Raw genomic sequence first — 288358 nt, 5'->3', positions numbered from 1 at the left:
TTTAAAATACAGAGCATCATATCAATTACGCAAACTTAATTTCCCTTTAAACCTTGTGTTGTGTTCAAAAGCTGTTACCGTCCATGGTGTTCGCGGGGTCAATTTTGACCCATGATTTATCTCAGTCCAAAATACTCAAAAATAATGACTATCATCCAATATTGTTTTAACTACATCATAACTAACTTATAATGCATTCATAACCGTACAATCCTGTTGTAATTTTTTAACATATTTAAGTAAAACATGTGATTAAATTCACTCACTATATTTCCTATTGTGAAGACAGTGGAACATTACGTTATCTGACTATATTAGACTAATATTAGAATACAATCTCCCCAAAAAAAGTTTTAAATGATTGTTACAGTGGATGAAGGGGGTGGGGGTGGGGTGTCTAAAGTCAAAGATGAATCTTGATTGGGCCAAATGTGACCCAGAGTCACCCAAAACAATTCTGCTGGGTCTTCCCAGACCCGAACACCAAATTATACACTTTTGTTTTTAGAGACCTTCAGACTTGGCTAAAATTGTCAAAATCAGTTTTGTAGTGTTTATACAGCTGTTAATTAGAGCGTAGTTATTATATCATTTTAACTTGAAACGGGTCACGGGAGATCCGAACACAACATAAGGGTTAATAAAATAGATAATAACTTACCCTGTGGAGACTTGTTGCAGCGACAGACTGACTTGACGGTCGGTTTTGTGTCAGTTTTTATTATTTGAGGGATCACTGTCAGATAAAGAGCAAACAGGAAAAGCAGTTATAGCTTAACAGCAGTGAAACGAGAATTTAAAGAAATGTTTATGGTGCAGAGAACCCAGTAATATCTAACCTCTCCCAATTGTCCCATCAGAAAATAATCTACAGCAAACTCTCTGTACAGTACTTCATGTTTGTTGTATGACTGTGCGTGACTCTCTAGTACAGTCGGCTAGTGGACAGCTATTCTTCAGATTTTTCTTTCATAATGATAAACAAACTCTAAGCGCACATCTAAATACATTCGATTAATCTATTGACACTATGTATACTTGATATGTGATCTCAATTGCATTGACCATCAATACATCTGGTTCATGTTGACAGACGGCACCAGTCAGTCAAAAAGAAGTACCAATCCCAAAGTGAAAACTATATTGCACTAATGTTTCTCATGCAAGCCTGTTACATGTAGACGTCTCTCAACAAAAGTAAAAACAGCCGTCACTGAGGTTTCTGTTTTTAGCGTCCACTTAGTCTACGTGGTTGTATTGGACCGCCGCAGCCAGGGGAAACAAGACAACCTTTAAGAAGATCCAGGATTTTGGTCAGAACTGACTCTTGATAAAACATCACTTTTTTTTTTTTTAAAGAAAGATAGGCTAGTGGAATGTGGAGTTTGAATGAGTTGATATAAAACGACAGGAGGATGTGAGACTGTCTCCCCTGGATGAAGTCAACATTGCTTGTAGCAGCATACGATTACTTTTGAAGTCACATCTTCATTGTACAATACATTTTAATGTAATTAGTTGTCATAATGCAGCAGATTTAAATGTAGATATGTGGTACTGATCTGCATTTCGTCCTTTACATATTTCTTCCTCCACTTGAATTTGGACACTGAAACCCTCAGGGCCGCCTGATATTTCATTTGATTTCAGCACTGTGAATGAAGCGCTTGAGATTTTAGCCAACAAACCTCCCGGCAGGAGAAGAATCCCAGGCTTCCAGGTTTCATTGTTTCTCTTCTTCAGGACACAAGAATAAGTTCCTGTGTCCTCTTTTGTCAAGTTGATGATCTTTAGCGCAAAGAGCATCTTGCTCTTGCTGATTAATTTGAACCGTCTCTTGTCCACTCCATTCCCGAATATGATCCGGTCAGCATGGTTGCCCTGGCCGATGAACTCCATTTTGCTGTTGTTGGAAATGCTTCGGAACCAGTAGACGGAGTCACAGACCACGTCAGCGCAGTCACACTCAATAGACAGGGAACTGAGGATCTCGGGATAAAGAACACTGAGAGGTTCCTGCAGCAGGGTCTGGCTCAAACCTAGGAGTGGAAATAGAGATATGATTGAGATTTCAAAAACCACATTGAACAACTGCTAAAGTCCAGTATGGGAGTTCAGCCTCAACAGTAACAGTCAGGGCTCTAAAACACTTCAACGAAGTCAAGGCCGAACACCTAAACTCCTTAGAGTTGTATGTTATCCCGACAGGGTAACTTTTAAGATGTCTCAAAGCAAGTTTTCGATCACTTGCTGTGTACATTTTTAAGTCACAGCGAAAGGCACTCTTTCTGCCGAACACAATAAGGCTAATTGTGAAAAATGTAAAAGCTCGGACAAGTATTCATTCTTCGAGCTAGGCAGAGGGTACATTATAAAATGTTGTAGAAACACAACAACAATCACCAAAAGTGTTGCAAGAATGGAAATTAAGTTGAACTATGAAGACATTTGTTGTACGTATTTCAAACTGTGACATTTTGAAAATAATGCGTATATATGTGGAGATTGCGTTGTCATTTATGTTTAAGGGATTTTATTTTAGAATCAGTTCCATTGCCTGTTTTGTGTGTTTTCAAGTCAGAAATGTAGGCATATATACCTGTTGCAATCACTAGTCTTATGAAGTATGTAAAGATAAGTGGAAATTCAAAGGCTCCCAATGTACGAAAGGTTAACTCAAGTCGTATAGAGACTGATTTGTTTAAATGCACACATTACGTAACGTTTAGGATTGCACCAAATTGTTTTAATCTTAAATCCAACACAGTAGAAATACCTATATATCAATGCCTTAATAGAGCTATTATATATATTGTTAATAAATGAATTCTAAGGAAATATACAATCGATACCGACCTACTGAAAAACACAAACAGGTAGGGTATTATCCTCATCATTTATCACCACCGTACCTTCAATCCATATTTGAATACATTGATGTTAATTCATACAAAATATCAATAACTTATACCAGTGTATTTTGTACTCTTATGAGATATGAAACAAATGTAACATCCGTAGCCATTTAGCTATAGATTTTACAAAGGCACCAAAGGCATAAACTTATTGAAACCTTGCCGTCTTTTTGAGTATTAAAAAATCACCTCAAATGTCAGCACAAACTTTGGTTAGGGCAGTATTTGATGAATGTAGACATAATTTAAGATAAATCACTGGAGCTTAAGTTTGAGTAGTCAACAACACATCCCTCGCTACAGGCCCTAAGTGAGTTATGATGAGAATAACGCCTGAGGCTTAATAAACAACTGAGAAACTGAGAGTCTTACCCAACGACCACAGAGAAACCGTCCACAGTGTCCATGCCAGCGGCAGCAGGGTCATTTTGTCCAGTCTCCAGTACGTGTGTTCGTACGCGTCTGTAGCTGTGTAGCAGAGGGACGCTTCTGATACTTTCTTTTCCTGCTGTCTGTCTGTCACATATGATGGGAGGAACTGAGCTGAAAGGGCCCTGAGTCGTCAAGGTAACACCCAAGTGTGACACACACAGGGCCTATCAGAGTGGGCCGTACACACACACACACACACACACACACACACACACACACACACACACACACACACACACACACACACACACACACACACACACACACACACACACACACACACACACACACACACACACACACACACACACACACACACACACACACACACACACTGAGCAGTAAAAAATACTTAATGTGTGCATTAAACAGACAACTGGCCTATTGTGTTCTGAATATCCGAACAAAAACGTTTTGAACATTCTTGACTCCCCTCAAAAACATACCTGACATACATACAGTGATGCCAAACATCTGAAGACGTGGTAATGTCTCATCAGAGTTTATATCCACACCACATAAACTCTGAAAAAAGTTGATATTCAGGGAGCAGCAGCGTGCATGGCTGTGGTCTCTGCCCAGGTGCATGACCTAGAGCTCAGCAGAGTCCTACATACGCAGCTTCATGCCTTCCTGCAGAGCACGGAGAGGGAATACCAGCACGTGCCTGAAGCTTAACTACTCGAAACGGAGGATCAATGATAAACCCTAATTCAAGATTTTCCAGATTATTGTTAAATATACCTACTTCTTTAAATTGGCGTATACTTGGCTTCTTTTGGGTAAGTATGGGGTATAAGTTCATCAACACACACATTAAGAAAGCACTCATTTACATTCTGAATATTGTCACTTCTCCAAGGTACATTTGGATTAATTCAATCACAAGTAATACTTCAATAATTAAATCAATTGTTTTCAATTAAACTAGATAAATTGATAGTTAGTTTGAAGTTTTTCAGTTCAACTATTAAAACAAAAGTGCATTTCTCTAGTTGACTACTTTTTTTTATCCCAAATGCTTATACAGATAATAAGAAGACTTTTGTTTTATACATCTCCCTAACAAAATAGAAGAATACTTTCCGTAGAAATGAGTTTGACAGTTGAAGTTTTGGCAGTTTTGTGGCAAGCGGTCTTTATTCTGTCCTGAGTGACAATGCAGGGTTGACAGGCCGATGTACAGGGGTACGCTAGATACATCTCATCCCGTAGCTACAGACGTAGCACAGGAAGACAGCAAAGTTAACTTTTGACAACATCTGACTTTGGAATGAGTCTATCAGGACAATTATTTTCAGCGTTGTCTAATTTGCCTAATAATTGATGAATCAGAAATCAGTAATAATACAAAATTAGATAAAAATTACAACTTCCAAAAGCAGGGGGTCTTCAAATTATTGCTAAATACCTGTCTAATAAATTCAGGAACTTAATTCATAATTATAAAACAGCTTGGACTTATGAATGGTGTTTTCGTTCCATGAGGGAATCAACAGGAAACTGATTATCAAAATTGTTGTTGATGTATTTCATTTAAACCAATTCACTTTTACATAACTCACTTTAACTATAAAATGTTACAATTCAGTTGTGTTTGGATATTCTCTATACTGTTGCTGATCTCGACTCAAACCAAAAATACTCTCCCAGTGATTTTTTGAGCAGTACTGTATGACTTGCACAGGTACACTGCATTAGATTGCTGTTCATATCCGAATGAAACAAACCTTATATTGAGTTATTTACCCCACATGAAAGATATACGTCCCATTTAACAGCTAAAGAGAGGACTGAGGGTTCAACTGTCTGGTTATGCCTTGAACTCTCCATGATGAACCTAATGATCACTTAAATAATGAGTGTTGTCTGTGGATTGTCTTGTTTCTGTATTATTTAGTGTTGTGTGAAAAGTGAGGGCGGAGAACGGTCTGGTGAGGGTCTTAAAGTCGGAGGATGTGGGCACCTTATACCTCTACGGGGGTCTACGACACGAGCGAGATAGGGAACGAGACCACAGGATTCTTTGAAAACTCAGAGAGCTCAGGAGGCTTCAGAGCTGCTCTACACCTCGCCGAGCTGTGAAGCCTTTGTTGGTCTGCTGCTCCGACGCTTTAAGTCAAAGCCGCCTTCATTTAATTTCTCTACTGCTTTCAACACAGTTTTATGAAAAGTTCAGCATTTTCAGACTCACATTATGTCCATGTCTTAGTATGTGTCACAAACGGTTTAGTGGTTATCATTTGCAGAACCTTACCTAAAGTCCAAACTTCATGTAAGAGGCTTTTCATCCTAAAGGCCTATACAGAAGTCTTTGCAAAAGTTATTGAACGTTAACGCACACTAGCAAGCTGTTTCATGCATGTTTTTGATTTACTGCACTACTTTGGCTTGATTCCTGGTTTAATCCTCCTGTTCAAACACGCCACATAATGTGCACCAATCAGCTCTCAGGATCCTAGTGCGATCAAATATACAGCAATACATCACACAAATGCCAAATGTCAAAGTAAGTAGACAGACTGTCAAGAAAGTCTTCTACAAATAAGTACAAAATATGTGTTTTAAGGATATTTAATTTGTGGGCCTGTTTAGGCAGTTCTTTATTTAACGTATTGTAGATATCAGAATACTTAAGTCTGAGTGCATAATTGCCTGCCAACCTAAAACTTTCCACAAAATATCTTTGTTTTAAGCCAAAGTAGGTAAGTACACGGCCTTAGATAGGACATTGCATAGAAGGTTTGAAAAGTGGTCCACAAACCACCCAGCAGATAGTGTAAGAAAAAAGAGCTGTTCAAGGACAATACATTCTTTTAAAAATAAGTTTGCTGTGCCAAAAAGGCTCGCCTAGCCTCCGTGTTTTGACTCTTAGGGATATTTTTTTACTTTTCAGGATTTATTAAGAACAACTATGTAGTTTGGAGTGGATCCTTATGAGTTGAGAAGATGTTTCAGTCATCTTTAAACTGCCTCCGTACAAGTTATCACAGACTGCATGTGAACATATGAAGTTTGTGAAGAGCTGACCTCATTCGAACTGTTGCACCTGTCTGACCCCAAACACTGTATGGGCTGCAAAAACATCCCAACACATGCACACACAGCACTACAGACTGAAGCAATGTCTTTGTGCAATAGTTGTGATGAGAACCAGAACTGGCCATATTTGCATCTTTCTAATACATCCAACATGCGCTGAACCCGTCTATGCTGGCCTCCTTTCAGCAGATGTTACTCTGAGTAAAAGCACACGGAGCTTCAAAAGAAATGAAAGGACTACTCTTCTAACATCTGTGTGCTTTTATTTGCTTTACTGATGCTGAGTGAAGCTCGACAGTGCCAACCACAGGCTGCTGAAGGCATCACAGTCAGCAGCCCAGACAGAAACATATCGATGTGTTGAGAGGTGAAGAGAACTTCCTGATCATTTAAAATTAAGGCGACAAAAAAAATAAAAATAGATCACCAGTAAATAAAGATGTGCAAATGAACTAAATCAACAATATCATTTTGTGTCATAGAGAAAAATAAAGTATTGTAAAATACTGTAAGAATTTTCTTCAAACAATAACAGAAACATAAATGAGCTAAACATGGCTAGCCAGCTAGCACACCTATGGAGAACAACACTGTCGGAGTAGAAAGTAAACACTGCTTTGTAAACTGCTAATATTTATAACTTCTATGTTTTGCTTAAAATGTCAGCAGCTCAGCAGCCCAGGATGGAGTCGTCCCACAGCTTCTCCTCCTCTGTCCTTGTGTCTGCTGTCTCTTTTGTTTTCTTCTTCTCCTTCTTATTGTATTTAGCTTTGGACGTGTCTTGTCCTCCTTCCCCCTGCTCAACATTCATTTCAGCCTGAATATGTTCCTCTGTCTCTTTCCTGTTGTTCATCATGTCTCCTGGCGTCAATTTGTCCATCACCCTTTCCCCTCCTTCCGCTTCGAGGTCCTCCTCCTTTAATTTATTTTGCCGCCTTCTCCGCTTGCCAGGAGTTTTCCCCTTTTTCCTCTCTTCCCCCGACCCTCCTGAATCCTCTCTTCTCCCCTCCACTGAGTCATCATCTCTCCTCCGCTGCTGCTTCCTCCTCTTCTTGTCCTCATCTCTTGCTCTCCTGTCTCTCTCTCGTCTGGATCTTTTAATCCTCCTCTTTTCTCTGCGCCGGTGTTCGCTGTCACCACTGCCGCTGGTGCTGCTGCTATAAGAGGAGGAGGAAGATGATGATGAAGTATAGGAGGATGAGCTCGACTGATTTCTGTGCCTCCTCTTCCTAGTGGGCTGACTAGAGAAGAGAGGAGGACCTGGGAGGGCTGGAGGAGGGCGTTTGTAGTCCCAGCCATGGGACAGCCAGGAGGGGCCCTGATACGGAGGACGCCACCCTTCAACTGTGTAGTGACACCCAGGGCGGGAAGGGTGAGGAGGGTGAGAGATGGGAGGGGGGTTGGGCCTGAGTTTATTCAGTTCTAATATTTCCCCTTTGTTTAAGGCTTCCTCTTCTTCACCCTCCTCCTCCTCCTGTTGTGTGACTTGCCCGGCCTTGGGCTTGATTCCACGAGCTTTCTGAACCTGAATGAAATCTGCCAGTTCATCCGCAAACGTGCTGTAGTCTTTCTGTTGGGATTTGCAGAGGTGAACCACCTTCTTCTCCCTGGAAGACAACATGGAAACAAGGAATTAAGTAGATATGCAATTGTGTAATGAATGCTGATGTCCCACTTACACAGAAAACACAGTAAGAGCAATAATTGGTAAAAGCAAAATATGTGTAATATCTTTTCTAAAGGCTTTACCTTGTTTGGTAGAGATCATTTTAAATAAATCCCACCATGATCATTTGAATATAAATAAAGTAGTGGAAGGGTGTGTGAGTGCAGTGTTGCAGATATCATCTTACCTGATCTGGTGTTTGTTCCCCTGCATGTGGGCCTGGTACATCTCCACAGAGTTAAACTGGATGCTACACATCTGACACATCAGGGAGTCGGCTGTAGATAACAGAGAGTGGGTGAGGTGGCAAATGAGGAGGAAAATTCAACTTCAATAATCGAATAAAGCCCTCATAATCCTTTCTTTGAGATTCTAGTGAGTTTCTTACTTATGTTTACAATCATATTAACAATGAAGAATTCTCAACAAAAGACATGTTATACAGCCTACAAGTGAAAAAAAGGTTAAGAACCTGACACAAGAACCAAGGCTAACATTCTGCTACAACGTATTGTCTAACAAACTATGGTTTGACTACCGGCTTATACCAGTTTATTTGAGAAGGTTATCAAGCGAACACCTACCTGATGGGACAAGATGCTCACTGCTGATCAATGTTTCGCTTCCATTCAATTCCGATTTGATTATGGATATTTCGGTAACAACACAAATATAGCTAGTTATGAAAGAGATTCAAAGAGAACTCGTGCTGTCAAGTGTACAAGGAACCCTCTAGCCTCGTATGACTCTTCCTGCAGCGGTCAGGCTGCATAGCCACAACAGCCCCCGGTAGACCAGCACATTCACACAACAATAAAGACTACGACACGCCTGTTGTGAAATTACACCAACTTGCATTGATGTAAAAACACAAAAACCAACACAGACTACGACACACCTGATGTGCAATAAAACTTGTGTGCAATATGTACATTGGAAATGTATTATGAATGTTACTTATACATTGAAATAACTTTATTTTAAATATTATGTGCTGCCGTTTCTAATACTGTATTATTTTATGTGTCTATCTTTCCCTTTCCCCTCTGTGGGACACATAAAGTTATTCTGATTTTAAACATCTATAGATATATTAACGTCGACATTAAGAATGGACACATGTGCCACTAGGCTCGACCCCCTCTCTGTAATGTGAGACGCAGGACCCCGTGTTACCTTCTTGGACATTGTCTCCGAGGTCTTTGAGCAGGTCCTGTCTGGCCTGATTCCTCTGGTGTTTGCGTCCATTGTAGTGCTGCAACGCCATCTGGGGATTGTTGAAGGAGGCGGCACACAGGGCGCAGTACTTGTTGGGGTCCTTCAGATCAACATCCTTCTTCGGTGCAGTGTTGGGGGCCGTTGGGTCCAGAAGATGCTCCGTACCATCCTCTGGGAGCATCCTGTCTATAGCTGTGAAGAGAAATCATCCATTTAATACATATGTGTCGGACTTTCTGAAATGAAAGAATATCAGCCCCAAAATAACCATTTGTGAATCAATTACACACCTGTTGTGAATTCATGAAGAAACTTTTTTTTTGTATACCAGAGAACAAAACATTTTTTAAATGAAAAAGTCTCTAGAATTGATAATGCAATTTGCAGAATAATTAAAGTATCTTTTATCCTGTTTTCCTGTTGATACTGCCCTAATTTAATTAAATTAAATGTATTTGTTCTCTTTTTGGACACTCTTCAATAATTGTAGTTTAAGCAGGTAGAATAATTAATATATAAATGATTATTTTGTAATGATGCCTTTAAACAGAACGTAATCTACTGCTGGTGTGTAAATAATATAGATTACTTATTTACTTTTCCATCACACATCACACACTTGCCTGGGGGCTGTAGACCTTGTTTACGGAGATTTTTGGCATGGACTTTTCCATCATAGTGGGATTTTGCCACAACTTGAGAGCTAAACACCATGTTGCACAGCTCACAGAACTGGTCCTTATCCATCGTCATGGTACGCTGCAAAACAACAGGAACAAGACTGAATTATCAAGAGACAAATATGTGTTTCCTGAGGTAGTTTGTAAAAAAAGAATAAAGAAGAAAACAAGATGGCATATGACAATCCTTTAAACCTTTTGTGTACCTCCTATGAAATCATATCCTACAGAGAAGGATAAAGATATGACCCTCAGACTGTACATAATAACATCTCTCAAAGCGTGCTGACCTGCGGTCTTGTGGACTCTTGGATCTTCTCGGTTCTCTTGGCCTGCAGGTACACTCTGAGTTTCTGAGCATGTTTCTTTCCCTGCAGTTGGGGGATAAACGAGAGACATTATTACAAAGGCTCGGACCTTGTTAGCTCATTGAAACGGCACCACAGTTCCATGAGTAGCGCCTGGAAAGCAGCACACACCTCGTAGTGGGACACTCGCTGAGATTCGTAGAGCAGCGCAGCATCACACACATGGCAGTGGTCGTACGTGAGGAGACTCTTCAGCAGCTCCTCTTCACTCTTGTCTCCTGTGAGGCAGAATACTGTTACAGCTGAGCCACAGAGAATAACGTGAAGGATTATTTTAACATGATTAACAAGCAACAGGCTACTAAATGATCATATCTCATTACATTCATTAATTGTAATCGCTATTAGATTGTAAACCAAAACCAAAATAAAATCGGACTGTGTCTCTACGTGAGCTGGTTGTGGTAAATATGGTGATCAACTAGCTTTTGTAGAATTAGAAGCTGCAGAATAAAATGCTAATACGAACTTTTTTCATTATTTGAAAACGTGAAAGGTCACAGAACAAGACAGCAGCATAAACAGCTGTGCATGCAATATATACTGTAACAACATTACCAGGAAATGTATAAATTATATTTAATTCCACATTTAATTAAGATGTACCAACACCATAGGACTGTATTTAAAGTAAGTCGAGTTTATTGTTAAACATTATTTGTATATAAAATAAATCTGCCAAAATCATTCTTTTGGATAGGGATAGACGTTGTGCTTCCACTAATACAATTCCTAAATTGTCCAAAAAAATACTACTTGAATTATTCACACTCAACTGTAACCTCCTTCATAACAGTAAAACCTTTTAGCACTCGTAGCGTTTTACTACAATGTGAGAAATCGTGGTTTCATGCTTGACTGAAATATGTCTGCATTCTTTGTATGCAGAAATATCACCCAGTTTGTCCTGATAGCATCAATAATGTACATTGTGCTCTGCATATTTTTTTACTTCAAAAACATTTTTAACCAACAAGTAGCAAAACTGCGAAGAAACTATTTGAGAGTTTCAACTTTAAGGATTTAACTAAAATGTCATCAATGCATAGGAACTGAGATGTTACTGTGATTTGTTTGCCATCCTTGCTCTAAAAATAAAATCTTCATAAATAATAACGGTTTGTTCTGTGGTTTGACAAGGTGTGTTGCATTGAGCTAATCAAAGAACATGATGGTGAGGAGTGGAAATGTATGAATACAACGAAAATGACATATTAATTACCGAATTGCACAACAATTACCTTACCATATTAATTAGGCTAATACAAAAAATAGTAAGACAGTTAGTGTCTCAAATTGTTTTATATACACAAAAGAACTCCAAAATAAATATTTATATTTCTGAGGATCTATTGTCACTAATAAATGATTTACCAAATATGTTAAACTATTAAAACAACAATTAATTAGCACTTTGATTTATACAGCTGACATATTCATATCTGCTGATTTTTTTTTCAACTCACATGCTTGTCTTGAAAGCATCAACTATTCTGCTGGTCTTAGAGATCAGCAGCATGACAGCTGATCAGCTGATGGGGGCCAAATTCCTTAAAAAATCATTACCAAGAAAGATTAAAAGACTGAATTGTAGATTCCGCAACAAGCTAAAGCTTTTCAATCCATTCTTTTGATATGTACATATGCACTGACAGGATTTCTTTTTTAACAATACAATGACAATAAAGAAATGCAATTTAATTGACTGAATCAAGTCAGATAAACCATTACCAACTGTTGCCAGGGAAACCTAATTTAACGTCAACACTGAATGGAATTAACATTTGGTGGCCTATGCTAGCTTCCAAAAAAGCTAACCTTAACCCGTGGTTGACATATGACTAAGGTTTACAGGGAGCTTGGTTTTGGGCGTATGCTGATACTAGCTTGCAAGACAATTGACGTTAGCAACTGGCCAACCACTCCCGGACCTCTAGAAACAAATAACGTTAATCTTTTGACTTTCTATAGTTTCACTTTTAGAGTTGTCCAGCAACCCAAAGGGCTTTTATTTATTATTATTTGACATGTCATATACGACCGGACCGGTTTCAGAAGCTCTACTGCTAACGTTACACAGTTGACGTTAGCGCATTTAGCTAAGCAGCTAGCTCACTCTACTGTTGAGCCTGCTAGCCAGTTAGCTAAAGAAGCTAAATGACACCGTATGGCTTAATGTTCACGTTGTAGACAAAACTCACCTTCAACCTGGGCTCTATCTGTTTGAGTGTTTATTACTTTGTCAGCACCTGTGGCAGAAGCCGCGTTAGGGGTACTAGTTGTGTTATTTTGAGCCTCTGACTCCGCAAGCAGCGGAGTACAGACACTTCTGTCGTCCATGTTTTGGCTAAGCTGCTAGGTGCGGGCGCAGTGACGTCACAGTATTATGGAGCCCATCCCGTGTTTACAGAAATTCACTTTACAATATCTGTATGTTTATAACAAGACTGTACATTCTATATACTGTACATTATACTTTAACACATTACCACTGAATTAAAATACAATAATATGCAAAAAATAATATGTAAATCTTATACTTGCAGTTAACACATTTCCACATTTAACACATTTCATCAGGGAACGATTCCCAAGAACCGATTTACGTATGTTTTCTATTAGATTAAGCTCGTAGGCCAATTATCGGTAGATACATTATGATGAGACAAAACAAGCGATTTAATATTTGAAATAGTTTATTTTCAGCCCCTGATTTTTTTTCTTTCTATTTTTTTAATGGTATTGTTGTTGGTTAATTCCCTTATTTATACAGAATTTACATTGACTGATGATTGAACGGACAATTCTCAGAAAAAGGTCAATTTTAAATGTATTTATTAATAAGAAATACAAATTAACCACACTTGATTTAATGTATCGGATACACATGACTGAGATAAAACATGAATAATTGTCAAAATATATTTGATAAATGAGAAAAATAAATACATTATTTAAAAAAAAAATCTACAGTAAAAATGTAAATAAAACAACTAATATCATTGGATTGCGGTCAATATGCCTTCTGTGCATTCTTGCTCAGTGTACCAGCAAACCAAGACATTGAGCCAGCATGCAACCTTAAACCAAAACATCAAAATTGAACGCACTCATCATGGATTTTAATATTGTTTTTCTACTTCTTCACCAACCTAACTTCCATTTACTATTCACCAAAAAAGGTCATATCAAAATAAATACTTTATTTTAGGACATTACAATTTCAACGTTCGTCACAGGTGATATCCATGTAATGTTGGAAAATAACTTAAATACGAGATCAGAGGATCCACATAAAACATTTTTCACATCAAGACAAAGACGGCGAAGAAGGATAAGATCATTATAGGTAGAAAAGCAGTGTAGAGTGGAAGTCTGTCACTTTCTCTTCTGGAGCTCTCTTGCTAATGCATCCAACTGTGGAATGAAATACATCATGACATGAGAGTCAGACACACTTAATGATATAGCCATAGCATACTCTTTGTTGTTATATATACAGTGTGTACTGTGTAGCTATGTATACATTATTGTAACAGGGGTGGAATCTGTGTATATGTGAAGACCCATTCTTACAAGACGAATGAATCCAAATAAAAGTATGTTTTATACAACCTGAATAAGGAACTGTTTACTTACAATAATGTTTCTCAGTATGCTTCTCCTCTGGGGTCTCAAGTAGCTGCATTCTCCGGCCTCACACAGCTTAATCTCCTCTGAAATCTGCACATGAAAGAAGAGTATAGAGGTAAAGGTTATTTTTATTCTCAACAGGAAATGTTGGGTGAATGATAAAACTATCCTGACCTCTGACGTGCTGAAGGAGTCCAGCTCCCTCTTGCCTCCGGGGTACCAGCCATGAGACCAATGCTGGGCGCTGGACAGCTGAGCCCCGACGCAGAGAAGCACCCCGAGCAGCAACACCAGCCGAGACACACTCATGATGTTCCCCCTGAAGGAAAATACTCCATTAGCTCTGACCACAAGAGAGTATTATATTTGAGCCTTTGGTATCTGGTTTAGAAAATCAAATCAAATTGCAAAGTGTTTAAATACTTTATCAGGTTCATTTAAATGTGGAATAGCTATTCTGTAGCAAACACTTTAAGATGTAAATGCAATTTGATTTTGCTGCAATACAAATGTATCAAACGAGATTATGCTGTGTAGAAAGTAAAGCTGTCTGTCACCAGAAATGGTATATATTTAGCCGTAATATCAATACAAGTTGAGTATTTGTTGATTAACAATTTGAATCTTTCTTTGCAAGAATGTTACTGCAAGTTTCCTTTACATTTCATGTTTACATTTGAGCTTATTTAACTGTAATAATGTCAAATGTAAATGTCAATGACTTGCTTACCATCAATAAACCAAATACGGTTAAACATTTGTAACATTTTAAGAATCATTTTAGGGACTAATGTATTGCCCTTAAAAATAAATGTTGCCATTACATCCTTTTTTAGTAATGCTATGAAATATATACAGAGCTTTCAGGCCTATTGTTAAACTTCTGAAAATCACTAAGCTTAAAATCCAACTAAGAGGCACCGAGAGGAGTTAAAGCTCAGTCTCTAACAAGATTCATTGTTATATTCCAAAAATAATAATGTATAATTTAGAATAAACAGAAAGCAGTAAAAGTATATAAAGGTACAAAAGAAAGTGTCCTTACCTTAGTCTTTATCACTACAGGTGTCCCTTGACGTCCTGACAGAAGCTCCCTCAGCTTTCCTTCAGTTGTTCGGCTGTTGAAGATATCTCACAGTTTCACAAGTGCACGACTGTACAGACTCTCTTCACCCTCATACTCCTCCTGAATATATATGTACCCCTCCAAATGCACATTGCCATTATCAGCCCCGCCCCTCTCTGACCCCTGTGGCCCCTCTGTTCCCCGGCGGTGAAAGGAACGGCCCCCGGGGACAAGAGGTCCAGGAGACATGGCCAATTGTAATTATCCCCTGCAAACATGCTCTGACACCCCTGAGATGTACGTCTGCTCACTTGCATCACACGTATCTACGTCCAAATACTGACACCCTGGCTGAATAACAAAACAAATAATTCAATGAGCAGATTAAAGTCAAACTGTATCATCTAAGTAAACTATTTCAAGTATAACAAAGCACATTAAGAGAAATTCTAAAAACTGAAAAATGTCTCAATGGTTAATTCACTGCATACTTTCTACAAGTGGAAGAACATGGCCACTTCGACATAACTCATGAAATTGTGTACATGAAAATGAGTTTTAGGAAATACTGGGGCTCAAAAGTTTCTGAAATCTGGGGCCTGCCAAGAATGATCGTTATCTAATAGCTAGTAAAATTGTATTTATATTGCACATTTCAGTCTACGTAGTTGGAAGGAAGCAAACACTGTATAGTGTTAACAAAAAACACAAGACATGATAAAAGAAACATTTAAAACATTGAGATTAATGAATCCACATTTAAATGTTTAAAGTCAACAACCAAGCAAAATTAATTTATAAGATTAGTGAACGGAAACAAAAGATCATAGAATTAAAAAAAAAAGCGTATACATAATGAATAACCATCAACCAGACTATTTAAGGAAAAACTAAAAAGGATTTTTCCAATTGATTTTAAAAGGATGATTGAATAGCTATTGCTCAAAGTATTAAACCGTATTGCTCAGATCCCAATTACAGGAGTCTTTGTCAGAATGAAAAACTCTGGAGTTTCAATTTCCTCTCTCAAGGTCGATGTCGTTTTGACCGCATCAACCCACCACACATCCTCACTTTAACCTGAATGACCCTCTCAGTCGCTGGCATCTGATGACAGGGGAACAAACAGTGGATCCCTGATGAGATCCATCTCAATTAGAGGAGGAATTTCCTTTTCAGAGTTTTACATGCAGGAGCAGCTCTGACTCAGGAAGTGAGTGACAGCGTGACGAGCTGCTGCTGTTGACTCAGGTCAGCTGCCCGCCTGAGTGATGAGACACGAGGCTGGTGCTGTCAGGGATTGGTTGAAGAGAGAAAACTCCAACATGCGTCACTGATGAGACCACCTGTCAATGTGAGGCTAGAGGAGTAACCTTCAGAAGTCTGTGAATTAACATTTACAAATTAAACATACAGGGATAGATAGCTTTATTGTTTTCTGCAAATGTAATGTTGTCACGTTCTATTTATGTCTAAGGTCTGAACATCCTGTCAGCTTTTATTCCGTTCTGAGTTTTCACAGCTTTCATTCAACTCATATTTCATCAAGCTTGTATACTTTATAATAGTAAATATAAATAATAGTAAACTAAATATATTACTGAATTACCACTCTCTTGATTTGTTCCACACAAACCTAACTGGGCTTGACAGTAAGAGCTTTGTCAATTACCATTAAAAATAGTGAAATACTGCATAAAAGAAATCAGTTGCTGGCCTCATCAAGAATTCTGGGACCCCCACGGACACAGACCCTTATATCCTCCAATGGACATTTTACATATATATACATTGTTGTGGAATATTTTCCAAGGCCCATAACTTTGACCCAGTGTATCAGTTCAAACTGTCCTGACTGAGCACAGGCACCTGTAACCTTGGCTGCTGTGCTCTCAGTGTTTTGTCTCCCTGTTCCTGCCTGTTGGCGTCAGCTGATAGAGGTGTTATCATTCTATCTTGTTATGCAGCATGTTGATGATGCTCTCTGAACTAGCTAAATACATGGGTCTGGGGTAGAGTTCTTCAGAATTGACGTGGCAACTCTACCGTGGAGTCAGAACCTCTGACTCTTGGACTTGTGATGTGAATCTTCCGGCCGTTAACTCCAAATAAACCATCATGTGTTTGACATCAAAGCTACTGCTCCTACCGTGTCTCCTTCCTGAGTCGGTGACTCCCACTACATAGCTACACAGAAGTTTCCTCTACATACATCATATATATAAGTAACATCTTTGTGATCATCTTTAACAATCACAATTCTGCATTTTCTGGACAATACTACTTTAAAACTGCACAGCTTTTATATTACGATATATGTTTGCAAATAATTCTTATTGCATTACCCTTGTATCGTTTATTTCTCCTTTTTCAGATATTGTATTTGCTCTTATTCTTACATTTGTATTCTCTCTACTCTGTTTATGTATGCACCATTATACCCCAAAGCAAATTCCTTTGAGCTTCAAAAGGGATACTAAATAAGATTAAGGAACTCAGAAGAGACATAATAAAAAAAGGAATGCTTAATATCAAAGAAGCAAATGCAGAGATTTCCAGACTTTGAATAAAAAAAAAAGTTTTTTCACATAAATGATTAAATCCTACATTTCTATAAACTATAGGAAACTATAGAAAGGACCTCAGAAGACATTATTCAACTGGCTGATTAGTCTTTGTGAGGAGTAGACTTTAAAATCAGGGCAGTGCCCATTTTACACCATCATGTTGTTTAGGATTATACCTTTCCATTTCTATTTACAATTAAGCTATTCAGTGTTGCAGTGCTGGTGGATTAAAGCCTACAAACTAATATCACATCTATTTAATAGTGATACTACTTAATATAATAATGATCTTTTCCTAAATGTTTAACAGGTATTACTTTCCGCTCGATCATTTCACCAGTAACCCTACATGATTCCTTGATTCATCCGAGCAAAACACTCATTAATATTTGATGGGGGTGAAGGGTTAAACACTGATTGATACCTGTCAAGAGCAACACTCAGGAGGACCGCCTGATCTATAAAGTACATGAACGACCGGCAATTATTTTGCACATCTACAATTGGTCTTCATCGAGGAGTGAGCTGTAATGATCCTCAGGTTGTCATGATGGAGCATTAGTGTCTGACGTGTTACTAACATTTAGCATTTAAAGACATAAGAAATACACACTTGATAAAATCTCAAGCACTTTATTAGGTTTGAACAGTATCTTGCTTAGAAAGGCCATTTGGCATTATATAATTATATATAATTTTGTCATATATATAATTATATATACATATATTCAAATGTTGAATAACAAAACACTAGAAACAAACATTGGCAAATTAAAAAATAGGATTTTCTTAAGACAATTATACCAAATTAAAAATGGCCAAAACAAAACATCTCTAATACATTTTTAAAATGGTCCCGATACAGTTCAATATACATCTTTTTATTCTTCAAAAAGAAAAAAAGAAGGGGGGGAGAAGAAAATATAATAAGCAAGGCAGCAGGCTGGAATGAAATATAAATAACCTTACATTATGTACAAAAGGGAGTGGGGCTGTGACCACTGGGGGCACATGGTCCAAGGACAAAGTGAAGGAAGGAAAGGGAGCGATAAGTGGACAGCAGTGAGTGGACAAGGACAGGAGACATAAAGGACATAAGCAGGTGGAAAGAAGAAGAGAAAAAGTTGGACTCTAATCTTCCTCAAGTCAGACTATTTAGAAATGGAGACCTATTTAAATTTCTCGGGGGCATTCAAAACACTCCACTGGGGAAAAGCTCAGAGATAAAGGGACGTGGAACAGGGACAACCGTCTGATTTCCCTCGGAGAAGATGCATAAAAGATTCAATTTAACTGTGGTGGGGAAAAACTTAACGATTTGTGTTGAACATTTGGGTACCCACAATTGATTACTTATCATGGATACCACATGTCATTGATATGGAATGATATGAGGCCATACAAATACAATATTTATTTTAAAAAGAGGCCACAACATTTGTTTCAACTGCACAATTGAGGAGTCTACGTATTTGTGACTACAGGGAGTGTGAAGGATGACCAACCATGTCTTATTTCTGGCCCTATTGATTTGTCATCAGAGTAAGGAAAATGCTCAGGACAGCTTTTAGGATGACAGCGGTTGCATCACAAACTATATGTAACGGTTAGTTTTAAACTACAAGTGAGGCACTTTTTTTCATATTCACTAGATCTGCAAAATAGCGGGTCTCATGGGATGGCACAGTGTCATTTTTTGCTGTCAAATTCAAAGTCGCATTGATCCAAACACACACAACAGATAGATTAGCTAAACAAAAAGCATCCCCTTCTCTATTTAATGAAAGACCCAATATGTGACAAAGTAGATAAATGAGGAGCATAACGGCACCTAACTAGTAGTGCGGGCACTTGTGATGCTTTGGGGGAAAAAAGACCTGAAAGGAAAATGACGATGCACAAACAGCCAACATTTCAAAAATATCTACTTTTACGTCCCTGCAGGGGCCTTACAGAAGGCTTTGAGACCTGAAAAAAGGCTCTTATATTTCAATATCAAGGCCAAATCATCATCCTAACCTTTTCTTTCATTTGGTTCTGTAATTTTAAGGGCTTTGCTTTTGGTGCAAATAGTGCATGAGTGTTCAAACAATCACTATTGATGCAAATCACCCTTCCTAAAGAAGATTCAGCATGTACTTTTAATGACGTTGTCCACCATCAATAAATGAGTACTGATTGTGCTCCTTCCGTTGAGAAAAGTCATTCAATCCGGGTCTGTTAGTGTGATTTAGACCGTTAGTGTGGGTTGCAAATTGTGAACGATTTATTAACAAAATGTTTTTTAATATCATAGCAATCAAATCTGTTAAAATCCAGGCAAGGCATGATATTGGAGTACTCTCCGTTGCTGGGGTTTTAAATCTTTGAACGTGAGTCAGCGCTGCAGGTGAGCTTGAGCTGAATTTGCTCGATTTATAAGTTTAAACAATCCAGCCGTCGCTCATTTCCTGACGGGAGTTGACATTACGTGACCCGAAGCCCAGCGGTTAACTGACAATATCCATCACAACTGAGTGCATAGCCTCAATTGCGGCCTCATCTGAAAAGAAACCCACACCGTAATCCAAGTGTCCTCACAGGACAGCCATTGAAAATAAAATCTGAGCAAACATGGCATGGCACCACCACTATTTAAGTAACAAAGTATCCATTTTTAAGGAAAATGTTAGCAACAGCATTCAAATTATAAGAGACATTCTTCGGCATCAGTGTTCATGGTGGGAAAACAAAAACAAGGGAATTAAAAGTGTGACAGTACAGCGTAGTGATGTGAGGCTGATATAAAAGAAATAGTTCATTCAGGCAGACTCAAAATAAAACCTATATAGAAAAAAAAACTCAATACAATCTACAAGAAATACTGACGTGCGTCTGTAAACTAGAAAAGAAATATGTCGGGTATATGATCTGTTGATGATGCAATAATGGAGGGATTTGGCTTGTCAGCATGATCACCAACGCTGCAGATACTGAAACAGACCATACCTTTAAAACAAGAAGCCCGATTTCCTGTTAAAGCAGAGTGTTGGTAGCAGATCATTAAACAGTAAACTGGCTTTAGTCTAGTGAATGTCTAGATATTGTTCGAGCTACTGAACTCTGCGAGGGAGAGAAGGACTTTGGCACTCTGCAGATAGAAGACAGTGTCTTCAGCTGCAGCTCAAACAAACACACATTCAAAAGAAAGAATGGCTCCTGGTATTCTGTGTGTGTTTCGTGTGTCAACCTGAGTCAACGAGCTACCTCACTCCAATCGTGAGTGACCTTTGAACCCCTGAAACTTTAAAGGGGAGGAATTTAAGTGGCTCGATAGATGGAAACATATCTGTGTGAAGGATAATGTGTGTGTCTAGGAGTGAAACACAGACCAGGTTTAGTCTGTAAATATTCAGGGTTCTGCTACAACTCATGTTGCTCCAGCGCGGCTCTGGACAAGCCAACAATGTTTTAAGTCTCTGTCCCTATAAAGTAAAAGAAAATCCAAACCTCATTACCTTGACTCTGGATTGTTTTGACATAAGCCTCCAAAGCATTAGATTTATATTCATATATATTTATATATACCAATAAAATACATTACAGGTGCCACCCCAAAATGCAGCCAAACTCAAAACTGTGTCTGAAACCAAAGTAATAAGATGCAACACAGTAAGTATATGTACATATGAAGGGGGGGGGGGTGGGAAGCAAATAAGGGGTTAAGGGCTGTATTAACAAGACCAATATTACAAAATATTCAAGAAGGCATCTCAGTTATTTTCTCTGTCCCACTGCGCTGCCCTGTCCTCCGGGCCTCTGTCCCTTTTCCTGCAGGCAGTCCCTCCCATCCACAGATCAACTTGTGATGAGTCTTTTTCTTTTTTTAAAAATCCATCAGATGGGAGGTTGCAGCTTTCTGCGTGGCGGTGTGTGCGTGTGTTCTGGTGCGTGCATATGAAGCGTATCGGACATCCATCCACGGCAGGTCCCTACTTGAAGTTGGCGTAGTCAGAAAAGGCATCGATGTACTCCTGGACCACTTTGTAACAGAACTCGTACTGCTCCTGCAGAGGTGTGGGGGGGGCACAGGAGGAAGAGTTATTTCAGTTGGAACTACCATTGGTGATAATACATTTTCATTAAAAAAATGTTTAAAACTAACAATGCTGTATTTCCTAAACCCTCTCCTGAGCTTGCACTATTGTTATTGTTTGCTTTTAATTGCTTTAATGTCTTGTATATATTCATATTGCATTGTTGAGGGCCCTGTGATCCAACTATACTGTAGTTGTGTATAGGACATTACACCTTTGAAATCTTGGAAGTTTGTTTATCCCTTGTACAACGGCTAACAGTGCAAACAGTAGTACAATAACACAGCTGTAGTTTGAGTATTATTGCATTGGGAACATTTCTAAATTCTCAGTTTGCGTTTATATGTCAAATAAAGGTGGATATCAACTCTAACGTAACAAATAACCACCAATCCACCGATCTACTAAAGCTAACTAACCCCTTTATGCCCGCAACTGAAATTGAGAAAACTTGCTAAAAACCCTTTGGCAAAAAAGTTTTCTTATCACTCTTTATTTAGTCTTTAGGAACCTTCTACTGTTTTCCCTAGCTGTTTACTTACATTTAGGAAACTTAAAGATACTTAGATATTTTAAGCCGTAAAAAAGATTCCACATGTTTTCAAAGATCCCGACTTTGACCATTGATAAGAAGTATGATTCTTTATGTGATCTAAGCGTTTCAAGTCATACTGTTAGAAACCTACACATAGTTTGTCAATATTAGATTTCAAGACTTTAGACCAGGGGTGTCAAACTCAAGGCCCGGGGGCCAAATCCGGCCCGCGACTTCATTTTATGTGGCCCGCAAGAGCTTGCAAAGAATATTATACGTTTATTATACGGTTACATGCCGCTTTACAGTATATCTATATATGTTTATTTTAATTAATTTCTTATTTTATAGTTATTTCTTATTTTTATCTTTGATTTATCCTTAATTGTATTAATCTGTGTGAATCTGTCCTGTTTTTCAATCTCACCCTGTTGCTGTTAAACTATCTTATCCTATCTTACAGAAGCATGTTGCCCATAAACTACATGTCCCACAATGCATCTCATTTTGTGACATGCGCACTGAAGACTGCACTGGGACGGTGGTGGCGAAGTCCATAGGGATTGGCTTGGCAACTGGAAGGTCACCAGTTCAAGTCCCGGAAAGACCAAGTGCTACCGAGGTGTCCCTGAGCAAGGCACCGTTCCCTACACTGCTCCCCGGGCGCCGTACATACTGGCAGCCCACTGCTCCTAACACTAGGATGGGTCGAATGCAGAGAAACCGTTTAGTTACATAGTACCTGTACTACGTAATGACAATAAGTTGAATCTTCTTCTTCTTCTTCAAGAGAGAGACTTACAATTATTTACCCTAGACTTCTGCTTTCAGACGTAGTTAATTATGAAGTTATTACCCTATCCAATAAAAATCCAATGCAGAGACAATAATATAATATAAATACATTATGTATTTATATATGTATATAGTTTCAACCGGCCCTTTGAGTGCAACCATAATGCTAATGTGGCCCACGATGAAATTGAGTTTGACACCCCTGCTTTAGACCAATGAGTAGAAAGGATGTGCTAATATCATCATGTATGAATAGTCTTGGAGACAAATTGTCTAATTAACGCGGTTCATATTGAATTAGTCAATCTTTCTACCCTTCTCTCTGCAAAAAGGTTAGTGCGTTTCCTCTCATGTTGAACTATTCCTTTGACCCTCCAGACGTATTGTTAAGCTTTCTACTGTTTAAAGACATAAATCCTATTCATAAACTTCTCCCAAAATACTCGTCAGTGGCAATAAATGACGCTTTTGGTATCTTAATAAAACTGTTGCTTATTGTGGAAAAAGGGGGCTACCACACATTTGACCAAGGTTCATTTTTCAAAGGAAGTAAAGCTTACACTCTTTCAAAGTATGAATTGCTGTCAATCACTCCACTATGATGAAATAATCCAAAGTAGTTTCCCATGAAGGGCCCTCACCAGTGTCTGCACCATGTGTGGTCTCTGCAGTCTGAGGCTCTTCACCGTCTGGAAAACATCCAGGATGCCCTCCGCCTTCACTCGCTCCAGGACTGTACTCAACGCACAGAAAGTCCCCGTCCGGCCCGCACCAGCACTGTGCGCACACACACACACACACACACACACATCACAAGCAACAATGTACACCTCAATATACACCCTGCAGTAAGCATGTTCAGAAATAACACGCACACAAGAGGCATTGTTGTGAGAGCACATGAGGAGCGTAGCAACATTTCTGGGAGCAGTTCAAATGTCACAAGGAAGAAGAGAACAATTCTCTTGAGCTGTTTTTTCCTGTGATATAATAGCTGCAACAATTTCCCAGACATACACTCACACACTCACACACTCTATTACCAGCAGCATTTCCGTTTGCAACAGCTATACAGAAACAAATAAAACTATATCATCATCTTAAGGGCCGGGGTTTTTTTTCCCCATTTGTTCTTACACTGGTACGCTAGTGTGTGTGTGTGTGTGTGTGTGTGTGTGTGTGTGTGTGTGTGTGTGTGTGTGTGTGTGTGTGTGTGTGTGTGTTTACCTGCAGTGCACAGTTATGGGATGGTTGCCAGACTGCTGCTGCTGCTTCTGCACCGCAGCAATTATGTTGATCATGCCTTTCCCGTCCGCGGGGATGCCCACCTCCGGCCAGCCGTGGAAATGGAACTGACGCACCGCTCGAGCCTTGTTCTCCTGTAAGAACAGACGAGGAAATAAAAGAAGAGATAAGTAGCTTTATTTCCACAATGCTCTGCGTACATATGCGAGACAAACTGAAATGCATTCAGTCCTTTGGGAACCTCTGGGTTTTCCAATGTGTTTTCCAAACTCCTCATTTGGGGGGTTTTTCGGCCTGGAATTTGACCCGAAGTTCGCGAAAAGAATTAGGATTTTCTGACGGATTCTTCTTCTCTCTCTCACAGGAATTTAGCATTTACGCTTACACCCTGTTGAATCAGCCAACAGGCCATTTCATCCCTTCAATTGCTTGAATATTTTGATATTAACATCGTAATCGTGGTTAATTGAATACAAATGATCTCAGATAGTTTAAAGTAATTCAATTTGCCAAAAGATATGGTTATCATAGCCTGTACAATCCAAATCTTGATTAAATAAAAGCTCTGTATAGTTCATGCTTCCTTTTCCCACAACAGTTAAGGAAAAAAAAATCAAATGTATAATCCATCCACTTTGAACAATAACTTGAATAACAATCTCAATGTAAGGAATATACATAATTTGTGATGCAAAACAAAACTGTGCAGAAAACAAAGCGTTAGTGTTGCAAAGATTGTGGCATCATGGTATTCAGGGCTTCAGACTACAGCATTCAAACATGTCTGCCCTCTGTTAGAACCTGCATTGTGTTTGTATTTGGAGCGTTTGCTTGCTCCACGGAGTCCCTCCTTACCCTGCTGTTGGTGACCACGAGGTCCCTCACTGTGTAGCTCTCGCTCTCCTCCTCCCTTTTAATCTCAATGGAGATGTCCCCATAGACCACCGCTCCATCGTTGGGCCAGTACTGAGCACATTTCTCCTGCAGAAACCAAAACACAGAGGGTCAAATCACCACACCTAACGACATGCTAAGATGTCTAAAACCCTACATTTTCAATCCTCAAGATGTATCAATATAAACTATTACTCGAATGACATCAACCATTAACTACATGAGTAAATAGTCTACTTTGTTTTCTAGAAATAACTTCTTAATGCTCAATTTGAATTATCTAGACTCTTTGTTGTTGCATTAAACCATTGAGTCCCTCATATTTCAAATGTTCTTCAAACTAGGGACCCATTAACGCTCAAGACATATTTTTCAGCGTATTACTATGTTACACAAGTCCGGTGTCGTCAAGTCAGTGTTGAGTAAATGATCTAATATCAATATTCTATTTTCAGCCTGCTATTGACCCGATATCTAATACCAGTGTTTGTATCTGCACACACGCACACACACACACACACACACACACACAAACACACACCTGGCCTCTCTCCTCCAGCTCAGTGAGCATGACTATGGAGCAGCTCCTCCACTCCCAGATCATCCTCCAGAAGTCCTCCGTGGTGTGCTGCAGGGGGCCCTGGCTCGCTATGTAGGAGTCCTTCTGACGGTAGCCCTGTGACCATATGCAGGAACAGACAGGAAGTGATGTCCAGGGGGGAGGGAGGGAGGGAAGAAGGAAGGCAGACTTTAAACACCCGATCGATTGCTTGCATTAATGAAATGATCAGGAGCTTTTACACTCACGTCTACGAAAGAGGCGTTCACGTAGTCGGTGTTCTCCTCTCCGCGCTTCACTGGGATTATCACTCTGTTGAATTCATCTGTTGGAAGGAGGAACATTAACACAGGGGCTATACAACTGTCTTTTCATCATGGCTTTCATCACTGCGTGTAGCCACACTAATAAACACATAGACCACTCACATGGAATGATCTGCAGGACTCTGTTCTTCTTCATGTTGGCCGGCAGGTTGCCTGTTCTCATTTTATCATTCTGGATCTTGATTGATGTCAGCTTCTAGAAAGAAGAGATAACTTGAAGTCCCCCTCCAGATATGTTTTAAAGTACCATAATGTCTTTGCTGTGATTAATGTATATGTTGAAACATGGTTTTCCAACAAAAAAAGTAGAAAACAAACTCTGAAAAGGGTCTGGAAGCACATCTAATATGTTTTCAAAATCGCCAACTAGAAGACATATCAGCAAGGTAAGAGTAGTGAGCATCTGTAATTCGTTTTAAGCATTTTTCAGCTTATTGGCTTGTCACTGCCACTGACTGACATTGCTCCAGGGTCTGGTTTACATCCAAACAGTCAATTTCTCTAATGCTTACCCTCCCTCTCTTTACCAACAAGTCTGGGCTGCGCTCAAGTTCTCAGCCTTTGCAGTTATTTGCATATTTGACAGCAATAAGCTTTCAAGTTGAATATCAGATTTTAGGGCAGACATCTCCACCCACAGTAGAATAATGTGAAAACACCTTTCTTGTGACAAATTGTACACAGATACAAGCCATGTTAGTGGACATAAACATTAGAAAAATACAGTTTTGAGTCAAAAGGATCTCTAATGCCTGGGACAGTAGCAGTTAAGATATTTCGTTTTTGTTCGAGTGCTATGAAAACATCACACGCACCTTGAATTCAGCCTCCAGCCCGCTGCAGCCAGCTCCAGGAGCGGGGGCGTAGAGTTTGGCCAGATGGGACTCCAGAGAAGTCACCTCCAGCTCCGTGTCTCCGTACAGGTAGTGCTCTAACAACGCCTGGAAGATGAACACGTACTGCATCTGTGGGGCGGAGGAAGAAGACGTGAGGAACAAGTGGAAAACATGGCTCTGAAAACACTGGGAGAGACCATGTGACTCACATCAGTCTGCACCATCTGGCAGCGCTGGGCTCTGATCCTGGTGACGAAGCCGAACACATCCACCTTCCTCTCGGTGTTCATCATGTCCAACATTGCATCGATCACAATGAAGGTTCCTGTCCGCCCCACGCCCGCACTGACACACAGAAATATGAAGCAATTAAACAAAAACACACACAACCAAACCAGGAGAAGTGAGAGTGTAAGCTGAGCTGCACTCACCTACAGTGGACCACAATGGCCCCAGCATACGTAGGGTTATAATTCTTGACTTTCTTGAGGAACTTGAGCATGCCGATGGGGGTGAAGGGCACCCCGAAGTCTGGCCAGCTGGTGAAGTGGAACTGGGTGACGAGCCTCTGAGGCTTCTTACCAGACACGTCCCCCACCTGAGAGACAAGTAAAACCAGGTTATAGACGGAGCCACGGCACAGTGAGTGTCATCTAAACTTAAATGTATTTTTAGCCTGCAGTGTGTGATCAAAAGATGTTTGTAGACACAAGCAACACTAGTGTTTCCTGTGTGTGTGTGCAGGGTAAACACAGAATTAAACATAATATATCCTGGTACCAACAAAGTCAGGTTTCCCACACATAGACTTTACTTGGGCGGGCTGCCCAGGTATATTAACGGCCGCCCAAGTATATTTCACGACCCATTTAGGTTTTTTCTTTATTTAGTTTTTTCGTCTGCGACCATGTTCGATTAACTTGTGGACAATGATCCCTCACTCTACGCCTCCTGTACCCAGTCCCGGACTGGCCATCGGGAGGACCGGGGGGGTTTCCCGATGGCCTGTTAAAAGATGGACTTTTATGAATCCCTCGTGGGGAAATTGTTTCTCTGCATTTGACCCATCCTAGTAGGAGCAGTGTGCTGCCATTTTGAACGGCGCCCGGGGAGCAGTGTAGGGAACGGTGCCTTGCTCAGGGACACCTTGGTAGCATTTGGTCTTGCCGGGAATTGAACTGGTGACCTTCCAGTTGCCAAGCCAACTCCCTACCAACTTCGCGACCACCGCCCTTAAGTGGCCTGCCTCACACAGGGTGACTGGCTGTCTACATGATGTGGCCTGCCGACATGGCCACTGTCATACAGATCATAAATCAAAGCCCTTGATTGGTCTCTGTGTGTCATTCAAGCTCGGGATAACCTCAGCTCAGGTGAGGTAAAGGACTCTCTGAGTGTTTAGATAGTTAACTTAGTCTAAGTTCTCAGTGGGTCTCAAACGGTTTGGTCACCATTTATGTAAACACATATTTCCATTTGAGGGGGTAGTGATTAGTCAAATATGCACGAATAATTTAAAAAAAGTTAACTAGGTGAAAAAAGGTAAGATACACTTTTAAAACTTGTTGAGAGCTAAAACTAGTCTTTGCTACCGCCTCAAAGAGGAGCAGGGGGAGAGGAGGGAGACAGGAGAGGCTGATTCAGGAGCACAGACAAGCATATTTCAGATCTGTGGGAAACACTGAAAGTATTACCTGCTGGATGCAGAACTTGCGGATGGTGTAGTCCACCAGAACCATCTGGTCCTCGACAGACACGCGGATGTTCCCGTATGTCCAACAGCCCTGGTCCGGCCAGTACTGGGCACACTTACACTGAAACACAGAGAGAAAGATAGAAAATTGAGCAAATCAAGCCTCAACTTATTCAGTAATGGGAAACGTATACAATTGAGATTCAAATGAACTAGGCTGTGTCTATGACAGAATGTGTTTAGTACAATATCTAGAGAGGTTAAAAGGGAGAGTATTTATCTTGATTGTTTTGACGTGATGAAGAGATGTCTGCCTTCTTCAATATAATGGCACTAGTTGGCCCTCTACTTACAGTGATCAAAGCGCCAAAAAAAAACACTCAAGGCTAAAGTCTCTTTCCAAAAATCATAACCGGTTTACTCAAGATAATCCACATATCTTGTTGTGGGCAAATCATTTAAGTAACTATTTTGTGTCATGATGTCTGGAAAGAGACAATGCTCTTCAAACATGTTTGGTTTGCCATCTAGATCCATTGTACTTGAGAAAAGGCAGACATCACGACCCATATCTCCAGGACAAAAACAATCTAGATAAATAGCACTAAAGGTCATTTTGGGTTATCTGTCCCTTTAAGGCGACTCATGACTTGAAGACTAGTTATGCTTGCCCTCACATAAGAATTTCAGAATCAGTTTTATTACCAAGTAGGTTTACACATACAAGGAATTTGCATTAGTTTAAGTGTTGCATACAGAGACACAGAAAGAATACGTAACCAACAATTTAAATAAGAAAATAGTACGATTATAAAAAGCTAAAACTAATGAAACAGATGAAAAAAAAGACAATCTTTTCCCACAAAATATAGTTCTGTGAACATACATAGAGGTTTCAAAAAGGTGCGCAGATTAACATACTTTACAGATAAAAAAATGTACGTTGCAAATAAAGACACGTATACATATATGGTGTCTTTAGAAGCTGTTGTATGATCTTATAAAACACACATCATCCCTCCCGCTCTCCTACCTCTTTTCTCTCCTTTAGATTGGTCACCATGACGATGGTGGCTGTGTTCTGCTCCCAGATCATCCGCCAGTAGTCGTTCACCGTTTCCTCCTTTGGCCCTGAGAGACAGAAATGGATGCAGAAACTCAGAGGATACATCAGGTAGTTTGTTTGCGAAATAAACCACAGCAGCCATTGAAGGCACAATCCTGTCCTTACCTTGAGCTGCAATAAACTTATTCTTCTCTTGGTAACCCTGCAACAGAGAGAGTGAAACATGAGGGATTAGGATGCACCACAAAATAGTTAGAGCAGAATTGACTCCTGAATATGCTTGTACAAACATTTATAAAGGAGGCGTTGATGAAGTCAGAGTCCGGGACCCCCTCTAGAGACGAGAGATGCACCCTGGAGTGATCGTCTGGGGGAGGAAGAAGCAGACGTAGTGAGAACAAGAAAATACAGAAAAGATGGAGCAATGAGAGAGCTGGACTTTAAATAACAGTTACTGCACATAAACACAACGCAGTAAATCACATTGTAATGATTGCCATCTGTCAACTGGACTGATAAATGCTTCTGAAAGCTTGAAACAGCAGACATGATTTCAGAGTGCAGCTTTATTAATGCCAGTGAGTGTCACAGTGTTGTCGCTCACATGGCAGGATGTTGACGTATCTGTTCTTTTCTTTATTCTCTTCCTTGGAAGCAGCGTCGACTGATGCCTGGATCGGGCAGACTGGCAGCGACTGAACAGAAACAATTAAATACATTCAGATAAGGGAGGAGGAGCAGACAGAGGATATCCGTTTTTCATTTCTCTCTGTGTGACCCTGCACAGCCGGGACTGTTGTCTGTATCTGTCCGACATATACATACAGATCAATGTTTTTTGTGTGAATGTGCTGCAGCAATAGGCTTATTATCTGAAACATGCAATTCAGTGAGATCTAATCATTTGGTTTAATAACATCTTGGAATCACCTTTACTTGACTTTGCTTTAATATATTTTGAATGTTAACATCTTGATTAAGTGTATTCTGACAATAAGCAACTTTTGTGAAGTTAGCTATCTCTTACAACTGTTATTAATTACTTAACCTGTTTTAGCGATAATTTTGGCAAACTATTTTAAGCATTACTTTTGCTAATTATTCAAAACAAAGTTTAATGTAATGTCTAAACTGTTTATCCATATTTCTGGGCTGACATGTTCAGTTGTTTATATTATTATAATTATTTAAAAAGTGTATCAGTTACTTTTGGTTATTTTACTTGATTGTAAATCCTCCTCTAGCTAATAAATCAAATCAAGTTTTATTTATATAGCACATTTATAAACGATTTTTGGTCGAGCCAAAGTGCTGTACATATAATAAAAATAGCCTACAGTAGAGACACTTTACAGCAAATACAACAGCACAGATTGTTCAGAATATCAGTATGAGAAAAACAACACCCTCTATCCTTAGACCCTCACATCGTACAAGGAAACACTTCCAGAGAAAACCCACAGTTTAAAGGGAACATGGGAGAAACCTCAGGGAGAGCAACAGAGGAGGGATCCCTCTCCCAGGACGGACAGACGTGCAATAGATGCCGTGTGTAAATCGAAGAGATAATACATTTTACAGCATATAGACCGAATGTTAGGAAATGCATGTGTCTGTAATAAGAAGATGAATCCACGAGGATGTCAGCTACAATCCTGAGGAAGCCATCAGGGAAGCAGCATGGCGAGACCCAAGGCAGGACCGCAGGTTCAGCCACGAATAATAGTTTGAATCAATAATCAATTTCTTTAAACTAACTATTTCAACTGCTCTGCTGGCTCGCTAATCAAGTTGCTTTATGCTTAAAATATATATTAAAAATAAATGACATTCAATTTGTCTAGATTCGATCAATTACTTAAAATATTCAAACTTTAAATGTCAACTGTTTATCTGTTTAACTTGTCTGCTGGCTTGCCAACTAAGTTTTGATGCCCTAAAAATCTAATTAGCAAAGCTTCTCTGCAGTTTTTGCAGATACCCCCTACCCGACTACAGTAACCCCTGGCAGGGACTCTCTCTTAATTAGTACACGGATATGTGTAAAAGGTGATTATCAGGCTAGTGTTATCAGAGGGTGTGTGTGTGTGTGTGTGTGTGTGTGTGTGTGTGTGTGTGTGTGTGTGTGTGTGTGTGTGTGTGTGTGTGTGTGTGTGGCGTACATTAAACTCCTCCCTGAAGAGCTTGTTGTCATCGGCCATGCGACGATTCATGTCTTCCTCAAGTTTGTCAACATGAAGGGGCGGGTACTTCCTGTTTGTGCTGGGGGAGCGGGCCAATAGCGGGACGCTCTGGAGTTCTGTGCCGGCGGGCAGGAAGGGAGGAGGCAGGAGGTGAGGAGAGGAAGCATTTGAGGGGGGGATGAGAGACAGGTGGAGATAAAGAGAAAGGGGGTGAGATGCATTACATCAAGTTACTTCATCATGTGGGTGTCTGGTCTAAAGATGGCCACCAGAGGGTGGTGTGGTTCAACACTGAGAGGGAGCAGACAGCAGCCCTGATGGTTAGGTAATCACAGCGAACAAAAGACGCCGACATGTTATCTTTAGCAAGAAAATCAATCAAGTCTTATCAGAAACTAGTCAGGGGAGCAAGTTTGGTCAAGTCGGCGGTACATATTTGCACAAAACTAACCAATAAATGCTCAGTGACAAACATCTGCAGACACATACAAAGCACACGGTAATGCACGTGATTTACCTGTTTCATCTGATCTACCATTGGTCAGTCTGAAGGAGTTCGAATGGCTTCCCGCCTGCTTGTACTTCTTAAACCTGTCGATCATCACACATCATATTAATAGACACACACACACACACACTATATCTTACACACACATTGCTTTCAAGCCTCACAGCTGAATGCCAATCAGTCATTGCCATGGTAACAGGAGCACCTTAGGCCTTCGCCACAGGTCTGCAGCTTGTGTGCAGTCAGTGTGTAAGATCATCCACCAACCTGAGCATGTAGAGGATGATGATGATGAAGATGATAACCAGCAGGGAGGACAGGGCCACCATGACGGCTATGATGGGCATGTCATCAGACTGGTTGTTATCTACAGCAGACACGGAGAGAAGGCGAAGGGAGAATAAATGGCTTGTACAATGCTGCTTTTGATTACAAAAAAACTCAATTAAAAAGGGTGTTTCGATACTCGAGGCGAGTCAGTGTTTTGGTTCGACACAGATGCCAAATTATTTTGCCATTACCAAATGATTCTCTTATCACAATATTCCACACGAGTGGCTAAATGTTGATGTTGCATTAGTTAAACGATAGTTTTATAAAGAAATGATTAAATATAAACAGAACATAGACAAGTCATTTAACTACAATTTTACTGTTTTTATAAATATGCGCAAAAGTCACTGAAGCAGCCAGGAAAGAGTCCAGCATACTGTATGAAACCTCAGCAGAACAAGAGACAACTTGTTCATTAGTGAACTTAAAAAAGGTGCCGTTTTGTGAATTTTGCTAGAATTTGATCAGAGCAAAGCTAGCATGTTGCACATGTTCAGTTGCTATGCTAAGCTAGGCAAAAAGAGCTGCTGGTGTGGCTTTATGTTTAATGCAACATATAGCTAAAGGGATTTTATTATGGGTTACATTTTAAAAGTCGTACACAAGACAGATTTACAACTTGGTTACATGTTAGAAGCGAGTAAAGACAACTAGGCGAGGTTATAAAGTGATCTTTGCCTCTTATAACCCCAGCTGCAGCGCTCCTTTCCACAAAGGTTATCCATGTTAATATTTCATTGACTTTCCGAAGAAAAGGAAACACAAATGGACATGTGAAGTCCTTTTTGAGTGAACAGATAAATCACAGTTTAACCGGGGGGGGGTTGACCCTCGGCTTCTATAAATGGTTATACCAAAGATGACAGCAGACACAGGGCAGCCGTAAAAGCAATGCTAGAATATATGGGATGTTTGTGGTGGATCCTGTATGAATAATTCAGAGTGTAAATATTTCACACTTTCAGAAAAGCATGTGGTGCTGCTGTCTGGTGAAAAAGCACCGTGGTCACACAGGCTTAACACTACAAATTAAATATTACATGGGCCGAGTTATCTATTCTTTGTGAAGCCTGCTGTGGATTACAATAGCTGACCAATTTGTATATGTTTCCACCATACACGTGAGTTGAAGATAATCCTATATTCTTCCTGGTGACATTTCACTGCTGCAGTTAACACAAAAGACATGAGATTGGCCTGGACAACAACAGGAGTTTGGTGCACAAAAAGCTGGCCCCTGTGTGCGTGCTGATGCCTGGCCTGTAAGACACACAACAAAAGAAGAGATATTTCTAGAAAACTGCACCGTGGTGGTGACAATGCAATGACTAAATCAGCTGTTCCATGGGCGGACTCACAATTCAAGAAAGCTCTTAACGCTACACACAAAATGTGCTGCAAAGAATGCATCATTCCACTTCATGCTCCATGTGCACTTTCTGGGGGAAAGTAGTTTGGAACGCCGCCCAGTTTTGTTGCATTTTCAGGCAGAATTCCCAGGACTTTTCAGCGTTCACGCTCGGACAATGTGTACATTGAACAGAGCAGGAGCACAACAACAGGCGGTGGGTATCATGTGGAAGTGGAATCGACACAGCCTTGACGGATCTAGGGCCATCTAGAACAGCTCTCCATACAAGGCAGCCAATGGGGGGACAATAGACAATAACACCTAGGAAACATGAAGTGATTATGATAAATAATGGACAGACAATATTAACAGTGCTCATCTGTGAATGTTGACAAGTCAGACATGTTTTGCTCTGCCAACAATAAATGATGCGTCACTTATGTTTGGTTAGGTCGGAGCTATAGAATATTAAAAAAACACATCTTAGCCGTTCTTACCATTAGGTGTGCATAAACTACAGGTTAGTCTTATTTAACAAAAATGTTAACTATTTATCATATTATCAGTATTAGCCACAAGGTAATTATCATCTATTGAATAAATCATATACAACAGACAGCGGGATAACTCAGAACATACCTGCTGTTTTTGTACTGGATGATGAAAAACATTCTCCAAACCAACCTGTCACATCGGGTAGTGATTTGCGTATTTCTTTACAATCACGTAATGAATAATGAATGTAAAAGCAAAGTTGTGGGTCATGTTTCACTCACAGGGATGGTCAGTATCCCAACATAAAGCTGGAAGAATGTTTTTTTGCTTCACTGTTTGAATAACTAATTTCTTAATGCTCTTAATGTCTTTTATTTTTGTAAAGCACTTTGAGTCGCTTGTATTGAAAGGTGCAATATGCCTTGCCTTGTAATGTTAAAACCTAAACTCAAACGCAGCATTTCAGGACTACATAAACATCCTTCTTCAACACGGTTTTAACTTTAAAATAACAGCTTTTGGCTTTTTGTGTCTCGTTTGGTTTGGTGGATCTTTGATTTATGAGGACGGCTGCTCAAATGCAGGTATGTCACGTCAGGATATTTCCAGCGCTGCTACAAAAGGAGTCTAAAAGCAGGAACGTGTCCATCTATCTAAAATATTAACGGTGGACTCTTGACCAGAAAGCTCAAATGCTTGCTCTTCGTAGCTGCTGCTTCCAGGCTGCATGAATAACACACAGCTAGATGACACGCTTATGTGGTTCTACAGTCCACCATCAATCTGTGATGTTTATATATCCCACTAAGCCTTGTTTCCTTGTTGCTTCCCTTAACCTTTAGAGTTCTTCTGCTTTAGTTAAGCCCTGTTCAATGTAGACGTACAATGTGTCTCGAATGATGTGACGACAAGTGACGGTTCTAAATACATGCTTGAATGCATCCAAAATGTGTTGAGATTTCTAGCTACATTTAGAAGTGACACATAAGCACACATTAAATGACCTCCCAGCCATCTTTATAGTTTGCTCAAAGGAGGAAAAAAGCTCCTTGAGGCGGTTATACACAGCTGATCTGCCAGTGACAAAACACTTGGATAAAAACAACCACTACAAGAAGAGTCAACAAGCTAGTTTGTGTAGTTTTTCCAGCAAACCAAGACAAATCTTATCATGACACAATCCAGAAATACCTGGGTACAACACAACAGCCCTGGTGATTCCCCTCACTTCTCTGAATGACTCTGAACTTAATGTGAGAATGGTAACTGTGTGATTGCAGTACCCACGCCATGGTAAGTGGGAGTGTTTTTTCATTCAAGATAAAGATGAGTCACAGCCTCTCTGATCACAACTCGACATGTCTTTTCGCTTCACGATGTTCTGGTCTATTGAGGCTTAAATTGGTGGATTACTGTCTATCTCTGTGTATATGATTTGTCCCTTTATGATTAGGAAAAGGTGCTGCAGGATTCTAGTCCTCTTACATGTAGTGTTCGATTATAATGGTTTGTGTGCAAAGTGTTGGAGATATTGGTTGTCGACACAAATTCTAAAGCAATGTCTCTTTAAAGAAATCATGACGTGGTTAGTCGAGAAAATCCACAGACTTGTTGTGAATAGTTTCATGCAGGAACTATTTTCTCCTTGCCAAACTGCACATGCCAACTGTATTACAAGCATCTAGTCAAGGACAAGATGCTTGATGTAACATTGAAGATGTAGAAATTAACAAGCTCCTCGTCAACTGAGCTGTTACGTCGGCTAGCTCAGGTGAACTCAGGTGAGTCTCATCCAGATGCATGCTTCCTTCTTCGCAGCGATACATTTAGGAGTGTAGTTCGGTAGAAAGAAAATAGTTCCTAATGAAACTGCTCACAACAAGGTCTGTGGATTATGTCGAGTTAATGTGTCATGATTTATGAGTCATTCAAATGTGTTTTTGATGCACCACAAGCAAACGTCATCTAGAGAAGGCAGACATACTACAATTTTGGGGTAAGCTGTCCCATAAAACCGCTTCAGGGTGGACTTTCCCTCCAGATAAGTCAAGAGTATATTATGTTCTCTCACATTAAATAAACTGAGCACCCTGAATATACACTCACCATGTGGGCTGGTGTCTGAGGTGAACCCCATCCCGGGTTCTGTGGTGGTCTCCGGCTCCAAATTGAATATATCCTCATCGTCATAATCTGGAGTTGGGGTTTCTGGAGGGAAGGCCGTGGTCTCGTTGTCTCCCCCCGCCGGGATGGGAGGAGGGGGGGACTCGATGCTTGGTGGTGCCGCGGGGGCATCGGTTGGAGCCGGAGGTGAGGGGGCGGGGATCGGTAACAGCGCGGTGGCATTCGGACCCGGCAGTTGTACATCCTCCTCACCAGCTGGTGGGCCTGTGGTTGTTGTTATTATTGTTGTCACCGGGATGACTGTGGGGGCGAGCGTTGTGGGTGGGCCTGTGGGGGCTTGTGTGTGTGCCACTGTGAAGTTGAGGGAGGGAGCGGCAGGGGGGTCTGTGGGTTTGGCAGTGATACTTGGAGGACCTGGAAATTATAATGAAGAAAAAAGAAGAACATTTAAGTTTCTTAATTCAATCCTTGCAATTGTGAGTAAAGGGATTTCAGATAAGTGGTTCTTACTTGTGATGGGGACATGATCCTGGGCTGAGGCCCCGAGGGCGAGAGCGAGCAGCAGGAGCAGGGGACACACACCCATTCTGCCCTACATGGAGGGTGAACAACAAAAGGGACAAGAGGGTCAGACACAGGAACAAATCTCATTAAGTTCAATAACACTGGCTACCAAGGCCATGTCGTGTTGTTATGATGGAGTCAGGATTTATGTGCTTTATAATCCCCTATGTATTTATTCAATTCTTCAATCCTAATCCCACATGCTCATTTTAGGAAGGTAATACTCATTTGAAATGAAATACTTGCATAACATTAGCCTGTGTGTGACGAATGCTGGTTTACCTGAAGAAGCGAAGTTGGCATCAATCACTCATTCGCCCAGCGGGGTCCTAGAAGAAAAACAGAAGACGTCATTATTTTGTTTTGACAGTCTGAAAATATATGATTTATTTACTAAATCCTATCTGAATATTTTTGCAAGATCAGTATCAAGATGAATAATGTTGGACAGCTTTATTTTGAGACACAGACAGAAATATGAGGCCTGTTCAGAAACTAAAAATGTTAGTATGCCAAGTATTTTCCCTAAAAAAATTATTAATATCATCTGGCAACTTCTAGAAGAATCATGCCATGCTCATATGCCCATAAGATGTTTTTATTTTAAAAAATTGTTTAAATTAATTTAAAGTTTATTTAAAACTTAAAGGAGACCTATCATGCTATATTTGAATAATATATTGTAGGGCCATACCTATATAAAAAGGTATATGTATATGTTTTCTTTTTCAAAATACCAAACAGATCATGCATTTTAGCCATTCCTCATTTCGCTCTATTTTGCTCTCCTCCCCCCTGTCTTTGCTGCAGCTGATCTCGCCCCCCTGCAAAGGAGGGGGCCGAGTTAGAGAAGCATGTTACCATGCTGTTACCATGCCACGGCAACCTCTCATTCCCCTGATAGGTGGAGAGTTGCCCATATAGGCGGAGCTCCTCGTCACTGATGTCAGACTATTTTCAAATCTGGATCAGTCTGTATCAGATCCGTTAAAGCCCCGTTTTTAGAGATTTGGGTATGGAGGAAAAGAGAGAGGGTTGTGTTTTCTCGAGTCACATATTTTTGGACTTGAGACTTGCTTGACTAACATTGATAAAAGACTTGACTTGGTATTCATGACTTGAGACTTTACTTAAGCTTGAGACAGCTGACTTGAAAGGACTTGACTTTTTTTAATTAAATATTTTCGTTTTTGTATTGAGATATTACATTTAGTTTTTTCGAAACGTGATTGTGTGATTATAGCGCTGTGCGCGCAAACCTGGCAACCCACTAGACGGCAGGAGTGTCAGTTAACATGGCAGCTGCTAGCGTTACTCCAAAAATAGTCAAGTTTGGATTCAAGGATTATTTTGTCGATGACGGTAATCAGAAGAGAACAGCGGTATGCAGGGTCTGCAGCATAAAGATCAGGGACACGACCACCACAACATCCAACTTAATTCGTCACTAAAAAAAACCGACAGAGAAAGGTGCGTGCATGTGTTGTGTTAGCTAGAAAGCTAACGTTAAGTTTAAGCTACGTCAGACTTGGTTTCAAATCGATTAAGCAAAGAGAAGACAAAATGGTAAATGAACACTAGAATCGGCAAGGGATTCATTTTTGACTAACCCTGATACTGACGGGCTGCCAGGAGAGGGAGAGAGAGGAAAAGAGATGCCTCGTTTATTTCCCCTGTGTTATCAGAAGTTACTGTAAACTTTTGAATAATGTATCTACTTTTAGTAGTTTGTTTAAATGTTTTAATTATGTTGTTTTTGTTTGTAGAAGTGCATCATTCCTTGATTTATTGTAAAAATGAATCTGAACTTTTTGATCTGTTATGATGATAAACTGAAGCAATTTCAAAATGAACCCAATTAAGTGAGTTTGAAATCGTCCTACTTAAAGGAAATTATGAAGAGGAACAAGTTAAATGATTTGAAAATTATATCTATGTAGGTGCTGACGCTGTTGGCGGTTCTAGTATTAGCAGACATTTAAATTAAATATAGTGTAATGGCAAATGCCATATATGATTTTCTTACCTGGAATTCTGCCTTTTTGAACAGACTTTTTTAGTCCTAGCTATATTGTCTGCAGTTCTAGGGTTAATATGAATCTAATATGATTGTCATCGGTCTAAATTAGATTTCAAATGATTAACTGTGTATGTAATGAAGATCATAGTGTGGGTTGAATCCATTTTCATAACCACTGTCTTTTAACTGATTTAAATGCGGAAACTGGGCTTATTCATCAGAATTTTGTATGACCTGACTTGACTTGCTTGACCTGAGCAATGACTTGACTTGACCTGCTTAACTCTCACCACAGTGACTTGGGACTTGCTTGATACTTGTAGGTCAAGACTTGAGACTTGCTCATGACTTGCACATGTAGGACTTACTCCCACCTCTGGTGTTTTCTGACACTTGGTGAGTTCCCTGACACACATTCATGTATAAAAGGTACAGGCCCCCTTTAAGGAATCATCTATTGTTTGTAGCCTTTATTTATCCAGGAGAAATCCCATTGAGATCAACAATCTCTTTCTTAAGGGAGACCTGCAGCACATTGGTTATACATGTAAACATCAATACAACAGAAAACAAAATAGGACGTCATACAACATAATTTACAGGGGTACAATTTACAAACCTATTCATAATGACAGGTACCAAGAGTATCAAATATCATTTCATCCAGCCGAGCTTTAAAATGATGCAGGGGAACCAAAATGCTCAGTTTCCATTTTTTTTGCAGAGTGTTCCAAGCTAGAGGAGCTGCGCACATAAAAGCTTTAGTACCTAAATCAGTCCTTTGGCACATGTAATAAAAACACATCCTGGGATCTTAGGCAATAGCTACTTGTGACTCTCTGTGAGATCAGATACAGTGTTTCCCCTAGGTCAGGGGTCGGCAACAGGCGGGGTCCGGATCCGGACCCAGACGGACCCGGACCTATACGGACCTGGATCCGGACCCAGACCTATACGGACCCGGATCTATAATCAATACATTAATAGGGGATTTCAATTTTGACGGGGCGATTCTATTTTAACCGCTGCCGACAGGGGGCGAAAGAGAGGAGTGAACGATACAGGGAGAGAAACACAGAAGAAGAGACGAGACAGCGGCAGAGAGAAGCGGAGAGGAAAGTGAGTGAAGACAATAATTAGCGATACAGGGAGAGAAGCGGAGAGGAGAGTGAACAGGCGTGTTAGCGGCAGACAGGGAGAGACAAATCATTACACATGGTACACTCCAAGAAGAGGAAAATGGACAGTGAGAACAGAGCTTTTAACCCTGAGTGGACTCATTCATGTTCATCCTGCCCACTGGGAGCACAGAGCCAGTGTGTCTCATTAGTTCAGAGACCGTGGCGCTCATTAAAAGTGCCAAAACTCCACTATGAGACAAAACACAAAGTGTTTGACCAAACATTCCCTCTCAAGTCAGAACTGCGGCCACAAGAAATAAGCAGTCTCGGAGCCCGATATGATCAGTCCACCAGGATCAACATTCAAACTAAATATCGTTCCAGGGCAGGCTAACCGAGGCTAACCAATGAGCACCTGCATGTTTATGAGAATGGCCCTGACACCATTTCAGCCCAGATTTACAAACTCCTGGCAGGACAAGCTCAAGCCTCGCACTGAATTAAAAAAAAGTGAGTGAGGGACTGCAATATAAGAGGGAATGAAAGAGAAACTTTAAAACTGTTCAATTGTTATGATGATGTGTAAAGACTGATATTGTTCTATAATCGTCTGAAGCTGTTAAGTCATGATGTGAAACGGTTAACAAAGAAAAAGAAAAACTCAAGCTGCTGCTACACTTTATTGTATTCATCTAAAATTAAGCACTTTTAAGATGCACACATTTTCAAAAGCTATTTTATTTATTTTCTCTATGTTATTTTTAAATGCAGCCCGAGAGGAACATTACACATATCCACAGTATTTACTGTATAGTTCAATGTTAATAGACAATAAATAGTGTTGTTTTTGAATTGTACTTTCTTTATTTGATTGGCAGTCAGTTGTTGATTACATGCAGACGTTGATAAAGCTACAGGCTACTTCAATATATATCACACTAATTCATGAAGCAACTTAGACATTTTGATGTTCCGGACCTTTGCATGGGGACATTTTCTCTAACTGGACCTCGTTGAATTTTAGTAGAGAGAGGAGCTGTGGATTATTGTTATTGATTAATGCATCAGTGTTTCTTAGGGTCAAAAACACTAAACTCATAACTTAAAATGAAAGCGTTTAGTTTATTTAATAAAAGAGCACATGTTCAATGTGAAAAGTGACAGTAGATAGAGATTAGTTGCAATTTGGTGCAATTTAGGGCTGTCAAGTTAACGCGTTAATAACGCAATTTTTTTTTAACGCCACTAATTATTTTTAACGCGATTAACGCATGTGTATTTTTTGTCCTCGGCCGCCCCGTAGTTTCAGAGCGCATCGAGTTTAAAATACCATCTACAAGCTGATGCTGACAGCCCCGCTCCTGCCGCCCGCTTGTGGCAGACCACACTTCCACGCTCACCGGCAGGCACCGACTGGCCATCTGAAGGACCGGGAGGGTGTGTGTATGTGTGGCCCGAGCGAGCGAGAGAGAGACCTTACGTGCATTGTTGTTGTTAGCATCTGGTGCTAGCTAGCTGCGCTAACGGATATAAGGAGCTGTTTCAATGAAAACAGAGGAGCGACATTTCGCCACAACTGCGCCGAGCACTTGACTTTATGCAGGAAGCCAGACAGTGGGACATTGTACGAAAAGTCAGCACACTCAGTGCAACATGATTGCAGCGTACAGGCAGCTCCCGTTCGAGCATATGCCTTGAGACACACACACACACACCACACACACACACACACACACACACACACACACACACACACACACACACACACACACACACACACACACACACACACACACACACACACACACAACACACACACACACACACACACCACACACACACACACACACACACACACACACACACACACACACACACACACACACACACACACACACACACACACACACACCACACACACACACACACACACACACACACACCACACACACACACACACACACACACACACACACACACACACACACACACACACACACACACACACACACACACACACACACACACACACACACACACACACACACACACACACACACACACACACACACACACACACACACACACACACACACACAATTGTATGAGAGGTTCCAGGTTGAATTGAGGCGAATATTTGTAATGTTCAGAGGTTGTTGTGTTTAATATTCATGAGAATATTTGTCATTGTTCAAATGATAATAAACATTAGCATAAAGCATATTTGTCCACTCATATGTTGATCAGAGTATTAAAAACTTGAAAAATATTCCTCTAAGGTACATTTAGAACAGATCAAAAATGTGCGATTAATCGCGATTAAATATTTTAATCGACTGACATTCCTAATATATATATATATATATATATTATATATATATATATATATATTAGGGCCGGGACTCGATTAAAAAAATTAATCTAATTAATTAGAGGCTTTGTAATTAATTAATCGAAATTAATCGCATTTTTAATCACATGTAAATATTTGACCTAAGAACAGTGAGAAGCAATTTTTTTCCCATGGATTTTATTAGGCGCATTCACACCGCAGTACTTTTCCCACAAAGGTTCATGAGAACTTAGTTCATGAGAACTCTTTGAACCTGGGGGAGGATTAGGCAAATGAAGCCGCTGACGTCACTTGTTCTTCTTCTGCTTTGGGTTTACTGGCAGGCCGCAAACCACTTCACGGCGTATACTGCCGCCCAAAGTCCCCGGCCGGAAGTCCCCGGAGTTGGGAACTGGCTTCAGTAGAAGCTGCTGGGAGTCCCAGCAGCTTCTACTGAAGCCTTCCGAGTAAATCGCCAGAACGCCGACACCTCCTCATCTCCACCGCTCCCATGTTTTATTTTGTGTTGCCATAAGTTAGTCTCTCTGCGTTTCTGCGCTGGGCTAATGCTAATAATGCTAATGCGAGGATAATAAAATGGCGGCTTCACAAAACTTTTTGGGAGTTTTACGGGGCGTGGTTTGCAATCCGCCCAGCCAATCAGACATATAGCTCTTTTCCGCACGAAAGTCCCTGCTCTCTAGCAGCTCTCTGCTCTCTAGCAGGGACTTTGGTGGGGGTAAAAAGGTTCTCATGAACTAATTTTAGTACCGGCGCTTTTTGGTGTGAACGCGATAAAAGAGGCTAACGTCCACGCTAGCTTCCACGCTAGCTTCCACGCTAGCTGCTCTATGTTTTGCATTGAGGTGATACTTGAGGCTTGATGTGCTGCGGTGATATGCGAATTCCTTTTTGCATAATTTGCACACAACCGTGCTCTTATCGAAGCTTCCATCCGTCCGTTTTTTAAAACAACATTTCCCACTGTTGTTCACTGTGGTTTGTTGTTGTCTGAAGTCATGAACGTTAGTTGGTGCTCCAGTATAATCGGTACGCCTGAAACTCATCCAGTGAGAAACGTTCCGCGGTGCAAAAATAAGTGCGATTAAAATGCGTTAATTTTTTTAACGCGTTAATTTTTGTGTGATTAATTAATCTTAATTAACGCGTTAAAGTCCCGGCCCTAATATATATATAATATTTTTTTATTTTTTTATAAAAAAAAAAACACCTTCAATTTCTGGGGGGGCGCGGGGCTCCGTTGGCGGGGCTCCGTTGGCGGGGCGCAGCGCCCCTCCAAGACAATGGTAGGGGAAACACTGAGATATATGATGGTAGTCTACCCAACATGGCTTTATAGATGAACATGTACCAATGAGCCTCCGAACAGTAAGTGAAGGCAGACCTGCCCTGGCATACAGGGTACAGTGATGAGTAAGGGCTTTATCAATGGCTATATATTCGTTTCAAAAATGTAAAGAAATACAAATGTTATGTAGTTGATGATCATTTTAATTAAAATAGGATAAATACACACACAAAACTAACAAACAAGAAAACAACAATCACTTAAACAAGTTAAATAAGGACACCAGGTCCAATTTTAGGGATATATGATGGACAGTTGCCTTTAAAAGGTGCCCTACGATACTGTTTTTCATCACTATATTAGAGGTCTCAGATGTATACAAAGCATGTCTCTGAAGTGTTTGTCTGAAACATCAAACAGATCATTGTAGCATCCCATAAACCCCTCTGATCTGACCTCATTCACACCAACGCAACTCCGGTTCAAGCTCCGTGCTAGAGCTTTTCAGGTTTAGAACCGGTTCTTCGGTTTGGCTCCGGATATTTTCAAACCGCCCAGAGTCCATCTGGTGCTGCGTCATCGTTTGCGTCATGATGTAACCGTTTGCGTGCCTGCTTCATAAAGCCAAACCGCGTGGAAACCCCTCACAGCTCACACCGACAACAACAATGGCCGATTGTGCTCCAGCTTCCTCTGTACCTCTTCAGAAGACCAGATTCCCAGTAGGTAGCTGGTCTCTTCAGTGGACCACTGCTGCTTGTTAAGTTTCTCCATCGTTGTGTACAAACTGGATACAACGCTGGGTTTTTGTTCAGGAGTTGATCCCGCCCCTGCCCCCGCCTCGACGTAAGCGTGACGTATGCGGTACTTTTGCTCCAGCCGGACAATTTTTTGGTGCTTGAAACGAACCGGATTCCGGAGCTAAGAGGCTGCTCCGCTGCGGTGTGAACAGGAAAACCCGGTGCTTTTCAAGCTCCAGCTCCGAACCGGCCCTGAAACACCGTTGGTGTGAATTAGGAGTGTTGAAAATAATCGTTTCTACGATGCATTGCGATGCGGACGATTCGGTATCGATGTAGTGACGGAAGATAATCGGTTATAGCGTAGTAACGTTGCTTCCTGATTTTCCGGCCGCGGCTTTACTATAACGTTTTTTTTTTTTGTCACTTTAATATGAAATCGGTCGGTGACGCAGAGATCAGGGAACAGACGTGACAGCGGCACAGCAACACCAAACACGGAGCAGTCTGCTTTATCCACCAACACAAGAACACCAGTCCAGAACCAACAGCAGAAGGACCCGCTCTGAATCACTCCGTGTCGCTGCGGCACAGGGATTTATGTTTTTCAAAAATAATCGCGTTACAATCATGTCAGGTTTTTGGTGGATTTAATTAAGTCTTGGATTGCAAAGTATGAATGTCCTCTAGCAATTTTCAGATGATATATACGTGTGTAAAGTTTGTGAAGGCAGGAGGAAAAAAGCTTCCGCGATCACCGTCTCCTCTCCGTTCCTCCAAACCCCTCCCTGAAAATAATGAGTGACAGGCTGATAGTGACCCGATAGAAACTTTATTATTCACTTAATCACTGAGATATAATGAAGCTAATTTAATCTCATACATTCATGGGATTTATGTAACAGTAAGACGGAGAATGTAAGTGTGCACCCACATGCAGTATTTTTGTTTGTATACGCTATTGTAAATACTCCTGTTGTCTGCTGTGTTCAGACTCAAGTCCTGTGTGTGATGCCACATTCAGGACATTCAGTGTCCTTTTTTTAACAGAAGACCGTTGCTAGAAGCTGCAGCTAGACTGCAGAAGCATTATTTTTTTGTTTTTGAGGATGGAACAACTTCACACACAGATATAGGGAGGCTAGACCTATACAATTCATTTATTTTGGTTTATAAATGAATGTCAAGACATTTATGTTATTGATTTCTGAAGCACTTTCTAAATAATAAAAAGAGAGTTCATATGTATTTACTGCATGTATGCATTGATGAAAAATAAGCCATGTGCAGTAATATAGAAAATTGAGGATGCAACGCATTGGTATGAATCGTGATGCATCGGGATATCGAATTGAATCGAATCGTTGACAGGATAATCGTAATCGAATCGAATCGAATCGTGAGACCAGTGAAGATGCACAGCCCTAGTGTGAATGAGGTATGTTTCAGCCCTGTTTCAAAAGTACTGATTCTCTGTCTGTTACTTTAGATGAAAATAAGGAGCCACTCCCCACGCCCCCCAGCGAGATATTTGGTTAAAAAGAATACAATGGTGCTCTAGGAGGAGATTCAGGTGATAAGGTGGGGGTACCTTGGTTGGTGATTGGCTAATGGTTACACAAGCCAAAACATCGTTATGACATCATAAAGTGGCCAAAATCTGATCAGCTCATTTTCAGACAGGTTTTTATATGAATGGATCACGGTTAGGGTTAGTGAATCTTTTTTCCTGAAACTTTCAGAATCTCTTTACACAGAGGGGACACATGTTAATGTATAAAAGACATGGAAAAGTGGATTTTGCATAATAGGTGACCTTTAAGGCTTTTATGAATAAATAGACCGAGGCCTGTCATGAGTTAATGTTAGAATGAATGGAAATGCAAAGAAAGAAATCCTATTTCTCATACTGAATTCAACCCTATCTCCCACCTTTTCTCTCTCTGCAACATCGCCAACAGTGTTTCATCTTCAAAATGTGTTAAATGTTTAATGTGACTCATTCATCACCAGGAGCATGACCAAAACAGAATTAGTGTTGCATCTTAATTCCTGCAGAAACAGTGAATCAGCATTTAGGAAGCTCTTAACCCTCAGATATATGCGAGAGACAGACGTGGAGAAAGCCTGAAGGCGAATGGGTGGTCATTCTTTCTCATTTTCATTATTTTATGCAATAACCGAGGCAAAGAAGGTTGTTGTCTCCATCACTGAACTGTGATAATCCCTCGACCTAATCCCACGGTCCTGCCCCTGGAATAATCCAGCCGTCTGCTGCCGTTTACAGACACACTTCAGCACCGCAGCTCGACCGCACATAAACTGATGCTTCACATCAGGGATTATTGAATCAGTGGGCAGGGGATAAATTGGGTGCTAAAAGCTCTAATAGTGCCAGTTGCCAATCCTCTGGTGATTTGAACTAAACTCATTCATTGCAGTATTTACACTCTGGTTTCAGCGCTGTTTGGCAATGACTGCAGTCTGAAATGGGGCAACTTATTTTGTCAATGAGGATGCCATTAACCTACAAATCCAATTGTTGTTATCCCTCTCTCACTGACCATTTGGCCAGCGGAGGCTTGCCAGCAAATGCAGGCTAAATGTCTGCTTCCAAAAATCTATTCATGCCTACAGAAACAATAAATACAAAAATCCAGGCGATACAATTCTTAAAAGGTTACCAATGCCTTTGATAATTTGGTTAACTTTATTTTTGGCACAAGGCAGGATGTGCTTCTGTGCCATTTGAAGACATTTTTCTTAAATTTGACAAAAAGGGTCACAAGTGTCCCTAACCTTAACGGCCCGTCTACACTACAGGCGTCGAAAAAGCTTGAAGCTGGGCGTGTCTGAGGCTTGACGATTTTTTGCGAGCAACGCGACCAACAACCAATCACATGAATCTCCCGCCCCCGACATACAAAGCAATAGCAATGTTAAAACGAAGTAAACTGGATATAAAATCCCCAAACAGGCGAAAACCTACCAGTTTCATCCACTGTCTCTGCCACCTCCCTCCATGCCTCGCTCCTCCGGTTTGTATCCCGGTAGATGAACAGAGACTGATCATACAGCACCGGGTGATTCACTACCGCTATAATGAATTTCCCCTCCATTTTTTTGAATATGAGGAAATGACCTGCGTAGTCTCTCCCAGCATACACGCGGTTTGATTGGCTAGCGCTTGTACTGGCAGATTTGCATAAACGGGATTTGATTGGCTGACGCCAGCTTCGAGCAAGCATCGAGCCTCAAAAGTTGAACATTGTTCAACTTTTGACGCCGATAGACGCTCGCGACGCTCGCGATGCTTGCAACGCCTTGCCATGCTACCCACAATGCAGTTCGGCGAAGTTTGAAAATATCCTACGTCACCCCATTCAAATGAATGGGCGAAGCGTTGAAAGCATTTTTTGACGCCTGTAGTGTAGACGGGCCGTAAAGCTTGCTGAAGTTCATTTCTATAGCAGTGGTTCCCAACCTTTTTTCCCAAGAGCCCCCCCAAATGACTCCTGTTGGAAGTTTTACATTTTATTGTAATGTAGAGACAAGGCTTTTAGTGACAATCATGTATTGCCTTACAATTATATGTAAAAAAAAAAAAAAGTAAAAAAAAAAAAAGTCTAAATAATATGATATTTGGCCTCAAATCATCCGAGGCCTGGCGCCCCCCTGCGATCTTTGGGCCCCCCAGGTTGGGAACCACTGGTCTATTAGGCCTGCCCTGAAACCAATTATTATTTTTTCAATACTGATTAATTTGATCAATTAATATAAATAAATATAGATACATTATTGTGGCAGCTCTTATGTCATGCACATGCCAAATAAGTCAAACCTTCACACACACACTTGGATTTGTATTTGTTATTACATATGTTTAAAGGTAAACGTTTACAATTTGAAATTCATATAATATTCATTATTTTAAATTCTACCTGTGAGTGTCAGGAAACCCTTACCTCAACTACCTTTAACCTGCTCATTCAAATAAGTGACTCAGCTATAATGTCAAACTCAGGGGTTGTTTTTGTGTAAATTAGCATTATATGAATTATATATAATATGTATTCACCTTCAATTTGAAATGATGGTTTAAGGTAGGCATGATCACATCCTCAAGCTTTTTTTTTGTTGCTAACCTTTTCTTCATAAAGCATGACTCATTGTTTCTGCATGCCACCCTGGGAGGCTGGATGACGTGTCGGTGTAAGTGACATAAGCCGGTGCTGTTGCTAGCCTTCACTTCACAGATGCTGCAGGAGCCCGAGAGCTTTTTATCTAGAGACTGTAGACCCCGAAGAACAACTCCCCGGAGACACGTCTTAATGTGTTTTGGGCCTCCTGAGAAGCAGCAGCTATCCAGTGTGTGTGTGTTTGTTTGTGTGTGTATGTGCACGCAATTCTCTTTTCAACAGACTTGTGTTGGTGGAGGAAATCATTAATTTAATAGTTACTCGGCAAGTGCTTCTATTTGTGCCACTTTTAAGTTTTCTGCTGTCAGAGCTCTCTATTAAAAAGAGACAGTTGGTGTAACTCACACTAAAATAATGGAAGCTGCAGGAGATATCCCAAAGAAACCATTTCCAGTTATTTGGTCGGAGCATTTACATTATTATACAAGAAAAAACCAGTTCAAGTGATACACTCTGGTTTAGCATCCTGATCAGAACTAATAATCTTCCACATGGGTTGTGGATGGTTAATACAGTTTCGTTGTACGGACAAGATATCTTTCTTCTCAAAAGAATAAATACATGCTTAGTTTTCTATTATCATGTTTTAAGCCTGTTTTCTTTCACTGCAGCCTCCCGCTAGACGTAGTGAAACAGTCAAGTAAAAAGGAGATCAAATATCGAACAGTTTCATCATGTTATTCCCTGCAGAGGAAACATGTACATGCCCATCTATTAGCGAACGCAAGTACTTTAAATAAAAAGTTAGTCATGCCGCTCACGCTCTCCTGACTTTTGGCTTGTGTTGTGCAACCATGTGAATATTTCTCAGACAACGAAGAGCACACAGAGCAATCCACGGGGAGAAGCTGCCCAATGGCAAAGTGCTAAACTGCAACAACAAGATTCTGACGAGCAACCAAAATCAATAGTTTGACTGCAGGGAATAAAAACACAGAAATGTGCTTCCTCTTTGATGATAATCAAAAATGACTGGTTTCTTTCTTTTTCATGCCTCGTTTTATTTATGTGTCATTATGCTAACTTTCAGTATCCAAACCTACATTGCTAACTTAAATGACACATTAATAAAGTGTTATTACAAAGTGTTAAGTGTAAAAAGTCGGTACTGAATGCTTTGAAGATTCTTCGATTGTTTGCTTTCCATCATCGAAATGTCCTGATCTACATTGGGATGTTTTTTTGAGCAATAAACTAAACTCTGTAACATTGTCTTTGAAAATATGTATTTCTGATTGCTGGCAGGTGTCCAGTACAATGATATCAGAAGAACAACAATCATATTGAACATGAATGTTTCAGCAGTGCATGACATTAAGGATGTTGGAAGATGGCCCTGTGGGCCATCTAAGCTAATTTAGAGATAGCCCTGAGCCCAAGAGATTGCCCTGAAAAATGCGCGCGGACGAAATGACGCACGAAGGGTTTGGGGGGCCTACCCCTAGAAAATGTAGATGCTGTCCGGTGCATTCTCTAACACTGAATTATAAGATGAACCACCACAATATTATATTGTACAATTTCAATTTTATTCTTCATTTCACTAGTTTGTTTGTTCTTGTTTGTGTTTGCTCGCTTGCATGCCCTGCATAGCTATAAGAAATACTTAAGTTGTTGGTCAAGACACTTTCCATCTGATGAAGGCAAATGCCTTCCCAGATGTAAAAAAGTAGAACACATTACATTCAGTTATAACTGCCAAAACAAACATTATTTACACTGTTATGGCCTCTGTTAAAACTGTAATGTTATTTACTGTAAGTTGGTCGAACGAATGCCTCCTCATCCGGAAGCTGACCGAGCAGACCCCAGCAGCAGTCGAGAGGAGCCGAGCGCATCCGCGAAGCACACAAAATGGCGACGTCAGAGTTCCCGTTAGCCGGCAAATCTAAATCTCTTCGGTCAAAATAATTTCCCTTTAGCGCAATACCGCTTCAGTTGCGCCACTTATGTGACAGACAAGAAGAGTATGTGACAGACAAGAAGAGTCAATTCTAATGTCTAACACGTAATGTGGAGAAAGAGATGTCCTGTATGGGTTGATTGTGCGTTGATCGGTTGGTAATGCCTCGGGGTTCCGGTGGGCATGTCAACAAATGCATAATGCTGCGCTATACTTTGTGGCCTCACCCAGTTGCATAGCGATGCTTATTGTTTAGGTGTCTTTTAATAAGCAGGTAGTCATATCATTAGCTAGAACTAGCTGGATCTGATCGATATGGACATAAACGCGAGTGAAGTCTAATCTGACGGGAGAGAGAGATCAGCTGCTGCTGACGAGTCGACACGCAGCTCTGCATGATCACATGCAGCGGTGAGCGGACAACACACACTTCAGGTTAGAAGATCATACGTAGCTATTTTAATTACCTCTCAAACTACCGTAACTAGTTATAAATATGTTTAGTTTGACTGTCGGGTCACTCATTACTGGATCCACGAGCTGCATGATACTGACATAATAGATTGCCCGATCGGGCAACCAGCAGGTGAAGCTTCATTGCCCGGGCTAAATACTAGATGGCCCCGGGCCATCGGGCAGCCCTCAATGTCGAGCCCTGGTTTCAGGCTGTGAAATCAGGTACGCTAAACTATGTATAACCATAGCGAGAGCATCAAAGCTAATCCCTCATTCTACGTTGACCCTTAACTACCTGGGAAATGAATCCTAATACGTGTTCACCTGAATACAAAATGTGTACAACTGACTTATATAAATAAATACAGACAATTCAGATACTACCAGGTTTTTTTCTCAAGTGTCAATGGTATAACATCCTAAGCTGGGGTATGTCTGGTTTTTAGAGACGCCATGTCACTTTATTGGACATTTCTGGCAAATAATACAAACGGATATTGTACAATACAATACAACTTTATTTATAAAGCACTTTAAACCTCCAGACCAAAGTGCTGTACAGGCAAATAGATAAAACAAAGCATACAAAAAAGTAACACAGCTCAGCTCACACACACCATAAAACAAGTACAAGTAAAAACAAAAAACAATTTAAATGCAAAAAAGCAACACTCTGAAAGATGTTGAAACGCCAAATGTTAAAACGCTAAGGAGAAGAGGTGGGTTTTAAGAAGCGATTTAAAAGCAGGCAGTGTGGAGGCCTGTCTGATCTCCAGGGGCAGAGCGTTCCACAGTTTGGGAGCCGCTACAGAGAAGCAACGGTCCCCTCTGAGCTTTGACCTGGTTTTAGGCACATTCAGGAGCAGTTGGTCCGCTGACCTGAGAGGGCGGTTCGGCGTGTAATGCTGTAGCAGCTCAGCAAGGTATGGTGGGGTCATGCCATTTAGGGATTTAAAAGTAAATAAAAGAATTTTATAAAAAGAAGTAGTAGACATAGATGGTAAATATATATGGCGTAATGTTTACAATAAAACATTGTTTTTCATTGAATTGGTTCTATGAAACCTGATGTACTTGTATGATTCTGTTTTCTTCAAGTTTGTATCTTCTTGGTCGAATGTAAGTCGCTTTGGATAAAAGCTAAATGTAATGTAATTGAAGGAGAAACAAATATGTTACATTGTTTTGCTTTAATGCCGATACACATTTTTATCAAGCTTCCAATGTAATTTTGTGATTATAACCTATTTATCTGATAGAAATGTTTTCCCTAAAGTTTCGTTTTCCAGAGCATTTGAAAAATGTTTCTCAGCATCGCACAACAAAAGTAACAATTGTATATACACGGGGAACAAATGTACACGAATAAGCCATTATATAAAAGGGAATCTAATCTGATAATGTAGTGTAATCTCATATCTAATCATGTAAAGCAACATATTGAACTTCACCACAACCACTGGGCAGAACTCAATGCTTTAATGTGCATTCAAGTGGTGAGCCCGACCGACCATTGAAGAGTTTCTTCTCAGCCTGTGGGCGAATGCAGACCTCATACGAGTGCAATCACACGGTGCTGAAAGGGCTGGGCTGTTCCCATGCCATTTCATTCACACAGTGAAAGGAACACTTATAGGTAGAATATAAAGGAAGTCCAATTACATCTCCATGACAACCAAAGGCCAAGACATTAGATCAATGCAAGGTAGTCATTTAATATGGAGAGTTCCCACTCAAGTCTGTGGATTTCACCGATGGTTTTATATTTACCTGTGACCCGAGGTGAGGTAATGAGTATCTTCTCCGACTGCGCGGACATGAATCAATGAATAGCTCAAAATGAAGACAGATTGCACAAAAGGGGATCTCTCAGGGGAAGAAAATACTTTATCCTGAGAGTCCTTAACAGCCGTTTCCTCGGTTCATAATGTGTCGTTTTATCTAGATCCCAATGTAACCGTACTTCCACTGCAGGAAGCGTTTTTTCTTAAGAATCAACACATCTTATTAATAATTCAAAGAGGATGCCTCCCCTAGGCAAATGGGTGAGCTGGAAAACCAACACACAAACCCTACAAGTCTTGCTGACATGACACCAGCGGCGGTGGTCAAGGGGACTTCAACATTCATGCAGAGAACTATTTCCCTCTGGCTTTCTACAAGGCATCCTGCTTCTCTAGCTGCTGCAGCGCTAGATAATGCTTGCCTGTCTGTCTGTCTCCATTCATGGCATATTAATACTGTTTCTATGTCTTGAGAAGGGAGGGGGCATGGGGCAACAGGAATACTGTGAATGCTTCTCTTCACGGGGAGACTGAAGTAGGCCTAACCCAGGGCCGTGAGGACTCCTGCCCCGAAACAGACCACAGATTATACGTCCCCGGTGCCACATACAACAGCCACAATCCTCTGGACTTCCCTTTCTGAGGGATACTGCTCCCCGCTGCTGTGGTTTGTGTTCCTGTTGGCTTCATTCACGGGCTGGTGAGTTGATGAAAAGACGGAGAGAAGCCGGGGATTACTATTCTGGCTACATCACAGAGGCGAGAGTGACCGCTGTGTCTGTTATTAAGCCTGTAATGATGATTCGGTTCCATCAGGCTGGAGGGATGAAGAAAACTCACTTGTTTCAGAGAGTGAAAGTGGTGAGTCAGTGAAGCCCTGCATCTGCTGCTCCGTTGTGGGGTTTCTCACGGAGCATGCCAGGGGCCTCTCAAGCTTTCCCACATTGGACACAGAGGATGTGGAGGCGCAAAGCATGGCCTGCCCACAGAAGCCACTGTGACCTTGAAGCGTGGTGTGAGGCCAAACGGGCATCTCAAGAGCCACGACAAAACCTGATTCACTTCTGCTTTAAGAAACATTAGCAACAAAACTGAGTTCTACATCCAGCATGCAGATAAGGCTTGCTATCAAACCGGTGGTACTGACCAGAGTGTTTTAGTGTCCTGGTCAAATACCCAGAGATGTATTAATTACACTTTTATTCTGACACTTTTAGACTTTGAGTGCTTAGTAGAACTGCTGGTGTTTATTCCACCTTTAACAATTACAAAGTGTGTCTAATGAAATGTAAACAACTACTAAAGCTTCATTCAAAGGGAGTGTGAATATCCTTAATAGTAGCATAACTAAACTCTAATAAAGCTCTGATTTGGGGCTGCCCGGTAGAAAGGAGATACGTGTAAACTCTGTTGAATGTCACAATAGCTGAGTTATATTAAAGTGTACTTAGTTCTGCTGCTTTCTGTCAAATTACAATTGCTTATTCAATTGATGGAAAAAAGAGTTTAAAAATTATTCTCAGCAATCGTTTATTGTAATGTATATTGTGTATTGAACCATACAGAAAATGCACCAGTAAAAAGGTGATAGCTAAATTGTATTTTAATGCAGTTCAAAATCAAACATATCCTGAGGGCGCTGTTGCAGTCTTTGCAGAGGGCTTTATGTATGTCATTGATATTATTACATATGATGATTACCGATGTATTCATCCGTAAGTAGCAGTTGGCTGATGGGTATTTCATTCCTTTATGTTTGAATAAGCTGTTGGGTAGTGCTGAGATTCGTTCATATAAAATGTCAAACTTATAAAAGTATGAAAAGTAAGCAAAAGGCAGAATATGTGAGTGAAAGCAGCATTATATATTAGGTCGATTAGGTTCATTCCCCTGCCACAGTTTATATCTTTACTTGATTCATTTAGGTCCTGTAACAATGGGAACCCAAAGTCAAGGTTCTCATATCAGAAGTGACCACCCAGTCCCCCCTCTTCCTCTGGAAGATAAGAAGAAGCCCATCCAAGATGAAGAGGCAACTGTCGTGATAACGCGTCTCCAAAATCCTCCACGCCCGTCTTTAGCTGGTGCGTTCAAAGACTCTGTAGGATTGCAACACGCTCTACCCCACAGTGGGGCAAGAAGGACGATGCCAAGGGCAAATCTAAATATTTATAACTTTGCCTCTCAACTGGTTTTGAACGTGACCTGGATTTGACCTCGGCCAATAAGGCACTGTTTTAAAAAGTGCATCAATATTTTTCTCTGGGTGGAAAAACTGATTGAAATACAAAAACATGATGTGATTGAAAGTGTCATTTTGTTCATAACTCCTGCTTGTATTTCAGCCAAAGCCACACATCCATTACTTAGGGCCATTATCCCATATCCTTGTGGCAGAGAAGCCCCCCCCCTCCCACTAAAATAAAATGGCAAGAGCCGTGAGTTTAAAGGACCTGGATCAGATGTGAGCTTCAGATCACAAGAACCTCACATCTAAAACATTTAAAATCCCACCATGTCTTTGAAGCAAACGGAAATTAAATAAAGTATTATGAATATCAATCACAGCCACGGTAAAGCAGAAACATCAATCATCCCACGTCAGGAGGATGTAAAACAAATGTTTACTGAGTAGTTTGAAGGGATTACATAATTACAACTCCGCATCTACTTTGGGAAGAACAAAGCGGGGTGACTGATGATGAAGTCGACAGAATCAGTTGCGATTTTTCTATGAGAGGCGAGTCGTCAAACAGGTTCATTTCCTGCATTGTGAAATAGATGTCATGGAGGCCAAACGACATATAACATGTAGTTGAAATCAGGCTCCATAATCCTCTAAAATGCAGCTGTGTTGATCCTGTTAGGGGCAGAATTACAGTGCTCTTCTACGGGAAAATACGTCGGCCAACAGGTGGAAACAAAAATATATGTCTCTACCGCCCCACCCAAAACGCCAACTCATAATATTGCGTCAGCACTCGGGAAATTGTGAAATTTCAAAAAAACTCCCACCCATCAAAACTATACTTCATTTCAAGCTATTCTTATTTTTAGAAACTAGGCCGATCATGAAAGTGTGGCGTTAGGATCACTCGGGCTCCTCTGCTAAAACACTTTCCAGATCCCAAGACAGAAATAACTCCTTTCTCTTAAAATAGGCTGAAGATATGGACAGAGCGAGCAGGGTGATAACAGCTCTGCCTTTTTTCTTCTCTCAATCCAACTTTTTGGAGCTGTGGCTGTTCGTCAACCAGAGATGGTTCAACAGTATTCTGGGAAACGTGTCCAGGCCTGACAAGCAGAGGTCAAGGCAGGCCTGCTGGTGCACAGAGAGCGGTGGCGTTGAGGTTTCGCAGGAGGTGCAGCTTGAGTTTTGCACTTCGATGGTCCTGAACATGACACGGCCACCTCGCTGAAGTGGAAAAGTGTGTTGTGGAAAGGCACAGAGACGAGGGCTGGTGGATATGTGCTGCAGCTTGGTGAATGGGTCAAAACGTGATGAGTCAAGCTCCAGGCAGACATAGCAAAGCCTTTGTCAGAAACATCAAGCCACGCTCTGCCATGCCTCCTCTAGATGGATGATGCTCTGACACTTCTTCTTTCCAGGTGCAACGTTTTTGTAGTTGATACTTGGCTCAAAAGGGCAGGCAGCTCAGTCCATAGGGACATGGCTTGGGAACCAAGTAGGGAGTGTGGACCGGTACTGGGAGAGATGCCAGTTTGCCTTCTGGACACTGCAGAAGTGCCCTTGAGCAAGCCTACAGATCCTAACACCACTCCCCAAGGTGTATATAAAAGAAATCACCAACCTCTTCATACTAGAATGGGTTAAATGCAGAGTTTTATTTCACTGTGTTCATTTCTGACAGTTAAATGTTGATTCAGCTGCCAAAATGAAGGAGTCAATGAGGAATTCATCCTACTTTATTGACCTAATTGTCATCATTTCCAATGACAACCAAGCCATTAAAATGAAGTTAAAGCTGATGCCCAATAGGTAAAAACTATGTAATAGAAAGAAACCCTACCACAATATTGTAATGGTATGCTCGGTTACACCCAACATGCAGAAGGAGAGGAGAACATTAATCATTACAAACAACTTTGGGAGAGGAGACTCTTCAGAGGGAGAGAGACTCCATGTCAGAGTGCAGCAGAAGAAGAAACACAAAGCAGCCGCTGTGATTTGACAGAGCATACATGTTAATGTTAGGCCGACCTAATTCCTGTTGTGAAGCCCCCCTCCTGCTCCCAAACCCACCAGCCTGCTCCCCACCCTCTCTGGACGTGTAATAACAAAGCGTTGATCAATAAAGTGTACTTTCCAGTGAGGCAGGACAAACCTGGACCCCCTCTTTGTTCCACTGCCAGCGCAAACATCATCCGTGTTGGCTCAAGCCTAGTAACAACCTCTGAGTTCTTCTCTAATGTTGTCGCACTGATCACCAAGCCCCCTTTTCTTGAGAGCCCCCTTCGCCCAAAAAAAAGAAAAAAATCCCTCCCTGCCTCCAAGCTACTTCTGAAATGTTCAAGCGTCACAAAGAGGTTTACAAGTATTAAACACAGCCCTAATCATTACCTAAGCTGCAGGTTTATCTCCACTGTGATACAGGCATCATGTAATGTATCCTGCTGTGAGGCTAAACTCGGGGGACAAAGTGCTTGTTTGTGGGTGACACAATTGTTACAGCTATAGGAAACATGCTGCTACAGCTACATTGTAACAAGTGTGATTCGGGCTTTTTGCAAAACAAGAAAACTCACCACAACTCCTGTAGCGCCCAGAGGAAACCCGAGGAGGGGGTTAAAAAAAAAACAGCAAAGCCAAGTAGGAATGTATCCTTTCTTTCTCTTCCACGTTTTTTTCAACCCCGGCCCCTGTCTCCACACCCCAGGAACCAGAGTGTGAGCGGGGTGGGGGGACCTGGGTGATAGCAGAGCACGATCTGGGACGCACAGCCAACACTTCGCACTCAGTTTATCCGATAAATCCTCCTGGAAAGGACGGCAGCCCCACGAAAAAAGTCCTCGATTCGACCTAACTTCTCGTCCCTGCGGAGTGTTACTTTCTTGGCCTTCCTGGGTGTTGAATCCCACGGTTTATCCGCTGTATCCGGGCGCGTCGGCCGACTATTCTAGTCCGCCATGTTGTGTGTCTGTCTGCATAGGAAGAATGGGAAGCGAGCAGCAAATTCCCAGGCCAGCCCCGTCTCTTCTGCTCCTGATCCCGCAGCCCGCAGCGCCCCCTGCTGGCCGGGCCGGAGCTCACACACTGACACTGCAGAGGGCTAATAAAAAAAAACATTTTTTTGTTTCTTTAAAGGTCACCTATTATACAAAATCCACTTTTTCATGTATTTTATACATAAATATGTGTCCCTCTGTGTAAAGAGATTCTGAAAGTGTCAGGAAAAAAGATTCGCTCACTTTTTGTCCTGATCCATTTATAGATAAACCTGTGAAATGTGTTTTAGGCTTGTGTAACCATTAGCCAATAACCAACCAAGGTAACCCCCCCCCCCCACCTTATCACCTGAATCTCCTCCTAGAGCAACATTGTGTTATTTTTAACCAAATATCTCTCAGAGGGGCGTGGGGAGTGGCTCCTTATTTTCATCTAAAGTAACAGACAGAGAATCAGCACTTTTGAAACAGAGGGTTTTATGGGATGCTACAATGCATGATCTGCATTTGTATATATCTGAGACCTATATATTATGCCTATTATATATTGATGAAAAACAGTATAATAGGGGACCTTTAAATATAAGATTGTCTTTATTGTTTTCTGAATCTGACAGTGGTGGAAGATGTTTTCAGATGCTTTAATTGAGTAAAAGTAACAATACATTATTGTCATAATACACGAATAAGCATGAAATGTAAATACTCATGTAAAGTACAAGTACTTCAAAATTGTACTCAAGTACAGTACTTGAGTAAATGTACTTCTGGAATCTGACACATGTTTATGTTGATGTTCATTAATACAGTATATGTACTACTGGGTGGATGGATAAAGTAGAAAGGGACAGTGACATGACCTGTTTTAAAAGTGGAGTGTGGTCCATAGTAACAATGTGTGACATTTAAAAATAAACGATGACAGCTGAAGGTTTTTATAAAGTTTGTTGCAAACAAAAATTATCAGGTTCAGAAATAAAGACCAAGTTACTCAGAAAAAGGGTTATCAGACAACTGAAAATATAACAGCGCATTAATAAAACATATTGTTGGTTTAATAATTAAAATGAAGTGATACATCTAATATTAATCTTTATGCTTTAGTTATTTATATTGAGCTTGGTATAACATTTAAGCTTTGAAATTAAATACATGTTTTATTATGTAACTAACAGTACCATTTACAGATGTATTCAGTTATATTTTTGTAATTGTTTTATCAAAATTCAATACACTTCGTCAATAGTGAATGGGGCTTGATTTACATACAGGAGAGGTCCTTTACCTTAAAAGCCAATCAAAATAGATCATTTTAATGGGGAAGTTTTACTACCATGACAGACATTTTGTAAGTCCGTAGTACATGTTAATATCTCAATCTTTTATCATATATAACTGAAGACCTTTGGGTATTGGATTGCTTGTTGGACAAAAAAAGCAATATTAAATCCAAACCAATTATTAATTAATCAAACCATGATGAAGAATAATCATTAGTTGCATCTCTAGACTATATATACAAAGTGAAACCCTGTGCAAACATTGTGTTCAGGTTAATCTCCACATAATCCTTTGTTCACAGCTCTGGATCATATTTCAGCCTTCACAAAGCAAGTATTTTTATAAATTCTGCAGTCCACCTGACGTGCATGTTTGGAAACAGAGATATGGCTTGGATATGGGCTCCTCATGTTGCGTGCTAAGTGAGCCACAAGCCACCATGACTAACTTAAACTACATCAGCCTTTTATTGACATTCACGCAAAGATGTTGCACACATGATGTTATATCTCTTTTATTATTCATATCTCATCATAAATGAAGAAGCAATAGAGCTAAAACCTGAAGTAAATAAATAATGTACACCATGTGTTGACCACTGGTTAATGTCCCGACATAAAACCATTAAGAAAAATAGTAGAGCATCTTGCTAGAGAACAGTATATTAAGGATAAGGAACATGATTTGTGCGCGTAAAAGAAAAAAAGTTCATCCCACATTTTGCATTAGATGTCATGGTTAATATGCTACACGCAAAATACAGATTCTTGATGTTATAGCTGCACATTTCACCTGCATTTCACGGTATTTAATATGGAACATGTGGGTTAACTGTTCCTGGAAAAAACTGTGTGCGTAGATCAGCCAAAAGAGGAGTTTAACAGGATGTAAATAAAAAGCCGTGTGTGCGTCTCAGCAGCTGACAGATTTGCCAACACAGCGCTTTACACTGCCATGTTAGCAATGACAGCCCTGGTGAACTCGTCGCTCGAGGCGTAGCCCCCCAGGTCCCCGGTGCGCACCTGTTGCAAACATAAAGACACTTTGTTACTATATGCACAGCTGCAGAAACACATGTCCACATACAGCATCACCGCCTGCCTGTTAGAGAGCCTTTAAAAACGGCACCCAAGAGGACTGCTTTTAGAAATCAGCAGTATCGCCCATGAGATTAATTATTTTCTCATATTTTTATCATTAGCAGCATTAATTGAGGCTAAGAATCTACATATATCAGTCACTTAAATTACATCTTTAAATCAGATGAAGTATTAATGTTCAGAAACAGTTGTCCATGGTCCAACATGCAACCATTCTTATTAATTAGTATTCAACCAGTTATGTCATTAAAGGTCCAAAAGTGTTTTTTATTTAATCACACTTTTAACAAGCTTTAATATGCAGGCATGACATCTCCTTAAAGGATTATTAAACAACATGGACACTTATTTTAATAGACCAAAAATAAAAAAGGACAAGACGACGCTGTTAACACTAGTGGTAGTATACATTATTCAAAAAGTAGAAACATTTGAGTGCACCCAAATTCAAGTAAAGAGTGCAGTGAGTAATACGTTATCTTTTATTGTTTTGAAATCTTGGCACATTTTGACAAAAACATGGACCGCTGGTGAGGTAGAGCAGCGTTTAAATGTCTTACAGCTTGACTGGCATCAACCATCTGATACAAAACTTGTTTATTATGAGACCTTGGAGATAATGTTTAAATAAAACTGAGAACAAAAAAATTAAATTAAGCAAATAATCTTCAGTATATTTTGTTTTATATTTGATTTTGAATTCAGGACTGGCTTTACGGGCACTGTGGCCGTCACACAGAGGTTTTCTTTAGCTATTAAGCTGTACAATTATAACAATACCTCTAATTTTTTAACAATACCTAAACGTTTGTTGACAGTCAATGAAGTAGTACCTGAAAGTACTGTCTTTTTTGTTTAATTGATGTTAACATAGCAATTGTATTATTAATCTTAAGGTAAAACACATGACGGGTTTGGCCTGGCCTAACAGTAACTTACTAAACCAAAATGTAGATGTTAGTTTACAGCAATGCAATGTTAGAACAGAGTTTTATTGAAAACACGAAGACATTTGTGGGTCAGAAATGTTACAGTATAAGTGGGTCATGATGCAGTACGGTTATCATTCTGTATATCAGGTCACAGCGGATATTAGGAGAAAATGTGATAAAACTAAGGTAATTCGGTGGTGAAGTGTGACGAAAATAAAGATTAGTCGATATAATCTGTAGATAAAGGCAGCCGGGTTGACCGTTTCTATCAATGTATGATAGTGGAGAGGTAGGCTGAAATGGCTGACGCAACAAGCACAAGGACAAAACAACTCAGAAGAATGTAAACATGAACATAATTATATAGATATAATGATCCAAATCCATGAGAGGAAGCCTCATGAGTTGCAAACACAGTTTAATCCTCGTACAGTATGATGCTCCTGGTTTTTGTCAAAAACTGAGAGACACTATGTCATGTCAGAGGGGAGGTGAGTCTTTACATGCGTCTACTTCATGTTAAGAACAATGTCCAGATTTAGGGAAGCAGTGTGACGATACATCTTATCGAACAGGTCGGTGACGCAGGTTTTCCGTAACAACACGCACAAAGTCGCTAGTGGTGGCGTAACCGCCAAGGTCTCGGGTCCGGACCTGGGACGTGCAAGTGCGCACAAAAAGACGGACAGACACAGGGTAGTGGGGTAGAAGGAGAGGGAATTAAAGGATAGGGAAGAGGGAGAGGAAGGGCACTTCAGACAACGTGCAGGCAAATTCTGCCTTCAAACGACAAACAATTTCTCACAATCACAATGTTTCCTCAAATATAATGCTAACCCCATTCAAATAACTGCTTTTACAAACTTTTTGAGAAGAACGATGAAGTGAAGTTATTGCTGAAATGCGATTTAGAGCCGATTGACCAAGCGATAAATCGGAGAGACTAAGGTTTACGGATGTTACAGGTTAGAGTCACTGAGGAGCAAGAGCAACAGGCAGTTGCCTGGGAGAGATGAGTTGTTGGTAATTCAGTGCATCAGAAAAGAGCTAAAATAAGATGACATAAATAGATTTTGAAAGTCAGTTAACAAAGGCTCTCTAACATGCTAACTCATAGTTCGCAGGTTATTAAATGGAGTCATATGTGGGTCAAGAACTGCTAAAATTACACTTAAAGTGTTGGTGTTATTTCTGGTATTCGCCAGATTTTTTAGGATTTAGATCTTTTTTTTTTTTAATCCCAGAGGGGAAATTCTGTCCTTTATTTTCTAACTCAAGGACCACTTGGCAGTGCCTAGGAACTAGCACATCCTATCAGTCCACACCATGGATGTATAATAAGAACTGGATACAGCGTCGGAGGCGGGGTCTCCTTCGTTCCTATGAGAGCTGCTCATTGGCGCATGAAGACAAAATGGCCCAACTTTTGAGAGAGCGAAACGTCAGAGAGATTACCCATCATGCCTGGCTGTCAGAGCAGAATAACCCGTATGTGCGCTCACAGAGCATGCACCCCTTAAGCCCCGCCCCCGAGCTCCCACTCTCGGCTCAGTAGAATGAATGGAGACAGAAAATAAATCTAGATTCGGCTTTTAGTGCATTTTACAATTTTAAGGACCGAATTATTCTAATAATTATATTTCATTGTTTATTTTCCTAAGCAGCTTTTTAATAACAGAAATGACAGTTATTGACCCACAAACTGATAAGCAACATCATCTTTAAGAAACACATTCTGAGGGTAAACAAGGTTGTTATCTTCACATTTCTGAAGAAGAAGGACATCTTTTAATTTGCTCTCTCATTCCGTTAATAGTGTTAGTTTTGTCATAGCAGGTGTGTCTCTCTCTCTCACTCACAAGCACGCACACTAACTTACCTTGCCCTGCTTGATGACCCTCTTGACAGCATCTGACACCATATTGGAGTGATATTCCAGGCTGCATTAAAAAAAACAGGGACAAAGAGGGAGGTTTGTTGATGTTCTTGTACACATGTCAACATTCAGACCTAGAGTCACACCTAGGGTAAGCCATTCATTTAGGAATCATTTGAGTAATATTTGTTGACACCATCTTTTAATCCTGACAGCATTAAAAGTGTTGCTGTTGTTACTTTTAAGAAGCCTGTCCAATTATTTATGCATTCAATTATTGGATGGCATTTGTACCGCTTCTCATCACCACTAAAAACTCATAGTTCAGTAACATCACAATAAAAAGTCTGCAATACTAAACTTAAATAATTAAAAAAGTTGGCATAGAATGCTTTGGTAATGTGAAAAAACGCAGGCCTAAAGGAAGGTGCTGGGATTTAGTTAGCTGGATAATTAATCTAGCTAACTTTTGCTTGCTGGTTTTTCTCAAGCTTCTAGAGAGCAGTGCAACCTGACCTGATTAGGCGGAAGCGCTACCCTCTGCCTCACATACGGCTCAGATTGTCGGTGAGTTTAAATGATTTCAACTTTGACCTTGTTTGTCGCTGACCTTTGACGCGCAGCCAATAAGATGACAGCTGTATGTAGGAGCACAAGCTAACAAGGGAGGAAACTACAGAAATTAAACTAGCGGTTTAAGCCAGTTGTGTATCATGAGAAGGCAGCTTAAGGCTTGAATGTGGACCAGGACCGAGGATTAGGAGGTGTGGTGTGAAATGTGTTGTGCTTCTGAAAACACAACATAAACATTTGACTCACTTGAGGTGCCTGAGCATGTTAGCAGCACTGAGCAGCATGGCTGTGGGGTTAGCAATGTTCCTTCCTACAGCCTGTGCAAAGGGGTGGCGCGCACCCTGAAAGAAAACAGACAGACACAAGACGTCTCCATCACCAAGTGAAACAGAAAGGTTGAGTTGAACCAATAGTTAGACTATGTCTAACTACAACAATACCATTTACTGCCATGCATTCTCATTTAACGTATGAATCACATTAAAAAAACAATATGAATTTTTAAACTTACGGTCTCAAACACAGCATACTCTCCACTGTAGCTTTCTCCAGGAACAACTCCCGCTCCACCAACCAGCCCCGCTGCCAGGTTATCAATGATGTTCCCATACAGGTTGGGCATCACCAGCACGTCAAACTGGTACGGGTTCTGCACCAGCTGCAGTACGGTAAGAGACGATGAGAAGTTTAAACAAGAAATTGAAAAGGGACACTTAAACAAGCCAATTATTTAAAGATTAAGTTGGAGGAATTAATTGAGAGGCTGTATGTACCTGCATGCAACAGTTATCAATGATTATGGTCTCAAATTTGATTTTGGGGTACAGCTCTGCAATCTCAGCACAGCACTGCAGAAACAGGCCATCAGCTAGTTTCCTGTAATAAGACATGAGGACAAATCAATTAGATTTTAGGAACAAATAAAGGAATATGATTGTTTTTCTGAAGCAAACAGGGAGCTGTGCTGAACCCTTACATGATGTTGGCCTTGTGAACAGCGGTGACCTTGCTACGTCCCTTCTTGGTGGCGTAATCGAAGGCGAACTTGGCAATGCGCCGAGACTTCACTCTGGTGATGATCTTCAAGCATTCGATCACACCCGGCACACTCTGCAAAGCAAGGAGAGGGTACCCACATTTTAAAACAGCCATTCTTATTCAAGCATTGACACAACAACAGGACCAAATAAAGAAAATACATTAGGCGTTTTCACACCGCAGTACTTTTCCCACAAAGGTTCATCAGTACTTAGTTCATGAGAACTCTTTAGCTCTGATGAACTTAGTACAGATCGCGTTCACACCGGAATAAGTCCCTGGGGGAGGATTAGGCAAATAAAGCCACTGACGTCACTTCTTCTGCTTTGGGTTTACTGGCAGGCCGCAAACAACTTCACGGCGTATACTGCCGCACAAAGTCCCCGGAGTTAGGGACTGGCAGCACCTGACACCTCCTCATCTCCACCGCTCCCATGTTTTCTTTTGTCTCTCTGCGTTTCTGCGCTGGGCTAATGCTAATAATGCTAATGCTAGGATAATAAAATGGCAGCTTCACAAAACGTTTTGGGAGTTTTACGGGGCGTGGTTTGCAATCCACCCAGCCAATCAGACATAGGAACCTTTTTCTCCCACAAAAGTACCTGGGGCCCATTCCAATAGTCCATTTAGCTTAGGAACCTTCCTAACCAAGTGAAATGACCCGGAAGTCCCTCAGTGGCAGCCATGATAAGTGCCGTTCCAATTCTCCAAATGAAAGGAAAGGAGGTTTCAAACTTCCTTTATAACCTCCTTTAGCTTAGGAACCACTGGACCTCCCTAACCGAAAGAAGAGGAGAAAATGCTGCCCCACAATGCATTGCAGCCGCAGCATTTGACGTCACTCAACAGTCGGCCGTTCACGGAAACAACCGATTATGACCGAGAAATTATATCATGAAAGTTACGGTGCTTATTAAGCATTTTAAAACGTATGTGGTAAGTTGCCAAAGTGCTTTTTTCTGAACTTTCATCAGTATTATAATCAAAAAGAGAAATATGAACGTTAGTTTTTACTGTAATGATCAAATAAAGTCAACATCTCACAGTCTTTACTGAGCTGTGTGGAGTTTGTTCAACTTTTAAAAAGATGTTTGAATGGTGATGTACACAGTGATAGATGTTAAGGACTAACGTTTATAATAAATACATTTGTATTGATTTTAAGATATTTTCATAGTTCATACAATCATACGTATTGGGATCATTTGTATTAATGTGGACCGGAGGGAGAGGGTGACGAGCATAAGTTTCACTTTCCTTTTTTATTTCAATTCCAACTTTGGTCATGAAGAATATGTTTCTCTGTTGTCCACGTTCATAAAGCATAAAGCAACAGCATCAGAGCACGGTGCAGAGTCTCTAGATGAGTTTACAGTAGTCCGTGGTTCTTATTGAACATCCATGTTGTAGTCCGCTGTATAGAAAACTGTAGTTTCCATAGTTTCCCCACAGCAGCAGACGCACATTCATGACGTTCGCTGGCGCATCATAAACACGTCGGATAGTGAAAGTGCATTCGGATTCTCTAAAGCACCGCAGTCTCTTCTCCTAAATCCTTTTGAATTCTCCTATCCACTATCCCTTAACCCCGTGACGTTTCACTCAGAGGTCAAGGAATAGGAGATAGGGTTAGAACTTAGGAGCTGATTTTTGGATAATCGGAACGCAACCCAGAACTCTAGCAAGGACGGAAAAGGGGGTAAAAAAGGTTCTCATTAACTAATTTTAGTTCCGGCTCATTTTGGTGTGAACACGACATTTCGGAACTAAAGTGGAAAAGTACTGCGGTGTGAACGCCCCTTTTACATGCATTTTTCACTTGTCCATCTCTTTTCATTTGCACAACAGATTCATTTTGATCTTAATGTACAACATGTAATGGTTTGTTTTTCCAAATGTTTTACTGCAGATAGTTTCTTTAGGCTTAAGGTGTTAAGATCTCTGTAATGATTGCGGAAAAAGGTAGGACCCAAATGCAGACTACAAAAAGGGAAAAGTTCTATAAACAAAAGCGAGCTTTATTTAAAAGCTGAAAAACAAAAACTTGGCATGAATCAAAAACATAGATAGTACAAGGTAGCAAAAAACACACAACACTGACCGTGACCAACATGGAGGGAGACAGGAGAAACAAACAATGAACCGACGAGAAAAGACAAGACTAAATACAGAGAGGGGTAATCACGGGACAAGAAACACCTGGGCAGGGGAGGTAGAAACACAAGGGCAACAGGTGAATACAATAGACAATCAAACACAGGAGGAAAGACACAGGAAGGCAGACAAGAGACAGGGGTTGCGTTCGGATAGTTTAAAAATCAGCTCCTAAGTTCTAACCCTATCTCCTATTCCTTGACCTCTGAGTGAAACGTCACGGGGTTAAGGGATAGTGGATAGGAGAATTCAAAAGGACTTAGGAGAAGAGACTGCGGTACTTTAGAGAATCCGACTGCACTTTCACTATCTGACGTGTTTATGATGCACCAGCGGACGTCATGAATGTGCGTCTGCTGCTGTGGGGAAACTATGGAAACTACAGTTTTCTATACAGCGGACTACAACATGGATGTTTAATAAGAACGAGGGACTCATCTAGAGACTCTGCACCGTGCTCTGATGCTGTTGCTTTATGCTTTATGAACGGGGACAACAGAGAAACATATTCTTCATGACCAAAGTTGGAATTGAAATAAAAAAGGAAAGTGAAACTTATGCTCGTCACCCTCTCCCTCCGGTCCACATTAATACAAATGATCCCAGTATGATTGTATGAACTATGAAAATATCTTAAAATCAAAATGTATTTATTATAAACGTTAGTCCTTAACATCTATCACTGTGTATATCACCATTCAAACATCTTTTAAAAGTTGAACAAACTCCACACAGCTCAGTAAAGACTGTGAGATGTTGACTTTATTTGATAACGTTCATATTTCTCTTTTTGATTATAATACTGATGAACGTTCAAAACAAAGCACTTTGGCAACTTACCACATACGTTTTAAAATGCTTAATAAGCACCGTATCTTTCATGATATCATTTCTCCGTCATAATCGATTGTTTCCGTGACTGTTGAGTGACGTCAAATGCTGCGGCTGCAAGGCAATGTGGGGCAGCATTTTCTCCTCTCCTTTCGGTAAGGGAGGTCCAGTGGTTCCTAAGCTAAAGGAGGTTATAAAGGAAGTTTGAAACCTCCTTTCCTTTCATTCTAGAGAATTCGAACGGCACTTATCATGGCTGCCACTGAGGGACTTCCGGGTCATTTCACTCCGTTAGGAAGGTTCCTAAGCTAAATGGACTATTCGACTGCAGCCAGGGAGAACAGAACCACAAAACAACACCCATAACAAGACATACAAAACTAAAAACGTGACAAAACATCAAGATCGTGACATAAGGTCCATTAAGTGGACAGGGAAAACAAGGTGTGAGTGGTCACACTACTAACAAACTCTTGAAACTGAGTCTGTAGGACAGATAAAAAGTCATTATCTAAAATGACATTAACACTATGCCCCCCCTATGAGTAGGGTTGGGTACCGAGAACCGGAACCGGTTCCAACATTTCGATTCCAACGGCATCATTTAGAAATGTGAATTTCGGTTCCGCTTTTCGATGCCTGAGGAAATGTTTCTCGCCGCTCTCCGTAGCCTACTGTATGACTGCGGCGGGGCGGGAAATGTAGCGTTGTACCTACACTTCCTACAGCGTAACCATGTTCGCCTAGGGCGCCAGATCTGTGGAGGCGCTGCGCTGACAGCTCTGGGAAAAAAAAAAAATGTTTTTTTCGGCCTTGATGTAACAACATTCATAATTAAGTAAATGTAACACCCTTTTCATCCCGGTTACACTTTTCATTTGCCCTGTACGATGGGCGCTGTAAGTGATGAAAATGGGGGATGTTGGCTTATCTGGCGCCCGCAGCTCACAGCCAAAGTGCGAGTGAGCGTGGGAGCGAGCGAGGGAGAAAGGGAGGGCGCACCGGTACCAGCGCTGTTGTTATTAGCATCTGGTGCTAGCTGCTCTAACGGAAGAAGATGTTTCTACAATGATGTGGAGGGAGAGTCCTCTCCAGTCAGACTGAGGCTGATGACTACAGCTCAGTGAGGTAAAGGACTCTGAGTGTTTAGATAGTTCACTTTAGTCTAAGTTATCTCAGTGGGTCTCAAACGTTTTGATCACAATTTATGTAAACACATATTTCCAAGGCACTCCTTTATAATTATTGGGATAAAACAGGTTTGAAATCATTCCAATGTATACTATAGGACAGTAACCAGACATATCGTTTTAAACTGGAGAGATACAAAAATATGCATAAATAAAATAGTAAAATAAGATATGAATGAACAACAAAAATAAAATACGTTACATGTATTTGTTATTGGCTATGGTGGGTTATTGGTTATGTTTACATACTTATTTAATTATTAAAATGTAAACCGATCTTTTTCATATGGGTGTTTAGAGTTGTACTAGTCTCTAGTAATTCTGCTTAAAGTGCACCAGATTGAAGCATTTTACTTTAAAATGTTCAAACATTTCTTCCAGGTATGCCTGAGAAGGCAGATATGCTTGTTTTTCTCAACAAGAACTGTTCTTTAAAAGTTGGACTGTTGCACTGTTGTAGCTTCAGTGGTTCTCAGGTTACAGTTACATAGGGAGGCGTGTGGTGCAGTGGAATGTGCGTTGGTGTTCGGACCAGGGGGTCACAGGTTCAAACCCCACTGCAGTCAGCATGTTGTTGTGTCCCTGGGCAAGACACTTCACCCCAAATTGCTCCTGTGGGGATTGCCCACAGTATTGAGTATGTAAGTCGCTTTGGATAAAAGCGTAACATGTAACATGTAATGTAATAGCAGTGAATATAAACAGACTGATTAATGTGAATATTACTGTAAACTAACCTGTGTAAAAGTTTCTCGAATAAATGTAATTTTGTTGGTGGAAGAAGCATGTATCATTTGTTTACCCTGCCCCTCAAAGAATCGGAATTGAGAACCTTTAAGAACCGGAATCGAAAAGTTTAATCGGAATCAGAATCGTGGAAATTCAAACGATACCCAACCCTACCTATGAGTGAGAATAACTTGAATCAAAGATACTGCCATTTCTGCACCTCTGACAGAGAGTCATATCTGTTGTTATACTTATTTAATGCTTGAGCTGTGCTCAAGGGAAAACTCCCTCACCAAAGACAAAAAAAACAACTTATGACGTAACGTATAACGTATTTTTCATTGAAACCACTGTCTTTCCTGAACTGACAGCAGGGAGGAGGAGTGTTGTTTACCTCGTGCTCCAGGGAGCTGTACTCGCCCTCGGTCTGTTCGCGGATGATGACCAGGTCCAGGTTGTTGTGGCGGGTGCTGTAGCCCGGCAGGCTGTTCACATGCACCACGTTAGCAAACAAGTCCAGCTTACGCCTGGGGAACGGAGAGGGAGGGAGAGATATTTAAAACAAATACAATCAGGAAGGAAACACATAAACACACACAAATGCCTAATTTGATTCGTAGTTTTACCCTCAGTCTCATCTCATATGAAGCCAGCTCCCCTTTGAACTCCATGGGTGTGTGGATCTTTCCTGGAGCAAGAATGTGTGTTAGGTTGATTTCATTCTCTTTCAAATCAACTGATATTTTGTAGCTGAACTATGACAGAAGACAGAAAAGCATAGCTACCTTTCATGGCCACTTTGTTGGTCTTCATGGAGGTTAAAACCTCCTCCAGCTTCTCCTCACTGGCCATGTTCTGCACCTCACTCAGGTGAAACTCCTCAAACTCCACCGGGACATCGCCTGCCTGGGAACAAGTCAGAAAAGAAAATCCACTTCAACATCATTTCCATCAAACTTATAAAGGCAGAATGAGCCTAAACTGAGCAGAGTGGGAAGGAACTGTGTAATTCGGGCTCTTAATAAATAAATAAATAGATAAATGGACGGACAGACGGACAGATAAATAAACATAATATAAATTGTAGTACAATATATACATTTTTAGTTTAGCTTATTATGTACAGATAAACATGTTTATTCTATTTTATTGGACATCTTACTTATGTTTACAACCTTTTAAATCGCAAATTCTTACTTTAATTATATAAATATTTGTATTCTGATTTTATGGCAGCTGTCAAAAAAAAATAATAATGTCCCTGGCATAATTAAAGTATTTTGATTCTGATGTTTGCAAAAACAATCCGCTACTTGTTAGTAACAAATACAATACATTTCATTGTACCCTAAACACGTCCTTGACAGCCGTCATCAGCTCAGGTCCCACTCCATCCCCTGGCAACATGGTGACCTTAAAGGTGGCATCAGCGCGGGCCGGGGGGTTCTCGGGGCCGCAGAGAGCAGCAGACACACTCAGTGGACGAGAGGCCAGCAGCTGCCACTGGGGGCCGCTCAGACCCTGAAGGGGAGAGAAGACACAGTTACTAAAAGGCTGCTATACCATGAAAACAATATGATATTACCCAGACATAAAGTAATAGCTGTCCCTTTAATATCTCCGGTAATAATGATGATTACCAACTTTTTTGAGTTGGTAATCATCAACTCAAAAAAGTTGATGATTACCATCAACTTTTTGAGACCCCTACTTTAATACAAGAATGTTTTTATTTCTTTCGTTTCATTTCCTATAATCCTATCTTGACCCCTTGGATTAATCTTGAGCTATAACATTTTAGTTTATTGCTTTTCCAGAAAATTATATAGATCCCGATATGTACTGATATTGCAATTATAGTTATAATTTGATAAAGGGTTTTAATGACAGCGAACACTGTTAGCCACAAGTGTACCCATCTGATTAGATAACATTGAGGCGGGCAGAGATGGGTGTGACTTTTTTTTGTATCTCTCCAAACATGTTTCTGGAGGATCTTCAATAGGGTTGGGAACCGAAACTCGGTTCCAGATGAGAACCGATAAGAAAATACCGGGTACCCATACAAAATACACAATTTTGGTTCTGCTTAACGGTTCCTAAACGCGGTAGACCCTGTATTCCACCGGGTCCGTCTGCACCGGTGGAATACAGGGTAAGGGCGGACTGGCCATCTGTGTGTTCTGGAGAATCACAGAACGGCCAGTCGTCGGCGGGCCGTTGACGGCCGGCACCGCCCTTATTTTTTTTTAAACGGCATCATGTAAGTTGCGCTGACAGGCCACAGAGGTCCACAGTTGCCCCGCAGCGAGGTTCCCCCCGCCCTCCCGTAGACAATTCACGAGCTCAGTCACTTCATAACACCAAAGATGGATCGCGGTAAACGCTCTAAAGTGAGGCTCTACTACACAAAAAAAAAAAAAGACAAGCTAGTTAATAGCTTGCCACAGGCATAGCTCAGTTCAAATAAAGCACAGGTATTGCATCTATATTTTTTATTTGTAAAACTGTCAGTTAAAGCTTAAAAGAATAAAGATATTTTTGTTATCTAAAACGTTTGACCTCTTTCTTTTACAATTTTGGAATCGAAACGGGGAATCGATAAGAACCGGAATCGATACATTTCAAACGATACCCATCCCTAATCTTCAATGACAGTCAGCCGTTGACCTCTGGGTTAAATGAGAGCTAAAAGGGAATACATCAAATAAACACTTTACATCAGCTGTCATGTTTAAATGAGAACTGATAATCTAGGTGACAAACATCATATGACTCCCACTGACACTGAATTTGGTAAGTGAGAAAAATGGAGATGACTAAAATATTTTAAAAACCACACGCATAATTTACATTATACCATGTGGTCAACAGTCATCAATGTGCTTTTCAAAACAGTTGATGATTCACTATGCAATGGTGTAAAAGCACATTTACACCACTGCACAGTAGCATTTTGAGGGACTTAAGCATTCCCATTTGTTGCTTCTTTGTACTTCTACCCCACTACAAAAATAGGAAGAGGTAAATAGAGCTTAATAGTGTGCTTGTACTCTACTACATTTGTTCATTCCTCTAGTTAATCTGCAGATTTGGATTAATGATATTAATTTGAATCAACACTTGAATAAGACCTTAGTTACACCTGGAGTAAATCCACAAGCTACCTTGAACTATACAAAGTCATTCAAACTAGCTGCACCTTTACTATCTTTGAGAAACACATTAATGCATCAATAATTATTATCAAAACATGATATATATAATTCTGAAATGGGCCAATCTGCATAATGAGTATAATTTGATGCCAATACTTTTGTAGTTGTACTTAAGTAAGATTTTGAATGCAGGACTTTTACTTTTAGAAGGGTGTTCCTGCTCTTTGTTAGTTTTACTTAAGTACAACATCGGAGTACTTCTTCCACCTCTGACACTATGTTCATGGAGGTTACATCTCAGGGTTAACTGGGATAGCCAAGTGACGTTAGCTTCTTTAGCTCACTGTCTCACTAGATACCGTTATAAACAACATGTGGATTTCATTGTTTGACAAGCCCCAGAGATGTATTTTCTTGGTGACCAGCTGACAAAACCAGGTGGAGCCACAAAACCAATTTTATTTTGAAAAGATTAACATTTTAAACGCAGTGTAAATGAAGGCGGCTCATGGTTAGCATCATGAATGACACAAGCCAGTCCGACCCTCTCTTTAACAGCTAAAGAAAACGTATTTCTTGAGTTTAACTTATACAACTTCAAATATTGCCACCGCTTTCCTACCGACTTATATGTAAAATAAGATTGTAAACATCATCTTTGTGCTCACCTTGACCAATGATACCAAGCTTCCTCTCAAGGCGGACGCCATCGTTTCAGTCACGCAGCAACTGAGCTTCTCCTTCGGTGGTGCCGCAATGGTAGAGCTGCAGTCTGCACACGCGTCTGCCTCCAAGTGGACAGAGGAGATATTGCTTCACGACATTTCTGCAGACCAGAAAGCAGTTGAAAACCGGTCGTCAATTGACATGGCTTTCACGCATGGATGTATATATGTAATAGATGTATAATGCTTTCACGGCCTTCAAGCATTAACATATGCTTCAAACTGAGATTAAAACGTGCAGACTTTCACTATTTATCCTATGATACAAAACAATTGATATTGAGCAACCAGTCTTGACAGTAAATTGATTTTAATTTGATTGTTTTGATTACATTAATTAAAAATATTATATTTGTACTTTTCTATATGTTATCTGTTCTTTGATCTGTTCTATATGTTTTGTGTGATAGAGAGCAATGTTGATGGATATATGTGAACCTGCCGAAAACTAGATAGAAATTAGCTATGAGCTCAAATCTGGCATATATCTTCTTTTCTCCTTTAGAGATGATTGTATTTTTATGCATGGTCCTTGTGCAATAAAGACAATAAAAACATATTGACACAGTCATATTACATAGCCAGTCTTGGCCCAAAATCCCCATACAATGTACTAATACATAGAAAACAGCTGAGCTTTGAGAAATGAAAAAAGTATTGAAATACCAACACAAAAAATAAGCTTCAAACCACATGGTGAACAGGAACAAAGTAATCTACATTTACTTAACTACTGTACAATTTTGAGGTATTTGTATACTACTTTTTCTGAGTATTCCCATCTTCACAAAGACACACAGACATACTATTTTAGTTCAAACGCTAGAGGTTGAATTGTACTAGCCCAATCTCATAAATCAGCTATCTCCAACAGGAAAAGCATCATTATACATAAGCCGGAAATGTTGTCTGTAAACCCTGTGCTAATTCAATTATCTTGTTTTCACAGTAATTATGAGTTGTGAGATTTGCAAACTGAATAAGAAGACAGATAGAAATGTTTGTTGAAGAAAAGGTGAATAATTAAGAGATGTGTCCAAAATAGGAAAACCTGACACAGTTATGCAATACAAAAATGTTGCAGAAAATGTAAACAAAACCGTTCCCTTCATTTTGAATGATTCAGGAGGCCCAAAGCTAGAAAATCCCCCTGGAACATTGTCAGGATTATGTTTCTACGTGTTTTGTGTCAGAGCTTTTGTTGAGCTGAACTCAAGGGGGCTCAAAAGGTAGTAATGACCCTGTCCACCTTTATTTTAGGATGCACATGTTGCCAGTCACTTACAAATCCCAATGTATTACCAATTTCGTATAATATATTAACATGTCTTATTACTGTCACATTATCTCTGCTGCTGCCATGGCCCCAGTCTGAGGGTCCATTCATAGGTTAGGGGATTCCCAAACCTATTCCAGGCAGGTGATGCTCTTTGGTGACACACAGGAGGACACCATGAAACTGTAGATCTGTAGGCTAACCTCAGACACTTAAATAATCCCCCTTACCTTATTGGGAATTTCAATTCATTATTTGCATAGCTATTTCTTTTTTGGGGCAAAGTGGGGCATATAATAATTCGTTGAAATTATGCCCTGAGCTCGGCCTCTCAGGCAGCCCCCCATTAGGAATACCCAGTGTCTTTTAGTAAATGTTTGTATCTATCTAAATTATATTTGTACATACAGTATAAACACATTATAATAAGATGTTTAAAATAACATGTGAGGATTTACATTTCTCTAAATCTAGGATTTATGTCTTCACAAAGAAAACGAACTCTTAGTAGACCAGCATATTATGATATAAGCTACGCAGGATAAGCACAAACTAGTGTTAATTATCGGACACATCCACTTTGATTGGTGGAGCTTAATAATTATAATTGCCTTGGAGCCTGAAAGACCGTATTTAGGGATAAATTGTCGCAGTGACAGCAGCCGCAGCGTAGTTTGTGAGTTTACTATATAAGGGCAAAGCGAGGCACAGAGGAGCTGCACTCGCTTCCGTGTTTGTGTGATCAGGGAGTGCTCAGCCGGGGAGCTTCACTGTTTCATTCATTTGTGAAGAGCTACGTTAAGCAACTCACCAGCAGGGAAAATGCCGTATGAACTGAGTAAGTATGTTTTATATCAATGACAATAGCGGAGAGAAAATGCAAGAAATCGCTTTATTTTTTGTGACATTATTCAGCTGACCGAGCTAGACAGACAGACAGGCAGCTAGCTAGCCTCGCCCATTAGCTGCATGATTTTGACACTTCAATTTGCGTACTAAAGAAAGACAAATTCCAGACATTACCACTTATTTGTTCACGTTAAACATACACACGTGTCTGCTAATCAAGGTTTTGCTGTGGAGCTGCTCTGGCATTAAATTGCAGCGTATTACATGCTGTTCCTTTCAGTTAGCTTTAGCTAGTGGAGCTAACGTCAGTGAGAGGAAATAGTTGTGCTGCTCATTGTTTTGACATGTCCAGACAGAGCTGGCTGACAGGGTCTCTGCTGGGGAAGTGTCTGAAGCTCACAGGAACAGGGTGTGTGGGTGCTCAATAAGCCTGAAGTTAACAGTTTTAGCTCTCATTTTTATGTCAAAATGGTGGAGATTATATTCCAGAAAACAGATTTAAGGGAATGCGGAAGCACAATAAATGCACCTATTTTGTTACAGCTTTCCTAGTTTAGGTAGCGTTTTGGTGTTTACCTACTGCTCATTTTCTTTTGTGTAAAACAGAAACCCATGCTTGTATGTATGTATGTATTACCTCACTAAGATAATTATAACAGTGACAAAGTGTGCTTTTTTTTAAGGATATAAGTGAATAACCCAAACGGTTCATATCCACACAACAAATCAACATTAACTACTCACTTTTTAATAATAATCTTGTCACAATATGATAATAATACCCCAAACAGTCACAGTTTCAAGTAATCTATTTATGTCCTCCTTTTTTTCACACAGGATAACATATTAATTATAGCATATTTACCATCTTTTTTCACCTTTATTTAACTTCTTATTAAACATGAGGCTCAAGACATTACGTTTTTAAAATGATTAATGATCTGAATTAGAAGAACATTGTGATGGATAACTCTGCTTACTCATATCCTATCTGAGAAGATATTAGTCTTGGCGCTGCAAGATTTTAGGCTCTATTAATTCATAAGCCCTAGATGTACAATGTAATTACATTCCCGCAGATAATCCCTTATGCAATAGTAAAGCTTAATCCTATTTTTACATTTGTATTAACCTAATGCTTTACGTTATCTGTCGGACATCTTTCTCATCATGTCTTTTCTTTATAGAACATGTATTCGCCAGTCTCCCACAGATGGAGAGGGGAGTCGCAAAAGTGATTGGTGGCGATCCCAAAGGCAATAACTTCCTGTATACCAACGGGAAGTGTGTCATCATCAGGAACATTGAAGTATGTTTATCTTTTTAAAAGCTTTATTTAACAAGTATTGCATGCTTGTGTATTTTATTTGACAAATCTGGGCACTTTTATGGCCATTTTTGCCTAAAAGCATGATGAAAACATTTAAAAATATTCAATTTGACTGAATTCTGATCATGATATTTATAAAGAGCATTATGACACTAACCTGAAAAGGATCTTTGTTAGGGCACAGTGTAGTGGCCAAAATCATATGGAAATGAATGCTCTGATTCAAATGATACTCTACTTGGTCAGCCAACACTGTCTTGCTGAATTGTTTTCATACAGGGCACACAATTGGCACAAATGAGGGTAAAATAAGCCAATCGTTTTTTGCACCACTCACGATCCAAAGATCATCTGTAAACTGTAATCTAAATCCATTTGACCAGTGGACAGAATAGGTAATATTTTGGCACTGTTTGCATATAAAGAATGGTTTTGCTCTTAAACACATAGTGCATAAGGTAATAACTGATGCCTCATTTGCCACCTGCCTCATTTACCACCTGCCACCCATATCAGGCCACAATGGCACAGTCAATGGAGTGTTGATTGTTGCACCTTTAACCACACCTTTGGGTGCTGTCAGGGTGTATTAAACAACAGCAAGGGGAGAGAACACTGGTGGTCAGAAAAGATTACCTTGTATTCAGTTATTGTGAAGACTAACTAAGAGTTTTGGAAACAAGTTTATATTCTCATCAGTACTTTTAGATGAAAGCGTTTAACTGAGCAATTTTTAAAATGCGTGTGATCACTCACATTATGACAACTTGTTCCAACAAACACAGTCTTAGGGTTGCGTCAAGCTAAAATGCTGTATCCCTTTTTTAAATCTCCCCAATTCATCTAATAAGAACAATATTGTTAGAAGCAAGAGCACTGATGGCTTAACTCTGAAAAGCATCTCCAGGTCAAATAAGTGCAACATCATTTTCTTTTGACTGTTTTCGAAGAACGGCCTCACGTGTTGCAGACTTGCTGATGTGTCTCATTTCCTGTTTTTACAGAACCCGGCCATAGCAGACATTTACACCGAACATGCCCACACAGTTACTGTTGCTAAGTATGCTCCCAGCGGATACTACATTGCATCTGGAGGTAAACACTAAAGTCATTAACACATGTCAACAAATCTGTGTATATTGCTACCACATTTATGTGAATACTAAGGCTGCATGATGTATCTATAAATGTGATGATATCTACAACCCCCCCTGACCCTGACTTCTTGTCGTGTCATCACCATTCATATCTACACAATGAACGATTACATTATTTATAAGCGCACAGAACTGTTAGTAATAGCAAGCACTTGTTTATCTAGCCTCTCAAAGTGCACCAGATTGATGCAATATTCTTTAAAGTCTTTATATCTGGATATTTTTCTATTGCAATATATTTTCTGTTATTTCAGTTTTTACAGAGTTCTGCAGCCTTATTTCTTTTTATTAAATTATTTCATTTCTTTTTTATTATTTTAGATGCATCAGGTAGGATCCGTATCTGGGACACCACCCAGAAGGAGCACCTGCTCAAGTACGAGTACACCCCGTTATCAGGCAAGGTCAAAGACATTGCATGGACCGAGGACAGCAAGAGGATCGCTGCTGTTGGGGACGGACGAGAGAAGTGAGTATGAGGATCTTATAATCTGAATCACACTGCATCTGTTGGCATGACGCAGCTGGTGAAGCTCAGTGAGGCATTGGTTGTGTGTCGAATGGTTGGCGTCAATGAAAAGTCCCACTTGTATTGCATTAGTAATAGGCAATATAACAAGATGATTAAAATAAGTGTGTTTTGATTTTATTAAAAGACCTAACGGAGAAGCTAGTGTGTCACATGCCGTGTGCACATTGTGTTAGTTAACTAGAAGTCATGTGGTCTTCAGGGGGACAAGAATAAACATGGTCAAGAATAACCAACAATAGAATGCAGCGAAAACCAGGAAACGAGTCAGCATTTTAGCACTTCTGGTTTTTATGTCTTGAAGTTTTTGGTTGGATACCTGAAATGAGTCTCAATGATTTGAACTGTCTTTTTGCCAAGACAAATCAAGTAAATACCCCAGTCGAAAAAATGTGACGCTCCTGCATATCTTTATAAAGGCCTTTGCAAACAAGTGGCTATTAGACTACATTTTCATCCTCACGCTGTGCCTTAAGCACATTCATGTAGTTATTTTAAAACCTTGAATTTACAGTAACAGTGTTGTTACATGGGGTGGGTCCTGCCTAGAAAAGCAATAGGATGTACTATACCACAAGTAAAATAAGTATTTCTTTATATGTTCAAGACAACAGCAATTCTCACATCATTTTCCAGCTATCACACTGATTAATGCCTGCTGTCAGTTGTTTTCTTTCCAAGGTGTTGTTTTTATGGATTATTACAACCTGGAACAATAGTAAGCTATGTTATCTCCTGTCGTAGATTCGGGGCCGTGTTCCTGTGGGACTCCGGCTCCTCAGTTGGGGAACTTTCCGGCCACGCCAAATTAATCAACAGCGTCGACATTAAGCAGACACGCCCTTACCGCCTCGCCTTGGCCAGTGACGACACCTGCGGGTCCTTCTTCGAGGGCCCTCCCTTCAAGTTCAAGTTCACAATGCGCGTGAGTTTCAGAGATTAACAGTTGCTCTTTTTCCCCACTGAAGGCATTTAAAAAAAGAAAGAAATAGATTTGTTGCTAAATATATTAAAAGGCTTAATGTCTTTACCTGCAGGCTTAGTAGTAAGTCATTCTTCTGTGACTTTGAACCAGCGGCCCTTTTTTTAAGGCCTGTTAGGCATCTCCAGTCTGTCATACCCTGCTGGTCTTTGAAAGTATGGCCTTGTTTGTTTCCATATTACATAACCAACTTCCCCCATAAATTCTTGGAGAGAGTGTGAGCCTTGTTCTTAAAGGAGGCCTTCCCTCTGGAAACACTCAATACAATTTTGAGCACCAATTGAATCCTTTCCACTTAAAATGTCCTTCTGGTCTTTTTTTAGAGTTCAGTCTTGCAGTTGGTTTTCTTCATGGTTCATTATGTAACGCTAACCTCAAACTGTAAAACATGTCATACCATAGATATGCAACGCAAAATGAAATCTAGGCCTTTCTCAACCCTGATGGTCTGAAAGGAGGAAGGTCCCGGTATTTCTGTCATTAGGTGACGAGAACGATAAATGCATTTGTTCCCGTTCCCAGTTTCACATATGTTATGCCTTTTTTATTAACTATGATGACATAAGGAAAGTCTAAAATGGTGCCAAATAATAAAATATGATGTTAACGATCTACTTTACACAATTTTCTAATGTTCTTCCCTTCTCTCTCATGGTTATGGCTTTAGGAGCACAGCCAGTTTGTCAACTGTGTGCGTTTCTCTCCTGATGGAAATCGGTTCGTAACAGCTGGAGCTGATGGCCAGGTGAGTAAGATTACTATGTGTGACCATATGAAAGATTTTCTACTGCTTTGATATTAACTGATCTTGGGATGTCTCAACCTAATTGGGGTGTTGATCTTAATAAAAAGTCATTCTAATGTCCTAATTTCCACAGATGTTCCTCTATGATGGAAAAGATGGTAATCTCATTAGCACACTGGGAGGAGAGAAGGCCCACAAAGGAGGAATCTATGCTGTGAGTTGTTTTTTATGCTTAGAAATGACACTTAATTATGTACTGGTTTGTTTTGCTGGATGGATTTACTTGTTTTCAGGAGAGCTAGCTATACTCCAGTTTGGCAAATGTGCCTATGGGCTTTTACCAGGGCTAAGCTCGGACCTCTGCGGGGGTCCCAGGGATCCTATCCTGACACTTTTTATTAACCAATTGTTTTAGTCTGTGTTTTGATACACTCTGGCAAACTATTCCTTTGTTTAGGTAGAAATAAAAAATCAAAACATTACTTTCATTGTGAATAAGAAACTTGTCGGCGCCCTGTCTGGCCCATGGGTCGTGTGAGTGAAGTACCACAGGCTTAGAGTGTGTGAACACAGACATTTCTTCTTGTCCTTCCTTCCTGGATTAAAGAAGCCTAATTTCGTCCTCAATTTACTGATTTTTTTTTTTTTAAATACTTCTTCATTTTTCCACATGGTGATGCTGTTGTTGGGTGAACATGTATAGGGCACTTGAACACATGTTAAACTTTTTTTGCATTGATATCCTAACTTGTTCACCCCCGCCTCACCCTGCTTTAAATCCTTCAGATCAGCTGGAGCCCCGACAGCTCCCAGCTGATCTCCGCCTCAGGGGACAAGACGGTGAAATTGTGGGATGTCGGCGCGGGAACGGCCGTCACCACCTTCAACCTGGGCTCTGATGTGACCGACCAGCAGCTGGGCTGCCTGTGGCAGAACGAGCACCTTCTCACCATCTCCCTGTCAGGGTACATCAACTACCTGGACAAGAACAACCCGGACCGGACAATCCGCACCGTCAAGGTCGGACTCTGTTCCTGGATATTATCATAAAACTTGAGTTGCTGAAAACCTGTTTATATTATGAATGAATAATCAGACTATGCAAGCATGTATATGTTTATTTGTGATGTATAGTTTGGCTTCTGCAAATCATACTGAGTTTATCAAAATGTACCAATATATTACATAATCTTCCACTAGAGCAGAGACTAGAAGCTTCTGATTGGTTTACACATTTTATAGAAATGGTGAGAGATGTTTCTTTAAACCCATCGCCTTTTTAAAATGTCAGCGTGGACTGACCCAGCCTTAAGACTAGATTTGATAAACTAACGTGGATTAAGTGTCTTAAGTAGGACAGAAAATGCCTGTCACTGTAAATCAGGTTTTAACAGAAGCATCATGTGCTGCCAAATCTCTTTCCCAGTGAAAATGTCCAACATGTGTGGGGCGGGCTATTATTCTACATTAACTGTTCTTATGTGCCATTTCAGTACATCTAAATAAAATTGACTTGCTCATCCTACAGGGTCACAGCAAATCCATCCAATGTGTGACGGTTCACAAAAAAGACGGGCGACCTCACATCTACTCTGGGAGTCACGATGGACACATCAATATCCTTTTCACACACTATGGCCAATAAGTCAAAAAAAGTTAGAGCTCCTTTGGTAGCTATAGCAATTTTACTTAATATGTTAATTGTTCATCATGTAAATGACATATTAAAAAAACATTCTTAATCCCAGCTAACTACAGATATTTGCCTTTTTTTAAGATGTTTTTTTTCCAAAAAGTTTGAAAAATGAAAACTGAAATTCTATCCATGATTTTGACCAATTTGCAATGCTGATGGGTAATGTTTCAGAAAAGACTAGGCAGCTCTGGCAGCTAATAGTCATTTAGCACACGTTAAAGCAATGACTGTAATATTGAAGGTCTTGAAGCCCAAGAAATGTCCGTGAAATAGTGTTTTTTTGCTTAATAAGTGCAATGCATTTAAGAGAAGAAGCTCGGTGTGGCTATTGACCTGTGATGTATCAGTTTCTATCGTTTTCCCCTTAACCAATGCCTCACATTACTGGGATGCTGAAACTGGGGAGAACGACTGCTTCTCAGGGAAGGGCCACAGCAACCAGGTGAGCCAGATGGTGACCAACGATTCCAGCGAGCTGGTGACGTGCAGCATGGACGACACGCTGCGCTACACCAACATCAACAAGACGGAGTGCAGGTACTAGGAGTCTTTGTACAGATAACAACTATGAGCTTAGTGGGGATTGTAATGATGACCTGTGTTTTGTCCGTTAATGCTAATGGCAGTAGGTCTTATTGGTTAGTGTTCTCACATGTAGAACATTAGATTAGACATTAGATAGAGCTTTATTGTCTCCCTTAGGAGACATTTGTCTTGGGCATCGAGATAATAAACATGAAACATTTAGTACAATCAGTCATAGTCATACAGAACAGAGATCACATGGCAAACAAACAAACAAGAAACATACAGGTACAGAACTTTCCCTATTGCACACATACATAATCAAATATTGTACATTTAACCTTCTCGATTGCACATACTACACTGTAAACATTGTACCTCCCAACAACTCTAACACAGCATAATCACAATTGTTTCTGACTGTTCAGCAGCTTGATTGACAGCGGAACAAAGGAAAACTTATTCCTGTTCAATTTACAGTTTGGTAATCTATACCTTTTGGGGTCGCATGTGATTTTACGGCCTTGCTTTCTCACCATCTCCTCAAATATCTCCTGAAGAGAGGATGGTGGAAGCATACCAATTATTTTAACAGCCCTTTTTTATCAAGCTCTGGAGTTGCGATTTAGATTTAACTGACAAGTTACCAAACCATGTTGTGATGCCATAACGAATAATAGACTCAATTGCTGCCCTGTAGAACATTAACATGATACATTTATCCACTCCATGAACCCTGAGCCGACGCAGAAAATGCAGGCGCTGGCTTATCTTTGAGCATACCTGATCCACCTGATGGGCCCAGCCTAACTGAGCATCAAAATAAATCCCTAAATATTTCAAACTTGTAACCTGCTCAACTCCCTCCCTGTTGATAAGGACTGGGCTGTGATCACCTACTGACTTGGGGTCAAAGATCATTTCCTTTGTTTTTTAAACATTTAACACCAGGTTGAGCGCCTCACACCACTTCACGACCTCTTCAATCTCAAGTTTATAAATAGAAATGTCTGAGTCTCTAGTCAGTAGACTAAGTATGGCTGTGTCATCAGAAAACTTTATGATGTGGTTGTGTGTGTGCTGACTCCTACACTCATTTGTGTGAAGAGGAGAGCTAACGCAGCCTTGTGGTGCCCCTGTGCTTATGACCTGTGTGTCAGAGAGGGTCGAGTTTACTTTCACCTGCTGCTGTCTTTCAGTTAGGAAGGAGTGATACCATCTCATTAAGTAAGGATTCACATCCATCTGTTTGAGCTTCTTTAACATCATTTGGGGAAGAATAGTATTAAAAGCTGAGCTAAAGTCCATGAACATTAATCTAGCATAAGCTGAAGGGTTTTCCAGGTGTTTTAAAATGAAGTGAGTTGTAGAGGTCAGAGCATCATCTGTACCTCTACCATCGCTATACGCAAACTGGTAGGGGTCCAAGAGGTGTTGCACCTCAGTTCGCAAGTTCCTTACAATAATCCGTTCTAGTGACTTCATAACTATTGAGGTCAAAGCCACTGGTCTGAAGTCGTTGTCATGTGGGCATGTTTTTTTTGCAAATTGGTATGATGACAGCTTTCTTCCATATTTGAGGGATGCTTCCCGTGTCAGCACGGAACATCATTATAAGCGTCCCCTGATATAGTTACTTGAGAATCTTTCATACATGTATGCGTAGGACATGTATTTATACACATTTCTTTGCAATGCTGTCAATTCCAAAAGCAATGCAGCAAAGTAAATGTTTTAGTATCACGTGAAGGGGAAATGAAAGTTCTACACATAAGCTGATACTTGAAATTGAAATGGAAGTAGATGCTTTTACATCGCAATTCTACCTGCCTCCGGGTGACGACCTCTTCTTTCACAATAAAAGCCCTAGACTTATACACGATCTGTTCTGTCTACCAGAGAGAATGCTAAGGGACATCCAAACAACAACAAAAACATTGGAACTCTACTCTCTCGGATGTGGCAAAACAAATCTTTTTCATAGGTTAGATAAGTAATCAGCAAAAGCTGCCTAACCATGTTCACGGTTTATCAACTAGGAGACAAATCTGCCTTTTTTGAAGATGGAAACCAACAGATGGAAAACATGTTATAAACGTATACACTGTGCCCTTCTTTTGAAACGAATGCAGTGTGTCCTGTGTTGTAGTTAGATCTCAGTAAAACAACACCGACAGCTTGAGGGAGAAAAGTAATCTGCCTCTCTTGGACCTCAAAAATGACTTTCAGAAATTGATCATTTATCCACCTCCTTAATGTAATAATGCTTATCTTATACATAACCCTATCTTGTGGTTTTCAGTGCCTCTGATGTGGTGAAGATGGATTTCCAGCCTAAAAGTGTGTCTGTCGCAGCAGGAGGGCTTTCTCTGGCCGTCTGCATTGGACAGGTAATGGGTTTTCTCTCATCATCATTTGCATTTCATTTACCTCCCACAACCATTTGAAGTGTCCTATGTCTCCTATTTTCTAGGTTGTCTTGCTGAAGAATAAGAAGAAAGTCTTCACAATGGACAATCTGGACTACGAAGCAGAGGTTGGAGCCCTCCACCCGGGGGGGTCCACTGCAGCCGTGGGGGGAGCAGTAAGTGCAAACCTTAAAACACACATCATCTGTCCAAACATGAGTTCAGTCAGCTTTACTTCGTCTGAGGAAGTACTGTTAAGTTCAGGGGAAGATATAGCCTCAGCGTGTGTCACCCCCCCCCCCCCCACAGCTTGGTGAGATTAGATTTGAGATTAATTTCCTCTTTCTCCCCCTCAGGATGGGAAGGTCCGTCTGTACTCCGTTCAGGGCAGCACTCTGAAGGACGAGGGGAAAACCATCGAGCTCACAGGAGCGATCACCGACATGGCCTACTCTAACGACGGGGCCTATCTGGCTCTCATAGATGATAAGAAAGTCACCTCCGTTTTCACCGTGGCTGATGACTACTCGGTAATTATCTGTGACAGGACATTCTTCACTATCAGCAGCAAAACCTTTGAAACTGTGCTGGATTAATATTTTATTAATTCTAATACACCACCATTTTTTTCCTTTCATTTACATGTTATGTATTGTAGTACAATGTGCACAATTCATTTATTATTCTATTTTTTTATTTTATGTTTGATTGGACATTTTACTTTTGTTTATATAAAAAGCATTTTCTTACTTATGTTTAAATACATATTTGTATTCCTCAGTTTTGTCTTTAAATGTTATTTAATTCTTCAATGTAGTCATTAAACCCAATTCCCTCCAGGATTAATCGTAGTCTGATTTATAAATATGCAGTAGTTGTGAATGATTCACTATCCAGTGTTTTAGTCATTTTGTTTATTTTTCTAAATATTTTTTACTCTTCCCTTTTTGCTTTCTTTTTTCCACCAGGTCAAAAATAACTTTTACGGACACCACGCCAAACCTGTGACTCTGGCCTGGTCACCTGACAACGAGCACTTTGCCACCGGTGGGATGGACATGATGGTGTTTATCTGGACGGTTTCCGATCCAGACAAGAGGATTAAGGTCCCAGGTAGGCCACACACGTGCACTCACTGGTGCCTGGCTTGCACGCAGACATACACTGCTCTATCTGGGGGATAAACCCTTAAAAAGATGCAAAGGCAACAGGAGATCTCTAGCTGAGAGAGTTATGCTTTTAGAGCATGTAGCTATAGGCTTTATGGATGAAATAAAGGCTTAAGATTGTAATCCTGTTACTGGTGGAAATCCAAGTGTGGTTTAATACTACAACTAACACAGCTTTAATAGCTACAGAGTGTCAGAAACAAAACAGTGCAGTGGAGCCAAACACACCTAGTTTTGATGGAGTCATTCAAAGCAATACAGTGATTTGGTTCATGCAATTAGTTTTGCATTGAAAGTTTGCTCGTTGTTCCATTACTCCCTTTCATATTTCAAAGTGGACTCTGTCAAAGAATGTGGAAAAAGATTAACACTACCTATACATGCTTTCACAGTTTTTAATGTGATGTAGCAGCAGTAAAAATGTTTACCGCTGCGTAGCATTGACTAACACAGTTTATAGTGAGGCTGTTGTCTATTTGGTAATATTACTCATTTTCCCTGCTTTAAAGGGGACCTATCATGCAAAATGCACTTTTTTATGTCTTTTATACATAAATGTGTGTCCCCGGGGGACTCATAAAGTGTCAGAAAACAAAACCCTCTCTCTTTTCCTCTGTACCCAAATCTCAGAAAGTTGCCATCAGAAACAATGCCTGACGTGTTTTGGACGTAATATGGTCTTTGTTTACATTAGCAAGCATCGCTAACACGCAGAGCTAACCTGTACTGGAGAGAGTATGTGTAATAAAGCAGGAAATAAAAAAGGTACTCGCCTTGTAGTAAACCCGCAAGAGAAAAAGCATTTGCGCTCCATACTGTTTCAGAAATAATCCTTGATGTGGTTTGGAACATGATATGGCATTTTAATCACGGCAGCATTTAGCTTTATCTCAGGTAGAATTCTAAGCCAAGGACCCAAAATCTGCGTTTCTCTAACAGGCCTGAAACAGAGGGATATGAGGGATTTCTAAAATGAAATAAATAAATAAATCTGTTTGGTATTTTGAGCAAAACACATCATAGACATGTTTTAATATATCTTTATATATCTGAGACCATAATGTATGCCTCGAAATAGCATAATGGGAGACATTTAAGACCTGTTTGTCACCTCCTTGTCTGCAGACACCCACCGGTTGCACCACGTCAGCGGCCTGGCCTGGGTGGACGAGCACACTCTGGTCACCACCTCCCATGATGCCAGCATCAAGCAGTGGACTATCAAATACTGAGCTGCAAGCCTCCACTTCTCCAGGGACAAGGACTACTGTAGAATTCAATCGTTCCTTTGACTCTTCTTCTTTTCTTTTTTACTGTATTTTCACTATCTCTCTACAGTGTTCTGTAAACATGAATTGTAAATGATAATAGATGGGGAAAGCTCCCATAGAAATGATCCAAGCTACGTCTCTTTGATGCGAATAACCTCGACTTACGCAGAGACAGATTGTTGAAATACACAATTGTAACCATGAGTGCTTTTACATCTTTGAGCTTTGTGGACCCACAATAATATTTGTAAGCTCAACATTCCATAGGTAATAGCTTTCACTCAGTTTGACCTGAAATCCTTGTCTGTGGTTGATCTCAGTGCATCTAACTAACTGTATGGATGAATTAAAAGCGAGATTTTCTTTTGTTTTTTTTAATCTACAAAAGATTAAATGAATCCTTTTTGGTTCCTGTATTGAGAAGTATCTGATGCTAACTGTAGTTTACTGTCACTTTTAATTTTCAAGGTTTAAAGGGGTTTTCATGGGTGTTGTTGCTTTGTCATAGATTTCAAAACTTGTTATGTTTCACAACTCTTCCTGTTGGACTGGGGAGTAATAATGGGAACTCAAAGATCAAAGTGTGGATTGAATCGAGATGCTGTCTGTTCAGTTGAAGGTAGTGTGTTGTTGTGTTTTTATTTGGGCCCACTATGCTTGTCGCACTTATTTTTTGTTCCCATGTCTTTATGCATCCACTCCCAAGGTGGAATTGATTCATTAATAATAATAAAAAATAAACTTTATATGCATTTTCCTTTTCATGCTGTTTTGTATTTTTCTACTTCTCGAACACGTTTATGCGCAGGTGTTTTGTGGGAGTCTTTATTATGATTTCAGGGCGTTCAAGCGCACATCTTAGATCCTAGTGGGTTGAGGAGCAGGTGAGAACCTCAGTTTCACTCATTATGTATGCATAATACAGTGTGCATCTGGACCGGGTGAAGATTTTACCTATTGACGCAGCAACCACTGTAAGTTATATTGTTTAATTAGACTTCTCTGTTTCATTTATTCTACTCTGTATAATTGTTCTGTAGTTATTGTAGCTAATACGGCGCTTTTGAGAGATTTTAAATCTCAGATCTGCTCAGGCCAAACCTGCTGCACAGGTCTCAGCACTCAAGCCTGCATTACAATAGAGCAGGGGTGCCCAACCTTTTTTGAACCGAGAGCTACTTTTAAAGTTGCCAGTCTGCCGAGATCTACCAGTCCAAATAGAGAGGCGTAGCCATTACTGACAGCCTACTACCAGGTAAATACACACTTCTACTTGTATAAAACTGACCTTCGTACGATTAATACTGCAGATCCTTTATCTTACCTCTTTCTAATCTGCACACATACAAGTATTTAACTGAAGTTACACAACAGTGTTGTTGATACAGAGTTGGAGTTTATTCACACATCACAAACTACAGTGGGTAATGTTTTCAAGAAACATTGAACAGTGCTGCCACATATGACACAGGGAAAAAAGAAAAGACTCTGAACCCTTTCTTTGCCATTATATAAAAATAGTGTTGCTACAAAAGTATAAATTAGGCTTACTAATAAGACAACTCAGATCTGAAGCTACACAGGAATCTGCTGCCAAAGTGCAATAAAGAAGACAAAATTAATAGAATCAAACCTTTTTGTTGTTGCATTTTAGTAAATTACACAAATAAATGCCTTTTTTAAAATAGGATGCAAGCAACACTAGTTTCTTAACCTGAATTGATAATAGACTATAATCAATTTAAGTTTGCATTCTTATACCATTTTGTACAATAATTATAATGAATAAGTTCAAACAAACTCAAACTTACAGCTGATTAATAACGGTATCTAACTTGAGTTTTTATCATATCAAAAACCTGTTGAAATGCTACTGTTATTTTTATTACGCATCGGTAGCCTCCAGGAATGCTTCTTTCACAACTTCGCCGTCTTTGAAAGACTTGTGTTTCGCAAGAACGTGACTGACACGATAAGATGCTATGGAAATGGACTGCTGTGCATTTAGCTGTCCTTCCAGGCCCCTTCCCTTTTGGGAGCGTAGGGCAGAATTAGGAGGGAATTCCGTCTCGTAGCGTTTGTGCACTGTTTTGAAATGCCGCTCCTAAATTACCCTTCTTCGATAAAGCCACGCTCGCATTGCAGATGAGACAGATGGACTTTGAATTAGTATAGATACAAAAATAATCATCCTCCCACTCGGAGTGAAAATTATATATGTTTTGCTTCTGCCATAATTGCGGTCTTGTGTGTGTGCGGACTGTCACTCCTGTTGACACCATGGACAACGTTTAGGTGAAGATTTTACCTATTGACGCAGCAACCACTGTAAGTTATATTCTTGTTTAATTAGACTTCTCGGTTTCATTTATTCTACTCTGTATAATTGTTCTGTAGTTATTGTAGCTAATACGCGCTTTTGAGAGATTTTAAATCTCAGATCTGCTCAGGCCAAACCTGCTGCACAGGTCTCAGCACTCAAGCCTGCATTACAATAGAGGCAGGGCCAGTCTATTGTCGCCCATCAGCTGTAGATAGTTAACTAATTAGAGCAGCTCTCTCCACTGCATATTCCTTCTCCCAGACCAACTGGCAGAGGAGGTGGCACTGGTCTCCTGCTCTCTCCCAAATGGAGCTTTTCCCTCTTCAAGCTACCTAACTTCACTCCTTCCACCTTTGAATTCCATGCCGTCACAGTAACCCATCCTATACAGTTAACCATTGTTGTTCTCTACCGTCCACCAGGCGCCTTGGGGGACTTCTTGGAGGAATTAGATAATCACCTCTCACACATCCCTGAAACTGGCCCTCCCGCTGTACTTCTCGGAGACTTCAACCTCCAGACAGGGAAGATAGACAAACTAACATCCCTGTTAACCGCCTTTGCTTTCTCACTGTCTCCGTCCCCACCGACTCATAAAGCTGGCAATGTCCTTGATCTCATATTCTCAAGGAACTGCGCTACTTCTAACCTCTCTGTAAACCCGCTCCACACATCCGATCACTTCTTCATTTCATTCTCTCTACCCCTTTCCAAACATAACAAACTAATCTCTTCTCATCCTGCACTTGTCCGCCGTAACCTTCGTTCCCTCTCCCCCTCTACCTTTGCCTCATCGGTGCTCTCAGCCCTCCCTTCCTCTGACTCGTTCCAACTCCTGCCTTCAAACTCTGCTGCAGAAACTCTCCTCTCTACTCTCTCATCCACTCTGGACTCTCTCTGTCCTCTCACATCTCGGCAGGCTCGTCAGTCCCCTCCTGCTCCCTGGCTAAATGATGCACTGCGTGCTAATAGAACCGTCCTTAGGGCAGCAGAGCGGAAACGGTGGAAATCCAAACACCGTGACGACCTCCTAACCTATCAGGCTCTCCTCTCCTCTTTCTCTGCTTCGATCTCTCAGGCAAAAAGCACTTTCTTTCAAGATAAGATCCAATCTTCCTATTCCAATCCTAAAAAACTATTCTCCATCTTCTTCACCCTCTTGGACCCTCCAAAAGCCCCTCCCCCCTCCTCACTTCTGTCAAGCGACTTTGTTACCCACTTTGAAAAAAGGTTGATGATATTCGCTCTTCTTTTTCTGACTCACCTTTACTCACCGCTGGGTCACCAGACCCTCCTTCCACCAACACACTAACCTCCTTTTCCCCTCTCTCTCCAAGTGAGGTTCTTACCCTCATTACCTCTGCCCGCCCTACCACCTGTCCTCTGGACCCCTATCCCTTCAAACCTCCTTCAGACTATCGCTCCTGATATTCTACCGTTTCTCACCCATTTCATCAACACTTCTCTAACTTCTGGTCACTTTCCAAACAGTCTCAAGGAGGCAAGAGTAAACCCTCTCCTAAAGAAACCTACTCTCAACCCGTCTGATGTTATAAACTACAGGCCTGTCTCTCTCCTCCCGTTCCTGTTTAAATCACTTGAACGCGCTGTCTTTAAACAACTCTCCTGTTATCTCCATCAGAATAACCTTCTGGATCCGCACCAGTCTGGTTTCAAGGCAGGTCACTCCACAGAAACTGCTCTCATTGCTGTCACGGAGGAACTGCACACTGCCAAAACTGCATCCCTCTCCTCTGTCATCATCCTGTTGGACCTGTCTGCTGCATTCGATACGGTGAATCATCAGATCCTCCTTCGCACTCTCCAAAAACTTGGAGTTTCAGGCTCTGCACTTTCCCTCCTCACCTCATATCTGAAAGACCGTACCTACAGGGTGACTTGGAGAGGGTCTGAGTCCCACCCTTGTCAATTAACTACAGGGGTCCCTCAGGGCTCTGTTCTTGGTCCCCTCCTCTTCTCCCTGTACACAAACTCACTCGGATCAGTCATTAGCCCGCATGGTTTTTCATACCACTGCTACGCTGACGACACCCAATTAATTCTGTCCTTTCCCCGCTCAGAGATCCAGGTCGTCGCACGCATCTCTGCTTGTCTAGCTGACATCTCTCAGTGGATGTCTGCTCATCACCTCAAGCTCAACCTTGACAAGACTGAGCTGCTCTTCCTTCCGGGAAAAGATTGTCCCACTCTTGACCTAACAATCAACATCGGCACCTCAGTTGTTTCCCCGACTCAGACTGCAAGGAATCTGGGTGTGACCCTAGATAACAACCTGTCCTTCACTGCAAACATCGCTGCCACAACCCGTTGCTGCAGATACACGCTTTACAACATCAGGAGGATACGTCCCCAGCTGACACAGAAAGCGACGCAGGTTCTGGTCCAGGCTCTCGTCATCTCACGCCTAGACTACTGCAACTCCCTCCTGGCTGGTCTACCTGCATGTGCCATCCGACCTCTGCAGCTCATCCAGAATGCAGCGGCTCGTCTGGTCTTCAACCTTCCTAAATTTTCCCACACCACTCCGCTCCTCCGCTCCCTTCACTGGCTTCCGGTAACTGCTAGAATCCACTTCAAGACACTGGTACTTGCTTACCATGCTGCGAATGAATCTGGCCCTTCGTACATCCAGGACATGGTTAAACCGTACACCCCAGCGCATGCACTACGCTCTGCATCAGCCAAACGACTCGCTGCGCCCTCGCTGCGAGGGGGACCCAAGTTCCCATCGGCAAAAACACGTGGGTTTGCTGTCCTGGCTCCAAGATGGTGGAATGAGCTCCCCATTGACATCAGGACAGCAGATAGCTTGCACATCTTCCGGCGCAGACTGAAAACTCATCTCTTTCGACTCCACTTCGAGCGATAGAACTATTAACAAAGCACTTATATACTAATAAAGGACTGGCTTATCTAAAGCCAGTTGAGTAGCACTTGAAATGTTTTGGCTCTATGAAACCTGATGTACTTATATGATTCTGTTTTCTTCAAGGTTGTGTCTTCCTGGTCGAATGTACTTATTGTAAGTCGCTTTGGATAAAAGCGTCAGCTAAATGCAATGTAATGTAATGTAAGTTACCTATTGTGTAATTGAAATATTTAAAAGGTTAATCAGTGTCTCAATGTTTACTATCTCTGTGTTGTAACCTGTCTGAAGCAGAGCTCAGAAAGGTTCTTAACTTGTCTTACTTTATTGTGATACAGTCTCAATCTTATAGATACTGTGTATAATCAATCGGTTTTATTACCGATACACATACGAGGAATTTGTTTTAGAATATGTGGTGCGTACAAAGACACACAAAGAAGAATACATACCAAAATAGTACAGCTATTTTCACGAGTGTGCAGTGGCGGAGGAAGACTTCAGTTATTTTATTAAAGGTGGCAAAAGGGCAGTGTTAAACATTTAATAAAAAAAGTACATTTAAAATTATATTGGATTGTGTAAAAGTACATAATTATACTTTCAACGTAACAGAAGTAAAGTTACTCATGCTGTATTTCACCTTTAATAAAAAAAAACACATGTATTCACTGGATTAGTAGTAGTAATGTTGTATCACTCTTTTTAGTGCTGCATTTCTTTCTTCTTACTGTATTTTACGTGTTATCTTTTTTTTTACACAATACTGGGAGGTTCGCTTCCACCCACACACACATACGTTTTCATTGAGTCATGCCTTCAATGAGATAAGCAAGAGGACTTTGCTAAAGTAATGTAAAAGCTGGCTGCAGCGTCAATGTACAACGTTCATGCAGACACTACCATACAAGGTGGAGTGATAAATGTTCACACACACACTTTCACATAAAATATTTAGAGACATCTCACACACTGTTGGCCTTACGTGAGCCTTATCTGTACCACTTTACAATAAGACTACCCTTATAAAGGGTTTACAAATAGTTTTCATTGATTAATTAGATTGTGAACTCTTTATAAATCCTTGATAAGCTTTTATAAGACATGAGATAAACAGGGCAACTGTGACCGGTTGCTTGTCAAATAGTGAGCCCACATTTATCTGTACTGCTAAGCCTTATTAGAAATGGTAGTAACTCATTCATAAATGGGAATGTGTTTTACACTTTACAACAAGGCTCCCTTTTGGCAGTTATAAATGTTAGTAACTGGTAAATAAATGGTCAAAGAGATGCCAAGAAACATCAAGATGGAAGGGGGGGGGGGAATCAACTCAGTGAACAAGTTACCAAGGATGCTGGCTGATGAAGGAGACAAAGTAAGCTAAGTAGCCACTATAAGGCTTAGTCATCTTGCCAAATAGTGAGCTCACATGTATCTGTACTGCTAAGTCTTCTATTGGCTACTTAGCTTACTTCGTCCACTTCATCAGCCAGCATCCTTGGTATAATGTTGCTCACTGAGTTGATTCTCGCTAAGTACTCAATATAAGGCTTAGTCATTTTGCCAAATAGTGAGCCTATGTTGATGTATGAAAACTGTTAGAACTGGTTTGTAAATTGTTCTTAATGATAAATAAAGTGTTTACAACCTAATTCATAACCTAATTATAAACCCTTTGTGAGGGTAGTCTTATTGTAAAGTGGTACCGCCTTATCTCTTGCTCACCATTGTGTACACGTATCTCCTTGTGTCTTTCCCTTCCAGTAGTGTAAATTATGTAATTAAGAGTGTGTGTGTGTGTGTGGAAGTTGCTTGACATCCTCCTGGGTCCATTTTCTTTATATTTATAAACAGTTTTACTTATAAGATAAGAAAAGATGGACCTTTATTGATCCCCGTAGGGACATGCAGGTGTTATAGCAGCAACAGAATAGGACAGAAACACATGGGATAATAAGAATCCAAATGAAATAATAAAAAAAAAAGAATAAACATGTAGTAATAGTATGAATAGAAATAACAAAAATGACATGAACATGTGAAGGTACACATATATTCTAAAAACATGGCATGTATTTTAAGCCTGGGTGATTCTAGCACCCAGGAATGCAAATTATCAATATTTGTATTCAAAACATGCAAGCTGCCGACACAACTGACGGTGGTCCGTTCCTTCTTAGTTCACAGATTTTATTTTTGCTCTGTGACGTGGAAGAGGCCAAAAAGAGTGTGTTCTCAAGTCCAGTTTTTTTTCAATCCGTGTCACTCCACAGAAGAAGGGGGCGGTGTGCAAATACCTGGGAAATAGCAACATGAAAAAATAGTCAAAGGGGTCAGTCACATTTCTCTCACAATGTTTATGCGCACAGTTTGCTACCATAAACAATTATAAAGATTAACAAGGGACATTCTTCCCCCTCCACCACCACAGGTTAGTGGGCCAAACTATCTGCCTATAGTCTTTCTGCACAGCTTACCTACCTAACACTACTGTGCCTTCAGGAGAAGAAGCAGTGGAGAATTTATCAATTTCCCTGAATAACTTTATCTTTTGGGACAGATTGGAATACGCTGGGTCTGTTGGAGCAACCTGTAAGGGAAGATCAACAGGTGAGCAAAACACACACATGTTTAATGTGTTGTCAGTGTAGCATTTAGCATTTGTGTTGTGTTTGTATGCAAAGGTAGTATTTTTGATAAACACATCGGGGCTCCACCTGTATTTAAAAAAAAAAGGTCTATTAAAAAAAGAAAGAAAAGTAGCCTAAATGAAAAACAAAATTCAGACGGTACACTTACCAATTCCAATTTCCACCCAATGAAAGCTTTCTTTAGACTAGAGGGCTAAATAATGATGAAGTGGAAGACCAGCAATTGTTTTGCTCGAGTGTGTAAGCTCAATGCCTTGTAATCAGGCTATTGCCATTTTATAGAAACAGTAATCTGATTGCGTCTTTTTTTTGGTGTAACTGTAACAAAATACATCTTGATTATATTCCCATTACAGGTAATCCGTTACTCCCCAGGCCTGTGTATATGTAGTAACACTATAACGAATAATGTGTCACTAATGTTAGCTTTTAAGGAACTGAGCAAATGAACCCCGTTTCAGCCTGACCACAATGCAGTGCATTGTTGAGTCAACTCAAGAAAGAATGACAGCATTTCAGTCACAATAAATGTCAGGTTATAAAAGTGCATTTATATGGGTTTAAGTCGATGTTTGAATTTGTTTAATATACAGAGAGTGTACAAAACTGTGATGCATTACATTGTTGACTTGGGTAATTATTTGATGATTTTTCAAAACGTATTCATTAACTTGGCCAGAAGGCAAAATGCTTGGAGCAGATAATTGACTGACTCTTATCAGCACTCTGGCTCAAACTGCTTCTGGTTCATGTCCAGTGAGAGTAAATTAAGTTAGCCATTTATTTCTCATGTGATAATGGTGCTTTTTTAAATTAGGTTCCTGCAGTTACTTTGGATGTGAAATCCGCAAGAAAAGCCTGATCTTGGACAACCATAGTCTCGAGTAGTCGGTGAGTTTTCTTTCTTTTATTGTTTTCTTTTTCTTACAGAATCAATGTTTTTGCTATCAAGTTCATATTTGGGTATTTATGATATTTCCATATGTTTGATTCACAATAACAATGATTACAGAATCAATGTTTTTGCTATCAAGTTCATATTTGGGTGTTTATGATACGTTTGATTCACACTAACGGATTCACAAAAACATAGTTTTCTATCGGTGACACTCACAGCGGGAAGGTCAATGTTTAACGCAGCAGCTGAGATCAGTTTTAAGGACCATGCACCACAGGGGGAAAAAAGTTATCTGAGATAAACAAATGTAGGGCATTAGATATGGTATGGTATTTTGAATCAATAGTGACTGTAATAACCTTCTGATTTAGGACACATGATTCAAGGGTAGGATTACTCAACATAAATAGAGTACAGTGCTGTAGAATATGTACATAGTCAGTTCAGGTAAATAAACTGTAGATAGTAGTTATAGTACTTGCTCTACACAGTGGAAAAACACAAAGGATACGGTATCTATGATGACATACAGTTCAATATTTTTGAAATATGATACACATAGAGCACACGTCATTATATGTTCCATAAACTTGTTCAAAATGTATGGGTGAAATTTAAATATAAATACAAGACCCTTATTTGATACCCTCTGCCCAGGGGTTCTGTTCCCACTGACAATAAACCTTCTGTTACCTAGACTCCAGGGCAGGTCACGCAGGGGGTGTCCGGTTTACAAGCCTGAGTTTCATTACTTGGGCCATCTCTTTTTTCCCATGGCAGTTCTTACACTTTATACACTTGCTCTATCCTCCAGTCTAGCCCAAACACCAAATATGTCATGTTTTTGACTCTGTTAATTATACTTCAAGTAGTCTTTCATGCGGTTTCCACAAGGCAGAGTTGTGGCTCACTCACATGTTTGTAATAAAGATGGCTTCCTACAAAATAATCAATGTGAAGCCAAGGGAGAATAAAGCATCCATTGATCCGGGTAAAAGTTGCCTGAGGAGAGGTTTTTTTTTTTCTTGGATTAAAGACCAAGCTTTTGTGCTGTTTTTATGCAACGAGCTGTAGGCTGTGTGCTAAAGCTCCACCAGCGGCAGGAACTCTTTCTTCCTCTTTGTGAGAATGCCCTTGTCGCTGCATTTATCAGGAATTCAGCTGGTAGAGCAGAGCTTTATTCTGTCGTTGACTCGATCTAGATACTCTGTGATCTGAGGACGTTTCTCTGGACTTTGCGTTGAGTTAGGTGGGGTGGGGGGTGGGAGGATTTAGGGGTGCTTCAAGGAATGATGCAGGACAATGGAGCGTGGGTACTCTGGATGGACACCCTCCATTGTTCCTCTCATAGTAGGAGATCTTCTTCCAATATGGTATCTGTACATTAGGATTCAAAGCGTTGCAACTTCAACATCGACTCAGTGCCAGGATGTAAACACTATTCTAAGTAAGTGCAAGAGTTGCTTTCATATTGATTATTGATAGTGAAAGTAGTGAGCTATTGTCCTCATGTGTGACTCATGGTCAGAGGTGAAAGAAGTACTCAGATCTTGTACTTGAGTAAAAGTAGAAGTACCAGAGTGTTGGAATACTCTGTAACTAGTAAAAGTCTTGCAATCAAAAATGTTACTCAAGTAAAAACATATTAGCATCACAATATACTTAAAGTACCAAAAGTAAAAGTACTCATGCAGATTGGCCCATTTCAGAATAATATATATTGTATATTTGGAACATAATTATTGATGTGTTTGTCAAAGCTGGTAAAGGTGGAATTTATGTTTAATTGATTTACTGCTGGGTAGCTTGTGAATTTAATCCAGTTGTTTATAATTCACATTATGAATCATAATCTGCAATGTAATTAAAGGTATTAATGTAATGGAGTAAAAGTACACTATTTTACCTCTGAATTGTTGTGGAGTAGAAGTATAAAGTAAAATAAAATTGAAGTACCTCAAAAGTGTACTTAAGTGCAGTACTTGATTAAATGTACTCAGTTACTTTACACCACTGCTCATGGTTTACTTTACAGAGAAGAAGAGGGCTCAAGGGCAAGTTGTTTTCGGAAATCGTTTGATAAATCATTGAGATTTTAGTCCGGCTAACTGCACATGCAGAAATAATACTAGAGGTCCCTTAACACTGGTGGCAGTACAACAAACCATTGTCATGTGTTTGCGTGGAACAGCAGAAGCTGTTTCTACAACTAAGTGAAAGGAAAGCCCTCTCCTGTCAGATAACGTCAGCTCAGTGAGGTAAAGGACTCTCTCAGTGTTTAGATAGTTAACTTTAATCTAAGTTATCTCAGTGGGTCTCAAAACAGTTTGATCACCATTTATGTAAACAAGTATTTCTGTGGCACACCTTCATTATAGTTAGGCCATAAAACAATAAGAGAATAAATGAAAAACAGGTATGAAATATATATGACAGTAAAACAAGAATACAGTCTAAAGTATGAGTTCAGAACAGTCTCATAATACACACATGCACACAGAAGGATTCACACTTGTATTTCATGATCCGCAAAAGGATTCACACTTGTATTTCCGGATCCACACTTGTGTTTTTCAATGCACACACAAATGTGTTCCGTTTCATATACATCCAAAAAAACAGAAAAAAGTTTTACATATGTATTTTTGATCCACACATATTTGTTTTCCGTTTAAAACCGCTGCACCTGCAAACACAAACCGCTTTCTGTGATCGCTGTGCATTCGTGTGTGGGTATTTTGAGACTCCCCTGACGGTTAGCCGATTCGTACTTGTAATTTTTTCTATCTATAGCCAATCAGATGTCTCCTCAATTCTAAGCCAATCACATGAGCACATGATCTCTGCAGAATCCTATGGGTGACGTCACGGACCCTACGTCCATTTATATATACAGTCAGTACCCTCATCCCAATACCCCTCCTCGACTCCTCCTTTCCCTCACTCGCTTCCCTTCCTTGCGTCTTAGCTCCGCCTCCGTAAGATGCGAGCGAGAGACACGAGAAGGTGACGCGAGGACAGAGGAGTCCTCAGGTATTAATTGGGATGGCCTCGTTCACTCAAACGTCATATCCGCCATGTTGTTAGCCACCCTGCTAGCATATCAATGGCTAAAGCTACAACGGAGCCTCCCCTCCCCCCACCACCCCACCTCTCCAAACACCACGGCAGGCCGCAAGCCGGTTGCTATAACGGACAAAGACAAATATCTGCAAGCTGACGACATTGTGCATTTAAGCAACAAAAATGGACTACATATTTTTCATCTGAACACTAACAGCCTGAGACACAAACTGGCCGAACTCAGGCAGCTATTCATGAACGGTAAGGCAAGCATATTATGCTTTTCTGAGACCAAATTGGACAATACCATTACAGATTCAGAGATTGAAATTGAAGATTATCTTGTAGTGAGAAGGGACAGGAACATGAATGGAGGTGGTGTCTGCATGTACATACATAAAGACACCAATTTCAAAAACCGTACTGACCTGCATCATGAAAATATTGAATCTGTGTAGGTTGAAATTCTTTTTGACAATGCTAAATCTGTAATAGTCGGGACAATCTATAGACCACCGGAACAGAGTGACTTTTATGATACATTAGATGGGTGTTTGGCTGATGTGGGGGATGTAGAGACAATTATTATTGGAGACTGGAACACGGATATGCAACGTAAAGACACGTCCGTCTTCAAGTCCTTCAGTAGGATTTGTGATCTGCACGGCTTCAGCCAGCTAATCACCCAACCCACCCACCCATGTGAAACAACACAAACTACCATTGATCTCATTCTGACCTCTGACAAGTCCAGGATCTCCAGTAAAGGGGTTATAGCATGCGGTTTAAGTGATCATTATATGATATTCTGTACCCGCAAAAAGCTAAAACAAAGGGCCGGCTGTCACAAAACAGTCATATCTAGAGACCTCAAAAACGACTCTAGCGAGGCCTTTAACCTAGAACTGGAGAGCCTGGACTGGTCAGATGAGCTCAGTGGTACACAAGTTGAAGAAACATGGCTTGGTTTCAAAAACAAATTCTCTGCAATACTCAATGATTTGGCCCCCCTAAGAACAACCAGGGTACAAAATCGCGCTGAGCCGTGGATGCACTCCGGCATACTGACCGCCATGAAAACCAGAGACAAAAAATGCTCTGAGTTTCATAAAAGTTAGTCAATGCTTTCCAAAAGCACGAGCAGTGAACTCCAGGCCCACGTGACTGAACTCAAAATTGAAAGAAACAGACTAAGAAATGACGTAAGCTCCATGATCAAAACTGCCAAAAAGAATTTCATCAATGTCAAAACTGAGGAAAACAAAAATAAACCCCGTGAACTTTGGAAATTACTCAATAACCAGCTTGGCTGCAGTAAAAAACTCAAAACGAGATTTTCTAACTTAAACATAAAGACAGATAACAGGCTCATCACAGACAAACTGGATGTGGCCAAGTACTTGAACATTTTTTTCACAAACATAGCCACAACTCTTGTAAATAAATTACCCTCCCACTCAGGGCTTTTTGGAGTAGATCACATCATGACAAAAACCTAGGGGTACGCAAAGATGATTTCAGTCTAGCAAGGGTAACAACAGCAGAGGTACTCATTAAACTGAGCGCCCTCCAACCTAACAAGGCCACTGGCCACGACAATATCCCCTCCAAATTCCTCAGAGACACAGCAACCGCCATCTCACCAGTCATAGCTCACATAATTAACCTCTCCATAAAACAGGGAAAAGTACCCAAAGACTTCAAAATTGCAAGAGTAACCCCCCTGCACAAAAAGGGCAGCAAATTGGACCCAGGCAACTACCGCCCTGTTTCTATACTTACCTCCATCTCGAAAGTCATGGAAAAAATAGTATATGAACAGGTCGAAAAGTACCTTGCGGAAAAGAAACAAATCTATGAATTTCAATCTGGCTTAGTACATCCCACTCCACTGACACATGCCTTCTTTATTTGAGCGACCACATCAAACAAGAGCTGGATGCAATCCTACCTGGAGGGGAGAGAACAGATGGTGGAGGTAAACGGTACTCTGTCCCCCCCCCCCCCTCCCAGTGAGCTGTGGTGTTCCACAAGGAAGCATATTAGGTCCGTTACTGTTCCTAATTTATGTAAATGACATGTCATCAGCATGTGACTGCAACTTGTTCCTGTTCGCGGACGACTCAGCCCTGCTGGTCTCTGACAGGAGCAGATTGCAGGTTGAAAAAACCCTCAGCTCCGAGCTCGGCAGAATCTGCACCTGGCTCGCCGATAATAAATTATCATTACACCTGGGTAAAACAGAGTCCATTCTCTTCGGTTCGAAACATAATCTCAGCAAATCTGACGACTTCTCAGTTGCAGTGGGCGACATTATTGTCACAAGTAAGAAGGAAATTACATACCTAGGATCTATTCTTGAGGCAAACCTCTCCTGTGACAAAATGGCATCCAATGTAATAAAAAAAGTAAATCAAAGTACTAGATTCCTATACCGGATCTCCTCTCTGGTAAACAAAAACACCCTGAAAACTCTGGCAGGAGCACTCATTCAAGGGTACTATGACTATGCTTGCACGTCATGGTACCATAGCACCTCCAAGGCGCTAAAAATAAAACTTCAAACATCGCAAAATAAACTGGTCAGACTACTGCTTGACCTTTCATCTAGAACCCACCTCACCTCTGCCCACTTTGACAACCTAGGATGGCTTAGAGTAGACGACAGAGTACAGCTACTTGCAATGGGCCTGGTCTACAAGATCCACTACACCTCTATGGTACCCATGTACATGTCAACATTCTTCCCAAAGGTCAAGGAATACCCAGTGCTGGAATTGGGCCGGTACTCACCGGTACGCAGTACCGGCACTTCTGGTTCTGACCCATGGAGTACCGGCACTTCTTGCTCAGTACCGGCATGCTGGTGGTACTTCGGTACTCATGCACCGTGCCAGTACTCAACACTCTCCCGCCGTTCTTATTATACATCCATATATATATATACAGCCGCCCGGTACTCAGTAGATGCGTCATGAGGTGCCGAACGGACATTCTCATCGCTCTAACCGCTGGAGTTTCACAGCGGCTGTCAGCTGTTTACTCCTGTCATTCAAACAGAACGTGCTGGAGAGGGGGCGGGGCTTATCTTCTCCATGTAAATACTGTGGTGGAAACGACTATGTCAAAATTAACCTATTTGACCGTGATTTAATAGTAATACACGTTTCAAAATAATAATAATAATAATAATGCCGAAGTAACAACATACTGAAAACTGTTAGTAAAACCATGTTTTAATGCTTTACAATTTACATACCTAGATGCACGTGTGTTGTGTTTATGCAGTGCAACTCCCACCCAGTGGGTGGCTATGTAGAGTGATAGAACAGAGCAGGCACGCCCCCGAGAGAAGGAAAGCAAGTCACGTCACAAATTAGCATTTCTAAAATGTTAGCGTGGATTAATAAAAGTGCAAAAAGACAGCGGTTGTCGCCGGAAGAAACTTCAAATACAGAGAATGCTGTGCCTGTGTTGGAAATTGTGTCTGATGGGGAGCTTTCTTTGGTTGATCCTCCTGCTCCAAGTTCTAGTGCATTAGCATTAGCACTAGCTCCGCCGCCTCCTCCAGAGGCTCTAAAGTTAGCTGCTGCTGGCTCAACTGCCACCACCAACACCGGGCAAAGCGATGCACCTGACTGCTGGACAACGGACCAGGTGCAATATTTTTGCAAGACCAATGCATGGCTCCTTCTTAAAGATAAGAAGCTAGGATGTCGGATATGCAGAGATGTCAAATCTTTGGGAATACACACTGGACAAGGACTGAAACTGTCAACTGAATGGGGTGAGTGTGCAGTGTCTCATTTCGGTGTTGACAAGGGCAAACAACAAGCTAGCCTGAGAAAAAAAATCAAAGAAGGCAAGGCAAGGCAAGGCAAGGCAAGGCAAGTTTATTTATATAGCACTTTCCAACACAAGGCAATTCAAAGTGCTTTACAAAAAATGAAAGAGATTAAGAAAATGGCATTTAAAATCAGTCATTAAAAAGAAAAGCTAATAAAATAAACGTTAAAAGAAAAAATACATGGATAAAAGTTACAGTGCAATTAAACATTAAAAGAAAAATTACATGGATAAAAGTTACAGTGCAGTCTAAGATATGAATAGTTCAATTAAAAGCAGCGACAAAAAGAAAAGTCTTCAGCCTGGATTTAAAAGTAGTAAGAGTTGCAGCGGACCTGCAGGTTTCTGGGAGTTTGTTCCAGATATTTGGAGCATAATAACTGAACGCTGCTTTACCATGTTTAGTTCTGACTCTGGGGACAGAAAGCTGACCAGTCCCTGAAGACCTGAGAGATCTGGATGGTTCATAATTTAGCAGGAGGTCAGAAATGTATTTTGGGCCTAAACCATTCAGTGCTTTATAAACCAGCAGCAGTATTTTGAAATCTATTCTTTGACACACAGGAAGCCAGTGTAAAGACTTCAGAACTGGAGTGATGTGATCCACTTTCTTAGTGTTAGTGAGGACTCGAGCAGCAGCGTTCTGAATTAGCTGCAGCTTCCTAATAGATTTTTTAGTGAGACCTGTGAAGACACCATTGCAGTAGTCGAGTCTACTGAAGATAAAAGCATGGACAAGTTTTTCCAAATCCTGCTGTGACATTAGTCTTTTAATCCTAGATATATTCTTTAGGTGATAGTAGGCTGATTTAGTAACAGTTTTAATGTGACTGTTGAAACTCAGGTCAGAGTCCATGACTACACCTAGATTTCTGGCTTTATCTGTTGTTTTGAACATTGCAGACTGAAGCTCAGCGCTAACTTTTATACGTTCTGCCTTGGCTCCAAAAACCATTACCTCAGTTTTATCTTTGTTTAATTGGAGAAAGTTCTGACACATCCAGTCATTGATTTGTTCAATGCACTTACTCAGTGTTTGAATTGGAGCATAGTCTCCTGGTGAAATTGTTACGTAAATTTGTGTGTCATCTGCATAGCTATGGTAACTTATTTTGTTGTTCTTCATTATCTGAGCCAGTGGTAGCATGTAGATGTTAAAGAGAAGAGGCCCCAAGATGGAGCCTTGAGGAACCCCACATGTCATATTTGTCAACTCAGATGTGTATTTACCTATACGTAGAAACAAAGTTGTTTCTGTCCTTTAGGTAGGATTCAAACCAATTTAGAACTGTTTCCGAAAGTCCCACCCAGTTCTCCAGTCGGTCTAGTAATATGCTGTGGTCAACAGTGTCAAACGCAGCACTGAGATCTAATAATACTAACACTGAAGTTCTGCCACTGTCTGTGTTTAAGTGGATGTCATTAAAGACCTTTACAAGAGCAGTCTCAGTGCTGTGGTTTGGACGAAAGCCTGACTGGAACACATCAAAACAGTTATTTAAATGCAAGAAATTACTCAACTGTTGAAAAACAACTTTTTCAATGATTTTACCTAGAAATGGGAGGTTTGATATGGGCCTGTAATTGTTCATTACTGAAGCATCTAGATTATTATTTTTTAAGAGCGGTTTAATGACTGCAGTTTTCAGGGCCTGTGGAAAAATACCTGAGTGAAGAGATTTGTTTACTATATGAAGTAGATCTGAGGCCATGCAAGGCAAAACATCTTTGAAAAATCCTGTTGGAATAATATCAAGGCAGCAAGAGGAGGATTTCAGAAGTTGAATAATGTCCTCTAGGTTTTTATCATTAATCTGATGGAATTGTGTCATGATGTCTGAATTGATGTTAAGTGGAGATAGGGACAACACATTTGCTGTTCCTGATGCAGAGGCACTGACTGCTTGTCTGATTTTCTGAATTTTGTCAGTGAAAAAGGAGGCAAAATCATTGCACGCCCTGGTGGATAGAAATTCAGAGGCTACTGACACTGGGGGGTTAGTTAGTCTGTCGACGGTAGCAAACAAGGCACGTGCGTTGTTTTTGTTTTTGGTAATGATGTTAGAGAAGAACGATTGTCGTGCGTTTTTCAATTCCAAATTATAAAGGCCAAGTCTCTCTTTATAGATTTCAAAGTGAACCTGGAGATTTGTTTTTCGCCACCTGCGTTCAGCTTTTCGACATTCTCTTTTTTCTGTTTTCACGGTCATGGCATTTCTCCATGGAGATATTTTCTTGCCAGACACTTCCTTTACCTTAGTTGGAGCAATGGCATCTATAACATTTTTAATTTTTGAATTAAAATGATCTACTAGCTCATTTACTGAGATGTTGGCAGGGGCAAGTGTGGAAGAGAAATTTTGAGTAAACATTTCCCTAGTATTTTCAGTTAAATATCGCTTTGTGGTTACCTCTTTTTGAACATTTTTGTGAACAGAAATAGAGCTCTCAAAGAAAACACAGGAATGGTCAGAGAGTGCAACATCAGTCACCACAAACCTTAGAGATATTCAGACCCTTTGAGATAATTAAGTCCAGAGTGTGCCCCTTATTGTGCGTGGGCTCCGTCACATGCTGAGTCAGTCCATAGCTATCAAGAACACAAAACAGTTCTTTAGCCCCTCTGTCCTGGGGGTTGTCAACATGGATGTTAAAATCACCAACAATGACTAGACGGTCAAAGTCAATACACACTATAGACAGCAGTTCAGTAAAGTCATCAAAAAAGCTTGCACAGTATTTGGGTGGTCTATAGATATTTAGGAACAGAGCTCGAGAGGAGCATTTCAGCCGAAGGGCCACATATTCAAAAGAATCAAAGTTTCCATACGATGTCTTCCTGCATTGAAGGGAATCATTGAACAGAATAGCAACTCCACCCCCTTTCTTATGCATTCTTTCCTGACTCATAAAACTAAAGTTGGGAGGGGTTGATTCGATAAGAACAGCTGCACTGTTATTTTGTTCAATCCAAGTTTCTGTTAAAAACATAAAATCGAGATTGTGCTCAGTGATTAAATCATTGATTAAAAATGTTTTTCCTGCCAAAGACCTGACATTTAATAAAGCTAGTTTAAGTTTGTTAAACACACTATCAGTCATGTTTTTTGTAACAAGCTGTGGCTGACATGGAATCACTGCTAAATTAGATACACTCACACAAACGTTTGAGCGCTTCCTGTTTCTATGATTCACCGCTCTTAATCTATTACCTATCAACACAGATATCGGCAAAGCTACTGGCAGGCAGGGCCCCGACATGTCCTGGAAAGAGTTGAGAGTGCCATACGCCCTTGAGCCTGGACCCATCACATATCAGTAAGAGTTTGTTGTGTTTTGTACACACACATCCTTATCAGGCTTCGGAGACTGCAGAAGCCCCCTCGAAGGGAGGGGAGGTGGTCGACGTAGGCACGGTGATGGAGACGGGCTAGATGGTGCGGGGGTAGAGGACATGCTGCCAGGGGGGGGAGGTGGTTGACGTAGGCGCGGTGATGAGGACGGGGGAGATGGTGCGCGTCTCCGCGGTGATTTTGGTGGGCGTCGTTGAGGAGCGGGGGTAAAGGACATGGTGCCAGCCCTGCGTATCGCCTTCGTTTGGTCTTTGAACTCCAGGAAGGAATCGGTGCCAACCCTCTGTATCTCCTTTGTGTGTTCATCGATCTCCAGGAGGGTGGGCGAGGGTGAAAGGGTGAACGGAGTATCCTCAAAGGCGTTGACAGGGGGGGGGGCAGTGGAGACTCCTCCATGTGTCTCATATGTCTCCCATAATCAGAACATTCCTCAGGCGGGTGCAGTGATAATTCTTCAGGGTTTTCTGCGTGATGTGTTGTGTCTTTCTCGTGTTTTGATTCCTCTTGCCGCTTGTCCTTGGCAGAGGGAACAGATTGATGACGCAGGCAGTTGAATATGTTAGAGATAAACAATTTCACTCCTGACTTGTTCAGGCAAACTCCATTTGCCTTGAAAAGATGTCTGCGATCCCAGAAAAAGTTAAAATTGTCAATAAAATGAACAGAATGGTCAGTACAGGCCGTTGAAAGCCAGGTGTTCAGTGCAAACAATCTGCTGAATCTCTCCACTCCTCTTCTGACTGGCGGTAGAGGGCCACTGATGAACACCTCTGCATTTAGAGAGCTGGCAGTTTCCAACAAACATTTAAAGTCTTCTTTCAGCACTTCTGACTGTTGTTTCATAACATCATTTGTTCCAATGTGCAGTACCACATTCTTCACAATCGGATGTTCAGCCCCAATATGCAGGATCTTCTCAGCCAAGTCAGAGACCACATCCTTGGGAAAACAGAGTACTTTGGTGTTGTTCTTATTACACAGACCTTTTACATCTCTTACAGCAGAGTCACACACAATCAGAGTTTCAGGCCCAGTCGTTAGCTTTCCCTCTAGCCTTTTACTTTTAGAGTAGCTATTGGTCCTTACCCTGCTGCGTGAAGAGGACAGGTTCTCCAGGTCATCAGATCTCCGGTTCTCGGTCAGCGGAGCGTATCTGTTCTGGATTGGCACACTTGGTGGTTTAGGAGGATTGTTTGTAATTCTCCCTTTAGCAGCTGTCCACTGCTGTTTCCTAGTATGAATAGGGGTTGAAGAGGCGCTCTTCCTGGGTGATAACAATGCAGGCCAGCCGGTCGCATCACAGATTTCGGAGCTCTGGGCTCTGCCTGTTATCCGTCCTCCCAAATCCCATGGAAGTGATTTACTCTTAGGCTTTGCACCCAGAGAGTTCCAGGGAGGACTATCACTTGTAGATTTATTACCCGGTACACAGCCCTCCTGTTCCTTGGAATCCTTGTAGCTGCTAACTAGCTGTGAGTTAGCATACCCTTCTCCATTACTTTGCAACACTGGTAAAGTCGTGTCATTCCCACGACATAGTCCATTCAATTCCACGTTAACTTCCAACCGTTGCATTTTCATTTCCAACACAGCCATCTTCTGTATAAGTTTCTGGAAGTCATCTGTAGAGAACGGAGGCATTTTGCTACCAACTAGCTTAAGCTAAATAGCAGTAGCCTACCAGGCTTTAGCTGTTGCTAGGCCACGCTATTGTAAGACTGACGTCGTCGTAAAAATGTTGAAATATGGCTGAAACCCTCCGTCTATTTACGAAGATGAACTGTCCCAGTGATAAGTTAATGTCCAGGAGCCGCTGCTCGAAGTTTTCAGAGAATAAGAATAGGAAAATCAGCATAAAAAGTAAGCAGAGGCAAGAGCAAGCAGAAAAGCGTCTGCACTGTAAGAAAGATAAGGAGGAAAAAAGAACATAAAGAATCACAAGCCCATGTAAAAGCTGCTGACATCCTTACATCTGCTTCACGTGAAACTATTCAACATCAATTGCAGTCTATGCATAAATCTGAATTAGACACCACTATCAGAGTTTTTCGAACGGCATATAAAATTGGCAAACATAGCCGGCCATTCACAGACATGCCAATTGATTTGAATGTACAGAAACTGAATGGGCTGAACGTGGGCAGGGTTTTGCACTCCAATAAAACCTGTGGCGAAATCATCGACCACATAGCTCATGAGCTGAAGAAAAAAATGGCAAAAGACATTACAGAAAACCAAAGAAAACTCTGTGTTTTGGTCGATGAATCTACCACTATTAGTGGTAAAACGGTGCTTGTTGTGTGTCTACGCTCAGCATTAGCTGATGCTGAGCCCGAAACGTTTTTTTGGGAGCTGATCGAGTTGGATGGAACAACGGCTGATGACATCACAAAGGCGTTAATGGAGTGTCTTGGAAGAGATTTTAACGAGGACTTTTTAGGTCAGTGTTTCGTTTCTTTTGCATGTGATGGGGCTTCAGTCATGCTAGGGAAGAGAACCCAGTTGCTACCCAGTTGTGTAGTAAATTCCCAAGCCTGTTTGTGTGGCACTGCTCCAATCATCGTCTAGAGCTGGCAGTTGGGGATGTGGTCAAGGAGGTCTCAGGGCTCAATCATTTCCAGATCTTTTTTGACAAACTCTATTCCTTGTTCCATGCCTCCCCCAAAAATCAGAGGCAGTTAGCGCAGTGTGCGCAAGCAGTCAGACAGCGTCTCCTGGTGATAGGGCGTGTTTTGTCCATCCGCTGGGTGGCTTCAAGTGAAAGGAGCGTCAGAGCAGTCTGGGAAAACTACCGAGTGCTTCATGATCACTTCACAAATGCTGCAAACGACACGAGCAGGGATTCCAGAGACAGAGCAAAGTACAAGGGCCTGGATGATGTGCTCACATCTGCAACGTTTGTCAGCAATCTGGGACTGATGTACGATGCGCTCACAGAGCTCAGCGACCTTTCTCGGCAACTCCAAAAAAGAGAGATGACACTGCCTACAGCAGATAGGCTCTTAACTCGAGAAATACGAGTTTTTGAATCCATGGTCACCATGCCTGGCCCACACATGACTACAGTTCATACAGCTCTAGCTGAGAAGTCCTTCAAGGGTGTTGCCCTGCGTGAGAATGGCAGGCTTGTACAGATTCATGCAGGTCAGTTTTTCCGCAGTATGGTAGAGAATCTGAGACACAGAATGACTTCCACAACCTCCTCTCATGTCAGCACAAGAGAAATCCCATTACATGGCCGGGAGGCCCGGGACAATCAGCTAATCCAGGATATGAAAGTTATCCATCCTGGAAGTTGGCCTGAAGAGGAGTTAGACGTACAGTATGGGGACGTAGAGGTGCTACGTTTGTGCGAAGTGCTGAAAGTGGACAGAAGAGAGACTGTTCAGGGCTTTCGCGAATACAAGGAAACCAGGGCATCCCGTACACCTGCTGCCATGGAGCCTCTACTGAAAGCAGTCCGAACCATCGCTGTCTCCACTAGTGAGTGTGAGCGGGCATTCAGCTGCATGAACGATATCCTTACTGCAAAAAGGAATGCTCTCTCTGTCAGCCGACTGTCCAGCCTGGTTTTCATTAAATGTAATGGACCATCACTAGGACAGTTCAATCCGGAACAGTATGTGAGGTCCTGGCTGGCAAAGGGAAGGAGAAGTGCTGATGAAAGAGCCTGTCCAGCTCCAGCCCCTGATACTGATGTCCCCAAGGCCTTCTGGAGCCTTTTCTAACAATGTGAAGTATATTGCAAAGCAGCTCACCCAGTGAGAAGACTTTTGGCATAATGTGCCGATTTGTACAGATCCTGGAGATAGAAGGACTTCAGACCAACCAGGGAGTTATCTGATCAGCTTGGTGTTCAATGTAACTCTTTACCATGGCTCAGACTTTGTTACTTGCAGTTACAGTTTCTCATTTTAGATTGTGCAAATTTTGCATTTGTTTTTACATGTTCTTTGTTCATGCTCTTTATCATTTTTCTGAGTTGGAAAGTTAGATTGCATCATAGTTTACTTTATACATATTTGTATTCTTCAGTGGTGAAGTATATTGCAAAGCAGCTCAGCCATGTGAGAAGACTTTTGGCACTTTTTCGTTTTTCGTTTTCTGAGTTGGAAAGTTAGATTGCATTCAAAATGTACAGAAATACTTAATTTTGTTAAAGCTTTTTATAAAAAATGCTTCTGACCAGAGCTTTGTTTCCTTGTCATTAATGTTGAACACCACCAGAGGGGCTCTCACCTGAAAGGTATCTGCTTCATGTGTCTTCAGCAGAAGATCTAGACTTTGATTGCTATATTTTCAGTTAATATTGACCTTACTGAGCTTTAGCCATATCCGCTGCCTATCATAAAAAATGTTAAGTACAGTGAACCTTTCTAAAATATACAGTAGTAAAGAGACAAACCCACCAGCATTATAGTAGCCAAATTCTTGTTTGTGGGCTGTATATATAAAATTGACTTGAAAAAGTAGCTGATTTTAGAGTAATGGCACCTTTTTCATTCCAATTCAAGCACTGGGAATACCATGATCATAACACCAGAGGGAGCTCCACAAATCATGTGAAACCCAGATTTGGCACAAAAAAGGGGGAATACACGTTTCGCAATTATGCCACATCAAGGTGGAACGCTCTTCCCACAACTGTAAAGGAAAGTAAAACTATACTTACCTTCAAAACCTCTCTTAAAGAGCACCTTCGGGGGAGAGCATTGCAAAACTGGCCCCGGTAATGGTACAAATCTCAACCTGTCGTTCAATGGACAGCTTCCCCCCCCCCATCTATGTATATACTCGCATTTTAGACTCTGTTACTAACTGTATATCTGTAGACTTGGTATGTCTTAAATGTCCGGTTAGGATGTATTAGAACGAAATCTAAAATGAAAATTGTAAATAAGCAATCTGTATGTAAAAAACCACCTGTATGTAAATTGTAAATAAGCCATCTGTATGTCAAATATGTCTTATATGTCTTAAATGATGATGAATTGGAAATGGGGGACCCTGATGTAAACAAGACGAAAGTCTTTCTCTGGTCTGCATCCCCTTAACAATTGTATTTGTTGAGCTGTACTGTACTGTACCCAATATACAAGCTGTTAATAAACTTTTCAATCAATCAATCAAAACTCTTAAACGATGTCTGTTAATGATGACGTGCACAGCTGTATCTCCTCTCAATGGGCTTAACTGAATAACCCTTTAGAACCAGCCCATTTCTGGTTAAATATTTATTTAAATGAATGAATCTTTCTCTTGTTAGTCAAGGAATTCAATGTATGATGGTTGGTCCTGCTTTTGTGTTCCGTTTTGGTGTAAAATGTAGCCTACATTTAAATAAATATATAATTATAGTAATGTGAAAGCCTTTTAGAAATTAATTGCACATAATAATTCCCACGGAGCTGTGAGCACTTATAGCACTTGTGACGCTTTTCCACTCATCTTCCAGTTGTCGGTTTTCCTCTGTTGAAATTGACCAGCTGTGAAGGTGGGGGCGGGGTTTTTATATGCGAGTAGTGAAAACACTTCCGCGTAGTCTGCTCGCGTGTATCCTCCCTTTCGTCTCCTCCCTCCTCCCTCACCCTTCCTCCGTGTGCATTTCAGCTATTGGGACGTCCTTCAACATGGCGTGTCTTGATCGATTTCCGGGTCAAGTCCCGGAGGAGGGGAAGAGAGGAGTCGAGGAGGGGTATTGGGATGAGGCTTATGGCTGCAGTCGAATAGTCCATTTAGCTTAGGAACCTTCCTAACGGAGTGAAATGACCCGGAAGTCCCTCACTGGCAGCCATGATAAGTGCCGTTCGAATTCTCTAGAATGATAGGAAAGGAGGTTTCAAACTTCCTTTATAACCTCCTGTAGCTCAGAAACCACTGGACCTCCCTAACCGAAAGGAGAGGAGAAAATGCTGCCCCACAATGCCTTGCAGCCGCAGCATTTGACGTCACACAACAGTCGGCCGTTCACGGAAACAATCGATTATGACGGAGAAATTATATCATGAAATTTACGGTGCTTATTAAGCTTTTTAAAACGTATGTGGTAAGTTGCCAAAGTGCTTTGTTTTGAACGTTCATCGGTATTATAATCAAAAAGAGAAATATGAACGTTAGTTTTTACTGAAATGATCAAATAAAGTCAACATCTCACAGTCTTTACTGAGCTGTGTGGTGTTTGTTGAACTTGTTTGTTGTTGAACAGCATTTTCTCCTCTCCTTTCGGTAAGGGAGGTCCAGTGGTTCCTAAGCTAAAGGAGGTTATAAAGGAAGTTTGAAACCTCCTTTCCTTTCATTTAGAGAATTGGAACGGCACTTATCATGGCTGCCAGTGACGTACTTCCTACTTGGATATGATGTTAAAATCAGAGCTTCAACTTCATTTGGATGAGTCTGTGTTTTGGACAGACAGTACTTCAGTTCTGAAGTACATTAACAACGAGGACAAGCGTTTCCACACATTTGTGGCAAATAGGATCACAACCATAAGAGAGGTTTCAAGACCATATCAATGGAAGCATGTAGGAACCAAAGACAACCCAGCTGATGCTGCATCCAGAGGAATGAAGATCCCTGACTTTCTGAAAAGCCACAGTTGGCTTGAGGGTCCCACGTTTCTTGTCAAATCTGAAGAAGAATGGCCTACATATTATGGCGGTGATGTCATATTGGATTTGGTTGACCCAGAAGTCAGAAAAGATACCTCGGTTAATATCATAGTCAATGAATCACTTGATGCAACAGACCAGCTCATGACTTACTTCTCAGACTGGAAAAAGCTCAAAGTGTCGGTGGCCTGGTTTCTCAGGCTGAAGACAATTCTGTTGGAGTTGAGTCGTAAAAGAAAGGATTTGAATCCCTCTGCACAAGCTGGTCAAGTGAAAAGACTGAAACCCAAAGTCAACCCGGGGAGAGTCACATCTTGACACCTAAAGATCTCTTGGAAGCTGAGTTGGCTATAATACGCCACGATCAGCAGCATAGGTTTAAGGATGAAATCACTTCTTTAACATCTGAAACAGGAACAGTGAGCAGACACAGTTCCATCTACAAGCTGGATCCGATTCTGGAAGATGGACTACTAAGAGTTGGAGGCAGGCTTAGCAAAGGAGCAATGCCTTTGGAGGTGAAACATCCACTGATCCTCTCCAAAGAGCAGCATATTTCCACACTCATCCTCAAGGACATTCATCAACTACTAGGGCACAGCGGTAGAAACCATACACTGTCTGCTTTGAGAAGAAAATATTGGATAACAAGTGCTAACTCTGCCATAAGGAAGATCATATCATCATGCCACTTTTGCAGACGTTACAATGGAAGAGCTATGGAGCAAAAAATGGCAGATCTTCCAAAGGAGAGAATTATTCCAGATCTACCTCCATTCACCAATGTTGGAGTGGATTATTTTGGACCTGTGGAAATCAGAAGGGGCAGATCTACTTGCAAGCGTTATGGAGTGATATTTACCTGCTTAACAAGTAGAGCAGTTCACTTGGAGGTTGCACCCTCTCTTGACACTGACGCATGCATAAATGCTATAAGACGTTTCATCAGTAGAAGAGGTCAAGTTGTTCATATGAGGTCAGACAATGGAACCAACTTCATTGGAGCAGAAAGAGAACTAAGAGAGGCCCTCGCTGCATTGAATAATGAGAAGATTCAAGGAGCTCTAATTTCAGCTGGAGTTGAATGGAGTTTTAATCCACCAGCAGGATCTCATCATGGTGGTGTTTGGGAGCGCTTGATACGCATGGTAAAGCGCGTCCTCAATTCAGTTGTGCAGCAACAGATGTTGAATGATGATGGACTCCATACAGTCATGTGTGAAATTGAAGCCATTCTTAACGATCGGCCAATCACCAAGCTGTCTGACGATCCAAATGATTTGGAGCCTCTAACACCAAATCATCTTCTTCTTTTGAAAGGGAAACCAGCTCTGCCACCTGGATTGTTTGAACCATCTGACATGTATGTGAAACGTCGCTGGAGACAAGTTCAGTACATTTCTGATCTATTTTGGAAGCGTTGGGTGCGAGAATACCTGCCGTTGCTACAAGAGAGGCAAAAGTGGATCCAAAGGAAAAGGAATATAGTCGCTGGTGATATTGTAGTCATCATGGATTCCTCAGCTCCCCGCGGTTCCTGGCAAAGTATTGGAGGTTTTTCCTGACAAAGGAGGACTGGTGCGCTCTGTCAAGTTACAGACCAAGACCAACATTATTGTGCGACCTATTACTAAACTATGTTTAGTACAGGAAGTGTAGGATGTGCATTTCTATGTATTGAAATATGATTTTTACATTTGGCTCCTTAATTGTTTTCAATTGATACCTGTACTATCAATTAGGGGCTGGTGTGTAGGAGCCAATTAAATGTGGGTATAAAGGTAGGAACCTATGTGTGTTGGTGAGGTTCCGCCGGAAGGCCCATACAGTTTTTGAGCACACACGGAGAGCACACACGGAGAACACGCACACAAACACAGGATTAAAAACAAAGCAAAAGGTATTGTGTAAACCATAAATATCGTGTGGTGAATGAAACAAAAAAACCAGTAAAAAAGGGAAATAAATGGACTATTTCGAACTGGAAACGTTGGTTCTGACTTTTATTCGGCAGCAAACAAGGTGTGCGTCAATTACACTCACCAAGCGGATCCTCAGAGGCTTAAAGCGTTGGCTTAGCCTCTACACACACCTTTATCAGAACAACCAAACCAACATAAAATGAGCTCACAGACAGGCCAGTTCTGTCTCATTTATCACAGTTATACGAATATATAAATAATAGTAATATGGAAATTAATAAGTTACTTTTTTAACAATTCAATGTTCACTTATCAATACTGTGAGCCTGATTTTTTTTGTTTACATTCTCCAACAGAAAACACAACTCAGCGTACTTTTAAGAAATTGATCTTAATAGGCTTTTCCCCTTATAAGGCAAAAATATGTTTTGAGGCTCTGGACACAAATGGCTATTTTGATTGTAAAGGTTGCCAATCCCTGGGTGTAGTTTCAATGTTTGCACATGTTTATTCAAGTGTATGAGTGACATAGAGCAAGTGAGATGGCCAGTGGTTCTCAAACCTTTTACACAGAGTACCACCTCAAATTATATTGGGCTCTCCTAGTAACACCATCATAGACCTTCCTGGGTACCACCGAGATATTTAATATGACAAGCCATATGATGCTCTCATTTGTTAGTGACATTCCACATGCAAATAAAACAAGATAAGATGGTACTTTATTGATCTCAATTTGGGAAAACATTTTTAGTTACAGCAGCATAAGGGACAAAGCATTTTACAATGAATTAGAAATAAGCAAGAAAAATAAAGAAAGAGGAAAATATACATGTTGAGTTTGGCAGGATATTATATATATAATATACATAAATATAAGGAATATTAATGTTAAATATTAAATAGATTATATATGTGTAAAATGTACAACGTGGTTATATTCAAGAGAAACTATGGAGCAGAGAGTTATCTTCCAGCCAGAGGTGATTTGTTGAGTTATGGCACTGCGGAGCTGCAGCAGTCTGTTGGAGAAGGAGCTCCGTTGACTGTCCAGCTGCAGGTGGAGAGGATGGGTGGGGTTATCCATGATGGACAACAGTCTGTTCAGTGTCCTCCTCTCCACCACAGCTTCAAAGGGGTCCAGCTTGATGCCGATGACAGACCCAGCTTTCCTAATCAGTTTATTGATCCTGCTGGTGTCACCGGCTCTGATGCTGCCCCCCCAGCAGACCGGAGCAAAGAAGAGTGCACTGGCCACAACAGACCGGTAGAAGATCTCCAGCATCTTACTGCACACGTGGAAGTATCTCAGCTTCCTCAGAAAATAGAGTCTGCTCATCCCCTTCTTGTGCACAGCATCAGTGTTGATCCTCCAGTTCAGTCCGTTGTCTAAGTGCACTCCCAGGTATTTGTAGTCCTCCACAACAGCCACATCCTCTCCCAGAATGCACAGGGGTAGAAGAGACGTCCTCACCCTCCTGAAATCAATGACCATCTCTCTGGTCTTGGCCACATTCAGAATACTCACAACATTAGGCTGAGGTTCATCTTCCGCTCTTCTAGAAGTGGTTGTGCTTCTTGTTGCTTCCGGCTAAAATAAACATTAAAGACATTTTGAGTGTTTAAAATGTGCTGTAATACACAAAACATTATTTATTCCTAAACATGCAGAAAGAAAAACTAAAGTGTGACATTTAATCACATATTTATCAATCAATCTTATACACCTTGAATTCTTGTTGGCCAATGATACACATACCCTTTGAAGATGAGCTGGGAAATTGAATACTGTTGGCACAACACCATCTTTAAGCCGGACAGTCTGCCCTGTCCTGTCAAAGTCCTCACTCCTGAAGTACTCACTGCAGAGCAGCGTCCTGCCAGAGGAAACAAAACCGTCCCTTCTTAGGGCAACTTCCCACTGCCTCCTCCTCTCTCCGGTTTTGGGAAACCTTAAAAACATAAGAAAGGTAGCCAGATATATACATTATTGTCAACATTGTCCGCCCTTCTTTCCTTTAACATTAAGGGTAAGGACAAAAATACACACCGAAATTATCATATTTTTGGGGTAATTGTATGTATGTATGTATGTATGTATGTATGTATGTATGTATGTATGTATGTATACCAGTGGCGAGCCGTGACTTTTATACCTAGGCCCTCTGACCCCCCCCCCCTTCCCTCGAAAAAAAAGAAGAGATATTACGTCTCAACGTAGACTTCAGCGGAATATCAAAACAGTGGTCCGGGGTGCAAAACGCATCAATGACAGCGACCCTCTACCACACAAAACAACATCATTTATATAAACACCTATCATGACAGGGCACCCACAGCCAAGTAGCAATTACAAATGAATTAAGTCGGCACGACGGCCCACATTGAAAATGACTTAGGCCTACCTTTGATGATTAAATCACTGAAACACAAAGTCCATCCTCCTGTCCTTTTGGATGAAGCACTTGCGGGTCATTCAGCTGATAATTTGCCACTCCAGTTTATCATTGTAACTACTCGGTTAATAATTTCGCAACGATGTCATCACTATCGCTGAAGTGAGCCATCATGAACGAACTTATGCTAATCATAAATCTATCAGATTTATGATTCAAAAATAATAAAAGTATGATAGACATGTGGATATTATCCAGCTGAACACAACGTGCATTTATCTAACAGGTTCGTTTTCCACAGACCTTATTTCGAGCTATTTTCCAAAATCCTATGGAGAAATCCCACTGCTTTCTGTCGAGGGAATCCGAGCGAAGCTTACTTCCGGGTTTTAGGACGCGTCACTGCATAGACCTCACAGCGGGCGGAACCTGTCATAAAGTCCGCGAAAATAAAGCCCGCCCATTTAGAGGGAAGATATGATTGGTCAATTGTACTGTCATTTGACATTACTCTCTCGTTGAGTTACTATAGTGGGCCCTCTGTGAATGTAGAGAGGGACCAGAGCCGTATAATAGAAGCTCTGAGAGGGACCAACCGGGACCAACAAGCTCTCCCGTCTTCACAGTAACTCACAGAGACGGCATTTAACCCTTCACATTCCAACAGAAGATTGGAACAAACAGGCAGATTCGAAGGATTTATTTCTTTGGAAATATTATTTTAAATACAATTAAATCAAGTTATTTTGGTAAAATTAATGAAAAATGTAACAACAAAAAAATATAAAAAATAATATTTAAAAAAAAAATGTTTTTTTTTAATGTTTTCAAATATTATTTTTTAGAATATCTTAGGCCCTCACGGAGGGCCAAGAGGGCCCTGACGGCTCGCCACTGATGTATACTTTAAGAATAAGACAACCACACTAAGAGTAATACAAAAGGTGTCCAAAAGAAACATTACATAATTGTGTAAAGAAATGGTAGCAACATATTCTAAAGAGGCTGGGTCAACATCAATCTTGCAATACTATTATCTCACATAGCCCCACTGATCCTGTGTAGCAGGACTTGTAATGTACATACATCCACTAAGTAATTAACGATTATCCTAATTATAGTCATAATATTGTCATATCTTACAGGTGAAAGGTGATTCCACGGGTTCTTGTTTGCAGACTGCGGCGATTAGAGCAGCCGTAGGCTGCACAAAAGTCAGGCATAGTCAGGTACTTCTGTAAACACAAAGCCAGCAATTTCCTGTATAATAATGTATCTAAAATGTAAGATGTTTTTAACAAGCCCAACCACTTGGAAGAAATCATGTGTAACTTAAATTATGTTGAAAAGAAAGCGCAGTTCTGCCTCTCCCACTGGTGTAAAGTTGCTGGGTCAACTTTGTAATACTAGGTCTCACTCACAGCCTCTTGTTATTAGCCAGCTAATAAATACAACCACGTCATACACAAAGAAAAGCTGCAATTTCAACATGTCCAAGCATCCTGTATCATAGCCATGCTAATAACGTTTATAATAAACAAAACAGTTTGTAAATCAGTCAAGATTTCAGCGATTTAAGAGTATTTTTGTGCAGATCACTCACCTTACAACAGCTACCATAGCGCGTACCAGAGTAGCTGTTGACTGTAGCAAGATGGCGGCCGGTGAGCTACGCTGGAAAATCTCCCATGAGCCATCTAGTGTTTATATATATCTATGGTTGGCGACACTAAAACTGTGATATAATGTTTATGTAGCAATAATACATGACATATATTTTTTAAATGTCTCCAGTACCGATAAAAAGACCAATAACGTTGGAGCTTAACGGCGCGTAAAACACAAGTGATGACGTCACCAACGAATCGACGACTGAATTAGTTGGCAACTAATTTGGTAATCGATTTTAATCGATTAAGTCGATTAGTTGTTGCACCCCTACATGTCTGTGCTGCGGAGGAAGTCACACCTTGGACTCATGCCATCAGCTTGAAAAAGGAACACACAAAGAGAAGATAGGCTTCTTGATGGAAAAAGGTGTCTGTTTCGGCTGTTTGTGCGTGGAGCACATTAGCAGAAATTGCAATAAACAAATTTCCTGTTCAAAATGTGGCTTCAAACATCCAACCATACTTCACATCCCTTCCAATGAAGCAAGACACAATCCTGCTCAAGCCAAGAATACATCGGAGCTATCAGTGGACAGCACACTGGTTTCAAGTGGCCTTACAGGGGCTGGTGATGACAATTGTAAACTTCCCATAGTTCCAGTGCAAGTCAAGTCAACGAAGGGCAGCAAGATTGTCACCACCTATGCTTTCTTGGACCCAGGAAGTACAGCAGTGTTTTGTACAGAGGATCTGATGCACGAGCTTGGCCTAACTGGAAAGAAGGCTCAGATTCTTTTACGAACCATGGGCCAAGAAAGGGTCGTAAATAGCCATATTGTGTTCGGACTAGAAGTGGCTAGCTTAAAAAATGACAATTTCTTTGAACTGCCACCCACGAGTGCATGCCTGCCAGCAGTGGGAACATTCCTAGACAAGCAGACCTACAAAGATGGCCTCATCTGAAAAATGTTAATTTGCCTGAAATAAATGCAGGGATTGGACTGTTGATAGGAACCAATGTTCTTAAGGCCTTGGAACCATTGGAAGTCATACGCAGTGTGGATGACGGACCCTATGCAAGCAGGACAATCCTTGGCTGGACAGTGAATGGACCACTTAAAGGAGTGAGTGGGAATGCAATGGACTTTGACAAACCAGAAGTATCTGTGAACAGAATCTCAGTTGTGAATTTGGATGGACCTTGGCAACAGCAGTTTGGCGCAGACTTCCCTGAATGCAGATTGGAGGAACAAGCTGGAATGTCAAGAGAGGATCTCAAGTTTAAGAAGTTTGCGAAGAGTGTTTTTTCAGCAAGAGTCGAAGAAGTGTAAAAAGAAAAGTTTTAAAGATGAGAAGAAGCCTCATCTCAAATCCCAACAAAAGCCCTCTCCTTCAACGGCTGCTCAGAAAGGCCCCCGCTGCAAACAAAGAAATGGAGAACAGGATGAAGTGGACCAACGTGCTCTACAAGGCCGAAGGACTCAGAGTCAAAGACGACGAGGACATGCTGCGCTCCTCGTTAAAGGAGTGGGGCGATCAAAGCGAGAATATCGTGGAGAAGATGCAGAAACGGCAGGAAGAGACGGAAGAACATCCAACATCAGTGACATATTTTCCACAGTATTGACTCTTTTCGACTGACAGACTTAAAATACACTAAGGATTATCTTTGACTGAGCCTAGGTGGTGGTACCTGTTGGCCTAACTGACTTATAACTCGTACACAGAAAAGAAGAAGGAAAACTAAACATGCATTAGCTGCAACTGCGACTGTGGCTGTGAGGGAGTGCGGGCGTCTTTCAACCAGAAGGTTGTGGGTTCGATCCCAGCCCATGCAGTCAACATGTCGATGTATCCTTGGGCAAGATACTTAACCCTGAGTTTCTCCCGATGGCATGGCCAACGGTGTGTGAGTGTGTATGCATGTTAGGTCCTAGAGTAACATACACTGCTCTGTATGAATGGGTGAACGACATGTAGTATGTAAAGCGCTTTGAGGGGTCTTAAAGACTAAATAAAGCGCTATATAAGTACAGTCCATTTACCATTTAACTGCAACTGCATGGACTTGATTACTAAACTATAATTGTCACATGTCTCCCATTTGAATAAAGTTAGTAATTATTATGTATACTAACCTAATAATTAGAGGCTGGTGTGTAGGAGCCATGAAACATGTTTAGTAATCCTTTATGTTTTAATATAAGATATGTGTTTGATCACTATTGATTGGTTGGCTTGGGTCACATGGATATGGGCGGCACTCATTATAATCCTGTTCACCTGTGTGAGGTGTGTGTGGAAGAGAGGGTGACACGGGGCCGTTGTACTTTTTTGTTGACCGCAAGTCTAAATGATTGCTTCGAGTAAAATAACAATGTACATGTCCAAGGAGTATAAGTTGATTATCCCAGTTTTCATTAAACCACATTATTTTGCAACAGAGATTTTGATTTCAGCAAGTACTTTTTTGTAGCGTGTCACACAATATCAAACAGGCCCAGCCTCAGCCTCTCAGCGACTTTGTTTGTTTCCTGCTGTCGCTATACTGCCTGTGCTGCAGCACCTCTTTTCACCCTCTGTAATTACAGCTGGTCAGAGGACATTCAGCTGCCTCTTGACAAAGCAACGCCATGTTTTTAAAGTAGAGTAGTGCTATCAAATAGTACAGAAACATAGCTAATGTTTCTTTTTACCACAACTCTGCTGACCCAAGTATTATATTACCAAGACAGACCAGGAAACAAATGTGGTGACTCATCAAAGTTAATCATTTGTCAGAGACAGATGACAGTCATTTCTGTGTATACTGTCGGGTCAGTAGTCGTCCTGAAAGCATTGGATATACAGCCTGCATGGTGAGTTTACCCAAAGTACTAACCAATCAGCCTGGTGAAAAATGTGGAAACACATTGATTTATTTTGTCATTATGGTCATGATCTGTCAGTATTATAATTTAAGTGGGCTGAATCTTTCTTTAGATATATTATTTACTTAATCATGTGGGATATGTGACCTTTAAATAAGTGTCTCTAGCATTTAACTGGTTGTGAGATTCGTGTTTATCAAAGCTGGTAAAGGTGCAGCTAGTTTTAATTACTTTAAAGTAGCTTGTGAATTTACTCCAGGTGTAACTAAAGTCTTACTTAATTGTTGATTATATTCTGCAAAGTAACTAAAGGTATTCAATAAATGCATGGGAGTAAAAGTACACGATTTGAATTGTAATGAAGTACAAAGTAGCAGAACATGGAATTAAATTACTCATGTAAAGTACCTCAAAATTGTATTTAAGTACTGTACTTGAGTAAATGTACTCAGTTATTTTACACCACTGTCAAATTGTCTTAATGATTTCCACCATATCACTCAGCCCCAGCATCTATAAAAACACAACTTGCGTTACACAGATGGGAACGTCTCAACTGATAATGTAAAAATATACTTTTTTGCTATCATGTAAATATACTGTATTTACATAAAATGTGTTCTATTGTAATTAATGTCCAACGGCATCAGACTGATATAAGACATTAGCCTATACCTTGCTCAGACTAAACTATAAAGCATTGGCAACAACCTCTATTGGTAGACTTTATTTTATTCCAATTTGCTAACGCTGTTCCAGCCTGAGAATGTGACAAAGTAAACAGGTCACTTTGTCAGCCACCGAAGGTCAATGACAATTTCTTGATAACCAACCAGCCTGATTTCCTCTCTATGTTACACAATCAGCCAGACGGTGGACTCATGACGCACATGGATGAACTTGTTTGTTTTTGTATTGGGGATTCAGACACACAGTTCATGACTCTAGTATTGACTTTTTATGCACAACTAAATTTGAAAGCTGTAAGAGCGTGTCTTTTTAGATATTTACAGTATAGGTAGTTTATTGTAACCAATGTGTGAGGTATTGGTACAATATCCTGAATTCAACTGCATTTCACGATTGGCTCAGTTGTACCACAGAAAGCTCTACTTGTAGTCAGTTGACCTTGAGTTCAGAGTTTTTGAAACTATTTCAAAGTCAAGTCGAATTTCATTATAAGCTATCAAGCTTCGACCCTCAATAGTGATGACAAATTGTGAAGATGAACAATGATTTATTTTGCTAATTTGTTCCTGATGTACTGAAACTGACTGATTTGGCATAACCGCAATTACAGCTGTAAAAAGTGTCTGAACGCTAAATTGAAAATATTACATTTTGAACTGACATTGGAATAAATGCCATTTTATCTTATTTTAAGAGGTGGTTGAATCAAACTGATATTTTTGTACGGGAAGCTCTTCAGACGTCTTATGAATTCACTCCAAGGGCAAGGCTTTTCATTTAGCTCCTTAGGACACCGAGTCCTGCTGATCTTCATTCCTATCATCCATTCAGGTTCTGATTAACATTCTGCAGCTGAGCGAATCCCATCAAGTGTTAACTGTGCAGCAGGAGCGGAAATCAGCAGTATTACCGGTCACCGACTTCAATCAGTAACGTCTAAAACCCTTTTGATGCTTGTTTGTTCAGAAGGTATCCATTTAGGGGAGAGCGGGAATAGTTGTAACACTTTCTGTCGCAGCACCTTTTACTTACTGAGGCATTGTGCCATTACTTGCCTTCTACAAATAGCAATGTTTTTCTCAAGTATATTCACAAAATGCAGCAAAAAAACAGTACGTTTTTTAATATCTCAATATTTTGAGTTGCATACCAAATCCACATTAAAAGCAGCCCCCCCCCTGCAGAGTGGACACTGAAAAATGCAGCAGTTGACAAATGCACATAAAAAATGACACATCATTATGTGTCAATGTGCTAATAACCAATTAACTATCCTTCTTTACCCATCAGATGCTCAGTGCTCCACAAAGAGTAAGTACGAAGTACAAGTCCTCTCCTCCAGTAAAGTAACTATTCAAGAAGACTCGTCCTTGCTGCTCATTGGAGACTTTTTCCACTGCTGTAATAACAGCTGTTTCGATCCTCTATCACTGAGTTTTTGTAATTTCTTTCTCAATGTGACACAGCAGATAGGTTTTCTCTTTGGAGACAGACTGGATCGTCTTTCACTTAACCCTATCAGACTTCTCAGCAACTGTCAGGGCATGCTGAAGAAAAAGGAGTAAGAAAGAGGAAATGTGTGTCATTGGGGTTAGTTCACATTTGACCTCAGTCACTGCTTTAGTTAAACCCTTCTTCAAAGGTAGCAGTGCTATCTTGGTAAAAACAAGAAGGGCTTTTATACCTGAAAATCTGAGTTTTGTCTGTGAACACTTCTTTACAGCATTCACGTTTCTCTTGCAAGCTCAGAAGGGAAGAAGACCTTTAGATTGTATACAACTTTTGCATTTTTATGTCGACTTTCCAGTATGTCTGACTGTTAATATTGATATAACCACAAGGTGGCAGACTCGGGCTTATAATTAGCTATTTATTTGCTCCATAGTGGAATTATCCACTGTGTTGTGGCTTAAGTATGGAAGCAAACAAGAGACAGAAGTATTCGAATTGTATTAGACACCGAATTTATAGCATTGAAAATAATTACTTTGAAAATCATGTATCTGAATGTTTTTGCTCCGAATTTACCTATGTGAAATAAAAATGTAAAAATTCAAGTGAAACAAATTCGAATGTTCAAATTCAGGTCTGGTTTGTTCAAAGTCTCAAACTAGTAGGACCAGAGCCCGAGAGACTCTAGGGCTCTGAGTAGGACATGCTGTCATAATTACCCAGAGTCCGAAGTGACACCGTTACAATGTTAAAGCTGTTGGATAAATGTAGTGACGTAAAAACTAAAGTATTCAAGATAGTGTAGTGGAAAAGAGATAATGTTTTTTTTTTTTTAAATGTTACCAAAACAAAATCTCTTGTTTTGGACTGACAGTAATGATTCAAGAAATAGTAGATAAATAAATACACACACATCAATGTGTTGTGGATGGAACACAACAAATGGTGCTCTTACCTGTGATGCCTCCTCCACACATTATAACCAGACTGTATCATTCAAACTATAAGTAACAGTTCTAGCTACTTGACTTCACACAAACAATTCAAAAGACAAAATCAACACAATGTATTGAAAGACCAATCTTTATTTCTCTCCTTTTGTTTGTGTTATTAAACCCTGTCAATCTAAAAAACTGAGCAACTCAACAGTTAACTTTATATTTCTTATTGTCCAAAGCATCTATTACACTATTTGTTCCCCTCTCATATTCACAGGATGGATGATTAGAGACTTTGGGGGAGACCTCAGCTTTATGAACGTCCTGTCTGTTGCTTTGACCGGAGAGGGCTGAGGGTCTTTCCCTGCGAGGAGTCCTCCTCGCAGGGAAAGACCCTGCAGGCCTGATGGAGGAGGACTTACACCAGCTGCACCTACAGAACTTAGCCCATGCTGGGCATAGCTGTTACCACCTGCACAGGCCTAGCCTGTCAATTAACAGATTAACATTTAGTGTAACTTATGTATATTATTTCGTTTTTATTTATTTTTTAAATGGTGATGGTTCATGCTTGATAACTTTTAGTTCACATTTCAATAAATTGTATTTGCACTCCTTTTGTCCGTTATTCTTACTGAAAATGTTAAATTACACATTCACATCTGACTGAAGATTGGTACCATTTATTTATGACGTTCCAAACTCGGCGGCACAAGGCACAAGTGATGTGAAGCTCAAAGTGCAAATGCATTTGATCAGCTGACTTTTTTTTTGCCAAACTTTATAGGCCTGACAGTAATCACACTGTCTCTGTGCAACGTAAAACACAAAACAACACAAATGAAGTTCCTGTTAGACTACAAAACTAGTCAGTGTGCAGGTCTTTGTGTTACAATACAAGTGTCTCTTAGTGAATGTCCTGTAATGCTCTTAAATCTCATCAGCTTCTCCTTTCCCTCTTGGATGTTCTTCTGGACCCTCAGAGAAAGAGAACATGGTGAAGCAGTCCTGTCTCTCAGGCGTGTCCTTTCCTAACAGAAATATCAAAAAACATATTATTGCAGAGCAAGTGTGTTATTTAAGAAAGAGGTGTGTTTGTTTGTTCATAAATATAATGATTTTTTTTATTTGAATGTGTTTTTTAAATCCAACAGTGTACTACAAAGATAATCAGATTATGAATAAACCGTTCTAAATTCATCAACATTAAAATAAATGTATTATTAAAATAATATTTAACTGTTATCAAAACTTAGTGCAACTGTGGAAGCTTGCTCTGTTCGGTTGTCTCACTGAAAGACAAAGGGTCGCAGCTCTCACTATGTGATGTTGCTTGGTAAAATGTAAATGTAACCTTTTGCTAAGAAAGTACACTCAACATCACTGATGTGTAGGAGATCTAGTTTTCAGTCATGTTTAATGGCATGTCTATCAGTGTATTGGAGTCATTACTTTATGCATTCTTTGTAAAGCATGAAAAAGGTGTACCTTGGAATCCGTGCTGAAGTTCTCTGCTGCTAGGACTCCAGATCTGTCTCTCCTCCTCTGGTCCAGATCTGTCTCTCCTCCTCTGGTCCAGCCTGTCTGGATCACCTTAAGGAGACTTTGAACAAACAGATGTAAAGTTACATGCATGGGTTACAGACTTCTTTCCATGCAAACAACTTTTTATCTTCTTTTAAAAACAGGTCATAATCTTATTGTTATACTTAAGAAATGGCTGGATATCACAGTCCTTATACTGTATCAGTTTGATTGAGTATTATTGTGTAGGTCCTTTTTATTTTACCGTTACTTTGGATGAGGTTTTCATGAGTCAGTCAAATTAATTTGTTTTCATATGCCATATTCATATGCATCACACACGTAGGGGTTAGACACAAACCTATTGAACAAATGCAATGCAATGGATAAGCTTAATTTCCACTGAAGTCACAGATAACGTCATATATAATATTTAAACAAATCATTTCCTTGTCACTAAAGCATTGACTACGCTATTCATCGTCCTTAAATGCAGGAATTAAGTTACATGTTCTGTTCTACAGCCACGATGAGGCTGTTTCTCAAGTGTGATGATAATACAATTAAAAGAGGCATTGGTAATAATATTAAAAACAACAATGTTTGGGTCGTTCGTCGGATAGGCGGTTAGCTGCAATAAATAACTCCAGTTCAACAAACCATATTACAATATCTAAGGGAGCGTTATTATCTTGAAATGTGACGTTCATATTTTAAAGATACACACATTTCATTGTGAGGTTGATTTAATATACACTAAGCCTCTCTTCAACAATACGTTGACGTTAGCTAGTCTATGTTATGCTATAGTAGAGCATAGCGAATTTAAATGAACCTTAACAATGCATACAGTAACCTAAATAGCAAACTAACTATCTAACGTACAAAGATGACCTTATTTTAGCAACCTCGCACAGAAGCCTTTTGGTATACAGTAGCATCCCACTTAATGTTTTACACTCTTGGATGCTACGCATAGCATCGTTAGCACAGATGGAGCTACGATTGCTCAAATGCTAACCCAACTCTAAACATTCATTAACGTTAGCTTAATAAAAACACCAGTAACATAACATAAAGTACGCAGGGTTGACTTACCGAAGAAACTGCATTCATGGACGGTCTGTTTCAACGGCAGATAAATCCTATATTTGCAGGACGAATAGTCCACCAGGAACCAACACAACAAACACTGCCGAGTTCAAGTAGTGTTCTCCTCATGCGCTGAGCCGCTGTAGCATCACGGAGCTAACGGAGCTAGCAGAGAGGAGCTAGGAGCAGCAGTCCCGTTGTCATGAAGGGGGAATCTAACTATATACAGAATATGTTTTTGTAGATCCAGGCTAGAAACATGTTCATTTTCTGATGTTAAGTTGGACATTTTAACAAAGGGTCTACGGGAATTGCTCCCATCTGCATCCATCGCCTACAGTTTGCAGCATTGGGCTTCACCGCACTGTCCCGGGGTTTGCCGCTTGGCTCTGATAGGCCAGAAGTCGGTTTGATTGCATTAGGGCTCGATTGCTTATCCTGTCTGAGTAGCCCGGATGAGGCTGCATCGCAATTTTTGACGTCGAATTTTACACACCGAATTTTTTTACATCGAATTTTAAACACCGAAATATTTGACGTCGAATTTTTTTCACTTGAATTTTTGGGATCTGAATTTGAACATTCGAATTTTTTTAACTTGAATTTTTACATTTTTATTTCACATAGATAAATTCGGAGCAAAAAAAATTCAGATTCATGATTTTCAAAGTAATTATTTTCAATGCTATAAATTCGGTGTCTAATAAAATTCAAATACTTCTGTCTCTTGTTTGCTTCCATACTTAAGTATTCAAGATAAATAGAAGGTAATTTCTTCCTGTTGGATAGCTGTTTTTACTGTTGAATTTGGCTTCTGGGTTATTCCTAAACGTATCACCAAGTTGTGACAATTCTGTGCATGCGTATGTGTGTGTCAGCAAATATAGTCTTTTCCTCTTCAACAGATGGTTCACTCAGAGATTTCCCTAATAAGTTCCACTTCCCCCTCTTCGTTGTGAAACATGTATTTTCTGTATGAGCTAATGATCATTCTCCCTTTAGGTTGCTGAAACGTTAGGATGGACGAACGGCAGAAGGATCAGCCGGCAGCAGACCAGAAGATGAAGGACTCTGGGAAGAACTCTGAACAGGTGAGTGACTCACTAGGATAACTCAATCATATAATACAACATATAATCATACAATGAGCCACCAAACAACAACACCTTTTGTATAAGTTCACTGGCTGAATGGGTTTGTCATGGCTGTTAGACATGCTTTTGTTATTTGGCTGTTATGTCATACTTTAACCTATTAATATATTATTAGACATGCAGGATGTCATTGTGAGGAAGCCACAGCTGACTACATGATCTTTGTTATGGTCAAACACAGAAGGTCTGTGCTGTTATCCAAAATCCTATTAGAGCTTTTTACCTGCCGCTGAAATAGAGGCAATATTTACTCTGCTAAAATTACAATATCTTATTCATGTTTTAAGAAAGAAAAACTGAAATGTAAGATGTAACATTTGCCAGGTTTATAAAAATTATTGACTGATGTTAAGTAATACAAATGAAATAGAACAGTAGGGACTCAGTTCGGGAAAGTTATAGTACTACAAAGTGAAACCAAAGACAAACAAAAGTCTTTGATCATTAACTTTAATTACATTTTTACACATGCCTACGGAGCCCTGGAGTACGGAGCCCTGGACATGCCTATATCCTGGTGATCATAAAACATTATGTATTCAGAATTCCCTGTATGTGTCCACATTGTGTTAATACGATTTATTACAAATATTTTCACACAGAAACATCAATAGAGGAAAATCACTTTGCGTAGTCGATTTGTTATACAGTGAATTAAAGACCGATTTGAAAAAAATTGGAATTCCAAAATAGATCAAGAAAATAGCCTTGTTACAAAAAATCAGGCCATTTGCACTAACACAACCAAAGTTATTGCAAAATGAAAAGTGAAAAATGACCCATATGGACAAAAACGTCCACAGTGATACCGGAGGGTTAAGAAACATGTTTATTAGGTTCTATTTATGTGTTACAGATAACTTTTCTGATAGAAATATGAACTGTACACCACTCACTTGATCTCCTTTCCTCTCTACCGCTCGCAACATAAACATTAGAGCTATCACTTTGATCACGCTGCCAGGGCAATGTCAGTTTTATCAACAGCCTACTAGTAACCAGCAATAAACCTCACCTCAAAGATAACACTCCTGATTTCCAAAGTACGATCCTCCAGGATAGAGACCTGCCAAGAAAACTGAAGTTCTTAGCGAAGTATGAAAATGTATCCAGTTACTGCCATCTTAAGAATCAGACAGACGCAGCAACACTATTGTATTACAGTAGGTGTTGTGGACTCATGAACTGTATGCATTTAAACCAGTTTAACTATTATGCAGAAGGTTTCAGTTATTAACTACATACATATATGTCAAAGTCAACTTTAATGTCAATCTTTCAGTTTGTGTGTACAGACAGAGAGATCGAAATGACGCTTCCAACAATCCCGAATACAAAAATAAAATGATACAATATACAGTCAGATATATATTAAAATATGTATATCCTATATACACAATCAACAGACACATTTACACATATGCACACATTAAGATACAAAACACAACAATCAATATATACAAAATAACAGTCACTTCAATATCAATGTCATGCATAGTTATTCAAGTTATACAAGGTGTAGTTAGTTATACTAATTATTGGCCATGCCATATGCAGCAGCTCGGGGTTAAGTGCCCAAGGATACATCGACATGTTGACAGTAGAAGGCAAGGCAAGGCAAGTTTATTTATATAGCACTTTTCAACATAAGGCTATTCAAAGTGCTTTACAAAAATGAAAGACATTCAGAAAATGGCATTTAAAATCAGTCATTAAAAAGAAAAGCTAATAAAATAAACATTAAAAGAAAAAATACATGGATAAAAGTTACAGTGCAGTCTAAGATATGAATAGTTCAATTAAAAGCAGCGACAAAAAGAAAGGCTTCAGCCTGGATTTAAAAGTAGTAAGAGTTGCAGCGGACCTGCAGGTTTCTGGGAGATTGTTCCAGATATTTGGAGCATAATAACTGAACGCTGATTTACCGTGTTTAGTTCTGACTCTGGGGACAGAAAGCTGACCAGTCCCTGAAGACCTGAGAGATCTGGATGGTTCATAATTTAGCAGGAGGTCAGAAATGTATTTTGGGCCTAAACCATTCAGTGCTTTATAAACCAGCAGCAGTATTTTGAAATCTATTCTTTGACACACAGGAAGCCAGTGTAAAGACTTCAGAACAGGAGTGATGTGATCCACTTTCTTAGTATTAGTGAGGACTCGAGCAGCAGCGTTCTGAATTAGCTGCAGCTTTCTAATAGATTTTTTAGTGAGACCTGTGAAGACACCATTGCAGTAGTCGAGTCTACTGAAGATAAAAGCATGGACAAGTTTTTCCAAATCCTGCTGTGACATTAGTCTTTTAATCCTAGATATATTCTTTAGGTGATAGTAGGCTGATTTAGTAACTGTTTTAATGTGACTGTTGAAACTCAGGTCAGAGTCCATGACTACACCTAGATTTCTGGCTTTATCTGTTGATTTGAACATTGCAGACTGAAGCTCAGCGCTAACTTTTATACGTTCTGACTTGGCTCCAAAAACCATTACCTCAGTTTTATATTTGTTTAATTGGAGAAAGTTCTGACACATCCAGTCGTTGATTTGTTCAATGCACTTACTCAGTTATTGAATTGGAGCATAGTCTCCTGGTGAAATTGTTACGTACATTTGTGTGTCATCTGCATAGCTATGGATATAGAAGCTGGAATCGAACTATCAACTTTCTAATTGTTAGATAACCGCTCCACCTCACAGCCGCAGTCACCCAAGGTTATACTTGAGTTCAACTTTTTTCAGTCCAAAGCTATGTTGCACCATCAATCATAGTTACACCATCTCATCAAATCCAGATGTTTAGCTTCTCTTCACGCATCAACCTCACTGCTGGCGTTTAGACAGCTGCACCTCCACCTTAAGATCCCCAATATCACCATGGAGTGAAATCTTTAAAGATTTCCAATGTCTTGTATCTCGTGCACACGTCAATTCATGTTTTTTAAGCCAAAATAAGTCTCTCCTGATTTAAATATTTTTCGTTAGACATAACTTCGGACTCAATCAAAGGTATAAAAATGATCTGTCTTCACTAGGGATGTGCATCTCCATCACTGAGGCCGATGCGATGCGCATCTCGATACGTTGCCACGATACGATACATTAACGATACATTTGAAACACCAGGCGATGCGATACGATACGATTCACCCCTGTTGCGATACAGTTCGATACGATTTGATTCAACATTATGCGATTCGGTGCGATACGATGCGATTCAACACGATGCAAAAATAATGATACTTCAATTTGGTACGACAGAGGATTTTTGTTTTATTCCTTATATGCAGCAAATCATACATTAACAAAAAAGTGCTTTACATATTTGGTACTGCACATCCCATCATGCCGTTTATTTGTTTACCTTTAAAAGCTCTCCAGAGTACAATTGTATAACACCTCACAGTTAAACAATGTAAGGATGCATTGCTCATGATTAACAATGTGCAAATAACAGCTACCATAGAGCAATGCCCATACAGCTGCCAGCCTGATGTGCTTAACTCATTCATAGGCTAACTCACCAGTGAGCAGAAAGCGGTGGGTTCTATATGAACAATAAAGAATACAAATAACCTTTCACAAACAGGTATTTCATAACTGCTTACAGTGAGGAATACATTTAAATTATTATTGGCCGTCACAGGCTGCTGTAAACTAAACACCACTCTCTCTGACAGAACACCTCACTGAGTGATTTAACTCATATGTCTAACTTTGAGGTTTCTCTTTTCAGCCGCAGACCCCATGTCGCCTCTTTATGTGCGTCGCTAAGTTCCTCGTACTACTTGTGTACTTTAAATCGGCTCGGCATCGTTAACAATTTGCGAGCGATTTTTCAAGTTTACCATCAGGACGTTACTGATGGGGTGCGGCTGCGGAGTGATACTGTGTGTATGCAAGCCCGCATCTAGGACGGATCTATGTATCATGGCTGTAGACCTGTTAAGTAATAAAGATACCTCATACAAAAGTCTACGGATACCTTATTACTCTCCATGACCTGCGGTCAACTATATAGCATAAAGGACTATTACACCGTCTTTCTTGAACAATCCGAAGTGTTACCAAACGTTTGATTTGTAGGTATTTTTCGGTGCGCTGTGTTTCTCTTTCTCCTCGACTTCCGTGTGTGTTGATAACTGAGACTCTCGGCCTCCGTAGTGGCGAAGCAAATATCAAAGATCGTCTCTGCTGAGCGTTGACAAGATGAGGGGATTTTATATGAATGAATCGGTTTTTTACCGATGCAAAGACGCTACGCCATCGATGCATCGCGAGTTCAACCCGGTTCAACCCAAACTGTAGCCGATGTGCACTCTTTCAACCGGTGCACTCGCATCTTGAACGTTTATGCCGGTGCACCGATGCGAATCGGTGAATCTTAACATCTCTAGTCTTCACATATCAGTTTCTGGCTGTGAAACTCCCTAAAGCTACTAGATATCTGAACTACCACTCTAAACCTAATCACACACCTAAAGGCTATTCTCTGTGATCTTCTTTTGAAATGTATATTTATTCTCTCGCGTCATTTGAGCATCCCCTGAAAAAGTTATGAGGCCCGGATAAGATTATCTAAATATGATCCGTTTGTGTATGGCTGGCTTTGAGTTACAATACTTTGAGGGCAATATGTGGGTGTATTGTGGCAAATCTTTTGTGCATACAGTATATGATTACAATTAATTGTATAGTGCAGTGCTTGAATTGGAATGAAAAAGGTGCCAGTACTCTAAAATCAGCAACTTTTTCAAGTCAATTTTATATATACAGCCCACAAACAAGAATTTGGCTACTATAATGCTGGTGGGTTTGTCTCTTTACTACTGTATATTTTAGAAAGGTTCACTGTACTTAACATTTTTTATGATAGGCAGCGGATATGGCTAAAGCTCAGTAAGGTCAATATTAACTGAAAATATAGCAATCAAAGTCTAGATCTTCTGCTGAAGACACATGAAGCAGAGACCTTTCAGGTGAGAGCCCCTCTGGTGGTGTTCAACATTAATGACAAGGAAACAAAGCTCTGGTCAGAAGCATTTTTTATAAAAAGCTTTAACAAAATTAAGTATTTCTGTACATTTTGAATGCAATCTAACTTTCCAACTCAGAAAACGAAAAACGAAAAAGTGCCAAAAGTCTTCTCACATGGCTGAGCTGCTTTGCAATATACTTCACCACTGAAGAATACAAATATGTATAAAGTAAACTATGATGCAATCTAACTTTCCAACTCAGAAAAATGATAAAGAGCATGAACAAAGAACATGTAAAAACAAATGCAAAATTTGCACAATCTAAAATGAGAAACTGTAACTGCAAGTAACAAAGTCTGAGCCATGGTAAAGAGTTACATTGAACACCAAGCTGATCAGATAACTCCCTGGTTGGTCTGAAGTCCTTCTATCTCCAGGATCTGTACAAATCGGCACATTATGCCAAAAGTCTTCTCACTGGGTGAGCTGCTTTGCAATATACTTCACATTGTTAGAAAAGGCTCCAGAAGGCCTTGGGGACATCAGTATCAGGGGCTGGAGCTGGACAGGCGCTTTCATCAGCACTTCTCCTTCCCTTTGCCAGCCAGGACCTCACATACTGTTCCGGATTGAACTGTCCTAGTGATGGTCCATTACATTTAATGAAAACCAGGCTGGACAGTCGGCTGACAGAGAGAGCATTCCTTTTTGCAGTAAGGATATCGTTCATGCAGCTGAATGCCCGCTCACACTCACTAGTGGAGACAGCGATGGTTCGGACTGCTTTCAGTAGAGGCTCCATGGCAGCAGGTGTATGGGATGCCCTGGTTTCCTTGTATTCGCGAAAGCCCTGAACAGTCTCTCTTCTGTCCACTTTCAGCACTTCGCACAAACGTAGCACCTCTACGTCCCCATACTGTACGTCTAACTCCTCTTCAGGCCAACTTCCAGGATGGATAACTTTCATGTCCTGGATTAGCTGATTGTCCCGGGCCTCCCGGCCATGTAATGGGATTTCTCTTGTGCTGACATGAGAGGAGGTTGTGGAAGTCATTCTGTGTCTCAGATTCTCTACCATACTGCGGAAAAACTGACCTGCATGAATCTGTACAAGCCTGCCATTCTCACGCAGGGCAACACCCTTGAAGGACTTCTCAGCTAGAGCTGTATGAACTGTAGTCATGTGTGGGCCAGGCATGGTGACCATGGATTCAAAAACTCGTATTTCTCGAGTTAAGAGCCTATCTGCTGTAGGCAGTGTCATCTCTCTTTTTTGGAGTTGCCGAGAGAGGTCGCTGAGCTCTGTGAGCGCATCGTACATCAGTCCCAGATTGCTGACAAACGTTGCAGATGTGAGCACATCATCCAGGCCCTTGTACTTTGCTCTGTCTCTGGAATCCCTGCTCGTGTCGTTTGCAGCATTTGTGAAGTGATCATGAAGCACTCGGTAGTTTTCCCAGACTGCTCTGACGCTCCTTTCACTTGAAGCCACCCAGCGGATGGACAAAACACGCCCTATCACCAGGAGACGCTGTCCGACTGCTTGCGCACACTGCGCTAACTGCCTCTGATTTTTGGGGGAGGCATGGAACAAGGAATAGAGTTTGTCAAAAAAGATCTGGAAATGATTGAGCCCTGAGACCTCCTTGACCACATCCCCAACTGCCAGCTCTAGACGATGATTGGAGCAGTGCCACACAAACAGGCTTGGGAATTTACTACACAACTGGGTAGCAACGCCTGTTCTCTTCCCTAGCATGACTGAAGCCCCATCACATGCAAAAGAAACGAAACACTGACCTAAAAAGTCCTCGTTAAAATCTCTTCCAAGACACTCCATTAACGCCTTTGTGATGTCATCAGCCGTTGTTCCATCCAACTCGATCAGCTCCCAAAAAAACGTTTCGGGCTCAGCATCAGCTAATGCTGAGCGTAGACACACAACAAGCAACCGTTTTACCACTAATAGTGGTAGATTCATCGACCAAAACACAGAGTTTTCTTTGGTTTTCTGTAATGTCTTTTGCCATTTTTTTTCTTCAGCTCATGAGCTATGTGGTCGATGATTTCGCCACAGGTTTTATTGGAGTGCAAAACCCTGCCCACGTTCAGCCCATTCAGTTTCTGTACATTCAAATCAATTGGCATGTCTGTGAATGGCCGGCTATGTTTGCCAATTTTATATGCCGTTCGAAAAACTCTGATAGTGGTGTCTAATTCAGATTTATGCATAGACTGCACTTGATGTTGAATAGTTTCACGTGAAGCAGATGTAAGGATGTCAGCAGCTTTTACATGGGCTTGTGATTCTTTATGTTCTTTGATTTTTTTTCTCAGGCTAGCTTGTTGTTTGCCCTTGTCAACACACCGAAATGAGACACTGCACACTCACCCCATTCAGTTGACAGTTTCAGTCCTTGTCCAGTGTGTATTCCCAAAGATTTGACATGATCTCTGCATATCCGACATCCTAGCTTCTTATCTTTAAGAAGGAGCCATGCATTGGTCTTGCAAAAATATTGCACCTGGTCCGTTGTCCAGCAGTCAGGTGCATCGCTTTGCCCGGTGTTGGTGGTGGCAGTTGCGCCAGCAGCAGCTAACGTTAGAGGCTCTGGAGGAGGCGGCGGAGCTAGTGCTAATGCTAATGCACTAGAACTTGGAGCAGGAGGATCAACCAAAGAAAGCTCCCCATCAGACACAATTTCCAACACAGGCACAGCATTCTCTGTATTTGAAGTTTCTTCCGGCGACAACCGCTGTCTTTTTGCACTTTTATTAATCCACGCTAAACATTTTAGAAATGCTAATTTGTGACGTGACTTGCTTTCCTTCTCTCGGGGGCGTGCCTGCTCTGTTCTATCACTCTACATAGCCACCCACTGGGTGGGAGTTGCACTGCATAAACACAACACACGTGCATCTAGGTATGTAAATTGTAAAGTATTAAAACATGGTTTTACTAACAGTTTTCAGTATGTTGTTACTTCGGCATTATTATTATTATTATTATTTTGAAACGTGTATTACTATTAAATCACGGTCAAATAGGTTAATTTTGACATAGTCGTTTCCACCACAGTATTTACATGGAGAAGATAAGCCCCGCCCCCTCTCCAGCACGTTCTGTTTGAATGACAGGAGTAAACAGCTGACAGCCGCTGTGAAACTCCAGCGGTTAGAGCGATGAGAATGTCCGTTCGGCACCTCATGACGCATATACTGAGTACCGGGCGGCTGTATATATATATATGGATGTATAATAAGAACGGCGGGAGAGTGTTGAGTACTGGCACGGTGCATGAGTACCGGAGTACCGCCAGCATGCCGGTACTGAGCAAGAAGTGCCGGTACTCCATGGGTCAGAACCAGAAGTGCCGGTACTGCGTACCGGTGAGTACCGGCCCAATTCCAGCACTGGTATAGTGTCTAATTTAGAGTCTGCTCGGTTATGAACAGATGAAAGGGTTCAGTTTACCAATTTTTTGTTTCATATCAATCAGTGAGTACAGATTTCAAACACTGGCAAATACTGAGCCAGCGCCTCTAACATGTATCCATAATGAGCTCAGTCCTACAAAGCAAAAGCATTTATTTCATCACTTCATACACCTTTCAAATTGATGCATTTTGAATAGCCTAAAAATGCCATAGACTTGCTCCAACCTCCTTTTTCTGTAAGATCACGCTTCAATACAACTTATTCTGGAATCAATTATTATGCAAAACGTGTGTGGAGATATTTTGTTGAATATGCCTCCTTTGATGGTATATGCAAATAGGAAAGGAGGACTATACTGGGGAAGAACTCTGCTGAGACACATGAGTGCATATTGCAAGCATAATATTATAAGTGAGTTATTGCATTGTGTAAAGGGATGAAGATATACCATATGTGCAGAGAAAACATTTATGTAACACACGGTCTACATGTGTTTTGTTGACTTAGAGAAGGCGTATGACCGAGTTACTGTGGGAGGTGCTGCGGGAGTATGGGGTGAGGGGGTCTCTATTCAGGGCCATCCAATCTCTGTACTCCCAAAGCGAGAGCTGTGTCCGGGTCCTCTGCAGTAAATCGGACCCATTTCCGGTGAGGGTTGGCCTCCGCCAGGGCTGCGCTTTGTCACCAATCCTGTTTGTAATATACCTGGATCGGATTTCGAGGCGTAGTCATGGGGGAGGGGGTCTGCAGTTCGGTGGACTAAGGATTGCACCACTGCTTTTTGCAGATGATGTGGTTCTAATGGCTTCATCGGTCTGCGACCTTCAGCACTCACTGGATCGGTTCGCAACCGAGTGTGAAGCGGCTGGGATGAGGATCAGCACCTCCAAATCTGAGGCCATGGTTCTCAGCAGGAAACCGATGGACTGTCCACTCCAAGTAGGGAATGAGTCCTTACCCCAAGTGAAGGAGTTCAAGTATCTCGGGGTCTTGTTCTCGAGTGAGGGAACAATGGAGCGTGAGATGGGCCGGAGAATCGGAGCAGCGGGAGCGGTACTGCAGTCGCTTTACCGCACCGTTGTGACGAAAAGAGAGCTGAGCCAGAAGGCAAAGCTCTCTGTCTACCGGGCCATTTTCGTTCCTACCCTCACCTATGGTCATGAAGGATGGGTCATGACCGAAAGAACGAGATCGCGGATACAAGCGGCCGAGATGGGTTTTCTCCGCAGGGTGGCTGGCGTCTCCCTTAGGGATAAGGTGAGAAGTTCGGTCATCAGGGAGGGACTCGGAGTTGAACCGCTCCTCCTTCGCGTCGAAAGGAGCCAGTTGAGGTGGTTCGGGCACCTAGTTAGGATGTCACCTGGCCGCCTCCCTAGGGAGGTGTTCCAGGCACGTCCAGCTGGGAAGAGACCAAGGGGTAGACCTAGGACCAGGTGTTTGGCCTTGGAGCCACTACCTGCTATTTTTACTCAGATGTTTCCTTTTACCTTGATTATTCATTTAACAGATACAATCACATTTTTTAAAAAGCTACATGGAGTAAAGGCCACTAGCTAAACTGGCATGCTCACAGCCTTTAATGCCTTATTTAGTAATTTACAACATTATATTTAATGACTTAATGCTGATGGCAATATCATCCGATCATATATTTGAATAAGTGGACAGGGAGACACTTTCAATTAACTGTACTTTCTTCGACTTTGCTACACAACATTAAAGCACATAACATATTGTGCGCATCACTGTGTGCTCTAATCCTTAACCTTGCAACCTTTAGAAGTGATGGGCTGACATTGCCATCCCCATAAAAAGGCAAGGAGTGGTGGAAGGCTGTCGATAAAACTGAAAAATTAGTAATCTGTGAAAAGAGAATTAAAAACCTTAGTTTTCTTTAACATCCAGCAGAGGGCGACTCTACTGATGGCAAAAATAAATCTGATTGTATAGAAGTCTATGAGAAAATGACCCTACATTATTCACTTTAATTCTTACCTTAGAAACATTTTCCCAATTAGTTTTTTGCCTTCTTTCCTCAATTTCAAGTCTTCTTCAATACAGCATAGTAATCTCTTTGTAAGTTTTGCCATCATGAGTCCCATCCCTCCCCTCTCTCCCCCCTCACTCCCCTGCCCCCACTGGACTATAACTCCCCACACACACTCAGACACTCAAATCCAGCACCAGAACTTTTTTTTACGCTGCTATGGACAATCTGCAATAAATGTACATTCTATGGACAATCTTGCACCAAAGATATTGATATTGATGCGACTGTTACTGTTATTTTGTATACTATTTTGTATATATTGATTGTTGTGTTTTTTATCTTAATGTGTGCATAATTTGTAAATTTGTCTGTTTATTGTTTATATAATGATATACATATTTTATACATATCTGTACATTGTATAATTTTATATTCGGGATTGTTGGAAACGTCATTTCGATCTCTCTCTCTGTACACACAAACTGAAAGATTGACATTAAAGTTGACTTTGACTTTGTGAAAGTTACAACATTTGGTCACCTAAAACATTTCTTTCAGCATTAAGTTTGACTTAGTGCCAACCTTTTGTGTCACTTATGGTTCCAAAAAAAACAAGAAGGCTCTGGCTAAATGCAAACTCAAGGCTGTTTCGACAAAACAATGGGTCATGAAAACGGACTCTATACTGTCCATGTCCAGCACTTGGGTCATCAGCAAAATTCAAAAGTACAATGACCGAATTGACCTATAATTTAGAGATCATACTCCCCAGAGGACGATTCCCATTGTTTCTGGTCAGCTGTTAACATGAAGTTTGTAATATCAGGCAAAGCTTTCAAACTGTATAAGACACATTTATATTGAATGGAAAAATGACCATGGAAAAATGACCATGAAAATCACAACGCATCCAATCTTCTCAACGTACAGTATGACTCTATTACATTAATTCTCCGCACTATCTTCTGGCCTAAATGTCAACATGCTCATGGGCTCTCATGATCTAATTGTCACAGTTCCATTACATGTTCATCCTCTCAAAGGATATGTCTTGAATTTCATGACATTGAGGCCTTTTCTCGTTTCCGTGAGCCTTTATGTGTTTAGCTCAAAAAGCAATGACGTTCCTCGAGTAGCAACATTTCCCTTATGGTTTTTTCTCTGTCTTGCTCTTATGTACAATGGGTTTTAATTAACCGCTTGTGGGCCTTAACACTTTTTCAGTCTTGCTATGATTGATTTGTTATACCTGCACTACCACAGCATAATTTAAATCTAATATTAGGCCTATGACTTGTTCACTCTCATTCATTTTTTATGCAGCATGTGCAGTTCATTTCTCACTCAATTACAGGGCTCGTATAACCGCTGCATTTTCATTCAGTGGTCTTTCTTTGCTCAGCCAATGTCAATCCTTGCACACATGTTGTTAAAGTAGTGGCATTCTCAAGGGAATATCCCAGTTTATTCTGGACTGGATACCAAGGCCTTTTCGAAGCGTCCTTTGCTGGATTCCCTTGTTTTTGTTCCGAAGTTGACATTTATCAAAAACAATGTGTCTGACATGGCCTCTTACATGTTCATGTTTGTATTCTCAGTGTGTTTTGTGTGCTCCCTCTCCAGCAGCCAGTCACAGCGTGTCTGTTCAGCGCAGCCTTCTTCGGGGCCCTGGGGTCATCTTTCATTTACGGCTACAACCTCTCCGTGGTCAACGCTCCTGCTTTGGTGAGTCAAACTGTTGCTTACTGTTGCCTGCTTGCTTAGAAGCAACATGGTTTCACTCCCTTTGTTTGTACTAGTAGATGTGGGGGAAACTTCTGAAGCAATTGGAGTCAGGACTCTGAGAGACACGAGGAGAGCTGGAGCTTTGATGGCAAACACTGACGGTTTATTTGGAGCTTCGGCCGGAGAATTCACAAGACATGTCACGGGCCACGAGTTGACCACACAGTTGAGATGCCACAATCAATTCTGAAGAACCCTCCTGTAGCTCGAGGTTTTAGCTAGTTCAGAGTGTAATAATAGCTTCAATATACGTGACCAGTGACGCATGGCCACGAAATTACTTGTTATGAGGACATCGGAAGCCAACCAGGTATATTAAACCTCTTAAACCCCACGGACCCGCCGAAGGGGCCAAAATCACAACATCTGCAAGCAAAAGTGTCTGAGGGCTTCAGCTAACTGATCTTTTAAAAAAAAAAAGTAATATTAAGGCCGTTAGCACAGAACTCTAGCTATACCGATTGATATACTTATTGGATCTGCACAAACAAGCTTAGATAACATCCTGAGATTCCACAGATTATAGAAATATAAGGATCATCACTGAGCGATCAGAACTCGTGACAGGGGAAGCAAATACAGACAACACACGAGTAGCTTTAGGTAGCAAAACACGGTGTGACACACGCTTTCACTCTCAATCTCACGCTCTCACGCTGCCCAAACTACTCTCACGCCAAAAACAAGATGAACCAGAGATCGTTTTTGGTTGGTTATTTACAATGTTGAGTTGACAGCTGCTCAAGCTCTCGATCCGCTCCCTCCCTGCCCCCACCACTCTTAACAACGTTAACAGACAGCAGAGCAGTGGGAGCCGGTTGGTCAATCCCCGTCCCGTATTGCGCATGCGCAGATCTAAGATCCAGTAGGTTTACACAAAAGTAAAAGTCTGCTGCTTATTGTTCTACTTGGCCAAAATAGAGTCAAAGAGTATATGAGAGTGAGAGTGTGTTAATTAATATATTTGGCAGTTTGGAGTAAGTCTGTAGATTTGTTTGTGTGTGTGTTTCATGTATAGGCTAGGCCTCTCATGATAATTAATTTTGTTGGATACATTTCCCCGGAAATTATTGCGATAAACGATAATATTGTCGGCACCGTTGTATGACCATTTTAGACCACTGACATAATAATAATAATTCAAGTACATTCTTTCAAACTGCTAGTCACATCCTCATGTAAGTGGCAATTTATCTAGTTCATTTTTAATTATCGTACGATAAGTCAATTAATTGCTTATCGCGACAGGCACACAATAAAACAGTGGAAACAAACATGTGTTTGACTTTCATTAGTGAATGACACATTGTGCCCTTTATAGTCTGTGTCCAATATTGTGTATTTGTATATATTGTATATATGCTAAGGTTCCGCTACTGACAAGATAGCAGTCATTTAGTGCGCATATGTGTAATTAAATATCAAAATCTCACTCCAGCCAGGTACCCAAGGTTGGCAACCCTGTCAAAGTCGTGTTCAATGGCATTAAAACGAGAAAAAACGCGGCTGAAGGTTAATCCATAGGTTATAGAAATGTGTCTGTCACTTTGAAAAAATTATTGATAGTCCATAATTCAATTTTTATGCAAAATTCGGAGAAGAAAAATTAGCTGCTAATGGTAGCCACCAGAGGCTAGCGCAGTTTCCGGGTTTTCTACGCGTCACTATCACTCCTTATTTGGTAACCTGTGTGTGTGTGTGTGTGGGGAACTTTCCCTCGATTCCATTGGCTCTGACGGTTAGAAAGAGATGTCAATCATCAAAATCGACCAAGGGGGGCCAGAGATATGGAAAATCCACCCAAATGACCCCAGAAGTGGTTTTTTTGGTGCTAAATCTCTCTAAAAAGGTAAAATGTCACTTGTTTTGCATCAATCTTGATACAGGGCACTTATTATATGTTGTACTTTGGATTCCTAAAGCTTAGTCTACTAACCCATCATCCAAGGGTAGTTTTCACTATAAGTAAAAAATAAATTTTGGACGGACACTATAATTTACAGTTTTTTACTATGTTCAATCTGAATTTTCTTTAAAATAAAACACATCTATATTGATTCTGACTGTTCTACATCCAACTCACAGGTTTATCATTACTTTGAGAAAAAAGATTATTAATTTCCCCCTTTTTAGAAGTAGTTAAGGTCATTTGTTCTGGAAATGTCATTTTCGAGCCTGAGACCTGAAAAACAGGCTTGGGGTCTAACAGGATAAGTATTATAACCCAAACAACCCTCAGCTCTGGTATTGCCAACACAAGTACTTTAAATGTTGCACCAAATACAGAAAACACATTTAATCTGAAAACCTGTATGTGTCTAAAGTCCTGATGATTCAGTGGTTTTGAGAGTACATATTAACAGTCCGGCCTTGATAATGATAAATGCAAACAAAATAAAACAGAGGAAAAGTATGTTTTCTGATAACATTCAGGAACATTAGGCACGTCGTAATTTATCATATTATATGGAATTTGGAAATTGAAAGCCTTAAAGACACTAATACCAGTTTACCAGTTTATATAATAATAATAATAATAATATGTGAGGAGTCTCATATTAATGAGCACATGGAGAATTATCTGCTTAATCTGAGAGATTCAAGAAACTGATTGAGAAACATTTCCTCTTTTCAAAGTTTCATTTGTTTTTTCTTTGTTGGCATATTGCCAATTGGACATTCTCCAAGTGACTAAAAGAGTGAAGGGCTGGTTTTAAATTATGTTCCTAACCCTGAAATGAATGCAACATTGTAGATATGTTTCTTAGACCACTCCTCCTGTATGGCTCAACATATTGTAACCTCATTGGAATAGAAAAGAAAGTAGAAAGGTCTCTAAGGGCTCTTTTTAAAAACGATATAAGAGGTTAAGGGAAAACATGCTTATGTTGTGCCATGATTTTTCCTAAATACGTAACGCTGGAGGTTTTTTAATGTATTAATTCATTTGCTGTGTGATCCCACAGTAACACCAAATGTTCCAAGGGATAATTATGTAAAAGTCTTACATCTAGCTTGAACCCCGCTGCTTTAATATGCTGACAACAGTGGCACAAAGGTTTAAAGAGGAAACCTTTACCATTTGCTGATCCCAGAACAGCAGGATTCCTGTTTAATTAGGTGCTCTATCTACCATAGACTGCTATTTACGATTTGAGTGAAGCACACATCACAAGCATAGCTGTGATTGGTCTTCAGTAACGCTGTGCTTCACAGTTTACAGATCAAATGTAGAGGACCATTACAATTAAAATGATTGTGATGCCCATTATGTATTGTCGGGCTGACTCCTATCAACAGATGAACGTCAGAAAAATATCACAAGAAAGGTCTATAAATAAAAGTCTGCCATCACCATATGGACACACCAAGTCCCTCCTGCCCTCACAAGTGTCTCTTTCCCATATTTTGGCTCGAAAACCCTTTATTATTCCCAAAAGGGGCAACTGTTAATTAGCATCTGTTGCAGCAGTAAATTGTTTAACAATTTGCATGAATGAATTATGGACAGTTACATGTTCACAAAGCTAATGCATTAATAACTCAGAGTCCATGGGCTTTCTTAAATGTTTTACAAAGCTTTAATATACTTTAAATGTCTCAGCTCTTTATATTCTTAACTCTTCACCTGAAGGGCTGACTCTCACACTCCTCCATCACACAGCTTCACTTCTCTTTCTGCTCTTACAATATAGCCTGATCCCTCGAAACCTGGGCCTCATTTCTGCCTCCATAAACGTCTTACAGATAATGTTAACAGCTGTCCTTCAAACCTTCAGATTAAGAATTGTTTCCCCACAATAATTGTATCTGAAGACACAGTTATTTATTTTCTCAATTTGATGTGTAACAATGGATCATTTTCATGTATCAATACACTGTCAAATGTACAGATTTGTATTTAGTTAAAAAAACAGTATATACTCAAATTAATGAGTATATAGATATATAGATCTAAATAGCCATTTAAGTTGGAACCAGCCTCTTCTTGCCTGAGAATTTGCTCTATCTTGGCGGAAATGCCACCTTTCTGATGGTATATTTTCAGGTAGCTTCTTATTCATTGTATTCATGTTGTTTGTACGATGGCTGACAGGTGCAAACACATTACGACAACCCAAAACACTTCCATTAGGAGAAAAGTGCTGCAGCTTTAGTATGCTTGATATGGAAGGACATTCACAATAGATGGCATGCTTTTTTTCGTAAAACTAGAAACCTCCACTGTTGTCTGTACGTGCTAAGTTGATCAAGTTGATCTTTGTTTAATCAGTAGTTCCTGTCAATAATCTGCTTCTGTCAATGCACCAATTCTCCAGTTGATATGATGAGCTGTTGCTTTTATTGTATTCTCTTATTAGCTTCTCCTCACCTCGAGCACCTGCTGATCACTAAGATAGCGTTGGCTCTTATCCAAAATATCTCCCTCTGTCTTTATAAATGTGATAGATAAATCAACTGGCAATATCCTCTCTTCTACTGTTCGTTTGGCAAACACATTGAAATGAAAATAACCGACTGTACGCTCTCAAACCTTTTTTCTGAAAAAGACTGGCTCACCGAAATGACATGATTATTCCAAAAAAGATAAGTGCTGCAAATTTGCCTGAAAGCTTAACCCCCCCCCTTGTTATAACTATCCCCTAAAATCACAATAGTAAATCCACACGATGCAGGTAAACCAACATTTAGTTTTCCCCAGGCACAGCAGCAGGTGTGCCTCCAGAGAGCCACTAACATGTTGAGTAGCTCAGACGGAAATGGTACGAAAAAATGTACTTACAGTAATTTATTATCTACTCCCCTGGCCGTTTGGGAAATCAGCCAAAATGAAAAGTTATGGGAGATCCCCAAAGACGACATCATGCGTGTCCAGAGTACTGAATTTGGTTGCTAATTAATTTAACTCCAACCACCAGGTCAGAGAAGGATATTCAGTGTTCCCTGTTGTTATTCTCTGCAGATTTGATATGAAAACCTTGATCACTGTCAAGCTCTGATATTATTTCTTTATATTACAAGAACTAAACTCAATGAATGTGTGTGTGTGTGTGTGTGTTCTAGCATTACTATACTTGTGGGGACCTAAATCTGTTTACACAGTCACGTGTGGGGACTCGCCTCCCTTATGGGGACAAATTGGAGGTCCCCATGAGGGGAATCATTAATTTTAGGGTGAAGACTTGGTTAGGGTAAGGTTAGGGTTAGGCATGTGTTGGTTAAGGTTAGGATAAGTCTCCAGGAAATGCATGTAAGTTAATGTAATGTCCCCTGAAGTGATGTATACATGGTGCGTGTGTGCGTGTTCACAAAAGTAAACTTTTATTCTGTCTAACCTTTGATGGTTTCCCTCTTCATGTCCCTTTCTTGGTACAAAGGAATATTAGATGGATTGTTAAAAAATGCATGGACATTCAATTCTAATTAACTCGTAGTCTCTCGCACATCAAATATGTGATCAGACGGTGAACTCTGTGTGATTTGTGAGTGAGTAGAAGCAGGGCCGTATCCAGGATCTCCTAAATACCGAGGTCCAAATATGTCAGGGGGGTTCGGGGGATACCCCCCGAGATTTGGGGGATTTTCATGATCTAGTTAGGTGCTTTTTAAGTCCTGTGGGGGGTCACACATTGGATAATATATTGATTTCTAACCATGTCAGTGGGCTGCAGCATAAATTATTTTGAAAGTGTAATACATAAGAATCAGTTGATTGTTACCATGAATGATCTGGAAGCAGAAGAGGCTAAAATGATCACAACACATTGTCAACATTCATTTTCCATGTCTCTCTCCTTTCCATAACCTGCAGCCTCTCTTCCATCTTTTTGAGTCTCTCTGTCTTCTTCCTGTTAATTACTCTCTCTGTCCTCTACTCTTTCTCTTTCTCAATCTCTCCCTCGTTGTTCACTTGTTGCTCTTCCTCACTTGTCGCTCCTGCCAGTGAATCAAAAGCAATTCAGCAGTTTAGTTCATTTCACTAATTGTTTGCATTCTTTTTTTTAAAAATCTGTTTTGTTTGATTCTCAAAAGAGAACAAAGATGTAAGCAGATTGTGTTTTATACAATTGCATGTTATTATGACATCATAACTGCAATATATGTATGTTGTTTTAAAATTATGCCTATTGTCTATATTGTAAATGAAGACTATTGTTATAGATGTATAGATGGGGTTATTAAGCCTACATTCTTTTGTGTGACTGTACCTGCAGTTCCTCCCCGACCTCTCTCTCTCTCCTCTCTCTCTTCTCTCCTCTCTCTCTCTCCTCTCCTCTCTCTCTCTCCTCTCTCTCTCTCTCTCTCTCTCTCTATCTCTCTCTCTCCTCTCTCTCTCTCTCTCTCTCTTCTCTCTCTCCTCTCTCTTCTCTCTCTCTCTCTCTCCTCTCTCTCTCTCTCTCTCTCTCTCTCTCTCTCTCTCTCTCACCAAAGATGAGCTTCGACTGACGTAGTATTTTCATTATATCTGAGTCAGTGTAAAAAGAAAACAATACAATGTTATATCTCCAATGTTTTTATTCAAATTGAAATGAAAGAAAAGCATTACAACGTTTGTTAAAAGGTAATCCAATTCTGACATTGGATGAATGTAATTAACTGTAGCTCTCTAGCTAGTTTATTCACGCTATTTAAACCAAAGTATAGCCTATAGCTGCAATATAAGTTAGTGTGCATGTTGTCGGACGTCCACTGACTAACGTAGAGCGTTCACACAGGATCTGCTGGTCATATGATGTCCTGAGGAACAGAAACACAAGCAGCCCGCTGGACTCAGATCTCTAGATAGTCCGAGCTGCGGTGGTTTGTTGATATACATGTCGTCTTCTTCTGTTTGCTTTGACCGAGGCTACGTAGTTATGCAGCGCCCCCATCGTCAGTAAATGGAAGTACTACAAAGAACCCCGTTTAGTGCAATTATTTCACATGTTTAGTTATATACACAGCTCGAAAAAAATTACCGAGGTCCGGACCTCGGTGACCTCAATGGTGGATACGGCCATGAGTAGAAGCATGATTTCTGCCCTCTTACAAAAAAAAAATCGTATTCACATCCTCCTCATTTTAAAATCCAATGCATTTCAGTGGGAAGTTGATGGAAATCGAGGCACAAGGTTCACAAGTCCATACTGTTGGTGAACATGTACCTGACCAAACAGGGAAAGTATTAACGTGACAGCAGAGGAAAGGGAACAACGTTTAGGAGTTACTAGTTTAGGCAAGGCAAGTTTATTTATATAGCACCTTTCAACACAAGGCAATTCAAGGTGCTTTACAACAATGAAAGACATTCAGACAAAGGCATTTAAAAACAGTCATTAATTAAAAATACAGTTACAGTTACATACAGTTTAGGAAACTATACATCATATTTAAAGTTATGTCAGTAATTATTAGTAATTTAATTCGATGAGAAACACATGTTAAAAGGATGTGCAACATATTATAACACTTTGAGGAACTCCTGAACCCGACAACTCCACCCTCTATGTTAGACGCAGAGCTGGAGTATGACGGGGGATCAACACCAATCTCCCGGGGGGAGGTCATTGAGGTCGTCAAACAACTCCACAGTGGCAAAGCCCCGGGGGTGGATGAGATCCGCCCAGAAATGCTGAAGGCTCTGGGTGTTGAGGGACTGTCATGGTTGAGACGTCTCATCAACGTTGCGTGGAAGTCGGAAACAGTATCGAAGGAGTGGCAGACCGGGGTGGTGGTTCCCCTTTTCAAAAAGGGGGATCAGAGGGTGTGTGCCAATTACAGAGGCATCACACTACTCAGCCTCCCCGGGAATGTTTACTCGAAGGTACTCGAAAGGAGGGTCAGGCCGATTGTCGAACCTCAGATTGAGGAGGAACAATGCGGATTCCGTCCTGGCTTCTCCCTTAGGGATAATGTGAGAAGTCCAGTCATCCGGGAGGGACTCGGAGTTGAACCGCTCCTTCGCGTTGAAATGAGCCAGTTGAGGTGGTTCGGGCACCTAGTAAGGATGCCACCTGGGCCAGCCACGTCCAGCTGGGAAGAGACCAAGGGGTAGACCTAGGACCAGGTGGAGGGATTATATCTCTTCGCTGGCCTGGGAGCGCCTTGGGATCCCCCAGTCAGAGCTGGTTGATGTGGCCAGGGAAAAGAAAGTTTGGGGCTCTCTGCTGGAACTGCTACCCCCGAGACTCGACCACGGATAAGCGGGAGAAGATGGATGGATTTAGTTATTAAAGTAAAAACCTAGATTGCCATTTTGACATGTTGTACATGGCATGGTTATTGCTGTAAAACAGGGAATTAGAATGAAGCGTGGCTGAACTCAGCCGCCAAGTCAGAAGCTCGTTAATTATGAAAGGGTTTAATGTGTCAAGTCGGCAGCCTGAAGTTTAATGAACATAATGTACAAGAGAGATTAAAAGATCTAAAATGTAGCCCTTTCTTTATATCTCAATAAAAGAATGAAAACACAAGGTTTTTTGTTCCGTCTGCTTTTGTGCTGACAGTGTCTTGAAGGACCCTTCGGTGAAAGCTCCCATTTCTTTCACTCAGTGTAGCTTTACTTCGATGTTCTCATTAAATGCAGTCCTTGAGTACATGACATGTGATGTATTAGTTGTCAAACTATTCAATTCATTGCATTCACAGTTTTAAATACAAGGACAAGCATAAGATATAATAGAAGTATGTGAAATGGGACAACCAAATAAGCTACCCAAACTTTAGAATAGGGACCTAGAGTCTAATCAGGAAGTATACATTATGTTATATATATTATTAACATATCTATCATTTAAGAGAGCTGTTGTATTAAACAGAAATATTACCAGCTTAAAAAACATGAAACACAAACTAAATGCCCTGAAAACTTCAAAAATAAAAGTGTGCTTTTCCAAATAAATATGTATGGTAGGGGAGTTGAGTTGGTATACAGTAAAGTGACAGTGTGTCGTTGAGCATAATAACTACATTATACATTGAAAGGCATTGTGGAATATATATTACATTCATTCTGCTTTCGGTCTAATTTGAATTGTGGGTTTTACCTTTTATCTTTAATGAAACATTAGAAGGTGTAATCATTTTTTGTTTAAAATGAACAATGGACTTGACACATATCTGCTTCCCATGTGTCTCTTGTATTGCAGTACATTAAAGCTTTCTACAACAGGACATGGATGGAGAGGTATGGGGAGCCCCTCGGAGCGGAGACCGCCACCCTCCTCTGGTCCGTCACTGTGTCTATATTTTCTATCGGAGGCCTCCTCGGAGCTGTGTCTGTCACCATGATCCTCAAAATACTGGGAAGGTGAGTTGACTCACTGCCACTCCTATTGATTCAGGATTAATTTGTTATGAGGATTCTGACCCAAGAATGACTTTCATTAAAGAGTGTGTTATATAGGTTTCTGTGCATGTAAATGGTCTGCAAAGGCTAAAATCCAAAATGTCCCCCTCCTGCCTGAAACGCCTCCTTTGATTACTTCGGTAACATATAGTGACATCAATATGTAACATTTGCGCTTCTATTGGCTAGCACTCCAACACTTTGTATGTGATGGGCTAAGGGGCAGGACATCTCTAAGCGGTTGACCAATCACAACAGAGCCGGCCAGCTAACCAATCAGCGCAGACTGGGCTCTGGTTTCAGACAGAGGGTGAAAAGAGGTGCTGCAGCACAGGCAGTATGAGAACAATAAAGAGCCTTTTGAACATTAAAGCATGTAAACATGTCACAGTAGAGGCACGAAATACAAATATTAACCTGAAAATGAGTATAATATGTCCTTAATATGTATTAAATATATTTTAGTTTTGATCATGCACTAATTGGTTTTCCTCACAAATGTCACCTGAAGCTTGACCAGTCATCAGCAGCCTCCTTGAAGATGACACATAAGGCGCATTCATACCGGTGTACTTTCCCCGTACTTTTCCCATTTAGTTCCGTTAGTACCCCTTATGTCGCATTCACACCAAAAAGTGTACTTACTACCGGGAACTTTTACCCCCATTTTTAGTGCCAAAAAAGTACACATTTCTATTGGCTGGGCGAATTGCAAACCACGCCCCGTAAAACTCTGAAAAGTTTTTTTAAGCCTCTGGCATTAGCATTCGCCCCGCGCACCAACGGAGAGAGACTAACTTATGGCGACACAAATAAAAACATGGGAGCGGTGGAGATGAGGAGGTGTCGGCGTTCTGGCGATTTACTCGGAAGGCTTCAGTAGAAGCTGCTGGGAGTCCCAGCATCTTCTACTGAAGCCAGTCCTCCGGGGACTTCCGGCCGGGGATTTCCGGCCGGGGACTTCCGGCAGCAGTATACGCCGTGAAGTTGTTTGCGGCCTGCCAGTAAACCCAAAGCAGAAGAAGACGAAGTGACGTCAGCGGCTCATTTGCGTAATCTTCCCTCAGGGAAAAGTCCTCCGGTGTGAACGCGATTGGTACTTAGTCCCCTGGGGTACTAAGTACCGGGGCACTAAGTGCTGGCACTAAGTACGGCAAAGTACTTGGTGTGAAAGCGGCTAATGATTTCTTTCTTTCTTCTTTGCTGGCTATAAAGAGTAGTAGGCCTACACCTCTTTAAACTCTTCTCCTTATCATCTTCAAGATCAAATGGTTTTTGCTTCCAGCACCATGTTCAAATGTCCCTTCCTTAAACCTTTTTTTATAGGAACGTTTTCAAGAAAATGTAATAATGTCTCTGGGTTTAGTTTTTCCAATCTTGCAAAGCTACAGTTTATCTTGGTGTTTTCTAATCATTAAGTTATTATTTTTTATTGCATTGCTATATTAAGAAAGCATATTTATTATTAATACTATTATTTTTTAAATCAACTTTTCAGGATGTAGACAAGCTAGCTGTGGTTCTGCTTTTTAAATAAGTTATATCACAAGTAATTAATTTGCACATTTCTACAATTAAACTGAAATGAATACAATATAAATGTGCAGATATTATTTTATCCTCTGCCTGAATGTGATGTTTCTCTCTTTTTAAAACCATATTCTGCTCTGGCTTCAGAAAGGGAACCTTGCTGCTGAATAACATCTTCGCTCTAATAGCTGTGCTGCTGCTGTCCCTGGGTGAAAGTGCCAAATCTTTTGAGATGCTCATCATTGGTCGGTTCATTATCGGGGTGGACTCTGGTAAGTGTTCACTGGGCTGGAAAAGTATGGCTTCTACTCACAACTCGGGCAGTTTACAAAAGCCAGTGTAGAGCAAATTACTGCAGGGAGGATTAGAAGTTTACCTCTGGTTTGTTTGTCAGCCGGATTACAGAAAAATACTGACATAATTTTCAGGACACTTGGTTCAAGGATAATCCATCACATTTTGGATTCAAATCACAAGGAGGATTCACAATTTTAAAGGTCACCTATTATGCAAAATCCACATTTTCATGTCTTTTATTCACAACCATGTGTCCCCTCTGTGCAACGAGGTTCTGAAAGTTTCAGGAAAAAGGTTTCGCTCACTTTTTGTCCTGATCCATTTATATAAAAACCTGACTGAAAATGAGCTGATCAGATGTTGGCCTCATTATGATGACATAATGATTATTTGGCTTGTGTAACCATTAGCCAATCACCAACCAAGGTAACCCCCCCCACTTTATCACCTGAATCTGTGGAAGTCGTAGCACTGTAAAAAGCACGATCAATCATTTTAGCCGGCCCAGCTAAAGTAACAGGATGGCCTACCTGCTTGTCAGCCTTCCATCTGTGCACAAACTTATCTCGTGCCCTCATTGGTCATGTGCGCGTTCGTGTGTGTTGGAGGAGGGGCTCTGTAAGGAAGTCTGAAGGAAGTGGCAGATTTTTTCCGGCTGTGTATTTTCAAATTCTAGCGCACTCGAGCTGGTTTCTCCAAAATTACCTACCCCACCTTTAATGTTTTGTGTTTCTATAACTAACCCATTTTCCCATTGTTCATCAAAGATATGAACCATCTTTACCATCAAACAGAATTCCCTTTGAGCTTATAACAGCCTAGATCCCAGCTGAACAGATCCAACAGACTCCAAACAGTAATACACATTTACTTGAACTCTGCCTCAGAGAAACACTATCCACTTCATTTCATCAGCAGCTTCAAATAAGATCAAATGCTTCACTTCCTTTAAGTGAGCAATGATCAAGAAGCACATCAGAAGAATCAAAAACAGGCGTGTAGGCCCAAGGAAGAAGATCTATGGGAAATGACAGATATTGATGGTGGTTAACTTGACACATCTGAATTCACACAGCTGTCAGTAAAACTTTGATTACAGTTTTAACTTTCCCTCCTGAGATTATTAAGAAGGAGCTTTACATCAGCACTCAATTATCACTGATGGTGGGTTGCGTCACCTGCAGAGACACATTATCAGGAGATCAAATTGTTGTCAGACAGTGCTTCACTTTGACCAGCTTCTGATAGAAAGTGAGTACGTGTGAGTGTGATATTTACACCTCATTTGCAAGTCTGACAAGTCCTCAACTCCAGACAAGCCTCTTAGAAAACAAGGCCTGTGCAATTTGTACGTATTATCTTTTACTGTGTGTATTGTAGGCTACAGTATGTTAATTATAACTCTGCCTTTTGGGTATTGTATTACATTGAAGCAGTGTGTATCCATTTTGCACTTGAATAATACTCCCCACAAACCTTATCTCATCTTACCATTAAACAAGTGGAACCCATCAAGCGAGTTTGAGACCTTAGTGTTAAAGGCCTCAGGAACAATTTCCTACTCAGCACTCTCACTTGAAGAAATATCCTTATTATATGCAGATACCCCAATTTGTAATGCATAGGCCATCCACATAAGTACCCATAACATTGCCACACGATTGAGGAAAGTTCAGCATTTCTCCAACAATTGCTTCCTACTGTCAAAGTGGAGTTGAAGTAGTTGGCAATGTCTTTGTATTTCTGTATTAACACATAACAGATTCAGAAACAATTTGAACATATTCTCAAGATTAAAGGAACAATAAGTAGGGATATTTGTTCCTACAGCTCTACCTATTCATAGCAGCCACTTTGCACTCGAGGAGCGGTATCACGTAAGGTGTGATGTTCCCTCTATAATTTGATCGGTATCATATTAAACATAGGTCTTGATCTTTTGAAAACAATATCTTATTGTTTTCTCAACAGGTATAGCTCTCTGCGCCCTCCCAATGTACCTGGGAGAAATTACACCGAGACATATCCGAGGATCCATTGGCCAGTTCAACGCCATCCTGATCTGCTTCGGCGTTTTCACGGGACAGGTGCTGGGGCTGCCCGAGCTGCTGGGACAGGTCAGTGACGTCAGAGAGTAGACTGTAGGAACAAATGGGAGAAATATTTGGGAGTGTATTTGTACACTTGTGTGTGTTAAAGCTGGATTTTAAACTAATCTTTCAGTAATAGTCGGAAAATGACAGTGGCTGAAAATGTATTCATTCCTAAAATTAAAGTACTAACACTACACTGTAAAAATACTCCATTGAGAAGAACAGCTTTGAGAATGGACCTTAACGTCAAGTATTTAAGTATGACCATGACCAAAACGTAAGGTGACCGTGCCTTTTTGTTGGCTCCAACACTAGGAACTCTCTCCCTATTGACATCCGCTCTGCAGTCTCTGTAGTCTCTTCAAAACTATTGAAGACCTATCTTTTTACATTGGCTTTTGTTTATACTTGAGATGTGTGTGATGTGTTCTGTTCTTATTTTTGTCCCTTTTGGGACTCTACGTGGTCTGTGTTTTGTTTTTATGTAAACCTTTCATTTCTGCCTCATGTTGTTATTGTATTCATGTTTCTGTGGTCTTCATTTTAACTTTAGTTCTTTCCTGTGAAGCACTTTGTGAATTATATTTATGTGAAAGGTGCTATATTAAATACACGTATTATTGATATTATTATTTATTATGTGTGCTTAAAATATTTGGACTAAAAGTAATTAAAAAAAACTATGTTATGAAAATGCAATGTAAATATATATATATATATGTGTAAATATATATATAAAAAACAGCATATCTTCACATTTGAGATGCTGAAACACCATCCCTTGAAAACAACAATAGGACAACAAAATGGAGCTTCATGAGGATGGAAGATGTATGGATGTGTATATCATGACATACTTTAGTTTCTTACCTTACAAAGTAGAATCAAAACATAGTCATTGATTAACTTTTGTGGCATGGAAAAGTTTGAGGATGTTTTTTCTAAGTAACATTCTTATGATAGCCTTGCAACTTCATTGTGTGCTAATACATCTTCTTCAACTAAAGGACTGAGTGTATTTTCTCTTGAAAATATGAGTTTGCCTTGAAGCGAGCATCAACTTTAACCTTGGAGCTGCATTCGTGTTCTGCCTCAAGTGTTCAGCCATTGTGAAGGATGTTGTATTGATTTCAGAACTGTCTTTAAATCACACTGAATGAAAAGCGCCAAACACAAATGGCAAACTTTTGAAATCCCAAAGGCATGGGAAAAACCGGGCATGTGGGGAAGGATGGGGATACATAGTGAATATTATCAGTTAATTAAAACTGGCTCAAGTAAACAGTTTGTTTATTTGCGGAATTTGAAGTCTGTGCTGTCCTTATTTTGCTGGTTTTTCTCCCCGTCTTGTGCTGCCAACGAACGCTGCTTCCAACTAAAGCTTCAGTTTTCACGCATTTTTCCGAAACAGCGTGAAAAGGCCAACACGTCCTTCATCTCTAATCAGCTACCAACAATGGCATTCGTAAATCCCCATATATTTTAATTTGCATCTTAAGACTTGTAATTCTTGTGACATACACGTCTCGAGTTCGACAACCTCAGGGACGCTCATGTGATATCAAGTAGTGGTTGAAATGCCAATCACCTTTCTATCCATCAGTAGAGACGGGGGGGCCTCATGGAGAGTGACAGACCTCTTCCGTGTAGCACATTGTTTCATTTAGACTTGACACCAAAGTGTGAGATCGTACTGGAGGAAAAAAAAGACAAACGTCTCCACATGCGCTTAATGATTTCCCCTCACTTTTCTTCTGAGCAGATCTATAGCACGTGTCGTCTCAAGCCACTTGGGTAATAAAGTCACGTTTACCCTGCACAGCATTTGATTGGCTCTATCTGTCCTGTGTTTCACTAGGATAGCAGCAGGAATTCTCAATCACACCTTGTTTACCCTATAGGGAATGTTTTCCACTTACCCTCCCTTCTCACCTCACTGCCCACAGCTGACTCGGCCTACTGCTGAGACACTTCCATGACAGGGATCCAGTCGTGCTTGATACACCTTATAATTCATTTGATATCCAGTTTATCTTCAAGGGTTTAAAAGAGACATTAGCCTCAGACAATTTTGCTTTGAAAGCCACATTCATTTGTTAACAGAAGGACCATAATATCCATTCCTGGCATTGTCTGTTCTCACAAGCTCACTGCCTACTCATGTCTGTGTATTAAACGATTAATGGCTCAATGTATTTACGTCCTTTAGTACAAAAAAAATGGCAGTTCGATCCTTGGCTGCTTCTGATTGTGTGATGAACTGTCAATAAGCTAGACACTGAACCCGAGGTTTCACCCAAAGGGCAAGCCAGAGCTCTGACACAATTCATAATAATATTTTTAGCCATAACCATTTTGTGATGGTTAAAATTACATGACTTTTATTGTTGTACTGGCTAATATGGCTACACAACATTCAGTCATTGTGCCAGTTAACACAACGCTCAACATCACATCGATTGGTTTGCTGGAGGTCTTTCATTACTTGCTTCTGCTGTATAAAGTCTCAAATCCCCTCAGTTAGATTGGTAAAACTGCCTTTTGAGATTTTTGTATACACAATGACAGACTTTTAAATACCCCATTTAGTTTGAGAAGAGTGGATGCCACTGTAGTCACGATTCTTGACTGAATTATGCAAATGTTTTTTTACATTAACCACAGCAACAATGAGGCAAGATGGCATGGTATTGAACAGCTTCTGTGTTTGTCCACGAAATCATGGCTTTGAAGAATGTTATCAAATGCAAACAGCCTGCATCCACATCCTGTTTTGTTTGGGGCTTATACTTTGTACTGTAACATATGTGCGTAACACAGGCATCCAGCAGTTTGCTCATTACAGTTGTATGAGTTTGAGTTACGTGAGACAGACACAGGACAACTGATAGAGAGGAGCAAAGGAATCAAAATCGATGAGAATATTAAGCAGCTTTTTATCTTTTCTTTATTTGTTTCAAGCCAACATGCTCAAATGATGTAATTCAAGCTTACTTGATATTATCAGATGTAAAACCCCTCTGTGCTGTGGGCCATTGATTTCCTTAAGGGAAAGCTTGGTAACATGCCTCCTTCCCCAAATTGGCTCCTTCTGCATCTCCTCCCTCAATTGACAATTTATAGATAGAAAAATGCAGGCCCTGAGCTTTCTTTAAAGAACAAACAAGTTTACTGACTGACGGACAGACGGACGGACCAACAGTTTTCAATCCAACACAGATTATTTAAGAGCAGCACACATATTTCTAAACCAGTGAATTTTGGATCAAGCTGCTTTTGAATAGTTTCTATAAGCACATCCGTACTGCATGAAGGCTTGAGTAGTGATGTGAATAATCTGTTTTCTGTCATCTTCCTCACTTCTATTCCATGATTTTGGATTAAACACGATTGCCATTTTCTGCCTCGAAACTTGAAAGTAATTCAATTTATTCCTCCCTTAATCAATGTATATTTTCAACGCAATCCTTACCCTCTTAAGCTTTAAATCCCCTCGTTCAGCTATAGTTGTATTGTTTTTAAAGGTCAAATCCTTTGATCTGGTCAAATCAGAGAGGATTTCACCAAATTCTCCACTCCTATTTTTCTTCTTTGTCCCTTTTTGCTGACATTTGCACAAAGGCATATTGTTCGAGCTTACAGCAAAGCCGGTACTCATTCTTTATTTATGAGTATTGGTTCGTCCTATCCATCATTCCGACCTGCAGACCACCTTTATAAATATCATATGGAGTCTTCACGCCACCTCTGTTATGTATTCTTGTCACCTCTGCCACAACCTTCAGGACCATGAGCATCTCGGACATAAACGACTACAATGGCAACTTGATATTTGCTAGCCTTTGGTTATGAGACTCAAACACTTTTCTCTCCGTGGAGGCTTCTGTTAATGGGAGCCGTTCTAAGATGACACTCTTTGTGGGGTGCAAAATGGTGATAAGCTTTGACAAATGATAATTATTCTAACCTTCATGCTTAGCCACCGACCTTCTCCCAGTATAGGGAAACATGTTTATTCCAGGCAGCCTTACATCAAGAACAGGCTTATCGAGCCGGTCTGTCACCGGACTCCCCCTGAGACACTGAATGCATCCACATGCTTAAAATGAAGCTTACTCGAAACATCGCTCAATGGCCATAATGTGCCTTTAACTATACTCTAAATCCTCCATCAGACCAGCCTTGGCTTCAGAGGACTGTGTTAATGGGCAGAAGAAGTCGATGGTTCTTATATGTGAGGTCCATGTAGTGCAATTCATTGTATATGGTTTTCAGGCTATTACCGGAGTGATATGGTATTTTTTGTTACCATATATATTACAGTAACTACTGTGTGTGTACTGCATGTGAATCTTTTCAATTCCTCAACAATAAAGTACACAGTATTATGTACATGCACTGACAGGAAAGGAACAACCGTAGCCAAGCATTCAGTGTTTTAAAACTCTCTATTGAAAAAGTACTTTGCAAGGCCTGTGTTTGGGAATTTGACTTTATTTCAGTCAAATCTGATAAACATTATGGTATTGTTAAAATGTCATTTGGAAAATAGGAACAATCTATGTCATAGTGTATGTTCTGTGTAGTCACATTATATGAAAGGTTAAAGGGATAGTGGAAATGGAACCTCAAATAGTTTCGTTTTAACTTATATACAAGCATAATTACGTACCAAAACAATCACACCTGATTAAAAAAATATAATAAATGCCTTACGCATGTTAGAAGCACTTTATTGCAGCTTCCCCGAAGTTTTTTAGAAACGAAATGTTCGACTCAGCCAAACCGGAAGTGACGAACACTTAGGAAGACGATACGATAACAAACCATGGCGTCTATGCAGAATGAACGTGGAAGGGAAAATATACCAGACAAAGAAGAAGGATTGTACGAGGTATCCAGTGATGATAGCGAGTCAGAAACATCCTCTCGGCTTTCCTACGAAAATGTCGTTTTAGGAACTGAATCTGAATCCGGTTCAGTAAGCGACGATGGTGACAATATTGAGCCAGACGATGGACCATTACGTCCTTATTTGTTCGAGCCCGAGGTGATGGTTCACGACATGGGCAATGGCGAGGATGACCAGGACCAGGCGCCAGATGATGCACCCCTACGCACAAATAATCTTGACTGGTAGGTCCCTAAGCATAGCTCACGCATCTTAAGATCACCTGTAGCCTTTACAAATATTAATCATTGTTAACCAGTTAAGCCCGAAGGTCCCCCCAGTGGACCCCTCCCACAGGAGTTTTTTCTCTCACATGTCTCAGGGCTTCTTAACATTTATGAAACTATTAATGTTTCATACCCTTTTAAAGGTAAGAAACTCCGCTAACTGACAATAAGAACAATTGTTAGCTAGAAAAAACACAAGCGTAATACCAAGCCTTTGAATTAGCATTGAGCGAAACAATGCTAACTAATGCTAACGCTTTTTTACACACAACACACGGTAGAAATGCCCTTATTACTATCTTAACTGCACAAACAAGATATACGATTTAAAGCTGAGACTCCACAGATTCCACACATGTAATGTCATCACTGTAAGACCTCGAATTCCTGGAGCCATCAGCCAGAAAAGAGAAAGTAAACAACATCCGGTTCCAAAAATATTACAATAATTACGTCTTACCTTTTTTGATTTGTGATCAAAAGTTGTGTTCAACGGAATACAAACGCATCTCAAGGTTAATCCAATGTCGTTGTGTCACGTAGAATTTTTTACTGATAATCAATCATCATATTTATGGCAATATACTCGGCTATTCACATGCAAATGCTATTGAATGTCCGCCATTGTTTGTGCCCGTCTTCCTATGCTCTCGTCATCACCCGAAGATTCCCGACGATTCCCGAAGTATTTCGTTTCATTGAGAGGGCGCAGTAAAATTGAAAATAAAATGAAACTAGGCGCATGAAATAAAAAAAAATTGTTTATTATGCTTATTTTTAATAAAAATACATAAGTTAAACCCAAAATTCGCGGATTTCCACTATCCCTTTAAGTTCAATAGGGTTAGGGTATTCACTTTCTTGGCAAGAGTTAGCTATAACGATTAATACCAAACACTGTAAATGTAATTTTAGAGCGAGTAGCTTACCAAATAACTTGAATCAGGGTGCTGTAGTGGATACAGCGTGCATGATTCAGTACATTTTCAGAAAAAAGTCAGTTATTTGTGGGCTGACTCGGTCATTAAAACAGAGTCTACAAGCTATTTAGATTTGGCTTTCCTTCTTATGTCTTCTTATGTCAGAGTCATGCATCCCCGGGTACCCGACAGGTGACCCGCAAAAAAAGTGATTCGCGGGTGGTATTTTTTCAAACGCTTTTTTACGGGTTCTGGGTAAGACAAAGATGATGCGGGTCGGGTCGCGGGTGTTAAATCCTCAGACCTCTCCCCCGCGGGACCGCGCATAATCATGACCTCTGCAGCGCATCAATCTGCTGCTGAGCGCGCCACATTCGAAATGGCTGAGGTGAAGCTCTCTAGCGGAGAATACAGCATTTTCAATAACACTTCCATCAAGAGCGAAATCCAACGTCTGGGAGGCTTTTGGTGTCATCCTAGATGGAGAAAATAACCAACATCCCACGCTTTTTGAGACAAATAATAATAATTGCACGTTTTCACTGCTCATATATATGCGGTAATATGTGCGGGGGGCGGGTTCGGTATTGCACGTTGCGGGTGCGGGGCGGGAGCGGGTCTTGAAAATCAGACCCGTGCAGGACTCTGATGCAGACCCTGAGTATTTCTCGCTTCAGAGCAGATAAGCCTTTTGAAATAAAGGGGCTTAAAGAGACAGGCACTGAAACTGAGCATTTTAGAGAGAGTATAATACACAGGTATATTCAGACAGACGGTATGAAAAAAACACATCCATTTTCCACAGTATGGCATGTTAACATGTTCTAGTAGGAACCCCAACGTACATGTATGAACCTGAAAATGAGTATGATATGTTCCCTTTAATATTCTCAGATTTGGATAGCACACAACTGCAGGGGCAGGTTTCAGTTTGCTCTTCTGACAGACCAGGAAAATAGGCTTAAGGCACGGACATACCAGGCCGATTATCGGTGGGCGTCAGGCCGACGATGAGCGTCGACACGCCCTACTCAGATTGGTGTGTCCCGCACCGTCGGGTCTTTTCAGCCGTGCCGACGCCTTTTCGGCCGAAAACCGGCAGTCGGCAAAAGAAATCACTCTGATTGGCTGTTCAGCTAGTGAATCAGTGCATGAGAAGTGAAACGGAAGTGAGGGACCCAAACAAACTATTAAGAAGGCAAATCTGAGATTTCATTTAACTCCAGCTCTCGACACAGGTTCGGGAAAGCCCCGTGAGCTTCTCGGTGTAGAGTGAAAATGGAACGCACACGCTATTTGTTGATTGTTTATATCACGCAGTCTGTTCTTCTTCTCTCGATTATCACGCAGTCGGTCTTCCGGTTGTTGCCTCTTTTGAATGACGAATACACACTACCGCCGCCTGCTGGTAAGGGGGGTTATTGCCACTCACGCATGCGCAGTTCGTAGTGCTTCTTGACCGTCGGCTGAAGTCTTTGCGGTGTGTTCCAGTGCGACACATGGCCAAGACCAGGGCCACCCCTCCCTACAGGCCAATCACGCAGGCTGCAGGTGGCCCCGCCCAGAGGGCCTCAGCTGCTGTGCGCAGTTCTCCGCTCAGTTCTCCACGCACCACCCGCGAGAGTGAGAGGTGACAAGGGGAGCACGTCTGTAACCCGACACCGTTGCAATGAATCGACATCTGACCATGTGCATGTGTCATCCGACCTCTGCAGCTCATCCAGAATGCAGCTGCTCGCCTGGTCTTCAACCTTCCTAAATTCTCCCACACCACGCAGCTCCTCCGCTGCCTTCACTGGCTTCCGATAACTGCTAGAATCCACTTCAAGACAATGGTACTTGCGTACCATGCTGCGAATGGATCTGGCCCTTCCTACATCCAGGACATGGTTAAACCGTACACCCCAGCACGTGCACTCCGCTCTGCATCAACCAAACGGCTCCCTCGCTGCGAAGGGGACCCAAGTTCCCATCAGCAAAAACACGTGGGTTTGCTATCCTGGCTCCAAAATGGTGGAATGAGCTCCCCATTGACATCAGGACAGCAGATAGCTTACACACCTTCCGGCGCAGACTGAAAACTCATCTCTTTCGACTCCACTTCGAGCGATAGAACTATTAACAAAGCACTTATATACTAATAAAGGGCTGGCTTATCTAAAGCCAGTTGAGTAGCACTTGAAATGTTTTTTCTCTATGAAGCCTGATGTACTTATATGTTTCTGTTTTCTTCAAGTTTGTATTTTGTTGGTCGAACGCACTTATTGTAAGTCGCTTTGGATAAAAGCGTCAGCTAAATGCAATGTAATGTAATAATGTAATGTAATGACCAATCACGGCTTTGATACGGCCACTAGTGCAGGTGAAGAGATGTCGGTGAAAAGACAGTTTCAGTCCGGTGCAAGCAAGACGGGAAAAAAACAAAACATGAAGAAACTAGAGCATCACTCGAAGGTGGGTTATTGTATGAGTCAAATGTACAACTTGCGAATGTTGTACAAGTCAAATTGCCAATTGCCATATTAAAACATCAGCTGCAATTCACGACATGAAGAAGGCAGTCTCTGCATAGCATATAGGCTAATGGAGATGCAGTTATTTCCAGCATTCTTTATTTACCATTCATTCAAGTATGTTATGCCTTTTATCTGCTAATGTACAGGAGGAAGAGTGATAAACTGTCTGTCTAGTTGGCTCATATATCAGTTAAAGTTTACAGCCTAAAAAACATGGAGCATTTTGTCCCCTTTTATTCATTTTTATGTCAATTTGCACATTTCATGGTGATGCTCAGCCTCTCCCCTTAACTCCTAACAGTCATCATCATGTCAACCACAACACAGAGAAATACTGATAGAAATGTGTGTGTAGTTGTTGATACATTGCTGACAGAGGGAACTACATTTGAATACAGATTTAAGAAATATCAGTTTTTGAGCATGTCATAAGCATGTTTTGTCTTGACTATACAACTATATTATAATAAAATAATATAGTATTTATATTATTGATTATTATTATTAGTAGAAGTAGTTTATTTGCATTAATTATATTTTAATCTTTTTAAGGCTAGTATTTGGCAGAAAATGCAGACGTATTCACCTGGAAACGCATACTGAACGACATGCACGTTTACCATTTACCTCACTGTATAAAAAGTAACTGTGTTGATAATAATAATAAACAGGAATTATATTAGCAAAGTAGCCTACTTTGTTTCCAAAAAGAAATGTTTCACTCCTGTCGGTTGGGGGGGGGGCCTCATCTCACATTGTCGCTTGGGGTCCCAAGTTGGCCAGGGGCGGCCCTGGCCAAGACGCAGAGACGCGACGCGACAGTCGGGGTCCATCTGTGTCAGTTCTTTGTTGTCAGATTGGTGTGTCCGGGCCTTTATAGAGGAGCTGGCATTCATTACAAACAGCTAAAGCCAGAGCTCTTCTTCAGATCCTGGCAGATCTACAGATCTACACCTATGTCGTATAGCCTGAGATTCTGGTGACCTAAGGAACACGATTTTGATTTATTGAGAATTTAATGTGGCAGGGTTGTTGTGTTTATCTTTTTAATGCCAGGAAAATATGTAGCCTCACATAATTGGCAGAATACTGAGCCCAAATATTTAAAAGGAAAGCAGAATGTGGAGATGCCATTTTTATATTTTTTATTTCCAGTTGGAGTAGGAAGAAGAAAATAAGTTTTATATATATAAACTGCCTTCACCACTTAATTGTTCTTCCAGGATAAGAGAACGTTTAAATATAAATATTAGCTGTAATGCACCTAGTAATCCATCACACATTAGTATCCAACTAGTTTACAGTCTGTTTCAGCCACAAACACAGCCTGGCCAAAACATCCTGGCCCAGTTAGAAAACAGCTATTGGTGCACACACTGGTGCGTTTTTTTCTATACTGTAACACAAGCCTTGAAATGTTGTGTGTGTGTGTGTGAAGCAGATTAGTCTAACCTGATTAGCAATGAATGTTGGATTGTGTTTACACCAGTAACTGTCAATATATTTACATCTACATTATCTAAACCTCCCTTGGTAAAGACTCTTTCTATTGTATGCATTTGTGAGAAGAAAACACTGCCAGCAGCCAGTGATAATGTGCTGTATATCATTCATACCACACAATTTGAAGTAAAACATTGATTTCTTACAAGATGCTTATAGTATAGATGCTGTAATGCAAGCATTGATCTCAGAAAACTCTATTTGTCACAGCAGCCACAGAGAGGTCAGATCCAAACGCCCACTCTCATCTCCAGCTGGGATAAGACGACCCACAGATCAGTTCAGCGTGCTTACATTTACTCAGCTCAGCAAGGATTTAGTGCAGAGAGGATCATAGAGAAGTTGGACTGTTACCAGTGTAGAGAAAGTCATTATCAGGCAGAGGCAAAAATGCCAACTGCTTACATTTTCTCATATTCCAAGAAATGTCTCTAAAGTTGCAACTTCAAAATAAATATTTGAAGATTCGCCCACTAACTATAGTTCATCTAATTAATTTGTCTAATTTTTAATAGTTAATCCTATCTTGAAAGTATTTTTTAAGACCTTTTTATTTTTTAAAGATCAACATGGAGGTAGAGGTCCGCATTCATTGTTGGATATGTTACTTAGGACCTATCCTTCGTTTTACTGGATGTACACTTCATGTGAACATACGGCACATATTTCTTCATTAATGACATATTTGAAAATACATGTTGTGTTTCTCAGGGCACCAGCAGAGGGAAATGCACCCTCATTGCTCATGTCTATTTGAACAACATATTTAAATGAGGTAACGTAATTACATTTGGTGCAAAATGCAAATGTGCCTCACTGCAAAGGCATTTGAATTCATAAAGATCAGCGCTAATAGCCGCACACAGTTACAAACAGGGTTTCTGTGTCACATTTATATTCATTTCCTGAAGTTTTAGGGAATGCCTCTGCACCTCGACGCAATATTGTGTCTGATATTAGCTTTAGAGATCAAAAGCGTTTTTTTTCTCCAGGCTGTAAACATGTTAATTTATGCTCTAAAGTTAGACAATTTAACTCCAAGGGGATTGACTCTTTGTGGAGCCATCCTCAGGTGGCAATTTAAGAAACTTCAGTTTTACCTTTTCAATGCTGGCTTTGCTTGCTGGAAATCTAAATATTTCCCTTTGGATATGGTGGAGACTGAAAACTGAGGTAAAAAAATAATTAATATGGAACACGAGTCAGAAACAGGACTACTGTAATAATGTTGGCCGGATGTCTACATAAGCAACTGTTGACGTTTGCCATATCATCTTTACACCAATGTTTACAGTTTTTCTGTTGCCCTGAATTGACCAACATATTCTTACAGTACTCACGTTTTTCAAGTTTTCAAGGCTTTTATTGTGTGCATAGCTACGGTGTGGATATGACAATGAACATCTTAGGTCACACGCTCCTCTAACAGTGCAACACAATAAACAGATAAAATAGTACAAGTAAATTTAATTTAATTTAATATAATAGAAACAGAATATGATAGAAACTGAGCAGAATAGTCTATACAGTAATTTGAATAGGTATATATGATATATGTAAGTTGCAAACAGATGAATGTTATGTTATTTTAAATCTGTTGGGCATTTAACTTTTTGTTTTTGGAAGTTGCATTGTACCGTATAGTATAGCACATACTTTACTCCCTAAACTGAATTGATATTATACATTGTGAGTGTAGGGTTAATTTGCAGCCCTGGCTGAATTGAAGAGAAGTTTATTACCGTTTAATTTTAAAGTTTTACAGACTGACCTTTTCAGTTTTGTTTTCACCTAGCAAATGTTGGGCAATTTGTTCATCATCAGACTTCATAGGAGTTGAGTTTTTTCTCCCTAAAAGGGCACCTCTTTGCCAAATTCTCTCCATAACTACAAACATCTCTGTCTTGTTTGCTCAAGTGAGTTCATGAAGACTAGATCTGCCCAGTACATAAAGCTGTGCATCCTGTCCTATTTCCTGAGTGCAATGCTGTATACACAAAGCCTGTTTGTTTTTGCAGTACATGAGTCAGAGATCCATTATGGTGCATGATGGTGGTGACCGTCAATGACACAGACCCTCTTCTAGTGTTAATAATAGGCTCAGGAAGATGATGACTAATCTGTTAGATCTTTTCAATGCATTCAATAAATACTTTGTATCATATAGGATTTGCTTTTTCAAACTATAACTTTTTTGAGTATAAATCCGGCAACTAGATTTTTCCAGAAGGGATGATTTAAAGACCAAGGTCATCTAATAAAAAAATGTAATGCATTATTATTATTATTATTATTATCTCAAATTAATCAGGTGCTCTTTGCTGTTGTTGGTCCTTGAGACGATTGAGCGAAAATACCGTGTTTGATAACAGCTACCATACAATTGGCAGGCTTTGATAAATATTAAACCTCAGAGGCCTTCTGTGAATGAAACTGAGACAGTATATGAGTAAGTGCATCCCTACAAATGCATTTATGTTCTCTGCATCTGTGTAGTCTCCATGACAAAAGACAGTTTCCTCCATTCCTGTTCTTGAAGATTCAACCACAATACAGCTTATATCTATTTATTCAGTTATTATTCATGGGGACATTTCACATATTCACCATTTGTCTACGGAGCCTAACATACTGTTATTGCTTATTTAATGCAGCCTCTCATTCATACACACATTCAAATCTTTCTTGCTTTAAAGAAGCATATGAATTGCATTACTTTCATACCATAAGTCTTATACTATGCTTTCACATTTAGAGGATTACCTTAAGCCAAAGCATTTTTCCTACTGAAATGGTAACTCATTGTAATGATGCATTTAACCTTATAATAATGACTGCTTGCATTCATTCTTAACAAGAGTATCATCTGCATTCACTTTTTCCACAGATTAGTTTTATCTCATGTCTTTGTATGGCATAAATTAAAAGATTGAAGCTTTGATGTAGTTCTTTTGTTGTTGTTTTTTTACTGCAGGAAACTAGATGGAGCTACCTGTTTACTTTCCTCGCATTGCCGGCGGTTCTGCAGCTGTGTGTGATGCCCTTCCTGCCCGAGAGTCCTCGCTACCTGCTGATAGAGAGGAGGGATGCAGCCGGAGCAGAACGAGGTATTGCATCTCTCTTGAAAGGGAAAAGCATTTATCTCATTGTACATGTATAATGACATTAAACTATTCTATTATATTCTATCTGCAGAATGCATAAAAGCTGCCACACAAGGATTCAAATACATTGTTCTTGTAAAGGTTTTAATCTGGTCTATATACCAAACACATCCACACTCTTCTCAGGCTTAAAACATGATTCTGGAGGGAAAGAGAAGTCAAGGCAAGGCACAATTGCACAAATTACTATAGCATATCTGCAGGGGATTGATAGAGTTGTTTACAAGGACCACAGCCTCATTTCCCATTTCTGGGACTTATGGCTTTAGTATTTCACAATTGTTTTTGCTCGGTTTTCAAAAAATTGTTTCGCTGTGCAAACCCATAAAGGATAAGGGTTAAGTCTTTCTTGTGGTAAATCACATTTAAATCCATATTCCTATTCATATTAGACATTGCCCTGTAGCTTTCATGAGCAGATATTAAAGGATCAATCGGTTCTACATGTTTTATCACATTACATTTAATGCAATGTACTTGTTACGTCTGTGAAATAATGTAGTTACATTAAATCTATATGCCGGATCTTGACAAACCAACACTTTCAAACTTCAGACACTTCATGGGAGTAACTATCATGGGAGTTTGTTGAATGTTAAAATGTCATGAGACGACACAGCAGGGGCTAGAGCAGAGCTCAAACTGCATGTGTTTAAAGCATGAAGACAAATGTGACGTCAGATATGACTTTGATCTGTTTTGTCTCTGGGGTGGTTTGACTACTTTGATGTTTATTCCCACACATCACATATGTATGTCTTTGTGTATATGATGTTGCTTGTGTTCCTCGTAATGCTAAACCTAAATAAACATCTGCACCAGTTATTGAGACACAAGGTCAATGAATGCAACTGATCTCATAAGATTAAAAAAAACGTAAAGGGGGCATTGGTGAGAAGGAGATGTGCAACCTGGCACAAAGTTCAGAGCACTGTGGCACAACGTACCCCGAGGCTTGCATGTGCAACATATCACTATAGTCAAGTCATGTAAGGCATCAACATTTAAACAAGAATTTTAAAGGAAATAAAATATCTTATTACATCTGATTTGAAACTAATCAGATCTGCCCTCAAAAGTAACAATGTTAGGAAGATAAGCTGCTATCTTTGTTCTAAAGCAGGGGTGGGGAACCTTTTTCCTCTCAAGGGCCATTTCAATTTTTTCAACATCCTCCGAGGGCCGTACAAATGATTGACCTCTGCTTAAAAATACTAAAATCACAGCCCATTCATTTCGCCTTTCTTTCATGCTGTGCAAAGAAAAAGCAACATCTTAATCCAGATATCTTACCATGACTCACGCATGCACGTGCACGGTTGTGGCATGACCACCAAAACAGAAAGATATGGACACAAGATGTGTGCTAATTAGGGATGCTCCGATCACCAATTTCGGGGCCGATCGCCGGAATCAGTATCGGCCGATACCGATCGCTGATCCGATCGAGTGGGCGGGGCCTAAATGGAAGATTTAAACATCACTTTAAATCTTCCATTTAAAGTGATGTTTAAACTCAGTTAATGGGGCTCATTCACTGGAGCTTCCACAAACAACAATCAACTTAATTATTACATTCAAATGATGTACATTATTCAAGTTTACATTCACTTTGGATCAGTGGCGTGCACAGACATTTATAGGGGCAGGTGCTCAAGAGAAAAAAAAGGGGCACCTTCTGAGTCGTTGTGGCGGTCACGCCGAAATTGTGCGCTCCGAAATTGTGCGCAAAAATTTGCCGGATAATGGCGGATTTTGTTAAGTTTCTTTTTGGTTACTTTATTTCGGTGTTAGGGTTATGTTATTTAATTCTTATTTTTGCCTGATTTTTCTGATTTATTATCACATTTTTTATTATTTTAACATTTATTTTTATTATTCTAAATGACTTAGGGGGGTCCAATCTGAAGCTAGGGGGGGTTGAACCCCCCCCCCCCCCGGGATTGACGCCCCTGGTGGAACCGCCGGCTGCCTTAGTAGTGTGAGATTTATTAAAGGCACATCTTGTATGTCGTAATTGCATATATATTTATTTCAATAACCATATGCTGTCTGATGCAGATGCCTATCTAAAACAAATCAAATAGTAGGCTTACTAGCTTCTACTCGCTAAAGCAACTGTAGTCCGGGATGCAAACTCATCAGGTATGAAAAAGGTGACAAGGATCCGAGCCCCCCGACCCCACGGAATATCGGCTTTAAAATGAGGAATAACAGGATTTTAGCAGTCAGAACAACTAAAGCAGCAGGTAATAATAACAGAAACGCCAAAGAGTTACATCTAATAGAAATATATAAAAGCATTTATTTTAATTGTGTAGCAGTCAGTTTATAATTTTGGCAGAACTGTTGAGCATTTTGAAAATGTATTTTCATGCCTCTTAGTATTTTTATAATACTTTTCTACTTTCACTTGAGGAACATTTTGAATGCAGGACTTTTACTGTAACAGAGTATTCCTACACTCTGGTACTTCTACTTTTACTCAAGTACAAGATCTGAGTACTTCTACTTTTATTAAGTACAAGATCTGAGTACTTCTACTAAAGTACAAGATCTGAGTACTTCTACTTTTACTCAAGTACAAGATCTGAGTACTTCTACTTTTACTCAAATACAATATCTGAGTACTTCTACTTTTATTAAGTACAAGATCTGAGTACTTCTACTAAAGTACAAGATCTGAGTACTTCTACTTTTACTCTAGTACAATCTCTATACTTATACCACCTCTGTTTATAGCCTATGAAAAAAACTATTAGAAAACGAAGGCTAAAGCTAACGTTAGCAGATAGTGACAATGATATTGCGATAGAAAAACGTTTCAGTTCACATCACGCTCTGCCGCTCTGCTCTGAACACCTGAACGGCCCGTTCTAACAGCTGTTCACCAGCGGTGCAGTCTGTGCCACAGTGACTCCGCACAGTTAACGAACGCACCGTAGCTAATGTAGCTGACCCTGATTGATTGATTGATTGAAAAGTTTATTAACAGCTTGTATATTGGGTACAGTACAGTACAGCTCATCCCGGAGCAGCAGAGTTCAGCCGGCCCGACAGGCAAGAAGACTCGAGCACACAGCTCGCGCTTCATATATTAAAAAATAACACCATGCGCGTCATGATGGCACATAACAGCTCGCGACCGCAGATTATTTCGGCGATTAGATAAAATGTAAATTATATTTGACGCAACTTTAGTTACATTTCCATGACTTTTCCAAAACTTTGGGAAAAATATTGTTTTCCATAACTTTTCCAGGGCCTGGAATCTGCATTTTGAATTTCCATGACTTTTCCAGGTTTTCAATGACCGTACGGTACGAACCCTGTATAGTTTAGTTTGGCATCTGATTTAGGGGATTAAACAATACACTCGTTGTATTTGTTACCTGGTGGTTACTTACTTGGTCGTCACTAGGGCACTTTTAATCGTGTTGCTGCGTGCTGCTGCACCACACACCCGCCGTGGCCTGTCTGACTGAGTGACTGACTGTCAGCTCTGCGCGCTGCGCGTTCACGTTGAGAGCAGGGAGTGTGGGGGTTATTCCCTATCTTTATTCAAGAGCGTGGTATTTACATTTGAGAGCATACTTTATGTATTTATTTCCCTCAAACCCAAGTGCAAGCAGGCACTATTTGAGTGCGAGGACAGGGTTTGAGGGAAATAAATACATAAAGTATGCTCTCAAATTTAAATACCACTCTTGAATAAAGATAGGGAATAACCCCCATAAGGGAGAGGCTGCAGCCAGGGCACGTACGGGAGTGCCGCGGGGCACGCGTGGGGATGTCTGACAAAATTACAACGCGCATTTGGGGCATTGTTATATTAGAAGCTTTTAATCCAGAATTGATCGATGTTACCATGAGCCACATACAGTACACTGTAAAAAAAATAAAATTTAAACTGTAAAAAACGAACTTTCGAAAGGGCACATTGCTGTCCAGAGGGCAAAACGGGCAGGTGCTCAAGCACTACCTCGAGTCTATAGAGGCTTCTCAATACTCAAATTTCCCCTCCTCGACTCCCCTCCTCGAGACTTAGACCCGCCCACAGGAGAGGCGAGCGGAGGACCGAGGAGGGGAACCGAGGAGAGAGGAGGGGAAGCAGCAGACGTTTAAAGAAATGAGAACTCCTCTCCTCTGAGCGGTCATATTAAAGCGACGTCCGTTCATTATTACGTGGCAACAGCTGCATCAGCTGTCGAGTGTTTTGTCATAGCGCTGTATTTTATAATCTTTGTTAGATCAGCTGAACATTGTTCCCCCACATATTTACTTTGAATTAATTGAGAGTGCGGTATATCGTATAATGAGACAATAACCGGCACAGATGCGGACACACACACACAAATATATTTATATAAATATATACAATTTAAAGTATGAGAGCTCAGCACTCTCATAATAACGTAACACAATCAGAGACTGGATATATCCCCCCCCTCTCTTTGGTCGCTGAAATGGGGAATTGAAATTACGGGTCAACAGTTGTATTTACAAGTATTAACTTGTAATAATAATAAGCCACTTACAATTTTCCGTGAGATCAGGGAGCAGATATAAGATGGAAGTTTCCCTAACATACAAAGCCATGTTAGGGAAACTTCCATCTTATATCTGCTCCCTGATCTCACGGAGAATTGTAAGTAGCTACTGCCTGAGATCGAATGCTGTGGTTTTATTAAATGTGCCAACTGCTAGGACTGTCTTAGGGAAGACAGCTTTTAGATGCGCAGCTCCTCTGTCTTGGAATAGTCTTGCAAATTAAATGGAAACTGAACAATCTGGTGCCACTAAATGTTTTTAAAGCTCGGTTGGATGCTACTCAATCGGAAGCTATTGGTACCTGTTTATGTGGATAATTATGTAAATGATGCTGTATGATGTCCTTTTGTTGTTCTATTTATGTGTTTATGTTTCATGTGGAACTACTTGAGCAGGTCTCCCTTGAAAAAGAGATCAATGATCTCAATGGGATTTATCTGTATAAATAAAGATTTGAAATTAAATTAAATTAAAAGTAAGCAGAGGACACCAAACCAACTGAGACCCGTCTGTCCGCCGCATCTACGCACTGTACAAACACACACCTACATACTGTACCACACACACACACACACACACACACACACACACACACACACACACACACACACACACACACACACACACACACACACACACACACACACACACACACACACACACACACACACACACACACACACACACACACTGCCTACCACACACACTTACAGCTCAAGCATAATCAGGCTACAGCCGTTGTGTATTTTATTATGTGACGCACTAAATGGTCTTAGAAAAATATCGACTCTTTGTACTACAGCAAATAAAGAGAGTAATGTATACTGAGTGATATTGTACACTGCTCTGCTTTCTGCACGGACCTCACAGCTGTTCTCACTGTAAACATCGCAACGCGATGAAAGCAGTTTCTAAAATAATATCCAGAGGATGCATGCAGAGCTGTCATTGGCTGAGATAAGTCCGGCCGTGCGTCACGACTCCACCGTTCCCGGAAATGCATCCGCGGAGGAGCCGTGGAGGAACCATCAGTGTATCCTCGGTTATAGCTCCTCCATAGAGCCTCCTCGACGCTCGATCCTCGGTGTGCATTTAGAGAAATGAGACGTCCTTCAAATTGGCGCGCTGAAATTCATTTCCGGGTCACTACCGGAGGACCGAGGAGTCGAGGAGGGGACATTTGAGTATTGAGAAGCCTCTTATGTATGCACGTCTCTGCTTTGGATAATAACACGGGAGAAATGAGCGGAAGCGCTCTCTTTTCCTCTCTCCCTCTCTCTCTCCTGACAGCCTGTCAGTATCTCATGCAGCTCACTGATCTAGTAATGAGTGACCCGACAGTGAAGAATACATATATTTATAATAACTAGTTTAGCTTGTTCCAGAGGTAGATAAAATAGCTAAGTGTGTTAGGTCTAACTCTTGTGTGTTTCGTCCCGCTTACCGGTCCGGCGGGCGGAGCTGCAGGATTTCTGCTTCACACACACGTTGCATACCGCTATTTTACTGTCTTTTTCGGACACCTTAAAATAATGCCAGACCGGTGAAGCCATTTTGGCGAGCTTGTTTTGCCGCACACAGAGAAAAGTGTCATGTATTTTACGTCATGCGATCGGCTCTCGCGATCGGCATGTTTAGAGAGCACCGATCGATCGGTAGAGAGTGAGTATCGGCCGATATCGATCGGTGACCGATCGATCGGAGCATCCCTAGTGCTAATGTATTTAGTTTCCTGTCCATGTGAACATGATTTAAGTGGGGGGGACCTAACCTCCTCAAGGGGGGTCCGGGGGCATGGTCCTCCGGGAAGGTTTTTTTTTATTAAATGTTGAAGTTAAAAGCATTAACCTGGTGCACTTTGAGAGCAACATTAGGAGATCTATGGATATATCTCTCAACACCCATACGAAACAGAACTGTAAACAGATTTATTTTTCTTTATGGATATTTTACAAATCACTCCCCTTTCAAACTGTATTCTTGTTTATTAACAACTTTTTTTAATGTCATATTCTTTCACACACACATACGGGTTTTGGGCCGAGGGCGACACCGTACTTCCGGTATCAACCATTTCACACGAGGTGCATACAGAATATCATAGTCGATTGCCTTAATCAATATAGTCAACTCTAAAATACCACATATATGCATTGGCATGATAATATTATTGTGACAAGTGGGGTATTCACCTGGTGTTTCCAGAAGATAGACGTAGATGCAGCCAAAATCGACCGAAGGCCACTTTTGAGGGTCGTAATTCCATACATTGTACATCCAACAACCCACACAGCTCTAGTTTACGCTGGTAACGACCTAGAGCACACCCCTCAAGTCCAGAGATGTAATCCGAAGACTTGCAGCGATTTCTTCGGTCGTTAATTCAGAAAAAAAACCTAGTGCGCTCTGCCTGGCTACATAAGCTAGCTGTTTATATTAGCATCACCAGGATTTTTGCACCTCCAGAAAAATGGCGTCTTTATAAAAAAATATATGGCGCGCGTTGCATTGTGGGTAGCTGTGACGTCACTGTGTGTGAAAGAATAGTATTTTATATCTGTTTACTTTATTCTCTTATTTTTTTATAATTATAATGATCATATAAAGATGTGCCTTTACCTCACTGGTTGTAGAAAAAGCTTCTTATATTCGTTAGCATAGCTAGCTAACCAGATGCTAATACAGGGTGTCCGCGGGGTCTTAAAAAGTATTAAAAGTTCATAAATCAATTTAGCGAAAATTAAGGCTATTAAAAAGTATTAGACGGCATTTTCCAAGGTATTAAGAAGGTCCACAGCAACGACAACAAGAAACACCCATTAATTTACTGAAACAACATGTCGGGAAACCCCCTCAAGGTGGCCCCATGCATAGCGTGCCATAAAATGCTGCTTCTTATTTTAAGTTTCGTTGCCTTGCTCCGCTCGGTGGGTGGGGGGGGGGGGGGGGGGGGGGGGGGGGGTACACCTGAGAGATACAGCAGGAGAACACGCCGTCCACCGCGGAGAATAAACAGAAGGGCAACCATGCTCCGGGGTCTTCTTCGCTGATTTTGGTGTATTTTGTGGCGGCAGCAGCGCCACTTACAGGCCTGGCATATGTACTACAGCGTTTCCAGCATTTCCAGCGGTCTAGTGTGAACGGACGCGTTAATGAATCGAATGCGTTAATGAATCGAATGCGTGTGAACGGAAGACTTTTTTGCGTATGCGTTTTACTGTATGCGTCCTCGTGGGGCCGGGGTCTAAGCCAAACTATATCCGGTCACAGAGATCTGCTATTTTAAATTAAGGTCAACACATATCGACCCTAAATATAGTCTATATTAAGAACGAGAAAAGTCTTAACATATATATCTTTTTTTGTAGACAAATGTGTGAGGGTGATGACGTCAGAGCATCGTCCTATGTGCCGGGCTTAGCCCCGGACAGCCCCAGCCCAATTGAACCCCTGGGTATTTGTGAGGGAGCTCCTATATGGCATTACCCCGCTGAAGCTCACCAAAGTTTCATATATTTCATAGTTCAAAGTTTTGTTTATTGGTCAAATACTGGTTTCTAATGGTTTCTGAGGAGTTTTACTGGAATGAAAGAGCACAGAGTACAGAAGCAACAAAGCAGCATACTGCATTAAACCTGACCTTCACAGAGAGGTTGAAGTTCATGTGGAGAGGAGGCTTCAGTAGTGTGTCTGCACTCTGTTTAGTTGTGCTGTTTAGCTAATCAATATAGTCAATGTGAGGTAAAGTGTCGCCAATGTAACCGGTTAGAACTCGAAGTTGCGATGAGGTCTTAAAATGTATGGAAAGGGTCTTAAAAAAGGTCTTAAAAGGTCTTAAATGTGACTTCAGGATTCCTGCATATACCCTGTAATAACAACAAAGTTATTGACTGTATGATCAGTATGACAGATGAACAGATCGCCACTGGGCTTACAACTAAAGACATAGCCACGCAAAAACTGCGGCATGTGTACGGCTCCTTATCTGAAGTGCCGGAGCCGCGTTCTGGTGCTCTCCGTCAGAACTGCACCCCATATACCACGTGATGGACCCTGACCTTGGCCAGGAAAAACAGGCACTCGCTTGTTTAATTCTTTTGCGGTCTAGATTTCTTAAAATAAATTCTTTTTTGCGTGTGTTTATAAATTAGCTCAAGGGCCGTATCAAATGGTCTCGTGGGCCGTATACGGCCCGGGGGCCGGAGGTTCCCCACCCCTGTTCTAAAGTATGAGATGCAGATTGGAGATGAATCAGGATTGAACAAGGATGGCACCATAGCAGTAAATTATAGTATCATCGGCGTAGAAATTGAACTGTGCATTGGGAACATGTTACCCAGGTTGTTACCAGAGACAGTCAACTAAAATGGGGCCCAAAGCAGAGCCTTGGGGGACCCCTGATGCAACATCTAGTCCACTGGATGAAAAGGCAGCTAACCCTAACCCTGAACAGTGCAATTTACAAGACATAAACAAATATATATAAACAACAAAAATACAAATAAAGATAGTGCAAACTCCGGTGTTAAATAATCTTAAGGCCTGTGGGATGAAACTGTCAGGTGGTTTTTGGCCTGATGCTGCGGTACCGCCTGCCAGACGGCAGCAGACAGAACAGTTTGTGAATGGGGTGATGGGGGTCTTTGATAATCCTGTGGTCTTTCTTCCTGAGCCGCTGGGAGTAGAGATCCTCCATGGATGGCAGCTCCGTCCTGGTGATGTGCTGTGCAGTTTTCACCACCCTCTGTAAAGTCTTACGGTTGAGGGCGGTGCAGCTGCCATAACAGGCAGTGATGCAGCCCATCAGGATTCTCTCTATGGTGCACCTGTAGGAGGTCAGGATGCTCTATAGTGCACCCGTTGAAGTTGCAGAGTAACCTGGAGTCCATGTTGAACCTCCTCAGCCTGCGGAGGAAGAAGAGCCGCTGTCGAGCTTTCTTGGTGATGGTGGTGGTGTGAAGAGTCCATGTCAGGTCCTCCTCAGTGATGTGGACACCGATGAACCTGAAGCTGCTGACTCTCTCTACCGTAGTCCCATTGATGGCGATGGGGGCGTGTCCCTCTCTCTGCTGCTTCCTGTAATCCACAATCAGCTCCTTGGTTTTGCTGACTTTGAGATGGAGGTCATCACAGTTTAATGATATACCTTATGCTTTGAAGCATTGCAGTATAACTGTAGAATACTATTTTTTAGACAATTAAAGGCTTTGCACACCCACACAGGTTTGACTGATTAGACCTCCGCTCAGGTTGAAGGTAAGTGGATTAATGCTGAGATTTATGGTCACTAGAACCCATGCACCAATAAGTGTGATAAAGGCTTAATCTTTCCTTTTTCAAGCTGTGCATCAAATATGAGAAACTTAATTAGTACATGCCTACACAGTCCAGAGAGGAGGTCTAATCAGCCAGAATCATACATTAACACTTATCAGAGTGGGTTTACCAGTGGACCTTTGAACTTACAAATGATTAAAATATCTAAGGTGAACTAGATCTGAATTTTTTTGCTTTTTTATTGGGAATTTGCACCATTTAAATTATGCCAACTTTGGCCATTAGCCGTTCACAGTTGCAATGTTCCCAACATTACAGGTGTTTGAAATGTTGGTACCACACACGTCACTTTTTATTGAATTGATTTGTCCAATATTTAATCATTTTTAAATGTTGTGAAACTACATAAGGAAAATATGTTTATATTTAACAACACTTTATTTTCTTATACCCTAATTCATATGCCACACAAATATGACCACAACCGAATATGTTGAATACTGTAGCTACCTACTTTAAATCTTAAATACTTTAAACTGAAGCTATCATAACCAGATATTGAGGAAAGAAAACTTAAACAAAAAAAGGGAAGTGTTGAAACATAATAATTTGTCCTATCTTCAAGACATGATGACAGGAAGGAACAGCATGGGGTAAAGGCATGTTTAAAACGGCATGTATCAACAAGGTCATACAAAAAAAAGGGATTTCAGATATGTCTTTGATCTGTTTTGTCGGACACGTTTTTTTTGCTAGCTTTTTTTTGTATTCACTTGAATTCATAATCAGATATCAGTTTAAAGAGGTTAGCTGTAGACGTCCTCTCTCAAATCCTTTATTGCATCTAAATGTGCCAATTGGGCAGTACAAATGACCGGCAAAATGGCAGATAAATAGAGAGAGCGATGCAGCTTATCACAAAACTTGATTTATTTTATTTAAACTTTAAATTCAAGGACGGTGCTTTCACTTCTCTTGATGGAGCAGTTCTATTTTTAGCTCACTCTCGATTTGCCATCTGTCTTTGTAACTGGTTGCTCTCACCAAATAAATAATTCGAACCGTGAGTCTGTTCAACAAATTGCAATCAGGAAATGTGCTACTTCTCTTTTGAACCTACACAACAAACAAAAGATGAGGTGAGCAATAAGAGAACTTTGAAAATCAAGCACTTTTTAAGTTTACAACCGTAACAAAAGTTTCTCTTAACAATTTCCAAGGTGATGGTGACTGGCAGTCTGAAAAGGTCCTTGAGGTAAAGATGAGTGTCTGGCAAAAGAACATTTTGCCTGAGTCTGAACAGCGCGACAGATCGATGTTTTATCTTGAGTTACAGCGCTGGGGTTGGGGAATTGTTGTCAGCATACTTGTAAGGGTGGCCCTGTAGTGTCCTATTATCACACACTGTCGGAGAGGAACAGCGTGTTCTCTTGAGCCCCATCCCGTCTCTTGTCATGTTGTATATCTGTATTTATCCTGCGCTCCAATTATAGAAAAACACAGGTTAAAGAATCAGAACATTTTGTAAGCTAAAGGCCGTCAGTGGAATTGCTGAACTGCACTTAACTTTAGGAGCCTCGACTCCACTGTATTCACTCGTTTATGATGTTTACCAAGGCGTAAATCTACCTTTTACAGGGTTGAGACTAAACTAAAAGATACAACATGAGGTCTCACCTTCTCAAGACACCAATTCAATCACAGATTATACCTCGAGCTTGTTTGTTGTCTTTTTCTCTGCTCTCTGGTGTTTCAGTGGCCGCGGTCACCGGTCTTTGACCTACTGCAAAGCGTGGGATTGAATCCAGCAATGTCCTTTTGTGTCTTTTTGTCTTGCAGTTTCAGACAAATCAATAAAATGTTCTTACCAAAGCTCTTCACTACGCCACAACATAATACAGCTTATTGGTAATTACAATGAAAATGGTAATGATCAATAACCCTATCAGTGTATTTTCGAGTCAATCCCAATAAGTCCATCCGGGTGCCCTTAACAAAAGAAATATAGAGCAGCCTTGAAAAAATTCAACCAAAAAAGCCTCCAGATTAACCCTATTTTCAATCCCGTTCAGAAACTCTTTAAATATTTAACATCTGTGTCAATGTTAGTTTTATGCCAGAGCAATGTTGTCATTTTTCAAAAGGTCTATCAGTCAGACTGTGCACGCTGCTAGTGATCCCCACATCATTGATAGCAGTGACGTGCGGTGAGGTTCATGGCTGGTGAGGCACTGACTCTTTCAGAGTCAGATTTACAAATATTATATTTTGACCTTAATCGAAATGTTCGGTTATTTTCAAAAGCTTTTTTAGTCTGATGCTTCGATTCATTTTAAACAGACTGTTCAACAAAAGGATACCCACAATCTAAATATTGGATTGTTCTTTCTTAGTAACATCCCATGTTCATTACAATTGTGGTCTTACCTTGACTTGAAGATGAAGTCCATGCTATCCTTCTGGACAACAATCTCCATTACATTTTTGTAAAAGTCCTCCTTATCTTCCTCTAGTTTCAAAAGTCTAGCTTGTTGTTTGCGTCTAGTCTACCGTCTCTGCGTAGAATAACAGTAGCAACAAGAACCTGTGGGCTCACGTGCGCCCCCTTCAGTGCGGCAGAGGTTATGGCTGCCTCTCCTGGTGCTTTTTTCATTGCCGTTGTATGATGAGACCAGCGGGCCTAAATATCATATGAAATAAGTTATTTAGAGACTATGGATGGCGAGGATAAATGTAATAAAGGGATCTACAAACATTACATTGGTGACATACAGTGAGATGGTGCAGGCATGCGCTTAGGGCCCGCTTTCCAGCCAGTTTCTGTGGGGTGACGCATTCTGAGGTGAGGCAGAGCTCATCTGTGCCTCACCTCACCACACAAGTAACTGGCTTGAGCGCGCTCACAAAATAAGTGCCCGTGCTACATTAGTGCGCGCGCTCCAGCCAGTTACTGTGGGCTTACGTGAGGCAGAGCTCGTCCCTGCCTCACTCCTCATCGCTCCCATGTAGGAGTTGTAGCGGAGCTCGGCCAATTTGCTGATTTTGACTATAAGAAGCGATTGGAATCATACAGAAATCACACTTACAACACAGATCAGTGGAGACATGTTATTATTATTATTACTATTTCGTTTTTCTTTAGTTGTTTTTCCGTTACATTGGAGTATGACAGGTGAGGCTCTGCCTCCCCTCCCTCCCCTGACTGCACGTCGCTGATTGATAGGGAGTGGAGCCCAACTCTCCTCCTGCAGGGAAAATGAAAGAGACTTCCATCCGTGGGGACAAAGGCACTGTCACACGTCCCATCTCCAAACATCAATATTTAATTTCATTTTTATTTGTCCCGCTCATGGTGCGCAAAACCCAATGTACAATAATTGCCAACAAAACATGTCTCTACAAACACACCATTGACACAATATCATGTCAAGCAGCTGACAGCACAGTCTGATCCTGGATTGGAGCAGGTTGCCATAGTTTCTATCAGCAGGGAGAAGCAATTGAACACTAATTTCCATATACTCATCCCGGCGATAATTACATTGAGATAAGATGTCATGGTGGGAAACGTATTTCGGAGACAGGTTATTTTCAGCATGGTGGGATCTGCACTCAACTGAATACACTTTTCTCGTTGCCTTGTGTTTTTTACATGAGATAAAATACATTGTCTTTACTTAAAATGAAGATGTACCTTTTTACATCACTGTAGTTGTTTTTTAAAATAGGGTTTTTTAGATATTTACCATTTTCACAACTGAAAAATGGTAAGACAGTTGTTTTTATGGATGCTGCCCTTTTACAGAAATTAACTCTAAATATTTGTAACACAGTAAAACATGGTTACAAAGATGAGTCCTGCTTTCTCTGAACTCAACACTTTTGAGGACTTATATGTTACAGTATGTGACACATGCAACTCTTTAGTATTGTTTCAGTCCTTCCCCATGGTGCAGATTGTACATAACATCTGTTGAATATCAATTATAGGTACATTATGGTGAAGCAAACCTTTTGGCTTGACGCTTTTTCTCCAAGACATACAATATCGAATTCCTGCACCACGAGCAGCTGTATTTGCCTCCAGTCCATCACCTTCAAGTTCAAACAACCTTCAACTGGTGAAGTTGAAAATGATTGCTAGAAACCCGTTCAGCTATACACATACAAATATTGAATATTGATGTATTTCTGTTTTTTGTCCGCCTTTTGACTGATAGAAAAACATAATTAATGACAATTTTGTAACGTTTATAATTTTCATTACATAACATTACATTTAATTCAACTGACGCTTTTATCCAAAGCGACTTACAATCAGTGCATTCAACCAAGAAAAAAAAACTCAAAAGCAAGAATCCTGCCGGTACATTTAGCGATCTATAGTCCAAACCAGTTTAAGTGCTATTGCAATTAAAGCCAAACCTTTAAAGTGCTACGTACATAAAAGAGTATGTTTTTTTCTTTTTCTTTTATTGGCAAAGATGCAGTCAAAACAGGTGGGTTTCAGACTGCGACGGAAGATGTTTAGGCTTTCTGCTGTCCCGGTATCAATCGTTCCACCATTAACGAACCAGGAAAACAAACAGCCTTTTTTGTAAAGGGTCCCACTCATAGTGAGGGGGCTGCAAGCTGATTGGTCGATGCAGAGTAAAGTGCACGCTTGAATTTTTGATCAACATTAGCAGAGCGTTTAATAAAATAAGTTGTTTCATCATAGAAATGGCTTTGAATTATAGATGGAACAATAGAGTATATTTGAACATTCACTTCCTTCAATTACTGTGGCTAGCAGATGGAGACAGGGCTGCAATAAAATGTAATATAGTGTTGATGAATTATGTATCTGAGAGGAAGCATTTAAATTGACGACATGTCGGGACCACAATGCAGCCTCAGGGTTTGTCACAAATCCCTCTGACTACAATTGGAGGACTCCTGTGAAGTTTCCTAACTAGCAATGAGTTGTGTTTATTTTAATTGTTCTCATCAACATGTATTATATGTATTCCTGAGGCCTAATTTATGTGTTGAATGCAATCCCAATTGGAAAGGCAATCCCTCATTTCAAAAAAAAAAACACTGCTTGGATCCACTCATTATGTATTTTCTTAGTGCCACCCCAGGTCAGTAACTCCACTTACAACCTTGAGTAAAAAGTAGCTAATTGACATATTTCCATTTTTTTTTACTGTGAAAACATTAAAAGGTGAGATTAAAAACTGAAAATATTGAAACCACACATAGTAATTAGCATTGTCACAGGACTACACTTTGAAAGCATAAACAAAGCCATGCATTACAATAACTAAGTTGGCTGATTCTGTTTTGCGCAGAAATTCTCCCCCTCCAGTAACGATTCAACTGGGAAATGTAAATATCCGCACCGATCACGCAGCCTGTCACCTGGGAACCGAGGGCCTGCATTACCCAAATTACCCACTTTATGGAGGCCAGATTAAGGAACACCAGTCACAGTTAGAATACACATTACTCAATAAAACAAGTGTAATACAGAAAATCTGATTTGAAGTTAGTCTTATTTAGCGTTCAGTTTTTAACTAATTGATCCATTTACAAGGATAAATCTTAATCTCCTTTGGATAAATACTCATCCTCTTTGATCTCAGCATGATGTTTGCTTTTATCTTTGGATAATTTTAACACTGTGTGTGTTTCTGTGCCAGCTTTCCAGAGGTTGTTGGGGAAGAAAGACGTGTCTCAGGAGCTGGAGGAGGTCCATGCGGAGTCTCGTGCGCAGGACAACATGCACACCGCCTCTGTGCTGCAGCTGCTGCGGAGCCAGGCTGTTCGCTGGCAGCTCATCACCATCATCGTCAGCATGGCCTGCTATCAGCTTTGCGGCCTGAACGCTGTGAGACCCTGTTATTATCTCACTTTACTCAGGGAGTCAATGAAATCCTGTTCTTTAGAATGCATTAATACTTTATTGTATTTTTGAAAATCAGAAATGTCTTTGCTATTTATTTTTGATCATTTAAAAATGTTGTAAGCATTATATAAGAATCAATATTGCAAAATTCAGTTAAGAAAATAGACAACCTTCTTTTAAAACATTTACGTGACAAGCATGCTGCAATTCGACTTTCTTAAAGATGCTCTGTCACACCTCCAAGCAAACATTTTAAATCTGTTTGGGCATGAAGAACTGATTTCTGTTCTGTCCTATCAGAGTCCTTTTAGTGACAAAATGACCGCTTGTCAGTGGATCAGGTGTAGCAGCAAATTGCAGTGCACAGGTGTGACCCAGTAATTGTTGACTCTTTAAAAAGAAAAAAAAAAGAAATAGGGTTATTTCGTTTTTTTTTTTATTCAATAAGGCTATGCGGTAAAATAATTTAAGTCGTTATTTTCTAAGATAGATTGTATCTTTCCAAATGTGCCCAGCACGCCTCTGTTTAAACTTTAAGTACCTGTGGGCATGCAGGTCACTTTAGGTCACTCAGTCATGCACGTTGTTGAGGGAAGAGATGTGGAGCCATCCTTCGCCTGAGGTGTTTATGTATTGTCTTCTCAAAGTTTTTTCATCTAACTTTTCTTATCCCCTACTTTCCTTAAAGCCCTTCTAGGGACTGTTGCAAACATCTGCCAAACATACCGATGCTGAAATGAAACTTCTGTTTGCAGTCTGTCTATGTTTATGTTATCTGTTCCTATGAAATTATCAATAATTAAATAAGGATCGACGAGCAGGAAGGATGCAACCAAAGCCGGTCTTTTTGACACTTACATTTTTAAAATAAGACTCTTGATCCTTGACTGACATATTTAAAATTCATGCAAATGGTATACGTAAGCTTGCTCCAAAACCATGTTCAGAATAAATATCAGCTCCATTTTTTCATTATCAAATATTCCAATATGATAGGTTGACGGTCCTCTTGGTAATACTGTAATGCGAAAAGCTAGATATCCCAAAGCTCCTTCTCTATTATCATAGATATGGGCAAGACTTCATTTGCATACACTTTCCTTCCATGAAGCCAGGCATTTAATTTATATCACTTTGGAGGTCTTTATTTTGATCATCAGACCTGTCAAATGACTCCAGTAAATACTATAGTCAGAGAGAGACTCGGTGCTGTTGCAGAAGCTTATTGTGTAGCAATGAAACTGATTCTGAAGGTGACAGCTGAGACATTTTGCAATGAAAGCATCGTCACAGGATCAGTTCTTCAGCTTATTAAAAATCTTTAAAACAAATAGATTTGTATATATATTTAACTATATATAAATGTTCATAGATCTGGTACTACACCAATGGGATCCTTCGGGACGCAGGCTTTGCCGACAACATTATCCCCTACATCACCCTGACCACCGGGGCCATAGAGACTTTAGCAGCCATCATCTCGGTGAGTATTCCCATTTTAAATCAACTGAACCTGTCTGAAACTGGGCATCAGACTGCTCTTTGAATGAAAAAGAAATAACACAAGTGTATGATGTTTGGTTTCAGGGGTAATAGTCTTTAACTTTTATCTGCGAATAAATCCTATCTAATTTTTGTGCTATTTGAACTTCTGTTGTTTCTTCTTTTACTATTTAAATACCTACATTTTCAAAGGTTTGATATTAACATGGTTTGCCATTATATGTACATACTGTAGGGCAGTGGTTCCCAAACTTTTTGTGCCCAAGGCACACCAAAGGACAAGTAAAAATATCAAGGCACACCTATTGTGCAAAATAGCCCTTATAACACTGTGTTATCACTCATATCATGTAAAATATCTGTAAATGTGCATAATTATTTACTAATGCCAAATAAAATGTGACAAAGACAACTATATTAATCATGAAATATTTATTAACTAAATATTTTAGAAATTATTTTGAAACTTTGTCAAATTAGGCTTCATCAAAGCAGCACCACACTCATTTAAACCAGACAGGTCACAAAATAAAAAATGAGGCAAAGGAAACTCAGCAGAAATTCAGCACAGAGAACTGTCAATGCAAGGAAGCTGCATTGTCCATGGTCCTGAACTACAAATTATAAATGTAACATTTCAGCAATCAGCATTGAAACATGTGCTATTGTAAATATTTTTGCCGACTTACAAATTAGTGAGATACATGTGCCTGTCGGGGCGAGCAGAATTTTTTAATCCTTGGTGGCACTGAGGAGAGGGCCACTCGTAGGTCCTGTTCAACAGAGAGCCGTGGCCTCCTGTTGTTCTTCATGTAAACCAGAGTAGAGAACGCCAACTCCAGAGATGGGTTTTTTTTACTAAAAAAATGTAATATATTACATATTACTTTTTTTTTAAAAAGTAATATATTACACTACTTCGTTACTATCTACATAAAGTAACGCGTTACTTTACTCGTTACCTTACTCGTCGAGCACGTACGAACTGCGCATGCGTGAGTGGCAATAACTTTCCTTACCAGCAGGCGGCGGTAGTGTGTATTTGTCATTCAAAACAGGCAACAACCGGAAGACAGAGAAGAAGAACAGACTACGTGATATAAACAAATAACAAATAGCTGTGCAGTAGCTTCACCTTAGCATGTGTTCTTTGCAGGTGCTTGTTGAGGTTTGACGTGGTGTTTACAGCAGTGGATAACAGCTTCTGGCCTGGACACAGTTTGCACCTCACCGTCACATTCCTGTCTATTCTTTGGACGAACTCAAAATAATGGGCATACCTCCACCCCTCGAAAGTTATCGCTGACTCAGCCATGTTTATGCAGCACTGCACGTGGAGATGTGGACGCGCAAGTCGCGCAGATTACGTACATATAAACCTACAAAGTACTGATATAGTAAATTAAAAAATAATTATTTGTGTGTACTTGTATATTGCAATAATAACGTATGGTTGTCAGGCTTGTCACAAAATCCCACGTCACACCCGGACTTGCCTCACGGCACACCGTTTGGGAACCACTGCTGTAGGGTAATTACTCTCACAGGAGGGAGACAAAAGTTTCGCCCTGTAGCTTAAAACGAAACGTCTCTTCTTATAATATGAATACGAAGTTAGGCAAATACAGTTATCTGCATAAAATGGCAACCCCAAAGTGAATGCATACACCACTGGGAGCACATACCAAATATTTGTCTTACTTCACTTTTGCTTTATTTGTAATGCTGATGTCTTCCGATTCGTCTCTGAAAACAGTTCTTAAAAGGGTCAAATGAAAAGCAAAGATTTGCAAAAAGAATTAGCAGTAGTTTTCTTCTCTGTATGATTATCATCTAGACTCAGGCAAACAACTACATATGGGCAACAGTTGACATTAAAATATCATCATTGGTCATTGTGGTGCATTGACATGATCTCCATACAGTAAGAGAACGATGTGATCCTTATTCCCATTTCACTTTTCCCAAACCAATATTGTATCATCATTATAATGCTATTCTTGCTTGAAGTGGAGGAACCTCCCTGCTGCTCAGCTACTTAAACACCCTCAGCCCACTTGACGTAAAAAGGCACTTGTATGTTCCCGCTCTGGTAGGAGATCTGTCACTAAATGACGGAGCAGAGAGCCGACTGCATCAAACAGCTGAGTGGATTGATTAGCTATTAATTGAGTTGGAGTGTCTCTGTTGGCAGCTTGTTACGCAGATAATGTAGCTTTCCACTCTAGAGCAGTAATTCATATGCACAACACATTATAAATATAAAACATGAAAGACATCAATGATAAAAAACCCTAATCAAAAAACCCTAATAAAGCTGCTTTTCTGATATTTATGTTCAAACCTCACAAACATGTATAGCAGTAGCAAGAGATAAGTAGCATTGTAGTCTTATCTCCATCATATCCTCCGTTCCTAAGCAACAAACTACTTTGACAAAAGGCATCCACTCGAGAGCTCAGGAGTCGATAGTCTGCTGCATCCAATTTTAATCCAGTTAACCGCTGCTGTAGGAATACTAACATATTGATAACAGAGAGCTATTGATTCAGAATACACTGAATGATTTGGAACCACCTTGAGGGAAGGCTGAATTCCTCACGACTAAAAACCTTTTTTCGACCACATAAGGAAAGGATCCTTTCTTGCAACTCCGGTAAAAGAATATAGTATTTAAGTTCCTGTGCTAAAGTTTGCTTGACAGTTGCAACAACTTTCAGAGCGTTGATCTACACGTCAATGTTAGGGTAAGGCTGGGTATATCCTTTAATGTCATTGATGTTTAATTTACATCATGTTGCTGACACCCTAAGACTTTATGCCTTTTCATCATAGGAAGCCCAGAGTTTCAAGTCAGCACATCATACAACGTTTCCTTTTCACATGTAGTACCAGTAGGATATTGTATGAGGCACAAGCATCTTCAGTGACTGGAAATCCTGTGTTCATGGATAGCTCATTCAGGAGGGACGATATTACCCAGATTCTTCCAGCCATCACAGAGTTGGCATGTAATTTGGTCCTAACACTGAATTTTGCTGTGCGTCGAAGTTGTCTGCCGATTTCAGCATGGGCCCTTTCTGGCATGAATTCATAAATCCGGTTGTCCACCAGTAAAACATTTTTCTTGGTGTTTTCATTAGAATAACTCCTTCACCAACAGATGTTTATTTTCTCAAGGTTTTGCACCAACACCTAGAAACAATATACACATGCACAGTGACTCACTGTAAAAACTCCAGAGAAGGAGCAGATCTATTCACACATGGACCAATCAGATATTTCTCAGGAGCAAAAATTGAGGGATCCATTTATTGTCCGTTAAGAGACTGATTCGAACATTTGTATTTTTACATACAGCTCCTCCGGATAATGTCTAGATAATTTCTGGGTTACAACCTGACAAATGTAAGTGCATCATTCACTCTCTTTTAAGACGATGCAGAGCTCTGCAAATAATTTGCAGATCATTTTCTTCGTCTTTCTTACTGCAAGCCATCCATTTCAAACCATACATTGTCATTTGATCCATTGTTAATATCAATATATTGATTAAATTAGCTTAAACTTCATCTGCTCATGTAGTGCAATATAAATTAACCAAGAAGAACAGCCAATAGGTTTTCACTTTGCGGTTTAATTTCCCATGTCAACTGAGAGTAAATAAACTGTGAATCTGTCACTGTTACATGTTTTATTGGTCTAAATTGCCTAATCTTCTGTGCTCTTGATATGTGATGTGAATGCATAAAGAACTAGCTGCAGCATATTTCACTCCAGAACCCAAAAACCAAACTTTAGTATCTGGAATTTTTGCATAAATGCTACTTTACTCATGAGATGCAGTCGATCTCATCCGTCTTCATGTAATTAGTGTAAAACCCCTGTGTGGGCTTCTATCAAATGATGTGGTTCCTCTGAGCAGAAGCACATTAAAGTTTATTTTATCCGCGGCATGGAGAGGACCCGACTGAGCTGCCGAGGGACTCACTTCAAACAACAGTGTGCACTCTTCAGATATCAGTTTTTTCTTCGGCCCTGCAGCATCACCCTATCAAGTCACCCCCCATCACCTTTTGAAGACCAAACGTATATACTGCTGATCATTATGAGCCATTGCTATCTGGCATACACATATAAGTTGAACAAAGTATAATGACATTTGCATATCCATCGGTTGTGGAACTGATTGAATTAATTAATCCAACAAATGACTTACTAATTATAAAAACAATAAGTCACTTTTGCTTTATTCATTTGTATATAAAGCACTTAACAAGCTATATGGACTGTACAATCTCAACCCCTGTCAAACTAAGACAGACAAAACTTCCTCAGTGTAAAAGCAGAGTACTTGACATCTTCCTTTTAGAGGGTAACCTCAAGAGTTTTATAGACATACATTAATATTGAATTGCTATTGAACGGACACCATTGGTATGAGCGTCATGTTCCCAATCCCTTTAACATCCGTTGAGAAAGATTCATTTGATTTGTGGTTTAAGGAGCCTCAAACATTTATGATATTTAGATCAAAATCTACACTTGGCTTTAAAATGTGACTTTTCATTTAGATGGCAACATTTTAAAGGTGAGTTTTAATCCCCAAAACCTGAGGTCTTGATGCACAACGGTGTGCTTTAAGTTGTAGCTCCAGGTTCAGTTATTTACAAAAGCCTTTTTAAACCACACAAAGCTGGCAACACACAGGCAAACATTTCTGATAAGCCCTTTCAAAAGAAACTTAACGTGTATTCAGGGACCTAAATATTAGGAAAGATTTATACTTGTGTTTTTTTATTTTGTTCTTAAGTGTTTATGAATTTCGGGAGGACTCATCGATTGCACCCAGATGACACAATGTTACCTTGTATTGCTCTAAAGGGAAATTAAGACCCATTATGCAGAAGAGCCTATTCTAGTATAATATTGCGTTACTGGATTATAATTGTTGTTTTCATCACTTTAATGTTGCAGTTGTTGAATGGTTGATCTAATTTTATACCGTTTTCATTGGCTAGCTTAACCTTAAATAATAATAATGTATGAGTGGGTTTATCTGTTGTGTTAATAACCTCCGCAAAATGTATTAAATGAATGTAGGTTTGGAAAAATATCAATATTTCCCTCCTCTAAGTGTCATACAATTGAAATTCTCCACTTTCCACTACAGGTCATAGAGAATAGACACTAGAGAATGCAATTTCTTCAGGAATTTCTAGTGGGAATGCTTTATGCTGAAAAGCTGACGCTAAACTGCTAAGCTGAAATGTAATGTGTAAGAAGAAAGTGAAGAATTTAGATTGAAATGATACATGAACACTGTGGGCTTGAATGTGTGATGAGACAAGAAAATAACGTAAAAAAGCTTGGAAAAGCAGCAGAATATTTGAACTGCAAACTTTTGAACTAACTTGATGGCGAATGATCTATCGCCATGGCAACGGTATTTGATGACACTCCATAATACGCTTAGATATGTTGATGGCTGCATCGTTACTAAACCTGTGAAGTTTTGGGCCGTTTGGAGCATTTTCACTGAAGTTATGAGAAAACCGTGTTTCATGGCGAGCATTGTGTTGCCATGGCAACATCATTTGAAGAAATCTCAAAACTGTCCCGTAGATGTCTTCACGGCTGGACTGTTAGCACACATGTGAAGTTTTAGCACTTTTTGAAAATGTTCATAGGAGTTATAGCAATATCGTGTTTTATTGCAAGGGATGCAACAGCTGTTGAGGGCTGGACCATTAATTGTCATCTGAAGTCTGGTGGTGTTTTGACCATTTTCATATCAGTTACGACAACATCGTGTTTTTTGGTGAGGGATGCGTTTCCATGGAAACAGCATATGGTGAGATCTCAGATTTGGCGTTGAGCTGTTGAGGCATGTGCCGGTGATATACAAGCGAAGTTTGGGGGACGATCGGACCGTGTCCATTGGAGTTACACCGACATCGTGTTTTTTGGCGAGGGATGCGTTTCCATGGAAACGGCATATGATGACACCCCATAATTAACGTAGAGCTGTTGAGGGCAGGACCATTAACCATTATCTGAAGTCTGCTGCTGTTTTATGGCGAGGGATGCTTTGCCATAGTAACACCACATTACGTAACATCAGATTTGATGTAGAGCTGTGTTAACCATTATCTGAAGTCTGCTGCTGTTTTATGGCGAGGGATGCGTTGCCATAGTAACACCACATTACGTAACATCAGATTTGATGTAGAGCTGTGTTAACCATTATCTGAAGTCTGCTGCTCTGAGCATGTCAGTTGGAGTTATGACATCATCGTGTTCCATGACACAGGTGTTTATATTTGAGCTAACGACGTTACCATAACACCTGTGCTTGAGCCCAGAGATCAAAGGTTTCCATGATGATGTGCAGTAATCAGTGAGAGGAGAGCGTTTGCACTGTTCTGAATGAGAGATAAACCTCTTACATGTGAACGTTTTGTTGAAGAACCGTAACAGATATCGGTGAAATTTCAACATGTGAAGCATCTCAAGAACTCTGTGCATCTGAAGTGTGCTTTTTGTGTACTTTCGGGTTCATAATGTGGCCTTTTTGGAAGATTAACTAAAGGTGTGCGGCTGCTGTGGTGGGGAAAGATGAGGCTGAACTTACAATGGGATTTAATGGAGACATGTTGAAAGATTTTGTCACTTCATGCCCTCAAGAGGCATTTTGTTTAATCAATTTTGCTTAATTTTGGGATTTGGGAATTATGGCAGGTTTAAAAAAATATATATGAAGGCGAATTTCAAGCTGTCCTCCACTCTAGCTTTGAGATCACACACTCTAGCCTTAACGAGCTGCGCAATACTCAGCTAGAAAGTCTAACACTAGTGATGACTGGCTTCTTTTTCGTGTCCTCAGAAATAAATGTCCAGCCCTTATTAAAAAAGCTAAAGTTGATTACTCTCTGAGCTTAACCACCGATTGTTTTAATGACCATTCTAAGTTCTGGAAAACAATTAAATCACTTCAGAAAAAGAAGGTTTCTAGTTTCCCACAAAAACTGAAGGTCAGTGACGCTTTTATTTCAGATTCAGATGGTATGTCTAATGCTTTCAATGCTCACTTCAAAAAGGCTGGTCACATTTTTGATGAGCAAAGGCATGACTCTCTAAATGGTCGTACTCACAGCCGTAGTCAAGAGATGAACTCCCCTGTTTTTGATTTAGCTTCTTTCTCGGTCTCTGAAGTCTTACAGGGTTTGCACTCAATTGATCCTAAAAAGTCTGCGGGGCCTGACGGCCTCGACACGTTCTTTTAAAAAATTGCAGCTCAGATTATAGCACAACCAGTAGCTGATATTTTTAATCTCTCCCTGTCCACTCACACGGCCAGCTGTGTGGAAGCAAGCTCTGGTATCGCCCCTCTTGAAAACTGGTGATCGCACGGAGTTGAATAACTATCGTCCTATCTCAAATCTTTCTGTGTTATCAAAGATTCTTGAGTCCCTAGTTTCTACTCAGCTAAAACTTTTTTTAAATTCACACAACATCCTTAACCCTATGCAATCTGGATTCAGATCAAAGCACAGTACTGTGACTGCCAGTCTGAAAGTCTTAGACGATATTAAGGCTGCTTTGGATAAAACAATCAGTTTGTGTTGCATTGTTTATTGACTTAGCCAAAGCATTTGACACTGTAGATCACCACATTATGTCTAATGTTATGTTGGTGTCTCGTTTCGGTCATAACGCCATTTGCTGGTTTCAGAGTAATCTAACCGACCGTACTCAATGCATCAGGTTGGGTAGTACTGTCTCTGACTCTGTCACCTTGGAGAAGGGAGTTCCACAGGGCTCTATTTTGGGGCCCATGCTCTTTTTATTATATGTAAATAATATTTGTAATCAGATGCAATTTTCTACCTATCATATGTATGCTGATGACACTATTGTATACTTGTTCTGCCCTCCAGGCAGCTTATCTTGTGTTTTGTGTTGTTTAGCACCCGCTATGTTGAAACGTGGTACTGCACCGTAGACCAGTATTTAAAGATTGATTAGAAACATCATCAGGACAGTACAATACTCATGTGCTCCTTCTCTGGATATGGCCGTTTCCAATTTAAAATCTGATGTTATCACGCTGCAGCATGCGCTTCTTGATTCCAAAATGCTATTGAACAGTAAGAAAACCAAAGCAATGCTTTTTGCTCCCAAGTCAATGTCCTCTTGCCTCTCCATTGACACCCTTGATGCGCTTCTCTGTTGAGTTTGTCGATACCTACACATATCTGGGCTTTTGGTTGGACAGTAATCTGAACTTTAAACATCACATTGAAGTTCTAACAAAGAAATTGAAATTCACTCTTGGCTTCCTTTTCAAACTTAAATGTTGTTTTTCAATTTCATCCCGTAAAAGGTTGGTCTCTGGCTTATTCCTGTCCCATCTGGACTACGGTGATACCATTTATAGATTTGCCTGTCCCACTGTTTTGGCCAAACTTGACCCACTCTACCATGCTGCACTGCGTTATATATCAAATGCACCCTATAGGACTCATCATTGCAAACTGTATAGCCTAACAGAATGGTCCTCACTGACTATGCGTAGGATGCAGCATTGGTTTTTATTAATGTATAAAGCCATTTTAGGTAAGCTTCCACTGTACATATGTGCCAGATTTGCCCCAGTTTGTGACTCTTACAACCTCAGATCCAGTGCCTGGATACGGTTCCAGGTTCCTGCTGTGCGGACTGAGGCTGGAAAAAGGAGTCTTTTTTTATTATGGTCCTTGGAATGACCTTCAATCAAACCTAAAACTGAGGGCACTTGTCCCTATAGCATGTTTTAAATTGATGTTGTCTGAAGTCCTTTCAACCAGCTGCTCTTGCAGTAATAAGTAGTGTACCTTTCTTACTGTCCTAATGTGCTCAATGTAGTGACTGCTTTTTTGTTTTCTTAGTTATGTTCTATGTATTTTATATTTTTGTGTTATGTGTAGCGTTGCTGCCTTCTTGGCCAGGTCAGCATTGAAAATGAGATTGTATCTCAATGCTTTTATCTGGTTGAATAAAAAAATAAAAAAATACACACTAATGTTACAATCTGAAGAAGGCCTCTTTACCAAGGTCTGAACAATGTTTAATATTTCTAAAAGTATGAATCTGATTTAAAAGTTGTTTAATATGAATAATATCAGAAAGATGTGTAACATGTTAAAGTTGGAATGAAGTTTCTGAGTGAAAGTATGAAGGAACAGTTAGCAGTTGAAGTCGCATGAAGAATATTCAAGTCTGAAGAGTTTCTCCATTGACTTCAATGTTAAACATTTGATGAATTATGGGATATATCTCGGGAATTATGAAAGTTATGAATGAGAAAAGTAATAGCAATCGATTCCCGACCGAGCTGAACGTTTTGATGTTTGAACGGAGTTTCTGCGATGTGGAATGTGGGAGAAGAAGAGCAGCAAAATAACCCGTCGGAATAATAATAAAGAATTGTGTGCGTGGTAGTTGCTGATCAGCATTCCCACTAAATAATAGAAAGCACATTCAGTGCCTACATAGCATTTTAAGCAAACCCCATCATGTTAGTCAGAAAATGCCATTTGATTGATTACATCAATATGGGTGTGTTTTGGTGACTACCTGGAATTGACTGTGCCTGAACCAGCGTAATTTAATGTAATTTATTAAAATGATTTCCAATTATTTTTGTTACAAAAAGGTTAAAGTGCACACCTTTCATTGAATCCGTGTAAAGGATGCTATCCAGCTCTGTCACTCATCACTATGCGCCATCACAGAAAACAACATTAAACCGGATATCTGACATAAACAGGCTGTAATGCAACTACAAATTTCCTTCACAGGACTTTGCAATAATTGGTTTATGTGGTAATTGATCGAAATGAATGCCTAAATTCAATAACCACCTCCCTGGATTGTAACATCATTAAACTGTGCATACCAGGACAAGCAGATATTTTATCTTTTTCCAATCTTATTTCACACCTTTTGTCTAATCTTATTTGCTCGCAGCAATTTTGCACCTCCAATACAAGGACAAAATATTTATTTTGCAGGTATGATGTAACCGTTCCACTTCTTGTAAACTTTAAATGTGTTTGATTACTGTATTTGCATCTTCCCTGTCACACACAAGCATGCTTTTTCAGTCTAACAATGCATGCTGATGGAATAACAGTATGTGGGTGTGGAAAATATAAATGGAGGGAACGAAGAGTCCGTCCGCCTTTTTATTGATTTATTGTATTTTTCAGCAATGTAAACACCTGTAGACAGAGGAAGGTCACTGACAAAATGTATCATGTAAATTGTCATTGTATAATATTCGTTGTTGGAAGCTGCCCTTTTAGAGTTCGAGAAATCAAGTTTTTGTCGTGAATATACAGAACAAACGTCCAGCCCCAGTTTTCTCTCTTATTATCCTCCATGCTTTCTCCTTTTGTTCTCCCCATCTCTGTCATTAACAGTGACGTCATTAAACACGTAGTAACAATGGATTTCATGTCAGATCTGAGAGGCTTTGCATTTTCACAACAATTCGAGCCCCCTGGAGAGAAATTGTATCTATTCTACATCTATTCTTTCCAATGGCCATTTAGAAATGTATGCTGCCTTTGAATTTCGCAACACATTTGAATGCATCATTGAGCATCAACCAAGCACTTGTTTATCATCGCTTTTTTCACAAAGCTGAAAATGTCTATTATTGTTTCCTTTCCTGTTCCTATTGTTTTCCCCTGAAACAGCTATGATAGCATCTTTGTGGAACACACGATGGAAAAACAAAAAACAGGCACAATGTACGAGTACTTAATGCAAAATGCTACCCACTGACCTCCTGCCTTCCTCTTACCTATACTGGGCCGTCGCCCTTTCACTCCGGCACACTTCTCACTATATGGCTGGCACAAGAACTGTGGAGTGTGTGCCTTATTAAATCACATACGTCACACTCTGAAGCCCTTTAGCAAGTATAAACACAAACAAATTATCACAGAAAAATGACCTTATGGTCGCAAGGAAATTAAAAAAATACTCATTGTTAAAGCGAAACAAATTATTTATGTTTATTGTGATGGATGTTGAAGCATGACTCATTGTGCCTGTGGAAGTTATTCCATGCCGTACTAATGAGATTATCTGCTAATTACATTGTGTGTAAGCAGAAACACAAGCCATTATCTTCAGCTATGCTCAGACGGCAGAGCCTCCTCTAACAGGATTGGAACAATCTTAGAAACCCTTAATATTCTTTTCCTGCAAGATTATGTGTCACCAGTGTGTAAAGAAATATTAAAAATATCATTGTCTTACTTCTGTAGTGATCTGTGGGATGATGGTGTATTATCGTCACTTATTCTATTTTCATAGAGTAGTTCAGTGTCATTTATAAGAGGGCTGCATGAGTTAAAAATAATAACTATTATATATACGATTATTTAAACTGATACTGCTATTGCGAAACGATTTGCGATATTAGAGGCAATAACAATTTTTCTAACATTATTAACATAATCATCTACAGCACCGTAACGGGTAAGGATTACAATACAAGGTGATGTGTTCACATATTTCGCATTTAACAATTATAGCACTGCGATTTCGAAATAGTTCTATATTTTGCGATTTCGATAGAATTTCGATTAATTATTTGTGCTCGAAATATGAAACACCTGGGTAGGTGAATAGAGAATAGAGGACTTGAACAATAGCACTCTGCTCTTAATGGAAATAACACACATTCCTAGGCACTTCACTTCTGTCCCCACTCTTAATCATTCAGGCTCTCTCACACACACACACACACACACACACACACACACACACACACACACACACACACACATTCAGCCTCTTATAGAGTCCTTAACGAGCTGCAGCTTTGCGGGAGGTTGGTGTATGAGTGTGTGCTTCTGTCTGTGTACATGCCCAATGTCTTCAAGGACCACACACACACGCACACGCACAAGCACACACTTACACACACTCACACACACGGAGGGAATTTCAATGCATTTGGAGGCAAATACTAAAGCAGACACATAACCTGCTGCCAACGTAAACTTAGACCTGTGGAAAAGTCTTGATCCTGTTTTCTTAGGAACAGGGAAGAAAGCACCTCTCCTACACCGCACATAAATCACATTGTAAAAACATCTCAAGTTATTTTCTTCCTCCCTGTTACACTCAGAAGCCCCTCGGTGCAGGTCTGCATACTGATCATATACCAGTAACCTTTATTACATTACATTACATTGCATTTAGCTGACGCTTTTAATAAGTACATTCGACCAGGAAGACACAACCTTGAAGAAAACAGAATCATATAAGTACATCAGGTTTCATAAAGCCAAACATTTCAAGTGCTACTCAGCTAGCTATAGATAAGCCAGTCCTTTATTAGTATATAAGTGCTCTGTTAGCAGTTCTTTGTTAGTAATTCTATCGCTCGAAGTGGAGTCGAAAGAGATGAGTTTTCAGTCTGCGCCGGAAGATGTGCAGGCTTTCTGCTGTCCTGATGTCAATGGGGAGCTCATTCCACCATTTTGGAGCCAGGATAGCAAACCCACGTGTTTTTGCTGATGGGAACTTGGGTCCCCCTCGCAGCGAGGGTGCAGCGAGTCGTTTGGCTGATGCAGAGCGTAGTGCACGCGCTGGGGTATACAGTTTAACCATGTCCTGGATGTAGGAAGGGCCAGATCCATTCGCAGCATGGTAAGCAAGTACCAGTGTCTTGAAGTGGATTCTAGCAGTTACCGGAAGCCAGTGAAGGGAGCGGAGGAGCGGAGTGGTGTGGGAAAATTTAGGAAGGTTGAAGACCAGACGAGCCGCTGCATTCTGGATGAGCTGCAGAGGTCGGATGGCACATGCAGGTAGACCAGCCAGGAGGGAGTTGAAGTAATCTAGGCGTGAGGTGACGAGAGCCTGGACCAGAACCTGCGTGGCTTTCTGGGTCAGCTGGGGACGTATCTTCCTGATGTTGTAAAGCGTGTATCTGCAGCAACGGGTTGTAGCAGCAATGTTTGCAGTGAAGGACAGGTTGTTATCTAGGATCATACCCAGATTCCTTGCAGTCTGAGTCGGGGAAACAACAGAGGTGCCGATGTTGATTGTCAGGTCAAGAGTGGGACAATCTTTTCGCGGAAGAAAAAGCAGTTCAGTCTTGTCAAGGTTGAGCTTGAGGTGATGAGCAGACATCCACTGAGAGATGTCAGCTAGACAAGCAGAGATGCGTGCGACGACCTGGGTCTCTGAGCGGGGAAAGGACAGAATTAATTGGGTGTCGTCAACGTAGCAGTGGTATGAAAAACCATGCGGGCTAATGACTGATCCGAGCGAGTTTGTGTACAGGGAGAAGAGGAGGGGACCAAGAACAGAGCCCTGAGGGACCCCTGTAGTTAATTGACAAGGGTCGGACTCGGACCCTCTCCAAGTTACCCTGTAGGTACGGTCTTTGAGGTATGAGGTGAAGAGGGAAAGTGCAGAGCCTGAAACTCCATGTTTTTGGAGAGTGCGAAGGAGGATCTGATGATTCACCGTGTCAAATGCAGCGGACAGGTCCAACAGGATGATGACAGAGGAGAGGGATGCTGCTTTGGCAGTGTGCAGTTCCTCAGTGACAGCAATGAGAAAAGTTTCTGTGGAGTGACCTGCCTTGAAACCAGACTGGTGCGGATCCAGAAGGTTGTTCTGATGGAGATAACAGGAGAGTTGTTTAAAGACAGCGCGTTCAAGTGTTTTAGACAGGAACGGGAGTAGAGAGACAGGCCTGTAGTTTATAACATCAGACGGGTTGAGAGTGGGTTTCTTTAGGAGAGGGTTTACTCTTGCCTCCTTGAGACTGTTTGGAAAGTGACCAGAAGTTAGAGAAGTTTTGATGAAATGGGAGAGAAACGGTAGAATATCAGGAGCGATAGTCTGAAGGAGGTTTGAAGGGATAGGGTCCAGAGGACAGGTGGTAGGGCGGGCAGAGGTAATGAGGGTAAGAACCTCACTTGAAGAGAGAGGGGAAAAGGAGGTTAGTGTGTGGGTGGAAGGAGGGTCTGGTGACCCAGCGGTGAGTAAAGGTGAGTCAGAAAAAGAAGAGCGAATATCATCAACCTTTTTTTCAAAGTGGTTAACAAAGTCGCTTGACAGAAGTGAGGAGGGGGAGGGGCTTTGGGAGGGTCCAAGAGGGTGGAGAAGATGGAAAATATTTTTTTGGGATTGGAATAGGAAGATTGGATCTTATCTTGAAAGAAAGTGCTTTTTGCCTGAGAGATCGAAGCAGAGAAAGAGGAGAGGAGAGCCTGATAGGTTAGGAGGTCGTCACGGTGTTTGGATTTCCACCGTTTCCGCTCTGCTGCCCTAAGGACGGTTCTATTAGCATGCAGTGCATCATTTAGCCAGGGAGCAGGAGGGGACTGACGAGCCTGCCGAGATGTGAGAGGACAGAGAGAGTCCAGAGAGGATGAGAGAGTAGAGAGGAGAGTTTCTGCAGCAGAGTTTGGAGGCAGGAGTTGGAACGAGTCAGAGGAAGGGAGGGCTGAGAGCACCGATGAGGCAAAGGTAGAGGGGGATAGGGAACGAAGGTTACGGCGGACAAGTGCAGGATGAGAAGAGATTAGTTTGTTATGTTTGGAAAGGGGTAGAGAGAATGAAATGAAGAAGTGATCGGATGTGTGGAGCGGGTTTACAGAGAGGTTAGAAGTAGTGCAGTTCCTTGAGAATATGAGATCAAGGACATTGCCAGCTTTATGAGTCGGTGGGGACGGAGACAGCGAGAAAGCAAAGGCGGTTAACAGAGATGTTAGTTCGTCTATCTTCCCTGTCTGGAGGTTGAAGTCTCCGAGAAGTACAGCGGGAGGGCCAGTTTCAGGGATGTGTGAGAGGAGATGATCTAATTCCTCCAAGAAGTCCCCCAAGGCGCCTGGTGGACGGTAGAGAACAACAATGGTTAATTGTATAGGATGGGTTACTGTGACGGCATGGAATTCAAAGGTGGAAGGAGTGAAGTTAGGTAGCTTGAAGAGGGAAAAGCTCCATTTGGGAGAGAGCAGGAGACCAGTGCCACCTCCTCTGCCAGTGGGTCTGGGTGTATGGGAGAAGGAATATGCTGTGGAGAGAGCTGCTGGGGTGGATGTGTTGAATGGAGTAATCCAGGTCTCAGTGAGAGCAAGGAAATCCAGGGTCTGCAGGGAGGCATAGCCAGAGATGAAGTCAGCCTTAGGAACAGCTTTATCCACAACCTGGTAAAATGCCACTGGTTAGGCTAGTTTGAGGGCAAACTCATGAATACTATAATGTTCTGGAGCCACAATGGAAAAGGGGGAGGAAACATTTTTTCCGGGCTCGCTATCTTTTCCCCCAATGAATCCATGACCAAAGAAGAAAGACATCTTGGAAGAGCCTGTAGAATTATTGATGAGACACATGCAGTATTGTGTGTGTGTGAGTAAATCTCTACTTTACAATGTATTATGTATAGGGGGTTCTCCACCTTCAGCAGTGGTTTGACAGTTTCAGCAAATACATGTGATGTTCTCCATTCAGCAAGTCTTTGTTCTAAAATAAGTTGTTATTTTGTTGTCCTTGACTGTCATTTCCAAGATTGTTTTCATACAGTGCAAGACAAAGCTGAGAAAATGCACAAAATAGATCGTAACATGTTGATCAGAAATCAGAAAGAGACAACTTCTTTAAATCAACTTGTTAGCATTCTAACATTTTAGAATGTTCTCTTGCGGTCTCTTAGTAGTGAATTGTCCATTCACTACTATTTTATCAGAAACCAATGTCGAAACATTGACCTCATGATGGCATGAGATGACGAATTGATCAGCACAGTTATTAAGATTCATCCTCTGGGCATCATTAACATCTGTACTAAATGTCAAGGCAATCCATCAAAGGTTTTCAAGATAAAAATCGAAATGTTGTGAAGACAAAAAACGACAGGGGCCAATCTTATGGTTGCACTACAGGTTACAGTCACCTTAATTAGTAAGATTCATCCTCTGGGGAATATAAATGTCTGTACTCCATTTGATCAGAAACCAGATATTGAGACGTTTCAGTGTTGTTACATAAACTGACAATGGCATCCCTAGTGTGATTCTGCTTCCAATATGTTCATGATCACACAGTCATTGTAAAGAAAAATATATAAATGATTTAAAAACTGTTACATTAAATCTCTTCCCAGGGTTTAGTGATAGAGCGAATCGGGAGGAAGCCCCTGCTCATCTTTGGTTTCGTTTCCATGGCTGTATTCTTCAGCCTACTAACAGTGTTCCTTCATTTCCAGGTAAGCCACTCTTCCTCTTCTTCACTGATCTCATTTATAACATACTCTAAATTACAAGGTGTCTCTGATTGATTGATGACATTTTCCTGGATTTATTGGATGATGTTGGCTGTTGAACAAAAACAAAATACCCATAGGATGCGGCGATCAATTCATAAATTCCCTTAAAGACTTAAACACTTACTCAGAGCTGACTTTAGATATTTTTTACCAATTTGTTCATTAAAATATCATCTTTTTGCACTCTTATTCCAGGACAGTATGTCATGGATGCCCTACCTCAGTTACGTCTGCATACTGGCTGTGATTGCGTCCTTTTGCTCTGGGCCAGGTAAATCTACTCATCCACATCACTGGCTCTGCTTTTTTCAACTTCTCTTTCTTGCTGTTTCATTTTCTGCCCTACAATTCCACTTTGGTGCTCCACTTCCCTTGGAACTGCACTTAAAAGAGATTGAGTAAATACCCTGCAGACTTATATCGGACTGCGTTTTCATATTAAGCTTTTATTCGTCGTTGTGGAATAATATATGAGAGTGACCCATCTGTGGTCCTCACTTTTGAAACTGGCCGAGGGAGAAAGAGCTGTATTTGAAGACCTTTTTAGACTTATTGATCATTTTCTTCCTACCTGGAGTGCTATCTATCAATCTAGATTGTTTTAGCATGGGTTGCAGAGTGCTATAAGAATGTGCTGTAGAAATGTCTGCCTTCTCTCAAATATAATGGAAGTACTTGGCACTCGTCTTGTGCTGCTCAAAGTGCACAAACTACACCCGCTAACTATATCTAGTGCCATCTTGTCCTATCATATTTGAAAGAAGGCAGACTTTTCTAGGGCCGATATCTCTGACACAAGTGGAATAATCAGCTAACTAGCGTGTCACTAATGAGAATGACAGCCGAAGGTGCCGTCATATGTTAGCATACTAAAGAGTAGCCGTAAGTATATACAGTTTATATATGGCATGGCACTGCAAATGCACAGGGGACAAGTGTGAGTGTTCACACTGGGCCTCAGTGGGAGGTTGACTTTGAGTTTCAAGGTGAGGCTTCTACTGTCATCACATATATAGTATACGTCTCTTCTGAATTATAATGTCTCCAGGGAGGGTTAATCCAATGAAGTGCTTCAGTGTAGGGTGAGATTAATACAGTGGAGTGGTAAAAAGTATGGAAAAAATGCAGACTTTTCACAACTATGACAAACGGCATACTAGAGGAAGCACATTTGAACCCCTCATTGCTAAAAACTAAAAGTAAAGAAGGCATAAATGTAAAAAACTGCAATGAAACAACTGCAGGCTGTACAGCGCACAACACCACCTTTTAATCGTTTAGTGCCTTGCTCAGGTGATCATATGTGGTAATCATTTTGAGAAGAGAGATCTTTTATCATTTATTTCCAACGTGCAGCGATGATTTATGGTCTATTGAAACAAATGAAGCCCCTCATTGCTTAGAGATAGTGAATGACTGGGAGGGGGAGAGAAGACAATTCATGAGGGATGAACCCAGGTGGTGCTTTGAGCATGTCAGTGGATAAATGAGGAGCCACCTTTCCTTTCAAGTCATTTTACCATGCAACGATGGCCCAGTTATATCAAAGTTTGATGAAAGCATAATGGCAGACTATGAAAGCAGTTGGGGCAGTTGTTCTTCTGACGAGCTGAGGTGCATAGCTATAATACATTTATAATAGTGCTTAGGTATCCAACCAGACACTGAATTTGTGTGTTGTATTCCAAATTATGTGAGAGATAAATCCTGCATGGTTAGTCACATAAAAGAGATATTTCTGTAAACAACATGTTACAAGATGTAGAGAAAGCAATTTAACTTTCAATTGCCAGCACATCACACATTCTGTAATTATTCAAAGCAGAAAACCTGTGAACAATCATTCAGTTTTTGTAACACTCAGTCCATACTGTACTTAAATCTTGCTCTCAGTTGATGGAGGCAGCTACTATATGTGATTCAAAACCATTCAAATCATTTAAATAATAACTATTATTATTCCTCTGTTTTCGTTTCAATCTTTGTTGACTCTGAAGCAGTGCTTGAATTGGAATGAAAAAGGTGCCAGTACTCTAAAATCAGCAACTTTTTCAAGTCAATTTTATATATACAGCCCACAAACAAGAATTTGGCTACTATAATGCTGGTGGGTTTGTCGCTTTACTACTGTATATTTTAGAAAGGTTCACTGTACTTAACATTTTTTATGATAGGCAGCGGATATGGCTAAAGCTCAGTAAGGTCAATATTAACTGAAAATATAGCAATCAAAGTCTAGATCTTCTGCTGAAGACACATGAAGCAGAGACCTTTCAGGTGAGAGCCCCTCTGGTGGTGTTCAACATTAATGACAAGGAAACAAAGCTCTGGTCAGAAGCATTTTTTATAAAAAGCTTTAACAAAATTAAGTATTTCTGTACATTTTGAATGCAATCTAACTTTCCAACTCAGAAAACGAAAAAGTGCCAAAAGTCTTCTCACATGGCTGAGCTGCTTTGCAATATACTTCACCACTGAAGAATACAAATATGTATAAAGTAAACTATGATGCAATCTAACTTTCCAACTCAGAAAAATGATAAAGAGCATGAACAAAGAACATGTAAAAACAAATGCAAAATTTGCACAATCTAAAATGAGAAACTGTAACTGCAAGTAACAAAGTCTGAGCCATGGTAAAGAGTTACATTGAACACCAAGCTGATCAGATAACTCCCTGGTTGGTCTGAAGTCCTTCTATCTCCAGGATCTGTACAAATCGGCACATTATGCCAAAAGTCTTCTCACTGGGTGAGCTGCTTTGCAATATACTTCACATTGTTAGAAAAGGCTCCAGAAGGCCTTGGGGACATCAGTATCAGGGGCTGGAGCTGGACAGGCTCTTTCATCAGCACTTCTCCTTCCCTTTGCCAGCCAGGACCTCACATACTGTTCCGGATTGAACTGTCCTAGTGATGGTCCATTACATTTAATGAAAACCAGGCTGGACAGTCGGCTGACAGAGAGAGCATTCCTTTTTGCAGTAAGGATATCGTTCATGCAGCTGAATGCCCGCTCACACTCACTAGTGGAGACAACGATGGTTCGGACTGCTTTCAGTAGAGGCTCCATGGCAGCAGGTGTACGGGATGCCCTGGTTTCCTTGTATTCGCGAAAGCCCTGAACAGTCTCTCTTCTGTCCACTTTCAGCACTTCGCACAAACGTAGCACCTCTACGTCCCCATACTGTACGTCTAACTCCTCTTCAGGCCAACTTCCAGGATGGATAACTTTCATGTCCTGGATTAGCTGATTGTCCCGGGCCTCCCGGCCATGTAATGGGATTTCTCTTGTGCTGACATGAGAGGAGGTTGTGGAAGTCATTCTGTGTCTCAGATTCTCTACCATACTGCGGAAAAAACTGACCTGCATGAATCTGTACAGCCTGCCATTCTCACGCAGGGCAACACCCTTGAAGGACTTCTCAGCTAGAGCTGTATGAACTGTAGTCATGTGTGGGCCAGGCATGGTGACCATGGATTCAAAAACTCGTATTTCTCGAGTTAAGAGCCTATCTGCTGTAGGCAGTGTCATCTCTCTTTTTTGGAGTTGCCGAGAGAGGTCGCTGAGCTCTGTGAGCGCATCGTACATCAGTCCCAGATTGCTGACAAACGTTGCAGATGTGAGCACATCATCCAGGCCCTTGTACTTTGCTCTGTCTCTGGAATCCCTGCTCGTGTCGTTTGTAGCATTTGTGAAGTGATCATGAAGCACTCGGTAGTTTTCCCAGACTGCTCTGACGCTCCTTTCACTTGAAGCCACCCAGCGGATGGACAAAACACGCCCTATCACCAGGAGACGCTGTCCGACTGCTTGCGCACACTGCGCTAACTGCCTCTGATTTTTGGGGGAGGCATGGAACAAGGAATAGAGTTTGTCAAAAAAGATCTGGAAATGATTGAGCCCTGAGACCTCCTTGACCACATCCCCAACTGCCAGCTCTAGACGATGATTGGAGCAGTGCCACACAAACAGGCTTGGGAATTTACTACACAACTGGGTAGCAACGCCTGTTCTCTTCCCTAGCATGACTGAAGCCCCATCACATGCAAAAGAAACGAAACACTGACCTAAAAAGTCCTCGTTAAAATCTCTTCCAAGACACTCCATTAACGCCTTTGTGATGTCATCAGCCGTTGTTCCATCCAACTCGATCAGCTCCCAAAAAAACGTTTCGGGCTCAGCATCAGCTAATGCTGAGCGTAGACACACAACAAGCACCGTTTTACCACTAATAGTGGTAGATTCATCGACCAAAACACAGAGTTTTCTTTGGTTTTCTGTAATGTCTTTTGCCATTTTTTTCTTCAGCTCATGAGCTATGTGGTCGATGATTTCGCCACAGGTTTTATTGGAGTGCAAAACCCTGCCCACGTTCAGCCCATTCAGTTTCTGTACATTCAAATCAATTGGCATGTCTGTGAATGGCCGGCTATGTTTGCCAATTTTATATGCCGTTCGAAAAATTCTGATAGTGGTGTCTAATTCAGATGTATGCATAGACTGCACTTGATGTTGAATAGTTTCACGTGAAGCAGATGTAAGGATGTCAGCAGCTTTTACATGGGCTTGTGATTCTTTATGTTCTTTGATTTTTTTGCTCAGGCTAGCTTGTTGTTTGCCCTTGTCAACACCGAAATGAGACACTGCACACTCACCCCATTCAGTTGACAGTTTCAGTCCTTGTCCAGTGTGTATTCCCAAATATTTGACATCTCTGCATATCCGACATCCTAGCTTCTTATCTTTAAGAAGGAGCCATGCATTGGTCTTGCAAAAATATTGCACCTGGTCCGTTGTCCAGCAGTCAGGTGCATCGCTTTGCCCGGTGTTGGTGGTGGCAGTTGCGCCAGCAGCAGCTAACGTTAGAGGCTCTGGAGGAGGCGGCGGAGCTAGTGCCAATGCTAATGCACTAGAACTTGGAGCAGGAGGATCAACCAAAGAAAGCTCCCCATCAGACACAATTTCCAACACAGGCACAGCATTCTCTGTATTTGAAGTTTCTTCCGGCGACAACCGCTGTCTTTTTGCACTTTTATTAATCCACGCTAACATTTTAGAAATGCTAATTTGTGACGTGACTTGCTTTCCTTCTCTCGGGGGCGTGCCTGCTCTGTTCTATCACTCTACATAGCCACCCACTGGGTGGGAGTTGCACTGCATAAACACAACACACGTGCATCTAGGTATGTAAATTGTAAAACATGGTTTTACTAACAGTTTTCAGTATGTTGTTACTTCGGCATTATTATTATTATTATTTTGAAACGTGTATTACTATTAAATCACGGTCAAATAGGTTAATTTTGACATAGTCGTTTCCACCACAGTATTTACATGGAGAAGATAAGCCCCGCCCCCTCTCCAGCACGTTCTGTTTGAATGACAGGAGTAAACAGCTGACAGCCGCTGTGAAACTCCAGCGGTTAGAGCGATGAGAATGTCCGTTCGGCACCTCATGACTCATCTACTGAGTACCGGGCGGCTGTATATATATATATGGATGTATAATAAGAACGGCGGGAGAGTGTTGAGTACTGGCACGGTGCATGAGTACCGGAGTACCGCCAGCATGCCAGTACTGAGCAAGAAGTGCCGGTACTCCATGGGTCAGAACCAGAAGTGCCGGTACTGCGTACCGGTGAGTACCGGCCCATTTCCAGCACTGCTCTGAAGCAACCCATAACAACCTTTTGCTCTCTTTCTTTCTCCCTGCTCTTCATGTGTAATATAAATCATAACATACTTGACACAGTAGCATGCTTATTGAACAAAGTAAGTTACCTTCTCCAGCATCAATTTGCTGGTATCTGTGTTTAAAGGGGTCTTATTATGCTTTTGGGGTTTTCCCTTTCCTGTAGTGTGATACATTATCAGACACAAGTACTGGCACAAGCAAAAAATAGGACGTAAGTCTTGGCTCTGTTATTAAAACACTCCAGGACTACTCGTACAATTCATACATCTCTTTCGACTCCACTTCGAGCGATAGAATTACTAACAAATAATTGCTAACAAATAATTGCTAACAAAGCACTTATATATGGACTGGCTTATCTAAAGCCAGTTGAGTAGCACTTGAAATGTTTTAGCTCTATGAAACCTGATGTACTTATATGATTCTGTTTTCTTCAAGTTTGTGTCTTGTTGGTCGAATGCACTTATTGTAAGTCGCTTTGGATAAAAGCGTCAGTTAAATGTAATGTAATGTAATTGAGTTTGGCCGTCGCCATCTTTTTTTTGGAACCATAAATGAAACGAGAAAGTGGACTTGAATACAACTGGGACCATAAATTACAAAATGGACATTAAGCTGTATTAAAGAAGACTAGGAACTAGAGATAACATAAATTCATCAGGAAACCTTTAACTTGACTTCCTTTTGTAACCAGTGGAGTTTCGCACTGCGGTCTCTTAGAGCTGTCAAGGCTGATTCAAATCTCAGTAGGATTATTACCTGCTCTGCCTTTATTGTTACTCTCTCTATGTAGGCCCATATGCAATAAAGGAAAGGGTTTTAAAATAAGCTATTCGCTTCTTCAAACACTTTCAGCACATTCTGAATGAATTTCAAAGGAATATGATGGTTTGTTATTACATGTTTGAATATGTGTACCTCTTCAGTTTTTCAGAACATAAGCAGTAGCAATACTGGCATAGTCCTAACAAAGCTCAAACATTTAAGCTTAGGCTAAATTAAATAAGTGCTGCAACCTAAAAGAATAAAAGAATGGCTGTGTTGAAATCATATAAAACTTTCTGTTGCCCTAAAGCTCACCCGAGTGGGAGTAATGGACACAAAAAGCCTGCTTTATAGCCTTAATTGTCCTCTGTGGATTAGCACTTTTAATACAGCACAATTTCATAATGAATATATAACCATGATTTTGCAAAGCCCCTGACACAGGGCCACGGACCCCACTTTGACAACCACTGTCTCAAATCACATCTTGTGCATCGCAACAAAAACTTTTTCAATGCAGCTTGAATTTCATCCTTACATTTCTTATGTAACAGTGAAAGAAAACCTCAGGCAGGTTGAGCTTTGTTAAAGGTGTTTCCACCTGAGGGTAACTTCACAGGCGGTAACAGAAATCGCTTTATGATTAATGACTCCGAGACCAGTGAGTGTGGGAAAACCACTCAGATATTTAATGACGCAAACTAGCAGACTCATTTACATATAAGCAGGGTAAAATGCAACAAGATGTAAGGCATACATCTGCGGTCTGTTGAAATGTTTAATAGAATCCAAGAGTCGAAAGAAATAATTTCTTTCAGCAGTAAGGATAACGTTTTAAAATACATGCTGCAGTTTAGTAGTTGGCTGCTTGCTATTTGAAATCCTGTAAAGGTGAAATGATAGTGACAGTCAACCCTATTAAATCCAGCCCAGCATGCATCACTGCAACAAAGTACTGCATTCAGATAATATCCATGTATGTATTATAAGGTCAACTATGAAAAACGTCAAAGGATGTAGCTGTATTATTTTATATTTTTACGAGAAACAAAACCAACAATGAAAGTATCCTATTAGACCTTGAAGTCCACTGTTAGTTTATAATATAAAAGCAACACTAAAGCGATAAATAACACGTTTCAAAAGCCACATCAGGGTGACATTTCCTATTTATATTTTATAACCCAGTCGCAGTGTTGTTTCAGAATCAACTCTAGCTCTTTTCACTTCATTGTAATGACGGTGAACTGCACCAGAATATGGCTCAAAAATGTGTTTTTCAACAGTTAGAAGACTTTGGGTCAAAGCATAATCCTTAGTCTTTATTGGGGAATGTTGAAAGGGAAAGATAGAGCTGAGGACATTTGTAAAAGGATCATCCTGGATTGGACCTCTGTTTGTTACTGAGCTCTAATTATTGGGCTTTGAGCTACTGTGTGGTGAAGACTTATTTTAAATGATGTGGAATTGGATTCGCCAATACATTCTACATTTTAAACTCATCACCTAGTGACTCTTGGTCAGGACCCTTTGGCATAACTTTAAAAAGCATTGTGTTGCCATATACTTCAAATTATGACCCTTTGCTATTGTCACAGTAAGCTCTTGGTTACGGTTGTGAATGGAAAGGAACCTACTTGTTTAGGTTTACTGTAGTAAAAGATGGCTGTTAAGTTAGTTCAGTAGCTTATGTATCTTTTAATAACCTAATGCTGAATTGTATTTCAACAAGGGACACGGACAGCAGTATCCTTTGTGATTCCTGATTGTTAACTGTGTTTTCAATTACTTGCTGCAGAAGGGTTTACCTTGGAGTTAATTGAAAACCTGCTCCGTCTCATACAGACAGGCTGCTTTCTTTGAGATTTAAATATGGTATAATGGAGCACATAAACTGTCATCCCTATCTGAGAGCTTTGGAGTTTCAAAAGTTAAGCAATACTTGTGACAGGGACATATTTTAAAGCCATATTGTGATGTAAAAAAACAGGGGTTATGAATACATGTACAGCAAAGAAGTAGATCGTGTTGCCAGGTGATGCTTTGAAAAAGTTATACAACACTGGAGTATGTTGTTTTTAACCTGTAACTGTATGTTAGGGTTTTCACCTGACTTTCAATTTGGCAGCTGCTAAAGCTCCAGGAGAGAAACTGTAAGAACATCTTTTGTTGACAGGTTTTCAGATGGTTTGAGTGAGATGAGTGATAAGTGGAAGCGATGTCTGCCGAGTTGAACCCAACTTCTGCCAAACACCAGAACTAGTGAAGAGTAGCCATGGTGCAGATTTGTCCACTTAAGGTTAATTGGTGCTTTCACAGCTGGAGGCCACAGGGAGCCACAGGAGTCACTGCCATTTGCTAGCCTGTTGTTCGGCTGTTACCATAGAGACATCTGATTAAATGGTTTGATGACCATTCTTTGACATTTTTGGGCGTGGCAATAGCTCCAATCCTGTACCAACAATCTGCCCTCCAAAGTAATTTAGTTTTAAAACCCGATAACTAGACTTTATTTTAGACCGTGAACAATAAATCCAAAAACTTGATTTAATTTGAATTTGTCTTTTTTGCTGCTTCAAATGTGCTGACACTAGCAACTCGTTACCTGGAAAATGGTTGATTTTCTTTTTCTGGCTTTCCTGTTGAGCTGACTTCTGCCACCTTTTCAAACCTCAGAAATCATCTCTTCTCAAGCTGTTTTGGCAATCCTTGAAATGCTGGTGCCTGTATATGAAAACCTAACAAGACCTAACAAACAAACCAACAAGACCAGATATGGATCTGTTTCTGTATTCTGCACAGGGATGTAGATGACACTTGGTATTTGATTTGCACTGTACACATTCTAACAACTGGAGCTGTCAGTGCTGCAGAATAACATTTGACAAACTCAATAGATTATATTCTCCTGAAAGTCAGCGGTGGGGGAGAGTTATTTCTCTATTAGATTACCTGTCGTCCTCAAAGGGCTGCTTCTTTCTTCCTATCAATAAATAAATATCACCACCACTGACAGGTTGTCGTGCTTCCCATGTGTGACAGCAGAGACTGACACTAACACAAAGACGCACTGATGTGTTAATTTTGTACCAACACCATTTCATGTGCTGTGACATACTGTGAAGGACACTTTCAAATCAAGTAATCTAATTATTGAGACACAAAGGCACTTTAATTGCTTCCTTTGCCGTTTTGTTCTGAGATATTGACGATGGGGGCTCTAGTTTATTTAATGTGGTTTTCCTGTGGCAGTGCGGAAGTTCCCCTTTGACTAAAGCGGCCCTATTCGGCTAATTTTGAAGTACATTTCTGTATTTTGTAACTCTACCGTGACATGTCTACATGTTTTAATGTTTTTCTTATACTGCCTGTGCTGCAACACCTCTTTTCACCCTCTGTCTGAAACCAATCTGTTGTGATTGGTCAACCGCTTACAGATGCCCCTTAGCCTCACTTACAATGTGTTGGAGCGCCAGCCAATAGAAGCACAAGTGTAAATAAGTGTATGTATAACACACTACAGGAACGTGAAAAACCCCAAAAAGCATAATAGTGCCTCTTTAACTCCAATGTTCTTCCCATTTTCTGAGGTGATTGGGTATCATACATAAATGATTGAACAATGATTCATTAAATGGAGCTGCTTTGTTGAATGTGTGACTTATTCAGCGTGGCTTTCAGTTAATACTGTATTTTAAATGCAAATGTATTCGCAATTTATTAATATGTTGTCAAAGAGATCTTAATGATCTCATCGAAGTAACGTTTATTCTCGGCTTGTGCCTCATCCAACATTTGGTGCAGCATCCTCGTACTTTATGGTCCTGCAGTCAGTTGCTCAACAGTGTAAATGACATGGATTTAAGTCTCATCCCTTGTTCTTGTTCCACTGCAGACATCTAGTGTAGACCGCATTCACCTGAAAACTGTCGAAAGACAAGTGAGACAGCATACTGTAGGGACATGTTGTTCAAGAAGGAAATATAAAGCAGAAAGTCCAGTTGTAGCCACAGAGGGAAGTGTTCATGAGCATCCAAAATACTACATTTATAATACTCTCAAACAGGATTTTACAGCTCTTAAAATTAGTCAAAGTGGTAACTAAATGATGTTGTTGAGGTAAGCAGGAAACTGCATAAGTGGGTAATAGGATAGATGGTGGGTGCAACCTAACAGTATACTGTAGATCGTTACAACATTTGTTGTCCATATTTCAAAATGTTTGTCCGAGATAACACTGTGGGACAAACATCCATGGCATATTTAAAGCTTTGGCACGTTAGAACCAAATGTGTCCAATGTGACTGCTCTTACGACCCCCATCTACAAACTAAGCAATCAGAAGACGACATGAACTGAGGCAAAGTACACAGGCTGTCACATAATTTCAATTCTATTAAGAAAACACACACAACCCTAAATGATGGAGGTGAAACTCAACTAAAGTGCAGCTCAGATGAATGATGTGAGAGGATGAGCTGCCTCTGCTCTCCTATTTATTTCATCATAGGGCTACAACTCACACAGTATTTATGTGAGTGTGTGTTCAGCCTGTTCTGTCAGCAGTGCAAATCTAGTGTGTAGAAAGATCTGGCAATGCGAGACTAACACATCAGAGACTTGGCACAGCGGCCCTCTTTAATCAAGGTATCATACTTTCAGATCTGATCACAATGTGTCATCAGTGTGTACTTTTTCACAGATGAAAAACGATAATAATTAATTCCTGGTGACTCACTTTTCACATAGGTTGGTTTCTCAGATAGAAATAAACTTCACACCCATGAAGCCACAACTCACACCAAACACCTACATCTGTGTGTCGTGAAAGTCCAGAGGGCCTGTGCAACTTTCTCCCTTATTTTGTTCCCTCACTTTATTTCTTCCCTTAATTAATTGAGCCCATTTTGTGATATAAGATAGTGATTCTCTCTGTTCGTCAGCGAGAGAACAAACGTGAGGGATTCATGGAAACTCAAGTCAAACAGCAAGTCTTGTCACAATAAACTCAATCTCACTTTGATCAGATGACAGCGTCGATTCCTAAAGAAAGAAGGGGCTTAAAAAAATGCTTTTACAGGATTCACAATGGTGTCATCAAACATTTAAAAACTCATTTGTATGCAAACAATCTTTGAGCTTATTCTGAGAAGCATTCCTCATTTTCATTCATCCTTTATTAGAGTAATTAAAGTGCTTTAAAGCTTGTTTTTGTTATGACAGCCAGGTCAGGGCTGTAAAAGATGAATGAAACAATGACAGAGATGATCAACAAGCAATAGAAAATAGGTGAAAAATACTTTTGATGTCAGTTCTCTCTTGTGCTTTATAGAACTTAAGGTGTCTGAATTATGCAACCTCCCTCCCACTGCAGTGAAATGTGGGATACATGTAATGAAACTTTTGGAGCAGAGAACTAGAACTCAAGAAGTACTTGAGAGCTTTGAATGGATGTCAGACACTGAAGATTTATTGGAAGTTAAGGTTGGAGGATTGACAAAGACATTTGCTGAGACACTGTAGTCAATTAACGTTGAAGTCCTCTGTCCCTCACAGAGCATAATCATCAGTACAATACACTGCAAGTCCTGTCCCAGCAGGGTCCAACTGTCCTGGTGTTGTCTGAAGAAAAGACGGTTTAATGGTCACATCTAAAACCCAGCTTTGGTTGAAGCCCAAGCACATAGAAAGGGCCTGTCGGTAGAAAAGGATCTCTCAAGGCTGTTTGCCTGGGTTTTCAGAGGAGAAGAAAGAGAGGAGAAGTTAAAACTACAATCATCACAACCCTATCAACACAGAAGCATTTTCCCCCATAGATGGAGAAGAGTAAGAATTTAATATAAAATAGTTTCCCTGGAACTGAATTTAAATGAGTTTTTCCGCCCCCAATTTGGGATTTATTACTCAATTTGACAAGGGAAAAACATTTCTTTAAAACACAGAATACACCCCTGTTGTTCCAATCTATTCTCTCTTGTCTTTTTTCCTGTAAATGTCTCATCTGCTCTTCATAGATCCAGGCTCACTGTCTGCATCGACAAAGGCTCTGTGGGCACTGAAGGAGAGCACGACTAAAAGATAATGATAGAGATACGTGGAACATGTAATGCAAAAAAGGCTCTTCATGTCATTATATTGTGTTTTGGGTGCCACCTATTGAGCATTTTTACACACAGCATTAAGAGTTATTAATCATCAAAATCTTCTGACACACCAAGAAGGATTTATTGACCTTCTGTGCTTTCTCTATACAGTTATAGTTGTTCCAAACATACTTCAGGTTCATGCAGTGAGATTATGTGTGAAGCTACGGCTACTTCAACTTTAATAAATAATCTGTAGTCAGCAGTTTCAGATCCCACCTAAAGTGCGACCTGGGCTGGAGCTAGCAATGTGCCTCACTTAGTCTTAGTTTTACTTAGTCTTATTAGAAAACAAATCAGCAACACACTTAAATGGTAATCAATACTGACAACATTAACAGAGAGCCCAGCAAATAATGTTGTTCCTTGAAACAGTCAATTACTTTTCTAAAGTAAGACCATACTCCCTCATCCGTAACTGTTTGGGACGGCAGGGTGGACAGTCACACTCACGCACAAAACTGCAGCACAAAGTCAATAAATCTTCCAGAAAGGCTCCCCCTCCCATCAGTTGAATCACTATATCACAGAAGCACTATCTAAGGATGAAAAAAAAAAACTCCTGCCCTCCACCTCTAGGGGCTAAAGCTCCTTGCTTGCCAAATCGTCTTGTTTCAAAAGCAATTATTTCACCCACTGACGACATGTAATATGCACACCTTAAATCCTTCGTACACATCTTTAAAATATGTCTGTGGATTGTTGATTTCCCTCTACATTTGATATCCCTGACTCCGCTGTATTGATCATACCCTCCATGCTGTAAGGCAAGGCAAGTTTATTTATGTTGTACCTTTCAACACAAGGCAAATCAAAGTGCTTTACAAAAATGAAAAACATTAAGAAAATGGCATTTAAAAAGAGTCATTAAAAAGCAAAGATAATTACACCCCCTGAAAGAAAAAGTGTTCAGCGATTTTATTTATAAATGGAACCCCAGGATTATATCCAAGAAGACAGACAACCCTATTTTAAGGCATTTGATTAAAATGTGGTGTGAGACTCATAGAAGTCTGGGTCTGAAAGTTGGACTGTCACCAAAGTCACCTCTGAGACAAAATGAACTCATACCCATTGTGGAGGAAACTTTTGTGTAGCAATGCAGAGGGAGTCACCGACTCATGAAGGAGACACGGGACGAGCAGGAGTTCAAACACTGATATTTAATACAAGCATCGGCCGGAGAAATTCACATCACAAGTCACACAGTCAAAGGTTCTAACTGCACGGGTGGTTTGCCAAGTCAAATCTGATCAGCCTCGCATCTTGGTAGACCTTTTAAGTAGTTTACAGAGAGTCAAATCCACATGTTGGGGATGGGCGTAAAACATCTGCAGACACAGGAGATGTCTCTCACATCTGTAGAGCTTAAAAAGCCAGCATTCTCACACTCGCAAAACCCCCCTATGCCCTGCAGGTCAGGCCATAAAACCTAGTATCAACATACGACTGCATTAACACATTCCTTAAGGGAGATTAGAAGCAGGGATGGTCGTAAATGTCAACACACAAAATAAGGTTAAATGTCTAGGAGTAAAGACAAAATTAATCCCTAACACCCATGACTCTCAATAACAAGATTCTGGAAACTTGGCATCATAAGGGGATCCAACATTTGGAAGATTGCTACGAAAACAGACTCCACATGTCCTTCAAACAATTAAAGAGGAAATATGACTTGTCTAACAAGACCTTCTTCTGCTATCTTCAGTTAAGATCCTTTCTTAGAGCCAACCTGGGCCCTGGGATGACTTTACCTGTGTTGACTGATGTGGAGAAACTGCTTCATGAGGGAAATGTATACAAAGGTATTTCTAAAATGTACTCTTTACTGCTGAATGAGGGCCCAAAGCCAGGTTTACACAAATCTAGAGCGAGATGGGAGTCAGATCTGGATGTAGCAATTGATGAACAGCTCTGGTCAGATTTATGTAAAGACAGTTTGTCAGCTACTATTAATGCCAGGTACAGACTGGTTCACTATCATTTCCTCCATCAACTGTACCTCACCTCACAGAAACTACATAGATCCAAGCCCGAGCTGTCAGAGATGTGCTTCAGGTGTGGTATTGAGGTCGGCTCCTTCCTACACTGTACCTGGCTTTGCACAAAAGTGAGGTCCTTTTGGTACGATTTTCGTGACACCTTAACCAAGATCACAGGATCTACCTTCCCTTTAGATCCTGAGCTTTGCTTACTGGGCGATTTCACAAGTCTCAATAGATCTTTAACTAAATCCAAAATTAAATGTATGGAAATGGCTTTATGTGTGGCTAGGAAATGCATAACACTAACATGGAAATCTGACTCTCCTCATTGATAGATGGTCTTTAGAAATGAACAGTTGTATTCCTCTTGAAAAGATCACATATAGTCTTAGAAAAGGATAGAACACCTTTCTGAAGATCTGGCAGCCTTATTTAGAGTTTATAGATGCATCACTGACGCCACCATAGGTATATCATCTGATTAACCAACAGGACTCTAGATATACAGTAGCACTGTGTATGTGTAGTATCTCGTTGTGTTTTGATTTACGCACTGACTTTTGTTTGTCTTTGTTTTGTTATTTTGGGGGGAGAGGGGGATGCTTTGCGTTTTTATGCTACATGTTTTTTTGTTGTTATGTTTAATTGTTGCATAAACCCGAAAATGATAAATACAATATTACAAAAAAGCAAAGATAATAAAATAAACATTAAAAGAACAAAATACATGATTAATAGTTACAGTGCAGTTTAAGATATGAATAGTTCAATTAAAAGCAGCGTCAAAAAGAAAAGTCTTCAGCCTGGAGTTAAAAGTAGTCGTAGTAAGAGAATTAGCGAAAGCAAATTCCACCAAACCTCGGTCGTGTGGTCAGCCACACACACCACGTCCTGTTTCAAACCCAGACAGGCACGTACACTTTCTGATTCATATCTCTTTGCTATTAGTGACAGCTCATAATTCATATGCACACTAAATGTCAGATAATAATTATGTTTTAATTATAATGTTCTAATTTATGCAAAGCTCATTTCACTATAATGCTTTATTTTAGGACCATTGAATTACAGGACGATGGCTGATTAACACTTGATGTGAATAGGGACTGCCTTTCTACCTTATACGTTGAATGCATAAGATTTGGGGTATTTTCCTTAGTACAGGTATTCTTGTGTTTCAAGCCTCAAGCTGTCGCCTTCAGTCCTTTTCTGCACTAAATAATTAGTTCCAGACTGAAGCTGGCGAGGTGACCGGTCTCAGATGTTACACCGTCAACATCTTGACAATTACGTGATGTGGTTATTTGCTGGTTTATACAAATGAGCCCACCTGGTGTTTCTAAATTCATTTGTGAGATAAAATGCAAATGTTATTCTTTTGTGCGTTATGGTGAGACTGTGCCTATAAATGAATATGGAAAAGCACCTGGGGCAGTCACTATAGATACTCATTGTTGGGTGATAATTGTTGTTCCCAGTCACATCCCTTCATTGTCCTAATGTAAATTATGCGTCAATATTTGAAAATGGCCCTCACTTGTTTACAGGCAGATCACGAGATACAAATGTTCTCCTGGTTCTGTTTTTCTTTTTCCTCTACTTTACATTACAATGGTTGTCCCATGATTTGAATTAAATGTGCCCGTTTTGATTGCTATCAGTCCACATCGGCCATGACAGCTAATTAATGTTTTTTCATTTATTCAGCGTAACTTTTCAAGCTAATTATGCTGCTGCACACTCACCAAACATCTCTTCCACATTACACTGAGTCATTTGACATACCTGTTGAAAAAGTAGTTAATTGTTAAATACATCCTATCATTACAAGTCTCAACTATATTTGCAGTACACTTACAGTACATAGAGAACAAGTAGTGGACTATATTTAAGTATAATGATTTAATTTTCTTCTGCTTTATACATTTACTCAACTACATTGATGGGAGAAATATTTAACTTTTTTTTCTGTGAGATATTTTTTACATTTTTAGTTATTAAGTAGGTAAGTAACTGAAACACCACACGGGGGATTATGAGACAAAACTTTATACAGTAGTTTGTACAGTATTTTGCCTTTTTGACATTGTTGTCTTGTATATCTTTATAGTTAATTCCTCACACATTTGTGATTTTGCGTCTCTTGTTATTAATGTATTATTTTTGCGGTCGTTTTAAATCTTTTGTAGTTGTTTTGAATCTCTATGTAGTATTTTCTAGCCATGTTATTTTCATTTTTGTTTTTTTTACTGGTTGGTGTGTGTCTCTTAGAGTGATATTTTGTAGGTGAAGGCCATGGGACCCCTTCATGTTTGGCTTTTCAGTAATCCACCAATGCTTATCGAGCCAACGTGACCTCTTCAATACGCACACTTCTGTGGACTTTGAATATAAACTTATTTGTGAAAAGTGTTATAGGGAGAATATCAGTTTCCCTGGTGCAGTTGACATTGCAGTCATGTTAAATGGGTATATAATCTGAAGGACACCAGCTTGAAATATGGGCTGCAATGTAACCCTCCTCACTACAACATGACGCTTGTGCATGCATTTATAATAGAAAGGCAGGATACATCCATCAACAACATGTTTTGTAAGTGAATTTCACCTTGACAGCTATGGATTTATTTGCCGTGGTTGTATACATAGCATGGTAGAGCAAACACTGAGGTCTCATCATGAAGGTGTATAGTGTAGTCAACTCAATTCTCCTGGGAACAGAAAAGACCATATAGGTGGAAGATAGATAGAGAAGGGGTTACAGCATGCTGACAGGCAGGTCATAGAGGATAAGACAGAAGACCGTTGAATCACTTTTCACCCGGGGATGTGAACAAACATGTTGGGCGGCCGGACCTGCTGTTGTGAGAGTTATCAAGTAATGATTGATACCAGGATGAGCTGTGAAGACATGAAAAGAGTGGCATTTGCTGCCTTTAAGGAGCGACAAGCCAAATATATAGAGGAAGAAGTGTCGAAGAAGAGTGTGAACTCCAGCTAAGGTGAAAGTTAATGATGTGTGGCAGACAGTGTTACATCGAGACTCAATTACAACTGAAAAATAAATGAAGGAAGGATTAAAGGCTGACGGGTAATGACTTTGTGAGACAGATTTGTTCTTGATCACCTGCATTTGTTTCCCTGTGGGAGTCTTTGGCTGTGTTGTGGCTCTATTCATCTTTGTGATTACCAACTTTTTAAATAATGTCTTGTTGTTATTAGTATCAATAGTAGAATACATATTTCAGCAAAAGTCCCACGCTTCTTTTTTTAATGTACGCTTTGCTACATTAACATTGAGCATAAAACCATAAACCTGAATCATACATCTCAGGAAAATGAGATGTTGCCTGGTTTGCCCGCACAAATATAGTTTTGCCTACTCAAAATCTGTAAATAATGTGTGCTTTACACATCACATATCACTGTGACATTGATCTTCTGGTTAGAGCCTGCCAGGGAGGATTTATTCTCTTTGGGCTCCCGAAAACATTTGGAGGAGTACACTCGAGATGTCCTCACTTCAGGATTCATCCCATGTTACCGGTCGATGTGTTTTTTATTTCATCCAAAAGAAACATTGAGGGGCTCTGTAGTGTTTCAATCAAACATAAGCCTGCAGTCAGGAAGAGTAACATCCCTTTACCATATTCTTACATCCTGACTCCTCTCCTTTTCTCTTCTCGTTTTGCTCCTTTCTTTATTTCCATGTCTCTCCCTTACTTTACTTGCCAAGATGTAGCCTATCATCTAATTTCTCCCTCCTTCTCTTTCACTTCTGCCTTTTTTTCTTTCTAGCTGCTCTACTCCGCACACATTCCGCTCTTTGTCCTAACTTCTGCTTGCTCATTTGGTCTTTCTCTCCCTCCACTCCTCACACTCGCTTTCGCCACTTTAGTACCGTGGGCTAAATGTAGATGATCTGCAGGTGGAGGTGGCAGATAAGCAGTTTAATAAAATGAGAATTAATAACTTGACACCAAACACGGACACTCTCTTTATTCTCTTTCTCTAAATGGCTCTCTTTCTAGGTCTCTCTAACCATATTCGCTAGTGTTAAAGACACTCCCTGTGAGGTGAGTTATTAGTACAGTTTGAACCACATCTTAAAAACACATTAAAAACAAATGCTTAAGCCTAACGGGAGGTCAACTTACAAACATGGTAAGGATTGCAATACACCAGCAGAAACCCTGCTGTTGATTATTGCTGAAAAAAGTTGTAATGCTGTGTGTTTGTGTTGATCTCGATGACTTTCTGCCTATGAAATCAAGTCTTTGAAGTCTCTCGCCTTCGCAGACTTGAGGTGGTGACATAAATACGGCACACTGTTATGTGTCCACCATGGCGGTGACTTTGAGTCTGCAAAGGTGAAGATGGAGTCCAGGTTTCAACCAAATACCCCTCAATGTCAGGGCCGTCAAACATATGGTTGGCAATACTTTACCAGGAATTGTAGTCCCACTTAATTTTTTAGCCGATCTAGTAAAAAATGCAGGTAAAATGCCAAAATAATTGCTGTGATTATAGAACCAAAACATCAGGGTCATACCCCCTGCTCCGCCAATGGTCTGCAGCCTAATTACAACAGCAAAACTATTAAAAGCTTTTATTTATTTTCTCTTTAGCGTGAACAGTTATATAAATGTGTATTGATGTAACATTAATTGCTAAAATAGTCTAGACTTTTAAGCAGACAACATTTTAGTTTTGCAAACATATACAGCAGATTCAATTAAAAGAGGAATGCTTTATGCAAGCTCCACAAGTGCTCCATTAAAGTCCTCCAAACAGTATACTCCTGACCAGTGTTGGGCAAGTTACTTCCAAAATGTAATACAGCACATATGACTTATTACTGTCTTTTTTAAGTAATAAGTTACATTATAATATTACTGTCTCTGAAATGTAATGAGTTACACTACTTTTATATTACTTTTGAGTTACTTTCACCAAAATAACCGCATAGGAATGGCTAGGTATTTTAAATGGTAAAATGTAGTTTAGCGCAGCTCATATACATCCAGTGAAGGGCGAAGTGGTATAGCATAACAACTGTGTAGGCCATTAAGGCTACTAACAACTTTTATTACACGGCTTAGTTGAATACTCGATTCTGAATGTAACTTCTTAACATGTGACACGTTGTTAATACAGCAGTACAGACCGCTGTCAAGGACTACGTATAATGAATGTTGCTAAGGAGGATCAAGAAAGAGAAAGGAACAGAGCTTAAAAGACGGAGCGCTGGACATCAGATAAATCACCAGAAGAAGGCAGACAGGAAGTAAACAATAACAGGAACACGGAATGGGCTCTGTAGTTTGTTTAGTATGGCCGTGTAATAAGCGGGATAATGTGCAGCGAGGCAGTCATTATGGGGAAAAGAACACCCGAAATTCTGATCAGGGAACCCGACGCGAAGCGGAGGGATCTTGATGAGCCCGAAGGGTAAACACCAGGTTTACTAATCTACCCGCACAATTTTTCTCTGGTGTCAGAATATCTTGCGATGTTCTTAAAAAACAAAACACCATTTAATTTCGGGTTAAAATGTGTTGTAACTGTGTTACTTAGAATTGTAACGGGTAGTATATTACCCACATGTCATTAGTAATGTGTTACATTACTTTGTTACAGCAAAAAAAAAACGTACTGAAAAAGAAAACTTACTGTAACTCCGTTACTTTTGTAACGCGTTACACCCAACACTGCTCCTGACTTACTGTGCCTGCAACCTTGATCTCACTGTGGCTGGATTTTAATCATTGCCTTCCTCCAAACCCCCAACCCCCCACTGTCACGGTTGTTGTTCACAGGATCTTGTGACCCTAGTGGTCCGTGAGTATATTGGTAAAATTTCACATTTGAAATAAATAAATACATTTAAGTTTTCCTCTCGCGCGAATATCTCCGCAATGGAGTGAGCTTACGTTTCACTTACGATTGCATGATATAGCCCAGCGCAACACCTTCATCACACATGTTGCCACTTGTTTGTACCATCTTCAGTCAATTTGTAATCTGTTCTAGAAAGACGATGTGTTTTTTGATATTTGTGGAGTTAGATGGTCCGCGAGTGTTTTCTTATTGGTTAAGTGGTCCTTGGTATGAAAAAGTTTGAGAAACACTGATCTAGAAACACCCAAAGTGATTAATCTCCATGTTTTATATCTCCATGTAAACCCAAGTGATGTTTTTTCTAATCAGGACCACCAAGAGTGTCTCCACTCTCTACTGTGCTCTCCACTGTGCAATTCAACAACAACCCTGTCCTCGGGTTTCCATATGCGATCTATAGTCCAGGCTAAGAGAGCAGTTCTGTAGTGTTTTACTTCAGACAGAGTTTTTCTGGGGTGGAAAGTGAGTTAACCCCCTGCAGTTTTCTATCACAGGCCTCAGAGAACAACATGTGGATCTGGTGGTCCAGCAGCACAGAAGCTTAAGCGTGTTGTTAGTACTCAGAGAAGGCACTGCCAGTTTCTGTCACATCATGTTAAAGTTATGAAGGCATAGTTTCTACAATGGGAGTTTGTTTTCAGCATGACCATTCTGTGTAGAAACAGTTTGATATATTTTATTAAATGAGCAAAGATGAATGCTGACAAGAAAAGGCAGCGGAAAAAAAACAAGGCTCTTGGATAAAATGAATAGCCTACAGCCTTGCTTGCAGCTTTGAAAGGTTAAACGGGCTCTATTATGCTTTCTGGGGTCTCTCTTTTCCTGTAGTGTGTTCTATGACTGTGCTCCCATACACTCACAAAGTATAACCTTTTATCATTAACGTTATCTTTATTTGCATGTTAGCATGATAATATTTAATAAATAGCAGTAACACAGAGTTTTACAGGTCGGTGGCCTTAAACTAAATATACATTTTTTTATCTCTATAGTGGCGATACATTAAAAGCTCATACAACTCATCCTGAAAGAACCCTGCATGTGTAAACCACATTTCAAAGCAATCTATTCAGTAGTTGAAGATATTTCACTGAAAGCAGGACTCCACACTCCTCCAGCTTTACTTTATCTACATATATATTTGTCAGAGTTCAATTGAATTTAGTCTGCTGTAATGACATTATTTATCTGCTGGAATGAAGTGCAGCGAGAGTAGCAGCACCCTCTCATTTTGCTACCGAGCCATACGTGTCACACTTTTTCTCAAAGGGCTCTTATCGATGAGTGTTACTGTTCAAATCATGTTCTGCTTATCTCACTTTGTCACATCGAAATGAAAAACAACTACCATTGATCTATTCAACTCGTTTCATGGGTGTTCAGTTAAACTAACACTGTCACTGTGTATTTCTTCTTTACACCTTCTTTTACATTTTTGTTGGGGACAATGCCATTTAACAGATACAGAGCATGATACTGATGGGCTGCATATCGTTTATTGCTGTTTATTTGCAACTCTTGTGATTAAAATATATTGCTTTCTTTATCATAAAACCAGGATACTCTGCTATAAGGATATGCAATCAAATGTGTATACCAATAGACCAATATGCCTTGGTAATTTAGAGTACATTTAGCTAAAAATGGGTACAGCTGTTTCTTAGGCAGCACTATTTTACACCTTTTGTACAATATTTTATATCTTGAATGATCTTGATTTCAGTGTATCCCAGAGTGGGAGCCCTTTATGGAGGAATCCAAGTTTAGATCAACATGTGGTTTTCCACATTTGACTTTCTTATCACTTAACAGATATGAAACAGTTTTACACTTGTTTTTGTTGTACCGTGATTTCGTTAAAAATTAGATTTCTCTCTGAGAAGTTTACTTTATTTGCAGGTGGTTGCAGTGTACAGAGAAAATAAAAGACTGGGTCAGGTTTATTTTTGCACCACTGAACGCGCTTCATAGTGCTCAGCTGTGTGGCGAGCTAAATAATGGTGCAGCACATGATGCTTAAGCCATTTCTGATCCTGCCGTGATACGTATAAATAATACATTGAAATGTTGCTTTTTGCTTAATGATATTAACAATGAGTTTAAAGTATGGGAAGCTTTACATTGAAAAATCTGCTCTCATGCCATATCTGACATGTGTGTTGCATGCCTGTACACATGCACTCATGTCGAATATGGCATGCGCGTGTTTAGTGCACAAAGTGTCTGTTTCTCTGATGTGTGTGTGTGACACGGTTGATTAATGCGCTTGTGTGGGATGGCAGTATTCCGCTAGGGTGACATTATCATCCTATTATATAATAAACCTTTATTTATAGAGTGCATGTTGGGTAATATCACAATCATACATCTGTGTGCAGTGGAATAAACCACATGAGTCACTGCAAGGGCAAATTTAAGGTAGCGTTTCCAGAAAATCGTTTTTGATCTTGCCAGCAAATTCAAATCTAATCATTAATATTTCTTTACTCATAATGCAAGGTGTTAAAAATATGGTTTATAATCTTAACCTTCCCTCAGCCGTGAAAAACGATTGCTGGTACACACTGGTGATAAACTATCCAGATGAGCTAGTCGAAACCCCGTCAGAACCAATTGAAAGTGAATAAAGCAGAGCCTCCGGGGCCTTCTCTGCGCTGTCCTGTCATCTGTGGCTCTCTGCCCGAGAAACCACACATCAACGCCCTGGCACTGGTCGAGTGGCCGACCCCCCGAAAAATGTGGTGGAGTATGAGGTCAAGCTGAAACAGAAGGCAGCACACAAGCTCTTGTCACAAATCCAAACTATAAATAATAGCTGTTTTATTTCTGCCTGACTGACTTTGTGTTATTATGTCATGTGGGCTGCTGATGTGATTTAGATCTTTTATAATTATGGGCTTTTAAACCTGTCTCCACCAATAGTTTTGGGTTTATTAAAAACCCATTTATATAATACTCTTTAAACCCCAGAAAACAATGTGTCGGTTTATTTTTATATCAGATGAAGAAATGCAATCAAATAAATAGGGCATTATTTGATGGGTAAAAACGGAAAACCACAACAGCTCCTCTAAGTAACTCTGACTTTAAAATGATTAATCTAACATACTCCCTGCACTGATTTTTACGGATTTTTTAAAAACTATCTCTGTGGATTCCGAACTTTGTAACAGCAAATCTATAGAGCTTGATTTGAGTCGTTATTCATTTGAATAAGTGGTTTGGGAATGAAGGACTTGATGCATGCAGTGTCTACCAGCACTATGTTCCACATACAGGGTTAATATATTCTAAAAATATATTTGTTGGAAACGGTCAGCTCTCTAAATGCAGAGGTGTTCATCAGTGGCCCTCTACCGCCAGTCAGAAGAGGAGTGGAGAGATTCAGCAGATTGTTTGCACTGAACAGCTGGCTTTCAACTGCCTGTACTGACCATTCTGTTCATTTTATTGACAATTTTAACTTTTTCTGGGATCGCAGACATCTTTTTAAGGCAAATGGAGTTTGCCTGAACAAGTCAAGAGTGAAATTGTTTATCTCTAACATATTCAACTGCCTGCGTCATCAATCTGTTCCCTCTGCCAAGGACAAGCGGCAAGAGGAATCAAAACAGGAGAAAGACACAACACATCGCAAAACCCTGAAGAAGTATCACTGCACCCGCCTGAGGAATGTTCTGATTATGGGAGACCTATGACACAAATGGAGGAGTCTCCACTGCCCGTCACCCTCCCTGTCAACGCCTTTGAGGATACTCTTCATTCATCCCCCAGCTCTCTCTACTCTCCGCTCACCCTTTCACCCTCGCCCACCCCCCTGGAGTTCGATGACCGCATGAAGGCGACACGCAGGGTTGGCAGCATGTCCTTTACCCCCGCCCCTCAACGAATCACTGAGCACAATCTCGATTTTATGTTTTTAACAGAAACTTGGATTGAACAAAATAACAGTGCAGCTGTTCTTATCGAATCAACCCCTCCCAACTTTAGTTTTATGAGTCAGGAAAGAATGCATAAGAAAGGGGGTGGAGTTGCTATTCTGTTCAATGATTCCATTCAATGCAGGAAGACATCTTATGGGAACTTTGCTTATTTTGAATATGTGGCCCTTCAGCTGAAATGCTCCTCTCGAGCTCTGTTCCTAAATATCTATAGACCACCCAAATACTGTGCAAGCTTTTTTGATGATTTTACCGAACTGCTGTCTATAGTGTGTATTGACCGTCTAGTCATTGTTGGTGATTTTAACATCCATGTTGACAACCCCCAGGACAGAGGGGCAAAATAACTGTTTTGTGTTCTTGATAACTATGGACTGACTCAGCATGTGACGGAGCCCACGCACAATAAGGGGCACACTCTGGACTTAATTATCTCAAAGGGTCTGAATATCTCTGAGGTTGTGGTGACTGATGTTGCACTCTCTGACCATTCCTGTGTTTTCTTTGAGAGCTCTATTTCTGTTCACAAAAATGTTCAAAAAGAGGTAACCACAAAGCGATATTTAACTGAAAATACTAGGGAAATGTTTACTCAGAATTTTTCTTCCAGACTTGCCCCTGATAACATCTCAGTAAATGAGCTAGTAGATCATTTTAATTCAAAAATTAAAAATGTTATAGATGCCATTGCTCCAAGTCCAACTAAGGTAAAGGAAGTGTCTGGCAAGAAAATATCTCCATGGAGAAAGGCCATGACCGTGAAAACAGAAAAAAGAGAATGTCGAAAAGCTGAACGCAGGTGGCGAAAAACAAATCTCCAGGTTCACTTTGAAATCTATAAAGAGAGACTTGGCCTTTATAATTTGGAATTGAAAAACGCACGACAATCGTTCTTCTCTGACATCATTACCAAAAACAAAAACAAAGCACGTGCCTTGTTTGCTATCATCGACAGACTAACTAACCCCCCAGTGTCAGTAGCCTCTGAATTTCTATCCGCAATGATTTTGCCTTTTTCACTGACAAAATTCAGAAAATCAGACAAGCAGTCAGTGCCTCTGCATCAGGTACAGCAAATGTGTTGTCTCTGTGTCCACTTAACATCAATTCAAACACCATGACACAATTCCATCAGATTAATGATAAAAACCTAGAGGACATTATTCAACTTCTGAAATCCTCCTCCTGCTGCCTTGATATTATTCCAACAGGATTTTTCAAAGATGTTTTGCCTTGCATGGCCTCAGATCTACTTCATATAGTAAACAAATCTCTTCACTCAGGTATTTTTCCACAGGCCCTGAAAACTGCAGTCATTAAACCGCTCTTAAAAAAGAATAATCTATATGCTTCAGTAATGAACAATTACAGGCCCATATCAAACCTCCCATTTCTAGGTAAAATCATTGAAAAAGTTGTTTTTCAACAGTTGAGTAATTTCTTGCATTTAAATAGCTGTTTTGATGTGTTCCAGTCAGGCTTTCGTCCAAACCACAGCATTGAGACTGCTCTTGTAAAGGTCTTTAATGACATCCACTTAAACACAGACAGTGGCAGAACTTCAGTGTTAGTATTATTAGATCTCAGTGCTGCGTTTGACACTGTTGACCACAGCATATTACTAGACCGACTGGAGAACTGGGTGGGACTTTCGGAAACAGTTCTAAATTGGTTTGAATCCTACTTAAAGGACAGAAACAACTTTGTTTCTACGTATAGGTAAATACACATCTGAGTTGACAAATATGACATGTGGGGTACCTCAAGGCTCCATCTTGGGGCCTCTTCTCTTTAACGTCTACATGCTACCACTGGCTCAGATAATGAAGAACAACAAAATAAGTTACCATAGCTATGCAGATGACACACACATTTACGTAACAATTTCACCAGGAGACTATGCTCCAATTCAAACACTGAGTAAGTGCATTGAACAAATCAATGACTGGATGTGTCAGAACTTTCTCCAATTAAACAAAGATAAAACTGAGGTAATGGTTTTTGGAGCCAAGGCAGAACGTATAAAAGTTAGCGCTGAGCTTCAGTCTGCAATGTTCAAAACAACAGATAAAGCCAGAAATCTAGGTGTAGTCATGGACTCTGACCTGAGTTTCAACAGTCACATTAAAACAGTTACTAAATCAGCCTACTATCACCTAAAGAATATATCTAGGATTAAAAGACTAATGTCACAGCAGGATTTGGAAAAACTTGTCCATGCTTTTATCTTCAGTAGACTGGACTACTGTAATGGTGTCTTCACAGGTCTCACTAAAAAATCTGTTAGAAAGCTGCAGCTGATTCAGAACGCTGCTGCTCGAGTCCTCACTAACACTAAGAAAGTGGATCACATCACTCCTGTTCTGAAGTCCTTACACTGGCTTCCTGTGTGTCAAAGAATAGATTTCAAAATACTGCTGCTGGTTTATAAAGCACTGAATGGTTTAGGCCCAAAATACATTTCTGACCTCCTGCTAAATTATGAACCATCCAGATCTCTCAGGTCTTCAGGGACTGGCCAGCTTTCTGTCCCCAGAGTCAGAACTAAACATGGTAAAGCAGCGTTCAGTTATTATGCTCCAAATATCTGGAACAAACTCCCAGAAACCTGCAGGTCCGCTGCAACTCTGACTACTTTTAAATCCAGGCTGAAGACTATTCTTTTTGACGCTGCTTTTAATTGAACTATTCATATCTTAGACTGCACTGTAACTTTTATCCATGTATTTTTTCTTTTAATGTTTATTTTATTAGCTTTTCTTTTTAATGACTGATTTTAAATGCCATTTTCTTAATGTCTTTAATTTTTTGTAAAGCACTTTGAATTGCCTTGTGTTGAAAAGTGCTATATAAATAAACTTGCCTTGCCTTAATGTAAAACATTCAGCTGTATAAATATAGGATTCATTAGCCAGTTTGACTTTCAGTTTGTCCTCCAGCAGGAAACAAAAACACATATATTATATACATTTCTCATTGTGGCTTTGGTGGAAATTAATGTTCAATACAAATGGGCCACAAAATAGAAACACCACATCATTTATAGGCCTTCAGATTAATGGTTTGTAGAACAAGTGCTCACATGCGTAGCTAAATCTCCAGTAGGCATTGTTAATTCCTACAAAATAAATAGTGATGGATAATTGTCTTATTAATAATAATAATAATAATACATGTTATTTATATAGCGCTTTTCCTGTTGCTCAAAGCACTTATATAGCGCTTAATAGGTAGTCTTGTAACAAAGCAGGCCTAATTTCATGTTTACTCTCTGCTTGAATGTACAGTCGGTGTGCTGCTGTGTTTGGCTGGAAGGAAAACCTGCACATTATCCCACAATTCACCACACACTCCTGTGAGACCCGTACATATGCTGGCCAAATAACATACACGGTCTAATTAGTAGTCCACTCAAAGTAGGGAATGAGTCCTTACCCCAAGTGAATGAGTTCAAGTATCTCAGGGTCTTGTTCTCGAGTGAGGGAACAATGGAGCGTGAGATGGGCCGGAGAATCGGAGCAGCGGGAACCGTACTGCAGTCGCTTTACTGCACCGTTGTGACGAAAAGAGAGCTGAGCCAGAAGGCAAAGCTCTCTGTCTACCGGGCCATTTTCGTTCCCACCCTCACCTATGGTCATGAAGGATGGGTCATGACCGAAAGAACGAGATCGCGGATACAAGCGGCCGAGATTAGTTTTCTCCGCAGGGTGGCTGAGTCTCTTTTAGGGATAAGGTGAGAAGTTCATCCGGGAGGGACTCGGAGTTGAACCGCTCCTCCTTCGCGTCGAAAGGAGCCAGTTGCGGTGGCTCGGGCACCTAGTAAGGATGCCACCTGGGCGCCTCCCTAGGGAGGTGTTCCAGGCACATCCAGCTGGGAAGAGACCAAGGGGTAGACCTAGGACCAGGTGGAGGGATTATATCTCTTCGCTGGCCTGGGAGCGCCTTGGGATCCCCCAGGCAGAGCTGGTTGATGTGGCCAGGGAAAGGAAACTTTGGGCTCTCTGCTGGAACTGCTACCTCCGCGACCCGACCACGGATATGCGGGAGAAGATAGATAGATGGATGGATGGATGGTTTAATTAGTGTGTGGTCCCTTGGGTCACCCAAGCAAGACACATTTAGCTCGACATGGAACATGCTATGGCAACAAGGGCATTCAAGGCTGGAAAAATCCTTTCAACATAATGGGTCAGAATAGTGTGAAATATGACAAATACAGACGGCAGCTATCATCAATTTTACTGCTGGCAGAGGCTTGCTTTATAAGTGTTTTGAAAAAAAGGGAGAAATGTGAATCGTTGAGCATTTTCTCCTACCATCAAGTTCTTGTTCCCCTGACCTTTTTCTGTTCTCTCTGTCTCCCTCTTGCATACACACACACACACACACACACACACACACACACACACACACACACACACACACACACACACACACACACACACACACACACACACACACACACACACACACACACACACACACACACACACACACACACACACATGCACACACTCACAGGGGCACACAAGTCCCTGGAAAACACTACTTTGTGCTGAGCGGATTATCTCGAAACAGATCTAAACTAAGCCCTTATACAGTACATACACACACACACACACACACACACCCACACACACACACACACACACACCACACACACACACACACACACACACACACACACACACACCACACACACACACCACACACACACACACACACACACACACACACACACACACACACACACACACACACATACACACTAACAAAGCCGCCCCTTCCCTGCATCGTGTGTAGCTGATTTGTCCTCTTTTAGCAGAACTGGGATCATTGTTGTTGTGGCTTTAAAATAATATATTTCCTGCTGTCCTCATCCTGTCATTAAAAACACATTACCTTTTATATAAATGTTTTAAGTTACATTTCCTCTTCTTAAAGTCGAGAGAAGGCGGATGTAGTTACTTACAAGACAGGAATAGTACCCACGCACTTATACTACTCGGATACTTTATTTGCCCATGAGAGCAGCTCTGTGCTGTTAACGACTGAAGCTGCCAATTCTACTTTTCCGTGTTTATTTTGTTGGGAAAGTTGAGGAATAAATTAACTATTCAAACCTGTTGTACTGTTCTGTAAAAGCTAATGTGTTAATGTTTGTAATTTTTCTTTTCTAAGGGAAGCTACGAAGCAAAATCTTTGCAAATGATTTTCTGAAATACCTTGGGCTTTTAATATCAGAAACTCCTGGTTCAGTTCAGTTTTTAATATCTCTCTATTTTTATTGGTTTCCAGGTTTTTGATGACAGCACAATCACCCTGAACCAGTCCAAATGGAAATATTGTTCTCTACTTTTTTTTTTTTTTAAGATTGAGATTTTCAAAACCTCACATTTTTAAATTGCAGACTCTATAGCATGCAATCTGTGTTTGGATAAGGAACAATGCAGGTGTGATTGCTATGTGATCATATTAGGCAGACCACAACTGGAGGTGGTGTGTTTGCCTTCATTGATGGAAAGTCAGTCCTTTCTAAATTGCATATTGAGATCCATGATCACTCATAAGCAGAATTGCCAATGAATTTGATGTCATTATCCAGATAATGCATCCGATACAGATCAGATGTTAATGGGGCAAATGCGGAAAACTGAGCTTCTCAAAAATATTGCCAACTACTGCAAACTTGCTCAGACGCATTCAGGTGCAGTAGCTGTTAAATAAAAAGGGGACATTTCTACTGTCCCTAATATTCTCTGTGATCTGAGTTACCTGGCTGTGTCGGCCCTATAATGAAAAAATCTTGCTGAACAAAAGAAGTGGAAAAAGAGAACAAATCATTTCATTTTGCTTTTGTACTTCTCTGAATAAGAACTTTTTAAAAACGACCCAAAAACACTGATCCCTATAAACAGATAACTACATATGAGAGCTCTGGTATGTAGTCTGAATAGTATAAACCAATCACGTTTGAGCAGGCTTTGTTTGCATAAAGGTAAACAGTCTGAAAGAAATAGATTGAACTTATTTGCTTTAACGTGGACAATTTGCTTTTAATAAGCTGTTTTTTGTATTAGCTTTTATTTGTTTAGAAACTGGCTATTTCTGAAACTGTCTTGTAATAGAAGTCTTCCCTCTATTCCAACTCCAATCTCGTTTCGGTAAACAACGTGAGAGATTGTGGAAATGCTACTGTTAAAAGGGTCCTCCCAATGGTCCTGGGGCCCTATTTTCTTGATATTATCTAACATTGTAAAAGATTGGAAAGGACTGTCCCCATGAATTTAAAGGTGTGGGTTTCAAGGAGTATTATATCAGTATACACTTTAAGCTGTTGGTCAGCGATTACAGCGTATTGACCCAGGGAAACTTTTATTAAACATTTGCCCTTGGGAAAAAAGATTGCTGAGAACAGAAAACCCTTTTAAAAAAATCTCCTAATATGTTTTAATAAAAGGTTAATGGGCTTGGGAACATATGGACCCAGGTAATATAAATATAACTCATTACATAACATATAACACACGAACCAGGGCATCTGCGCTTCTTGTTAGTGTCCATTCACGTAGTGTAGTGCATCTTTTTCTTATGCATGGCTGCTGTGTGCAATCTGACCAACTCAGTGCATGCGGGAACACACACACAAAGTTACTTTTAATCATCTGGTCACATGTGTTTAACAGCAGGGCATCTTCATTCCAATAATGAGACGGTTTATTATCGCAACCAATTTAGTCGATAAGAGGATAATCAGTGCTAATGCTAAATAATAGGTTATTGTAATGAGACTAGGCTGCATCATCAGCATTTCTTCTTGAAATTGGGACTTTTTAATTGCTCCCCGGTGCTCTGCACTGAGTTTGCGATAATCTGTCAGGATAAATGATGAACTTTTGTTTTTAACTCAGGGGGCCATTTTTTTTAGATTTCATCCTTCTTGTTGGACTAATTGCCAGCCAGAAACTTCCAAATGTCAACATCTGCTCTCGGGGTTTGGAAAATGTTGCACATCCAACTCGGGGAGAGGCTGGAAGAAATATGACTATTAACTAAATCCAAATGTTTAAACTGTGAACAAAACATTTTAAAACATAGTTGCTTATCCTATGGCTTTATTAACAACCTGAATCCTCAAGAATGTTTTATAAAGGGTAATATACAACAACATTATCAGCAGAGTACTTTAACTTGTAGCGGCTTGATGCAGCTTTAAACTCCTTTTTCACATGCTGTTTTTGTGCATTAAAGGTCCAGTGTGTAGGAATTAGGGAGATCTTTCAGCAGAAATTGAAAAGAATATTCACAACTATGTTTTCATTCTTTTATAATAACCTGAATTGAATAATCTTTTTGTTCTCTGAGCTTTAAAGGGGACCTATCAAGCAAAATGCACCTTTTAGATGTATTTTATACATACATATGTGTCCCCGGTGTGTCAGGGAACTCACAAAATGTCAGAAAACAAAACCCTCCGTACCCAAATCTCTAAAAACGGGGGTACAACGGAGCTGATTCAGATTTGCGTCCGATATGATGTAATATCGGAAATGTGGACCAACGGCACTATCAGGAACATTGCTATCAGAAACAATGCCTGACTTGTTTTGGACGTAATATGGTCTTTGTTTACATTAGCATCGCTAACACTCAGAGCTAACCTGTACTGGAGAGAGTATGTGTAAAACAGCAGGAATTTGAAAAGAAGAACTCAGCTTGTGGTAAACCCGCAAGAGAAAAAGTATTTGAGCTCCATACTGTTTCAGAAATAATCCTTGATGTGGTTTGGAACATGATATGGCATTTAATCACGGCAGCATTTTGTTTTATCTCCGGTAGAATTCTGAGCAGGCACAAGCTCCCCCTCTTTTTCTTTTTTTCAAGCTAAGGACCCTGAACCTGCAGTTCTCTAACAGGCCTGAAACAGAGGGATATGAGGAATGTCTAAAATGCATGATCCTTTTGGTATTTTGAGCAAAACACATAGACATGTTTTTTATATATTTGTATAGATCTGACACACATAATATATGCCTAGAAATAGCAGAATAGGATACCTTTAACCCTTCAATCAATCAATCAATCAATCAATGTTTATTTATATAGTCCAATATCACAAATGTTACATTTGTTTCAGTGGTCTTCACAGTTTGTACAGAATATCAGTATGAGAAAACGACACCCTCTGTCCTTAGAGCCTCACATCGTACAAGGAAAAACTTCCCGAGAAAACCCACAGTTTAAAGGGAAAAATGGGAGAAACCTCAGGGAGAGCAACAGAGGAGGGATCCCTCTCCCAGGACGGACAGACGTGCAATAGATGCCGTGTGTAAATTGAAAAGATAATACATTTGCAACATAGGTAGTCCAAATGTTTGGAAATGCATGTGTGTAGGAAGATGAATCCACGAGGATATCCATCCAGGACTTATGATTCAGGACCACAGCAACAGGCACAGCCACGACTCGTGATCCAGGGCTCGCGATCCAGGACTCGCGATCCAGGACTCTGGACCACGGCAACAGGATCATCCATGACTCCGGATCCCGGCGTATATAGACACCAAAAAGAAAGAAATTTGGGGAAGCTGGGTTATTCGGAACATGAGAGTACACAGGTATAGACAGAGAGAAGGAAGAAGTAAGATGTCCCCCGACAAACTAAGCCCTGTGCAACTCCATGGCTAACTTTGGTTTGCATTGAAGATTCATCGTTGACACGTACAAACTGAGAGCGTTCAGATAGATAGGACCTAAACCAGGCTAAAGCAGTTCCCTGTATGCCATCTAAGTGCTCTAGTCTTGGCAATAAGATGTCATGGTCGATAGTATCAAATGCAGCACTGAGATCGAGCAAGACAAGAATAGAGACAAGTCCTTTGTCTGAGGCTATTAGAATGTCATTTGTGACTTTAACCAGAGCTGTCTCTGTGCTATGATGTGTTCTAAAGCCAGACTGAAAATCTTCAAATAAATCATTGTTTTTTAAGTAATCACACAGCTGTTTTGCGACTGCTTTCTCAAGAATTTTTGAGAGGAACGGAAGATTGGAAATAGGTCTATAGTTGGCTAAAACCTCTGGATCGAGGTTGTGCTTTTTAAGAAGCGGTTTTATCACTGCTACTTTGAATGATTGTGGAACATAGCCTGATAATAAAGACATATTCATAATATTTAATGAAGAAGTGCTAATTAATGGAAAAACTTCCTTCAACAGCTTAGTTAGAATTGGGTCTAACATGCACGTTGATGGTTTAGAAGAAAGAATCATTGAATTTAATTGTTCAAGGTTTATGGCTGAAAAGCATTCTAGTTTACTATCTAGTGTAATATTAGAACTTACGTTTCCGGGAGCTGTTGATAACACTATACTGGTCAAAGGCAAGAGGTCATTAATTTTGTTTCTAAGAATAACAATTTTATCGTTAAAAAAGCACATAAAATCATTACTACTGAGTGCTATGGGAATAGAAGGCTCAATCGAGCTGTGGCTCTCTGTCAGCCTGGCTACAGTGCTGAAAAGAAATCTTGCATTATTCTTATTCTCATCTATTAATGAAGAGTAGTAGGCTGCTCTCGCTTTACGCAGTGCTTTCTTATATTCATTGAGAGTAATATGCCAAATTAAACGAGATTCTTCAAGTTTAGTGGAACGCCATATCCTTTCAATTGTCTCGACTTTTGCTTTATTTTGCGGGTTTCGGCATTTTGCCATGGAGCTTATCTATGTTGTTTTATTTTCTTCTTTTTCAAAGGAGCAACAGAGTCTAATTTTATTCGCAGCGCATCTATGGCACCATCAACAACATGATCAATTTGGGGTGGTGTACATTTTGTATAAGTTTCCTCCCTTACATGCAGACATGCTATCGAGTTAAGTATTGGTGGAATCTCTTCCTTAAATTTGGCTATAGCACTAACAGATAGGTTTCTGCTGCAGGAGCTTCTGACTAATGCTTTGTAGTCTCGTAACAGTACTTCAAAAGTTACTAAGAAATGGTCGGATAAAGCAGGATTATGCGGTTCAACTAATAGTTGCTCAATTTCAATACCATAAGTCAGAACAAGGTCGAGAGTGTGATTATAGCAGTGGGTTTGTTTATTTACACTGACAAAAACCAACAGAATCTAATATAGAGTTAAATGCAACAGTAAGGCTATTTGTATCATCGTCAACATGAATATTAAAGTCACCTACGATAATTACTTTATCTGTTTTAAGAACCAAAGTTGATAAAAACTCTGAACGAGGACCTGGTGCACGGTACACTGTAACAAATAAGATTGAAAACGAGACTTTCAAAGGAGATATAATTTAATTTTGGTTTAGTATTGATAAGTAAACTTGAGTCAAAGATTGCTGCAACTCCACCTCCTCGGCCTGTGCCTCGGGCAATATGAGTATTGATATGGCTGGGTGGAGTGGCCTCATTTATGCTGACATATTCTTCATGTCTCAACAAAGTTTCAGTGAGACAGCATCAATATTATAATCTGATATTAAATCATTTACCAATATTGCTTTAGGTGCTAGAGATCTTATGTTTAAGAGACTACATTTAATCTTCCTGTTTTGTTGCACTGTAGTAGTTGTTACATTTACTTTTATTAGGTTATTATGTATGACACCTCTATTAGGTTTTACCTTAACTTGTCCTTGGGCAGACACACACACCGCTAATATTGGGTATTTTATTGGGTTCGGGATTCCTATGGATGACTGCCTAGGAGAGAGCGCAGAGAAGCGTGTAAGACTGCGACTCCGCCTCCTGGTCTCAACTCGTTTGTCATGGATTAAGTCCACAAAGCCCTGAAATGTTTGCCGAAATGAGATTTGCACCTTCCAAAGTAGGATGAATGCCGTCTCTCTTAATCAGACCAGGTTTTCTCCAGAAGGCTGTCCAATTATTTACGAAGCACACATTGTTTGCTGGGCACCACCAAGACAACCAGCGCTGAAATGATGACATGCGGCTATACATGTCGTCATTGATCAGATTGGGGAGGGGACCAGAGAAGATTACGGTGTCCAACATTGTTTTAGCATAACTACACACCGACTCCACATTAAGTTTGGTGCATTCTGATTGGCGTAAACGAACATCATTACCACCGACGTGAATAACAATCCTACTGTATTTACGTTTATTTTTAGCCAGCAGTTTAAGATGCGCCTCAACGTCGCCTGCTCTGGCCCCCGGAATGCATGTGACTGTGGAGGCTTCGGTCTCTAATTTCACGTGTCTCATAATAGAGCTACCAATAACCAGAGTTGACTTCTCAGCGGGTGCCTCGCTGAGTGGGGAATATCTGGTAGATATGTGAACGGGTTGGTGGGGACCTGCGGGTTTCGCGTTATGCCCCTTCTGAACAGTCGCCCAGTCTCCCTGCTGCTCGGGAGTTGCCGGGGGACGGCTAAGAGGAGCTACCTTTTGCCGGTCCGCACCGGCTAACATGGGCTTTACTGTAGCTGAGTTACTTTCTAAGATGCGGAGCCGGGCTAACTATGGCTATGATACCCGCCTCCAACCTAACAACTATACTACATTTAATACATGTATCGGTACCAGTAAAGGAGGTAGGGGAATAACCAAACATGAGACAGGTAGATGTTGGGTTCAGAATTCCAGAAAAGACAGACAACTTCTAAGTTTAACTATTTATTGTAAAGAGAGCAAAATATATATTCACTTGGCCAAGTCACGTCTCGGAAATCACAGCTAGCAAAGCTATAATCTGTAACCACCGAATCCGTCAAGAGCCCCGAACCTTGTGTGACAATACATGTTATTACACAGGGCGTTGCCCGTACATTTATGATTGGTCAAGACTAGCTGAAGAGATACCGCGGTTTAGACTTGGTTCTCTTTGGTTGGTGCACAGACTCAGATAGAGTCTCTTGGCAACACGATCCTCCAATCATCATTTGGCCAGCTGGCGAGGTCCCTCCCTACTCTGTCTCTAACACACATCATTTGTTTTCTCTAACGTTTCTTCAGATATAGCGGAAAACCATAATGGTGCTTCCTAGCTCTGCGGGGGAGCGCGGCTCCCATACAGAGTCAAGGCCGGTGCGATGTGCTGTTCTAACTACCTCTTTGTATTCTCTCAGTCTCTGCACCTGACCTTGCTACTTTCAATATTGCAAGCTAAACACTTTCTCATGTAACTTTTCCCTACGTTCCTGTCCACCCCATCAAAACTTGGGGGGGGGGGTGATTGGGTCCATTTATTCCAAAGTCACAGCACATACAATGAGCACAATAAGCAAATAATGTAATAGTAAGAATTTTGTAATGTTATAAATAGACTCCACATAGAGCAGGAAATAGCACCCGAGGGTGGGGAAAGAGCCATGTAAAGCTAAAGTAGCTACCGTTAGCAAACCCGAAAAGAGTGTAGGAAACTGTGGAGTTACAGTCGCTAAGAGAAGGAGAGTTGTGAGTGCTTAAGCTGTAGTAACGTGTGATTACAACGTCAGGCAGTTGCCGTGATCAAGAGTTTTAAAACGATCGATTAAGTTAAGATAATAAGCTAGCAGCAGCAGAACAGGCACACAGGATACCCGGAGGTGACAACAACAACCGGAAGTTACAACATGCTTACCGCAATAGTGGTCCGTTGTATGGTGTTCATATTTGTGTTACTCAGCCAGTGTTCGTGGGTCTGGTGGACCCGCTGCCTTTTTGGGCTTCAATTCAACACAATCAAACTATTTTATGTTAAAATACTCAACAGATGTTTACTTCATCTCAATTACAAGCAATATAAACAGCATATATGGTTAATATTTGCCCTTTTACATTTGTTAGATCACATTAATGAATTAAAGTGCTACTTGTTTTTTTTCCCCACTGACCGGCTGGTCCTGTGGCTCGTCTTTTCTTTGTCACTAGTTGATGCTCAATCTCTTCCTCTTCTTCAAAGTCACTGTCAGACTCAGAATTCTCAGAAATGTGATCCTCACATTCTGAAGCCTCTTCCTCTACATCATCATCAAATGGTTCTCTTTCGTCCAGAATAATTTGCAAGGCCCTCTGAGCAGAGAATCTTTTGGCCAACTTGATCAGTTGTGATAAGGACCCAAACTGGCGAAGCTTTATTTATTGTGTCTTGCCCCAAATTTGCAGGTTGAATAGAGTGTGAAAAAAATAAAGATTGGTTCCCGCAAGGCATAATGCGGGAATGTGAGAGCAGACAGGTGTCGGTGCTTTAGTTTATCAACAATGTTGCAACCTTGTGCGGGAATGGCAGGGGCAGAAACAAAAAAGTCACATACACACACACACAAACACACACACACACACACAGAAGGCCCAGACAGGTGCACAGGACTTACAATCTCCACACTTTAGTTAGCCGTGGGTCCAGTTGACCCGAACACCCTGTATGTAATGTAAATGTGTGGGGGGGGGGGGTACAGTGGGTGGTCATTGAAAATGTGTTCTGATATATGTTCTTCACAGAAAATGAGCCAAGGCCATTGAGTGTGGGTTTAAAAAAATTATTTATCATTTATATATAATTGTTCTTTAGCTAAATAATGAAAACTGGTCCTACAGACCCGAATACCATACAAGGGTTACATTATTATTTTATATGTAGGCTGCTGGTTCTCTTTCACAGAGTTAATCACATTTCTACAGCAGCCCCGAAAGGATAAACCAACAGGTCCTTTTGCTTTCTGTTTGAAGGCCAGGTTTTCTGAGAATATGATTTTCAGTTTTCGGATACCCACCTCCGCAGATGCCACTAAATCTGGTCCTTGAGGTTGTTTTTGGCTCTGAAGTTTAGTCTTACCATCCACATCTTTTAGTTTAGTTTATATTTTCATTTCACAAGTTGAACTTGATACACCCAAGATTTCAATGTAGTCAAACAAATTGCTGATTCTATCTTTGCAGTGGCCATGAAACGGTAATGTGAGTTTTATCTGAGTTTTTTTCCAATAAACAGGAGTATGTGTTGTGGGAACAGAACAAGAGGTTCAGACTATTCATAACATAACGTGGCTCTTGTATCAGAAAAAGATGATATCCCCGAAAGGTGGAGTCAGCGATTCTGGAGAGAGATTATTGATCATTGAACTCAACACAAATGTAAACTTCTGTATTTCAAGGTTCAAGGCTTTTATTAGTCATACGTACATAGCTACAGTGTAGTTATGACAATGAAAATCTTAGGTCACAGGTTCCACCACCAGTGCAACACAATAAAACTGAAAAACTGAAAAAATAGTGCAAGTAAATACAAAAAAGAAAATGTCCTGTGATTTGTCGTAACTAATGATATTCCCCGTCTTTGTCAGGTGGCATCCCCTTCGTGCTGACAGGGGAACTGTTCGAACAGTCCTACAGACCTGCCGCCTTCATGATCGCTGGAATAGTGAACTGGCTGTGTAACTTCGCTGTGGGCCTCCTGTTTCCATTCATTCAAGTGAGTTACCTCACCCAAATCTCTGCACGTTACACACTGTTAGGGTTTGGAGCTTCTTTTGGAGTTACACAGTAATGGACACAAGTGACATTTTCTAAACGAGGCATTACACACAGGTCCTTGTTGGTCACTTAACCTTTCGCAGCCCCTCATTATTCCCTGCAGTGGCTGCTTGTCACAGCCTGTTGCTCTCCATCAGCACCTCCACCTCTTTACTGGACTCTCAACATATTTGCAATTTGATTTTTCTGTAGTCCCTCCATAACATGTGTATTTATATGATCTGTATATGCAAGTACTGAGCTCCAATGATTGTGCTTTGAAGGTTCATCGAGTGTTCCTGCCTGAACTTCCTGTACGCTTTTGAATTTAATTGAACATCAATACTGTTTTACACAAACAAGCTGTATTGAATGCCTTTAATGAATCATACTTTAAACCTATGACGTAAACTTTACCTGGGGTTTTTCAGTTTTTGTGCGGAGAGCTTTAACTTTCAGACCTGATATAACACTATGGATCATAAATATGAAAACTCCAGTCCTACTCCCTTTACTGTGAGTGAGTGTGATCTGCTGTCAGGGCAGCTAAGGGATGATCCCCCGGGCGTCTGCTTTTATTATAACTAGGATTACAAGACATTGTTTTTTATTTCCCCTGTTAAAGTGGGAATCGGTGAATTTTTCAGCTCATAAATGTCTGATATTGGCAGTAAAACATACTGTACAGGGGCACTCTGCCCATTTAAAACACATTATGTTCTGTTCAGTTATCTTTGGGTATAAGCAGAGGTATTTAGTGTGAAGTAAAAACCTGTTGATGCAATCTGGGTCATTGGGGTGTAATGTAACAGCATATTGTGAAGTATCACTAACCAAATGTAATACATCTTCACTTCAATAATAAAACCCACACTAAAATGTCATGTTAAACAAACATTGCAAATAGTGTTAATACATTTAATAACTATGTTATAACCTGGTATAAAGCAACCACAATTGAACATTATAAAACATCATGTATTTCATTTATCCAAGCATGGGTCTTACTGACTCAAAATAAACATTTTAAAATACAATTCTGTGGAGGAAATTCCACACAAAATCAACCTCTTTGGTATGAAATTGTTAAGATCGCGGAAAAGGTAGGACCCAAAAGCAGACTACAAAAAGAGATAAAAAGGTCTAGAAAACAAAAGCGAGCTTTATTTTAAAAGCTGATGGCAAATAACATGGCATAAAACACCACGGTAGCACAAGGAAGATACATTACCAAAAACCTGACCGTGACTGACATGGAGGGAGACAGGAAAGACAAACAATGAACCGACAGGGGAACACAGGGAAAGACTAAATACAGAGAGGGGTAATCACGGGACGAGAAACAGCTGAGTAAGGGAAGCAGAAACACAAGTGCAACAGGTGAACACAATGAGACAATCCGACACAGGAGAAAAACAAGAGACAGGAAGAACAGAACAGCAAAACAAAACCCATACCAGACAGACAACACCAAAACGTGACATAACACCAAGATCGTGACAGAAATGAACAAATAATAGAAGTTTAAAGCAACGTTTTGTTATTTAATAAAGACAATAAAAGTAAAAGCATTTAACAGACTTCATCTATTTCTGCTGAAAAGACAGAGTCTTGCACCAACAAGGTAGTACAAGCACTTTATACACTGAAAAACAAAGGAAAGGGGAAGGTCGTTCAATAAATTGGTAGATTATATTTTACTAGCCGAAACTAAAGTGTCACAATTGTCCTAAGCCTTCCTAAAAATATAACGTGTGCAGGCAAAGATATCATCCATCTTATCGGTTATTACATAATGCATGTATGTTTAATAACCAATCATCTATTACAAATTGCGTTAAAGTGGATTATAAATTGCAGTAAATTATAACAGAAAACAGGTGTTATTAACACAATGAAGTAAAATGTATTCGATTTTTGGTAATTTACAACAGCTAGCTATAGTTATGTTTTTTAAATCTATTTCATATGACTGTTATATTGACTCTTGAACCTTTTCTTCATTACTTACATATATTGGTAAGAAAGGTACATGATGTTGTGAGCGGTGTCAGAGCGTGCGAACAGAACCAGTGTCAGTGGACGATGAGCTGCTGCTGTGCTGCTTTGCCGCTCGGCCTTGTAAGCAAGATGTTGCTGGTGAAATGTGAGACATGACAGGAAAGCTGAATATGAAGTACTCAGAAGCGCTTTCAGAGCCTGATAGGAGATGTAGTGGTTGCTGGCCAGTGTTGTAGTCAAGTCACCAATTCACGAGTCCAAGTCACTCTCGAGCCACCACTCTTCGAGTCCGAGTCCGAGTCACCAAGGGAGAGTCGTAGTCGAGTCCAAGTCCGAGTCCAAGTCCGAGTCACCCAAGGAGTGTCCGAGTCGAGTCAGAGTCGAGTCCGAGTCATCATTACCTGTGTTCGAGTCCGAGTCCAAGTCCGAGTCACCCAAGGAGTGTCCGAGTCCTAGTCACCTAAGAAGAGTCCAAGTCAAGTCCGAGTCACAAGTCTTCATGTATTAATCTTCGTGGATATATGTGTTGAAATGTAGCTGCTCCTCTACATTGCTTTTATCCTGTCATGTTATACTAAACTGTCTATTGAACTGCTGTGAAGCGAGTTTGGCTACAATTCTTGTAATAGGTGCTATACAAATATAAAGCTTATTACTAATATTAATATTATTATTATTATTATTATTATATATAAATAAACTATATTTGAAATGAGTTACCTTTTAGAGAAGTGATTATATTTGTATGCCAATATTTTCCTATGGTAAAGTTTTCGTTTTGCACTTTTATTTTGATAGTAATAAGATCGGGACTCTTATTTTGAAGGAACTTTTACCGGTTAAATCGGTTTACTGATAAAGTTTGGCCCCAGAAAGCACATTGCTACTTAGCATCCAAATGACGTGATTCTGCATGTTAAGTAGCCATGTGCTTTATGTTATCGGCTGAATCTTTATTTATTGATTAGATCACGTTACTCTGATGATAGTGTTCAACACAGCCTATACTGTATGTCTGAACTCGATCCTTAGAGTAATGTGTTACGAAGCCTTCTCTTTAATCTTTTTTTCCACATAAGGAGCATTTTGCTCTGCTCTTTTCCAATGTGGAAGCAGAATGTGTGAAAGCATACAGCACGATGCGGGGTGTGTCTCTAGACATCTTTAGACTGGAATAGCGGGGCCCAGTACGTGAACTCGCCTCGCAGGTGCACGCGCCAGGATTGAGGATATCAGACTCCAGAGAAAATTTGCTCGAGGGGGGGGGAATCCCGAGTCCAAGTCAGCGTACGCGATAATTCACGAGTCCGAGTCCAAGTCATCGTGCGCGAGAATTCACGAGTCCAAGTCCGAGTCGCATCAATCAGTGCGCGAGTCCGAGTCGAGTCACGAGTCCCGAAAATCGGCACTCGAGTCCAGGACTCAGTAGGCCTACTCCATCTCTGTTGCTGGCTGTTTCTTGTTCTATTTGGCTCGATTAACCCTTAGATGCATGAGTGACTGGACCCTACACTCTTCCATAAGTGGTTCACACTAGAAATACTTTATATTTAATTTTTCGTTATTTAAAATGTTTGATTTTTTTTTTACATTTTTAATAAACAACAAAATTCCATAGAAAATGCATGCGGTAATTTTTGACCCACTTATGGAAGCTTGGGGTAGTAATACAAAAACTACAATTTCTTAAAATTTAAATTTAAAATTTGAATGGCATGATATCCAAAACATGTTTTTTGAGGAATAGCTGCGTAAGCCCTGATAAGTTGAATCTACTTGAAAAAATAGCGTAAAGTGGTTGCCTTTCAAAATGTAAGTAAAGCATTATGAAAACTTGAGTAAATTAAACTTAAATTAATCAAGGACTTTAATTGTTATTTGAAGTACAATCCACTTCATGTCAAGTTGATTTTACTTACATTTTTAAGTCAACCACTTTCTATTTTTTTTAAGTAATGCATTAGGAAAACTTGAGTGAATTTAACTTAAATTATTCAAGGACTGGAATTGTTATTTGAAGTACAATGCACTTCATGTGAAGTTGATTTTACTTAAAATATTGTGTAATATCAATTGGTTTTTTCCAATTATTTAACTTAGAATTTTTAGTTGAAAGTGGTTACATTTCGTATTTATATTTTTTATTCCGTCAACTACAAAAAAGAAAAAAGACACAAAAATAAAGTTTTACCTTTTATTAAAACTTGAGTGTTTCATTTGGATACAATGAAATTGAGCTTCCTATACAAACTGTGGCAAAAATATTGTACCATACATTTTCCTGAGAACATTTTTCACATGAAACAATAGCAATCTCTCTATATATAAAGATATATAGTTATATCTATAATATATATCTATAAAAATAGATATATAGATCTATATATTTATGCACAAATAAGTGCATTTTGGCTGGACACAGGCCGTGAGGGGACACCCGAGACCGGGCTATGTCCCCGTTAGAAGGAACCGGGTGAAATAGCCAAAAAAAGACAAATTAATAAAACCGGGGGAAATAAAGGGAAAAGTGACAAAAAGTGTCCGAAAATAGGCACTCGTGAGGCGGGCAGAGTCCCCTGTTAACTTCCTCCATGGTTTGAGCGAAAAATGGCTAAGTCAACTATTACGAGAACCAGGATGGGGGGTTCAAAAGGCCTGCCCAAGGCCGACCCAAAGTGCATGGTGAGCGGACTCATCACCTCCGTGAGAGTGGAGGTTCTTGAGAGTGGAGCTTGCAGGCAGACCCCTCTCAGGTTGACAGGCAGGTAGGCCATCCAGCTATTTTAGCCGGGCCGGCTAAAATGATTGGTCGTGCTTTTTACAGCGCTACGGCTTCCACAGATGAACATTTTGTATGTATTTATTGTCAAAGCATTTCATATATGCATTGCTATCGGGATGTTAAGAGCATTTCATGGAATATAACAATAAGTGTTTCTGAAATAAATTACATACCCCACCTTTAAGGGACGTTAATCAACAACATCTGATAACGTAATGTGGTCGCTAATGTTAGCTAAATGGCGTCTCACCTGATGTAGTAGCACAAAGCAGCCGTACAAGCGCCACCCTCCTCTCCCTATGATGGAAGCCTGAGACAGCCTGTGGCTGGATTCGAGCGTCCGGCGTTCAATGTGGGGTGGTGTCATAGACTGTATATATAAATGGACGTAGGGTCCGTGACGTCACCCATAGGATTCTGCAGAGTTGCCGTGAAGCCCTTAGTAGGCGGAGTCGGCCACTAACGGCTCGACGGTGTCGTCAAAGTCCAACTCCCGCCTTCTCCCGCCTTCTCCAAATAAGGGCAAAGAGGCGGAGCTGAGGCGGGACCTGATGCCAACGAGCGTGACGTTCGAGTCCTAGCTCAGGCTAAGAAGCTAAGCTAACATGCTCTCAGTATCAATCGAATGTAAAACATGATTGATGAAAGTAGTAAATCGGTCAGATTTGACCCGAAGACAACAGGAGGGTTAATGCCATATTCACTTAGTAACGCATGAATAACTTTTACAAATATTTCTATATAGTCTGTGTTGGTAAATGTCATCTAGGTTGCACATTTCCTGCTGAAATACATGCATACCAAGTCACTGCGTGGCACTTTGGTTTTGATAAAACAGTGTAGTTCCACTATATAAACGTTACATTCATAATCAAACGAGACAATCTGCAAGATAATTAGCTATTTGGTATTATTCTTAATGCTTGTCATTCACACGTTAATAAAATAAAATAAGTACCGATACATAGCAGAATAATTGTGGCGGTGTTCAGCTTAATAAGCCTTGCTCAACATCATTTATTTAGCTAATACTACAGCGGGCTGCAGGCGAACCAAGTCCGCGTTACGATGCATTCCTTGATCTCCAGTTATAACGCCGGACTCCGCCGCTGGCCGAAGCTAACGGAGCCCCAAGGGTGCTAGCTACGGCCGCCGGGACGCGCTAGCGAGCTAGCACCCTGCAGCCCCGTTAGCTTCGGCGGCGTGGACTCCGGCGGCCCACCCCTTTTAACATTTGCTCCCGTTTAGCATTATGGGCGTCATAGCCATATAGTATCAAAGTCTTACCCAAGGCTGAATCATAAACTAAACTGTACATATGTATAAAGGGTTACGTCCTTAGCTGGCTAATAAGCTACATAACAGGCTAAGCTAACAAGCACACAAACACCTGCTAACGGGGTTAACATGTATAATATTATCATTTTACTCACCGAAAAAAGCTGAAAGTAGACTTCTTGGAAGATCTGTTAGTACATTCAAGCGCACAGCACGACATTTTAATTATCTGGTATTTGTAACAATATTCCCTAACAGGCACGATCACCACGAACACAGCTAAAGGATCAAGTACAGTAACTACAACTAACTAACGTTGTAGCCTCTATGGTTGTAGCCTAGCAGATTGGACAAGTTGCTGTTAGCTGACAGTGAGGCACGTATCTGTCAATCAAAGTGACCACGCCCTAATGTATGCACAAACTTTAAGACCTAATATAAATATAAAGGGTCGCGTTAGAAAACAATTCACTCACAGATCCATAATCATGAAGGTGGAATCTAACTATATCGATAATAAAATGTATGGAGCCAAGGGTAGAAACATGTTTTTTTCTGCTGTAAAATCGGGCATTTTAACATGGGGGTCTATGGAAATTGCTCCTTTCTGCAGCCATCGCCTATCGGCCAATATATGAACTGCAGTGTGTGGCACTTCCGTATTGGCTTCCCGGCTCTACCCCACAGTTTGCCGCTTGGGTGGTGTCCGACTCACACGACTAAAAGAAAGGTGACAAAAACAGCAACTGGGTGAAAAAAAATCTACGTCTTTCAGTGAACACGAACAAGTGAAAAAAGTACAGCACTATCTGTTTAAAACTATCTGCACCTCGTAGCCTACTATCGCTCAGTAAAAGTTAACAAAAGCGAGGGAAACACACATTGCCTGACTGCAGTAGCGTAGAAGTGCTGCAGTTAAGTGAGGTAAATCAACTGAAAACGTAATGCGGTCGCTATTAAGATCTAGATCCCTCCGCGGGCTCCATTATCACACTGCGGGGATCCCCCCCCCCCCCCTAATGACCACCTAGCAGCACATTATACCGCTTATTACACGGCTACATACTAAAAAAACAAACAAATTATTCATAATATCGATTTTTAAATGATTTAATTGACTTAAAAATGATCGTAATGCTTCCGCCAAAAATAAAAAGTCCGTTCCACGGCGCAACAACGAATGGAACTTTAATTCAGAAAATAAACTGCAGCATTATTCTAATTTACCTGTAACTGTCAAAGTCTGTTCACATTTTATTTTCCTCTAACAAGTACTTAAACAATGCGAGAGAAGCCCACACCGTGTTCCCGCCAGTTGATACTTCCTGTGGCTGTGTTACACCCAAAAGTACGAGAATTCAACCAAGCCCTGTTAGCTAAATCACTCACCAGATTCAGTAGATAAGGCAGCCGTGCAGTGTCCTTCCTTTGGAAATGTAGACAGCGCGGTGGAAGGTTGCAAGTGGTGCAAGTCCGTAGTTCAAAGTGGGGTTGCGTCCGACTGAGAAATTGCGAGCTGGAAACGTGGCTGCGGCACATTAAAAGATCCTTCTCTTTCCCATAATGCATTGCGAACATGACTAAAACTTAATAATGTGAAGTTACTTAACTTAAAATTATTGATACATTGCTTAACTAACATATGTAAGTATTATATGCTTACATTTGGTAGTCAGCAAGTAGAATAAGCTTACATTTGATAGTAATGCAATGAAACTTAAATAATGTCAGTAATTTGTAATTCATTATTTAATTAGATATGAACTCCGGGCTAACAGTGTGGAATATGAAATGATAACAAAATGTAATTACAAAGATACTCTAAGAAAACCACCTCACCGGGTCAAAAAATACCCACTTGTGCATCTAAGGGCTTTAAGGACATAATGTAGTTTGTTTACCAGCAGAACTGAAGTACATAGCTGTTTTATCTTAGACTAATTATGGCCCGAAAAACCTTTTCACCTATTAAGCATTTCAAAAAACACATGATGAAAGAAACCCTTAAAAACACTCATCAATGAAAGCAGAGATCAATCAATCAATGTTTATTTATATAGCCCAATATCACAAATGTTACATTTGTCTCAGTGGACTTTACAGTTTGTACAAAATATCAGTATGACAATACGACACCCTCTGTCCTTAGACCCTCACATCGTACAAGGAAAAACTTCCGGAGAAAACCCACAGTTTAAAGGGAAAAATGGGAGAAACCTCAGGGAGAGCAACAGAGGAGGGATCCCTCTCCCAGGACGGACAGACGTGCAATAGATGCCGTGTGTAAATTGAAAAGATAATACATTTGCAACATAGGTAGTCCAAATGTTTGGAAATGCATGTGTGATATACAGAATAACAGGTGAGGGCCAGACTTTGTCCCTTTTTTAAATGAAGGATATAACAGCTACTTCACCCTTGTGTGGTACAAAGTCTGAGTGTCTTTGAAGAGCTTCATATGGGACCTGAGAGACATCTCTACTTTGAGAAGGGGATAGTTGTGTTTTTTAAGAGTACAATTAAATAAATTCAACAGACAAGAGCTTATTAGTGTCTGACACTGGAATGTTTTTTCTGGAAACAGCAGGGTCCTCTTTCAACTTTAAAACCTGAGTGCAGCTTCAGCCGTGCCTCTACCCTCTTTCTTTGGCCACACGGCTTATTTGTTCCTTTTCTCAGACACTCTCTTTCACTCTTTTTACTTACCACTTAGTAATCTCTTTAATGTAGAAAACTTCTTAAGAAAATATAGTGTTTGTTCAACTTTGAATTGGGTTTTGTTGCGCTAAAGAATATTGGTTGGTTACTCTTTTTTGACAATTCGATGGATTGGATGTGTCAAAGTCTTTATTCGTCACATGCACAACAATTACAGAAACTAAATTGTAATCAATAAAATCCATTTTCCTACAACAATGCTACTCCAAAATGTGTTAAAAGAAAAACATGCAATTACAAATCTGAATTTAAGAAAAACATTCTGCAGAGGTTAAATTATAGGAATAAAATATACTATATTTCTATATATATATATTTTACAATATATGAACTGCTCCCTATAGAGAGACCCTTTCATTCTTTATTTCTGTATTCACTGCAGGAGTAGTGAGTGAATTTTCCATCGTTAGTTCTTCAGATTGAGTGCCGTTGTGTTAATAATAGAAGGGCAGGAGAGCAGCAAATATATATATATTTGTGAGGTAGCACGTTAGATAATATAATTGAAGTGGAAATATCAAACCTTGCGAGGTTAGGTCATTGGTTCTGCATGTTAAGCATAAGCCCCTAAAGGCTTTTTTTACAAAGTTGTTTGTTGGTGTTTTAAATGTGCTGTTCTGCAGGTGGCTAGTTCTGTAAAAGTTGGTATAAAGACAATCTCCAAAGTTTAAATTATGAGACTATGTGCTGGCACTTAACTTCTTATGATTACATAATATGTCATTATTATTATTATTATTATTATTATTATAATATTTGACCTCTTAAAGTATGCACATACTTGTTATGTTTATATAGTTAATTGTTTATATTTTATTTTACTTCAATGTAAAATGGAACGACTATCCTAAAACCCATTTCTTCTTTAAATGAAGTACTTTGATTCTGATATAAACACTGCATTTCAAATTTAAATCAAAGACATTATAATATTCAAAAATGTATCATTAGTAAATTCCTATCAATTTATGATCTAATTCAAATACACTGTTAGTTTAATTTATTGATGCAGCAGCATGTGTTTCTAATAAACAGATCATGTCCAAAGAAGCATCAATATGACATATGTATCTCCATCATCTAACTCTACTCAAGGTCCATTTCCTATTTATTAATCCCACGGCCTCACCTGGTTGGCCAGGAAAAGTGTAAGTCCATAAAGTGAACAGGGAATACAAATCCATAAGCATGAATGAATAAATAGATGCCATATTTAATCAATAAAACAATGTCAGTCATTTTAAATGTTTCTCAGGGAAATATTGTCAGTGCATTTATTCCTGAGGAGGGCACAAACATAAATCCTTAGTTGTGGTGGTAAGATGTTCTCTTTTAGTGCTTTAGTGTCCCTGAGCCCCAGCGGTGGTTGTGCCTCTGATAGTGAAACCTGTCTGATGTGTTTTAGGCTCTTGCTCGACAGGACTTAAGCACACATCCAATAAACGTCCTGGGCCCTCTGTGCTGTCGTCTTATCCCATTAATGCTCCCCAAGCCTCTGCTGCCTTTTTACATTTGACTGATGTGACTAAACATTAGAGAGCTCTCTGAGAAAAAGCTGTAGAATTTTCAGTTGGTAGATTTCAAAGCAGGTTAGTATAAAAACAAGTGGAATCTGCCAAACCCTTGATAAAAGGACAGAGTACAGATCTGCTGTTCATTTGTTCAAATGAATTCAGTGTCTGTAGGAGATAGGAACAGCTCCCTGCCGACCTGACCATCCAGACGCACAACCCCAGAGAGATTAAGTTCTCCAGGTAATCTACTCGTAGTCTGAGGGGTCAAATGAACTGATACCCATTTGAAGACCTATGATGTGGCAGTGCCCTGTGCAGAGGAGGAACTGTGACCTATGTGGTAATTACACTTCTTTGTACACATATGAGCCAAACCAGCATCCTCCACAGACCAGTGGCAGAGAAAATGAGAAATCCTTTATTTCTTCCACATCTTGGAAATGACCGATGATGTGGAGCAAAAGGACAGTACACATGAAAGGCAAACATTAAAAAACTAACATATAAAATAAAGGGGCAAGCACACTAAGATGAAATCAAAAAGGTACAAATCCGTGGTAAAATATGGAAAGAAAGTCAAAATAGCATCTAACAAAAGTAATAAATAGTAAGAAGTAAATTGAACAACAGTGGTGTTACAATGAGAAGTGTGTGTGTGTGTGTGTGTGTGTGTGTGTGTGTGTGTGTGTGTGTGTGTGTGTGTGTGTGTGTGTGTGGTGTGTGTGTGTGTGTGCGTGTGTGTGTGTGTGTGTGTGTGTGTGTTGTGTGTGTGTGTGGGGGGGGGGGGGGGGGTGGGGGGGGGTTTTACTGGGGACTGTGGTGGTTGTACAGTGTGACCGCTACAGGAGGAAATGAGCTGCGGTATCTGTGTGTGAGACACCGCATTGAAGCCGCCTGTCACTGAACGAGCTGCTCGGTGCTGACAAAGTATCCTTAAGGTGGGGGGGGGGATGTTGTTCAACAGTGATGACAGCTCAGCCATCATTTGAGCTCAGGCTTTCTAGAGCCCGATAATGAGCAGTGAGATCAATGTAGACACCCTGGACTGTCAGGGGCTTATTCACATTCTTCTTAAGGGGGACACTACCTGGTGAAAAGGGAGTAGGAGGCATGTGTTGAGTCTCATGTTCATTAATTGTATATTTTACCTACTATGGGTGATGTGTCAGTTTACTCCCGCTTGGTGCTGATAGTGATAATAATAGTTTTATATGATTTTATTTTTTCTCTTCACCTTTTTTTGGCCAATTCAAACCTTGAACAATGGATAAAGCCACGTACAAAATGTTGCTTTCACTTTGCTGCCATATTTGCGTCCACTCTTTTATAGAGGGGATTTTAGATATATCCTGCTCAACTCCATAAATCATTAAACACTATCAACAGCCAAGAGAAAAATAAATTCTTGCTACGATTTTTGGAAAATGTTCTATGAATCAGGCTATGAATGATTTATGGACAAACCTGTCTGTAAAAACCCTTAGAATATAGATAGGAGTGACACTGGAAAGTTTGTATACGTGCTAATGAAGTGACATTTTCTGGCTCAAAGAATGAGAACATCTCTTAGTGAGAAAAAAGCCTTTAAAGGTATTTCATGTTACATTTACCACATGTGATTAATGTAAACTCATAACTTGAAAAAAAAAACACGGAACTCCCAAATGATCTTTTATGTATTACAAGAGCTCGGGAAATGTAATTCCATATGCATAATGGGCTATCAAATTATACTTTAGTTGAATTAAGGAATCTAGAAGTCAATAAACAAAGTGTAGGGAAATAAACACCTTAATTTGTATTTTGGACCTTTTCTTTCCATGAGTCTGAAATGAGATGGAAATAAAATAGCCCAAACTCTCAACATTGACCAGTGAATGAACAGATGAAAAGAAACCCATCACAGTGGGCACCAAAGCATGCTTAGCTTGCGGGCATCCCGGCTCACAGCTCTGAGACAAACTGGACCACTGAGACCATCTGCAGTTTGCCGGCCGTCGCCTGCAGCACGGCTGTCTTCAGCAACAGCATCTTCCTTTGGAATTTCTCAAAAGGATTTTGTGTGAGGGTGTCGGACAAAACCAAGGTCGGATCTGATAATTATACCACAGGGTTAGAGAGTATTCCTTTTGTGATACTCCCCCCTATGGATCAGCACACAAAAGCTTTTCCTTCATCTTTCATATCCAGTAAGAACAACAGATCAGAGCTAAAACTCGCCTGATGTTAGAACAATTGTAAACATGTGCTACTTTTTGTATGAATACTTTGAATGGTTTCCATACTGCCAGTGGGCACACTGTGTAGCAGCATCCAGGTTGAGCCCAACACAAGCCAGATCCCAGAGGGCTATCCACAGTGAGAATGTCAAACCTCGCTGTACGCCTCAAATAAAAACTCGATCACTCTGGCTGTGCCGGTGGCGTTGGGCCGAGCAGAGAGCCAAACAGCAGTTTGTCTGGCCACCTGCGGGAATTATGTTCTACCTGACAGAAGGGCACTGTGCTTTTGTTTGGGAGGAAAGTGTATCCAAGGTCTTAGCCAAGCCTGGTTCAGTCGGCCCCCTGCTCCTCAGGGTACAAGCAGATGTAACCTGTTGTTAAGGTTGATTGTTTGGGAGGTTTTATCTTTCCTCTGAATCTGGCAATATATATGTATGTGTGTGATGATGATAAGTTGATGCAAGTAGGAAAATCCACAAAAATGCAATTTACAGCACAAACACCCCAGTAATATCGCAATTTGCATTTTAAATTACTTGGAGGGCTCTGGTGCATAATCCGCAGCATATTTGTTTTGTATCCCTTTTGGTCTATTTAATTTGTTCGTGTTTTCTTTATTATTTCTGGGGCTTTTTAGCCTTTATAAGCACACCTGAAGTGAGACAGAAAAGGGGGTAGAAGGAGTCGATGTGCAGCAAAGCGCCGCGGGTCAGATTTGAACCCAGTGTTAATCACATGATAGTGCAGGGAATAATGTCTTCTTATGGCAAGAAGCAACCCATGGATCTAGAACACTGTGAGCCTTACTTGTTCTTAACTTAATGCGACAAGTGAAACTACACCAGCAGCTCGGCTGTGTCTCTTGTTACTGAGCCCAGACTGAACTCTCTGAGCAATTTATTTCTGGCACATCCACCGCAAAGCCAGGGGGGTGTTTTTTATAACATTCAATTCTAACTTCCCGCTTGGTTACAGCAATCTTTACTGAGGTGTGCTGCTGTGTATCTAGCCATAGCTTTGGTTTGCTGAGTTCTCCTATGTTTCATCATTGCAGAATGATGGCAGTGAAAAACAATCTTGTCTGTTGACGTGAGATTTCTCCCCATTACATTACATTACAATGCATTTAGCTGACGCTTTTATCCAAAGCGACTTACAATAAGTAAGTGACTCTGATGTGACAAATAGGACGACATATTATGGCCATTATAACTGAAAGATATATATAAAACTCTGAAAAAGTATCAGTTTCTCTGGTTTTACTATCTATATGTTTGAGTAAGATGAAAACATTTTTATTTCATTCTGTATTCTCTACTGACTACATTTCTCTGTGTTGGAATTCAACAGGCACTGGACAGGAATGGCTGCCATACATTTAAAGATTGAGATTTAAGAAAATATGTGGAGTGGTCTCTTAATTTTGTTCAGAGCAGATATATATATAATTTACAGAGCTGTGATAGGGAGTTAATATTCTCTGAATCCTCAAATATTCTCATAAATTACAAAGACATATTTGCAAGAAAACTCTCCCAGAGAATTTCTGTTTCCATCACTGTTGTTAACTACAATGGCCTTACAATGCTACAGACAAAAACTTCCTGAGGAAAGATTTGTTTTTCATTACATATACATGTTTGACGTGTCATGTCGTTAGACTACAATTCCCTTAAGCTATTTGTGCACACATATAAAATACTACAAATTAATTTTGTCAATACTCGGCCCGTCTACACTACAGTCATCGAAAAAGCTTGAAGCTGGGCGTGTCTGAAGCTTGGCGATTTTTTGCGAGCAACGCGACCAACAACCAATCAGATGAATCTCCCGCCCCCGACATACAAAGCAATAGCAATGTTAAAACGAAGTAAACTGGATATAAAATCCCCAAACAGGCGAAAACCTACCAGTTTCACCCACTGCCTCTGCCACCTCCCTCCATGCCTGGTTCCTCCGGTTTGTATCCCGGTAAATAGTTCTAGTCGGAAAGAACCGGGTGATTTGCTACCGTAATTTCTCGTTTGGAATATGAGGAAATGAACTGCGGTCTGGCTCTCCCAGCTTGCACGCAGTTTGATTGGCTAGTGCTTGTACTGGCGGGATTTGATTGGCTAACGCCAGTTTCGAGCAAGCATCGAGCCTCAAAAGTTGAACATTGTTCAACTTTTGACGCCGATAGACGCTCGCGATGCTTGCAACGCCTTGCCATGCTACCCACAATGCAGTTCGGCGAAGTTTGAAAATATCCTACGTCACCCCATTCAAATGAATGGGCGAAGCGTTGAAAGCATTTTTTGACTCCTGTAGTGTAGACAGCTCTTCCCACTTTGAGGGAGTTGACCCATTAAGTGCCACCTCATTAGACAAACAAATTCTGCTTTTAGTGAAGTACTGAAATTTAATCAGACGTGCCGTAGAGAAGGATAAAAGCCAAAGCAAAGGAATAAGTAGCAGTAAACAGCCGGAGGATTTATCTGATCTGCAGTGAGGATGTGTAAACAAAATAATGTGCCTGATTATGTGCTCCTTACTGAAGATTTGCTTTTTTTATTATTGGGATGAAGAAGAAGAGAAGGATAACAGAGTTAGGGGGAAAAAAGTGAACCATAGCCGGTATGTTAATTCTGTATTAACTGTCTTACCCTCTCGGCGTCGTGCTTAATTTCCCTCTCTCTTTGATGTTTTGGAGCCGTCTTTAATATCTCGTCAGTGTTACAAATAAGTCCACTTTTCACCAGGTTGTATCCAACTCGCTTCGAGGAACTTTGAGGCTTTATTTATAACCTTTCACAGATCTGTTTCATCTCTGCGTGTCAAATCTGTATATTTATTTCGAGTAGTATACATCCGCTCAATCTCTTTAGAAAGTAAACAAGACTAGAGGTTGTTATTGAAGAGCAGAGAGGTCAAAACCAATCTGCCATTTAAGTTTGAATTGGTCACGTCTGAAAAGCCTGACCTCTTATTTCCTTGCCCACTCACTTTTGCATCAGCCTTTTGCTTCTTTTCTCTGAGAGTTGCGCCTTCCTCCTTTCTGATCCTTTGCAGTCTACTCACAACATTCTCCCAAGGGTTATTGTTCACTGACTAGACTTCACCTGCTGCTCCATTGACCTTTCATTTAGTGCCATATATCTGTCCTACTAGTGAATTTGAGTTCAAAATGTACTTTCCTTTAAGCTCCGTTTTGGTCCTCACCAACTCCTTGGGGAAATACCTGGCTGAATCCTATATGTTCATTGCAGTGTTTTGAGTGATTTTTGTTTCCTGCTACTGCCAATAATGACGCGACCAGTGTGAGTGAATTAAAATGATACATTTGTAAAACAAAATCATTGCTTCATAGAGCTGAGGGGAACTGCAGGGTCAGGTGATTATTCATCAAATTATCCCTATTCACAAACAAATGTGTACGTAATAGCTCAGCCATTGTTAATAATTTCCAAACATGCCTTCATGAAACACAAGGTGCCATTATCTGAAAACTATCTGAAAAAGTCTTAAAAGAAACCTGAAAACAATGGCAGACCATAATTGTTACCTACATGTATCTAACTGACAGTTGAATTGTACATATTCTGTTTATATTTCATAATGTGAGCAAAGTCCCACGGTCTGCCGTATAATTGCCCTCTGTGCCGAGGACACGGCTCTACTTTTATTAGAGGCAAACTCTGCCCTCGGTCATTATGTCCCACTTGTCCCTCATTAGATCCTAATAGCATTTGACATTTCCATCTTCCTGAGCTGAAAGAATATACGCTGAAGTTCATACCCATTCTAACTTACAGTTTTTTCAGCTCATTCAAACACTTCTTTACTTTTCCACTCTAGTCTTCATCTGCAGGAAGAGTTGGGGCTTGTTTTTGGTTGTTTACAAAAAATAATTTGTTAATGGATGTACCTGGTGCCCTTAGAAAACGTTTGCTTAAGTGCTTTCATCGTTCAAAGACATTATATTGGAGAGATTTTTCTTTTTTATGCGATTATTTCACAGTCAGTAACATGACTGAAAAAAGGTTTGCACACGAAAACCACATACTCTGCAGGGCATAGGAAATAAATAAATAATATTTGATTTATGATTAAATGAAAGCAAAAAGGTACACACATTTCTTACTTCATATTGCAGCATGTCCTTTACAAACCCGATGATTATTCTGACGTTGGAAACATCCTTGCAGTAAATTGCTTTGTTAAAAAGCAATTTAGCTTTGAATACCAGAGGCGGATTTAGGATTGTAGGAGATCCGGGGCTTAGCCCAGTAGTCGTTGGGTTGGGGGGGGGTCGGGGTGCAGGGGTGCAGGGGTACAGTGCTATTTTTTATAAGTGGGGGGTGGGACCGAACATCCTTTAGGGGGGGTCGTCGCCTCCTCTCGGGGGGTCCGGGGGCATGCTCCCCCGGGAAGATTTTTTTTTAAATATTGAAGTTGAAAGCATCAATCTGGTGCACTTTGAGAGCAACATTAACCCTACCTTAATAACACCTTAAAGCGGACAAAAGGCACTGGAGAACACTCATTAACACCCTTTAATGAAGCAAACTAATGCCTTAACTCACTCAAATAGTCGTTTACTTATTAAGGTGAAACGAATGTGCGTAGAGTTTTAAAGGATGCGGATAGTCTCACCTTGATTCTGGCGCATTGCTTATCGTTTTATAGATCTATTCTCATCCACCATCTTTGTTTGTGACGTAAAGAGTGTAACGACCCGTCCACACAGCGGCGTGCGTTGACGCTTGCCGGCGGGCGTGTCTGACACTCGACCAACAACCAATCACATGAATCTCCCGCCCCTGACACACAAGCAGCGGTTTGATTGGCTAGAGCTTGTACTGGCATATGATTAGTTTGGCTGACGCTTCTGCCGAGGCGTCAAAAGTTGAGCATTGCTCAACTTTTGCAGCGAGCCACGCCAGCAACGCTCCGCGTCGCTTCCCACGATGCAGTTCGGCTAAAAGTGACGTCACCCCATTCAAAGTGAATGGGCAGAAGCGTTGGAAGCTTCAACGCACGCCGCTGTGTGGACGGGCCGTGAGAGTCACGTTTCTGAATCTGACACTCTGAGTGGATGCAGTCACAGCCAATCGGAGTCTGATTCAGAGGGTTGCCTGTCAGTTATTTTGTTATGTGTACTGAAACGAGAGCCGGTATAATTCCACGCGTGAAAACAAAATAAAATTGGAATACGTTATTTTAGTGTCTTAAAAGTAGACTGAGTTATGAAGGGTTAACGTTACATCTTAGGATAATTTTTAGTCATGTTCTGTATACATACTAACATATAAGGGTATACTTAGTGTGGTTACTCCATGTTTACTAGCTATAACATTAACGTTACATCACTCTTTTTCACTTCTTACTCAGTCAGTCAGAGTGCAGATATCACCATTAGATTAACAAACCTGAAACATCATCCATTTCTTGACTGCTGGTGATGACATTGTTGTCAGCTGCTGATACTGCTGCTGCTGATACTGCTGCTGCTGCAGCTTGTGGCCTGCTTCGATGACAATAACTTTCTAATATCCATAACTGTATAGGCTATTAGCTTAAAACTCGTCAGGCACTAGGAAGGATCACTTCTTCTTCAGGGCAGGCTACGCAGTACGCAGGCTAATGTCCCACAGTGGCTGCCTCTCTGGTGGACTCCGGTACTGCACATTACTCCCGAGACGTTTTTAAAAAAAATGTTTTAAATTAATTAATCTTTTTTTTTTTTTTAAGTGAAACATCCGGGGCTTTTCAGAAAACATCCGGGGCTTGAGCCCAAGTAGCCACCCCCTAGCGCCGCCACTGTTGAATACCCTTAACAAATCCTTGTATGACCTTAAAGAGCCTGTGACACGAGTTTCCCCCATCATCCAAACCCATCAATTTGAGTAAATATTGTCCCCTTGAAAACCGTTACTGAACTGATTTTGGATATTTGTACTTTGATAACCATTAATCTGCCCTTCAATGTTGACCATTTTCTGGATCTTCTCGGGGATTCTTCAAGTCCCGCCAAATTATGTGTGACGTCATTGCGGGCACAGCGCTCCAGCTGCACCGTTCAGGATCCCAGCATCTGCATGTAAACGCACGATGGCGCACACAGCAGCAAGCTCAGACAGCGATGACAGTTTAATGTTGAACGTGTCTGAGAGCTCATATGAGGCTGTAGGATCGGTTTATGTTGTATCTGTTAGAAGTTTAGGAATTAGGTGCGTCAATATGGGCGGTCATACGGTCATGTAGCCAGTGGTGGAATGGGACTAAAAATCATCCCGGGACTCTCGACCGGCCCACTTCGGTACCGCTAGTAAATTGTCAACGGGGGGAGAGGGGGATGTCAGGGGCGGCGGGTGCTGTAGATAGTAAATGTAAATATGTAAATATTTGTGTCACTGCATCCTCGTAAAATACAAATATAATGCAATGTCTGTGTCTTTGACATTAGCGCTGCCAGCCACATGTGCCCTGTACTACGAAGCCAGTTCAACAGACCCTGGATATGTTTGAGTAACACACAAACTAACAACAACAAACTAACAAACGAGATCTCGCTAAGCGGTCCTACGACGCTGGTTATCAACTCGGTAAATCAAGCCAGGGTTTCTCTCTCCAGCTGAGAGCGCGTTCACGTAAGACACGAGTGGATCTGACTTTAATTACATTTGACTCGAGTGTTTCGTCAACATAATGTGTTGCTTAAAATAATACTTCTGCATACAGTATGTGACACTGTAAGTGTTGCACGGCCAGATACGGCTGGAGAAGCTGACTCAGATAAGGAAATATATGATATATTATGATATTATATGATCGATGATCTGATTGATGATGTAATATGAATGATAAGTGCGACACGTCGGCGTCTTCTCTGCATACGGCAGTTTAAACTGTATTTCCTTTATCCTGTAATATGACTTGAGAGATTTAAACTCCGCACACTGACTTGATCTCTTTTCTATAGACGCCGGAGGCGGGCAGCGTCAGGTAAAAAAAGTGATGTAGCCTTCCCAAACCTGAGCCTCACGCGCCGCCTATGGGGAATGTGCTATAGTGACTTATCCGACCGGCCCACTTCGGTACCGGCCCATCGGGATTCGTCCCGATGGCCAGTCCGCCACTGCACCCAGCCCAGCCCACGTAAACTGTCAACGGGGGGAGCCTCGCTGCGGGGAAACGGTGGACCTAGTGTCCCGATCGGAGTGGGAATAATAATAATAATAATCCGTGCATTTTATCCATTAATTTCCCCAACATTGTGGTGAAAAAACCACACGTTTAATCCATGTTGGTGTACTACAACTACAAAAAGCATCGGTTTGTTTTCTCATCAGGAAATGCAGACCGGCTCAAACAAACGATTTGTAATCATCATCCTCACGATCATTTAATGTATCATATGTTCGCCGAATTGACATGAAAGCACTAATACATGTAGTTTCATCCACTTGAGTTTACAACTACAAAAATAATCGATTTGTTTTTATATCACATACGGGAGGAAATTCAGCAGCTCTCACTACCGATTTTTAATCCTAATGTAATCATCATCTTCACCACGATCATTTATGTTTATGTTCGCCGAATTGACATGAAAGCACTGACAAATATGAATATACTGTAGTCAACTTCATTAAAATGTTATTAACGTGCCTAAACTCAGTAATTCACCATTTCTAGGCATGACAACACACTTTGTCCGTGTTTGGCTCTCTCGCCGCACAGTGAAGCGTTCCGGCATTGACGTCACTTCCGGCTTCTCCCAAAACTTCAAAATGAGTCGAAGGAATTTCCCCGCGATGTTCGAAATTATTGATATTTAACGGAACGGTATCGCTTTTTCTTTTTTAAACTGACGGTTCAAGATTACTAGTAGCCCAATATTTCATTGCACAACAGTTGTTGGGATGCTGTCACTGGCTCTTTAACTGAATGCAGGAATACAGATGTAAAGCTCTGAGTGGAAGGACTGCTAATACGGGTAAATGTTCATGTCTCTACTCAATGCACCTTGAGTAATTACATTTAATTTGCAGCATGTACCGAGGCTTCAGACATTCAGACAGCTCTCACCTGCTTATGTTAATTAAACAGGATGATTAATGGACTGTGATGTCACATGAAGCACATTATGTGCCATCAATTATTGTTAATGTAACTAGGCCTACTATTAAATAATTCTGTCTGGAATTTGTTCTGGGCTAAAAGAAACATATATTTGATGTGCCGTTTTGGCCTTTCCAGTCCTGAATGAGATGTTCAAACACTCCTCTTCCCTCTGTTCCTGGTGTACATGCGTGAGCGTCATGGCAGTGTAAATCTGAAATGCGTTTGACCTCTATTCATTGCAGCTGAATGCAGGCATTTAGCGCCAGGCATTTAGCGGGACTTTGGCAAACAGGATTCAGTTACAGTCACTGCTGAGAATAAGCAAGAACGACATGAGCACAGGATGTAATCTTTTTAAGTCATAGAAACCGGAGCAGGGACTCAGAGATTCATTAATGTATATCATGTGCTGTATCCAACAATAAAGCTAATGTGACAGAACTATACTAATTACATTGCATCACAGTACATCCACCTTCATTACAGCATGACCTTTGTTTCTTGCAAGTGCATGTGCAGTTTTCACAATACAGCTCGAGACATTAAAGTGGTAATAAACCAGTGTTTTGCTTATCCTCTCCTATCATTATCAAGTAAATGGTAATTGCACAATCTCGTGCCAAGAGAAACACAATCGTCATCATTATTTGGATCGTACCTAATAAGCTTTGCTTTCACTTTTCAAAAAACTCAGTGCAGTGCAACTATTTTCCATTGTAGGAGGAAGCACGTGTTTCAAAAGTCACCACTTGACGTCTTATGCTCATTTGCACATTGGTTGCGTCATCATGCATTCAGTTGCATAACACTTAGTGGTTGTGTTGTTTGCAGCGAAGTAGAAACCTTGTGAGGATGGCAGTTCAACCCTGAACCTATTACTCTGATTAATAATTTATAATATCATGCATTAACAAATGATTTCTTGCTTTGCCAATGATGGTTTGAATAAGTCGCTAAAAAGGGCAGCTGTGGGATGGGTTTTTTAGGAAAACGACAAGCTAACTGTTATGTCTTTGTGACAGCCGCAGCAACAATAATAATACCTGAATACTTAAAAACTCTAGGGGGTGGGGGGGAGTTGTCTGTAGTCACTTGGATGGAGTTGAGGAAAAATATTGCACAAGGTTGAGGGAAGGAGGAGAAGAATTAACAGTTACAACTAGTAGCATACTGTAGGCTACTGGCAGTAGATTCACTTTTTCAATATTAAAATGCATTATTCCATCCTAGGACACACATACATTAACGCATACACAGGAAATGAAACTTTTACTGTAAATTGAAGGACATGTTCAAAGCGAGAAAGTGAAAAAAGTCAGCACAAAAGTTTGAGATCTGAGTGAATCTTTGCTTGCAGCATGGTGGACATTGAACTGACGTTGTGTTGACCTTCCATCAAATGTTCTCTGCCCGTATTCACTGCAGCCCCTGCAGACAAACCAAGGTTCGTCCTTTCAGCCAGCTGCACCAGTGGGTCATATGTGGGAGAAAAAGAGAGAACTAAAATAGCTGAAAAAGGGCATATCAAACACAAAGATAGTGGTTTCTTAGAGAAAGAAGCTGTTTTTCTAACAGGGTCAGTCAAATGCAGAGGATGAAACAGCAACAGAGCTAAAACAATATGACAAGAGATCAGATCACAAAGGGCAACACATATCGGTACTTAAACATTTTTCCTTTTCACATCAGGAACCGATGTGTTTATAAAGATATAAATACTTAAAGGTGCACTGTGGATTTTAAAATTCAAAGGACTTTCACCCACGGTCAGTTTGTGTCCTGCAGTAAACAGGAATTATATATTTGACGCATAACATCCCTTCTTAAGTAACGCCACTTCCATAGTTGATTTGGATGCAGGTTATGAGTGTAAATGACACAAAATACTAGTACACACGAACAAATTAAAACTTTTCAGAAGATATCATGCAAACAATTGCATGATGAAAGGTTATACAACTCAAATGATTTCACATCAACTAATGCACCCTGTCAGTTATCGTTCTACAGTAAAATGTGTCAAAAATGTACATGATTGTGTCAGTGTTCCAGAGAAAAGTCCCATAAAACGCTGACCAATTAAGAATTATTACGCAATGTTGTGTGTAGCAAACACTATAACACTATAAAAGATAAGTTTCTGTTACCATGAGAGTATAGCATTCTTTAACTGAAGTGATGAAAACTGGTTTTGGCAGAAACATATGGTGTGTGTAATCCTATAAGCTATCTTATCAATGTTCATAATGATGAGAAGGGGCTTGTCAGGGAGGTGCCAGATCTACATGTGTATGTGGAGCGTCACCTCGAGAGTGTCTGCAGATCCACAGGACACTAATTACTCACCTCCTCTTTGTCTCTTCATTTCACATCATTTCCTGATGCCCGATTGGAACTAGTGAGCGTGTATATTTATTTATATTTTAACATATGTCGGCCTGAACAGTAAGACAGAGAGGGGCGATGTAATGTTATGATAAAATAGATGGCTCCTTCATTTTGATGGATGAACAATGAGACTGGTGGAAATAGATGTCAGTCACTGAAGGACAGAAGAGGCAAACAGCAAAGAGGTAGTGATGCCACAGGAGACCTACATAAATAGATCTAGAGGTTAGGAAAGAGCGGAGGAGACAAAGCAGACCAAGGCGAGAAACGCAGAGACAAGGGTGAGAGAGAGAAGGCGACATGTGCCACCCAGTGCCACACATATTGCAGTGTCGGTTTTATTTGCTGGGGTTTTGCCAGGCCCACGACACAGATCACAGCAGTGACTCACAGCTTACTGACGGCCACCTGAAACATGTTCTGACCCTGTTCAGACATCACACCGCTCGCCTGTCACATTTCTTCTCGCCACCGCTGACGTCATCCTGGGTTATGCAGGGGGATGAATCTAGAATTTGAGGGCAGACTGTGATGTAAAACAGTTTTTAAACTCTGTTTTACTTCAATTTAAAGCCCTAACTTTGACTTAATAAGCTGTACATTTTTTAAGGAAACATTGAATGCCAAATAGACATCTTTAAAGAGTCCCTATTATCTTTTTGTTGGGTTTTCCCTTTACTGTTGTGTGTTATAGGCATGTATTATATGCATGTAAATGGTCTGCAAAGGCTACAATCCTAAAGTTGTAGCCTTTAGGATTCCAGAATACAAGACATCAGGCTCCTGGACAAACACTTGTTGAAGTCCCCCAACCCCTCCTTTAAAGAAGCAAGACATAAAAGACACAGCCTTATCGTTCGTAGTTGTTTTGTTTCTCTCTGCAAGGTTTGTGTCATTTGCGGTTGTTTGACTGCTCACCAGCAAGGACAGTAATTGGATCAATGGGTCGCTTTACACAGAAGTTCTGATACCAGTAAGCCAACACCCTGTCACTGTCTGCCCCGCCTTTGAGCTTCTGACATCAATAATTTAGGTTAGACTCAATCTGATCGGTGATTTGTTTACTCCCACCGCAGAGTTTTGAATTATGTTTTTATCTTCTACTGAGACAGTGTCGAGCATTGTTATGCTCCCGGGATGAGCGGGAATCTCTTTGTTTCCATTCAAAAGAGCCTCTGCTTTTCAAGTGTAGTCAAAGTGTAGCATGGTTGCCATGGTCATACCGACAATGCAATACCGATTCCTGGAAAATAAACCTCTTACATATTTCCCATCTTAAAATAATAACATGTTATACAACAACAGTGCAGCAGTTGACCCCAATGTTGATGTCAAACACTCTATTGAAGATCAACCCCCATCAGTAGTTTTCCTGTTGACCTGGTGTCTGCAGCCCATGGCAGTTTGTCACACTCACTGCCTGCCACACAAATATCTTATTTAGCCTGCCCTCTTCTTCTTTTTGTTTTTATGTCTCATTCTGTGGGCAGAGATCCACATTATGAGGAAATGGTCCATTAAATCGGCCATATTCTGCTAATTTTCAGGATTTATTATTATTATTTTTTGCTTCTATTGTGACATGTTGCATGCTTCAATGTTCAAAAAGCTCTTTATTTTTCTCATACTGCCTGTGCTGCAGTACCTCTTTTCACCCTCCGTCTGAAACCAGAGCCCAGTCTGCTCTGATTGGTTAGCTGGCCAGCTCTGTTGCGATTGGTCAATCGCTTAGAGATGTCCTGCCACTTAGCCTATCACATACAATGTGTGTATAGTTAGATAGTGATGTCACTATATCGCAGTAGTAAACAAAGGAGTCCAATCAAGGCAAAGGGGGGGAGGATGTGGGAGAGAAACTCCCTCTGGCGTGAACTTTGGGATTTCATCCTTTTCCGACCATTTATATGCACACCTTCAGGACACTGATAGCACATTTCCCATGTCAGAACATATTATTTTTGTTTAATAAAGCAGGCAAAAAGGAAAGAAAATAAATACGAGGACAGTGACAATAAATAGCAAGCCTTCACTTTAATTGTTGTAGTCCAATCAGGTATCGACCATGATAATAGGAGTGTTGAGAACCACATTACTGGGATATGCATGTATGACCTTTTCTGAATCCACAAGCTAGAAACCATTGATTGGTGTGTCCCTTTGGATTACAAAGGAGATGGATTCCGTTTCAAAATAACGTATTGCTGAGAAATCACAATCCTTTCTTTACAACAAGTTTTTCATGTTTCATATAAGTATCATGTTTTATGTGATGTCAGTTATAAATCTTCTCAAGGAAGGTCTAATTAAATAATAAGCACTAATAAAGGGTTCTACATAAACCCATAACAATTTATGCTTTAGCGATACATGTTTTCTTTGCAAAGCTGAAAGGTTTTAGAATCAATGTGTATGAGCGACGGGGCCTTGTTTGCAATTTAAAAAGTCTATAGCATTTAATGAGCTTCTTGTAGTTAATTTAAAACATTGCAACATTGCAGTTGACGAGAATATAATTTATGATGCTATAAAACATAAAATGGAGCAATAACAACAGGCTCTGGTTGATGATCATAAATCTATTGAGACTAATGAGCCATCAAACCCAATCCCATTCATTAGTAAACTGTGAGTTTATACGTTTGTATGTGGTGCTAATGAGTGAGGATTATAGTAGCGGTGATCCATAACTGTGATGCTAAAGGATGGTATGTCTTTCCATTGTGGTGCTCCCATGTGACAGCATTGACATATGGTAATCCATAAATCTCTAAACAGCCCAGGGGGACATTTGCACTGTAGTCTTATGTACAGTCTTGTATGCATCACAAACACTGACCTTGAGTGTGCCTCCCATTGGGAAGATTCAGCACAATCTATGAGAGCCCATTCACATGCAAATAACCCCCCACCATCACTGTATACAGTTTACACCTCCGTCACCGGTAATGACTTACAATTGCCTAGAAACATGCAACATATCTCCATGGAATGAGTCTATGGACCTGGACCTTTTAATTATATACTTCTTTAATTTGATGTATGTCCACAGCAGGTGGTAAAACATTCCCTTGCTCTTTTTTACTTGAAGCACCAAAAATAATGCATTGCGCAAAAACGCCCACCCTCCTACTCATTTAAATGTGGGGGCCACAGAAGATGCTAATAAAAAAAACTTGCTGCCTTGAACATTAAAACAACATCAACTTTTGAAAAGAACAATCTCATTTAACACTGCGATGGCAAATCTCGTAATCTATTATCAGACCGGAAGAGGCCTACTGGAAGAAAAATGTTGAATGACTTTTGTAAAAAACCCACAGTTTCCTCTGCTTTGTGTTTGTTTGGTGGTGTTTGCAAAGAACGGGGCCAGGTAGGGATTCAAAGTTCTTCTCCAGAGTGTTCTCAAGATGATTTCATCACAATGGGCCCTTTCAATGACACACCCTCACCGCAAGCCCTTGCTAAACAAAAACATGCTTGATTTGTTATGACCCTTGAGTACTGAACCACCCCATCCTGTTCTGTACAATCCTATCCTTTGGCCCTTCATCCTAATTTAATTTAAACTCTTCTGTTGTAGCCAGCTCCCACTAAATAAAAGTCGCGTCATTCTTGCCCATACTGGCCTGAACTGTCCTTTTCTGTACTTTCCTAAACTGTTCTGTCTGTCCCTGCACTATCCTGTCCTTTTGGGTGTCGTCCCGTCCAATCCTCTTGGGTCCTGAACTGTTCTGTTCTCTCCCTTTCTGTACTATCCTGAACTATTCCTTTTATCCTGGCGCAACCAGCCTTTTTTTTGTATTGTCCTGCCCGCTTTTCTCCCATTCCACAAAAACACGTGGTCTATCCTGCTCCACCTTGCATTGTTCTGTCCTAGACTGTCCTTTCCCTCCTGTTCTATCCCATCCCAACTTTGCATTATTCTGTTTTTCTATTGTGTCCCGTCTTACTTTGTTCGGTCTCATTATATGTTTCTGTATGCTCTGTATGTCATATCCTGAACCTTACTGTTCTATTCCAACCTTACTTACATTGTTAGACTGTGTCGTTCTCCACTATCCTTTTCAGTCGTGTCCTGGTACTGAACATTCTTGTGTTGACCGGTGTTGTCCTATTCCATCCAGTCCTGCACTGTTCTGTCCTGTCTCCTGAATCAGGGTTCCCCTATTAGTGCTACAGTATAGCCAGTGGCAGTTCATGATCAATTTTACCGGGGGGGCCATGCTGGGGTCAGTTATTTAATGTGAGGGGCATATTTAATGTGTTGGCGAAGGAGACAAAGACAGTGTTCCAGAGTACAACACTTTTAGTTCAGTATAAAGTTAAAACGTGAAAAAAACAACTTAAAATACCATGATTGGTGTATTTTTTACAGAATTTATGTCAATAACTTACTAACAATTTTAGTTTTAGTGACTTATTTTCAGTTATTTTGGCACAGTCACTTCGTTACAATTTTATTAAATTACATTAATGAAAAAAAAACATTCCTCACTTTTGACCCAGGTACAGTAACACAAATTGCATTATCATAGATTATTCTGTGCGAGGGGGGCCACAGCAGTGCTCAAGCTCAGTGTTGCAGGCCCCCCACACCAGAACCGCCCACGGCTATTGCGCCATCTCCCCTCTTAATGTCACCCTGGCTGCAAAATGACATGAAACATAATTCACATTTGTATGTTTGCTGCCAATCATAAGTCTTTATATGCATGTCTAATTGTGTGAATCAAGCTAAACCCAGCTGAGCCTTCACAGCAGATCAAAGGCTTATCCATGCGTCAACCTCGAGACTGTTTCATTCTGCTCCATCCACTAGGCTTGCTTAAATTCGATTAATGACAGAAGGAGTGGACGCAGAAATGTCCTGTTTGAAGCCTGACTCATCTCATATGACTATTGGGGGAGGAAAGCAGTGTTTTGTGAGGAAACTTGCTAACTTTGCAGATGAGCGCTACATCACAGAGGCGGCATGGAAACTGGGTCAGGGGTTTTGCACGATGCTCTATTTTTTTCAGTGCTATTATGAAATACAGTGAACAGAGGAAAACACTGTCAGAGACAAACAGCAGTGGTGATATAACGGATTAAATCAAAGTAGTTTTTCATTGAGGTCATGGTTGCTTGGACACAACAGATCTAATACCAGTTACATAGCGACGCATTTGAGTCCTCACATGAGCAAGGTATTATAGCTTTGTGACGGACTAGTGAGGGTCAGTCAATTCTGTCTCTCACTCTCTCTCACTCTCACTCTCTCTCACACACTCTCACACACACACACACACACACACACACACACACACACACACACACACACACACACACACACACACACACACACACACACACACACACACACACACACACACACACACACACACACACACACACACACACACACACACAAACAAACAAACCTCTCTCCAACTCTAAATCTCCCTTTGGGTAATCAGACTGTGTATTTTTAAATCTGTCACTAATCTCTAATATTAGCATAACACACTGGACAAGGTTAGCTTTCAGACTGTGGGTACATTTTTCAACTCACAAACAAATACGCATTTTGTTAGAAATCTGAAGCAGACATTTCCTCAGACTTGCGAATACTCTTATATACAAGCATGTGGGACCTTTTATTGTGCATGTCATGCCAAGCCCACCATGACACACAGATGTCAAAACAGATGCCACAGACGACGTCTCTCTGCAGTTGGCAAGAGTTTAGGACGGTTTAAAAATGGCAGGATTTGAGAGAGAACAGCAATCATCAAATAGTATGATTGCTAAAATAGTATAATCCATCAAATTGGTGAAAAGATTGGCTAAGGTATTTCATCCATTTCCAGAGTTTTGAGTCCTGACACATACAGTATGATTTTGGTGTGTTTAATTATTGTGTTTTTTCTGTTTGTGTAGGAGGCGCTGCAGGCCTTTGCTTTCCTGGTGTTTGTGGTCGTCTGCGTCCTGGGATCCATCTACCTCTATTTCGTCCTCCCTGAGACCAAAAATAAAACATTTATGGACATCAGTCAGAGCTTTGCCAAGATCAACAAAATCCCTGTCCCCTCCCCTGGCCAAGAGATGGAGCTGGTCCTGTCCTGTAAGCCTGACATGTACGGAAAGGACATCATTAAGATGGAGAGCTCTTTCTAGCTTAACAAACTAATTGTTGGTAAGCAGGGTGACATGTGGTTTGTATTTATTTAATGACAATAGTCAATTACATTAAAATCAATCGTTTTGTTTCAATGCATTTTGGTATTTTTATATATTTTGTATGACTGGAATATTTAGGAATAATAGTTTAATTGCAAATAATAGCAATTATTTGTTTATACCTCTTATTACAATTAAACAAACCAACAAGAGTTTAATATACAGTATGTAACAATCATACATTTCAAACACCCTTAATAGTGGAAATCATTCAACAGTTACAAAAGGAATTGTAATGTGACTGAGGGTGGCTTGCATACAATGTTGATGTGCACACTATTAAACTTAGACCTGTATTAACTGATTATTATTTTTGCCTTTTGGGGGGTTTTGCCAACCTAATATAGGATAGTAGAGACATGCTATCCTGCTAGCATACCCTGGCTTATGTACTCCTCCATCAGATTTGGAAACATTAGCACCCTTCTCGAGTTGTGTCTGTGTCAACCAATTTCCAATCTTCATTCTCTTTTTTCAGCTGTTGGTATTTATGCTGCTACTAAATACTTAATTTCACCAGTTTATCCCGAACATCAGGTGTTTGGTGTTGAGCAGAGTATGAGGTTTTGACATGGAAACATCTGCTTCCAGTGGTCAAAAACAACTCTGATGAAAGCAATGAGACTGAACAAAAGCAATAACGTTTTGAATGATAAAATGAAAACAATGAGCTAAAAAAGTTTAAACGCCATGAACAGCTGACAGGAGAAGCAATGTTGGGTTATACCAGTGGTTCCCCGGGGGGCGCAGAGGCATGACAGGGGGGGCACGAGAGACCAGGAGGAAAAATGGATATATAAAAAAAAAAAATGTAAAAGATCAAAAAAATCATAGTTTGAAAAATTATTGATTCGAAAATAATATGATGTTTCATTAAAGCTCGGCTCTGTGTGTGGAACGAGCCATTATCCTCTTAAGCCCTGAGCCTGTTTTTAAGGTTTCAGGCTCGAAAATGCTATGCCCAAAACAAATGACTATAACTTAACTTCTAAAAGGGTTATATGAATAATTTATTTTATCAAAGCAAGGTTACATCTGTGAGTTGGATGTAGAAGTGTCAGAATCAATATAGATATTTCTCAGTCAGAGTAAATTCAGATGGAACATAGTAAAAAAAGGTAAATTCTTACCCCCGCCTAAAAAAAAAACCATTACTTATAGTGAAAACTACCCTTGAATGATGGGATAGTAGACTAAAAGCTTTAGGAATCCAAAGTCTCACATATAATAAGTACCCTGTATCAAGATTGAGGCAAAACAAGTTAAATTTGACCTTTTTAGAGAGGTTTAGCTAAAAGTAGTCCAGAAGGACTGACCTTTGGGCACATTTGGGCACATTTGGATACCATCAGTGCCATTTGACCTTTTTCAGGTACCATACTGTAAAAATAATTGTATTATCACTACAGGTAATCATTCCATCCAAATACAAGTGTTTTTAAAAAAAAGGGACTTCACCCCTCATGTCTGCATCAAGCTGCACCCTGAAGGACTTCTGGGTGTGTGGCTTCGTCCTGCCGGGGTCACCCCTCATCTTGTGCAGCTCCTTGTGGAGAAGGAAGCTGTTCACCACTGCAATGTCCAGAAAATGGTAAAAAAAAAGGTCTTGTACCATTTCATGGTTTTGTGGTGAACACTGTAGTACCCAATCAAAGCATCGGACACATCCACGCAGCCCATGCTTCTGTTGTAGTCCACCACAGCGTCAGGAACGGTAACAACCTTAGTCTTCCACACACCAGCCCGTTTCACTTTCCTCCTGACAGTCTGTCCACTGAATCAGAAGATGCAGAGGGAGGCTGAGTTAGTACTGGTGCAGACGTCCGGCGGCGTAGCTTGGATGTTGATGGCTCTGGGGCAACTGTATGCTGATCTGATGCACGTCGTAGCTCGGATGAGGCAGATGTTGATGGCTGTGATCCAGAAGCCATTTAATACTTGTCTTCATCACTGTGAAAACAAATGTGGAAAAAACTTTGATTACTTCACTGGATTATTCTTTCAAAAATGTAACTCAAATCAGAAATAATTCCTCCATTTAGCGTGTGTGAAATAACAGTATACATATGTGTGTATACTGTTATTTCATATATATATATATATATATATACTATAGCGTGTGTGAAATAACCGTATACATATATATACTGTTATTTCATACACGCTATAGTATATATATATATATATATATGTATACTGTTATTTCACACACGCTATAGTATATATATATATATATATATATAGACTGATATACAATACAGCTTTATTTATAATCTGCTAATAGTCAATGTCTGTAGAACTACAAAACAGCATCCATTTGGCGTGTGTGGAATAACAGTATATATATATATATATATACTGGGTTGATATACAATACAGCTTTATTTATATACTGTCGTGTTATAGTCACGAAATACAATTAATCTATTTATACGTTCACCAACATGATGTTGCCATTGTTTTAGTTTCTCACGGAACGATAACGCTACAACAACAAAGCGGCGTCCATTTTGTATTTTGCGAGTGTGGAATTACTATAGATTACACCAAATACACAACTAATAGATACAAACAGAGAGAGTACATACCTTTCCTGAAGTTCATAATCAGGGTTGCCTGCTGTTGTCTCTGTTCGCTGTGTTCTCTGTTCGCTGTGTTCGTTGCTGCTGTGCTGGAGCGGTTGTGCGGGCTGCTTCTGCTACGTCTGTGCGTAAAGCAGCCGCTGCTGGCATTATTCATACTACGCAGGATCCTATCTCTGGAACCCATTGGTCAATTTGGGTGATTGACACATTTTTTGAAACTTTGGAGCCAATAGAATCGAGGGGGAGTTAGTAAATCCCGCTTTACACTTACTTCAAGGAGAGAGAGGCTTGCGTAAACAGCACGTGAGAAAGCCTAAACCCGGACTGCAAAACGTTATACCTACGATGCGGCCATGAATGTAATGATGGATTATCAGGAACAATTCTAAAGTGACTAAGAGACATTGGATGAACCTTGAGCAGCGTTTTTATTCCCTTGAACACGACTTTTGATCACAAAACAGCAACGGTAAAACATAATTATTGTTATGCTTTAGAACACTGTTGTTGTTTTCTTGCTCTGTTCTGGCTGCTCGCTCAGTGAGTTTGTGTCCTACAGTGATGATACTTATATAAAAATAATCTGTGGAGTATCAGCTTTCAGCTGATATGTAGTTTGTGCAGAATATATTCATTTTTAAAGATCGTTTTTGCTAGTTAGCACCGGAAGTATTATCAGCCTGTTTTCACTAAGGGCTAATGCTAACGCTTCTTGTGAGACTTGTGTTTTGTTTCGGTTAAAATGGCTCATATCATTAGGTTGCTGAGTTTTTTTCCCGTTATTTGAGTATAAGACATTCATAGGTTTTTAAATATTAAGAAGCCCCCAGACGCTGTCTCCTGCAGTGACGTGTTTTTCCGCCCGGTATCGGGGGGGCCGGGTTTAAGAGGTTATGTGTGCATGCGCGAGTGAGAGAGAGAGAGAGCACACCGGTGTCAGTACCAGATATGTTCGGGCTACCAGATATGTTCGGGTGTATTTCCGTCGCATCCGTCATCCGTCATATTCGTCATATTTTACGGCAACTCAAGAGGGCCATCATGGTCAAATTCCGAACATTTAAACATAGCCGACACTTCATTCTTTACTTTGTCCGTTATTATATGTAGAAGATTATACTTTTTCTCCGTCATGTTGTTTCCTTAGCAACAACTTCAAACAGGCATAGCCTACACTTCATTCTTTACTTTGTCCTTTATTATATGTAGAAGATATTAATTTTTTCTCCGTCATGTTGTTTCCATAGCAACAACTTCAAACAATAACAACTAACCGCTAGCCGCAAAGCTAGCATCACAGCCACTGCTCCGTTTTCGGAGACTTTGCACACGTTTTTCACAAACATTTTCACACGCTAGGAGTACTTCCACTAGCTTCGTCTTGATCTGTAGATGTGATTTGATGTGTCGTGTGTCCCCCAACTCCTCTCCAAAGTTCAGATATTTAATAAAATACTCAGGGGAGTTTCCTGACTTTTCATGCCCAAAGCCAAGCACTAGGCCCTGGGTAAATTAAGAGGCTGATCTCGGGCACTTTTTCCACTTTCCCTGGTGGTCGAAACTCAAGCCAGACATCCCTGGAATCGTCTCAGAGAGTAGATGATCAGTGGGGCCTTGTTTTTACTGAATAATGTGTTTTTTTATGGGGAATTCAAATATGAGCTTATTTTTAGGATTTTCGGAGACTTTGCACACGTTTTCACAAACATTTTCACGCTAGGAGTATGGGAGTAGTTCCATTCGCTTCGCCTTGATCTGTAGATGTGATTTGATGTGTCGTGTGTCTCCCAACTCCTCTCCAAAGTTCAGATACTATATAAAAATACTAAAAGGTAAATAAAACATTAAACATTAAAGTACATGGGACCCCACCATAGCACCCCACACATAACAAGCTGTCCCGAGTTCCTCCGGCTGCAGTTCCGCAGACGGCCGGTGTGTGGCAGCAGAGCGCTGGGAGCAGAGGGAGGTGAGTATATGACGGATATGACGGATGGCGGATGCGACGGAAATACACCCGAACATATCTGGTAGCCCGAACATATCTGGTACTGACACCGGTACAGGAGATCGTAGTTGTTAGCTTCTGGTGCTAGCGAGCTACGCTAACGGATATAAGGAGTTTTTTCAACAACAAAGTGGAGGAGAGTCCTCTTCTGTCAGACTGAGAGGCTCAGTGAGCTTTATTTATTTATTTATATATTTATTTGACAGGGACAGTGCACATTGATTGACATTTCTGTAAATGCGCCAGAGTTAGCCAACAGGCTATTTTCGTCTGTAGTCCCTGGACAGATGTTGAAAGTCATCCTAAAAACAAAAATTCACTTCAAATAACAGGTAAATATAATCAGTAAAACAACATTCAACAGAGATATTTATATAATGATAAAAGCATATATAAAAACATAAAAACAAAACTAAAATACATATTCACAAAGCAGACGGATAGCAACAGGTCAAGGCACATGTACAAACAGAGCGTTGTAAAGTACAGATTGTGTCAGTGTTGACAGAGCTGACTTTCCACTAACCATGTTTTTAAGTTAGATTTAAATAAACTGCAGGTGTTTTGTTCTCTAATCTTTACTGGGATTGAGTTCCACTGTTGTGCAGCTTTAAAAGAAAATGAAGATTGGCTGAATGAACTCTTCCTTAATGGAACAACGCAGTCTCCTCTTGTTGCAGCTCTTGTTGACCTAGTTACAGGTATGGTGATAAAATGTCTGAGCGGAGGTGAGGTAAGGCCGTGTATTATTTTGTACATGAGGCAAGCATTTGCATATCTCATTACATTTTCCCAGCTCAACAAGTTATATTTTGTGAGTATTGGGCAATGATGAGAATAAACTGACTTCTTATCTACTATTTTAAGTGTTTGTTTGTATAATGATTCCAGGGGTTTAAGAGTGGTTGTGCAGGCATGTGACCAGGTTGTTAAGCAGTAGGTGATATGAGATAGAACCATAGAGTGCATGTTCATCAGATGCATGATGAGGTCCACACACCACCTATAAAAATAGCACTTTAATAATAATAAATAATAATAGCTTCGATTTCTATAGCGCCTTTCAGGGGACCCAAGGTCGCTTCACAAGTAATAGTGCAAAGACAAACATAACAAAACAAAAGACAGACAAACAGAACAACAGATCGATTTAGGGGCCGAAAGCCTTGGCAAACAGATGGGACTTGAGGGCCCTTTTGAAGGCTTCAAGTGTGGGGATGTTGCGTATCTCCGCAGGGAGAGCGTTCCAGAGGGTGGGGGCTGCCACACTTTACCCCTGCTTACACCTATATGCCTCGAGCCTTCATTGTAACTGTCACACTGTGTATTTGCGTGGGGAGTGTTGCAGTAGAAAATTCCACTGTAGCGACCGGTACTTTAAATGGGAAACCCTAAATGTTTGAGCACCCTCTATGAAACGTCAAGCTACCCCACAGCACCCCAAAATAAATATCTGGCGCCGCCACTGAGCATGACGTTTTGTGTTGGGGGGGCCCAACTTTTTTTTTTCTCCAAAGGGGGGGCCTGACAGAAAAAGATTGAGGACCACTGGGTTATACAATGAGTTTCATAACTACAAGGGACCTGAACGACTGAAAGCTGAGATTTTACTTTGAAGGAACCAGATCAGCATCATATTGATCAGATTCATCCTTGTGGTCATCACAAAGCAGATTCATAATAAGAGAAGGGAAGATGTGTCTGAGAAGAGACATATATCCGAAGGATCAGGGCCGTCCCTCCCTACTGGCCGATCATGCAGACTGCATGGGGCCTCACCTTGCGGAGGGTGCATCAAACTGAGCCGAAAATGTGGTGCACCTATGCGCTTATGCGGCGCAATTAGTGTGGCCAACGGTTCCGCCGCTGCGAGGCTCCATTAGCACCCACCCGTCGACGCTCGCGAAACAGAGGGCCTCATCATACAACTTTGCGTGGGGCCTCATGCTGGCCAGGGACGGCCCTGCGAAGGATTATTAAAGTTAAAGCCTTTTATTGTCATTATACACAGAGTATAACGAGATTCAGAGTGCAACTCTGTCCCGGTGTGCAAAAATACAAACAAATACATAACACTAAAAAACACGGCAATAGGACAGACAACATACAATCATACGGGGAATAAATAGTTACAAATATTGATATAAAAAATAGTATATAAAGTGTATTTAAAAGTGTGTGTATGTGTGAGAATGGTTACAGTTATTGCATTATGTGTGGTGGTTGAGCAGCCTGACGGCCCAGGGGTAGAAACTGTTTTTGAGTCTGTTTGTCCGTGACTTGAAGCTCCTGTATCTCCTCCCAGAAGGCAGGAGAGAGAACAGTATGTGACCTGCTGAGGCAGCGAGAGTTGGAGGTGTGTTCCAGAGAGGGCTGGGGGCAGCTGATGGTTTTCTCTGCCATCCTGATCACTCTCTGCAGGGCTTTCTTGTCCGCAGCTGAGCATCCTGCATACCACCCCGAGATGGAGTATGACAGCACGCTCTCGATGGTCGCCCGGTAGAAGGACACCAGCAGCTTCTTGTTCAGTCGGTTTCTCCAAAGCACCCTCAGGAAGTGTAGTCGCTGCTGGGCCTTCTTAACTGCTGCAGTGGTGTGTGCTGTCCAGCTGAGGCTCTCCGAGATGTGAACCCCCAGGAACTTAAAGGTGGAGACCCTCTTCACTCTCTCTCCATTGAGGTGAAGGGGGGCGGGTTCTGGACGGTGCTTTCTGAAGTCTATGATGATTTATTTTGTTTGGCTTGTGTTCAGATACAGATTGTTTGCTGATCACTACACAGACAGCTTCAGGATCTCGTCTCTGTATGCCGACTCGTCGTCTCCCTTATATATTTGGCCGACCACAGTGGTGTCATCATTATAACCGTTGTGCCACCATTAAGACAACAAGAGAGAGAAAGAAAGACCACTCGGGGAGCCCAGTAAAAAGGCTGAAGGGGACACGACAATTTGTTGGAGCCTCTCCAAATCTGAAAGGCACCAAGGCTAAACTTCCCCCAGATGGCGGGAGCCAGCGGAGGAGGTGATCTGAACAGAGGCAGACAAGCGTGGCATTGGATAGCAGTCTCATTTGCTCTACAGTAGGGTGTACGACACTGCCGGTTTGGTAAAAAAACTAAAACCCATCCTCCCACATAGACACACACAAATACAAAGTTGTGTGTGCTATGCGATGATACAGGGGTGTCCATGTAATGAAATGGCATTGTTGAAGAAATGTGAGGAAATTTGAATGCCTCATGACTCTAATTCCTGATCTTATCCAGTGAGCTCATGCAACAGATTACTTCTTTCCAACTGGCAAGCAGGCGTGAGCAGTGGGAAGAATAATAATTGGATCTGTTGTCTCTCATAGCTCTGTTCCAGCATGTTACACTCACAGCGATGTTAGTTAGTGGGTAATTGACAGGAAGATATGTCGCCAATTACAGGTGGGCGATCAATTAAGAGACTTCAAAGCAGAAAATACATACACACTATATATTTATGAGATGCATGTGGAGAGAAGCTGTCTGTGATATATTGCTGTTGGTCCAACCTCTCAGAAATCGACTTCCCGCTATGCAAAGTAAAGAAAAGGCAATGCTGTATAATTCCTGCAACTGTCAACTCTAATAAGGGCGCACTTAAAATAAATGTTTGGAGAGGAATGTTACAGAGATGTAGTTTGCAGCATTTTTTTCTTGTATTCAGCAAAGTTGTCATTAACACAATTTCAGTGAACCTTTTTTATATATATAAATCATTCACACTGGGAATCTGATTTAGTGCTCAATTTGTGTGAGAGTTTGTAAACGAATGCTTTGATAGACATTTTGCAAGATTGTTTGGGAAATCAAACGGATACGTAATTGAAATACAAAAGTTAATTTCATGGGTGAAGTAATCCTTTAAACCTTTATAAAGCTTAATCAACGGCTTTCCTAGCAACACGTTATTAAAAGGTGGAGCTGGTGGGGAGAATCGGAAAGCAATTCACACCTCCCCCCTCCCTAATCACTTTACAAAAATGAAAATCACGACCCCCAACAGATTTACTTTAAACCAGGATTGCAAGTGTTCATTTAATTTTCAGAAGTGCTTAGCTGCCCTCTTTTGATGTGATGAAAAACTGAACAGTCACCAGTTCTGTGGAATAACTTTGCTCTCCAGTGAGGATGCCCGTAATGAAGTGTGTCCATCAGACCCAGGTTCAGTTTTCTGATTTAACTTTTATTTAAAAGGCTCCTATTGTGCAGATATTATGGGTCTCAGATACATACAAATATATAAAAAAACATGTCTATGATGTGTTTTGCTCAAAATACCAAACAGATCATGCATTTTAGAAATCCCTCATATCCCTCTGTTTCAGGCCTGTTATAACTCATTCACACTAACGGTGTTTCAGGGACGGCTTGGAGCTGGAGCTTGAAAAGCACCGGGTTTTCCTGTTCACAACTCTTAGCTCCGGAATCCGGTTCGTTTCAAGCACCAAAAAATGGTCCGGCCAGAGCAAAAGCACCGCATACGTCACGCTTACGTCGAGGCGGGGGCAGGGGGAATCGGAATCGTCGTTGAAGTTGATGATTACGATTGTAAAGCAGTTTTGAATGTAGCATGTAACGACTGTAAAGTTGGTAATAAAGTCGTCCCATTTCTTCCATTTAGTTTTGACAGAGCGAAACCAAAACGAGTAGTGCTTCAACACAATCGGCCATTGTTGTTGTTGTCGGTGTGAGCTGTGAGGGGTTTCCGTGCGGTTTGGCTTTATGAAGCAGGCACGCAAACGGTTACGTCATGACGCAAACGATGACGCAGCACCAGTCGGACTCTGGGCGGTGTGAAAAGAGCAGGAGCGAAACCGAAGAACTGGTTCTGAACCTGAAAAGCTTTAGCACGGAGCTTGAACCGGAGTTGCATTGGTGTGAATGAGGTATGTGAGAAATGCAGATTTTGGGTCCTTAGCTTGAAAAAATAAAAACAGGAGGGAGAGCTTGTGCCTGCTTAGAATTCTACCGGAGATAAAGCTAAATGCTGCCGTGAATAAATGCCATATCATGTTCCAAACCACATCAAGGATTATTTCTGAAACATTATGGAGCTCAAATGCTTTTTCTCTTGCCAGTGGTGAGTTCACAAGGTGAGTTCCTTTTTTTATTTCCTGCTTCTTTACACATACTCTCTCCAGTACAGGTTAGCTCTGAGTGTTAGCGATGCTTTCTAATGTAAATAAAGACCATATTATGTCCAAAACACGTCGAACATTGTTTCTGATAGCAACGTTTCTGATAGTGCTCTGGGTCCACATTTACAATATTACGTCATATCGGACACAAATCTTGATCACCTTAGTTGTACCCCCATTTTTAGAGATTTGGGTATGGAGGAAAAGAGAGAGGGTTTTGTTTTCTGACACTTTGAGTTCCCTGACACACCGGGGACACACATTTATGTACACTGTAAAAGACATCAAAAAGTGCATTTTGCATAATAGGTCCCCTTTAAGCAGGAGTGATTCACATTGAGATTCAGAATATGTTTTTATAGAGTGGCGAAGTCCCTCCCCTTCCGGGGGACCTCCAAGGGACCTTATTTCGGAAAAATCATGTATTGAAGTCAATGGAGAGAGAAAGATTATCTTTTGATCCAGTTTGAATTGTGCAACAAATTACACATATGATGTTTGTCAATGTAAAAGATAATTTTGCAAGTCAAATTTTTTTAAATGTGTCGTAAAACTGTGAAGTAACACATTTGTTTGTGTGAAGCGCTCAATGAACTACAACTCTGGTCTTGCATACGTCACCAACACCAAGATGGCCGTCACGTTAGCACATTTCACCTCTTTCTTTCAGAATGAAGTGAAACGTTTTAAAAGAGGTGAAAATCACTACAAGTCTGGGCATGTTGAGAACTGTACATACACACAAGGGGAGTTAGTCGGTTCCGTAAGAGCCAGCATGCGGGACCGGCTTTCCAAGGTTTCGGTGAGTAACACGAGTGTAATGTGTAACATTAATGTACGCGACTCTGGGATTTGTAGTCTTTCTAGTTGCGTATTTTTCATAGTCTTATATTTCAACAGTTTTAAGACAAACTGACTTTTTTAAAATGGAAATTATTTTGTAAGATTGACTCATGGCACAATTCAAACGGGATCGAAAGATAAGTGTTCTCTCTCCATTGACTTCAATACATCATTTTTCAGAAATAAGGTCCCATGGGGCGGAAGTATATGGGCGTGACTTCGCCTCTCTATAAGCGCAGCATACAGAGTTTCACATAAAAGAGATTTAAAACAATGAGTAGTTAACATAAAACAATGAATTAGCAGGGTTGACTAACAGCACTTAACAACTAGTGGTGGGATAGTCTTTAATCCTGTTTTCATAAACTCCTATGATATCAGGGCAGTTTGTGTAGTATCCCTTTATAAAGAAAGATATGATATGAAGAAAGAGAAGCCAGCTTTCTCTCACAAACTACAGTAATCCATATCCGACTAGCTGTGACCGAGGTTATCTACAATGTCATCATGCTTTGCAGTGACAGGAGGCTGTGCTCTTTATTCTGCAGGTGTGTCACTGCAGTGGTGAATGGGTCAATCACTGCATTGTTGTCTTTCCGCCTCCACATACTCTGTCTCAGCAGGAAGACCCTGCTACAGATGTCTTTGCTGCTTGCATCATGCAGAGGGCTGTCTGTCTCAGCTGGTCCCACACTGTTCAGTGTCCTGTACTGTATAGAAGAGTCAGAATATGTCAACTCTCTTTTGTCCCTTTTTACTCTTCAATCGACAAAACCATTAACATTATATATGCTCCATAAACTAGAAGCACTTTATCATGCAGTCTTCGGGTTGCGACTTTATTGATAAGGTCGTTCTCATCTTTTCATCTCCATTTGCATGCTTTTCTTCTCATCTACATACATGTGTTTTCATCATATATGATGTCTTGGTAACTTGGTAACACACAAATCCAGACTTTTCATCTCCCTGCATGCATGGTTGCAACACTAAACAGTAGTTTAATCATCTCACTGTGCGCAGATGTAATATGTCCGGTTTATACTCGACGCATCCCTGAGGGTCGTGAGAGTTTGCACGACCAAGATGACGTCACACCATCAAGCACAGCCTTTAGCAGGGGGTTCCCTTGGGTTGGTTTTCCACTGCATGTGCAAAGAAAAAAACGTTGAGGAGCTTTGGGAATATATGTTTATCATGAAGATAATTCGTGAGTATAAAAGAACGTTTCATTGTATTAAATCCACATCAGCTCTTGTCCATTCAGTTAAATAGAATAGCTGCGGCTTTAGACTTCTTAAAATCCGTGCCACTTGGTCTTTCCTTTCCAGTGGATCAAGGATTAACCCACTTTTGTTTCTCTCTGCCTGCTGACACCACCACTCTTTGTGTATTTGTTGTCTTTATCTGATCACCAGTAGTGAAAAGGAAGAGCGACAAGCAAAAATCAGCTTATCAACCTGTCAGTAGTGATGGCAAAATGAAGCTTTGAATGAAGCATCGAACCACTTGGACAATTGTGTCGGAAATAGGTTCATTTCTCGAAGCTTCAGTTACAGCGACCTATCCTGGCGAAGTGCAAGGCTGCAGTGGGTTTAACGTATCTTTGTCTTGAAAAATATTCGATGCACACACACACTAAGACTGAATATCATGTTCTATTTGCAATTAAAGATTGATAATTGTGTGTATTGGGTTATTGAGAAGAGACTAGAGAGTGCTGGACATTTTTTGGGCGGTGAGGGCCTTTTATCAGTTATTAAAGTTGAAAAGCAATGATTAAAATACATCCATTCCGGGCTTTGAACCAGCTGCGCGGAGGATATCGCCGCATTCGGGCCGCCGGCTGTACCCACTGGGCTATCTATTGCTTGAAATATTTAACTGTTTTTATATTACTCATAATTGTCTTTTTGTTCACAACTTCTCCACATTTTGAAGTGTTTCCCGAGCCAGAACGACCTATCTTTCTTCCTGGCTTGCTCTATAATGATATAAAATGCAATACCAACAGCAACAACGCAAACTACGACAACAATCCACACATTGTGCATTGTTTAGAGCGGTCATAAAGTGTTGAAGCACTCAAATTTGAAACTGTTTCAACCTGTCACCTGTCAGAATCGAGACGAATGGAACGCGAACCAGTCAAGTGATTCATTCAGGAAATGAAGCAGTTGCTGCTTCGGACGTCACATGTCACGTGATTTGAAGCAGTTGCTGCTTCGGACGTCATATGTCACGTGATTTGAAGCAAGCTTCGAAGCACTGCTTCTATGGAATAGGAAGTCCAAGGTTGAAGCTCTGTTCGAAGCTTCAGTGTCAAACTGCCATCACTACCTGTCAGGGACCAAGCATTAAGGCAACAGGACACAGGAGTGCTTTAAATAAACTGGGATCTTTATTTACCCAAAAGTCCAAAGAAAACATCACAAATCAATCATTTCTAATAACTAGACCTATAATAGAGGTCAACAAAAAAATACCTCAAAGAAACATGGCACCAACTTAACAGGTGTTAACCATAGACTGTATATGGTGTTAACTCAACAAACTGACCTGCTACAATGACAAACCAAGGAACCTATATAGTGGCTTGGCCAAACCAAGTTGAAACCAAGGGATAATTAATAGTAACACAATACACAAAGGACACTGACAAAACCCAAATCCCCCTTTTAACATGGAAGCAGGTGGTTTGTCCCAATCTGTCTCAATTGGCCCCTTGCAGTATTTATGAGTCCTCAGCGCTAGGCCACGCCCTTTGTTGAACCAGGAAGTAACCTCCCCCAATGGACATGGTAACTCAAGAGACAAAGTAATTAATACAAACAAATACCTGTGTTAGCTGTGCTAAAATGTTTGAAGTAATGTCAGATTGCAATCAAATAAAGAGTTTACCATTTAAAGCAAATGTGTGGTGTTAATTGGCATGATGTATTGCAGCTGCACTGAAGCAAAACTACTGAAGGTGAGGGTGCAGTGTAGTTGGTTTACCCTGTGTGGCTGAGGCCATCACACAACCAAATAACCGGTGTTCAGATCTTCACTTTATTTTGTAAATCAATGTTACTTATATCTTACGTTTTTGCCTGCCATCCGACTCCTGATAATGTCACGGATACTAAATGTCTACTGTATAATGAGTGTCTAACTTGTCTTCTGCAACACAGTACAATGTTTTAATGAGTTAGCTTTTGTTGCAAAGTGACATTGACCTGTTGCATCGCAGACTCCCACACATGCTTCTTGAGGCACTTTTCTCGTTATATTCATCTTCGGTTCATCTTTCTTAGACTGACAGTTGATAGTTTGAACCCTGTCTAGCGGCAGAGGAGGTATATTTATATTCCAAGTTTGTTGTGGCTGGTTTAGCTTCAAAACCTTTGTTGACATTTGCACTTACAGTAATAAAACAATTATTTAGCTGAAGGGCCCTACAACTGGCCGATCCATAAGAAGGCTGCTGCACCCCTGAAGCACCTGCGCTCTTCTCTAGCTGGTGCTAGTTTGCCATAAGTGAGCTACAGTGCTTTAGACACCCTCAGGTCAATATTGAGACAGCTAATGTGTCTGGGAGTTTGGCTGTGTGTGGGTTTAAGTGCAAGTGAGCATCTAAAAATGCTGGTGACATGCTAGAATAGCCTTTTTTTCTCCTCTGGTTCATAACCGTTGACCAGACTAAATGGAAAGTGCTATGATGCAAAGTTTCCCTTCATTAGTAGCTGTCATCTCATGAGAAACTTTCTATAACAGTCTGTGTTCGTGAAAAGATCATTATCATCTGTCCTGTTAGTAATGCAACAAAGAGCTTATTTGAACTTGCATTCAAACTTATTATTTCAATAAAGTGAAAGATCAGAAACTGTGGTAACTCCCGCTGCCCCTTTATCACTTCACACTACGCAGTGTGATGCGAGTCAGTGTGAAACAGTTAGAATAAATTACTCAGAGTCCTACAGGCCAATTACATTTGAAACCTTTTGCAAAATGATCTCATTAAAACTTTGAAACAAATGCAGACAATCCAAACGACGGAGCCTCAATCGAATCAACGTTGACCTTACATTATAAATGTGAATGTGTTCTGGCAGAGATCAAAAGAAGCTACACAATAGGCTCTACCTAAAGGAACATGAAGGAACAATGTTTGTGCTCCGACCCTGGTTCGGTTTTCACAGCCAGAACTGTTAAAGAGATAGCCTAATGAGAAAAACCCACCAAGCTCAACAAAACACATGAACACCACTCCTGGTTGTTGTGTTTTTGTGTAATCTTGAACCCCTGTATTGCAACCCATATCGCAGATGTGTTGTTACACCAATTAGGCTTAGGGCTGTTCAGAGATAAAGTCAATTTGTATGGGCTAGTAAAAGAAAGTTAACTTCATCTTTATAGCCAGCTACCTATCTGAAAAAGAAATCCACATAGACTATTGTCCTCAAAATTAATGTGTTCTGCCATACACATGCTTTAAGAGATGACATTACTTAGAGATGTTCCCATTATATAACACATCTGCAAATACACACATGATTTCTGAAGGATGAATAAATGAAGTATAGAAATTCAACCTGATTATCAGGGTTAAACAGCCTCTATAGGCGACTGTTCTCTCCTCAGGGCTGCCTGTTTTCACTTCACACAATCTCACTCTGCAGTCAGCAACATCTTGAACCACTAGTGACAAGGTGAGTATCCCATATGCAAACTGTTTCACTCTAATGAGCTACTAGCCTAAAGGGGAGCTGAAAGCCAGACCCCTGCACCGGATGCTGTGACACCACCATATATAATTGAACATGTATGCATCGGTAACCATGGCAACAGTGCACCATTACCAACCTGGGGGGGGGAAGGCACGATCTACTGCTCCAGTTCATGCCTGATTGACCTTGTACAGTACAGGAAGAGAAACACAGTGAGGCAGCAATACGCCACCTCTCACCACTGCGGCAGCGTTGTCATGCTAATGAGACAGTCATGCTAATGAGCGTGCTACAGGCAGACAACACTGCTGCACTCGTGACCTCTGGCATGCAACAAATCCAAGTCTGTAGGTTAAACCTACACTCAGCATTGATGAGGTAGCTCTTCCAGTACAGAACATCCTCTCTACCCAAACATCTTTCTCGCACAGAGAAACATGTAGAAAGATCAGCCTAGTATCCCTATGGGATTATCCAATATTATTGACCTATGTCCAATGCTAACGTTCAGTGCCAGTGAACTGGATGTTGTTTCAATTTTATGCAGCAAAGTGGAAAGTAAAGATGTATACATTATACAGCTCGGAGGCTGTATACTCAGATGTGTTTCATTAACTAGAAAATGTATACTTATTTCACTAAAGCAAGAGAAAGGACATTCCAGTTCCAGGTGAAATGTAAAGAAAGATATTATGAAACTTCTGTCAGGTGGGTAATGTCTGCATATGCCTTTGCGAACATGGGCAGGTGATGATATGTATGCCATGTAGACCCACCCAGACCCTTGTTGTTACACAAATTTGGCAAGCATTCATTTGGCTTTATTGTGTATGGATGATTAGGTGGTGGATTGATGTTTATAACCCATATTGCCCTTAATCATAACCAAGTGTTTTAGTAGCTCATCCCAATCCATTCCTTAGACATTTATTATTTGCAACCATGAATTTTCCCTAACCTAACTCTCACATATTTTTTAAAGATGTAAAACAGCAAAAACAAGAAAGTCATACTGGGCAACAGAACCACACCTGCTGTACGTCAAAGCCTTGAGAGCACCATCGCATCCAGAATCAACCACCACACCTCACCCTCTGACCGTAAGCTGATGGAGGGAAAAAGCTGAACTGCAGGAATTCAGCTCTGACCTCGAAGGATCCGGAAACATCCAACAGGTAATAACACCTGCTAGGTCAAGTCAAAGGCCTGCTATAATGATATCCTCTGCCATGGTGCCATGAACACAGGGGAGTACACTGCGAGAGAATCTCAGCCATTCACCCCACAGGCATGAGATAACCTTGCACAGTAAGGGTCAATGCCACCCTCTGTTTAGGAAGGAGCTTGCTATGAGCCCCATCGTTTCAACAGAAAAACAGCTGCTGTGAGCAACGCAGGAAGTCTGTGTGGTTGCACTTAGTATGCCAAGACATGCACAAGGCGCAGTGATGCAATTTCTCCTCTCCGTGGCGTAGTTTAAGGGGGAGGGGGTATTCGGCTGATCTCTGTTGGACCTTAAAGAGCACCTGATGTTTTCAGGCGTACAACTGATTGAACAAGACAGTCCGTCAATCCTTGTTTTCTCACAATACCTTTGACTGTCTATCTAGTCTGCATTGCAGTCAGATATGGAGAACATGTTCTCTGGGTCGGCCCCATGCCTCAAAAGGTCAAGCTTATAAAATCCATTAGAAATTCAAGTATGTGTTATATAGACGGACATTGACAGTGAAAGAGACAGTTTGATAGAAATGTACTGCTTTTTGTCAATCATACAAAATGTCAGTTTTCTTCTATTTACTGGGGAAATAAACTCACTTTCTGACAGTTTACCGTATAATAAATTATAGATGTATTTTCATGTCTAGGGACCAAGTATCATAGACAAATTGCCTTATTTTTTATGTATTTATGTTGTCACTGAAATTCTGAAAAACTATTTTAACAGAAAATATGTGACAATCAAATTTGTCAACAAAAGGAGCTTCAGCTATTAAACAGAAAAGCAGCAGTCTCCCCGAGATACTCACAAGCTGTTCTCTTGGTCACTTTCAGTGCAATCACATCTCTCTAGCATGGAGGAACCCAAGCAATCATGATGCATCAGAAGATCAGACCAATTCAGCAGGAACACAGGGAAGGAAGTAAAAGTGTTATGCAACTGAACTCACAGATATTCCATTAGTGTTACAAAGAGGACTGTTGTTGTTGTCATTACACCAGAGGCACTCCAACCTGATCTAAGAAAACAAACAAAAAATGACAATTGTTTATATTGTCTACTCTGAATATATCTTCTACTTGAATGACAACAATCTATAGTACACAATTGAATCACGTTCATCCATCAATCAATGTTAGGGACCAAGTGAAACCCACCCACTGACCTTGATGGCTAGAAATTATTTCACAGCGTCCGTCCATATACAGAAGGTGTCACGTATAATTTGTACATTCAGCATTCTTACTGTATCAATAGGTCTTTGTACCATGTGTACAGTATAAGATCTGACTTTAATATTGAATTGAATTGACCTTTATTTTAAAAGGACATTCTTTGGAGATCGATATCATTGTTTAAAACAATCGTGTTACACAGAGACCACAACCATAGAAGGACTGAGAGTAGCTGCATGGGATTAGCAAAACTGCATTCAAACAAAATTAAAAAGACCAAAAGTCCACTGCTATGTTAGTTGACGTAACAGTTCTGTGAGCTACAAAGGTAATTCACTTCATGTGTGATGGACAGCGCCAAAATGAAATATTTTAAACTTTAAAATATCCAAAAATGTGGACCTCATCGCAGCACAATATAAATATTCAGGGGATTACCCACAGACTGTAAGAAATATGGAAGTAGAACGGCTGTAAAGCTTAATGACAGTGGCTGCAACTATACGACTCGGACGGCCTCCCAGTTAATCCAGAAATAGGTGAGGGGGAGGTTTCTGGGTGGAGCTTTGGCTGGCCCGGGCGATGCTGCAGAGTAGACAAATAACGACCTTTGACAGCAACCACCTGTCACTTTAAGCACCCCTTAATTTTGCATTAAAGTAACATATAATTTAACCGTACACTCCTCGTACAGTCCTCATTAACAGGAAAATTACAGTGTTACAAGGTTGTAAACATGTTTATTTCAGGGATGACTCGCACTTTAGAGGTTGCCACTTGGGATTACTTAAATTCCTTATTATTTCCCCCTCTGAACCACGGATATCTGCACCAAAGGTCAAGACAATCTATGTAATAGTTGGTAGATATTTAGTAGACCAAATTAACATTGCCATCCCTAGAGCCATCCCGTTAGCATTGCTAGAAATACCCATTACAACAATTACACTTGCCCATGTCAGTGTGGAAATGTCAATTAGTTGTGTTCAGCATTAATAAAAGTGACTTGTGTCAGTAATGTTAAGTGTTTGTGTATCACAACACCCAGAAGGAAGTCTTTATCCAACTTCTGGACACACCTTTGGAGTCCTGAGGGTGGAGGCTGTCGATGGACATAGTTAATAAGAGGAAAGCTGCTACTACAGTATAGGATTGTTTTCGCTATCACTAAAATCAAGCCGTGCAGGAAATGATT

At 40.5% G+C, this 288358-nt stretch overlaps 7 protein-coding genes across 20 annotated transcripts in view; 2 read left to right on the top strand and 5 right to left on the bottom strand.

Annotated features, from left to right (window-relative positions):
• cd8b (cd8 beta) overlaps window positions 1-3501 on the bottom strand; it is a 5030-nt gene extending 1529 nt beyond the window's left edge. Inside the window, exons 1-3 of the mRNA XM_034239605.1 lie at window positions 3288-3501; window positions 1689-2039; window positions 662-736 (exon numbers count right to left, since the gene is read on the bottom strand). Of these exons, the coding sequence (XP_034095496.1) occupies window positions 662-736; window positions 1689-2039; window positions 3288-3342 (481 nt within the window). The 5' untranslated portion in view covers window positions 3343-3501. The remainder of the gene's footprint in view (window positions 1-661; window positions 737-1688; window positions 2040-3287) is intronic.
• A 2404-nt stretch (window positions 3502-5905) lies between these two features.
• On the bottom strand, window positions 5906-12670 carry zmat1 (zinc finger matrin-type 1). The gene is made up of 7 exons (XM_034239467.1): window positions 12523-12670; window positions 10433-10539; window positions 10244-10324; window positions 9897-10032; window positions 9232-9465; window positions 8243-8333; window positions 5906-7996 (listed from the first exon to the last, which is right to left on the bottom strand). Exons 1-7 carry the CDS (start codon window positions 12659-12661, stop codon window positions 7060-7062), a joined length of 1725 nt encoding a protein of 574 aa, XP_034095358.1. The 5' UTR covers window positions 12662-12670; the 3' UTR covers window positions 5906-7059.
• Window positions 12671-13004: 334 nt separating this feature from the next.
• gnrh2 (gonadotropin-releasing hormone 2) lies at window positions 13005-15130 on the bottom strand. The gene is made up of 4 exons (XM_034239589.1): window positions 15000-15130; window positions 14129-14273; window positions 13961-14044; window positions 13005-13738 (listed from the first exon to the last, which is right to left on the bottom strand). Exons 2-4 carry the CDS (start codon window positions 14261-14263, stop codon window positions 13700-13702), a joined length of 258 nt encoding a protein of 85 aa, XP_034095480.1. The 5' UTR covers window positions 14264-14273; window positions 15000-15130; the 3' UTR covers window positions 13005-13699.
• A 3074-nt stretch (window positions 15131-18204) lies between these two features.
• Window positions 18205-58218, bottom strand: ptpra (protein tyrosine phosphatase receptor type A). Of its 2 annotated transcripts, none has more exons than XM_034239582.1 (22): window positions 57802-58218; window positions 37453-37499; window positions 37117-37198; window positions 36589-37020; window positions 32571-32670; window positions 32313-32386; window positions 31775-31911; window positions 30217-30307; window positions 29903-29979; window positions 29778-29814; window positions 29580-29677; window positions 28548-28667; window positions 27285-27451; window positions 27063-27198; window positions 26833-26982; window positions 26120-26213; window positions 25940-26016; window positions 25674-25808; window positions 25094-25219; window positions 24221-24372; window positions 23635-23770; window positions 18205-21633 (listed from the first exon to the last, which is right to left on the bottom strand). In XM_034239582.1, exons 2-22 carry the CDS (start codon window positions 37471-37473, stop codon window positions 21559-21561), a joined length of 2517 nt encoding a protein of 838 aa, XP_034095473.1. In that variant the 5' UTR covers window positions 37474-37499; window positions 57802-58218; the 3' UTR covers window positions 18205-21558. The 2 variants fall into 2 exon arrangements, with proteins under 2 accessions (XP_034095473.1, XP_034095474.1); XM_034239583.1 differs by having other exon boundaries at window positions 26120-26210.
• Window positions 58219-60000: 1782 nt separating this feature from the next.
• On the bottom strand, window positions 60001-73882 carry idh3b (isocitrate dehydrogenase (NAD(+)) 3 non-catalytic subunit beta). 2 transcript variants are annotated; one of them, XM_034239609.1, is made up of 11 exons: window positions 73752-73882; window positions 71273-71446; window positions 70711-70831; window positions 70552-70613; window positions 70320-70451; window positions 64960-65093; window positions 64757-64859; window positions 64495-64641; window positions 64230-64324; window positions 63414-63474; window positions 60001-60524 (listed from the first exon to the last, which is right to left on the bottom strand). In XM_034239609.1, the coding sequence occupies exons 1-11, from the start codon at window positions 73791-73793 to the stop codon at window positions 60447-60449; spliced, it is 1149 nt and encodes a 382-aa protein (XP_034095500.1). In that variant the 5' UTR covers window positions 73794-73882; the 3' UTR covers window positions 60001-60446. The 2 variants fall into 2 exon arrangements, with proteins under 2 accessions (XP_034095500.1, XP_034095499.1); XM_034239608.1 differs by lacking the exon at window positions 60001-60524 and adding an exon at window positions 61066-62188.
• A 1910-nt stretch (window positions 73883-75792) lies between these two features.
• Window positions 75793-88507, top strand: wdr1 (WD repeat domain 1). Its single transcript, XM_034239614.1, has 15 exons — window positions 75793-75922; window positions 77121-77242; window positions 78268-78358; window positions 78742-78889; window positions 79694-79874; window positions 80599-80676; window positions 80810-80890; window positions 81463-81696; window positions 82205-82292; window positions 82753-82909; window positions 85200-85287; window positions 85371-85481; window positions 85662-85835; window positions 86274-86418; window positions 87600-88507. The coding sequence occupies exons 1-15, from the start codon at window positions 75907-75909 to the stop codon at window positions 87704-87706; spliced, it is 1821 nt and encodes a 606-aa protein (XP_034095505.1). The 5' UTR covers window positions 75793-75906; the 3' UTR covers window positions 87707-88507.
• Window positions 88508-95285: 6778 nt separating this feature from the next.
• slc2a9l2 (solute carrier family 2 member 9, like 2) lies at window positions 95286-269750 on the top strand. Of its 12 annotated transcripts, none has more exons than XM_034239597.1 (15): window positions 95286-95389; window positions 95519-95568; window positions 96427-96500; window positions 128874-128962; window positions 141054-141152; window positions 150341-150501; window positions 152218-152342; window positions 154339-154484; window positions 167552-167684; window positions 183257-183444; window positions 184835-184945; window positions 201149-201250; window positions 201506-201581; window positions 240055-240182; window positions 269155-269750. In XM_034239597.1, the coding sequence occupies exons 4-15, from the start codon at window positions 128891-128893 to the stop codon at window positions 269389-269391; spliced, it is 1578 nt and encodes a 525-aa protein (XP_034095488.1). In that variant the 5' UTR covers window positions 95286-95389; window positions 95519-95568; window positions 96427-96500; window positions 128874-128890; the 3' UTR covers window positions 269392-269750. The 12 variants fall into 12 exon arrangements, with proteins under 12 accessions (XP_034095488.1, XP_034095481.1, XP_034095482.1 ...); XM_034239590.1 differs by having other exon boundaries at window positions 141051-141152; XM_034239591.1 differs by having other exon boundaries at window positions 95324-95568; window positions 141051-141152.
• The last annotated feature ends 18608 nt before the right edge of the window (window positions 269751-288358 follow it).

The sequence above is a fragment of the Gymnodraco acuticeps genome, unplaced genomic scaffold (assembly GCF_902827175.1).
Source record: "Gymnodraco acuticeps unplaced genomic scaffold, fGymAcu1.1, whole genome shotgun sequence".
NCBI lineage: Eukaryota > Metazoa > Chordata > Actinopteri > Perciformes > Bathydraconidae > Gymnodraco > Gymnodraco acuticeps.
This window is presented reverse-complemented; position numbering and strand designations above follow the sequence as displayed.

Bases quoted from the DNA above. Each gene is read 5' to 3' on its own strand.
- zmat1 (XM_034239467.1), bottom strand. From the start codon at position 12,661: ATGGACGACAGAAGTGTCTGTACTCCGCTGCTTGCGGAGTCAGAGGCT. The intron at 10,033-10,243 runs GTCAGCACGCTT...GTTGTTTTGCAG, and splicing joins AAGAGTCCACAAGACCGCAG to CGTACCATGACGATGGATAA. The intron at 8,334-9,231 runs GTAACACGGGGT...TGTTATCTACAG, and splicing joins CGGAGACAATGTCCAAGAAG to CCGACTCCCTGATGTGTCAG.
- gnrh2 (XM_034239589.1), bottom strand. From the start codon at position 14,263: ATGAGTGTGTCTCGGCTGGTGTTGCTGCTCGGGGTGCTTCTCTGCGTC. The intron at 14,045-14,128 runs GTCAGGATAGTT...TTTCATGTGCAG, and splicing joins ACTCCTTCAGCACGTCAGAG to ATTTCAGAGGAGATTAAGCT. The intron at 13,739-13,960 runs GTAAGTAAACAG...TTCATTCCACAG, and splicing joins GCATACTGAGAAACATTATT to TTGGATGCATTAGCAAGAGA.
- ptpra (XM_034239582.1), bottom strand. From the start codon at position 37,473: ATGCCAACTTCGCTTCTTCAG. The intron at 29,815-29,902 runs GTTTGTACAAGC...TCTCTGTTGCAG, and splicing joins TCAACGCCTCCTTTATAAAT to GGTTACCAAGAGAAGAATAA. The intron at 25,220-25,673 runs GTGTGTGTTTGT...TGGTTTCTGCAG, and splicing joins AGCTGGAGGAGAGAGGCCAG to GAGAAATGTGCTCAGTACTG.
- idh3b (XM_034239608.1), bottom strand. From the start codon at position 73,793: ATGGCGTCCGCCTTGAGAGGAAGCTTGGTATCATTGGTCAAG. The intron at 70,614-70,710 runs GTAGCTATGCTT...TTCTTGCTCCAG, and splicing joins CAACAAAGTGGCCATGAAAG to GAAAGATCCACACACCCATG. The intron at 64,325-64,494 runs GTAAGTTTAAAA...GTTTTCTTTCAG, and splicing joins AGTATGCTGTGTTTGAGACC to GGTGCGCGCCACCCCTTTGC.
- wdr1 (XM_034239614.1), top strand. The intron at 77,243-78,267 runs GTATGTTTATCT...CTGTTTTTACAG, and splicing joins TCATCATCAGGAACATTGAA to AACCCGGCCATAGCAGACAT. The intron at 80,677-80,809 runs GTGAGTAAGATT...TAATTTCCACAG, and splicing joins CAGCTGGAGCTGATGGCCAG to ATGTTCCTCTATGATGGAAA.
- slc2a9l2 (XM_034239590.1), top strand. From the start codon at position 128,891: ATGGACGAACGGCAGAAGGATCAGCCGGCAGCAGACCAGAAGATGAAG. The intron at 152,343-154,338 runs GTAAGTGTTCAC...TTTTCTCAACAG, and splicing joins CATTATCGGGGTGGACTCTG to GTATAGCTCTCTGCGCCCTC. The intron at 167,685-183,256 runs GTATTGCATCTC...TTTCTGTGCCAG, and splicing joins TGCAGCCGGAGCAGAACGAG to CTTTCCAGAGGTTGTTGGGG.